Source organism: Furipterus horrens, unplaced genomic scaffold (genome assembly GCF_987537825.1).
Source record: "Furipterus horrens unplaced genomic scaffold, mFurHor1.1.pri manual_scaffold_12, whole genome shotgun sequence".
NCBI lineage: Eukaryota > Metazoa > Chordata > Mammalia > Chiroptera > Furipteridae > Furipterus > Furipterus horrens.
The window spans coordinates 83,425,810-83,713,406 of NW_028327182.1; the positions used below are offsets into that span (position 1 = coordinate 83,425,810).

A 287,597-nucleotide genomic window follows, 5' to 3' on the forward strand; every position below is an offset into this window, starting at 1 on the left:
GAGCTTTAATGTCTTACAGCATAAGAGTAATTTTTCTGTAAAAATCTGGAACTAGCTTATCTCCAAGTATGCCTACTTTTCATGGTCAGTACACACCATCCTTTTGTTGTCCCCCCACGCCCCAGTTTTATTGAGATATAATTGATATAGAGCACTGTATAAGTTTAAGGTGTACAGCATAATGATTTGACTTACATATATCATGAAATTGTAATTAAAATAAGTTTAGTTAACATCCATCATCTCGTACAGATACCAAAAAATTGTTTTGTTTGTGATGAGAAATCTTAGGATTTGCTCTTATGCCATACAGCAGTGTTAACTATAGTCATCATACTGTACGTTATATCCCTGGTACTTATTCATCTTATAACTGGAAATTTATACCTTTTGACTGTCTTCGCCCAGTTACCCCTCCCCCCACTCCCACCTCTGATAACCACAAATCTGATCTTTTGATGAGTTCGGAATTTTTTTTTTTTTTTTAGTATTCCACATGTGAATGAGATAATATAGTATTTGTCTTTCTCTGCCTGACTTATCTCACTTAGCATACTGCCCTCAAGGTCCATCCACGTTGTTGCAAATAGCAGAATTTCCTTTTTTTTTTTTGCTTAATAATACTCTATTGTGTATATACACACAACGTCATCTGTATCCATTCATCTGTCTGTGGTCACTTAAGTGTTTCCATGTCTTGGCTATTATAAATAATGCTGCTGTGAACATGGGGGTACAGATATCTTTTTGACATAGTGTTTGTATTTCCTTCGGAAATACTTCCCGAAGTGGTATTGCTGGATCAAAAGCTGGTTCTACTTTTAATTTTTTGAGGAAACTCACTACTGTTTTTCCACAGTGGCTGTACCAGTTTACAATTCTGCCTACAGTACACAGGGGTTCCCTTTTCTTCACATCCTTGCTAGCATTTGTTTTCTCTTGTCTTTTTGATGCTAACCTTTCTAATAGGCACGAGGGCATATCTCATTATAATTTTGATTTGAATTTCCCTAATGATTAGTGATGTTGAGCATCTTTTCACATACTTGTTGCCCATACTTCGGAGAAATGTCTTTTGAGGTCCTTGGCCCATATAGCCGTGTTTTTGCCCTTTTGTTTTTTGCTATTGAGTTGTATGATTTATTTTTATATTTAGTTGACCAAAAAGTCCATATTTTTTTTTCTGTAAAATAAAAAACACATTTTTCGTTTTGACCAGTAACTACTGATTTGGATATTTTCAGTATGTTGGCTATTTCCCGCATGGTGTAATGTTGATTGCTCTCAGTTAATGTCTTGGTTTGATCACTGTCAACTTCATCTGGTCTCCCCGACCATGGAGCATTGTCCAGCAAGAAATTTCCAGCACAAAACTTCACAAATCACTTTTGACATGGTTGATCACTCACAGCACCTTCTCCATACACTGCACAATTTTTTTTGCATGTCAGTTGCGTTTTTACCTTTCTTGAAATAATAAAACATCATATGCAGAAAATGTGTATTTTCTCCCATCTTCAATATTAAAATGGCTACACAAAAATTCACCAATTTTGATAAGTTTTTTTAAAAGCACACTTTAATATGACAGTTGTCACAATGCAATCTAACAGAATTGTTTTAAATGATGTTAAAGACAACTAAGCGCTACAAGAACCATTTTAGGGGGGAAAAAAACAACTACTTGGCCAACCCAATATTTTGGATATTAATCCCTTATCAGATACATGGTATGCAAATATTTTTTCCCATTCTGGAGGTTTTCTTTTCATGTTGTTAATTATTTTTTGTTTTTTTTTTTGCTGGGCAGAAACTTTAGTTTGATGTAGTTTCAGTTGTCTAACTTTTATTTTGTTGCTTGTGCTTTAGGTATCATATCTAAAATGTCATTGTCAAGACCCATGTCAAGAAGTTTTTTTGCTATGTTTTATTCTAGGAGTTTTCTGGTTTCTGGTCTTACATTACTATAGCTTTATAATATAACTTGAAATCAGGAAGTGTGAGACCTTTTGCTTTATTCTTCTTTCTTAGGATTGCTTTGGCTATTTGGGTTTTTTTGTTGTTTCATTTAAATTTTAGGGTTTTTCTATTTCTGTAGAAAATGCCACTGTAATTTTGATAGGGATTGCATTGACTATAAATGGCTTTGGGTAGTATTGACATTTTAATTATGTAATTCTTTCAGTCCATGGACACGGGATACCTTTGTGTTTATTTGTCTTCAGTTTCATCAATGTCATGTAATTTTCAGTGTGGAGATCTAATAACCTTGGTTAAATTTATTTCTAAATACTTTATATTATTTTTTCATACTGTTATTAATGAGATTGTTTTCTTTATTTCTTTTTCAGATAACTTGTTTATAGGAATGCTGCTGCTTTTGTATGATAATTTTGTATGCTACAACTTTACTGAATTTGTTTGTTAGATAAAATGGTTTTTTGGTAGATTCTTTAGGATTTCCTATACTTAAAATCACGTCATCAACTTTAGTTCTTCCTTTCCTGATGCCTTTAATTTCTTTTTTCTTGCTTGATTGTTTTGTCTAGGAATTTCTGTTCTGTGTCAAATAGGAGCAGTGAGATTGAGTACCCTTATCTTGTTTTTGATCTTAGAAAAAAAGCTTTTATTCTTTCACTACTGAGTATATTGTTAGCTGTAGGCTGGTCTTGTATGGCCTTAATTGAGGTACGTACCCACTTTATTAAGAGTTTTTATCATGAACAAATGAAAAATGCTTTTTCTGTGTCTTTTGAAATAATCATAACATGTTTTTTTGTCATTTTATTAATGGGATGTATCACATTGATTGATTTGCATACATTGAACCATTCTTGCATCCCAGATATAAATCCCACTTGGTCATGGCGAACAGCGTCTTTAAATGCAATGCTGAATTTCGTTTCCTAATATTTTACTGATAATTTTTTAATCTATTGTATATTAATGAGGGATAGTGGTTGTAGTTTTCTGGGTAATGTTCTTTTTTATCTTTGGTATTGGGGTAAAGAAGGCCTTGTAAAATGAGTTTGGGTGTGTTCTCCTTGACTTTTTATTTTTTGGTAAGAGTTTGAAAAGGATTGGCATTCTTTAAATATTTGGTAAAATTCACCTATGAAGCCATTCGATCCTGAGCTTTTCTTTATTGAGAGGTTTTTGTTTACTGATTTAGTCTCCTTACTAGTAATTGGTCTGATTCAGATTTTTCTCTTTCTTCCTGATTTCAGACTTGGTAGGGTATATGTTTCTAAGAATTTTTCTGTTTCTTCTAGATTATCCAGTTTGTTAAAGTATAATTGTAGTGTAGTAGCCTCTTATGATTCTTAGTGTTTTTGTGGTATCAGTTGTAATGTCTCCTTTTTCATTTATAATTTTGCTGATTTGGGTTCTCTTTTTTTCTTGATAAATCTAGCTAAAGGTTTGTCAATTTTATCTTTTCAAAGTACCAACTCTTAGTTTTCTTAATCTTTCCTATTGTTTTCCTAGTCTCTATTTCATTAATTGTCTAATCTTTATTATTTCTTTCCATCTGCTGTCTTTGGGATCAGTTTGTTCTTTTTCTAGTTCCTTAAGGCATAGAGATTGTTTGAGATCTTGTTTATTAATGTGTTTATTGCTATGAACTTCCTTCTAAAACTGCTTTTGTTGTATCCCATAAGTTTTGATATATTGTTTCCATTTTTGTTTGTCTCAATGTACTTTTTTGTTTCTCCTTTAATTTCTTCTTTGATCCATTGGTTATTCAGGAGATTGTTTAATTTCTATGTATTTGTGAAATGTTCGGGGTTTTTTCCTGTTACTGATTTCTAGTTTCATGCCATTGTGGTCCAAGAAGATACTTGGTATGATTTCAGTCGTTTTGAATTTGCTAAGACTTGTTTTGTGGCCTAACATATGGTTTATCCTAAAAATGTTCCATATATGCTTGATAAGAATATGTATTCTGCTTTTATCAGCTAGAATGTTCTGTATATGTCTTATTAGGTCAATTTGCTCTATAGTGTTATTGAAATCCACTTTCTCCTTATTGATTCTCTGGAAGATCTAGCTATTGTTGCAAGCGGGGCATTCAAGTTCCCAACTTTTTTATTTTATTGCTGTTTATTTCTCCTTTTATCTCTGTTATTTTTTTTCTTTATATATTTTGGGTGCTCCAGTGTTGGGGGCATAAATGATGGATTGACCCCTTTATAATCATATAATGCTCTCTGTCTCTTTTTACCATTTTTAGTTTAAAGTTTATTTTGTCTGATTGATATAAGTTTAGCTACATCTGCTTTCTTCCAATACCACTTGTTTAAAGTATTTGTTTCCGTTCTTTCATTCTCAGTCAATATGTGTTGCTAAGGCTTGAGTGAGTTTCTTGTAGGCATTTGGATATTGTTTGATTATCCATTTCAGCCATTCTTTGTATTTTGATTGGGTAATTTAATCCATTTACATTTGAAGTAATTATTGATAGGTAAAAACTTAAGTTGCTTTTGTGGTTTTCTGGCTGGTTTGTCTGTTTCGTACCCCCTGATATTTTTCATGTTTTAATATCTTTTGTTGCAGTGTGCTTTGACTCTATGTTCTTTTGTGTAATTACTATAGGTTTTTCCGTTACGGTAGCCATTAGGCTTACATAAAATATCTTAAATGAGTGTTGCTTCAAAGTTAGTTTACTTGCCTGGTGCAATGGGAGAACCAGCTCCAAAGCCCGTATGGCTCTCTCTGGCCTTGTCTCAAGCTGGCCACTCTTCAAGTTCTCTGGCTGAGCAGGAACACTAGATTGTCACTGCAGACTTAACAGCTCTGCCTGCCAGACTGCTTGAGCATTGCAGGCTATGTTCCGGCCAGGTTTTTTGGTCACGTGGGACTGGGAGCTTCCCTCTGCAATGGTTGGGGCCATTATTTAGCTCCCATTGCCAGGTAGTGATGGGAGGGCCAGTTCCAAGAAGGCTCCCAGGTCACCCTGTTGAGGCCTTCTGGTTGGGAGGGGCTGGGAGTTGCACTCAGCAGTGGGTGAGTTCATGACTTAACCCCCGTGCCTGGGCAGAGTCAGGGAATCCTCTTTGTGGCACTGGCTTTGCAGGTGATCAGCTCTGCTTGCCTCTGATCTGCTCGAGCATCGCTGGGCTGTGCAGCTTCTAAGTCTCCTTGCCAGCCTTTGCGGTCAGGCGGGGCTAGGAGCTTCACTCGGCAGTGGGTGAGGCTATGACTTAGCCCTCCTGCCTGGGCAAGGGAAGACCAGGCTCCGGGGCTGGTAAATCTCTTAGTTTGAGGACCCAAATCAGGCAGACCTGCACCCTGCTGATTTTCCTGCTCAGGCTGAGACATCTGCTTGGCTCTGCCGATGAGCAGAGATGCTGGTTGGGATTGTTATAGCCACACGCTTCTTAATGACAGGGATACTTCCCGAGAAATGTGTTGTTAGGTGGTTTTGTTGTTGTGCAGACATAACAGTGTGCTGACACAAACCTAGATGGCATAGTCTGCTACTCTAATTGCATGTGCTGTACATTTATACCACGGGTGATGCATTAGGTTTGTTTACACCAGCATCGCCGCAAACACTGAGTAATGCATTGTACTACGTTACGATGGCTGTGATGTCACTAGGCAATAGGGATTTTTCAGCTCCATTATAATCTTATGGGACCATTGTCTATATGTGGTCCGTTGTTGACCAAACTGTCATTATGCTGTGCATGACCACTTGGGCGCTGCAGGTAGGAAGTTGGTCTGCAAGAACTCTGAGCTGGTTGCAAACCCCTCTCCCCTTCTTGCCACTCAGAGTCCCAGTTGTTAATTTCCCTGAAATCCCGTGGAATGACATCGAAGGGGGGCTCCTAAGAAGTGACTCAACACTGAGGCAGCTCAATGTTCACGCCACTTTCTTACCCCTGGAGGAGCTGTAGGCTTCGGGGAGACCTCGGCATCGTTCTTGCTGTGGTCGGAGCAGCAGCAGTGTGGTCATGCGTAGCTGCTCCTCAGACCCTTCTGACGTGGTCTGTTTTGGTCTCTGTGGTGCAGGGGAGGGAGTGCTTCAGCCGGGCCCTGTGCTCTAGAATTCTCTCGGTAGTGTCTCCTCCGTGAATTGGTAGTTCTTGCGAGAGGGAACAACGTCAGGAACAGCCTCCGTTGTCGCCTGTCAGCACCTGTTTTGTTGGTTAGAGCTGGAGATGCATCTTGGACGTCTCAAACATGTCATCTTGTTTTGCAAGAAGACAGACATCATTCCCTCCATCACAGGTTTTAACATAAGATGTTACAGCCAGTTGTGTGTTACTCGTGGTTTCTAGCTAAGCCTGTGCTCCTCGGTACTTCGTGAGCTGGCCTTACAGATGATTTCAGTTATTTCGTCTAAACTCATTTCAGAAATGAAATTGAGATTTAGAGAAATAAAATGTTTTACTAAAATGTCACCCTTGCAAATTCTGTAGCTTTACCTCATTCACTTGCATTTTCTTGTGTTAATTAAGCTTTGATGTCCTTTGCCACCGACATGGAAGAGAAATTCCTTTATATACACTATGTTGAGGTCATCTGTTGATATGTAGGGAGGGGTATGGTCTTTGTAAGAAATTGTGACAGCCCAGTTGTATTTAAAGATTGTGATAAAAAGAAGAGTCTTTTACCAGTTTTGTCCAAAAACATATCCACCAGAAGTTTGAGTTGAAGTTGCGGTCATGGTCTTGCCTCTGCCCTTTTCTGCTGGATCTGCTGGCCATTTAGGAATAAGTGGAACAGGCATGGCTGGGTGCATTAACAGGTTAGTCTGTGTGCGTTTTGATCTATAATTCATCATAGTCTTTTGAGGCTTTTAAAAGGGGATAGCTAAAAGAAATATAGTTGAGCTTAGACCAAGTGTAAAAAATGCTGCTGTCACATCCTCTAAGTGTGATGTTGGGACTCTGGGGACAGAGGGGCACTTGATGCCTGTGGAACAGAGTATTGGCAGAAAGGCAGTGCGGGGCCACCCGTTCCTCCTGTTACTTCCGTGCCAGTGTTCCCAGGGGGGCACTCAGATGTGCAGCGCTCGGTTGCTCCTGCGAGCTGCTTGAAGTCACTAATGGGAAAAACATTCTGCACTTGGCATTAGGGCATTTGGATTTATAAACTCCCCAATTGTTATCAGCTAACACTTCTTGAGGCAGAGAACATGAAACTTGGTGTCTCCTCTTCCCTCTTGCCACTGTCTTTACTTGCAAAAGATTCATTTGTGGGGAAGATTTGGGATTTTCTAAGGTTTTATTGACTGTCCTTAAGCCAGGACCAGCATTGTTGCCCTGGAGCAAGGCTGGAGTACTGTGCGCGGAGACAGCAGAGATGACCTGTCATTTGTGTATTGTCCTTGGGGCTTCATGTAGGACAGCCCATCTTTTTCGTAGGCCTCTCCTGAGAAAGCCCGACATGTTCTGTGTGAGGCAGAGCGATGGAGGAAGTCCAAGGACCTCAGGAAACCAGTTGTCAGACGAAGTGAACCTTAGAACCCCCGCCGCAGTCCTGTCGTGTGTGTGTGTGTGTGTGTGTGTGTGTGTGTGTGTGTGTGTGTGTGGTGAACACACTTGGGAAATGGAGGTAGACTAGACCCTGGCATTGTGCTTTTGACCTTCCTGGCCATAGTTAAAGAAACAAGCACATTTCCCTTAATAAAAGGATTTCCATTAGAATTAAATGTGGCTGCTGCCCTGCAGCAGAGCGGCCAGACTGCCATCACAGGCTCCTTTGGACAGTTAGGCCCGGGAAACTAGTCCGGCTCCCCTGGTTTGGAGGTGGGCCAGCACGTTCTTGTGACGCAAGTCATGTGGCTTCAAGACCCTGTGAGAACCCAGCGAATTTCAGCCATGCAGAGTTTTGCAGGGGTCATACTTCATAGGACATTCCATCCAAACAACCTTAAAGTATGTGAAAACACAGAGGCGTGCTAAGGAGAGGGCTGAGTAAACTGCAGCCTGAATTGGGCAGGGCAGCGCCCACTACAGAAGCACCCAGAGCTGCTCTCTCCTGTGCTTGACTATTGGAAGAATTGGAATCTTCTGGCTGAGCCCCGCACACCCAGGCCCTGCCTTCTAGTTTTAGGGGGAAAGTGCTCTTTTGTCCAGGAGAGTATTTGAATTTGAGCATCATTTCTCATTTAATTTAGGCTTTTTTTTTTTTTTTTGCTCAGAAGACAAGGTATGGTTGAATTTAAGCCTCTGACCTAAGTTTCTTTCGTTAATTTAGGGTTCATTAGCATGGTCAGGGTTTCTGTTGAATTTTAAGTTGAGAGCTGTGTGTGAGCAATCGAGTGTGGAAGGCCTCAGTGCTGTCTTTATTTATGGGCATAGTCTGCTACGGTTTGTAGGAACAGGGCCTTGCCCCCTCGCCCTTATCAAGCAGGCATCAGTCTGGCGGGTATTCCGGAAATAAAATAGAGCCCGTGGGTGTCAGTGGAGAACTGTGAGGAAAGGATAAAACGAGGAAGAGTTTTCCTGGCATACTGGCATCTTTGGGGACATGGGATTATTAGAGAGCCAGGGTGGTTTAGAGAAGAGCAAATACTATTTTGGTACCATCCAGGAGGTTCTGCAGCAGTGGCAGTTTAAAGGTTTCCCAATTTGTGGGTCTTATTTATTCAGTTAGCGGATTGCATGTGGTTTTCAGTATCCCAGTCCTCTTAGTATAGGCATTTTGAGGACTGGTATGTCAGATAACAGCAATGTCCTTTTGTCTTCTAAGAATATTGTAAAATTGTTTGATGTCATGGGAGGGTGTGATAGAGTGGATTACGAGTTGAAGAGTAAGAGCAGCCGTGTGCCAACACTCTTACAGCTGGGTGCGCATGCTTTTGTCACCTAACAGTGGGACGTCCCGGTGGTAGGGATGCAGGGGGAAATGGGCATCTACTCCTAGCGCTGTGTGTGCTCGCTCAGAGCACTCAGGGGTGGTTGATGCCTATGTCGCCCTGACACAGACACCAAGAATTCTTGTGTGTTGAGATATAACATTCAGGAGTGCTAGCTAAGCATCCTTCGTTCTCAGGAATGTTCCTTATGCCACACAACTCAGGACCCAGAAATGCTGTGGGGTGCTGGGGTTCAGGAAGCCTCAGATAAGAAACAGTAAGAATTGCACGTTGGTCCCATAAAAAGTAGGTCCAACATATATGCAAACGTGGAGTCCAGTGACTTTGAAGCCTGGATATGATTCACTGGAATTATAACTTTAATTTTCTAAGTTCCCTTAATTTGTAATTTTGTTAGAGGTGGAAGGCATGGCCTAGCATTTAATGTTCGATGCCAGTTTTATAGCTATGTTATAGTCTTATATACACAGGGCCAAATCTTCCCCTCCCAATAGAATGGGTTCACTTGCTAACGGAAGTTACCATGTTTGTGGAGCCTGCACACTGGGACATTATGAATGTAAGCAAGAGGGGACAGACACCTGCATTTTCTTATGCCAGGTTGCCAATTCTAAGCCACTCTTCATTCCTGCTCAGAAGTGGCAGATAAGGCAGTTTTCAGACTGTAATGAAACTGGTGTCTGAGCAGTCAGTAGGGACATATCAGGTTCATGAACAACACCCAGACTTGTCACTTGCACATCACTAATGGCCATCAGCATGGTGATTGGGGCACTCATTTCTCCATCCCAAGGCCCCTTGTGAAAAAGCATATGGAAGTGACTGTTCAGGAGTGACTGGGACGAGGGTAGCCCAAGGTAAGCAGGAGAGGCAGTACATCTGCTTCAGGGGTTGACACCCTCAATTCCTAGGCTGTCCGGCCAAGCTCTGGTGTCTTGAGTAGGAAGGTCAGAAGGCAAAGCCCCAGGGCCCGCCTGTCCTGGAGCCGTGCTGGGTGTGGTCTTCAAAGCCTGGGCAGGATTGCGGAAAGCCCAGAGCTGGTTTTCTATTGTTATACCTGGGCTCCAGGGATTTGGAAAGGTGTGATGGGGACCTGCTTTTGATGACGGGCTCCTCTGCAAAAGGGATATGAAAGCCAAACCACCGAAGCAAGATACCTGCCCGACAAGACTAATAGTTACTAGTGTTTGTTGCCATTACTTGGAACTGAGCACTGTGGTTTCCCCCCTTCTTCCTTCTTTGGGGGAAGAGGGGGTGGTGAGAGTGTATATAAGAAATGCCTTTATCACCTTGGCTAACAGTGCATGACTTATCAATTATACTGACATTAATGGGAAACCGTAAATGACTAGATTTCAGAATATCTGGAGCTGTGCTTTGTAGGCTGAGGTGGACGTGCAGTCAGTATACGCACTGTGTGGGTCTCCACTGAGGTCCCCCTGCCAGGTTAGGGAGACCCCAGTAAGGGCCATGGCCAGAGGCGTTGGCGTTGCTCACCAGGCTCCCACAGGAGAGCATCTGTGGGGGTCACTGTCTGGCTCTCCCAGCCCTGTTTCCTCCTTGAGTCTCCCTGTCCTTAGCTCAACGACTAATGCGCAGCTTTGTCAAGGCCCAAAAATGGGAGAGAAATCTGCTGGCCCCTGGTCTGCAGTGTCCTTTGCTCTCGGATGATCTTGCAAAAAGAAATTTGCCAAACAATGGTGTGACAGCTGGTATAAGCACTTTATTTTTAAAAATGACAATAGAAAAGTACCTTTAAACAGTTTATAAAAGCACAATAGACTGTGTGGGAGTTGCTGTTTTCCTTAGAAACCACAGTATAGAAGTCTCACCGAGAGCCAGGCGGCACCGAGGCCTCAGCAGGGCTTGAACACAGCCGTGCCCACGCTGCCGTAAGTGCCCGCTGCCTCGTCTATGTGAGAGTGAGAGGCCCTCTTCCCTGGCTGGTCTTGTTTTTTGTTGACCGCCTTTAAAAGCTTCTTTATTTCTTATGGAAAGTAATGAAACAAACCTGAAACCAACTACATAATCATTAAAACACTGAAGTCTTTAGCATAACATGAGATCAGTTAAGAAAAATTGTGATCATGTTTAGTTATATCAGCAGTTGAAGTTCTTAGGTCAATATATATTTTTACACATGGCTCTCCTATAAAAAGAGGGGAGACTGAGCTGTCAGACTCCGGCAGTGTGTCAGCTTACAGTGTAAGACTGACCTTTTGGTTTAGAACAAGTCTCGAAGCAGGCTGAACAGTATTCGTTCCAGATGCGCACTGATTGCGCCACCTCTCCATGGGCCGGTGTGGTTAGAAGTGTCCCAGTGAGCACAGAGCATTCAAGATGTTTTAAATGGCTCACTTGGCATGGTGCTGCCAAGAGTCAGGGACGCCACTCAGCCAATGTTTTGCAAAATCACTTGGGAGACACGAGCTGCTCACTGCAGCCATGCAGGCCGGGCAAAGCCAGTGGCGTCCTGAGGCAGCGCTGGCCTCCCAACGCCGAGGTTTCCCGGTTCAGTGAGACAGACTGCACTCGCACTGGGGGCGGGTCATGCATCTGTAGGTCACAGTTTATATGCCACCTCTGGAGCGGCCAGGGTTTTCTAAGGGTACACTCTGATCAGGAACTTGTACCAAGGAAAGGCTTCTCTGCCCAGCTGTGAGCCTGTCGCCAAGGTGGGAAGCTCCTGAAGGCTTTTGATGATCTCGCAGGGGTGTCCTACCACGCCTGCCGGTGTGTGCCTAGGACTGCAGTTAGCACAGCTGTTGTCTGACTTCTGTCTAACGTCTGACACCGCGGTCCTAATTTACCCTGGACGTGGGCCAGGCACAGGTTTCTATACATTCACAATACGATTCTGGAAATGTTCGTACTTAAAAACATGCTCAAACATGCCTCAGCTTATTTTAGAGGAAAAAAAATAGATATTCTTAATTACAGGCATTCAAAAGTCAAGCACAAAAATTGTGATCCAACCCAGTGTAAGATCATCCATCCTGTTATACTTAAATGTTTGGTATAAAAATACTCACTCTCTTGGTTTTATTGTTGACATCTTTTATGTTTCGTTTGAAAATATCTCCAAACTGTACAGAAATGTATGTCAGTCAGACCATGCGTTCACAAATAACACACTATTTCTTATAATTATACAGTGTAAAAGAGTAAAACATTTTTATTATATTTATTTTCTTCGAGAAAAAAACAGATGTGTGATAGAGGCTGTGGCAAAGTCTTGAAGGGATCAAAACTGGGCAGGGTTTTTTCAGGCCTGAAAGAGAAAGAAACGTGTGAGGAAAGCAGACTTCACAAGTGAGTGTGTGCAGTAATTCCTCCTAGCGGCCGGGCTGAGCTTAGTGACACCTGCTGATAGAACTCGGGCTTTAACAGCTTTCGCCTGGGAAAATTCTTGGTGATTCCCTACAAGAGCTAATGTGTGTGTGTGTGTGTATGCCAACATGGAGTGCATTTGCTGGCTTGCCAAATAAAGGCCACACCAGGCTATAGGTCCCCCTTAGACAAATAGGGAGTATATTTAATTTTCATTTATCTCTTCTTACTAGAAACTTTTGAACACCTCCTTCCCCTGCACTTGCAAGGAAATGCTGCTACCTGTCTTGCATTGTGGTAGCAAAAAGGGCCTTCGGAACAATCATTGAGGCCTTCTGACTGTCACTGGCGGAGTCCACCTGGTCCCGAGATTTTCTTACATACATCCAGTATTTATCTATGTTAATGGCTCCATTGTGAAAGCTGTCATTATTTTACTTCTCCTTCCAGATCCCTTGTTTTCCTGCCATCATTTTATTAACATGTCAGACTCACAAATTTGTGGTTGTAGAAAAGGGTTATGCAGGAGTAAATCAGCATATACCAGAATTTTGTACAGGGAAACGTGAGTGGGAGGAGGCTCTAAAGAAAACAGCATTATTACTGAAAGCCCATATAATTATCCTAAGTTAGACTTAATTAAGAAAATGTATATTTAGCAGTAAAACCTGAAATTAGAAACATTTTGGTGAACTAGCTAATTGCATGATTTTAGTAAACTCCTAGTAACCAGGTCTGGACAGTGCCCGGTGAGCCTGGACTATGATCCAGTCAGTCTTGCCACAGCCTGGTTGTAGACGACAGCACAAACGGGCAGAAATAATAGTGGGTCAGGACTCAGAAGACCCACTATGATGACCTCAGTGGCCCCCATAGCCCCAGTTTCCACCGCTTGACAGCTCCCATTACTTCCTCAGCAGAATTCTCTGAAACGGGAGGACGTGTCCAGCAGGAGGAAGTAGAAGCCTTCAGGGAATCTCACACTCTGACTCTTGCCAGCCCTGATACCAAGCACAATAGAGGGATCAGCCCCCACTCACCAGACGCTGGCCTCCGGCCAGGCCTGTTCACACCTATTTGTGGTGTAGGCAGCATGTCCTGCGATGCTTAGTGAGCAGGGCCAGCAGGGCCCCCTCCTCAAAGCTAAGTTTCTTCTGCTACACTGATTCCTCCCCGGCAGGGGCGGGGGCTCTAGGATCCCACTATTCAGGCGTGTGTAGCATGGAGCAGCCCTGGGTGGGCGGCAGGAGAGCCTGGGCTGCAGGGGGCTTATGAGGCCAGGCATCCCCTCTGGGGCTACACTAGCTGACTTTCCCAAGGAGCCCACGACCTTCTGGTGGATCTTGCATTCCCACAAATGCCTGATCTGCTGCCTTTCAACTGCCAAAGGATCCCCCCCTCAAGTGTGAAGAGGCAAGAGGCCCGGTCACCACACGTCAGCAGAGGAGGGAAACCAGCTTGGAGGAAGTGGATGCAAGGCCAGTTTCCTCCCTGCACATTCTTGGCTTGTCGGGCCTGGAACGACACCTTCCATGTCATCCCAAACTGACCACGTGCCAGGAGCCCAAGCTGTGTGTGCTGATTCCAGGAAACCATTTCTGAGGAACAAGTCGCTCTACGGCTGTTCATACTTTGGAACAATTCACAGGGGACAGCACTTGGCTGCCCTTAGATTCTGGGAACCGCAGGGGCCTGCCAACAGCCTCCTACAGAGCAACGGCTTGGAGAGGGCCATCTTGGGAAAGCAGCCGAAACCGGATGTGGTTAACAGGCATTGAGAGCAACAGTGTGACACCAAAGCTGCTGCACTGCTTCCAGGGACTGAATGAACAGGCAAAGGAACAGCAGCCACGAGTGCTTTCTCTTTCCCACAGGCTAGACGAAGTCCCTGCTGTCTCCTCCAGCCCCTGGCTGTGTGTGGTAAGGACCCTGGCTGGCCTGCTTCTGCTTTCTTCTCTGGAGTGCTCACAGCAGTCTTTGAGCAAATGCACGTTGCTAGACCTGACCTCTCTCTGGTTCCACAGCCAGTTCCTGGATAGTTCTGCCCACTCCTGTCAGCCTTGCCCTGGACACTTCTGCCATGACTTCAAAGGCAACATGTCCAAACTCAGACTTAACCAAATCTAACACAGCCTCTGACCCCTATCCCTGTGTGTCTTTATCCCTATACGCAGCCCCTAGTGCTCTGTCCCTGACACAGCCCTGCCCTGTCGGGTCACTCTGCCACTTCCCGACATCGCCATCACAGGTTTGCCTCTCCTGGTGTGTTTCTGACATGAGTCTTCATCCCTTTTGCTGTTGGCAGCAAGATGACAAAGATTCCGAAAGCAGCCCCTCTTTCAGGCCAAAATCCCTACCACATCCCTCAAGGCCCTTAAAAAGCTTGGTCATATTCTTACTTCTTCCCTTCTGTTCTTCTGTTCTAATCCCCCTCAAGCCCCATTATCTTTCCAAACTCACTCCCTCCAGCCTTTTCTGATCCCTTCAGCCTGCAGGGCTTTCTCCCAATAACTCCTCCAGGAGCTCCACTGTCCACGCCACTTATTTGGCTTTCTCAAAGGATTAGCTTGGATTATTTTCCTCCCTAAAACAAATTCCTCTTTTTTTCACCCCAGAATAGTCACTTGCATATAGTGCACTTGGGCCGGATGGCAGATGAAACAGGGAAGAGAGGATGTGGCCTCCCATCTTGGCCTCCAGCCCAGCGCTGAGACAGGACCGGCACCTCGGGACCCACGCTGGGCTCTGCTCACGGGCCCAGTGGCACCCTGAGCACCCCTACTGGGCAGCCTTGGTCCTGATGGGGGTCTTTTTCAGGAAGCTGACAGGGAGGATGGAAAGGGACCTCCAGCCCTCCTGACCTCATAATTCTGTCCCCTGCTTCCTGGACCCCTGAGTAGGAAGAAAGACCAATCTTTTGAAGTGAAAAATCTAGAAGGGGGGATGGGAGTCTTTATTTCCCGAGCTTTTCCATGACTGTGCTGTGTAACTAACTCTCACATGGGAAAAGAATGCGCCCCTATGGCCATAGATGTCCCCAGACCGAACAGAAGGTCAAAATGTGGCTATTTCAGTCCCTGTAAACAAGGAAGAGGTTTCGCTAGGAATGGAGTTCAAACCTTGGAATGTACTAATAACAAGGACATTTTAAACAGAACACAGAGCACCGTGGGGAGGGAGGGTCAGGCTCCGATTAGAGAGCAGATTCTCCTCACAGAACATTTCCTGAGGGGGTCATCTGCAACCTGCGTGTGACGGGACAGACAGTGGAAGACACTATATGCTAAAAACCTTGTCTGAGTGAGTCACAACTGTCCACATTTGAAGACAATGGAGAATGTCTTCTGGTAAATTTCAGGAACATTATACAATTGTAACATTGCATTTCAGTTGTCCTTGCTCAAAAAGATCAGTGTGTGGCCCTTGGTACTTGGATACAACTAGGAATGGGGTCATGTTGCTTGCTGACTGTCACGGGAGTGGGGATAGGGCAATGCTAAGACCTGACGGGGGCCAATCTCCCCTGACTCAGCTTTCCCATTGGTAAGTTAGTCTGTTTGTCCAAGTACTTTGTGAGCCTTTTCTCCCACCAATAAGAAAATACTCTTCTCTATTTTCCCCGAATCCATCTACACGTGGATTCAACTTATGATGGGGTTACGTGCCAATAAAGCCATTGAAAATACTGTTAAGTCGAAAGTGCATTTGATACCGAATATCATAGCTTAGCCTACCTTAAACGTGCTCAGAACATGTACATTACAGTTGGGCAGAATCATCTAACACAAAACCTATTTTATAATAAAGTAGATTAAAGACTTAAATGTTAAGATCTGAAACCACAGAAAAAAACATAGGCAGTAAACTGTGACTTATTTACTAATGATTTTCCCCCAAGAGTTTCTCTAACATTTATTTTTACAAAAAAGTTAGATAAGGAATATCTCCCCCTCCCTCCAACTCCGAATAAACATGGGACATCATAAGACAATGATTTTAAATAGGAGTAGCTTATTTCGTTTTATACCTGTTTGATTTTTTTTAAAAATCAAGTGCTGATATTAATTTTTAATAAAAAGACTACTTAACATTTTTGAAGGGTCACCATCTATAGAGGAACAGTCCCTGTAGTTGGAAGCGCCTTTCCAACCCTAAAGGCACTCCCCTGCCACAGTAACCAGCAGGCTGCCCAGCCCGAAGCCAGAGACCCACTCCCCGGGTCCAGGCCTCGCTGTGCTCTCCAAGGGCAGGCCTTAAGCAAGGAGCCCACACTGAACATGGCTAGGGCTGAAGCCTATCTGCAACTTGACCCTGAGCTGCCCACCCAGGAGCAAACGCCAATTCTCTCTTCTTGTCTGCAGTCACCACATGCTCCAGCTGCTGCTGCTTCCTGACTGGGCTCATCTGCACGTGACCCGAATTACTGATATTTGCATCCATTTACTGCACTTAAAAAAAAACCAACTGTCCTAACCTGCTTCCAAAAAAAAAAAAAAAAAAAAAAAAAAAACTGTATAGGTGACTTTTAATTGGTCTTTAAGTTTCTCCAGAGAAGGGGGAAAAACAATATCTTGTCTTCTAAAATGCTTTACTAAGTGATGTTATCAATAAGAATATCGTGGGCATTGTTACTAGGAACCGACAAAAGGAAAACCTAAGAGATTAGGCAGCTGTGGAATTAGTGGGATCATAACACTACTGCCCTGTGTGATGTGGAAAAACATGAATGTGTTGATAAGCTTGGTTAGTACAAGAAAGATGTCAGTGGGAAGAAAGGCCCCAAGTGCAGGTTGCTCCTTCCTGTCCAGGCAAGGGAGGCGGGCCGCAGAGCCCAGCGCAGCCCGAGTGCACACGCGTCTGGACAGGCACTGAGCGGTACTATTCTGAACACAAAGTAACCCAAGCACCATGAATGTGGTGAGCGCTTCCTTGGCCAGAACTGCCTGGTGCTCTGTCCTTAGCAGGAATCTTGCTCTCTTTCTGACTCATCTTTTCTTTAGAGGCCCCTCACAGGGTTGAAATTTGCCACCTTATTTGGGCCGAGACGCAACCGCTGTCAGCTTGCCCCTGGCACTCCTGCTGTTCAAGGCCAAGCTTTCCAAAGAGACTGGAAACACCTAAGCGTGGTGCCTGACAGATAGGTCACCTATTGGGACTGCTGTCTTACTGTTTTAAAACTACACTCACTTCTAGAAACAGATGAACTGAGAAGTGACACCTGGTATTGACTAAAAACACAGACTGATCACCCACTAGAAAAGCCCAGCAATCTGGAGGAATTCTGTGAGAATCCCGTATCTTTCAGCTGCACCCAATGACTATCACCCTACAGTCAAATATCAGTCCTCGAACGTCTCTCATCTCGAACAATCTGGTTCTCAACCAAGTTGTTCATGGGAAAAAATGTCTCGGTTGTTGAGCCAAACTTTGGCTCTCGACCTGACAACCCTTCATGCTGATACCTGTGTGATCAGTCATGCTTCTCTCAGGCGACAAAGGAGAGAATGTGCGAGTATGAGTATGACTTGGTTTTCAAATAAATCACTTCTTAAATGGCCTTCCAGAACAAATTAAGTTCGAGAACCGAGGTTCCACTGTGTTTTTGAAGAGAGAAGCTCATAAAAATGTCCCTGAGTCATCAAGAAGGGCTGCATTACATTCAGTAAAACTGGATTAGTAAGTCAGGAGACTATATATACTACATCTGAAAAAGATTTCCACCAAATGGTTAATGTCTTAGGTGGAATGTCTCATTCATTGATGCTGCAGGATGAGCAGGTGTTGATGGCCTGACCTAGGGCAGGTGTGCTGAGAACTAAGTACTGGCGTTAACATGCTTTGAGAGTTTGCAAAAAAGCTTGGTTGCCTTCCCTAAGCAGGCCATGGTTGGAGGCGATCACAAAGAACCAACCCCTGACTCTGAGCATCCACACCAGCATGTCCCACCTTAGAGCACCCACCGGGAGAGGCCTATCTCCCCAACAGCTGAACGCCACCCCCTGGGGCCTGAGTTTCCCAGTGACGCTGCGTGACAGCCCTGACCACACTCCAGGACACACTGCTTCTCGGGAGAGCCTGTTCCGCCTCTGGCTTGGGAACTCACCAGCATGCTCCAGTTTTGTAGAACAGTTCGAGAACAGTAGCCACCATAGAAGATTGCGTTAATACCCACAAGACAGATTGCAGCCACCATCACACACCTGGAACCTGGGATGGAGAAAGATTACCCATTAATTAAACCCAGTAACAGTGTGCAATAGTCTCCACCCTGAGCCTGGCCTGCAGGTGGGCTTCTCTGGGCCTTTAAGACCAGCCTGTTTTGAGAGTCAAAGGCAAAGGGACCTTGTCTGCTGTTGAGCTGAGGACAAGTGCCACTTGAGAATGAACCTGTATCTGGCATGGGAAGCTCGCAGCCAGGACAGCCAGCTTAGGATGTGGTGGGACAAGTGAGGGGAGGCTCTTGGGCTGGGGAGGAAAGGCCCCAATGGTGGACTGCAGCTCCCAGGGACTCCCTGTCACAGAGGCGTGAGGGAAGGGCATCTGGAAAAGGGGACATCTTCACACATTCACTCAAGGGTACGAGGATGTAAGTCACCTGGTGGCAGAGGGGCAGCGCTAGCTGCTGCCTTTCCCGGGGCTGCGTCCCCAGAACTGGCCAAAGCCCTGCTGAGGGAAGGCACATCACCTGAGGTTCCCCCAAAGAGAAGCAGAGCCCAAGACCTAACCAGCTCCAGCGCCTTCTCAGGCACAGTAACAACTGCTCAGCACCCCTGAGCTCCACTTGACTCCAAGCGCCTACTGGAAAACACCCCAACAGAAACATTTGTGAGCATATCCTGCTGTTCCCTAGTGTCTGACAATTTTGAAATAGGAAGGTGCAGAGGCCCAGCAAATAATAAAAATTCTGATACTCTCCCTGCAGGCGTGGCTGTCTGTGAGCCGGCTGGTTTTCATGAGAATTCCTGGTGTCGAGGAAGGAAGCACAGTTCCGGACGCCCATGGCCCTGTTCCCCACTAATAGTTCTTCAATTCCCAGCCCTGGGCAGCACCGCTTTTCTCGCAGACAGACACGCTGTTTCTAGCAGGCGGGGCTTTGGGAACCGGAGCGCACCATGCAGTGCGCCAAACCCCAAGTTCCCCATAAACGTCTCTCCAGCTTGCGGGCACAGGAAGCTGGCCCTCCAGAAGCAGGCCCCAGGGCACTTGGGGTTCAACTGAACCCCACCTCTGGGATTCTGGATGAGGCTGAAAGAAAGATCACCTTCCTGGGACATCTCTCAGAATTAAGGGGAAAAATGTTTTCCCCAGAATTTCCCTATAAAAACATTAAAACGTGAGTGGATGTGATTCAAAAGTTTCCTAGTTGCAACAGGATCATTTCAGGACAGAAAAACATTCATCTTTGCAAACAAAACTTACCAACTTGACCAATTTCTCTCACCCTTCTAAGCTTGCCAAGACACAAGACTAGGCACCAGCCAGGTAGCTCTCCTGGTGCATATATACTCTCAGGGGTCTCTATGACCTCTCAGCCAGACTCACAGGAAACAGGTAATGGGCAAAAGTGGCGAAATCACAGCTTTGGCTGCATTAGGCTGTCATATCAGTCTGGGTTTGAGATGAGCTCAGTACACACTTCTGTGGTTAGCAGACATCTTTTGTGTTGCCTGTTATGAAGCCTGGAGAACTGGGCAGCGGCTGGAAGGGGCTCAGGCCTGTCCCTACTCATGACTCACAAGGGAACCAGAACAGACCACAAAGCCCCAGGGAATCAGAACCCAGGCTCCTCACCGGGAAAACGGAGGAGCCTCTCTCCGGGAGGGCAGAGCGGCACACGGGTACACCACACGGGCTTCCTGGGCATTCTCTGTGCTCTGCCCATGCTCCGGCAGCCTCGCCTAACTTAAGCCCACTGTAATCAGGCCTGTTTACTTGGATTTAGCTAGAAGAAGAGGATTAGTGAAGTAGAATTATTCTCTAAACTTGAGTAAAGTGAGGTCTGGTCTGAAGAAGGAACCCCATATAAATCTGGGAGAACTTTGGGTCTCTGACCGAAGGGTGTCAGGCTGATCCTGACTCCTAGGCTCCCGTGTGTAAAATGAAGTGCCTGCCAAACCCACACCTACCCTCTGACCTTGCTTTGCCCGTATCCGCCCCATTACAGAACGTCAGCTCCACTGAGGCAAGGATTTTGTCTGCTTGTGCTCACTGTTGTATCCTTAGCGCCCAGAATAGTACCTTACACGTTGTCGGTGTTCACTGAATGTTTATTGTGTTAATGAACCTAAGTGTGTTATGCAGACCTTGGTTAACAGAAGATGGGGGGAATGGCAAATCAGTGATAAACACCACCTTGTTTCTGGGCATGCTGCATGGTGCCTGGGTCCCTTAGGGAGAAGGCAGGGGTGACTGCAGGCGCCACAGCAGCTGTCTGGGCCTGCGTGAACATTTAGTACCTTCCCTGCTCTGCTCAGCTCCTAGCTGTGCCCTGACAGCCATCCCGCACCTGGGACTCCTCTGATGATGGCTCCATCCTCAAGGCTCTCATGTGCAGCCAGAGCCTAGGCCGTTCCACCCAAAACTAAACAGAAGGCACAAACAGCTTCAAATTGGGGCTTCAGATCTTGCCATGCCCTTCTCTAATTTGGTGAGGCCGTTACTAAATGTTATAACTTCTATGCTGTGGTCTTGGTCCATGGCCAGGGAATTTTCATGAGTTCTTAAAGAAGCCGTCCCTCATTCACCCCAACACCTAATCTGCCCCCTCCCCCCACATACATACCACTACATTTGGATGCCAACAAGAAAAGCTGCGTAACTCATTCCCTATGAGGAGCGACTAAAAACTCACTCACAGGCTCCTGTCCTCAGGATACCTGGGAAATGGTCATTTTCAGTCATCAGCATGTATTCTGTCTGGTGTTCTCTGGTACAAGGCTGGATCATTAGCGAAACGCTAGTGATGGGCTGGCATAGCCTGGAGCCTGACCAAACGCCATCCATCAAGGAAGATACGAACACATGAAAACGCCCATAACAGCCACCCTGACCATTACACACCCGCACTGGTCAGCACTCACATCCCTGACTCCAGGGCTCTTCTCTAAGCAGGCTCGTCTTGGCTTCGTACATCCTGAACTGTCTCTCTCCCTTCTCTCTTAGATTGTGTCCATGACTCTCGCCTATTAGAAGTTAAGCTCCTCAGGGACACAGGCCTACTTTGGCGTCTTTTTATATCAGGCACATAGTAGACACGTTATATATGTTTATTTAAAGAATAAGTAGCTTATTTTATAGCCACTGCTTTCCCTTTAGAAATAGGAAATCAAAGAGGGTAAATTAAAAACGCGTGGACCTCTGGGAAGAGCATGCCCAGGACTGAGGGCTGGGAAGGACAGCATCCTGACATTCCACATGTCAGAAGTCACAGCCAGTCCGCATGTAGGTTATGTCTGATACCAGATGTTACTCCTGCTCTGGTCTTCTGTTCTGGTGCCACCTTTCCATGGAGGAGGCAGCTCCCTCTGACGGCAGGAAGGCCACGTGGGCGAGCGGTACCATTGGTTGGCACCTCCCCTTCATTTGGCTTTTCTGAGTTTGGCTCTAAAATGTTTCTATGATTTCATCAGCACCATTGTTTTCAACTCTAATGTACATTTCCCTAAGATTATATAGCTCAGATAATGAGCTCTCGTAGAAGGGACTTGATCCAGAGCCTAGAAGGCACCTGAACTGAACTGGTCTGACCTCAGGTGGGATGAGGGACCGCAGTCCCAACCCCAACTGCAGTGGGAGTGAGTACGATTATCTGTCCATCCTCCTTCCTAACCAGCTCCTGTCCTTCATGTTCTCCAGACCCCAAGAAAGGACATAAACAATGCCTCCACAAGAGACATTACATCTTGATGCAGCCCCTACAGGGTTTCATCAGCCTGTGCTTCCACAGAGGGGAACTGCTAGCCCTCCTCTGATAGCCACGGTCAACTCTAAGTTTCTGGTAGATGGGTCAATGGGGAAGGACAACTTGGAAAAACCTAGGTGAGCCTGATATAAACAAGGAGAAGAATCTTTTTGGCTGGAACCTGTGCAACTACTTAAAAGATCATCTCCACCCTTTGGCCTATATACATGCTTAAAATAAAATCCTTTCTTAGGCTTTGTGCCACCATCATACTTCGCCAACTGAAATTGCCAAATTCAAAGGTATATTCTCATCTTGCTCAGCTGTCCTACAGTGTCTGACATTGCTGACCAAGCAGCTCAACACTGCCCTTCCCGGCCTCCATGCCTCACCCGCTCCCCTGGTCACTTCACTCTCAACAGGCAGCCCGTCAGCTCCTGACCCCTTACATCGGGGAGAGCCTCCTGCTTTTGTCCCACTGACCTCTTCTAATCTCACTGCTTCCTCAACCCCCAGCTTATCCAGAATGCCAAACCTGTATTTCAGCATTCATGTATGAACCCTTGTGAGCTTCAGAATTTCACGTTATCTCACCTTAGCTCCAGGCGAATATTTCCCACCCCTGAAAAACTGAGAGAAACACACTCATTGGAGAGAGAGGTGTGTGTGAACAGTGCCTTCTGGGACTGCACATTCCTCCTGGAATGGAGGTTCCCACGTGGCAAAGTGATTAAGGCTCTTCTGAAATAAGAAGCAAGGGCTATGGACACATAACTTTTTAAAATTAATTATGGGTATATGGATAAGGAACATGGACTTAGAAAATCCTAGACCTAGTGGACCATCAAATATACCTCAAAATTTAAAAGTGGTACTTCCAGGGGGGAAATATTTCCCTTAAACAGTAAACTTTTAGATATCAAAAACATACTAAAATATTTTAAAGAATACTTTAGATATCTACCATGGACTGCTGACTTTATTTTTCTAAGAAAGGACACTTAAAATACAATTTCAGAGGACTAAATGGTAATGGGAAAAAATAAAGATTAAATTAAAAAATTAAAAATAAATAAAAATATAATTGCAATTCACTAACACTACCATTTCATTTAGAAAGGGTACTTGAACACACACAGAAGAGAACATAACCTCAGAATAAGGGACAAATACAGGTATCCCCCTTATAACACGGAACTTCTATAACATGGTTTTGCTCTAACACGACATGACTGTAGAAGATATCCAAGAATTGCTGGTAGAAGAAGAAACGGATGAAGCGATTTTTGTGGAAATGACATCTGGAATGTACCAAGCTAACTTAGGGGACGATAGCACTGATGAAAATGAAGAAGTTAAACAGTTTAAAAAGCATAAAGAAAGGCCTACACTTAGCTGAACAGTTAGAGCCACATTTATTAAATGCAGGTCCTTGCACTGAAAGGAGCAAAAGTTTAAGAGAGAGCTTCAAGTGCTTAGCACCGTATAACGAAATTTATAAAGATCTCTCAGCTAACAGCAAGCAATCTAAAATAACAATTTTTTTGCAAAAAGAGCACAGAAATCAAGATAATGCTGAAGGAAGTTCAGAGGACAAGGAAGTCTTGTCAAAAAGGAAACGCGTTCGGTTAATGGAGCTTAGTAGTGATGACGAAGAAAACATTACTTGATTCATATTAATATGTAATACTTTGATGAAAATTGCTTTAATAAAAATATTTCTCTTATAAAAATATAATAGTATGTTTTTTTAACTTTTGGAACCTAAGCCCCCCTCTTTTTGTACTAGTTCTTTGTTTCATATAACATGGATTCGCGTACCATGGCATTTGTTAGGAACCTAACAACCATGTTAAATGGGGGTTACCTGTATAGCTAACTCAGGAAAGAACATAGTAATTGTCTTGATTTCCCCATCATCACAGATAAGTAAAAAGTGTAACAGATAACTTACTGGTCCAAGGACACACACACACACCGGGGTGGACAAAAGTAGGTTTGCAGTTGTGAGTACATGAAAGAGATTATTCTTATATTGTTATCTGCTTATTTTCCATATGAACAACTCTCAATATCCTTGCACCTGGTGTAGGTTTTGATTAAGAGGTTAGGGTGTAGTCTCCCAAAGTGTGCTCTATGTAAAACATTAGTTTCCTAAGATTCAGTACAAAAAGGGTTCCCTGGCCTCAAATAAGTCTGAGAAGGATTGCATCCTACAGTTCTCTGATCTTAAAGATGCACAATGCTCATATTGTTAGGAAGGTTCTGAATATCTTGGTGAAAACCTGGTCTGACTCTCTTTGACACCGGAAGCACTTCTGTATTGTACTCCACCTGTGATGGTCCCTGAGGATGAGTTTTTTGGCCACACTGAGAAATATGTCGGGACAGGGAAGAGCAAGTACAATTCTAATGTATTGAAGCTGATGTCTTAATGCAGAAAGGGTCCCCCCAGCTTACTTACTTCCACCACCAGAGAAAGAATCCTGACTAGGCAGGGTGTGGGTCTCCTGACTGATCACTCGGATACACCTGTGGGATTTCTGATGCTCATACCCATCATTAACCCTTTTCCTGTTAGCGAGGCCCTTCCTTCAGAACAAAGAAGGCTTCTTTCTGACCTAGGACTGGAACGTTCAAAAGTGCCCCTGCTTACGGTAGTAAGAACTTCAGCAGCCACCTAGGAACTTGAACTGAAGGTGACGTGACCCACCAACTGAGAATTGAGGTCAACAGGGCAACCTGCCTGTGGAAAATAAATCCCAGAACCCTGAAAGCCCTATGCCACACTCTCCTTCCGCCTCACTAGCGGGCACAGACCTGAGTAAGGCCAGCTCCAGCATCCACCATTTCCCCACTCCCGTCCCAGTGACGGGACCCTAAGGCAACCAGAGGCCAGTATTCTCCCCTGGTGCCGTGCCTCCTAAGAGAGTGTCAGTGGCCTCAAGTGATCTAACAAAGACACACGGGGCTCAGCGTTAATGGTGGGAGAAGGAGAACATCGGTTTAATTTGGAAGTATATAATTTTTTACCTTAGAATGGAAACGCGCTGAGAAAGGACCATGACTCCAGAGTCTGCCTGGGGACAGGCACACAACAACTTAGCATCTCCAACTGGACGGAGGTCTGCCCGTCCCTGTTCTCACTGTCCCTCCTGTTGTGTGAAGGAGTCACACAGACCATGAGAAGGTTGACAGTAGAACCCTACCACTTAAAAGGTTTTACTTCAGGGCAGACTCCCCAAGTTCACACACCAAATTAGATTTCAAAGAAACGGTGCTTTTTACTTAACCAAAATGCAGTCAAGATACTGAATTGAAGGTGTTTAAAGAGAACTTTTACAGAAATTCTACATTTATAGAAAAACAGTTATTTGGTAGTTCTCTGAAGCACGGTTAGGCCTAAAATAAAGTGGCACAAAGATGCCATTCGAGGATATTGTTTCCCTCAGGATAAGAAACTTTCAGGAAAGCCTCCCAGGAACAGCCTCACTGCTGCCTTCGGTGCAAACATGAGGCGTTTTAGAAAGCTTAGAGCATGCCTGTGAGGGAGACATCCATGGCATGACCTCTGCTGACCCATGAGAGCTTCCCATAAATCCCCGCAGAGACCGTCTGAGCTACCCCTCCCCAGCGTCACACAGCCTGCTGGTTCCTGGAACGGGCCCTGGTGAACATGGTAGGCACTTCCCCTTAATCCGGGAGGTCACACCAGTCCCCCCCTTCCATTCTGCCCTGTTTTACATCATTCTTGAGCGCCCACCAGGTGGCACACAGGAGATCCATGACTGTCTTGCCACCACCCAAGACGCGCAAATAATTAACTCTTGATGCGACGCCGAAGGTGTCAGCTTCTTTCTTCTCTTGGCCCCGGGACATCTTAAGAGCATTACCCGAAGTCGTAACACGCATGCGTGCACCCAGGGGAGTTCATTCTGATCAACGCCAAGTCCCCCCTAATAAGCCACTGAGCGAACTGGAGATGACTTGGGCCTGGTGCCAGCAGCAGGTGAACTGCAATTACGCACGAAGTTCCCCGACGCCCGCCGACTGAAGCTGGCACTGACTGCTGCTTCATGAGGCGGGAAGGCCAGGATTCAGTTTTGAAGTTAGAGGAGCGCCCCTCACTTGTCCCTCAGCCCCAGATGAAGAACCTCCTAGAAAAGGCCGCGTGGAAGCTGTGGGTGCCGAGGGAATACAGGCGCTGCTGCACGCGTCACTGTTGTTATGGAAACCAAGTACTGTACTTACACAGTATTCAGCAGAACTGACGGGACTTCCAGCCCTGAGAAGTAGCCTCGGAGGGAGGGAGCCAGCGCACCTGGAAAGAGATGTGGGGAGAAGGCTGTGAGTCAGGGCTCCCACCTCACAGGCCGTCCTGCTGGGCTGCCATTCCCGTCACTGTTCCAAGGAGGTGACCCGCTCACACCTGCCGAGGGGCTGAGACGCATCACAGCCGTGTCCCTCCACACCCTTTGTGAACACAGGGGCCAAGCTGTCAGGGAAACACCCGCCTCAAGGAGCCCCGATCATTCTTTTCAGAATGAACAGCGTGGCTAGGCTCAAGTCAGGCCCAGTGAACCCCTGTTCTGCGCTCAGCCATGCCTAGGCCGGAGGACAGGCTGCCCAGTGGTTTCCTAAGCAGCATGTGGAAACGTGGATCCGCTTTGATAAGGAAGGGACAGGTCATGGCACCGTCTGTGCCAGAGGTCTGGCCAGGACCAGGAATTATGTTCCTATTCTTTCAGAAAAAGGGTCTGGCTTCTTGGCACTGTGTGGTGAACCATCTGGGTCAGACCCAGGTAATAGAGCGATCTTTCTCCTGCCCAACGGCACCTAGCCCCTGGAGATTCCCCCCCCCGCCCCCCCCCCCCCCCCCCCCCCCGCTGCCGTGGGCTCTGCCTCCCTCCCTGTTCCCAGCAGTGCCTCCTGGGTTGCTCTTGGGATGATGGAAGGCAGTCCCTCCTCAGTGTAAGCAGAGGAGCAGCGGCGGATGGGCACCTTCTGCCTCTGTACAGAGGCTTAGGAGCAGAACTTGCCGGTAGGCAGAGGTTTGTTAGAGCCTGAGCACACCTGCCTCTTTGTTTGTTAATGTTTTCCTCAGGCAGGGCCGGGAACATCCTGACAAGCGGACAAAGCATCACTCAATCCGTTTGTTGGGGGCTGACCTCCCTCTTTGGAAACCTAATGGAGGAGATGGGGCTCCGGGTCCCTCAAAGGAGCGAGCGGAGGGCACAGGGTGCTAGAGGGGTTATGTCCTCTCTGGCTGTCCGTGCAGGGCAGGGGGCTGCACTCGGGGCTCTCCCAACCTGGGGTAGAGGCGTCTGGTCTCACCTGCTCGAAGCTGTGTTCTTCCAGAGCCAGCAGCAGGCACTGAAGCTCATTTAAGGGAGGGCCAGACTCATTTGAACACATGTACAATTAAGGGAACATGGGACAAGAAACTCTTTGCAAGTAGGTAGGCTAAAAATATGTCACTTTGGGAATTTAGGGGTGTATGCCGGGCAAAGGAGAGAAACAAAGAGGGGAAATGTGGGAGGCAGGAGGGCCGAAAGGGAGAGGGTGGAGAACAGGGAAGGGGGGAGAGGGCAGAAGCAGGGGAGGGAGGCGAGACACAAAGAAAAAACGCGTACCTACCCATGGCTTATAGCTTTGTGCATCTGAGTCCACTTGCTCACTAAGCAAAGAGCAGAGCTGGAGCTGCCTTCCTGAGACAGGTGGTAAAGGGCAGGACGGGGCACAGCCCTGTGGCAGGTGGGGGGCTGGGAACCTAAACACAGTGGAGGGGGGGGGGGTCTGTGTGCACCAGGGTTGGGGGCAGCGGTGGCGGCGGCTGGTGCTGCCTGGGTGTGGGGCTGGGGCGCTGAGCCCAGGAGGCCAAGGCACGTGGTGCTCACAGAGGAGACACAGGAGGAGCCGCAGGGCGAGCGGCTGCGAGGAGGAGGCCCCTGTCTCCCACGCACCCACTCCAGCCTCTCTGCCACCTCTCGCACTCCGGTCTCTCCCACCCACACAGCCCTCGCATTCGCTCAGTCACACACGGGCCTGCAGTTCGTGGACCAGAGCGCTAGCCGGCCTGGTCTAGGACCCCCGCGCCCTCCTGGGTGACAGCAGGCTGATCGAGCTGTGGGGCCCAGGAAAGGTGGTGCTCAGCTGAGCTGCGGTGAACGCTGGCGGGTTCTCAGGAGGGATGTGCAGGTGCTGGAGTAGAGACAGGCCCTGAAATTCATCCCTCTGTGCCTCGGGCTTGGAAACCACTGCGCTTGCCAGGAGGGCAGGCTCTTCTCTTCCAGCTCCGGGGGCGCAGCTGCGCCCACCTTCCAGCAGAGGGCAGTGTCCTCAGGCCGAGCCAGAGCTCTTCCACATTTCACACAGAAGGGCAGGGCAGCAGGGCTCACAGCGCAAAACCAGGGTTCAGGCAGCTGGCCCTGGGGAGCAAGCTGTTCGGTGCTACTCACTGCTCTCCTCTGGGGGAAAATAAGGGTTAACCCTCACTCCCACTCGGGCTGCTTGTTCTGCTGTGGTTTTGGCCCCAGGTCACTGGTGGCCACTCCTTGCTTTGGGTGCGCCACACACACTGGAGAAACCCCCACTTCTCTGACTTCTGCTCTGCGGACACTTCAGCAGGGATCCAGTCCCCGTGGTTGACCTTCCATGGAAGGCAATGATCCGCCTGCAGAAAAATGCACGTGTGCTCACACGTACGAACTCACACTCACAGTCCTGCATGCGATTCGCGGGGCTTCTGAAATCCCTGAAAGAACCTCTAACAGTACCTATAACTCAGACTGCTAAGCACGTCCTGAGGACTATGGCAGACCACAGTGAATGAGGAATACGAAGGGCCTGGGACACTTCTCCACTAGAACTTAGTAACAATAACAGCGATTACTATTACAATCCTGGAGCCATGTTGCTTGGGATTCTACCATCATACTTCTTCTGCAGAAACACTCTCCTAAAACGGGTCCACCGAGGCCCCCAACACCTCGGTGTGGGGCCAGCTCCTGTGACTGGTGAAAGGTGGGAAGGAGTAGGAGAGCACCCAGCAAAAAAATAACTCAGAGCAAAAATAAAGTGGAATGCCAGAGAAAGTACTAAGTATCCATAAAAGTAATTTCCATGAGGAAGCTAAGGCCCAGAGGACTAAAAATCCAGACTTTACTTTCCCACAATGTTGCCAAGGATGGGAAGACCCTGACTGGCCTCCACAGTGGAACCCCTGCCTGACCCACCACCCCAGCTCCTGTGGTCTGTGTGCAGCAGCCGCGGAGGAATTATTTGCACTGTACTGTCCCTTTTCAAGCCACTAGCTCCCATTGTCACACCTGCCTTTAGAGTCACAAGAAGTGCTTAACAGGTGCCTGGCTCAATTATGGGAGCTATTAATAATAATATTTTCTTCCCTGTGGAATAAAGGGGTGAGTCTAGACCAGTGGTTCTTGGCGTGCAGTAACCAGACCATCAGCATCACCTGAGAACATGTCAGAAACACAAGGAATCTAGGGTTGGGGCCCGAGCACCTGCCTTTAACAACCCCCACCCCCACCCCCGGCAACAATGATGCGCCTGCTCCAGTTTGAGAGACACTGTTCTTGAATAAGGTTTCCAAAAGTGTGGCCAGGAGAAGGCTGGAAGTGCTGCTCCACAGTCAAACAGGTCTGGGAGAAGCACACAGTCCCCCTCTAGCAGATCTGAATACACATTGCACATTTTAAGGCTGAGAAGTTCCGCAATAAAGGAACCTGTTTGACTTGATTGAACCCTGGGTTCTCCAAGTGTATCTGACCACAAAATCTTCCCATTATGTAACAGCAAATAATAATTGTGGGTGTTGAGAGACGTTGGTCTGGAAGGCTCCGTCTAGGTGGATCCAATGTGGCACTCAGGGTTCTAGTTCCGAACCGCACTAATTAGAGCAGGCAGGTGGCCAGCCCAGCTGGTGCCTTGGACACTGAATCTAGGAGCAGCAGTGAGGACTGGCTTCCCTCTCCTACTGCAAATGCTTTATCACAGTGCAGGTTTTCCCAGCATCATCCTCAGAGCCAAGCTTGCCCCGCCTTCTAAGGCATGGATAGTTTCACCACTGTCCCTCAGAGGTGTCCCTGAGTGTCCTGCCGGGGCTTCCCCAACATGGAGCCAACTTGCTGCCACTCACACATAATTACAATCAACTCTGGCCCACCCACTCCAGCCCCAAGGACTGGCACTCTAGAGCTGCGTCACCAAATAAAGCCATCAGGTCCCACAGCAAACTTCGCTGAAGGCTGTCAGGCCAGGTGCATCCACGCCTGATCCAAGAAACTCCACACTCACCAACACAATAAAGACGAACCTCTTTAAGGGACTAATTACAGGGTTCTTTTAAATAGCAACCCTCCACATTTCTAAAAAAGCATTTACCAAAACTGGGAAACACTTTCCAGGAATTCTATTTTAACGAATGAGGCCCACTGGCAATCGCCCTATAAGGGAACATCCACCCATCCCCTCCTTCCCTCTGCCCCCTGCAACCACTGGCCCATACTCTTTCTTAACAGACACAGAGCATGAAGTTCAGTCAGCACTCTTTACTACTTGTCTGGTATCTGACGGTCCTTGGTTCCTATTAAACAAGTTGCCACTGTCTAGGCAAATTGTCAAGACTTGTGAGAACTGGCTCCTCAGTAAACTCTGCCACCCTGTCCAACTGAACAGCTGGGAGGGAGGGGAGCGAGTGTGCCCTGGATGGAGGAGGCCACGTCGCTGCTCAGCCCTGAGCTCCTGCAAACCTCCCCGTCTGAATGGTGGCACCCTAGAGAGGTCTGCGCCCCGCGGGAACAAGATCCAGACCCCAAACACAAGGCCCTAGGCCTGGGAACGCCTCCTGCTAAGACCAGTCAAGGCTGGGCTTAATTAAACATAAGCCTTCGGGGATAATTTTCTCTCCTGGGCTTTTAGACTCTCTTCCTGTCTGTCCTGAGCACAAGTCAGGCTCTTATTTCCAAGCAGGCACGTGCAATGTGCTCAGACATCCCAGAAGTTCACTCCAGACGCCACTGGGGCAGAGGGCGCCCAAGCGTGGAATACCTTGTGCCAGATTAAGTCCATGGTGGTTGCCTGTCATCCATATTTAATTTTGTCAGTCTGTTAATGTTTAACTATGTTTGCTGTGGAGGGCCATTAGAGGTCCCCAGGAGCTGAGCTCAGTGAAGCGAGAAGAACTTCATGGCTGCGTGGGTGAGGCTTGAAGTTGGGGTGTCCCACTTTCCCATCCTGTCAGCAAGCTCTGGCACCCCCACCAGCAGCACAAATCCTGAATAAAACATGATTCCATTTGGACCTGACTTTCCTTTTTGCCCGTCACAACGGATTTTCATCAAGGAGAAGTTCACTTGCTTTGTAGGAAGGCTACATTTTATAATTCCAAAGTTTCTCTGTAGCCTTGGTTTTGTGTCCAAAGCAGTCAGAATCCACACACTTTCAGATGCTATCTGGGTGCCTATTTCTAGGAAAGCAAGCCTAAGACCCTGGGTGGACGGCCACCTGCCCAAGCCAGCGCCTCACCTCCACACGCCACAGCCACGGGCCACCGCTTTGCTCTGGCTCTGCCGCCTCTCTCGTTACCAGTGAACAGTGTGGGCCCCCTGGGTTTCTCTTGCTAGGGTGTCGGTCTTGAGCCCCTGCACCCTAACTCCTGCTTCAGCTACCAAGGAAAGGCGCAGGAGCCTCTGGGCCATGCCGACTCAAGTTCTGACGGAAAGCACAGAAGAGCTAGTTTAATAATTACGAGACTATGCCAAACATTTCACTCTGTCCCTCAAAATAACCCCATGAAGCAGGTGTTCATTCTTCCTTCTATCATCCCAAACCTAGCAAAGTAGGTAGAAATAGTCATTAAAATGGAGCCTGTCTGAATTTAGGAGACCGACTCTATAACTGTCTCGCCGGGCAGAGGGGACTCACTAACAGTACCTGCAGGCGTGACTCACTGAGCCTCAGGGACAGGCTCTGACTGCCAAGCAGCTCAGGAAAGACAGACAGAGGACCCAGGAAGTTCAGGCATATGAAGGGCAGAATGGAACACGCGTGAGAAACTCGGCCAACAGTGCACCGAATGGCCCCCACCGTCATGAGGAGGCCCACTCTGAGCTGTTCTCACATGCTGCGACCAGCGACCCTGGACAGGCCCTAGCACTGGGGGCTGACGCTGGTTTTGGAACAGGTACCGCCAGAAGCCGCCCGCTGTGCACAAGTTTGTCCTCAGGAGCAGCAGCGCTGGCCAAGGCACAACGGTCCCACCTACACTGGATGAATGACTTGAAACTGCTTCTGAGTGGCCGGGGCCAATATTTACGTCCTCACCTCCTTAGTAAGGAGCTCCTCGGTTCTCCCAAGAACAAAAAGCAGAGGGGAGGGGCAGACAGGATGGACAGGGCAGGGAGGGCATTTGCTTGGCTAGGAGTGGGATCCCCCTGGGCTCAGCCACAGGGCCGTGAAGAGAATTACCTCCCAAGGCACAAGATGTAACTCCGCCACCCAGGAGAGAGGCTGGCGGAGTCCTAGCGGAAGGACTGCCAGAAGAACAAGCCAGAAATGCAAGAGGAACAGGTCGGTGGCCTGTGCACTTCCTCTAAGCCAGCTCCTCTGATAGAAAAGCAAGATAAGGCAGCAGCAGAAAGTTCAGGCACAGTGAGTACAAGTTACGCAAAATGCATGAACCATTTGGTCTCTGGGAGTTCAGCTGGTTCCTACTCTTGATCTACTTCCTGTCAGGGAGCGGTCTGCTTCTGGCAGGCGTGTCCGGCCTGGCTGTGGGGGGACTTCCCCTGGGGACAAGTGGCCCACTGCTGCCACACACTGCAGAGACCCCGTGCAGGAGGTAGGGCTTCTCTGTCACTGAGGCCTCCCTTAGCTTGCCTCCTGTCCCTCTTCCTTCTTTCCAGCTGCTGGGCCTCCTCGGGCGGCAGCCCCGAGGCCTCTGCAGCCCTGTTGGGGTTGCCAGACGCGCAGATGCCCCGGTTTGCACTGCTACAGGCTCGTGGGTGGTGAGTCCCAGGCTGCCTTCTCTGCACTGAAAATTCAAAGGCTCCTCCAAAGGCTAATGGCAACTGAGCCCTTGCTGTGTGCCAGGCACTCTTCTAAGAGTCTTCCATGAGGGGTTATCAGTCCCCCTTTACTGATGCTCAGAGAGGTTAAGGAACTTGTCAATCAAGGTCACACAGCATATAGATGGCAGAGCCTGTCTGCCCAGGTAGCTCCATAACCTGCCTTTCAACCCTACCTTACCACCACGGACTCAGGGGCTCCTAAAGGACTGAGGCCAGGCCTCAGGGAGCAGGCAGAGAAACGGCCCAGAAGAGGGGACTGGGAAAACCAAGGGCACTTGGCTCCTAATAACCGGGAAACGCACCGCCTTGCGCTCACACTGCCCGGCCTACCTGACCCCCGTGTCTCCTACGGGTGTCACGGTGGTGCCAGATGACCAGAAAGCTGAACAAAGCCGGCAATCAGACCAAGCTGGCACATGCAGGAGCATCAAAGTGTGGTTTCTCCTCACAGCCTGGCCTCCAGAGCCACAGGTTTAAACATAAAAGTGACGGAGGATTAACAGTTTCATTTAAATCTGAAAACAATTGGAAGCCTTGGGTTGAACAGCCCCCAAGGTAACTGTGGTCCCTCAGGGCTGTGGTCTCCCAGGCGGTCACAAGCCCTGGCTGCTGGAAGACAACACACCTTTGGGGAAGCCAGGTCACAAGGACAAGGACGGCAGGGCTTAAGGGCTGATGGCATCTGTGAAACACAGAAAGCCCCGAGCCTCGGGACTCCCTGCTCACCGTTGGGAGGCTGGTTGGCTGGAAAGGTGCTGAATGTGCCTCTCAGGGGTCCCAGGGATAGTTTGATTCATGGGTTCCCTCCGAAGGATCAACCAGCATTTCAGCACCGGCTTCTCCTGCTGAGCAGGAGGGGGAAGCTGGAACCCAAGGGCCTCCTGCAGCGAGGCCCACCGGGTGCCATGCTGCTGGGGCCCTGTGCTCACCCACGTCCACTCACACCTGCTTTCCTCCCTGCCTCCCTCAAGACACTCCTTTCACATGGTCTCTGTTTTTAACTCACACCCCATCCCAAGAGAGCCGTTCTTGCGTCTTCTTCCCCTCTGTATTCTCTATAGGGCGGTTAGTGACAGAGAAGATACTTAACTTTTTTTCCTAAAAAAGAAAATGCAGTTCTCGGAAGTTCCCACAGTGCTGCTCAGTAAATGCCCGGATGTGGTGGCAGCGGTGGGTGTGGTCCTACCGTGGGGCCACCCTCAGGCCAGTCCTAGGCCCCTCTCTCCCCTGTGGTCACTCTTCTCTGTGTGCTATGTCTCTTTTCCCACGGTCCAGTTATGCCTTTATTTTGGACATAACCTTTAAATCTCCCAAGGGGCACTCTAGCCCCTGGGAAGTCTGTGTTATGAGTTGACAACCTTTTGTTCACGAACAGGTGACGAGTCCAAGTCCAAGTGTAAAGCCGCAGAGCAGCCCTGGGAGAGGATCTGCTGTTGCTCAGGGCAGAGGCGGCCTCTGAAGAACAAACAGACAGCCAGGCCCTGCTCCTCGGTCCTACTTACCTGCCAAAGTTCTGGCCCAAGAATATGACCCTGGTCAAGGGCACATGGCATTCTGTTTCCAGAATGTAGTGAGGACTGTGCTTTATTGACCTTCTCACTGCCCCATCAGCGACAAGACTAAAAGCAAAACGAACCCAGATTTTAAAAGCTGAGACATGTGACTCTGAGGTCCAGGAGCAGCTGCATGTCCTCTTCAGAGTTTCATGTTCCTACACGCCATGGATGAAAAATCCCTCTCCTGTTTGCAATGACTTACATAATATAGCTAATAAATTTCAAACACCAATGACCTTGAAAGTAAACAGGATGATCACATCTAAAAATATGAATGAATTTCTTAGAGATCAAATGTTTGCTGTATCAAGTAGTTTTTCATCTCAATAAAAATAAAGCAATACTGAGGCTTACAGTCCTACCACCATGTCCAATAATTCTTAAAAAAAAAAAAAAAAAAAAAAAAAAAGAATTTGATGTCAAGTAAGTATCTTCGATTTAAAGATGGAGACGCGAAGCCACGGCCTGAAGGTGAGGCGGAACGAGGTATGTTATGTAACTCATTTTCAGTGACAGTTTCTGTCTCCTGGCTCCTCCTCCTTCTGGAAAGGGTGGATGGACTGGAAAACACATCATTTGCTTCAAATAGGCTTCCACTAGCTATAGACACATCACCCTGCTGAAGTGAGGTCTCCTGGGGGACGCAGCCCCTGGAGGCTGGAATGAGAATCTTCCAATACACAGCCCGTGGCAGTCTGGGAGCCCAAGAAGATGAAGCAGCAGCGGTGAGGCCTCAGCGCTGGGCTGTCTCCCCACATGCTCCAAGTCCTTCTCCCACAGTACGGGACTGAGCGTCATTGGGCCCACTTCTCCCACCATCTCAGCCAGAGATAACATCTTAGCTCCAGCATCACATCGTCATGAAAACAAAACGCTGCAGTCTACTTGAGACCATTTTTGCTCTGATTAAAACTTTTATTGAATTCTCTCAAATGTTACCAAGAAATAGTTTTGGAAAGGGAGGGGCGGGGCATGTGGAAATAGCTAACAAGCAAATTCAGCCTGGGAGCTCCCTCTGCTGGTCTGCAGTAGGTTGGTACGTTACAAACATATTCCCAGAGACAAATCTAATGTGCTGGAGAAGTGGACAAAAGACAGGTGTGTTGGGCTTTGCCTCAGGACAGAAACACTAGAAGAAAAAAAAAATCCATGTCTCAAAATAGAGCACAACATTGCTGAGAAAAGCAAAATAATTTAAAAGCGTCTTCAAAGGTGTATAATAAGATTTCCAAAACAGAATGGAATTCTCAACTAAGGGGATGCTCCGTGGTGGTCTCCCCACTGTTCTACCTCCAGGTATTAACAACACTCTTAGGCCCTTTGGTGAAGGTTAAGCTCTGATGCCCTTGTCTTTGCCTCCAAGTCTCTTCTTACAGCTTCTCATCTACTTAGAGGAGAAAGATCCAAGGAGTCATTCGAGGGAGGCCTGTTCAAAATTCCATCAAAGAACAGGTCTTTGGTGAGCCAGCACTGAGGCGTGGAAAGAGCAAGGCCTGCGAGTCAGGTGACCTGGTTCTACTCATGGCAGAGCCACTTGTGACTTTGGGTAACTCTCTCCATCTTCTCCGGTCTGTTTCCTCATCTGTAAAATGGTCAGACCAGCTGATCTGCAAAGCCTCTGCCCATTTGTGCTATGATGCTCATACTGGACAAAGACATTTAAATAACCGTATCTGTTCATGAGTCTTGAGGACACAGAACCCAAGCTTGCACTGGGAATGACTAGAAGCAAGAAGTGAGGTTGAGCACAAGCACCTCCCTGGTATCAGATGAGAGGCCACCAAAATCTAGGACCGATGTGGCAGAGCCAAGTGGATTCCAGGTTGGGAAAGTCTCCAGATGAAGGAAGAACTCCCAGGGGAAGCTGTCACCTGAGCAACACATGCCATTAAGTCAAATGGCTGAGCCAGCTAGTCTTGGCACTGTCTCTCCCCATCCTGCCTCACAATGGCAGGGGCTTTCTAATCTCTTAAGACCCTTTAGCTTCTTTTCTCATCATATCCCTAGATATCACTTTTGATTTCATCTGTCTAAGAAAGAAGGAAGGGCAGATTACCCAGATGTTCTGGCCAAAAGCCACTATTCTCAGTCCTTCCTGGCCACTGTCAAATCTTGCTTTGTGCTGACCATGCAGAGCCACGGACAGTCAGGAGACTACAGATTCGGCTCTTTCCTGGCGTTAACACTCGCCTGAACTGTCAGCTGATCCAGAGCCAGGCAATCGAGCAAGAGGAAGAGGAGAGGAGACCCACCCGTGGACGGCAGCGGGGTGCATGGGGCAGAGGCTGGGGGCTCTCTGAGTTGTTCCGCATCATCTGCAAAGTCACCCCTGAGCCCACTGCAAACAGGCTGACAGGCGCAGATATCCCAGGTTAATTAATCCCTTCCTTCTCCTTGTGCCTGGCACAGGCATGGACGAAAGGTGGGAAAAACAGCAGGAGAAGGAGACGCAAAAGCACAGCCCGTCTACTGTAGAAATGGGTACTCAGTCTTGGAATAAACCTGTTCCTTTCTTTTCTGTACCGAGTCCCATCCAGCTTTTCCTTCACCACTACTCTCTGCCTCCTCCTCCCCTCCCGGAGGGTAATCACGTGGGGCCCGGGCACCACGGCCGTCTCTGGGTGGTTTGCCTGCACAGAGCCTGGGAAGCCAGGTCGTCAAACACACACAGCAAGCTCTGATAGCTCAGCAGAAAGAGACCAGCAGGACGTACAGCCGATGGCAGTGTTGGCCACGTGGCCAGGGAGAACCCTCGCTGGGGCTGCTTGTAGCCTCTTACACGGTTCGGTGAGTTCTATGCAACGTAAAAGTTTTAAGTCAGGAGGAACAGGATTCTGGGAAGCTGTTTATTTAATCCAGCCTTGTAAATAAACACTAAGCAAAACAAATAAATAAAGCACACCTTCTAAACCAACGTTTTTTAAAAACCAGGCTTACCTGCCTTTAGAGGACTTACACATGCAGTTAGACAAATGAAATCTTTACTCTTTCTATCTACTTTGCTACTGGTCATCACTTTGAATTGTAATACTGATTATTACTACTTGTAGTAGAAGCAAAGCTTTTCTCTCCAAGGGGCACTATCTTGGTAAAGAAACAAGGGAGTTTGCTTAGTAAATCCAGGCTATTCTTAACTTTAAAAAAAAGCTGGTCAGAACGAAAGTCTCTGTCTTGACCTATAATTACATCCTAGACACTACTATATTGGACCTCCTTTTCTTCAGGGCTTCCTGAAAATGGAAAACAGGACCCTTAATCTTTTATGTGACATATGCTCCCAACTTTTCCCTTTGGTCACTGGGTCTCATACAACACAAGAGCAAAATCTCTCCACACGCAGAAACACACCCAGACACGTTACTCATGCAGCAAGGGCACGCGTTCTGCTGCAGCCCCTCCACACGACAAGGCACACATGCGTCTATGCTCTGGTGACACCCTCTTGCTGGCTGGGAGCTGGGGAGGTCCTCTGGGCCCAGTGTCTCGTGTGTGACATGAGGGTGAGGTCATTAAGGAAGAGAGAGGTGTCGTTTGGGGCAAACATCAGGCAGTGGGTGATATCATTGCTGTCAGAGGGTCCTCAGGGGTCCTGGAGGAGTGTCAGCTTGATTCAGGGGGAGTCATTAATCTCCTGAAGGTGGATCTGTTAGCTGGGTAGGTGTTAGTTGTATGGTGTGCTCTGGGGAACCAGGTTTGAAAGGACTGGTGGTGGGGTGAGTGAAGTCGTGGCTGATGGGCATAAATTACCTGGGCATGCAGTGAAGCGGGGTAGGTGAAAGCAGGAGGAGGTAGAGCAGGCGCTAACTCCGCTGGGTACAGAGGGTACGGGGCCCACACTTCAGGGCTACTGGGGTAAAGTGCAGGCACTGTGAGCTCATCTGCAAGAGAAGAATAAGGGAAGAGTTAGTGGTCACCAAACAACTGGTTTCAAATCAGAACAAAACACCCAATAACCCCGAGCCCCAATCAAATGCCAGAAATCAAATTGCTCTCATTCTTTTAATAACCTGTGGGCTTTGGTCCCCAAACTCTGAGCAAGGGGATGGGAAACACAGTGAGAGAGCAGCAAGCCTCTGCTGCCTGCCCGGCTCTGCCTAGGACACTGTGATGTCTTTCCAGCTGGAGCCGGGGACCCAAGAACAGCAGGGATTTCCTGCATAAAACAGCAAATGTGGTCCTCTAAGGGAAAAAGGAAGAAAAAGAACCAGCAGGAGATATCTCATGAAAATCCACAGCAGCCTTTGGGAATACAACCGCTTCCTGGCAGGATCCCAACAGAGCAGAAGAACTGGAGGACTTTTCTGTTTATCAGTATAATTAATAGACAAATAAACTGTGATCATCAAGTGTTTTCCATTTGGTGCTCAGAAGCACCGGACCAGACATAGCGCTTGTACAGCATGTAAGTTGTTAAAAATTCAGAGAATGGAAGTGAAAAGCCTTGAGTATCCCGGTTCAAGTTAAGTCCACAAAGATGCGAATAAGAACATTCACAGGTGCCTTTTACACTGACTTTATTTATTTATTTATAAAAATTTTATTTATTTATTTTTAGAGGGGAAGGGAGGGAGAAAGAGGAGAGAAAGATCAATGTGTGGTTGCCTCTTGCACGGACCCAACTGGGAACCTGGCCCACAACCCAGGCATGTGCCCTGACTGGGAATTGAACCGGTGACCCTTTGGTTCACAGGCCGGCGCTCAACTTACTGAGCCACACCAGTCAGGGATGCCTATATTTATTTCCTAGGGAAAAAGAAGAGAGTCAGGCTGCCAACTGACTGGTCTAAATGTTCCTTGTGCAGCTCCAGTTCCATTCAGGTCACGCTGCAGTTTGCCAAGTTGAAGGGCAAGTGTCTGGGCCTCAGAAAGCATCAGGAAGCAAACCATGAAAGCAACAGCAACCACGAGGGAGCGGCTCAGCAAGGGCAAAAGCAACATCAGTCAATAGTTACGAATCTGAGCCCTGTGAAGCAGCAACCTCGATATGCGCTTTTATCACCTGTCCAAGTCTGCAGTCGAGCATGTCCAGGATGCTACCCAGCACTGCTGACGAGTCAGGGAAAGGTGACTGGACAAAGCCATTAGTGACTCTGCCAGTCAGGACTCAGCAGAAGTCTACAACAGGGCGTGTGATCCAAGGAGAAGAGTCACTTCCCCTCTTCCCACCATCTAAGAGGCCGCCGCCCCAGCCCTACCATTCCAGGCCTCCCTTGTGTCGCCGTCCCCCCCCAGCCCCCAAACTCTGGCTCTCGGCAGGGTCTCAGTATGAGAAGGGGCAAGAAGCAAGACTGCTCAGCTGAGTGGGAAGTGGTGCACCTGGGGCGGGGGTAGGCGAGGCTTTGCAGAGCCAGCCGCCAAGCCAGGACCCCCACAATGGGATGGGATGACGGAGTGAGAGCTGCCCAGCAGTGGGCAGCGGGGTGCTGGGCTGGCCGAGCGCCTCCCCGACGCCCTCTCTCAACAGGCAGTTCAGATGGGTCCCCAGGATATGGAGCGCTGGGGACACACGCTGCTTGTGTATCTCAGCTGGAGAGCCTAGGCCCAAAGCGGGCACTGACAAGGGTGAGGTCTACGCCACCCTTCTGGTGGGTAGGTAGGTGTCTGTAGGTCCCTCCCATAAGGAAACTCCTCACAGGGGCCGCGAGAGCGCACACCAGACCTCCATTTCCTGTCACGAGGAGACCATGTGATTTCCCAGAGCAAGTCCAGTGGGAGCCCAGCTCGTGGAAACTAACTGCTGCCAGAACCTATGCCTCGAATTTAAACAACCGTTCTCAGGAACGACATGTGATTATTGTTGCTGTTACTTCAGCCACCATGCTATTTTAAGACATTCTGAGTCTTTTCAAAAAGTCAAGAGAGTCCCAGGTTCTCAGCTGCCCCGGCTCCCCTAGCCCCCCGGAGACAGCAGAGGTCAGCCACCAGGGGCGGGGCAGGACCTGCGGCCTCCTCCACTGCCCAGCAGCAGCCGGCTGAGTGGGGGCTTTGACCTGATTGGGGGGGGGGGGGGGCTCTTTAGAAAAGTTTTTAAACTAAAATGTCTTTTAAGATATCTGATCCTAAAGAGAGAAATAATGGAGATGAGGTGGACTCGGCATTTCAGGCTCAGCCTGATGGATGTAATTTATGATTTCCAGACATTTCTACATTTTCATCTTAAAGCAGCACTTCCCATTGGGTCTGTACTGATGCTCAGAGACAGTTCACTGGACAACATCCGCACAGAACGGGGACTTGCTTCCAAGTCCCCTAAACCCAAACCTGCTGAGTGATGGTACAGTCAGGTAGTGAAGCAGAGGCCTTCGAGACTGAACTTAAACTTGAGAAATCCCATGTACAGCTCATCGTATCTCCCTTCTCCTCTTGTGAAGGAATCACAAGGAGCAACTGTGAATGTGAAGAGACGCGGCACGCAGCGGGCCGGCCCGAAAAAGGTTAGCTCAGGCCGAGTGAGCGGAGGCGCTCTCCGCGGGTGCCTGCGGGGAGAGGAGCGGAGCGCGGACGGCGTCCAACAAGTTTCCAGGATCCGGGTCTTACTCGGGTCTGCACTCTGGCCGGCTCTGAGACTGGCTGGGCAGTGTGCAATAATGTCTGTTGTATTGAATAGTACCCGGTGGAAAATTCTACAAGTGTTATATACTACTGTTTTCTTTGTTAAAGGAACCCAGAAAACTTCCATGGGAATTAGATCTAAAATTTCTCAGTCCTTGCAGTATTTGTCACACACTCACGCAAAAGGGGGCTCAATCCAGAGCAAATGTTACAGAGCAGTAATTTTCAAAGTTAAAAATAAAAGCAGTGGAACCCATGCCTTTCACTCACTTTTCCCGGAAACTCTTTTTCATAAAAGTATAGCTATTTTGGTTGACTTGCTGCTGCTGGTGGTAGCAGAGGAAGACTGAAGGACCTCAATCCATGTGACAGTCCCCAAGGCACACAGGTTCCAGAGAACACAGTTTGAAAATGGCTTTGACAGCTGCTCTCACCCAGGGACCAGCTTTTAAAGTAAGCTCTTTAAAAATCCCTGAAATCTGAACTTATGCCTGCAGGCCCTGCAAACCTGTCCGAGAGAGGGCGGGTGGGCGGGCCAGGAGCAGCCAGGGCCAGGGAAGAAACGAAGACAGTGAAATGCCTGGGAGAGAGCAGGCACCCCCCTGCCTGACGTGGACTTCAGTGCCCAAAGGACTTTGGAACCCATGAAGACTTTGAGTGAGCGTTTATGGCCTCACAACGTAAAGAAAAATCTGACCCAGGAAATAAAAACAACAGGTAAAATAAGAGAAAAAAGGTAAATAAGGCAGGTGGAGCTATTTCCTTTCTCCTCCACGCTCCCAAACCATAACCACATCTTCCTATCTGCACTTCAGCACCACACGGTTGTGGGGTGACCAGCAGCAGCGGCCTCCCTGGGAGCTTGGTAGAGATGCAACCTCCGGCTCCACCTCAGACCTACTGAATCAGAAAGTCTGCCTGCCAAGTAATTCTGACGCATACTTTCGTTTGAGAATCACTTGCTGAAAGTTATTTAGCTTCTTACTTTTCTTATTGCATTATTAACTGCTTGAGCAAACTGTTACACGTTTTGTTTCCAAAGAGCTTAGAACAGTGCCTGCTCCATGGACGTTGGTTGAGTAAGACACTGCGGGAGAGGGCATGCAAATGAGCAATAATCCCGGCCTCATTTTGTGAGAGAAGCCAGCTGGGGGGTTAAAGCAGACCCAGTCTTACACCCCTTGAGTGGCTCAGAGACACTGTGACAGAGCAATACAGCATGACGGGGCAGCCTGACAGGTGACCTCACCTCCAGGAAAGCAGCCCGCATGGACACCTACATTTCAGGATGAGGCTGAGGCTCTGAAAACCTGCCCTGTCCTTTGACGAAAGAGAGCAGCCAGCTGAAGAAGAGCTTTGCCTTCCTGCATTCCTTTGGTTGCTAATGTGGCCTGGAGACAATTACAACAGCTACAGACAGGTTTTCCACAGCACAAGCCTGTCATGTGGGTCCCCAACCGAAGGAGCAGTCACTGCCCCTCCTGCTCACACTGAATAGAATGGGACGGCTCAAAAGAAGAGAAAGTTTGCTGCCCAAGACTCACTGGAATGAAACGGACTTCAGGGAAGCGGTGAGAGTCGCCCTGAGAAAAGAGGCTCTTGACCACCTCACCTAGTGAGCCTGGCCCCCCAGGGAGCCAAGAGACCAGCAGGCCAGGGCTTTTTGGCTGGGCCTAACCCAGGCCTTCAGAGAGGCTTGGTCATTCCTGTCCCATTGCACCAGATCTAACGATATCCTTTCTTGTTTTGCATCTCCGGCGGTAACATTGTTGAGGACTCGCAACACACCACTGAATAGGTCTTTTTCTTAGCATAAAAATATGCAACTGGAAGAGCTCAGACTGGATTCTGACAAACAAGAACTAGAAACTTCCCCAAAGGCCCCCCACCCCCGCCCAATCCCTTTGAAAAGAAAGAAGTGCAGTCTCTGATGAAGGTTTAAACCCTAGGAACTCATGATGATCGCTTTATTTTTATTTTGAAAACTTTTTTTTTTTAATTTATTTTTAGAGAGTTGGGGAGGGAGGGACAAATGGAGAGAAACATTGATGTGAGAGACAAACATCAATCAGGTAGTTGCCTCTTGTATGTGACCAAGGACTGAACCCGCAACCCAGGCATGTGTCCTGACCTGGAATTGAACGGGCGACCTTTTGCTTGCAGAACGGCACCCAGCCAACTAAGTCACACTGGCCAGAACTGCCATTTCACTTTAGATGAGGAAACAGAGATGCAAAAGGTGAAGCTTCCAGTCTAAGATCACACTGAAAACAGAGATGAAGGTGAATGACTCTTAGGAGCAACCGAGAGAAAGAGGAACAGGAAGAATCTTTAATGGACTTCATCTGAGTCTAGCTGAGAACCCAAGGTCCAAGAACTTGAAACCAGTACTGTACGTACTTTGCCTACTGGATGCCTCTATGTGGAAATACTGCACAGCAATCCCATGTTCAACATGTCTGAACTAAACACACTCCCTCCAATGTCATGTCCCCCTTGGATCCAGATTTCAGTCAAAGATGCCACTGAGTTATGCAAGCCGGAGACCTGGTGGTCTCCCGATTCTCCCTCACGTTCCACCTTCCACCAGAGTTCCCAGTTAATCTAGCTCATCATCCACTTTGATCTTCACCTAATAGTCCTCTCGGCCATTACACTGCAGCCGGGACAACTTTTAAAACACACAGCTCACTATTGTCACTCTCCCACTGAAAACCTTTCTGTGATTTCTTTGCTCTCTGGAGAGTGTCTGAACTCCAGATATCATGGACTAGAAGACCCCACAGAGTCTCCCCGACCTACATCTCTTACCCCGGCTCCCCCTCCTGGTCTGGGAGCAGTCATTTTCACTGCTTGACCACACCTCGTTTTCTGCCACTTCTAGGCATTGTACACACACTTGTTCCCTTTGCCAGGGAAGTGTACTCCTCCTTCCTTCTCACCTGGCTTAACTCTTACTCTTTCTTCAAAGGACTCCACTGACTTGGGCGGTGGAGGGGAAGCACATTCTCTGTTCCGCTGCACCTGCGCCTCCACGCACAGCAGTTACCTCCAGCATTGCGACTTCTTACTCTCGCTTACCCCAGTGCCTAGCACAGTGTGCCAGAAAGCATCAAGAGGTCACCCATTTGTTCTACACTTGATAAAATGAATGGAGAAAAAAATGTTTCCACTTTGTCCTTCAGGGGAGGAAATAATAAAACTTTGGGTTAATTCAGTTCTGTGTGAGAGAGAAATATGCACAGAAAGAGCTTGGACATAAGAGCATGTAAATGCCATTCTTAAATAAGATTACACTCCAGCCCTGTTTTAATGACACCTTATATTTACATACATTTTTATACACAGCCACGGACTTGCACATCCAAGATCACTCGGGAGCCTCATTAAAAGCTCTAAGGAAAGGGGCAGAAATGGGCATTGCATTTGAGCAATGAGAAAAGCTCTCTCCAAGGTCTCAGAGCTAACTCATACTGTCTGAACTGGGATTGGAACCCAGGTCTCCTGTCTCATGGCTCAGGTTTCCTTCCACACACCATCCCGCCCTGGACGGTGTTCCTGGAGTGGGGATGCCCCCATTACCGGCGGTGGCGGCAGGCCCCTGAGGTGCAGGTGGTCTTCATCTCTAGCTTTCAAATACTCACTTTACTAAAATAAACTCAGGGACAGTGTCTTCCAGGACAGCTTGCCAGACAGATGAAGAATTTAGCCAGAAAAATAGCAATCATGACACAGAAGGCCCATATATGATGAAAATTTCCATTTTTATGGGAAAAAATAATTTTGAAACAAGAAAAATGAATCATGGATTCTGTTAAGCAAGCAACTCCCACTCATATACCTCAGCAAGTAGTTGATCCATGTCTGTTAGGTAAACCTTTCAAAACTCAGCCAAACGAGGCCTATTTTGGGGGGACCATCCCATTAGGGCACACTCTTCTGGTGTTCCAGCTAAGAATGTGTGCAGTCCACACCCAGCTTCAGCAGCCCAGCACAGCACGCACTAGAGTCTGCAGTGGGTTGAATAGCATCCTCCCAAAATTCACATTTACCTGGAACCTCAGAATATAACTTTTGAAAATAGGAGTTTTGCAAATGTAATTATTTAAGGATCTAGAAATGAAATCTTTCTGGATTTTGGGTGGACCTGGAGAGAGGCATGGGACAGTTTCTCCCTCAGAGCCCCCAGAAAAAAATACTGCTGACAACTTGATTTCCAATTTCTGGTCTCCTAAGCTGTGAGAGAATAGACTTTTGTTGTTTTCAGCCACCCAGTTGGTGGCTATTTGTTGGGAAACTATAGTCCCCACAAAAGTCACACACCTTCACAGTCTCCCCCAAGAAGATAAGTATAGGGGACAATGCAAAAGATCTGGCACAAGAAACCAACCATACGAAGTGCTGGAGACACCAGGAGAAATTAAGTCTGTGCGCAACCCGCCTCCACTTCTACCTGCTCATTATCACAGTCCTTGGCCACTTCCAAAGCTTCAATTATTAATTATATTTGGGATAGCTCATAAACCTACAGCTTTAATTTCTACTCCAATGTAGACCTCTTAAACTATCAACCTCAACTCACCCAAAGTGAACTCATTGTTACTCACAAACTAATTCCTCTTACCTCCCCAAATTTCCCATATCCAGACAACTGCTAAGTTCTAATAACATTAGAGATGGCCAGGACACCGATAATAATGATACTCATGGCGGTGATATAGTAGCTCATGTTTACTGAGCACACTTGAGGTGCCACACACTCGCTGGTGCTCCTTCTGGGAGGTACTAACATTAGCCCCTTAAATTATGATGAAGCAGAGGCACAGAGAGGTTCAATAACTAACCCAATGACTCAGAGCAAGTGACAGAACCAGGATATGAATCAAAGTCACATTAGCCCAGAACCCACACCTTTTACTTCTCTGCCTGTCCGTGCCTTTCTATCTGTACCTCTGCCACCCAAATGCAGGTTCTCACCTGGACTGCTTTAATAGTCTCTTGACTTTTAAACTGGCTTCTTAATACCTTCCACACTCTCTCGCCTCCAATTTTTCTCTTATAACACATATTCCTGAAGCAATGCAGGAAAGGGCAGCCGAGACCCACAAAAGAAATATGCCAAGGGAGTTCCAAAACCAAGTTAGTCTTAATTTAACTGGCCCGTCACCTCCCTCCTGTTAATGACTTTCTGCCATGACTCTGCAGTCACTGTGGCAGTTTCACACCAAGGAACGACGCAACACTATCCATAGTTTTAAAAGGACCTGGTCCCTGATCTGAGAGTTGAAGGGAACCCAGAGCATAAGCAGGAAGAAAGCTGTTCCTTAAGTCACTACTGTTATCTACAAAGGGACATTTTCGTCCCTCTTCCCTCCTGAGACCTCCAACTGCAGAGTTGAGGGTCACCCATGGCTTCCCCAAGCAATTTCCTTCCCAGACACAGGCAACTGAATTCTAAGGGCATTTGCCAGCCTCTCTGAGAGCCTGGATTTCTTAATGACTGCGATCACTTCTGGATGCTTAGCAGGAACTATATTTCCAGAAAGCATTGGTTTTATATCCTACAGGCAACATAACACCCACCCAGCTCCACACTGCTAGAGACCTCGGTAAGCATCACGGAGGTGAAACACCATTCAGCAGTATTTACTAATGTAGCCTTTCACAGTAGACACTCGTTAAATATTTCCTGAATGAAAATACCCTCCCTTTTACACAACATACCCGCCTCTCTTTTTCTAGTTCAGAACTGCAGTGCCCATTAGAGTGTTTCTTCTGCTTCTTCTGTTTCCTACAGCCTTTTCCATTCGTGGTAGATACTGGGATTATAAAGGGATTTCAGTGCTGTACATCAGAGTCGGGGTGTGGCTCATCAGTGAGACTATTCTCATGTCAAATGGTAATAATAAGGATACGTATACAGTGTGTACTTTGTGCAAAATACTTCACAGACTTTGACCTACTTATTCTCCAAAACATCCTTATGAGTCAGGTACTATCATTCTCCCCACATCACAAATGGAGGACGCAAAGGGCGTGGAGAGACTAAGTGGGCAGGCCCGCGGCCATGCAGTTGGGAGACGGGAGGCCCTGATTTGAACATAAGCAGTGAGGCTCCAGAGTTCGAGCTTTTAAACAACTGTGTCAAGAGGGTGCTTTCGTCTAGCCCAATAGCTGCCCCCAAACCAGAAAGCCTAACTTCCAAACCAAGTTAGGAAAGGCAGGTCACTGCCTTCAAAAACAAAGCAAAATGCTGCTTTAGATTCGATGAATAACACAAGAGCTTATTTTGAAAACATGACAATTTTGACCTGCTTTTCCAGGCCAGGATGATATGCAATTATTACTTAAATTAATTCTTTTAATGTGTGATAAAAAAATAAAAGCATATCCATAAGGTAGTTTTGACATGAATTTTACAAAACCCAGTTAGGAGATGCACTCTGAGGGAGAAAGAAGGCACGAGGAACTGCAGGTTTGGATCACACAGATGATGCGTGAGACACATTAACAACTTGTGCTTTCCTGAGAATCCTGGAGGGAGTAGAAAGGAAGGAAAAGAAATTTCTTCCTCATTTAAAGAACATCTAGTGTTTTAGTAAAACTTCCAACTGCCACTCACCTTTTTGGGAAATACGTGTATTATTTGGTGAGGAAGGAAAGTTAGGGGGAAGTATATTTACAAGAATATGTGGAGGCGTAGGTGTTTTGTAATGACACTGCTGCTTAAACATATCTCTAACCTATAAAAATAGATAACTTATAAAACTATTTTATTAAACAATAAGTTCCCCGAGTGCAGGGCCTGTATGTTTTGCTCACCACTGTATCCCTAGTGCCTAGCATTGTGCATATTATACAGCAGACATTTATAATTTTTATTTTTTAAATTTTTTATTGATTTTAGAGAGAGAGGAAGGGGAAGAGAGAGGGGGAGGGAGGGAGGGAGGGAGGGAGAGAGGGAGAGAGAGAGAGAGAGAGAGAGAGAGAGAGAAACATTGATTTGTTCTCACACTTATTTATGCATTCATTGGTTGATTCTTGTATGTGCCCTGACTAGGTATCAAATCCCACAACCTTGATGTATCGGGACAATGCTCTAACCAACTAAGCTACCTGGCCAGGGCCCATAATTTTTAACAGTACTGTGTTAGGCATAAATCTTTGAGCATAACTTTTTTTTTCCCCTTTGAGATAAAATCTAAGAGTGAAACAACTATGTCTAATGTGATAGGTATTTTTAAGGACCTTGATACACCTTGCTGTGTTTTAATGTTGTTTCAATATATAGTCCCGATAGAAAGAGACATGTTTGTACCAACTTGTAATATGACAACATTGGAAATCATCATTAAGAACAAAACTAAATAAAAACTGACAATTTTATAAGCAAAACATTTCTCCATTATTTTATGTACATTTCTTTGAGAGTTAATGAAGCTAAACTAATATACTTTCAGGTCCTTAGTTGGAACAGATGCTGCATAGACAAAGTCTTCATCAAGGCACGTTGCTCTCCTGAAAATCCAGGATGGACCACATATCCTTCCTCACAGCTCCCTTAACAGACCAGTGTACCTTGATCACTGTACCTGTCACTTATGCTGAAAATAATTTCTTTCTGTATATTTCTCTTTCCCCAAGTTGTAATCTCCTACTCCCAGCATCTATGTCTGGCCCACAAAAGATATTCAATGATATTGTAACAATATAATCAATAAAGAAAAGCTGGGGAAAAAAAAAAAAGATATTCAATGAAAGTTTGTTAAATTTGATATTACCAAGTGCCTGAAACTTTAATTACACTATCGAGAGTACATATACAAATTGAGAAATACATAGTTAACTTAATGATTTATACTTTAGCACATTTCCTTGACTTTTAAGAAAATGTCAGTCTAAATCTGCACAGGTTCCAGTCCTGGATAAAAAAGGCAGAAACTTTAGTAACTTGTCACAGCTACCGGTTTTAAAGAGATTGAAAATGACTTAGGAAACGGATGAATCAGAACTTCAAAATATATCTTAGAGTGCAAATAACACAAATCCAGACACACACCTAAGAACAGTGGCCTATGGGCCATGTAAGGAATTTCTGAGTGGAGTTGTGTGTCTGACCTGAGCCCTTTCTCTCATCTCCTCCCTTCTTCTGCTTTATAAGCTCAGCAAATATACACCCTTTTTGGTTCCTCATATATGTTCACTGGCTGGCCCTGGGCCATGCGTGCTTGGTATATCCATAGGTAATGTCAACAATGAATATTCACAAGTCATGGGCAGAGCATAGTACAGTATTCCCTCACTTATCGCGGGTATTATGTTCTAGACAGCCCCCCCACCGCCCCACGATAGGTGAAAATCCGCGAAGTAGGAACCTTACATTTATTTTAGTATTTATATATATTTTAAGGCTTTATAAACCCTTCCCACACACTTATAAACCGTTCCCAGTCCCTTATTAACCTTTCCCACTCCCTTAACTTTTTCCACACTTTTATAAACACTACTTATGTTATTAAACATATTCTACACTCTTAAACCTACGTAACTTTAACAACATACGTATACAGTACCGCAAAATCCCACGATATAGCAAAAAATCCGTGATAAATAATTAAATATAATATTTTAAAAAATCCCGCGATACAGCGAGGCCGCGATAAGTGAACCGCAATATAGAGAGGGACAGCTGTATCCTGGATGCACGAACGGCCAAGGTGAGAGGTAAGTGGGCCACACTGGCAAACCTCTGTAAACCCTACTCCCCCTTCTGGGTTTCCTCTTACGTCAGATCAGACCTGGTCTACAGTCTGCTGTTCTGAAAATAATTCTGAGTTAAATATGAATGGCTATATCAAAAAGTTCCAAACATACTTTCTAGAACAAAAGAAGATTTATCCATCTCTATGGAAGTAACAAAAAATAGGCACTAGCTTATACTCGCATTCTGTATCCCACAGAGCCTCTCCATCACTGAAAAGAAAAAGCCCATAGACTAAAGGTTGTTAGTTTTACGTAAGTGATTAAGACCTGCTGTAGTAAAATGCCATCATCTCTAGACACAAAGAGCTGAAAAGTTTTAGTATTATTTCCCCTAGTTTCTCAGGTGGTACTATAATTTAGACTCTTAAAACTGTAAATTAAAGTTACATTCATAAAACTGAACAAATCAATGAACAGAGAGGGAGCTGTGCATATATCACTTTATCACCTTCCTGACTGAGGTGGCTTGGGCACCTTACAGCCACCACCGCCTCATCGCCGCCTCCCGGCTGTCCAATACACTGAGACTGGTACGCACTGTGGCCAGACCAGCATCCTTCAAAGCCAGTGGTGTGGCAGCCAAAGTGCACGGGATAAACGTCAAAGAAGTCCCATGCATGAACATGCTTTCACGGACTATTCCTGTCCCCGCCTTTGAATGGGACTTGCAGAATGGGAGGAAGACACAAAATAATGAGGACATCTATCCCTCATGGCACCGTGGCGGTCATCATCTGAAATAATATTTTAAAGGTGACCTGAATGCCCAATGATGATGATCACTTTCACTGTCATCATCCTAAAGAAAGTCTTCTTTATTCAATATCAGATGTTTTAGTACCACAATGCTGATGGAGACGTTGAAGGCTACTAGACATTTCTCTGTGCTGAGGTATTTTAACGTCTCTTTTGGGGAGACTGGAAATCAATCACTTAAATATGAACTATAAAAAAGGTACAAGAAGGCCATCAGTAGACTCAGAACTGAAATTCAGGAACTTGCCCTCCTTTCCCATCTCCTCCAAACTCTCCTTTCTTGATTTGTTCAGCTTTATAATTTGGTGGCTTCAGATGAAATCTTGAGCACAAAGCAAACTCCACTCCCAGAAACACTCGTCGCTAAGTCTCCTTTCCTTCACCCCCACCTTAGCACTGAAGGACATGGCACCTGCATACTCCATGAAGGAATTGAGTAACATGTTTTCTGAGAGTGCTGAACCATGAGACCATAAGATGGGTGAAGTAATCAGAAAGTCTCCAGTTAAAAATAAAGAGACTAAGCTAGTTCTTAAAGTTAAATGCAGTTCAGGGTCAGCATGAATGAATAAATACCACAGTATGCAAAAACGTCAATTTAGTCAGGACTACTTTTTCTCAAATTATGGCTTCTCTGGTAATGTCTTCAACACATATTTACTAAGTCCCTACTGTGGGCCAAATGCTGGATGAATACCATCATCTCTTATTTCTCCAGCCCAAATTCTCCAGTGATGCTGAGCCACATTTACAATCTTTAAAGGGAACTCTTATTTAATTGAATGCATTTTGGTGACCAGGGTGGGGTGGGGAGAAGACTATATTTGAAAAAACTATTTGAAAATGACACTCCTTATTAATTTCATGATGGCAGACTATTAGGAAGATGTGATTTGCCATCTGGAAAGTGCCAGAAGAACTGTCAGCTCCTCAGGGAGTCGCAAATGATCACTACAAAGGAAATGGACGAGCAAAGAACAAACGACCATCCTGCCTCAGTATTGTACGTGAGAAAATCCCAGAAATGTGGTGGAAAGTGACTGAACCAGTTTCACCGGAAAGTCAAACCTCTGTTTCTCCTAAGTCTCTTAGTTGTAAACACTGCTAGCTGGGCACACTTGGAAAATTTACCTCATTTCTCTGGGCCTCAGTTTCCTTAGATAAAAATAGAGACTATCACATAGGTTAATTATAAAAAGTAAGTGAGAATTTGAAATGCACAGAGTATCTTATGGTGTTAGTGAACAACAATTAACGCTAACATAGGACAGGCGCAGCGGACACAATCTGGGGTTATAAGTGAAGGTGTCTAGACTACAGAAAGCCTGTCCTATTACACGAAGATGCCGTGATTCATTAAATTGTCTGGGGCTGTACCTGCTCCGAGGAGGCAGCAGGGGCGGGTGCTTTGGAATGTGTGCCACTTCCCCCGTGTAACTGTTTCTTCCTCATTCTTCTATGTCTCCTGTCTGTTGTTTAGCTCTCTTTACTTGGAATAAGTTGATGATTGCTCTAAGATAAAGCTTTGTTAACTACATAGTGTGTACTTTTTAATTTTTAGAATAACAACAGTGCTCTTCTTTTAAGAGCCGAAGTCTTCCTTTAAAAGAAGTCTCATTGCCCTTCAGCTTCTCAAAAGGAATCTGATCTGCTCAAAAGGTCCACTTAACCTCATAAACAAAACCGGCCAAGCCTCTTTGGAGACGCTGCCACACACCTCCCTGACCCCCCTGCCACCAGCAGCAAGACTCCCACGTTACACCAGCAGCTCCAGGTGGCGCTGCTTCTCAGCCTCCCGATGAGCCACCCTTGATTTCCGTTTTTCCCGTCTGTGTGCCTCAGAAAAATCAGAAAGATTTAACCACAGAATTTAATAACAACCATAACAAAAAGCCTAGATCTTAATTGTGCAGGAGGTTAACAGTCATACTGTTGACTTTCCAGTAAGATAAACAGTGAAAACTTGGCAAGTACTAATGTATACTCCACCACGGCCACCCCTCATTCCTGAGGATTATACTCACTCTCGGGATGTGAATGACAGGAAGAGGTCATTTGAGAGAACGGGGCATCCTAACCTGGTCAGAAGCATGGAAATACCAAAAGATGACCAACCGGACAGGTTTCGGCTGAGCTTTTTCATTTTGGGGAACGATAAGCAGTTCTGTCTCATAAGGCTCTTGGGTCTGTGACAAACACATCACCTTCAAACTCTACAATGTTACCTGTTGGTCTAAGTCAGTGGTTCTCATCTTCCTAATGCCACAACCCTTTAATACAGTTCCTCATGTTGTGGTGACCCCCAATCATAAAATTATTTTCGTTGCTACTTCATAACTGTAATTCTGCTATTGTTACGAATCATAATGTAGATATCTGATATGCAGGATGTATTTTCACTGTTACAAATTAAATATAATTAAAGCACAGTGATTAATCACAAAAACAATATGAAATTATATATGTGTTTTCCGATGGTCATAGGAGACCCTTGGAAAGGGTCGTTTGACCCCCAAAGGGGTCACGACCCAAAGGTTGAGAACCGCTGGCCTAAGTCTTTTCCAGTTCTAGTTTGGTGTGCAACACTAGGGAAATCTGGGTGAGGGGCAGTAGGAAAGCTGGCTGGCTCTGGCATGACTTCTGGGCCTTTGCTGGCTGATGCCTACACAGGACCCCATGAGTCTGCAGAGTAGCTTCACCTCGCAGGGCCGGTTTCCAGGATGTTTTACAGTAGTAAGGGCGTGTCCAAGCTATCCCAATGCCAGCAAGATCCCTCAAAGATCTGGAACTAGCATTATGAAGAGGATCATATGAGGTTAAAAACAAAAACAAAACAATTGAGGAGGACCTTAATGTTCAAACCTAGAGGCAAGGTAACTATAAGATGGCATATTATAGCTACGAAAAATGATGGTATTTGACAGATGTGTTTACAAATATCAAAAGATATTCACAACACGCAGTGGCTGTAGTCCTGGTGGCAGTTCCCAGAATGGGTGGGGATATGTACATTCTAGAACCCTCCAGGACCTTTAAACAGACTCTCCTGAGAGACCGGCAGTTTCTGCTGCTGCCCCAACCCCCACTGGTTTTCACAGCCAGAAATTATGAAGCTTTATTTTCCCAGCGCTGGAACCCTGGGATGTGCAGTCTGGCCTGGGGCTGGGACCGCTCAATCCACCATGTGAATGTGGGACGACCTGTTCCCTGGCTGCCACTGCTGCCACACCATGTCTCCACCCCTCCTACCTGTCTGGATGAATGTGGCTTCTTTAAATCCTTATTATCAGACTTCCATACAGTTCGATTTTCTGGCAGTTCTGGGTGTATTTTGTTTTGAGGTTAGCTGTGATCCTTCCTATGGTCGTGCAAAGAGGCGAGGTGTATCTACCTACGCCTCCATCTTGACCGCAAGTCACATGCACATGCTTTGCATGAGGAATTGACCCAGGAAGCCATATGTTTGAGCCACTCATCAGTTATGTGACCTGGGGTAAGGTATAACTTCTTCAAGATCAAATTTCCTTATCTGAAAACTATTAAAGAGGAAGAAGGAGAAGAGGAGGAGGGGTGTTCCTGTTCTCATAGGTTGGCAGGAGAATTAAATGAGATATATAAAGGACTTCAAAAACTTATAACACATATTTAACAATATTATTGTGATTATTTCTGGACAGTGGAATTTATTTATTTATCTATTTTGTTCATTATGCTTTATGAATTTCTACTACGGCCATATATTATTCTTACAGTTTTTTTTTTAAAGGGGTAAAACCACAAAGGGATATAAAGACCCTTTGGGGGATAGAAAAAAGAAAATATTACAAAAACAAACTCAGGATTGAATATAAAGACTGAAAAATTTCTTCATTCCATACTTATTAAATTCCATGTCAGTAAAAATATACAGAACAAAATATCTAAACCCCAGCAAATGAGCCATTAAAAAATAACAATTGTGTATTATTTGTCTTAAAATAACCCTGAAGGGTAGATATTATTGCTTCCACTTTCAATATCAAGATAGAGGGCGAGAGGCTGAGTGATGTGTCCTAGCTCCCATAACTATGTGTGAAAGACATGTATTTCAAAACCCAGGTCTGTCTGAGTCTTGTAAATACTACAAAATGCCAGTGCAACGTGGCATTCTCTGCAACATGATGCGATGCCCAGGGCTGAGGTCAGGAGATTCCATCCTAGGGTGTCCTCCTCAACTTATGCTGTAATGTACATGCCCATTAAAACCTGGGCTCTGCACAACAGCGAAAATGTAGAAATAGCTCAAGTGTTCACCAACAGATGAATGCCTAAACAAAATGTGGTATATATATCAAAACAAAAGAATGTCATTTAGATATAAAAGGAATGAATTCTAAAATGTTACAACACTGATGACTCCTGAACAGAGTATGTTAAGAGAAAGAACCCAGACATTAAAGAACAACAAATATGATGAGTCCACTTTTATGAAATATCTAGAATAGGCACATTCATGAAGACAGAATGCAGATTAGACTCTACTGGGGCTGTCGGGGAGGAAATAGGGAGGTACTGTTTAATGGTTAGCTTCTGTTTGAGGCAATGAGAAAGTTTTGGAAAGAGTGGTAATGGTTGCAAAATATTTAAGTAATGCTACTGTACGCTTAAAATGGTTAGAATGGCAAATTTTATGTCATACATGTTTTATCACAATTTAAAAAATTCATAAGGTAATATACAAAAAAAAAATTGAATTGTATGGTATGTGAATTATATAGCTCAATAAAGTTGTTTACGAAAAACAAGACCGCATTAGGCTCTGTGGCCAGAGACCTGGCTTTAAACCCTAGATGGGCAACTTACCAATTATGACCCTGAACACATTTTTAAAACAATCTCAGCCTGATACCTCATTTGTAAAATGAAGGTAACAATTGTACTTTCATAATAGGATGTTGGGAAGAGTAAATGAGATCACAGATATAAAGAGCTCAATGGAGTACCTTGAATGAATAAAAGCTGCCGCTATTATTATCATCATTATTTTCAAACTTCTCATACCTGAAGATTCCCGAAGGTCGAACCTACTCTACCTGCTGACTCCAGGTATGACCAGCTCTCAGAACTAGGTAAGACCTAATGACCCACCATGGTAGGAAGAAACATTTGGTATATGTTCTGGCTTCCCATCCTGAGTCTGTTAGGCAAATATACCTACAGGAGCTTCTCTTCCCCCCATCTGACATGCCCCATGCAACATCAGCTCATCTCTCCTCCCCATCAAATCTCACAACAAATGAGGGGAGAGATAGAAAACACAGGGAGAAAATTCGTACAGCAGAGACTGAGCACCTTGGAGCACGTAAGCAATGTAACTCTCTGCACTAAACAAGGATTAATATTTGTTAAGTATCTTTATGGATCATATTATAACAACGGTGACAATGAAACAAACAAAAGGATTCTGACTCTTCTCTCAGCCTCTCTGATGTCTGCCTCTTCTCAGAGCTAAACCCACCCAGTTCCTTCATCCTTTTCTCATAGCAACTCTTTTTCCTGATCTTTCAATCATTTTTTTCCCGTTGGATTCCCTCCAAGTTTTTCTTTTCTCACACAGTGCTGGGGCCCAGCTCGGGATGCAGGGGCTGGGAACAGTCTGGTAAACAGATCATAAAGCCCATAGCGCATACACTGTGAGGCTTGGATGCTACGTGATGAAAAGATTAGGCTAAGGCAATGTATGTAGCCAGTGGCTGTGGGCCATCTAGTGTGTGACGTGATCAGAGTTTATGACTGTCTCACAAAAGGAAGAGAAAATCTTTGGAGAGTTGCCCCTGGATCTTTCATGAAAATTCAGGAAAAGATGTGAGAATGGGAAGTTTAGTACAGACACCTGGAGAACTGGGGTTTGGGCGCAAGAAGTACGAAGCTCATCCTGGTTGAGGCTGGGAGCCCCAGCAAAGGCCGCTCGGGGCAGCGATGGGATCCCGGCTGGGCAAGGCCTCCATGGTGGGGAGATTCCACACCAGCTCCCAGGCCTGGTCCATCGGCTCATTCCTGTCCGGGCTACAAACACGGGATGAGGAGCCTGCCTGAGAGTTTACAGTAATTTTGTCTCAAGGTTTTTTCAGAAAAGTTATTTTGGCCACACTGAAATATCTTTGGATGAGAATCGGGTCCAAAGCGGCAAATGGTGCTGGAAATAAACAGAGGTGGGGGTAGTACTGGGAACGTTTCTTAGGAGTCTGTGTCAGAGAAACAGGCTCACATGCCCTTTTTAGGATGGAGCCACATAGCACCATGTGAATCATCACCCTGACCCTTCTGCTGATGCACTTTCAATCATTTAAATTTTGGGGGATGACAAAATGCCTAAAACAAAGCCACATCTTCTTCGAAACTCACTGCTAAGATCTTTCTGATAATGTAATTCCCTTCTTCCAATCTCCAATAGCTCTCAATTTCTCCTGAATCAAAGACAATGCCCTAATAAGAAGAATTTTCATTTACTCCTTCCTTCCTTCTTCCCATATCCACCACACACCATCAACCCACCTCTTGCTGCATAAAATTAGTTATGATTTCTTTTTTAAATATACTTTTATTGTATTGTTTCCGTTACCAGTTATCCCCCTTACACCCCCTCCCCTGCAATCACCACACTGCTGTCCATGTACAGGAGTTCGTTTTCTTTTTTCACTCAATCCCTTCACCCCCTAACCCTCAGCCCCGAGCTGTGAGCCTGCTCTCTATGAGTCTGTTTCTATTTTGCTTGTTAGATTCCACATGTAAGTGAAATCATATGGCATTTGTCTTTCTCTGACTGATTTACCTCACTCAGCATAATGTTCTTGAGGTCCATCCATGCTGTCCCAGAGGGTAAAAGTGTCTTCTTTTTTAATGTCTGAGTAGTGTTTCATTGTGTAGATGTCCCAGAGCTGTTTCACCCACTCGTGTACTGACTGGCACCTGGGCTGCTTCCATTGTCTTGGTGATTGTAAATAACGCTGTAGTGAACACAGAGGTGTTTATGTTCTTTTGAATTAGTGTTCTGCGTTTCTTCAGATAAATTCCCAGAAGTGGGATTGCTGGGTCAAAGACAGATCCATTTTTAATTTTTTGAGGTATTTCCATACTGCTTTCCACAGTGGCTGCACCAGGCTGCGTTCCCACCAACAGTGCGGTAGGGGTCCCGTTTCTCCACATCCTCACCAGCACCTGTTGCTTGTTGACTTATTGATCATAGCCATTCTGACAGGTGTGAGACGTATCTCATTGTGGTTTTAATTTGCATTTCTCTGATGATTAGTGACAAGCTTCTTTTCCTATGTCTGTTGGCCATCTGCATGTCCTCTTTGGAGAAGTGTCTATTCAGGTCCTTTGCCCATTTTTTAATTAGGTTGTTTGGTTTTTTGGTGTTGAGTTTTATAAGTTCTTTATCAATTTTGGATATTAACCCCTTATCAGATGTAATAGCAAATATGTTCTCCCATTCTGTGGTTTTCTTTTTCTTTTGTTGATGGTTTCCTTTGCTGTGCAATGATTTCTTAAACAAAGTTATTCTTGCCACTGAACTTTAAAACCTGTTCTTCCTGTTGCCTGGAATGTAATTTATCTACACCAAGGAGTAGCCACATAGCTTAGAATGGCTTTCCTAAGGCTGTGTGTGTTTCAAGAGCTAAATTCAGGGCTTCTCATTCTTCAAAGTTACAATATTAACATAAAATAGAGCTAAAGAAATTGATCTCAGTAGAGTCACTTTGAAGAACTTATAACTATCAACCTACTTGAGCGTAGACAGTATCTATGTTGCTATCTCTATTTTCACCTTGACTTGATTAGAACAAAAAACATAAGATTTTTGGGTACCATTCTTCAGAAGGAAAGCTATTCTTTACTCCTCTGCTCCTGACAGCTGTTCTATAAACAAGGAAGTATGCTCTTTCCAGGTATAAGAAATCTCTCTCTGGAATATCTCATTCTTTCTGGGTAGGCATTCCTCAGAAACCTAGATTCTACGGGTCTATCACGTAAAAGTTCAGTTAAGACTTGTTCCATGATGCCCAGGGGTCAAAAAACAGGTCAGTGAGTGGAAGTGTCAGGGTATACAGATTTTGGCCAGTTAGTAGCATAAATGGAGCAAGAATTAATTTAACAAGTATTGTATTTATTAAATACCTATTATGCATCTAACACGATACACAGCCCAGTTTTATTGCTCAAGAAGCTCAGAGACTGCAAGGGAGGTGGAGAAGTAACTGGTAGCAGCTTCAATACTGGCTGGCACGGTTTCTCTCAAGGAGTCAACAGCCTTGTAACAGCAACCAGCCCAGGAGGACAGTTCACCCACCTTTGGAGAGTCAGACAAGCTTTCCAGAGGAGGAGACAATTAAGGTGACTTCTGAAGGACAAGCAGCTAACTTGCAAAAGGACTGCATCTGCAGCCAGGGAGTGGGCACTAGGAGCAGAGCTCAGGGGCAGAGACCACATGATACGTCAGTGCAGACTCCCGGGAGTGGGGGAGCAGGAGCGGAGTACCGACTCCTGGCTGGGGGTGGGGAGCGGAGGTGCAATCATGAAGGGCTTGCCTGCTGTGCTAAGGAGGTGAGACTCTCCAGAGGGAGATGAGCTCTTCTCAGATCCCTGCTGGGACCTGTGTCTATTAAGAATAACTTTCCATCAAAAGGAGGTCTGTTAAAAACTGCTGCTAATCTGGGATTTAAATCCATCAGGTATTTTACTATATATCAATACCTTTCACCAAGTGACAAGGAACCTTTTCACACACTGTGTATGGTGTTCAGAGGAGAATTTCGGAGAGAAGCACCCAGAGTGAGGGAAGCCACGGACTACCTGGGCAGGGTTGGGGCCAGTTGGAGGGCCTGTCACAGGTGGCAGCAACCTCTGTTGCCTTAGGGCCTGTGGCCCGTCAAACACCTTTCTGTGTACCAGGATTTATGGACCCAGAGTCCCCTCTAGGAGTTTCTGTTCTGAACTAAAATCTCATTCTGACTCAGTTAAAGGAGGAACACAGTTCCTCCTAGAAACTGGAAAAAGTGCTCTTGTGGTTCCATTTAATCATTCTAAGGCACTTCATGTTTCTCAAGTATAAAGTCGCACATTTTTATCTGATGGTCTGTGTTAGGGCTCCAGAATTTGAGATGACTTCAGAGAGGAAGCTACTGAACTCTGAAAGGACATCATTTACATTCGTTTGCCATATCAGGTAGCATTTAAAATATATAAATAGCGAGATGGGGGGAAGAAAAACAAAGATTTCTAAAATTTCCCCAGGATTACTGTAGGTTCTCTTTATTTTGATGGGAGAGGATCAAGCAGAAAAATGAATATATGAGTTAAAACATTTTTTTTTTAAATCACAGTTTCCTGTTTGCCCATCTCTTCTGGTGTTTTTTAATATCAGAGTTTGGGTCTTGGGAGAGGCCAATATATTTCAGATTTTTAAAAGTTCACTTGGATTTAAACTAGAAGTAGGATACTGCTAATTGCTAAATTTAGCTCCTACGCAAAATTACTGCATTCAAAACTTAGGTCAGCTTTTGAGAAATAAGTATTTGCCAGAAGTAAAATTAAATTGCTATTTTAGGAAAAGAACTTAAATGAAATAAATTTGAGAAATGTTTATTATGTAATAAAATGGCTTTTAAAATACCTTTTAATGACAAGGTTTATCAAACACATCTAGATTAAATTTCTTCATAAATATATCCAACTGATAAATTAAGAGAGAAGTGCTAGGAAAAATGGCATGTTTAGGTGAAAAGATGGACTAAACTTGGAATGTTCCCACAGGATTTGAGCTCTGGTACTTTTTATAGTGCTAATAGTCTTTAAAGAGTGTGGGAGAGGTGCTATAAAAAAGTAGTCTTTATGGCAAAGTTTGAAAATAACATTCTAAAGCCACTGATGTTTGGTCAGATGTATATTTTGAATAATACATAGGGTCAGGTAATAATAATAGACTTGGGTAATGATAATCAATGGCTGTATCATTATAAGCACAAGAGCATCAAAATGAGAGGAGAAACTGTGGAATGTTGTGGAAATCATTTTTTGTGTCTAACGTTCCTATGTTAACTGTTCAGTTTCTTTCCTTTAAAAATTGTTTTATTTATTTATTGTTAGAGAGAGGGGAGGGAGGGAGAAGGAGAGGGAGAGAAGCACTGATGTGCAAGAGAAACAGATTGGTTGCCTCTAGCACCCCGCCAACTAGGGACCTGGCCCACAACCCAGGTATGTGTCCTGACTGGGAATCAAACTGGTGACCTTTTGGTTCACAGGCCAGCGTTCAATCCATGGAGCCACACCAGCCAGGGCCAGTTCCTTTCTTTTAATCTCCTGCTTTGCCTTCTTTATGTCTTACTTTCTATCTTTCCTCCTAAATAAAGATGAGCAATTACCTGGGGCTGTGGTAAAAGAAGAAGGTAACTAACGTGATACATAAGATTAAGGCAAGACTCATATATTAAACTCCAGGTATTGTACTGTGTGGTCTTGGGGAGACCTATACTTCTTCTTAGGCCTTGGAAAGCTCATCGATGAAATATGAAAATTAGAATTTGGGTTTTCTGTTACATGGTTGTAGGTTATGTAAATTGGTATAATCTTTATACAGGGTGATCTGGCGAATACGTAAAATGTCCTTTAAATTTCATGAAATACATTGAAATAACTAAGACAAGTAAACAACTAAATTTAAAAAGGAACAGGCAATTACCTAGCAGATCTAGGTAAAGAGGCTCAATGGCTGTCGCCATTACCAAAGAAGAGAGAGAGCGGCTCTGTGCCTCCTGATGGACGCATATGCTGCCAGTACTCTTGCCCTCATCCCCAGTTCGAACTTGAATTTGATCAAGACTTTATAACTACTAATTTACAGAAAATTAAAAATCAGAAACACACTAAATACCATCACAGACATGCAACAGATAACAACCACACTAGGAAATTGGTGGCCAGTCTAGGTCCCTCAACAAATATAATGCAAGGGAAAAAATGATGAGAGAAGAAACAGGTTAATTACCGTATTATAAGAGACCTAAAGAGACCAAGCAAATGTAGAGATGGTACAGATGGGAAACTTGATTGATTCAAATAGTTTTTAAAAAATTATGCCAGAAACGGCTCTGTTTCTGTGTCCTGGCTCAGCTGGCTGGAGTGTCATCCAGTACAGCAAAAAGACTGCAGGTTCGATCCTGGCTGGGGCATATACAGGAGGCAACCGGTCAGTTCTTCCTTCTCCCTCTCTCTCCCTGCCTTTCTCTCTCTCTGAAATCAATAAGCATATCCTCAGATGAGGATTAAAAAAAAAAGAAAACTCTCTACTTTTGTGTTAGAAATTTTCCATAAGAAGTTAAAAATAAAAAATTAGAAGATCACCATTAAAAATGACAAAAACTGAAAGCAAGATAACAATCAACATATAAATATAAACTCTCTTTTCCTGTCTAGCCTCTTGGTTATTGATTATTCTCTTACTTACCAGAAAGCAACATGCCAAGAGACAGCTGTAACATAATTTCTGTCTATATTAAGTGCAGTGCAATTTATGGACTTTGTAAGAGCCCAGGAATCAAGAAAAGAAAAAGGTACTTCTAGAGGAAGTACATTCAGAATGACACTCCAAATGAAGCTGTGTTTAAGCCTGGAGCTTGAAGCCCTCCTGCCATAGCAATACCATTTGCAATGTGCCCTTATGTGGTGCTTAATAAATTTCAAAACACTTCTCATTCCCACCACAGCTCAGTGAGGTCAAGCACAAAAGGGAGTTCATGATCGTATTAAGAGAAACCACCAGCTGTGAGAAATGCTCATATGATCAATTTCGAGGGAGAGGAAAAAAGAAAACAACTGCCAGCTTCTCCTTCAACCCAATGATGAAGAAATTATGCAGTGAAAATTAGCCATACCAACCAAGACAGCATTGTTCTTACATAGGCCTATCAGTAAGAATTATTTAAGAAACAAACAAATAGAAAAATACCACTCTCAAATTAAATAACCAATGAGAATATGAAGAGAAATTAACTTTGTTAAAAAACCATTAATGCCACACCATTTTTGCCTATCAGACAGAATTATTTAATTTACATATGATGATATATCCAGTAGAGGGGGAGAGAAAGGGAAATAGACATTTTCATTCCAAAGTGCCTACTAAGTTTCCATCTTTGTGCCAGGCACTGTACTTGTTGATGGAATCAATCTACTCTTTATAAACACAAGATGAAAAAGACAAGGTCAACCTCGGGCCCAAGTGTCTAGGTTTTCTGGAGAAAAGTTAGTGAACCCAAACACATCATAAAGAAATGACAGATCCATACTGTCTTGATTCTAGAAAGACACCAAATTTTCAATAGTACTAAAGAGAGTGCAAAGAAACAACTAAATGGCTTATACAACAGAGAGAAAATGTCAAACAAACGCACCCATATCACTGAGTATCTTCCCGTCTACACATTCCATTTCAGGCACCAAGGTCGGATGTTAAAACAAGCACAGGAGACATGTTCCAGGAATACTCCGTCAATGGCGCACTGCTACAAAGCTAACATTCCACACTAATCCAAATATTTAACTTTCTGCCCCCTGAGCTGATTTTAAAGCATCTCGTCAATATCATTGCACAGTCTGTTTTATGTTTATTTTATGTGCATAATTCAAAGATACTCTTTTCATGAGATACATTTTATTTCCTTTTGATGAACATTCTGGCTGTTACATGTCCCACCTTTCTGCTTTTAGCTTAATTTCACTGAACGAAATTACTGGACATGTAGGACTATTTTTCAACCAATCTATTTCTTTCTAAAATCCTTATCTTCAGCAAAGCTGCAGAAGGGGCCTTTTCTGTGAATAAAAAAGAAGCTTTGACCTGATACACAGCCAAAGAAATCCATTAAACTCTAATGGTGACAGGTCCCACTGAGCACTTGGGGACGCACATGGACAAAGACACATGACATTATACCAGTTCTGCACCTCCAGGCCACAAAACCCCATCATTCCCCAAAATAAGGGACATTCTAAAACTCTGCCCACTAAGGCAGCCCAGGAATTTCCTCTCATCAAAAAATGCTGCCCCTTCCCTGTCTCCAGGATTCAGAAAGAGTAATAAGTGCAATACACTGAAATACCTTGAAAAGTTTTTAAACACAAATTCATAGAGAAAGCAAAAGGGGGAAAAAAAAAACAATGAACCAAAACTCCACAAAACAGTGATCCCTAGTGCAGATGACGAAGCACCAAACCCTTATGCTCAAAATTGGCAATGAAAGGGAAAGAACTATGCATTGATTCTTTTTGTTTAATGAACTAACCATACTATTTCAGGGTAAATAAACAGAAATAGAAAAAGCACCATTTTTCAAACCCTAATCAAATACAGTCACACCTCGGTACTCCTTGGCTTCAGAACTCATCAAACCCTGTACTCATCTCATTTTGATAAGAAAAAAAGAGTTTTCAGCACTCAGTGCTTGCTCGGGACTTACTGCCCTTCCTAGAACTTGTATGAGTCGGTTTCGGTACTCATCACGAGTTCCAGAATGAATTAACAACGAGTACCAAGGTATCGCTGTAATGAGATAAAGATCAACAGATGAAACCATGAAAATGAAGGTGTTGCCACCTTTAAAATGGAGGCGTTGTGCCATTTACTACCTGAATGTCCAAGTCCATCTTAGCATCACCAAACTTAGAATAACCCAAACACTAGTTACCTCATGATGCCACATGAAGCACACAGCACCACCTAGGATATGTTCTTGACAGAAAAGGTGAACCCGAATTTAACCAACCTTTCAAATCTGATCAAGCCTTCTAATTTACAGTAAATACAGGGAACACAGGAACAAGTGAGGAAGCAAACAGAAAAACTCAGGAGGGTGTGTTCTCAGGAAGGCTGAAACTTTTTTTCAACGGAACAATGGTATAAAAAGGGGAGAGTTGGGGAAAGGAAACTGTTCTAGATTATAGGACACTAACGAGACTTAGCTATACATAATTATATCAACTTCATATGAACACGCAACTGTAAAAAGACTAAGGGGGAGAAGAAAAAAGGGATTAAAAAAGAGTTGTGGCGAAATCTGGGTAGCTATTAAATATAAATGATGCGTTTCTGGGGCTGATTGTACTGGTGTCTCTATACTTCGGTATGTGAGACACACTCAACCCTAAGCAGAAATAAAACAAAACATCAACACCAGTATCTTCTATATTGTGACCAAAACCAAGTTTCTTCTACAAAGTTGGGGTCCTAAGCTACAGGTGATTGAAGTTATCCAGGGAAATGTTTTCATTATTTCATTATTTCATTTGCGTTTTATTATGCAAACATGCCCGCCCCCAGGGGAAATGATAATGAGACTTTTTAATAAAGGCTTTCCTCTCCAACTAAAATTCGTCTTCTGAGTGTGGGGTCATACTACGCAGGCAAAACCACAGAGAATCTTTCTCTGCTCCTCGGGAAGAGAAAAACAACAACACAGTATTCCACTTCTCTCTGCACCTTTTTTCCATTTGTCAGATGAAGACAATACTGCTTTGCACAGTTGTTATCAGGGCTCACCAATAATGCATGCATGTTTGTGCCTGAATTTGGCACATGGTACTGACTCAATTAAATGACACGTCTTCAAATTTTTATTTATTTATTTATTTTTAGAGAGGAGAAGGAAGAGAGAAAGAGAGGGAGAGAAGCATCACTGTGTGGTTGCCTCTCACGCGCCCCCAACTGGGGACCTGGATCACAACCCAGGCATGTGCCCTGACTGGGAATGGAACCAGCGACCCTTTGGTTCGCAGGCCAGTGCTCAATCCATTGAGCCACACCAGCCAGGGCAACAGGTTCTTTTTAAAAAAACATCATGTTCCTACCCCAGCCACCACATTTATTTCAGCCTTGTGAGACCATGAGCAGACCATCCAGTTAACCTGTGCCCCGAACTCTGATCGATACAATCTGTGAAATAATAAATGTATGTCGTCTTAATAACCATCCCTTCCATATCCACACTCCATCAGTTTGCTTATTTCATCTGACTAAAGCAGTGCACTGGTGAGATACAGGCTGTGATGGAGTAAAACCTCTGAAACAGTGTCTTCCTGTTCACAGAACAAAACCCACCGCCTGATCCCTACGGATTTCCTTTATTTGGTACATTATCCCTGTCCAGCGTTGTGGCCCTGGACTCCCGGGCACCTCTTGAGCCTCACCAGATCACCAGCTCTTCTGTGATCCCTTCTTTCCTACACTTCACTTGTGATCTTCACGTCAGCCAGTCCTGGGGCCTGTAGATCCTTGTGCACACTCTCTGCTTACTGAAATCCTTCTCACCTTCAGGTACTAGGTCAACAGACTCCCCCCGCCCCCAGGAGGTCTTGCCCCATTCTCTCCAGAATTAACAGCTTCATCATGGACTATACCTTCAACTTAGTACTTTCTCTGCCTTCTATCGCAGTCATTTGCAGGCCTGTTTCCCTAGTAAAGTGTAAACACCACAGGAGCAGAACTGTACCCTTATTCAGTTTTTTATTGCTTACCTCCCCTCAAATGTTCGCTAAACTCAAGAGAGAAAATTAGAACAGGAAGTCATCATAATATCCTGTACAGAGCTGTTAAATGTTTGACCAGCTTGATCTCCCTGACCTGAGAGATATTTAATTAAAAGACAGATACTCCTCCACCCTCAGCCACTAATTAGACTCTTTTGCTCAAGTAGAGATACTTCTTCTGGTTCCAGTTCCATCATTTCTCTGAAATCCGAGGGGCTGCACACAGTGTGCAATAAAAAGGAGGATGATAAAGGACCTGCATTTGCACTGAACACATTACACCTCAAGCCTAAGCTTTTCACTTTTAACTTTCCAATCAACCACCAGTTCTATTAGCATTTTCCCTAAGAAAAGGAGCTTTGATTACAGGGTAATCTATTGTTATAAGTCAGCTATATATTGATGTGTAAAAGTGAGGCCTAGAGCTGAGAATGAAGCATATAACAATCAGAGCAGCGTGTAATGTTTAACCTCATTCATACAAATATCAATATGTGTACATCTGTAAGGTTGTTCATCACAAATGTTAAAATGTTTACCCCAGGGAGGGTGCAATAATTTTCTAAATATATAGATATTATGTTAAATAAAAATAGTAGCCATATTTAAAAAAACAATGAAAGAGAAAAGTTATACATGTATAGTTTTAAAACTATGTTAAAATGCCTTAAACCTTTGTATTTAAAAAAATACAAAGGAATACAATAAAATTTAATAGCACATGTCTTTAAGGTTTAGGAACTTAAAAGCATTAATTTTTCCCCCTTGTCACCTTTTCCAAGTTCCTTGAAATGAGCGTGTGACCTGGTAACAGGGGTGTGGTGGGCTGGCAGGGGAAAACTAAGCATATTTGACAGGTACCCCGTGCAGGTACATTCCCCCAAGGAGGTTCTCAGAATAAGTGGGCAGCAAATTATCCAGCTCCTCAAACCACCATACATGCAGTTATCCTCGGGCTGGTCTCTAAAAAATAAGTGGCATAAGGAGATGCCCCTCATCAAAGGTGAAGCAGGCAAAGGAGCCTGCCCGGCCCCGGGCACTAGAGGGGCAGTGCTTTCCTCCCATCTAGCTCTGCATAGCTTTAGCCAAACTAAATCGCCTGCCCCAAATCTATGGTAAACATCTGCTAACTGCACATCTCCACGCCAACTCTATTCATCAGGAACAAAATGATAACTCTAAAAATGTTTCAGGCCAGTGGATTTTAAACTTCAGTTTCAGGACCCCTTTGCACTAGTAAAACTGTTGAAGACACCAAAGAACTTTTGTTTATGTAGGTTTCATCAACTGATATTTACCATATTACAAATTAAAACAAAATTTTTTAAAAATATTTAATTAAAAAACTAAACCCACTACATATTAAAATAAATAGGACATGCTTTTATGAAGAACTACGTATTCCAAAACAAACAAGGAAAAACATTAGTTGTACATTTTGGCAAACTTCGGAAACCCCCCTTATCTGTGTTTCCACTTTCTGCAGTTTCAGCTACCCACAGTCAACTGTGGCCCAAAAATATTAAATGAAAAATTCCAGAAATAAACAATTCGTAAGTTTTAAATTGCATGTCATTCTGAGTACCTGTAGGCATTCACATCATCACAAGGGTGAGTATAGTACAGTAAGATATTTTGAAAGAGACCGCATTCACATCAACTCTTATTACTGTATATTGTCATAATTATTTTATTATTGATTGTTATTAATGTTACAGTGACTAATTTATAAATTAAACTTTATCATGAGGTGTGTGTGTCTATGTGTATGCAGTGTATATAGTGTTCAGTACTATCTGCAGTTTCAGATATGCAGTGGAGGTCTTGAAACGGATCCCCTGTGGATAAGCGGGGACTATCGTATTTGGTTTAACAGAAGACAGCTGGATTCTCATATCCACTTCTAATTCAATCTATTGCGATGTATTGTATTGGCTGCATTACATGGGGAAAAAAATGGCCTCAGAGATATGTAGCTTGTGAAGGAAGGAGTATTTTAATAACTTTTTATAAGTAATTGTGGATATTCCTTTTTCATATTACATCAAAAGATTCGTGGCAATGTGGCATCTGAAACTTTATCAATGAACTCACTGTTCATATTGTCACATTAAACTCCATTTTATATTTTAGATGGCTCTTTTACCCATGGATGATTTTATAAGAGGAAGCATTGATCATTTGGAAGATACTGGTTCACTGAATTATGCTGATCTTCCATATGTCAACCTATTTTTTTATTCAATAAAAATAATTTATATCAACATCAATCTTACCAGAAAATTCCTTCAGTGTTGGGAAGCTGTGAAATTCATAGTTTTTGAAAAATCTAATTTGTGCTTTAGAGGTCAAATGTTTTTATTGCACAATTACTGTTGTTTTTCTTTTTTTAATAGCAACTGTTTTCATTTTTTTATTTTTTCCATTTTTTATTGTTTTTCTATTAGTTGTCCCATTTTCTCCCATTGCTCTCCCCTGGCTCACCCACCTCCCCCAACTCTTGTTTTTCTTGACATGACATGTGCTCACTTAATTAATTTTCGAGAAAATGTCGGTGAGATGTACAAGTCTGACTAACCAGTCTGCTATCAGTTATTCTTTAAGTAAAAATGGCAGCCATGCAGAAAGCAATGAGCTCAGCTCACAACTGAACTGCAGAGAGCATTCTGTGGACTCGCTATTTCGTCAAAAAGGAGTAACAAAATCACCTCCATACAGGAATTGCTATGAAATAAAATCGAGAATTTTTACTTCTTCATCAACAAAATTCTTCATTGAAACTGGGTTTTGTTAAAACGTGGAGTGTGAAGAATACAGTGATGACCAGCACAAGTTGGCGCCGCTGTGCTGACATGTGTAAGGTGCCAGTAGTTGTGCCCACCTGCCACACTGAGAAACACGACTGTTCTCATGAATAGTTTAGACCTTGTAGACTCCCTGACAGGGTCTTGGAGACCAACCAGAGGTTGGCAGACAAATACTCTGAGAATTGCCGCAGAATAAAAAGCACCTCTTTATTTGAGGAGGTAAGAAATGCCTTCCTTTTAATGAACAGGTGAGGAGAGTACATGGCCTTCAAAGTCTGAAATCTATGGTTTCATCTGGATTGTCCCAGTAAATTAACTCTCTTTATTCTTTCATTTCTCTGCAGAGGTAATGAATAATTCGAGTTTATCAAATACTAAAGTTGGGGTCGTAATTTGCATTACAAAAGAATTCTGTGATCTGACTTCCTGAGTTCTTAAGGGATTTATTTATGGCTAGTCAATGATTAGATAAACAAGAAACAGAAATTCAAAGCAAAATGTTAATAGCCATTGCTAATCAAAGATAGGGTATTCGTTAAATCATAATGTAAATAAAGTGGATCGGATTAGCTAATCTACATCATGTTGCAATAACTTACTTTCCACTTCAAACAAGATACATCTATATGAAAACCATTCTTACCAAATCCATTGCCTAATACTACTTTAATATTATTGTTAAATGTAATTAAAGATTATTTAAATTATACACATTAAGCAAAAACTAGGAATGTGTGCAGTTGAAGGCAGAGGTGAAGGTAGGCTGTGAGCACTGGCATGGCTCAGCAAATGTTTGATCCTTCTTTTTAAAACAGAAAACAGTATTTTCCTTTTTCAGAGTGGGACATAAGTGGAAACAAACATTAGTTTAGGTCTCTGGTCTTTAAGAGTATTTTGCTGTCCCTATTGACTGTAATTGTGCTTCATATTTTTATTTCTCAGAATGTCCAGGGGCCTAAGCCTATCCTGAATGGCAACTGCATGCATGTCCTGGCTCTTGACAGTGGGCTTTCCTCTGTGAGGGGACAAGAGGGCTCACAAATGCCTGGCTGTGCCGTGGGAAGGAAGGGGGATGGGTCATAGAATGCTCACTGAGCTATACTCATCATGAAGTCTGGATATACAGAATGAAAATTTTTGACATGTTTCTGTGAACGCCACTTCCAGTAGCTCCAAACTGCTCCACACAAGGACAAGAATCCTTAGTCCCCACAGTGGAGCTGTACCATCCTGCAAGCTCAGCTCCCTCCTTGGACTCTGGTCTACTTTTCCAGCAGCAACCAGCTGCCTCCTGCCTCCTCCTGGTGTCTATCTCCTGGCCTCTTTCCTTTACTACTTCCCAGAGTCCCTATGACCATCTTTATCCAGAACTTCCTTTTCACACTTTGGGCTTCCCTCTCAGTCCAGGGTCAGTATAGGATAAATGGGAAATTCCAGTAGTGTGGCAGGAAGACTAGGAAGTGGTCTGATTTTTCACCAAATACGTTATGTGCTTACAACATATTTAAGACTATCCATTTAATAGAGCATGCATTTGCTTTTTGAGAGGGGGAGGGGTGCAATGGACAGGGAGAAGAGTGAGTAGGAAGAACAACTTAACTTTAAAATTCCTTGCTCTGCTGGTAATTCTCAAACCTGACTGTGTCAGAATCACCCAAAGAGCTTTCAAAACTGTAGAGCTCAACTCCCAGACCAGATCCACAGAATCAGAATCCCTGGCATTGGACCACAGGGATCTGAATTACTGCAAAGTTCTAGAGAACTTCTGACATTTGCCTCATAAAATGTGAATTGAAAGGAGAGGATCTATGGAACCTGAGGAAAGGCTACCTCCGCCTTTAAGGGCACTATTATAACACGGTATGTTACAGACAGTGTAAGCAGATCAAGAACATTTATTCAATTAAATTCCATATGTAGTATGACAAAACCTAACAAATTGGACACTTTTAAAATATGTGCATTTTATTATATCCCAAGCATACCTCGATAACACTGTAAATTTTTAAAGTTTCAAATGAAAAAACATAAAATATGTGGCATCTTTTAAAAAAATCTCGCATGTACTTCTGGGCGCTCGATGTATACAAAGGTAGAAAAACTATAAGCTTTCACAACTAAGAGGGACAACAGACACATAAACATATACATTCTTCCAAGCACCTATTAACAGTCACTGAGTACTCACTATGTGGCCTTCTTCTAACTTTTACATATGTCAGTTAATTCAATTCTCATAACCCTAAGGGGAGGTACGGTTATTATTGCCATTTTAAGACACCAAGAGGTTAAGTAACCAAAACAAAGTTACAAAACTAATGAAGGGACAGACCAGAATTTAAATCCAAATTCTATCACCTGATGTATTAGTCTGCTTGGACTGCCACAACAAAATACCACAGACTGAGTGGCTTAAACAACAGAAATTAATTTTCTCACAGTTCTAGAGGCTAGAAGTCCACGGTCAAGGTGTTGGCAGGTTTAGCTTCTCCTGAGGCCTATGCCCATGACTCAGTGCCTTCCCACTGTGTCCGCACTTCATCTTTCCTCTGGGAGGGAGCACATCCCAGGTGCCCCTTTTTCTTCTTATAAGACACCAGTCATGTTGAACCAGAACCCACCATAATGATGAATTTAATTACCCCTTTAAAGACTTTACCTTCAAACATGGCTACATTTGGAACTACTGGAGTTTCAGACTTCAACATGAATTTTGGAGGGATGCCATTCAATCCATAACACTTGATGACTGTGTAATCTCAAGAGATACTGACCTCCTAGGCCTCAGTTTCTTCAAATGTAAAACAGTACTATTGAGAATCAAATGAGATAGTTCATGTAAAATGTTTAGCAGTGTCATCATTATACAGATGAGAAAAACAAAACTCAGGGACGCTGACTTGCCCCGTTTTCATCTCCAGAGCGGAGTTCTTACACCGCCCAACACAACTTTTCTGTACAATCCAATGCGTAATCTAGAATTTTATACAACTTATAACTTTTCTACATCTCTTACTTCCTGCTTTCTTCTATGATTTTTCTTACTTTATTACATACAAGAGAATACAAGAAGGGAAGCTCAAATTAATAAAAATTTAGTTATAGAAATGTACCACTTTCTTGGGATTGTGAATTTTATTAATCCTTTCTCCTGATCTGCAAAGACAATTGGCCACAGTCACATAGTGATAATACCTCATAAGATCAATGCCTACGTTTAACTATTAGGAAAGAAGAGCTTTAAGAAAAAATTGCGTAGTACTCTACATATGTTATACCCATTTAATCCTCAACACAATCACATGATACTTTATTTAGCTCTATAGCAATTATGAGAAGATGCTATTCCAACTTTATAGCCGAGGAAACAGATGATATTTTATTTATTCTATAAAAGTAACAAGAAGATAGTATTCCCATTTTATAGCTGAGCGAACAGGAGCACAGCAAGCTCAAATGTCACAAAGCTTGACAGTAACTGACAGAGCCAGAACTCTCACTGACATCTTCAAGTCTGAGGCCAAGGTTCTCCACTGAGGCCATCATCTCTACCTTAGCAAGTTGCAATACCTGGTCTTCTCGAACTTCATGCTTGCCACAAATAGAATAGATACTCAGTAAATACGACTGCAAGGACTCTTCTACACCTTTTGTGTAGGCCAAGTTTCCTGACCACACTGAACATCACCAACCCCTTGGACGGATAGCTCTTTTAAGGCAACAGCCACAGTTCTCTTCTTCCCCAGTGCCTGGCATACTGGACGCTCATTTGAGTTTAATAGATATTTGAGGGAGTTCAAGTAAATATTTGTTGTGTAATCAAATCATAGCAAATTCTTCCTTTAGTGGGTACTTTTCAGCCACCACCATGTAAAAACATCAACAAAAAGAAGCATTTATTAAGAAACCTCTCTCTCGTGGCCTATAACAAGGAAGTCTACAGGGTTTTTCCAAGCCTAAAAGTCTATGATTCTATGGCAGTCTTTCCTGACAGGTGACTGAATTGACCACCTTGGGCACCAAATATGTGCACAATGCCATTAGATTCGCCAATTCAGAACCACCATAGTGTTTTTAGTCTGCCGTATGCTTCCAGGAAAGCAGCAACAGGGAAGTTCATGATTCCCAGAGGGAACTGTAAGAGATGATAAGGTTGATCTGAGTCAAAGTGGAACTGCTGTTTGTCAAGGCTTCTACGCTGTAAAAAGGAGCTATATTAAGAGAAATCATGCTAACTTTTATTTTCCCAAGAATACACTGCTATTTGGATGTCTTCTTTTCAATTTTCAAGTTTGTTTTGCCATGAGCAGCCAGGCAAGTTCTGACCCTGCCATGGAAACTATCTGACAACTTCTGAGCGGTTCTGTTCACAGGGAAGGGAAGGGAAGGGAGGGAGGCAGAGCTGGCCAGAGCAGAGTCTGAACTCTGCTCTAGCTCTCCTGGAACTTCAGGGACTAGCAGATGTTTGGCTCATTCATCTCATTGCTTTGTGTGCCCTGTTGTGAACTGGCCATCTCCTCCCTGGCTACCCATTTCCCAGAGCTGTTGTAGCAGATGAGGAGAGGTTTTGAGCTCCCAGAGAAAGCATTCAATAAAGAACCGAAAAGGCAAAGTATCGCCAACATGACACTCCCTGTCTGAATCAATCTTTTCAAAGTACTCTGAGATCTGAGGCAGGCATATTCATTAGGAAAGTAAAGTTACCTCAGGTTGTCTTTTCGAAATCAAGGTATCCTACAAATACTTTTATGATGTCTTAATCAAGAGAGAAAAAATTTCAGAAATGAAGAGGCATGCAAATAAGAGTAATTCTGAAAATAGCTCAATTACAATTTTTTAATACACTCATCATCATTGTAATAAACGTTTAACGAATATATGCAATATACAAGGTTCTGAGCTAGATGCTGTAACAATGCAGAATTTTGCAAGAAATGTCCATACACCATCCTCCCTTACTGCCCCTGCACCTTAAAATGAAAGCTTCATTTAGATTTCCTTCCCAAATAAACAAAGATTTCAGGTTTCCCTAGGACATGGAAGAACAAAAATTTTTTCTGTTATTACTTTGTGGCTTCATAGAAAAACTTTAGAACACAGTGGGGGAGAAACTATTTTATCTCTTAGCTTCCACCAACAAGCAGCAGCTTTCTCAAGAGTGGCTGAGCTGCAGAATGACTGGACCTTCCAAAATGACCTGATTAAATCTGACAGGCACATGACAGGGGGTACAAAGGAATCCATGTGACCTTTAATTTCAATAAGAAAAGTTGAAACACTGTCAGAGAATGCAGGAAGAAGAAGATCATGTGGTTTAGAAAGATGTTAAAGAATGATAGTACAGAAATATTCCCAACAACAGCAAGTCACCTGGGATCCCTTGAATGCCTGCCGTATTAAATCACACACAGCTATACCGTGAAAGGAGGGTTAAGGCCTAGCTCACGCCTCACTTCTGCTACTGCGTGAGCTTAAAAAAGAAAATTAAGACGACCTTTTCAAGCTTTTCAATACAACACAGGAATCGTAGCATGGACATTGAAGGAAATAAGCCCATAAGGGAGGGTAACAGACTTGTTCAACCATTACTTAGTGTCCTTAGCCAATTAATTTAAAATAGAAAGCCCCAAATTTCCTTAAAGCTTTACTGGTATTAGTTTGCTGGAACTGACTGTTCCAATGTATACAGTAAATGCTTTGTGTGTGTTTACTTTTCTCCCTAGATTTATGGCTAAACTATTCTCAAAAATAGGATAAACTTCTTAATATCTGCTTCATTCACTATTAACATTGCATTTTCCCAAAGCCACAGAAATGATGTTCTTCAACAAATGAAATAAAGTGAATGCTGAGAACCAGCTCTCATGTCCAAGGCAAATAGGGCATACTCATGATATAGTCATGACCACATTAACGAAATCTACATCAAACGCAATTTTGTAGTTACAGGTCTGATCAAGCCGATCCATCTTTAGAAACAGTCAGTCACAAACAAGACTGCTGTATTTTGAATTCAGGCAGCAAGAACAGGCAGCGTCTTCACAGAAATGGAAAAGGACGCTCAGCCAGCTCTACGTCCCACAGTGTAACCTCACGTGGCGTGCATCAACAATTCTTAGGTATCCTCCCCACGCCCCCTTAGAAATGAAAAGTAGGTAACTTACATGGCTCTCTGGCAATGAACTGAGGTACAGTGTTGGGCAGAGGAGTACTGGGGTTTGGAGTCCCTACGAGTTTGTTCTTGGCCATCTTCGTGTTCGCCTTCGCAAACTCTAGTCGTAGTGTTTGCGGGATTTCAGGATCGAAGCGGATGCCCTTTGGAAATAAAGAACAAATGGAAGATGTTTTCATTTCCTGAGAGTCGAACTGGAATGGTGACAGAATAAACACACAAGTCAACCCTGGCCTACCTGAAAAGGAAAGAAAAAGTCAGCAAGAGCTCTCCTGGCCACTCGCACAAAATGCATGAATACCCATTAACACATCACGTCCAGAAAGTCAGGAGATTTCGTTTACTTAATTTTTATTTACATGGGTTTTCTAATGTTCTTCGTGACTTTTCTTCTTGGACAAAAACTTTTAAGTTAAAGTTTTAAACTTAGACCAGCAAATTATAAACATAGTTAAAAAACGTCAATGAATGGCTACCAATAAGACTGAAAGGATTGCTGTAAAGCTCTGTGCAATACTAGAAAGTCTGACACCTGAAATCCAAAAAGGCCCAGGCTTGACCAGTGTTCTGACTCTGACTTAAAACAAGGTAATTCTTTAATGCCATTGTTTTCATCACCTACAGAGGGAAAAACTCCCATCCCTTTCTAACTGGAGAGCTTTTGTAACAGTAACACATGCACTCTGAGTTACTAAGAAGACAGAAACTAAACAGTTTCAAGATGTCAATTTAACAAGCATCATTCAATTCCATGTAGCTTATAAATTTATAGAAAATCTAAATGCCTTGATGTGGTTAAACTCTGATCTTGATTATAGCTTGCTTATTAGCTACACAGAGAAACAACAGGTTTCTCTCTGTAGGTCCAGAGAGAGGATAGTCATTTCAATTACCCTTGACCCTATTATTGCAGTTTACCTAAAGCAAAAATATTCAATGAAATAAATCACAAACACTATAAAATACAAGATTTAGGACAAGAGAAGTAAGTCTATTTTGAAACCCCCCATTCAAGAATGTCTCCATTGCTAAGCATGACAAATCATCTCATGGTATCTATGTCCAATAACATGGATTCTGAACCCAAACCATAGCATCAAAATATATCCTCATACAGTGCATAAATGTGTATCCAAATCAGTTGTAGGTCCCATATTTGTCTGTGTATGTTCTGGAAAAGAAGTCCTGAGAATAACTATCCTAAAGAACACGGGTGGGCCTCTGGGCCCCAAACCCCACTTTCTTTTTCCTCTTGATTAGCTTAAAGAGCAACAAGAGCAATTTCCACAAGAAATTGGTAAGAAGTTCTGACTGCAGATCAGGATGAACAACTGAACTTCACAGGGTTAGCTCCAAGGACGGGAGGAAGAGCTTGTGACTGGGTGGTCACAGCATTGAGAGAAATAAGGTGGGGGGAGGGGAGAGAGGAACTCAGGGAGGTGCAACCAAAGCCACCAAGCCCTGGCCCGCAGGCATCCTGGAGGGAGTGGAAGCTCTTATGAACCTGATTGAAGATTCTCTGAGAAGAAACCAGTTGAAGGCGGCAAACAGGCAGGGGTGGGCAGGAAGAAAAGGACTGCACTTGGACAGCTCTAACCAACAACAAAAAGCAAAAAGGCAGTTCCAGTTCTATGACACGAGAAAGAAATTCTTTAACTGGTCTCAGTTTTTAATTCGGGAAATCTTAGTATAATCTTGCCAAAAACGTACATAAGGAAAAAGAACAAAGCAAAATTCTGAAGTAGTGATTGCTTCCATCCACTCCACTTAAGAGCATTTTACTTTATCAAAGCTAATATCCCAACAGAACAGATATTTCTAAATATGGACCTGAAGAGCTGTAGTCTTCGCCGGGAGGCAAGCGCAGTCCCTGGCTGTCCTTTAGAGGTACGCTGTGGTAGCATTGCGTATTCACACTACACACCCTCAGCCACACACAGAAACAGCTTGCCATCAATTTCAGGGTGTCCTCACTGGCACCAGCCTTTTTGTGACAAAGCAACTTTTCTAAACCTGGGTCCACATCAACCTAAGCCCAGGCCACTGTCACATGCAAAGAACATCCTGGGACCTATCAGTAGCCTTCTGCAGCTTTAGCCTCAGATAATGAGGCTGCACGCCTGTATCTGTGCCTCAGCTCGTGCACTGGGGTGTCAGTGTGCTGGACTCTACACAACCTGGGCTGGTGGCTGAAGAGAGTGTCCCCCACTCCGCATTCATTTCTCTATTCTCTATAACCCCTGTCAACATTTGTGTTAAAATAACACCACCATCCTGTTCCAAATCCAAGTCCCAGCTCCTTATTAAAAAAGCTAAGTTAAAATGACCTAATTTGTTTGGCAGCTTATTCAGAGGCTGGAGGCTTAGAATACAAGCCACATTCCTCTAACGTCTTTAGCAGCAATACCATATTAGGTAATCAATATCCTGCTCCACTCAGTTTCTCTCCATAGGGATTAGCCAAGCTCAAAACATTTTAAATGCTAAAGGAAGATGAGAGGAGGTAGAGGAGGATGGGGTAGGAGAGCTTGGGAGTGAAGAGGAAGAAAAGAAAAAGAGGGAGACAGATAAGGAAGAGACATGAAAAAATACCTTGTGCTTTTAATTAAAACCTAATAAGATTATTTTCTGGCCACAGTGACTTCATATTAAATGCTGTCCGGATAAGATTACCACCAAGTCAAAGGGGAAATATGTGCTTTTCAAAATCAACTTTTTACTCTCTTTCCTATAATTCATCAAAACCCTTCTTACAGTGAACTGAAACTTTTCCCTTTGTACATGTTGTCTTATTTACAGGGTGATTAGAAAGGACAGTTTCTGGATATCAATAATATCAATTTGAGAATAAACAGTTACTTATAAAAAGCCCAATCTGACTGGCTGCAGGGAACAGCCAACAGGCTCTTCAAGACGGCCTAAAACCTTGTGACCAGGGCATCACAGGTCCACTATGATCTACAAAAGCTGAACTACTCCCCACCCCTGCCCCAAGAGCCAACTCTAGGGGCATAAAGACACTTTTGACAAATAATGTACACAAGGGCAGTTTCAAGTCCATGTGCTTTTCTATTATGGATGGAATGTTTGTGTCTTCCCAAAATTCCTCTGTTGAACTCCAATGTGATGGTATGTGAAGGTGGGCCTTTGGGAGAGAATTAGGTTCAGATGAGGTCATGAGGGTGAGGACCTATGATGGGATTAGTACCCTTAGAAGGAAAAACACCAGGAATCTCTTTTACCAAGAACACACACCAAAGAAAGACCAAGTGAACACACAGCAAGAAGGTGGTTGTCTACCAGCCAGGAAGAGGGCCCTTGCCAAATGCCGAATCTGTTGGCAACTTGATCTTGAACTTTCCAGCCTCTAGAACTAAAAAATTAAATGTCTGTTGTTTAAGTAATCTAGTATATGGTATTTTGTCACAGCAGCCTGAATTAAGACATCACGTTAACACAGTTTCCTTCCTTGGGCCATAACACCTAAAATACCTCCTACTATTTTTTCTGAACCTTCTGCAGTTTCACATAGGTAAATTTCTCCTTCTCCACCAACCCCATCCCAAACCCTGCCTTTCTTCTTACTGCAGTTGACTCAACCAACAGGAAGTTATATTTAATAACCTTTGTAATGCCTGGTATATGTGATCAGTAGAAGGCCTAATAGTTCAACCTCAAAATTACAGAGAACAATTACAGACACTGAAAGAAAACCGAAACTCTGCATTTACATAGTGCAATTCTCTAAACTCAAAGAAAGTCAGTTCTTGCATTCAGGGCTGTTTTTTAAAATCATCTTTTTATTAATTACATGTAAGTGAAGCTTACAAACTATTTGTGAATAGAAAGGTTAAAAAGAGAACTTTCTGGACTTAAGGGGCAACTGGAACAGACCAGACAGGAAGCAGTACGTGCCTCCCTGGAAAGAGAAGGTGGCTGGGACGGCTGCTCTGAAGGTCCTTCTTCTGTGGGAAGGACACTCGGAGGCCAATGTCTGGATTCTGTACCCTTACTTCCATGACAGTAGCTGACTACTTAAGGGGCAGTAGCTGCCCAAAGTGACCAAACATGTTTTTCTCTTCTGAAGATTTCAGCCTTGAGGACAGATACGGAAAATGGAGGCAGCTGGAGCCAAGTCACCTTCACTGTGTTCCACTAGAGAAAATGTCTTCCAGCTCCTGCAACTGAGGTCTTCAGAGCTGACCTGATGCCTGATGCAATCTTGTGCATCTGGTACATCCATCAATTCTATTTGCTACCAGGTATCCCAGTGTCCTCGTGAATGGGTCGGCCATTAAAGCAAGTTGGTTTATCCATCCTGGACAATTAGTTTTAGGGCAATGGAAGCAACCATTAGAGAGAAAAAAACAGTAAAGAATGAAGCAAGGCTATATGTATTTACTAATAAATATGCCCATGGCATTATTATGTTATGAAAAAAAAAGACTCAATAGTGTTTAGTCGGGGATGTGGGGGAGACTGTGTGTGCTTGTGTGTGTGTGCGTGTGTGTGTGCGCGCGCGCATACACATTAGTCTATCTCTGTAAGCCTAGGAATGTTTATAATGTGACAACCATCCTATTAATAGTGGAAACTTCAGTGGTGGTGGGGGGAGAGAATGGGACACCATGACTTACTTGTATTCTGTTTAATATTGTACTGTTTGCACTTACTACAAATGTGTATAATTTATAAAATTTGACACAGATTTTTTAAAGCGTGGGAGAGAACCAGAATACAGGGTTTCCTATGGAGTGCTAGCAGAGCCAGAGCAGAACCAAGAGTAGCAAACATGCAGACATCCTGGCACAGTGTTCAACTAGCTTGGTTGGTGTTCTCTGTTAGGTTTTAAAAAAAGTACTGTATCTTAAAATAATTTCAGACTTATAGAAAAATCACAGAATAGTACAAAGAATTGCTGTATACCCTTTGCCCAGATTTCCCACACAAACTTTTATTTTCCCCTCCCTGACTGGTTTAATAATAAGTTGAAAGTATGATGTCCCTTTACCCTTTACGGTTTGCTTTTCTAAAAACAAGGACCACTCTTTGTTTTCCTTATCTACGACCTAACCCAGATTCACACATAGTATTCAATAATCTCTTTAGGCTCCTGAAATATTTTCCCTAGTCCTCCTCTTTGATCACCTTGACATTTTTGAAGAGTATGGTAGGATATCTGTCTTGTAGAATGACCCTCAATTTGGGTTTATCTGACTTTTTGATTAGATTCAGGTTATGCATTTTGGGCAGGAATGAGATTTTGTGTCATTCTCAGTGCATAGCATGATGTCATTTTTGACCCATCTGTAGCAATCATAACTTTGATCACTTGCCAAGTTTCTCGTTGTAAGGTTACTATTTTCCCTTTTTGATTAATTAAGTATCTCATAGGGAAATATTTTGAAACTATATAAATATCTTGTTTCTCAATAAACTTTCACCAACTAATTTTATCATCTATTGACGATTTTTAAATGAAGCAATCGTTACTATTGTGGTTGCCAAATGGTGATTTGCTAATCCCATCATTCTTTCTGTCTTTGTCGGTTTTCTCCTCTAAGGAAAAGCCTACCCTTCTTTTTGTTTACTTTTTATTCATTATTTGTTCATTCAGTCACTCACACATCAATATTGATCCATAGCTTACTTCCTTCTAGGATTTATAATTAATTACTATCATTTGTTTTGATGCTCAAATTTTCCCAGGTTTGTAAGTACACACACAGGCTTTTACAGCCACATCTATTTAGATACATTAAAAACACAAGCTTGTCCTGATAGCTCCCATTTGAATCCAACACTGTTGGGTTAATTTTAGCCTTCCTTTCCTATATTTGCAACTCCTTCTCTGTTAGCTCTCATTATCAACCTTACATTTACTTATGTGCTCAATACAGATGTGCATACTAAGGAGTTTCAGAATCGCTAAACAATATCAACATAAAAAAACTAAATAGAGTTAATTATTTACCGTTCCTTTTGCCTTTAGCTTAAAAGTATACAGCCAATATGTATATCCAAGGATTATTTGGGTTCATACTCCTCATCTCTCTGCCTTCAGTGTGGCTGTATTCATTTGAAATAGTTAAGATTCACTTGTTCGTGCTTGTACGCAGTTAGGGCCTCTCTCCATCCTTGTCTTCACTTTAGTTTCTCTCTGCCTACGCATTTATAGCAGGTAAAATCATTTAACAAGTTAAAGTTAATTCATTGACTCATTTGATCCTTCTCATTACCCATTTATGAATAATTTTATGCATGGTGACTAAAAAGCTAAGGACCAAGAATTTTAACAGTACCCCCTTCACTTGCTGTCACTTACTGAGATACTGCACCTTTTGAAAGAAGATTCTAAATAACCAAAAGTTTTTAATGTCATTTATTGTAATTTTTAAATGTTCAAATCCACACTGAAATATACTGAAATGTTTCCAAAAAGGAGGTGACTACAATTGCTGTAATAAACGCACAAGTAAGCGTGTGTAGCCTGAAGCTGTGGGGGTAAGGACATTCTCAGGATGAGCTGTGCTCGATGCGGGACTTCTGGTGAGTCCTGGACCAAAGACCTTTTCAAAGTGACAAATACGGGCACATTCAAATGTTCGAGAATACTATTCCATTTGGACAACCCACAGGAAACTCCAATGACAAGTAGCAGGCCACCCTTGCCATTCTCCCCACTGTCAGTGGGCTGCTCTCCTCTGAGGAGAGCCACAGTCTCCCAGTTCTTTCAGAACGAAGGGCATTTCCTATCAAATCTCCTGGCACTTCATTCACACCCCGTCCTGATATAGTAAACCACTGGGTCTGAGTTATACTTATTGAGCCAGATGAAACTTTTTCCCCCTTGAATGAAGATAATAAAGTTGCAGCAATTTCATAAGTTTCAACTTAATATGCTGTAAGATTTTTCTGGTTGATCCTTAGAAGCTTCTCACTGCCCCTTTCTCCATGCCCCATTCCAAATGAAAACCAACTTCTGCTTTAAGGAACATTCAGAAGACCCCCGCCTAGAGGGGTAGCTATGCTGAAGAGGAAAAAGAAATGCTAAGTTACAGACATTAAACAATTCACTCTGATTTTCTAACAGAATAAAAATAATCTGTCACCAAAACCTATATATATACTACAATAAAATACCAGGGTATGAAAACACACTTTCTTTTGTAATAATCTGCTCTATTCTTCCCTAGCCTTGAGAATCTTCCAACTTTTACAGATGAGGTCAATGAAATCCCCATCTCATGTCCAGAAAATAACAGAAACCTGAAGACAGGAGCTCAAGTCAAGGTCAAACTTAGTACTGATCCCTTTCTGACCTTGTAATCTAACTTCAGTACCTGGATCTTGTCTTCTCTCTGGCTTCACACCATCCTCTTTATTTTCGTTTTTTGGTACTAAACCGCAGATCCTCTAGGGCGGGAGTTCTGACATGCCTCTCCAAGGCTTACCTAAGCACTGGCCCCACTGAATCTCCAGGGCTACTTCATAACCTGCTGTGAGAGCCTCCAAGACTCCACCAGACGCTAGCTGATCTGAGTGGTGCCTACTGTTTGTCTTCCATATCACCGACCTAGCCTGAGTTATAACTTAGATTTTTATTTCTCTGATTGAAGGTAGTAATTATTCTAAAAGGCAGAAGAAATCAGATAGTATAATGAGATTGGGGATGGGATGGTAAGGTGATTTCCTTCCAAATTATCAAAATTATCAAGCATTATACATCAAAGTTAAACCAACAATGCTAGTTTCTGTAAAGAGTGGTACATAAAATGGTATCCATGGGGGAAAAAAAGAACTAATTCGATTCTCAGGAGTAACTAAAGAGAATGGCATACTTAGCTGATGGTGTGTAAAGCACTTATATTCTAATGAAATGAGGTCATGACTTGAGCGTTAGTAAACAATTATTCAATTTTGCAGCAACCCCTAGGATTGTTCCATAAGGAACTTAAATGCTTCAACATCATTTCCTTTTGCTAGTTGACTAGAACAAGCTAATAAATAATAAATAAGACAGCTAATAAATAAATACAATGATTCTTATTTCCTATTGTTACACAAGTTGTAACTCAAAAGATTTCTAGCCATAATAGCATGTGGCGGAATACATAGGCAAGAGATCCACCGGCTAAAGGTGGCTTAATTGTACAACTGTTACAGAGTAGGCGTCTCCCAGAATTCCTCAGAGGTTGCAGTTTGGGAGATGGGGGAAGGGGACAGCTTGCAAGATGCCTTTCTATATCTATGGCTGGTAGCTAGTGTCTTAGTAATGCAAATGGCTTTGGTTCTTCCAAGGCACCAAGGAAATGGGATGGGTTTTTGACCATACAATGGTGAGGAAAGAGCATAGGGGGCTGCTCAAATTTCTGTGAATGGCCAGAACCAGTTACCACGCCCACTGAGACAGAGGCCAAAGTCAGGGATTTAAAAATAAGGCAGCAACCATTTTTTTTTTAGAGAGAGGGAAGAGAAAGGGAGGGAAGAAAAATAGTTCCATGTGGTTTGCAAGGAGATGAGGGAGAACCACACAGTTTGCAAGGAGATAGAAGAAGAGATCCATGCAGCTTTGAAGGAGCAGAGTGATAGGGAAATAACCGCCATGTTCTGTTTCTGTAACTATGCTTGCTTATTTGCATCAGAAAACTTTTTGAACAATTTGCCCGCGAGCGATCCGCCAATGAACAGTTTGCCTGCGAACGATCCGCCAATGAGCATTGACTTCCGCTTGTGCTGGCGGAATGCCATAAAAGCCCGCGAGATGTGCAGCTCGGGAGATCTTTGTGGACCCCCACCTACGGGCCTGCACGCGTAAATAAAAGTTTGTTCCTCCGCCTCTCCGAGCGCCGCCTGAGTTTCTCGCAATCTATAATTTCCCACAACATTTGGTGCACTGGCCAGGAAGCCCAACGGCGCTGGTCCCTTGCGCCACCGGTTTGGGGCGGCGGCTGCAACCCGCAGGGACCTCCCACCGACCCAGGTGGAGCCACCCTTCCGATCCCCGGGGCCACATCTGCAGTCTGAGCCCGACTCAGAGGAGAGGAGGACGGAACTGCCTGCCAGTTAAGTCGCTGACTGGTAAGTCCCCGGGGACCCACCCGAGACAGGCCCATCTCCGGACGGAATGGGGAGACTGATCACCTCCCGAACCCCTCGTTGGGCTCCAGGTAGGGCTACGCCCCAAAGCGGGTGGACTGCTTAATCTCCGAGTGCATGGGTGTGTGATTGTGAGACGCGGAAGGCTTGCCTCCGGCGCTCGGATTTGTGGCTCCACAGCTTGGAGTCCGAGTGGGCCCTACCCTGCGAGTCCTCGGCTACGTCATACGACCTGACGGCCGACCCAGATTCTACACGGGCGGCCTGAGTCAAGGCGAGCCTAAGTCCTGGAGAGAGGAGAGGCCAGGCGGGCCTCTGAGCGGTCTCCTTATCCGGAGGCGCCCTTCCCTTGTTTGTTTTGCGACATCGTTCATGACGTAGGAGGTGGACAGTCTACCCGCACAGTGTTAGGATGTATAATCAAGAATTCCAGTAAGTTTAGGGCAGATTATGGGGTTCCTGTGAGTCCGGAAACTCTTGAGGCCCTCTGGGAGGCCAAGTGGCCAACTTTTGGAGTTGGGTGTGGTCCTTGGAAGGGACACTGGACCTGCGGACTGTCAGCGCCATCCACCGAGTAGTTACTGGGAGTCCCGGAAATCCTGATTAATACCCCTACATAGATTCGGTGCAGGGGCTAGCCCAGGAAATGCCCTCGTGGTTACGGGCCTGAGCTCAAAATAAGGAAAGACTTAAGTCAACCAGTGGACCCTGGGAGCCAAAGAGAGAATCATGCGCAATCCAGGGCAACACGGCACATGTTTTCCTGGACTGTTATATGGAGGCTGATGGCATCGTACCCCAATTCTGAAGGTGACAGCTGACAGATAAGGGATGGGGAATTTCTGGGCATGTTTTTGGCTTCTAGCCTTTTGGGGAACAAGGAAGTGCTGGGTCCCGTGAAAGAACAGGGCTCTTGACCTGAAGTGCTCACTGCCCTCCCCAGGCTGGAATACTGTAAATAAAGACCTGCTTTCCCCAACACTAGTTGTAGGGTTTTACACCAAGGCGCCACGTGAAAGACCCCCTTTTGCTCTGTAACACAATATTATATTCAAAAGAATTTTCATTCAACCACAAAATGCATTTGAGTCCTTACTTGCTAAGTGACCAAACATAACTTAAGTTCTTATTTAATTTAATGTTGATTTAAGTGAAAATCCAATGTTATTTTAAAAACTGCTGGAATATCATATACTATTACAGATATTTTTAATAACCTGTTAGTGAAATATAATTCACATATCATAAAATTCGCCCTTTGGTATACAACTCAATGATTTTTTTAGTAGAGTAACAGAATTATGCAACCATTACCACTGTACAGCTTTAGAATTCTTGTGCACAGTGTTTACGTGGACATGTGTTTTCAATTCTCTAGGAGTGGAATTGCCGGGTCTTATGGTAGCTCTATGTTAACTTTCTTAATGAACTGCGCAACGGGTTTGCAAAATGGCTATCCCGTTTCAATCCAATCACCAATGTATGAGGAGCCCAATTTTTCACATCGGGTCAGCACTTGTTAATGCTTGTCTTTTTTATTATGGCCATCCTAGTAGGTGGAAAATGGTATCTCGTTGTGGTTTTGATTTTCATTTCTCAATGCTGTTATATTTTAAAACATTTTGTTAAAGAGTGCTAAGAATAAAAGCCTTCTATTTTCAAAGAGCATTTTGGTTAAAAGGAAATAACCTGGGAACCACAAATCTTTCAATATAAAGGAACAAAGTTGAAAGAACTTTTACCTTTTCAGAAGTTAAAAACACAAGTTAGAAATAGAAACTGTTTTCTGAAATTTATTGATAGACATGTCATTCCCATGAGGAACTACGTAGGTAAATACATACTTAAGCGATAGCCTGAGGTCTCAGGGGACCAAACTATATTTACAGTTTTCTGAGTACTGTTGGCTTTCTCTTCTACAGGCAGCGTAAAACATTCAAACAGATCAGAAACAGATTCTAGGCAAGGTATATGAAGAAGTGTCCCCAGGAGTCTGAAAACAATGGTTACATTCAGTTGAAACCTTAAAATGACTCAATGGCATGCCAAATAGAAACTTGAACTTGGGTAATTTGGTACAGTGGAGTGGATGGGGCTCATTCACAGACCAGGGTAGAGAGAAGTAAAAGGAAGAGCTGCATGTCATACATATAAACAGAGACAATGAATGGAGGGAAAGATTTGGGGAGGGAGGGTAGTGGTCAATGCTGCAATTTCAAAAATTTCTTCCAACTCAATACTTTTTCTAAAAATGAATAAATAGAAATCTTCTACCATTTACGAACATGTCATTGTGCCACAAGTGAAAACTTGTGATACCCAAACATTAAAAAAAAAACAACAACAAAACTATCTGTGAGTCAAGAAGACAGAAGCAGGAGGCCAGCAGAGACCTAGGTTCTCTGATGCTAAGTAGTAGGGGGTTATCTACATAAAACGCGAAATTCATAGAATTTTGTTACTGAAACTCCTAACCCAGTAGTTTTCAACTACAGGTACTGTCCTCACTGCCCCCTCCCACACTCCTTAGGGACATCTGAAAACGTGAAGGTGTTTCGGGGCTGTTACGTGACTGAAGACCATACTGGGCAGGCCAGGGGGTGTTCAAGTCCTACAATAAGCAGGACAGTTCCATACAGTACAATAATGATGTCATCCAGAATGCCAAAAGTCTCCCAGCACAGATGAAGACAATTAAGATCCAGAAAAGTAAAGTGATGCAGCTAAATTCACAGCGGGGAGAATCCAGAATTCAGTTTTCTGATTCCTGTGACTGTGTGTATGCATGTGTCTGTGTGCGTAAATGACGGTTCTGTGGAGCTCATTATTTCACAAAGACTACATTATTTTCAGATAATAATAGAGGTCATTGTTCCGTTTCCACTGAGCTGAAATTTAGATAGACATGGGTTCCAACAAAGAATGAACAAGTGAGAAGAATCCATGAGACGTAAACCGTATTTCATACTTTTCCTAAATAAGGGCATGGCTTGCAGAAACATCAGGACTGTTAATACAACAGCCTGTGCTGCTGGGTCACTGCCTGTTAAGAAACTGTCATACCAATTCTACCTTTTTTTTTTTTTTTAAATCCAACTACCTCAAAGTGCTTGCCCTGTATTTACCTCAGAATAATCTAATTACTCATTGTCCTCCTTGTCTAAGCAGTCCTTTGAAAAGAATTGTCCTTCTCCATTGGTAATATATTTAAATTATACTTTAAGAAAGAGACTCTTTATCCAAGGGCTCTCTGCGGGTATATGGGGCTACATGGGGTAAAGCCGGGCTCTAAGTCCAGGTACAATTCCTTGCTCCATTGCCTAATTTAAGAGTTTTCCAGTAAGCATTAGGTCTCTCAATGTCTTGTATTCCCTTCTTGTTTTTAACCCCTTGAATTTAAAAAAAAGTTTCTAAACCAGATGTTCCATAAAATACACTGAAATTTTATCTTGCTTGAGAAGTTTTACTGACAGACAGAAATACACATCCATGTCTAGCCTATAATGTCTCCAGAGGTTTATCCTTGACTCTAACCCTATGTCATTTCTCTTCTGACATTTCCTAACAAGCTCACGTCCGAGTGTTGTAATAGAACTAGTGTGGCGACAACTGAGAAACCTGTTACCATTCTTCAGTAGCCATCTTGGGTCTGGGATAAAAGGACCTTAATAATATTTCCAAGTGACTAGGCCACTTCCTAAAAGCCTTGGCTTCACTTTTGTGAGGGGGGAATCTCCAAAAAATTCAAAATTTATTTATAAAAACTCGTATATTTAGTCTTACATGTTTAAACTTCAGCCACCTTCAAAGTACTCGCCATTTGATGCATTATCCCTATCAAAACATTTTTTCCACTGCTCAAAACAGTTTTTGAACTCACTGATTTTGATGCCATTTATTGCTTCTGCCACTTTTTTTTTTCACTTCTTCCACATTGGCAAAATGTTTCCCTTTGAGGACTTTTTCATTGGGGGCGGGGTTTGCTGAGGTGAGATTGGGTGAAAAGGGACGGAGGGGCTCGGGGGTCATGTAGTTTTTGGTCAAAAACTGCTGAACACAGGGCAATGTGGGCAGGTACACTCGTAAATCACCCATCGTGAAAGGGGCAAGTGTTGAAAGAGTCTTCAAAATAAATTCAATGAAACCAAATGCAGCCTCTCACAACAATGCCAGCTGGTACACTGATACCAGACGGGTTACTAGAATGCTCACCTAGCAGGGGCCCTGTCCCCAGGAAGATAATTCTGGTTTTGGGGGGTCACGCCTGGTATTCATGTGAATAAAAGCACTCAAAATTCACACGCTCTCATCACCAAGCCAGACTCCTATGGTGAAACATACTAAGTGGTTAAGATATCTGCCTCAACAACAAAATGAGGAAACACTTTGTTTCTGTACCCCAAATCTATAAGGCCTAGAAAACTTGGAGATGGTTTGGGTGGACCCCCTTCCGTGTACTGGTGAAGGCAGCAAGGAAATCAGTTCTCCAGCTGTATTAATTATAGTGACCATTACAAAGGAGACAACCCAACTCAAGGTCACAACCAGTTTTGGGTGGAACCTCTCCCCAGGTAAGAGGCTTAAGTTGTGGCAATTACAAGGGTGGGCTTTGAAGTGTGCCTGCCTGCATTCAAATCTACCTCCATTGCTAATCTTGGGCATGTTTTTTTAACCTTCCTGTGCCACCAGTTATAAACTAGAAATGATAACAGTCCATACCTCATAGGGTTGATTGTAAGAAAAAAGTGAGCTTTTCTTGTCAATGGTTAGATTAAAGTCCAGCACATGATAAACACTCCTGTGGTCCAGTTGCTATCTGAGCTGGTGCTGTGTAGTGTCAGAGAATTCTCTTATTCCACGTGGGCTCATTTCCCCACAGGGAGCTGATGTGTGTCTTGCTTCTCTCACCCCCTTCCATCGATTCACACAGGCTGAGTAGCTCTTAGCGGGTGGGCTGGTAAGTGCAGAGGCCGAATCCACTTTAGGAGAACTAGGGAGAAGTACTTCAGAGGTATCTGGGTCTTCATTTGACTTGACCATGCACCCCAGCTGTATTTATTTCCCACTGAAGCAGACTTTTTGTTAGCCAGCTGCCCCCTGTGTACATAACCATGCCCTTGGAGAATCTGCTTTGTATAGGACAACTATAAAGTCTTGACAGGAGCTTTGAGGCAGCTATAAACTCAATCCTTAACATGTCAACAGCATCGGAGTCAAACAGAGTTTATTTTCCAAAGGGTTGAGAGGGCATGGTTATTTGAACTTCTGCCACTCTGTTCTCGAACTGCCCTGAAAAGGATGACGGGAAGACCTGGGTCCTGACGGTGTTAGGAAGGGGATGGGATGTCTCCACCTTAAGCATGGTCAGCTAGTTACCATCAAAGCAGTATTTTACAGTGACATTTTGAAATAGGTAATATTATGTGGAAAGAAACAGGCAAATGGTATTCTTTTATTCAGGAATCCTGATGTTAACATTTTTATTCTGAGGACTTGGAAGGTAAACCGGAGTCATCAGTTCTGATAGGGACAAAGGCATCTCCTGGAATCCTTAACACACAGCTACCAAATGTGGCTGTTGCTGCCTATGGTTTCTTTCGTTGTAGTCCTCATGCTTCATTATTGGGCGATGAATGTACCCCCTAAGCATTCCCTTCTCCGGGGGCAAAGGTAGCAGCTGCATGTCTGCCTCTTCTGTACTTGCTGAATAAAGACACTCAAACCAATGACTCTTGACAGTAGAAGCTTAAAAGGAAGTACAGTATTCCCTCACTTATTGCAGGTATTATGTTCTAGATCTCCCCTGTGATAGGTGAAAATCCGCAAAGTAGGAACCTTACATTTTAGTATTTATATATATTTTAAGGCTTTATAAACCCTTCCCACACACTTATAAACCATTCCAACTCCCTTATTAACCTTTCCACACTTTTATAAACACTACTTATGTTCTTAAACATACTCTACACTCTTAAACCTACGTAACTTTAACAACATAAGTATACAGTACCTCAAAATCCCGCAATATAGTGAAAAATCCGCGGTAAATAATTAAATATAATATTTTTAAAAATCCCGTGATACAGTGTGGCCACAAGAAGGGAACCATGATATAGCGAGGGACTACTGTAGTTCCTAGGCAATAGATTTCATTTTCTTTGGTTTCTGACCCTGAGAAGATCTTTGGGTGATACGGGACAAGCCCACAAAACAACTTGTGATGGTCCACATCTGCTTAATGTTGACACATGACATTCCAGTGTGATATCTTTCATTCCTCTGGACACCACAGAAATCTCACAATTTGGGTGGCTAACTTCACTTATTTGGGAAATCAACAAAGAAAGAGGGTCAGCCACAACCAGTACTTCCCAGTACTTATCCAAAAGGTTATAGCTTCACAGCATAACTTTAAGAGATTAAATTGATAGCTTAAAGAAATGTATAATATAAACCATGCTCTGTCAATGCAAACATGTGAATAATTTCCAGGTTATGTGATTCAGCTCTTTTGTAAAGTGCAGATTATGGGTTTAAATCAGCTAGATTGTCACTGAGGAAAAAGAAAACTAAACAATAAAACGAATCACAATCCTTGTTAGCCATAGTCTATACGAAATCAGGCCAGTCTAGAAAATATACACCTTTAGTCATATAGCATGTCAGATAAAAAGGCAAGGGTGTTCATTATCAATTACTGCAACAAAAATCACGCAAATCTTTTTCTAGTGATGGCAAAATTGAGAACTTCACTTTCATTCATAAAGAACACTCATGCGCTCATATAGCTGTGCACAAAGTACAAAACTCAAGATTAAACTGGGAAGGAATGAGTTTCTAGAGACTTACATATCCAACAGCTCATTCGTAGATGACAATACAAGTCCTTTAGAAATAAAAGTGTTACTGGTATTGAAATTTAAGTTTCAAGAAAGATGGTGTTGGCATTTCAAGGAAAAGACTAATTATACCTAATTACACACTAATCTCCTAATTATTGAACATAAGGAGACTGGCCAACTTCTTTATCCAAAACATACTAAATGCATGCCAGGCAAAATAAGACAATGGATGTATGTATGTGAAAATACTTTACAAACTGAGATATGTTGAATGATTAACATTGTATAGTATAAAGTCTCAATATAACTAAGTATTTCTGTGTCTATATAGAAAAGCATATGAAGAATAAGTCCTGAGGTAGCTAGGCTAAGAAAATATATTTAATACACACTTCTTTTAGCTTTTAGTGTTTGTTAGTTCATCTGAGTACCTATCTTAACTTTCTATATATGCTTTAAGGATCATTTTGCAAAGTTTACTTAAGAGTTTTTATTAGTGACTGGTGGAGAAGAAAAAAAAGATATGGGGGGGGTAGAGAGGAGAGGAAAAACAGTGCTGATATAAAAAGATGCTACAATTGAGAAAAGACAGTTGCCTAAACTTTCCACAACCATTTTGAAAAGACTTTCATTTCAAGATCAGAAGCCCACAATTAGCCTCCAGGTATATTTTACAGCCCTGTTTCTGCTTTCCAGTTCTTCAGTTATCAAATGCCCCTCCTTCCAACAGAATCCAGTGGAAACTCCCACACTTGTGTGTGCATAATCAAGTTTAGGTAATCTTGATGTCAAATCTTAATATTACAGTTAGTCTTAAGTCAAATGCCAAAAGGAAGTAAAAACACAACTATTCTAGTTATTAATATTTAAGCTGCATAACAGGATAATGGCAATTCTTTAGAAAGAAAAGGCTGCATTACAACTTAAAAGATTAAAAATATTTTTAAAGTCAACAACTTTATATCCTCAACTTTACTGAGTATAAAAATGAGTGTCAAATACACCAATAAATTATTTATTTAGCCCTCAAAGTCATTTATTAACATCACTACAGATAAATCAATCCATGGGCAGGAAATCTGTTCTCTGATGAATGCATTAAAAATACAGAAATAAGGAAAGAGGGTAGCATTTGTTCCTTAAACATATATTTTTTTTAAATCTAGCACAGACCATCAAATGGCTTGAGAGCTCTTTCCAAACAAGAATTTGGGGCTTAGATACAAGTTTGTAGAAAAGAATGTATAAACAGTGATGTCTAAACTTTGGAAGTTCACTACAAAGTACTTCCTGTGCTTCACAAGGAGCCAAAATAAAGAGAGTCAAAACGGATCTCACCTCTGAGCAACTTCAATCAGCACTCTTCCTCCCCTCCAACACATTACCTCTAGGCCACTTACAAGGTTGGAGCTGAATTCCTTTCTCTCTACAAAAAAAGCTTGTATAGACAATAAACCTAAGGAATACCACTGGGTGATAAATAAAATAATTCATACAAAATGGATGTAGGGGTCTTTGGTTTTAAATCGATTTATATGGAACCTGAAATGGAGAAAAGACACATGCATGTGAAGCTTGATAGAACAAAAGAGAGATCCAGGTGTGTTTGCTGGGCTTAAAATATTCTGAAGGTTTGAGAATATTAAGGACATTTGTTACTTTGTTTCCCCAAAAAGCTCCAAGGAGGAACTTTACCTATAATCAATTTACCTATAATTACATTACAATACAAACCAATGTTTAAAAGTACTCTGAACCCAGGGAATTTGGGATTCCCTATATTTTCACATAAAATCAGTCTGTAGGAAAGGGCATTTAGGAATAAAAACCAATCTTTTGTGAAAGTCATCATCACCATCAATTATCAGAATTTTTACCTTTTCTTGAGTGCTAATAGCTTTAAAAATACTATCTCATTAATTTGAACCTCTTAATGTTTGAGAAATTATCAAGAGGAGGAAAACTGAATCTCAGAAAGAACCTCAAATCAGTAAATGGCATTTACCATCTGCATCAGAATGGAAGGACCTAGAGGGTATTACGCTAAGTGAAATAAGTCAGTCAGAGAAAGACAAAGACCATATTATTTCACTTATATTTGGAATCTAAAGAACGTAAAAAAAATAAATAAAGTAAACACACCACCACCTAACGCTGAAAACAGACTCATAGATACAGAGAACCAGTTGATGGTCGCCAGAGGGGAAGGGGTTTGGGGTGCTGGATGAAAGGGGTGAGGGAATTAAGAAGTACAAATTGGTAGTTACAAAATGGTCATGGAGATGTGAAGTTCAGCATAGGGACTATGGTCAATAATATTATAATAACTATGTATGCTGTCAGGTCGGTATGAGATTTATTGGGATGATCAGTTAGTAAGTTATAAAGAATGTCTAATTACTGAGTTGTACACCTGAAATTAATGTAATATTGTATGTCAGCTGTAATTTAAATATAAAAAAATAATTTAAAAAAGTACAAATAGGCAGTTACAATAAAGTCACCAGGATATGAAGTATAGCATAGGGCATATCATATAGTCAATAACATGATAATAACTATGTATAGTGCCAGGTGGAAGTTAGAAATATCTGGAGGTGGGGGAGACACTTTCTAAGGTATGATTGTCTAACCACTATTCTGTACACTTGGAAGTAATACAAAATACTGAATGTAAACTGTAATTGAAAAATAAATTAAAGTTTTTAAAAATATGAAAAAATCATTAATATTTGCAGTGTTAATAAGATAATTCACGAGAGAATACAAATAGCTAGTAAACATAAAATGTTCATAATGAAATAAATGTGAATTCAACAAATGAAAAAATATCCATAAGTGGCAGAACTTAGATATGAATCTGATCAGTCTGACTGCAAAATCGTTATTACACTGCCTTGGACTAGAAAGCTCCCCAGACATAATTGGTTACCAAGCAGACATTTTCCTTGCTCTGCTTTTAGCCTCAATTTAGATAAACATTTAGCATCTTTTCACAGCTACAAATACACTAACAACACTTAATATTATGCACAAATAAATAAAACCACCCAATACATTAAATATACAGTATACTTTTAACACTAATGAATTAAGAATCGTTTTTAGAGTTGGTGAACACCACTACAGATAAACCAGGAAAACAGAGTGAAGTGTTGGAAAACATCTTTATACTATAGTTACCTAGGACATCTCTAACTTTGTGTCTCTAACTTTTAGTAAGCCTTTCCTCCATTAGTTTGGTCGCTCATTTATTTAGCATTCTAAGATGTGTAAACAGGCAGATTCTCTCTCATAACCTGGTTGTTTTTTTCATTGAGGTATATCCATGACCTGTAACTTTGAATAGTTGCTTCTGCCTTCTATTCAATGGTCCTTTATTTGTACATTACATTGGCCTTCTAACTGAATACCAAAATTCTATGAAAAAATTATACTGCAATATTGTGTGATTCTAATTTTTATTCTGATTTTTGAAAGTACAGATACAGTTTTATACTTTGCCTCTTTTTGCCCCTTTGTTACCAACTTTCGGCTTGAGAATGTGATGTGAATGCCTTTCCTTTTAAACTATTTTCATTTCCCATAATGTATCGGGTTGGCCAAAAAGTCCATATGGTTTTTTCATAAAAGGTACATTTTTCATTTTCACCAATAACTTTATTGATTTGGATATTTTGAGTATGTTGGCTCTCCCGTGTGGTATAACGTTGATTGTTCTCAGTTAATGTCTTGATTTGATCACTATCAACTTGAGCTGATCTACCCCACTGTGGAGCATTGTCCAGCAAGAAATTTCCAGCACAAAGCTTTGCAAACCACTTTTGGCACATTCAGTCAGTCACAGCACCTTCTTCATACACTGCACAAATCTTTTCTTTCATTTTTACCTTTCTCGAAATAAGAAAGTAATATGCCAGAAATGTTGCATATTTTCTTCCATTCTCAATATTAAAATGGCTACACAAGTTTTTTTTTGTTTTTTTTTTTTAAATGAACGCTGATATGACAGCTGTCGAAGTAAGAGACAACTAAGCACTACTAAAGCCATCATATGGGAAAAAAAATTTTGGCCAACCAATTATTTACAAATTTTGAGTAATTATTCATCCATTTACTTCTGAATGATAGTCTTTTTGAGTGGAAAGCAAATAAAGGACAGATTAATTAAAATGATTACAAGAGAACCATTGGTTATGAATTTTCACCAGACATTTTCTACGTAACTACATTTTCTGGGGAAATTATGTGGACCTTTTGATTTTAAAACATTAATCTTTAAAATTATTTTACAACGGCTAGAAAACAAAACTTACATCCTTTTACACACTGTCCAAGTTACTCAAGTACCACTTAACCTTTCAAAATATTCTCTATTGAAACTTACCACTACATTTTTAGAGGATGAATTTTAGTCTTAAAATATATTTCATGGTTTATTTTCTATAAATATTAGCCTTTTAAGACAGAGTTCATAATTTTTAAGATTCCAGATTAGTCAAAATATGTTCACTAGAATTGTTCTATTTCTGATTCCTCCTTTCCCCATGTGGACAATGTATGAGATAAATATTTTCTACATTACAGAAGCATTTACTCTATTTCGTCTCCCCTACTAATTTTTACATATTAAAAAAATCCTTGACTATTGGTACCACTCTCATTTAAAGTTTTTTATGTTTCCATGTAACATTTATTAAATGTTGATTAAAACAATAAAAGTTTACATGTAAGTATAAATTAAGAAAATACCTCATATTGTATATAGTTGTAAGGAAATAAGAGTACAATAATTAACATAGGTCCTCTCAAAATACCCTATTCCACTTTAAGGGGTAAGTCTCAACCTCACTCCCCATAACTTCAAAATGTTCTAATTCATTCCAATTACAGAGTAAGACAAGGAGTTTCAGCTTTGTGCACCAAAAGTTGAAGTCCAAGTAGATGATCAGAAACATTAAGCCAATGTGGGAGTGAGCTATCTAGCCCCTAGTCACAATGATCGTGTGATCATTCAGTAAAAAATAAAAGTAATTTTACAACAAAGACAGTGATTTTAATGGGCCAAAATGTGCTGCCATGCAGAGTAATCAGTAATGTGGATGGCCTAGAGAGCGGAGATCTTTGGTTTTAAGAACTGGCTTAGCTTCTCAGCAAAAGGAATTCTAGCAAATAACTCATTCTTTGCACTTCATATTTCACAAACACTAACTACACTTTCAACAGAGGCAAAATAAATTCTCAGCATTTCTGAAATACCTGAAGAACCATGGAGAAAGGGCAAGGTCAATATGAGAGAGCATTTTAGAGAATCTAGATAAGTTTAAACAAGTAGATAAAAAAAAAAAAAAAAGAAGAAGAAGAAGCACACTGCAAAGTCTGAAAGCAGTCTCACATTGCCATGTGATATTTGATGAACTACTTGACCTAGAGAAGAGCTGGGTGAACTTGAGATTTCCACATATACTTGTCACTGCAATATACACCATTTTCTGTGTGAGAACCTTTGGTTCTTCCTGCCCATTTCTTTGGGGAGAGGACGATGCTACCTTTCCCTTCTCCAAAGTTCCTTAAGATTTCTTTTACTAGCATTGTATCTTACAGTTTCCTACACAAACGCTTAATAGATTTAAATAACCTATTTTTCTTCAGGCAAAGGCATTAATTAGGAATTTAGCAAACACCTCACATTCACCTCCATTTGTTTTTCTTTTTCAGGAAAACTTTAAGTTATATGCTACACCATTCCCAGGGAGGTTTTATAACAATCCAAAAATGCAGAACCATCATAAAAAGAGCAGGGAGGGGAAAAAACAAAAGAAAAAAAAAAAAAAAAGCCTATTTCAAACTCAATGGAACTGTTTGTCAACCCCAAAGTATATGCAGTCGTTGAGGAAAAAAGGAGTCCATTGACCCTGCACCATGGTGCCTCTAATACTAGCACAGACATAATCCTCAACCGAGTGACGTCAAATGGCTGCTTCAAACTCTGCAAGTCAAGAGTAAGCAGTTATAAACAAATTTAACAGATAAACACTAGATTGGACTCATGATCTCATCTGGCAGCCCTGCATATTTCCCATCCAAAAGTCCCAGCTGGGATCACACTAATTAGGTCTCTTCAACCACTTGAGCAGCAGGCTAAGAGAAATTTAGGGAGAAATTTTTAAAATTGATAAGAAACATACTGACCTGGTGATGGGAGAGCTGAGACAGGCCATCTGGATGCTTGTTTTGAAAAAGTTTTGTTTAGTGGAAATACTTCACCTAACTCACAAGCTGTACAAATATTAAGATCAAAAGTCCTAACTTGCACAACCCGTCAGGAAAACCTGTGATACAGGAAACAGAGCCTGTTGTCCAGACCTCTGTCAAACTGAAGCCAAAATGTCTTTGTGTGGCCAGTAACTGTCTCAATTGCCCTGGTGTCTGTATTCAAGAGCTTGTACCAGCACTTTTTGGCTGTATTTTTGGGCTAAGAATGTACATTCATGGTACAGGTTCATAATTACAGCCTTTACAAGTGTTTCTGCTTGGTGATTTCCCTTTAACACTTTTGGAAGTGAATAATACCCCTATTTCACAGATGAGGAACCTGGTATAGGAATAATGAATTAATTATGCCCAACATGTAGGTGGAGAGCTTAAACTATTCAACAAAACTGAAATTATAAACAAGGCTGGAATCATTGTGATATAAATAACTGTAGTGTTCACCTCAATGCCAGGAATTTATGGAAATGAAGTAAGTTTTATTTATAGAAATTAAGTTTTCCTGATTAAATCAGTTGTTTTTTTTCAACATGTGACACTATCAACATGCTTTCTTACAATTAAAGATTTCTCTGAAACTTCTTTTTGTCACACGCACTGTTGAATCAATACATTTCCCCAATAATCAAGAAATAATTTAATACTAAATATCCTGAATTCGCCTTTATTTTCCACTTATTAACACTCCTTTGCATTGAAATCTGAATGCCACTTTTTTCATCTTCAGAACCAACTGCTTTCATCTCTATATTTTAAAATCTATAAAGACTTTAGGAAAATACCTTTTCTTGATGCCTTATGTTGTGTGTTGTTTTTTTTTTAATATACAGCATGCCAGTCTATATTATTAAAATAATCACCCAATGATTGGGTTGTGTCTTCTCCTCCCTTCTTTATTAACAGGTAAATCATTAAAGGGTACACAGTTCCATTATTTAGAAACCATCACAGAAACGTTTCTAATCCCTGTTAAAAGACTTTTAAGTCTTATGAGATACCAGAAGAACCCAAATCCACTACTGAAATCAGTCAAAAGTATGTATCAAGAACCCAGTGATCACTTCACACTTACTAGGTTGGTTATTTAAAAAAAAAAAAAACCACCTGAAAATAACAAGTATTGGAGAGCATATGGAAAAATTGGCATTCTCATAACATTGCTGATGTGAGTATAAAATGGTGAAGCACTATGGAAAGGTTTGGAGGTTCCTGAAAAGCTAAAACTACAATTACCATATGACTGAACAATTCTATTCCTAAATATATATCCAAAGGAATTGTCCCTAGTCAAACAGATACTTGTACACCAGTGTTCACTGATTCATTACTCACAACTACTCACAACAACCAACAGGTGGAAGCAGCTCCTAATGTTCATCAACAGATGAATAAACCAAAAGTGGTATATCCATACAATGGAATATTACTGAGCCAAAAAAAATATAAAAAACAGGAATGATATTTTGATATATCCAACAACATGGATGAATATTGAAAACATTATGCTAAGTGAAAGAAGCCAGACACAAAAGAACAAATATTTCCACATTAAAAATAGGCAAATTAATAGACAGAAAATAGATTAGAGGTCACCAGGGGTTAGAGGGAAGGAAAAATGGAGCTGTATGCTTAATGGTTACAGAGCTTCTGTTTGGAGTGATGAAAAAGTTTTGGAAATAATGGCAAAGAGTGGTGATGGTTGCACAACATAGAGAATGTAATTAATGCCACTGAATCATACACTTAAAAGTCATAGAAATGGCAAAAATTCTCATTTCATAATTAAAAATAATACAACATACCAAAATGAACTGTATATTTTAAATGGGCAAACTGTAATTATGGTGTCAGGTGGGTATCAGACTTATTTGGGGAATCACTTCATTTATTATATAAATATCTAACCACTGTGGTGTACACCAGAAATTAATACAATTAATTATTATTATGTCAGCTGCGGATGAAAAATTTTATTAAAATTTAAGGCTAAATTATGTAGTATGTGAGTTATAGCTTAATACAGTTATTTTAAAAAGAACCCAGTGGACTTGGGGTACAATGATAGAGATAATTTAATCAGCAATTTTCAAACAGTGCCTCACAAGAGTCATACTACTGTGCTGTAAGAGTTTTTAAAACATGCAATACCTGAGTCATTAGTCAGGGGTACTGACCTCTTTTCCCTTCGATTATTAAATTAAAAATGACAATAGCCAAAACAACAATAACTGCCCGGTGTGAATGAATCAAAATTACACCTATTTTTTTTATCAGATTGACAAAAATATATATATTTTTGGTCTGTTGCAGAATTTTAGTGATTAGTTTGTGTGTGTCTTAAGATGAAAAAGCTTGAAAATCTGACCGGCTCAATGAGTCTCGTTTGAAAGTAAAGAAAATTACGGCTAGCAATTTGCAGTACATGGTTTGATAACATCAGACTTCTTCTAGTCCTAATACGATAATTTATAATAGAGCCTATGATAAAACCTACCCCCCATAACAACTAGTTAAAATCACGGGAGGAGAGTCCCCTCAGGAGCCCACACACAATCTCTCAGAGTACTTCAGGTGAGCGAGTCCCAAGTACTGGTGCAGGATAACGCCCATCAGGAACTGTACACAAGCAGGAAGCTCCACGAGCCTCTTGAGCTGAAGGGTTAATTACTAATCATCCTTATTTATTAAAACACGATTTCAGCCAAGCAACATTGGGGTCTTCACAATTGGCAGTAATGGCCAGGGATGGCTTAATCCCTTCTCTGCTCAGGGCCTTTGTCCTTAGACCTACCCTGCTTCCTGTGTTCCTTCTTACCATTTCCACCAATCAGATATTTACTACCAGGCTAACTCTCAGTATGACTGTATTTGACTAACAGTCCCAAATTATAAACAAACCCTAAAAATATTTTGATACTTGAGGTTATCAGCTCTCCCTTCCATTAGCATGGAAAATGGAAAACTGCCGATACAGAAATTATCATACTAATGTGTGTGGAGGGTGAAGGATAGGTCAGATACTTTGCTGTCAGTCTGAAGAACAAATGGGGTTTCTAAGCATCTGGATTAATGAGAACATAGATAACCTGAAAGGAAGTCTGGGTTTGGGTTATTTTTAGCTTAATTTGGGAGTTTTTGCTATAAAAACAAAATATACTGTATTTAATTTAGAAGATATGAATAATCCCCCTGATAAAAGTTCAGTGTTACCACTCAATTCAATCTGAGCTTTTCTATAAAAATATCAAATAGACTGAAGAATAATTGCAAAATGGAAGAAAATAAATGGATTTAAAAATCACCCGTTACGAGACAAGACTAATTATTAATACTAATAACCAACTAAACCAGAGAGTAACCAAAACATAGAAATAATACAAGAAGAGAAGCTCCTAACATAGAGAAGTGGTTCATAACAACTAAGAACTATGCTATAGAGAGAGACTTACTGAATTGAAGTTTAAGTTTCTCAACAGAACAATTTTTAAAAACTTACAAAATGGAACTTTCTCCAAAAAATGTGGAAAAAAGCTTTTAAGAGAAATCCTGGACAAATGACACAAGAAGAAAATTTTGTAATAGCTATGAGCATCATATGTTCTTAATTCACTAATTAGAAAAGATGACCATAAAACAAGCATAATATATTGGGCTGTAGAAAAGATATGTCAGCTTCATGATAAAGTATGTTATCCTAAAGGGGCTCATTTTTTCTCCAAAGAAAAGAAGCGTAGCTCCACAGTCACATACCATGGCCATTTGTTCTAGACAACATGAATTAAATAGTCTGTCATTGCTACCAGGATGAAGATGCAAAATACCTATTTTTTAAAAATTATATTTTATTTTTTATGCTATTACAGTTGTTCCAAGTTTCCCTCTCTTTCCCCCACCACCCAGCCACCTCAACTCCCTCAGGCAATTTCCACATCGTTGTTCATGTCCATGGGTTGTGCACATATGTTCTTTGGCTACTCTATTCCCTGTGCTGTACTTTACATCCCCACGACTATTCTGTAACTACCTGTTTGTACTTCTTAACCCCTCACCTCTTCACCCATCTCCAACACCTCTCCTATCTGGCAACCATCGAAGTGTTCTTTATATCCATGATGCTGTTTCTGTTCTGTTTGTTTTATTTTTATTAATTCAATTGTTGATAGATATGTATTTACATGTTTCCATATTATTGTTCATATTTTTTATTTTCCTCTTCTTAAACAAGACCCTTTAACATTTCATATAATATTGGTTTGGTAATAATGAACTCTTTTAGCTTTTTCTTGTCTGAGAAGCTCTCTAACTGTCCTTCAATTGTTAATGATAGCTGTGCTGGGTAAAGTAATATTGGCTGTAGGTCTCTGCTTTGAATATTTCTTGCCAATCCCGTCTAGCCTGTAAAGTTTCTGTTGAGAAATCAGCTGACAGTCTTATGGGGGCTCCATGGTAGGCAACTAACTGCTTTTCTCTTGCTGCTTTTAAGATTCTTTTTTTGTATTTAATCTTTGACATTTTAATTATAATATGTCTTGGAGGGGGCCTCTTTGCATCCATCTTGCTTGGAACTGTGCTTCCTGGACTTGCATGGCTATCTCCTTCACCAAATTAGGGAAGTTTTCTTTAATTATGTTTTCAAACAGATTTCCAATTCCTTGCTCTTTCTCTTCTCCCTCTTGCCCTCCTGTGATGTGAATGTTGATATGCCTGAAGTTGTAACAGAACTTCCTTATACTGACCTCATTTTTTTGGATTCTCATTCTTGCTGTTCTGGTTGGTTTTTTGCTTCCTTATGTTCCAAATCATTGACTTGATTCTCAGTCTCACGCACCCTACTGTTTTTTTCCCCTATAAATTGTACTTTATTTCAATTAGTGTATCCTTCGTTTCTGACTGGATATTTTTTGTGCTGTTGAGTTCCTCACTAAGTTCCTTAAGCATTCTTACAACCAGTGTTTGACCTCTGCATCTGAGAGATTGTTTATCTCCATTTTGTTTAGTTCTTCTTCTGGAGTTTTCTTCTGTTCTTTTATTTGGGCCATGTTTCTTTATCTCCTAATTTTGGCAGCCTCCCTGTGTTTGTTTTTATGTATTAGGTAGAACTACTATATCTCTCAGGCTTGACAGAGTGGTTTAATATAGTAGGTGTCCTGTAGGGTCCAGTGGTACAGCCTCCCCTATTACCTAACCGGGTACTCAAGGTGCACCCACTGTGTGGGCTTTTACACCTTCCTCTTAATAGTTGAACCTTGATTGCTGTTGGCATGTTTAAGGTCAACTACCACCTATGTTCCCTCCAGGGTCACACAACATAAGCTACAATGCAAGCTGCAGATGGCTGCTACTTGAGCTGGGCTTACAGGTGTCCAAGAGAGGCCAAGCTGTGAACCAAGGAGGACTGCTGCTAGGGCCTGGCCTGGGGCAACTTAGCAAGAGGTATGGGGCTTGCTGAAGCCAGATGCTGCTTGTTTGAGGCAATTTAGGAAAATCTGAAGCATGGGCCAAGACAAGCCATTTATATGGAAAAGCCACTGGAAACTGCTTGAGTAGACCTGAAAGTTGGGTGGGGGAGGGTCTTGAGGAATCACCAGGGTGGGGCTAACAGTGTAAGCCAGGCTGATGGAGTCCCAGATATGGCATCCACCTGCTGGCTTTGTGGGAAGAGTGCTCAGAAAAGGAACAATGGCCTCTGCCAGCACTTCTGACTGGAAGAAAGCTGCCCACCATCCCTTGCACTGATTTCAGACTGTTCAGTTCCTCCCTATATGTCTGTGATGCCTTTCAATTTTCTGCCCCAGCACTAGAGCTCAGAAGGAGTGAGTTCAAATAAGTCTGTTTACAGGTCCTTTAAGAGGAATTGCCTGGGATTCCAGAAATTTCTGTCTACTGCAGCCTCAATCCCCACTAAATTTTACAGTCAGAAGTTATGGAGACTTACCTTTATGGCAATGGAACCCCTGGCTGGGCAGTCTCCTGTGGGGCTGGGACCCCTCACTCCCGAGATATCCCTCCCAATTTTAATGCACCACATGTTGGGGTGGAACCAGCCTGTTCCACATCTCCACTCCTCTTCCCAACCTCAAGGTGGTTTCTTTTTTAATTTTATAGTTGTAGGACTTACATTCAGCTCAATTTCTGATGGTTCTGAATGATGGTTTTTCTACAATTTAGTTGTAATTTTGATGTGGTTGTGGGAGGGGGCAAACCATGTTTACCTACACTGCCATCTGGATACTCTTTTTTTGGAGCCAACTTCTATTTGTAGCATTTGTTCTCTCTAGGTCTCAGCTCCCTGAATTATAGCAACAGGACAATTTCTAAGTATAAAGACCTTTAATATTTTATGTATAAAAGTTAAAAACATTGAGAGACATCAACCAGGAGCTTAGTAAGTACTCTATGCTCACAAGTCAGCCTCTGAACAAAAAAGAAAGCTCACATTCAAGTCTCCTCAGGTAAATATTAAGCGTTACCCTTATTTCTATAGAACTGGACAGAATTAGACATGCTTCACTTGGAATTCTTCCTAAGTTATTAATACGAGAGCAACAAACAGAATTAATGATTAAAGGAGAGGAGGCTGTTAAAGGAAGACTTGCTTTGAGTGAAAAAGAAGGAAGAGCTAAACACAGGAAGAACCTAAAACCAGACCTCACATCAAGAAAGCCCAATGATCTGGGGCCATTTGGCACAAGGATGGGCTTTATTGTCTCTATCATCATGTTATAGCATAGCTCAATAACTGTCATTTGTAATGATACCACCCTTTGGCAGCAAGAAATTTTGAAATTATATTGCTGTGTTGTGCTTAGTAAGTTAAGAAAACATAGGTTATTAAATAGTAATAGTCATGACTATAGGGGAATGTTGCCTTCAGATGAGAGAGGTAACTAACTATAAAAGTCTAATGTTCTTCAGACAAGAGGGTCAGTAACATCTTTATATACATAGCAAAGATAAAAGCAGTGGAGAGTCCATTCTGTAAACAAGTTTCAACCACTGTTACTTCCTTTCTAGGAACAATGAAAAGAACCTGGTGAACGCTTCACCTAATATAACTTTGAAGGACCCAGAACATTTCTGCATTTACAAAGATGTCACCTGGTTAGAGTGAAAGAAAACATTGTTTATTTAAATAGAAATTGCGGTTTAATTCTTAGGTTTAAAAACATTTGGCGGGGGGCAGATTCTGGTTGTATCCATGTAATGCAAGTATGATGAAATAAGTTTTATGCCAAAATATTCAACTATACGATTTACTTCAGTGTATACCACTGGTATTTAATAAATAATTGGTTTACATTTTGTTCTGTGGAAGAGGAACAGTGTAAGTAAGCAGTTATTCTGACCAAAAGGTCATTTATCCAAATCCAAAAAAATTTGAGCTCTCTGGAGCTCTTGGATTCCTAAGACTTTCCCATATGTTTTCATGAAAAACCAACAGTAACAAGCAAATTATTTCTTCTGAAAATGTATAATTTTTTTCAAAGCCTCAACATCTCTCAAGATTGTCACAATAGCATCCTTATGTTGACCTCGTTCCCTTGGGGCCACCAAGTCATTGGGATAGCAGGTCTTTTCCACAGCTCCTCCTTGGCATCCAGGAGCTCAGAGGAGCAACTGGCAGGGATAACACAGGCCAGTGACAAGTTGACAGAAGCTTACACCATGACACCCAGATCACAAACAGTCAAGTGGCCACTTTCCTTTCAAGAAACACCCTAAACACGTTTGGTCGTATTAATCAACCTTCATCCGAAGTTGCTTAGGCCATCTGCCTGGAGGAGGATGGAGCCAGGATCTTCACTGAGACTCCTTACCTGAGGATCAGCTCTCAGCATCTGGAGCTCAAGTAAATTGGCTTCTTTCCACCTTATCTGGCTTGGTTCTCTTACATTGTTTGGTTTTTCAACATACCGAAGGGGAAAAATATTTACTAAAGTAAAACTGGTAAAAGCTACACAACATTTGGCAGACAAAATGCCTGCAAACCAAAGACAGCTATGCTCTTCAACTGCAGTGTCCTCTCACTTATATCACAACGCAAAATGTCTTTTGGGAAAGCCATATATGCGAGTTTTTAATCAATCAGAATAACAACAAAGACCTGTTTAAAAAACAAAAAGCCACATACCTAAAATAAAACCTCATGAAATAAGAAAAGCCAAGATTTCTATCTATTCTTGGCTTAGGCTTAGCTTTGATAGTATAATAATGGCCAAACTAAGCTGTACACCACCAAGGGATATGATCGGGCTGCAGCAAAATAAGACTCACATCATCAGGTATTTTGAGCATTATAGCTAAAGCTAGAGAACAGCAAGTGTAACTTAAAAGTTTCTAACCACAATTCTAAGAAAAATCTCTTTCAGGAGCTCATTAAATTGATGAATACTTCCTTGTTAGATTGAGAGGTCATATTCCTTCCATGTGAGCTTGCGCAGCTTCCCACCACCTCATAAGGAAACCTCTGCCCCCCCACCCCCCACCAATGATTACATCAGTACTCACATTCAAAGCATTCTTTGCAGCTTCTGCTTCTGAGCGACTGTCAAAACTGACAAAACCTACGGGCTGAGGAAAGAAAAACAAGTATGAAGGAAAAAAAAAATCAGAGGCTATCTATTTTTCTGGGTCAAAGGTGATGTCAAACTGAAGAGCTAAGATAAAGAAATGACCACAGGCATTTGTGTGGAAATAAGAAAGCCAGTCCAGAAGAATCACGAGTCAGTGGCTTAGCTAATTTTCTAACATGAATCAAAGGGATTGTGAGCATGGTTCTTCAAGGGCACAGCTGGGGATTTAGAGAATCATAAAAATGACCTAGAAGGGGTTGGAAGGTGAGCAGTAGTGAACAAGGGAATAGAGGAAAACTTGGGTTGGGAGACTGTACTCACACAAATTGAATGCAATGTACCTCAGTTTCTTTATCTTTTAATGGGGAAAGAGAACCGAATCACCTTTTGGTACACTGTCAGTGCAAAGAATACAACGCCACAATAATGGCCCTGTACTCTCACTGCACAATCAAAATTACAAAATGAACATTTCCATCGCAAATCACAAGGGATGTCCTGTGTTTAAGTAGGTGTGTAAGCCATACTGTTTCAACTAAAGAGAAAGGGGTCATAATCCCTTTGGACTCAACATCTTTCAGTCCAGAAGGATACTAGCAACATAGCTCATTCCTGATGAACCAGAGAATACCTCACAGAGTGGCGCACAGTTATTGGGAGGTGAGCATGCTGAGTGCTCAGCATTAGAGGGAAAAAGCATACAGCTGAAAATGTACAAGGCGCTTGCAGGAACTATCAGGGTCACTGGTTACCACCTCCATTCGGGGTTTGAGAGAGAACATGATTCTTCACCACCAGATACTCATACCGATTGTGAGAGTCTGCCTGTTTAACCTTATTAAAAAAAGAAAACAGGAAAGAATTGGGAATAAACATGAATTTGGATAATAATTACTTTTGAATATACAGACAAATCCCAATAAAACTATGCTGGATGCATTACATTTGCCTTTCCTGGGGCTGATCCCAGACATCCCAACTGGAGACTGTGGGATTACAAACCATTTTCCTGTGCTAATTCCTAACCAATCTCACTCTTATTTTTAATACACCACCAACAAAATAAAATCCTAATGGGAATAAAAAATGTTGAGCCCTAGTCACATTCCAGAATAAAGTCAATTCAAACTTTTTGTAGAAGTGATTATTTATATGCAAGTTTAAAATTCTTACCTGCTTAGATGTGAGCTTTATAAGAGACCCCTCATAACCCTGAAAATAAAAAGAAACAAATTTAGACAGAGAAAGAGAGACAGAGAGAGAGAAAAACTAGGGGAAAAAAGCAATTATAATAGCATCTTCTCAAGTAAAAATGAGTCTTTTATGACTATTGGCCATCTCTTTTCACAAATGCCTCTTAAATTCTTGGGGAAAGCAAATTATACACACAGGCACAGGCCCATCTTTATAGATGCCTATGTTTGCGTAACTGCGGCCTAAAAGAAATCAAGCCTTGAAATTTATGCATTTTTACCTGTTTCTTTCTCATTTTTTTTTTTCATGAAATTATGCAATGGTAGGAAAATTGGTATCTCTTTCAACAGCAGATCTTTATTCAATAAAACTAGAAAAGGGAAGGGGGTTAATTTAATAAGATAGGAAGGTAAGAGTGTGATAACTTGGTCATGTATTTGCTATAAAATAACAACAATGAAACATTAAGAATGCACTATACCTTGTTGATCACTCTGTAAGTTATATAAATGTCTAATAACCACGGTTGTACACCTAGTATAATATTTTACTTCAACTATGATTGAAAAAAAATTTGTTTTTTAAAGAACGCACTAGGTAAAACTTACTAATCAAAATTTCAAAACTGCCAAGAAAAGTTAAGCAGGCAGTGATGCTAAATTGTGTTGAGTTCTTTTATTTATTTATTAAATCAGCCAGTTTTCATGTCGGTGTTCTGATTGGGACATGCAAGAATTCCCTGTTGGGTTTTTATTCCAGCTCATCTTCAAGGAAGACGGGAGCACTCCCTTTCAGTCCCTCTTGTCACTCTCCCGTGGCTGCTCAGCATAAGGATAACAAAGTGTGTTTATTTCTGAAAATAATCAATGGCTGGTGGCTTGCACTGATGGATGACACAGAGGGGGAAAAAGCACCACTTGACATGATTGACCACCACACATATCAGTGTAGAGACAGATTTGCAGACCAGGGTCAACCTCCAGAGACTTTAATTAAAAGAGGGTTGTCAGGAATGTAGCAGGGTCCTGACTTCAGCGTACCATTCCTGGGTAGAATGTTGGGATTGATTCATTCTCAGATCTTCCCAGCATAGGACTATGTGACCAATTAGCTACTGTAAACACTTTACCTCACAGGCCTTGAGCTCTTCTGGCCAAAGAGGTCGTGATTTACAGCTTTGCCTCCTCCTTTTTCAAGGCGCTTTCTCTGAAAAACCTAGAGGTTTAAACACCCCAAAGGCCTCAGCCGCAAAGAACAAATGGATATTTCACCCAAGGAAAACACCACTGGCAGGAATACATTGTGCTCTCAAGTCACAAGAAGAGAATTAATATCACAAGGTAGTTAAGAACAGGGATGGCAGAGTCAGACTGCTTGGGTTCAAATCCTGACCCTGCCATTTATAAAGTGTGTAAACTGGAGCAAATTTATTCAACTTCTCCAAGTTTCCTTTTTCCTTATTTGAATAAACGAGACCAACACATTTTAAAGGACTGTGATGAGAAGTAACTGAGATCATTCATATGAGGGGCATGCTAGCTGAATCACTTTCTCTCTGCACATATATAAACACAACAGTATTTTGTCCATTAAGATCAATTGGCTTATAATGTCCTCATCCTACAAAAGGCAGAGTGAAAATTGCAATCCTGCGCAAGAAACTCAGGAAATTGTGTAAAGTTCCCACGGCCTCTCAGCGAACCTCGCATCTAAGTGCGCTGTGTCCCCTGCGCTGTCGTCATCGTGGCATTAAGGCAGCGGTTTTTGACTGGGGTGCCGCAGCATGCACCACCTGAGTATTTAGTCAGGACACCGACTTCTTTTCCTTCCGGTTGTCACATTTTAAAAATGACAACAGCTAACACAACAATAGCCATTTGATGTGAATGAACCAAAATTATACCTATTTTTGTCAGATCAACAAAACATATATTTGTTGGTGTGCCGCAGAATTTTAGTAATTAGTTTGCATGTGCCCTGAGATGAAAAAGGTCGAAAGTCACTGCATTAAGGATTTATGGATGGATTTATGTCATTCCATGCTGCCTTCTTGGCACATAAAACTAGACTCTATTTTATCTTTGTTGGTTTTAACAGGCTGCCTCCTTGATCCTCCTTCTTCGCTCCCTACACAGCTGTTTTCAGCCGTCACATCCTCTTGCCTCTCCCTAAGAAGCTAGATCCTATTCCTTAACCTGTCTTGCATCTGTGGTTGGGGTCCTGCTTCAACAGGGATGGACCTTTAACCAAAAATCAAGATGGCCCATTGTCTAATCCTAAGTGTGGCCCCAGCTGGCATCACGGGCTGACAGGTCCTCAATGACCAGTTCAGACCACAGGCTCTGAATTTATCATGACCTCCATGTTCACTCCTTGAGGGTCAAGGCCTCCAGCCTGCAGCTGGCCCAGTCCTAGCCTTCTCCGATCCTCCACAGGATCGCCTTCATGGTTTTGCCTTGGCAACATGCTTACTTCAACTTTAGCCTGACTTCCTATTAGGTTTTCAGTCCCAGATACATTAAGTATCTCTAAGGCAGTTTTATCTCAATAGTCACACTGCATTAAATATCTCACTAAGTCCCAGGAAAGAGTCTACTCATGCCAAGTAACACTTTAAAATTTTGTTCTAATTCATCCGAAACTCAGGATATTTTTTCCAAGAAAAAAATAATGGTGTTAGGTTCCTAGTCCAATTCATAAAAGTCTATTTAACTTATTATGTCTCCAAAAAATAGTACTAACAGAACTATTTTAACTAATAATCTCCTAGGGCTGGACTTACTGCATTTGAAATATTTGGAATATAAATGCATAATCAATAATTGATAGTATTTTTAGTGATCGGTACCTAGAAGAACACCCCAATTGGTGAGGACACTAAGGCTGCTCTACCTGGAAGAGACGGATGCAGGCCCACATCAGTAAGAGAAAATACTTGTCTAGATTAGCTATGGAGAGGACAAAAGGCAGTTTCCAACTTTCCTAAGTGAGGCTGTAAAGTAGAACTGAGTTCTTAAATCCCCCTTACCCACTAATGTTTTAAAAACATCACTTTATAGGGTACTTTCTCAAACATTTCATTTCTTCCTCCAAAGTTTATACACACACTTCTCGTTTCCTTTTACAATTTCTGGAAGATAGAAAAGGCACCTTAAATGGTCTGAAGAGCAGATAGAGCTCCCGAGGTTTGATGTCCAGAGGGAGACCGCTGACAAACAGGGTCCGGACCTGGAAAAGAAATACGAGAGCTGCTCAAAGGAGCGGAATCCAGAGAATCATGTTCACATGAAATTTCAAAAACGTATTTCTTCAAACATCCCATGAACCCTATAAAATTCAAGGTCTTTCAACGACACAAGAGTACTCTATTGTTAAGATGATATTAAGTTAACTCTTCTATGTGGATTATTCAAAGTGAACTGACTTCCCTCCCAACTAGCCATTGTCTCTTATCTAAAACTCTGAGGGGAAAAGAGGGGCCATATAATTATAATATTACACAAAGAAAAATATGCGATGAGCGTAGTAAATCTACCACTCCTCTGCGTTAATCAAATGAACACAGAATGTGGTTCAAAAATAAAATCAAAGTAATTTGTTTTCTCCTGCTTGTCCTCTTATTGCTTCCCTGATATGCATTAATAATCACAGTAATTTTAATAAGTAGAAACGTTTATTAGACAATTCAAACACATCTAAATAAGAGCCAGAATGTTTAACTGCATCTTCGCAGTTCTAAAAACACAAGGGCAGACCTCACTAACATACAACTTGACGGCCTTGGGTACAAACTATGTGCGTAGTGTCTAATAAAATACAGAACTCAGATGACCCACTTCCAGCTGAAAGAATCAGAGAAAACATGTTAGCATCTGAAGGGGAACTTAAAGGGATGGGTAGGATTTTACCACATAGATATAAGAGGTGAGATGAGAGTGCAGAAAAAAGCATTAACCATGGCAATAAAGAGGGGATAGCACAGTATTTTGGGAGATAAATGGGCAAAATTGAACAGGTAGCTGAGGATCAAACCACAGGGGACAAGAAAAGTCACTGGCTCAGAAATTTGGTCTTCAATCAGTGGGCGAGGAGTAACCACTAAATCATCATCACCACTACATTTTATTTCTACTTATTTATTTTAGTGTGTAATAGTGTGCCTTTAGTCATTTCTCCTGCCCCAGCTGCCTTAAGAGATCATTAACATATAACATTGTATAAGTTTAAGACGTACATGTTGGACTTTAAGTCAAGATAACAGCATAAGCAAACATGGCTTGCCTCCTTGCACAACCACATCAAAATCACAACTAAAATTTAGAACCAGCATTACTCAGAACTGTTAGAAACAAGGACATAGTGACTCCCAAACCAGTAAAAAGTCATTAGTAACAAAGGGCAAATGTAATTAAAGTGTCTTCAGGGCAAATGTAATTAGAGGGTCTCTGAGAAAGGAGCTGACAGCACTGGCATATCTACAAACCACAGAAGGGGCAATTAGATAACCGTGTTAGAGTGTAACTCTGGAGTAACCAGTAATGGAGAAACGGGGAAGAAGGAGAGGGGAGGGGGAGCTAATTGCGTTAGGGCGGGGAAGCTAATCGCTCTCACTTTAGGGCAAGGAAGATAATCACTTTAGGGTGGCAATTTTAGGGTGGAGAAGATAATCACTTTAGGGTGGCAATTTCAGGGTGGGGAAGCTAAGACTATAAAACCAGTTTCCTTTGTCTACTTGGCGCGCACATTCTCCTGGCTGAGGGTGCGCCCGGCTCTGCAGACTCGTGAATAAAGGCCTCGTTTTACTGCTCAAGTCCTGTGTCCCAGTTTTTATTGTGAGCGTTTCTCACAGAACCACCAGACATAGAGTTGAATGGATCCAGCAACTATGAAATAAAAGAAACCATATCATCCAGACTGATAGGAGGGACAGAGATGCAGAATGGGCTGATCCCACACCCATGTGTGGGGGATAAAAATTTAGGAGGAATAGCTTGGGAGCAAGGAGTCCCAGTCCCACACCAGGTCCCCCATCCCTGAGTTCCAGTGCCAGGAAGGTAAGTCCCTGTAATGTCTGGTTGTAAAAACCAGCAGGGATTGAGTCAGTGGAAGAAACTTCTGTAGCCCCAAGCAGTTCCTCTTAAAGAATCCACACACAGATTTACTCAGACTCATTCCTTCTGAGTTCCAGCACAGGGGTAGCAGCTTGAAAGGCACCAGTGACATATAGGGAGGAACTGAAGTGTCTAGCATCAAGGAGAGAGATGAGGACAGCTTTTCCCAGACAGAAAGGAAGGCAGAGGCCATAGTCCCTTTTCTGAACCCTCCCCTCAAAGAGCCAGCAGGCTGGTGCCATATCTGAGACTATCAACCTGGCCAATGCTGTTTGCCCTGCCATGGAGATCCCCAGAGACTCCTTCCACATAACTTACTGGCAAAACCAAGCTGCTTTTACATCTGCATGGCTGCTCTTACCTCATGCTTCACAACTCCCTAAATCCTCTCAAACAAGAAACAGCCAGCCTCAGTGAGCACCTAGCCTCCGTATCTCTTGCTAAATGGCCCCAGGCACCACACTAGCAGCAGTCATCCAGGATTCACAGTTTGGCTTCACCTGGGATTCTCCAAGCCCAGCACAAGTAGCCATCTCAGATTGCTTTGTAGCTCAGGAAGGGTGGCCCTGGGCAAACACAGGTGGGGGCTGACCCTGGCCTCCGGAAGGCCCCGGGCCTGCGCACCTAGTGGACAGCTACAGACTACATCAGAGCACCACCACCGTGCCCTGTACAGCTGATCCTTCACAGAGGGTGGAAGTTGGTGGTCAGTGGTCACAGCCAGTCCTTGCAGTTGAGTGGCCTGGGTAAATTCCTCCCATTGACCTGCCAACATTAATCAAGGCTCAACTACAAAGGCAGGATGTACTCAGCCCACATGAAGGGCACACCTCAGGTACCCAGCTTGGGTGGTGGGGGTGGGGGGCTGTACCATTGGATCCTAAAGGACACCTACTACATTAGGCCACACTACCAACACAGGGAGTCATGCCAGCTCTACGTAATACATAGAAACAAACACAGGAAAGCTGCAAAAATAAGGAGACAAAGAAACATGGCCTAAAAGAAAGACCAAAACTCCAGAAGAAGAACTAAACAAAATGGAGATAAGCAACCTATCATATGCAGAGTTCATAACACTGGTTATAAGAATGCTCAAGGAACTTAGTGAGGACTTAACAGCATAAAAAAGATCCATTCAGAAGCCAAGGATTCACTAATTGGAATAAAGAACAATTTAAAGGGAAACGACAGTAGGGTGGATGAAGCTGAGAATCAAATCAATGATCTGGAAAATAAAGAAGCAAAAACCAATTAGAACAACAAGAATAAAAAAAAAATTTTTTAAATGAGGCTAGTGTAAAGAATCTCTGCAACAACTTCAGGCATTCCAACATTTACATCACAGGAGTGCCAGAAGGAGAAGAGAAAAAGCAAGAATCTGGAAATCTATTTGAAAAAACAATGAAGGAAAACTTCCCTATTTGGGTGAAGGAAATAGACATGCAAGTCCAGGAAGCACAGAGTCCCAAACAAGATGGATGCAAAGAGGCCTCCTAGACATGTCATAATTAAAATGAGAAAAATTAAATACAAAGACTCACAAAAGCAGCAAGAGAAAAGCAGTTATTTACCTACAGGGGAGGTTCCCATAAGACTGTCAGCTGATTTATCAACAGAAACTTTGCAGGCTTGAAGGGATTAGCAAGAAATATTCAAAGTCAGGAAAAGCAGGGACCTACAGTCAAGATTGCTCTACTCAGCAAAGTTATCATTTAGAATCGAAGGGCAGATAAAAGAGCTTCCCAGACAAGAAAAAAACTAAAGGAGTTCATCATCACCAAACCATTATTATATGAAATGTTAAAGGGTTTTGTTTAAGAAGAGGAAGATCAAAACTATGAACAAGAAAATGGCAATAAATATAAATCTATCAACAATTGAATCTAAAAAACAAACTAAGCAAACAAGAACAGAGACAGAATCATGGGTATGGGGGAATGGGTGAAGGGGTGAGGGGATTAGGAAGTACAAATAGTTTTGTTACAGAATAGCCATGGGGATGTAAAGTCCAGTATAGGAAATGGGGCAGCCAAAGAACCCACGCATGACCCATGTATCTGTATATAATAAGCATGTATTAGATACTGTAAGTTTATTTTGTTAAGTTGAGAATGGTCTAATTTCTAAAAATATTTTGCTCTCTTGAGCAAACTATAAATAATTCCAATATTTATAATAAAAATTGTCAGGTTTATGGAGAAAACTTTTCTGTATAAATATTTCAGAAATAGAAGAGATTCTTATCTCAACAGGAAACTGTAACACAAGGGAAAACTGTTAGGCCTTCGTGTGCCACTCACCCATAGAAGATGACAAGAGGTTCAAAGGAACTCTCTTCTGTTCATCAGATTAGAGGCAACTAATAAGATGTCTGACATTTTGTTTACACATGGAAACAACTTACATTTCCTAGAATCCAGTGGAGCCAACACTTTCTCAGAAACCTGCCAGGATATGTAACTTCTCACTGAAGAGATATTCTCTCCTCTGACAGAACACATATACGGTCTAGAAGGAATAATTCTTAAATACTTACATTATGAAAGATGGGTACAACTAAAGGTCACTAAAATCTAAAGTGCTTGGAATCATGTGCTTTGAATCCTTTCTAGACTACCTCAGACTTGTAAACTTCATTGAGCAAATAAAAACAAAAATCATGCATAATGAATAGAAAAAAACTCTTCTTGGCTATGTCCATTCATCCTTTCCTATGAATTCTAGGTGATTGGGGCCTAGAATCATAAGGAAATTTGAAAACATTTTTGCTTCCTTACTCTTCTCACCACCACCACACTTTTTATCTGAGCCACCAATTAACAAAGCAGTCTGGGTGTTGTCTTTGCAGTGTCTGTGGTAATCACAAAGGTAAGACTTGATTTCTGACTGTAAGGAGCTTACTGTCAGGGCAGGAAGCAGAACATGCAAATGAGCACCCATGATAACAGAAGAAGGCTTAATTCATTCACAAAGTAACCAATTAGAACCCAAACAGTGAGATAAAATTTTAAGAAATCTGTAACTCCATGATCAAATATTCAGAAAAGAAATCCCCCCCCACAATAGCAAGTGGAAGACACCACGTGACCTTTTGGGGCAGGTCAATCACTATCCAGGGCAGCCCTTCACTGACCAGCAGTGTGTAAGGACACAGATGTGCCTGGCACTATGCCTTTAGCATCATACATGTTTGCTTTATCAGACACATGGAGAAACATATTTCTTTGTCAAGGACACAACATGCCTCATAGAAGTTCAAGACATGAAGCTGCTGACAGCTCTCTCCCAAAGGGACTCTAATAGATTCTGTGAATGTACCTCCAACTTCATTTTTACCCCAACAGAACCAAAGGAATAAAAGCTAGGAGAAATCGTCCTGTGCAGAACAGTAAGAGCCAGAGCCTTCTTGGCCCTGCTATTATGTATCATTTCTATAGAGTCCACAGTTACATTTTGGATAAAACTAACCATGTGTTCTTAAATGGCACTGCCAGCTTTCAGTGGGAAAGACAGGCCACATTTCAGCGACTAACTTCTAATTTAATAAACTCTAATTCAGTAAGTAAAGCCATTGTGTCAGTCTTAAGCTTTCTTGGATAGAAAGGCCAAATAGTCCTTGAAACGGAAAGGCTCTACCTTTAATAAATAACAGGCATTAATTATCTTGTAACTAATTTAAACCTTCAAATAAAAACCAATGGGCAATGCTTATTAACTTCAGGACATTGTAGAGAATAATCATGCATGCTTTTCAGTAAACGGCCACATCTGGTAAACACCACGGTGTCCAAAGACGATGAGCGTTTTCTGTGTGTGTTTTGCTTTGTTTAGAAAAAGATCTTAGGGATCATCTTCTAGCTGCTCTGGGCTGAGACCTCTTGAGGTTCCTCTTAAATTTACAGGATGGGGAAAGACCTTAAATGTACAGGATATGTCATTTTCTAATGACATATGAATGACTGTATAGTCACTCCTTTGAAACATTCTAATGAGAAAACCCTGGGGATGCTTCTCTGACCTTTGACCCTCCGCAAGCTTTCTCTCCATCCACCCACATTTTTAAACATACAACTATAGACTCCAAAAGACGCTTTTGAATGTGTTGTATTTAAATCATTTTTTTTGGAGTAGTAATTCTTTGTAACACACAGTGGATTCATAGACAAGAACTTTCAAAGGGTGCTTTAGAATTTGAAGGCTTTTTTTGTAGTGCACAGCACAGTCCTAGGCACAGAGGGTATACTGTTTAAATATCTTGAATTATTTTAGAAATCTACAGAACAACATTATGTATTCATGGGACACAGTGTTTGCTTATTGATACCTCTGTTGACTACACAGCAAACAAAATAAGGGGACCACATCTCAGTCACAATCACATCAATAGTTACTACAGTATTGAATGATAAACTCATACATGACAAAAAGATAAGAGGTTAATATGATAAAAAATGGAAATTTAGGAGCAGAAAAAAGAAATAAGACAAAAACAACCAGAAGCAAGGGAGAAAAATGAAAAAGACAAAACCCCCAAAGACCACAAAAATATGTAGGACTATACATCCATTTATAAGGATAGGGTGATCAATACAGGGACACTAGTAAAATCACTCATATTTCAACTGATGTTTGAAATATGAGTGAATTTACGTGTAAATAAGCCCAATTTCAACAAATGTATGTGATTTACAAAGTTTAAAAGGATGCCCAAACTCGCTGGCATTCACATGTAAAATGATGAGTTGATATATCGGTAGCTACTAATAGAGAACAAAGTTCTCAATAAGTAAGTAAAAAAAAAAAAAAAAAAAAAAAGAAGCAAACACCAGAAATGGTTCACAATCCCAGTTTAATTCTTTCAGTTTGTTATAACTTAGTACATGCTCAAGTTAAAAAAAAATGTATTGAAAGAATGTATACCTATGTATATCTAATCCCTACATGTTAATAGTGGGGAGTTCTATATGTTTATAGTGGAGAGAGTAGGTGTGATTTATAAAACTTACATTTTATATTTTCATATACTTTGGCAATTAAATATTTGTAAGCATGAACTATTTTTTTAAAAGAGAGAGAACAAATACAAGCCCCAAAGTATCTCCTTTCTTTGAAGATATAAACCTTGGGTCCTGCCTACCCACTTTTGTCCTTAGAAATTCTCATTTTCCTGCCTGTCCTTGCTCCATTGGCATAAGCTTGATCTAGTAAGAATATACATTCATGTATTTGTTTCACATTTCAATTTGGACCACAAGTCAATGTTTCTTCATACTCTGAAAATCAAATCTAACCTAAAAGGGGCACCAGTGACTCTAAGATAAGGCCATAGAAGCAATCAAATGATGTTCTCACTTTGTGACCACCCTACTCTCCAGTAAGAGGAGAACAGAGGGATCACTCACTCTCCAACACCTAAGGGAGTGCCATCTCTTTTCCAAGAGACCACCTAATATAAACTTGGTATCAGGGACAGGGAAATTCGAAAGAGCTCCACATATCTGTGCAGCAAAAATCCCACAGAGTTAGGGTATTTTTAACCTAAAAGGAGGGGAGGGGAAGGAGTGTTCCAGAGCCATGTTTGTAAGTTTTACACAATGGTTAATTTATTTTATGCTTTTAAAATAAATTATAAATTAAATTAGTTCTTTGCTTATTCTGTAAACACCAAAGTGCAAAAGTGAACCCTACAGAGGACTTCCGGTCATCTTACCTCCAAAGGTCGTTTTGTTGGCCTGCTGTGCTTTCCCATTCATGTCTTGTCACCATGGAAAAAGACTACCATAATCACTAAAACGGACTGTCAGGCATTTAACTCTGGTTGCAACTGGACAGAATCTGATCAGTCTTTGGTCAACTCCCAGCATTTTGTTGGCACTGGCTTCATGTTGGAACAGATGGTCAAGTTTCTTTTTCCTGACAATGACCACCTATTGAACTTGAAGGCCCAACTCCTCTTCTAGCCCTGGGAAGGTATGTTTTGGTTCAAGAGTCCAGGTTGCTACAGACACCAAGGACTGACCAAACATGGGATAAAAAGGCTCACTACACTGACTCCCAGGTTCGATTTAGTTTTAAACTGATAATTGCTCTTTTCATTCTAAAAGGAAAAAAAGCCACATAATTATCCCCAATGCACACCTCCCCGGTTTTAGGGTGCCCACTAGTGTTTGTTCTGGGTTCTATTCATTTGGTTGACCCTATGTGTAGAATAACCAAATTTATGCCTTGATTTAGGGCCCATGGAAACCAGGTCTTTTGCCAAGGTGTTCAAAAAGTTTGTAGTAGTATCAGGAAAGGAAGAAAGACTCATGGGAGCACATGTGGAAGGAGGAGGAGAGTGGCATCCCATAAACTCATATATGCAGGGCTAACAACATGCACAGGGAATTGGAACAGCAAGTGAGTACTAGGTATATCATGCCTAATAAACTAGGTTCATTCCCAATGTCAATTTATAATCAGAGAGTCTCATAATCTCTCACTTTGATAGGACTTCTTAAAACCAAATCCAATCTAGGCCACCTCTGTCCTCTGTTATACATTAGCATAAAAGGATGACACAAAGAAAATTTCTAGAGTTTGAAAACTGCCCAGGAGATGTGACTGTACATGTAAGCTCATTATTAAGAAATTTCTGCCATGGCTGGTGTGGCTCAGTGGATTGAGCATTGGCCTGAGAACCTAAAAGTTGCAGGTTCGATTCCTGGTCAGGGAACATGCCTGGGCTGTGGGCCAGGTTCCCAGTTGGCTGGTTGGGGGCATGAAAGAGGCAACCCATTGATGTTTTTCTCTCCCTCTTTCTCCCTCCCTTCCCCTCTCCAAAAATAAATAAAATCTTAAAAAATATCAATAAAGAAATTTCTTTAGTGTTGTCAGACACAAAGGGAGGTGGGTACCAGAGGCAAACATACCAGTTCAGGGAGAACAGAGTCCCAAACAAGTTGGACCCAAAGAGGACTATACCAAGACATATCATAATTAAAATGCCAACGGTTAAAGATAAAGAATCTTAAAAACAGCAAGAGAAAAAAAGAGTTACCTACAAAGGGGTACCTATAAGACTATCAGCTGACTTCTCAAAAGAAGCTTTGCAGGCTAGAAGGGACTGACAAGAAGTATTCAAAGTGATGAAAAGCAAGGACCTAACAACCAAGATTACTCTCTCCAGCAAAGCTAGCATTTAGAATGGAAGGGCAGATAAAGTGCTTCCCAGACAAGGTAAAGCTAAAGGAAGTCATCATCACTAAGCCATTATTCCATGAAATGTTAAAGGGAATCATTTAAGAAAAAGATCAAAACTATGAACAATAAAATGACACCAAACTCACAATTCTTGACAACTTAATCTTAAAAAGAAAAACATACAAAAACAAACTAAGCAAACAACTAGAACAGGAATAGAATCATAGATATAGAGATCATTTGGAAGGTTATCAGCTGGGAGGGGGAAGGTACAGGAATTAAGAAGCATAATGGGTAGGTACAAAATAGACGGGAATGTTAAGAATAGTGTAGGAAATGGAGAAGACGAAGAACTTACATGCATGACTCATGGACGTGAACTAAAGGGATTGCTGGAGGGAAGGGGGATGAGGGGTGGAGGGGAACAAAGGGAAAAATAGGGACAACTATAATAGCATAATCAATAAAATATATTGATAAACTATGCCAAATAGCACACAGAGTTATTTATAGTCATTTAAAGTACCTGAAAAAAAATTTAGACTGTGGCAGATAATGGACCCTCCACTGACCAGGGCTCTAAAACAGTGATTTTTAATTTATGTGCTGCTAGAATTTTTAAACGTGCAAGACCTATTTAGTCAGGTGCACTGACCTCTTTCCCCTTAGATTGTCAAATTTAAAGAAAAATGACAACAGCCGACACAACAACAACTGTCAGTGTGAATTCCCTGTCTTGAACCATAAATATATAGGTCATATAATACGTTGCATCTTATTGATCATGTTGCATAATAAGGTTGTGTCTGATTGGCTAATTCTTGTATATAAGGATTTCTGGTACCAAGTATAGGCAACTGATTTTTAAAAATTCCCTTTGGAGCAAAAAGGGTAGCTAATTACTACTACTATTATTTTTTGTAAACCAGTCAAAATTATACCTATTGTTTTTCTCAGTACGCAGTAGAATTTTAGTAATTAGTTTATGTGCCATGAGATGAAAAAGGTTGAAAAGCGGTGCTCTAAAGCATCATTGTTTTTAATAGTAGTGGACAAATTCCATCTGAGGAACATCATTGATACCTGTCAGCTTGAATTTGCAATGCATTATTTTGGGGGGGGGGGGCAGGAAACGGGTAAGGGGGGGGTTAGCTGGGTGACCCGGCTACCAGGAGCTTGACTGCCTTGCACATCGCCCCAGAGGGGAGGTGAATGGGAGGTCCTTCGATGCAAGGACTCAGGTGACCAGACGGGCTCCAGCTGCCAACACTGACTGGGCCACGCCCAATCTGGGAGAAGAAGAAATAAGGATTCTTTGGCCGCAGTCCGGCGTCAGCGTTGTAGCCTGAACTCTCCTGCATAATAGGATTGCCACACCAGGGCCCTGGGTTCCCTAGCAGCGCTCAAGAGCTGCGCGACAGCTCCCGCCAACATTCATTGTGGGGGCGGCTGCCACATGTCACTTCCGCCCACGACCGGAAGTGTAAAGCAGTTCGAACATGGCGGCCTCGAAGGTGAAGCGTGACCTGCCCCACCCGGGGGTTATAGCCCCCTAGACTACAAGCGGGAACCTTCCATGTCGGGAACTGTCAGGTCAGTGTCCGTCTGCACCGAGTGTCAGGGTCTGGGCTTTTTGGGTGCCACAGCGGGGGGCAGGGCGCCGGGAAGGCTAACCAGGCCTCAGTCGGCCTGCGGTGTGATCAGAGGCCGAGTCTGAGGATCCCAGATAGCGTCCGTGTAACGATAGCTGCTGCACTTTGTCGAGCAATTACTAAATATTTAATTTTTTGTAACAGCTCAGAAGTCGGTCCTGTTAATTATTCTCATTTCACAGTAGGTTAAACTGAGATTAGTACAGTCTGCGCCCCTAGCCCATTCCACGCTTCCGTTTTACAGGTGGGAAAACTGAGGCCCGAGAGAGGCTGCGACCTTCCCAGCTAGGGCCACCCGTAGCAAAATGGAAGCCAAAACCCGGAACACGGAAGGAATTTAAAAGCTGGCCTGTGTGGTGGTTGCTCTGCTGGAATATGTATTCTTAAAGTTTTCAAATGTTTTAAGTAACTTTAAAATTTGTTACTGGGTTCGTCACAGGAGAATGTAAGAGAGGAAGTAAAAGGCGCCCATACAGCACACCCGAGAAAGAAATACAAAATGTGCTATAAATCGTTGAACTTTACATTTAAAATCTGTATATTCAAATTGTGCCTTTATTTTATTTAACTTACTTTCAGAGAGGGGGGAAGGGAGGGAGAAAGAGAAGGAAAGAAACATCAATTTGTGGTTGCCTCTCTGGTCCCCCAACCTGGGACCCAGCCTGCAACACAGGCGTGTGTTTTGAACAAGTGACCCTTGGGTTTGCAGGCCAGCGCTCAATCCACTGAGCCACACCAGCCAGCGCTATGCCTTAATTAAAAAAAATAATGGACATGTTAAAAATAAGTCATGATTCAGATAGTAGAAAAGTTAATGTTTAATAAAAACACAACTTCTCTCCCTCCCTGTCTTGACTTTTTTGTATCTCAGAACAGAGGCTGCATACGTTTTTTTTGTTTGTTTGTTTTTGTTTTAAGATTTTATTTTTATTTATTTTGAGAGAGAAAAAGGGAGGGAGAAAGAGAGGGAGAGAAACATCAATTTGAGAAACATCAGTTGGCTGTCTCTGGTCCTTCCATAACCCGGGACCCAGGCAGGTACCCTAACTGGGGATCAAACTGGCAACCTTTCACTTTGTAGGACAACACCCAACACACAGCCACACCAGTCAGGGAGGCAAACTTTATTTTTAAAGGGCCAGATAAATATTTTGTGCTTTACTGGCCAGATAGCCACAGCTGATTTTTTTACAACTGTTTACAGATCTAAGTGTTGTTACCCCAAGGGCCATACCAAAACAGGTTACAGACTAGATTTAGCACCACATGGGCACTCAACTCATCCTGGAGCAGTTCGAAGGAATCTAATGTGATCTGAGTCTCTTTCTTTTTCTTTTTTGGCAGTATAATACAACACCCAGACCAGTGTACCCCTCAGGTGTGACGCACAAGATCTGTTTACACATATGCCCCTGTGTGACCTGTTCCCAGACCGGGCTACAAAAGGAGTCCAGCCCTTGGGCTCTCCCCAGTCAGCATCCTTTTCTTTCTTTCTTTTTTTTAAAGTCTCGAATGGACCCTTTATACTGGTCCTCTTCCTGTTCATGTCACAGCTGTGTCTCCCATGGGCCATAAGTGCCATCGCCTGTAGTTGGGTGTCCTAATTGCATCCCTTTACACCAATTTCATTGTAGCACATACAAACCCACCCTAGTATTTTCTTGGCTGCAGAGGTGTGAGGAAGATACCCCTTCTGGTGGTGTGGTCTTTGTTTATGAACCTGCATTTGTTCATTAACTAGTTCACTGTGACATGGCAGTGGGCCTTGTCTCGAGGAGTTCACTGTCACGTTGCAGCAGAATCCCCTGTGGCAAGTGGTGGGGTGCAGGCCAACCAGGGCCTGCTTCAGCCAGGATGGGCCTGAGGGACTGCTCTAGGGAGGAATTCCCTGAGTGGAGGGAACAGCAAGTGCAAAGGCCCTGTGCTCTATCCTGCATCCTGCCCTCATCTTCTATCTTCCTGACCCTCTTCCAGCCTTGCCTCTCTTTACCCATGGTCCACAACAGTCCCCTCCCTGTCAGTCTTATACTCACCTGCTCTTTTCAAGGCACTGTGGCCCCAAGCCGGACATCAACTGCCTTCATCTCTCCCTGGACCACTCACTGCCAGCATCCCAGAACATGCCAGGCTGGCTCAGGTTGCCTTTAATCCATGCTGCTCCCAAAGTGACTTGCCACCCCCACATCTCATCTCTCACACCCAGCGCCTCTCTCCACTCCCTCCTGTGCCCACTCTGTGGCCCCTTTTCTTCTTGTGTCTTTAACATTCTTATTGAGATTCCATACCATACATTTCATCCTCTTTGTGTGTACAAATCATTGATTGCTAGTCTATTTGCAATTGTGCAACCATCACCATGGTCTAAATTTACAACACTTTCATCACCCCAAAAAGAAACCCCATACCCATTAGCAGTCATTTCCCATTCTCCCCCCAGCCCCTGACAACCACTAATCTGCTTTCTGTCTCTATGGGTTTGCCTCTTCTGGACATTTTATATAAATGGAATCATTCACAGTGTGTTTTTCTGTGTCTGGTTTCTTTCAACATGGTGTTTCTAATGTTCATGTAGCATCAGTGCTTCATCCTTTTTATGGCACAATAGTAATCTTGTATGGATGGACATTTCCCTCTTGATGGATATTTGAGGTGTTTCTACTTTTCCCCTGTTAACAGTTCTGCTCTGAATATGCATGTACAAGTGTCTGTGGCATATGTTTCTTTTCTCTTAGATGAAATTTCACTTAGGAATGTAACTGCTGGGTCATGGTAACTCCATATTTAACTACTGGTTTCCAAATTGGCTATACCATTTTATGTTCTCACCTACAGCATATGGGAGTTCAAATTTCTTCACATCTGGACAGCAATTCTTTTTTATTTTTTTGAGTCTCATCAACCACGTGGGTATGAGGTGGTATCTCATTATGGTTTTAATTTGCACTTCCTTGGTGACTAATAGTGTTGAGCATCTTTTCTTGTGTTTATTGGCCATTTGCATAGCTTCTTTGGAGAAATGTCTGTTCAAATCATTAACACATTTTTAAATTAGGTTCATCTTGTTACCATTGAGTTTTAATAGTTCTTTATATATTTTGGTTACCATTCCCTTATCAGATATATAATGTGCAAATACTTTCTCCCATTCTTTGGGTTGTCTTGTCAGGTCATTGATGGTATAATGTGCAGCACAAAAGGTTTTTTTTTCTTTTTTAAGATTTTATTTATTTTTAGAGAGAAAGGAAGAGAGGGTGAAGGACAGGGAGAGAAACATTGATGTGAGAGACACTGATTGGTTGCCTCATACATGCCCCGACCGGGGACTGAACCTGCATCCCAGGCATGTGCCTCAACCAGGAATTGAACCAGTGGCTTTGCAGAATGACACCCAATCAACTGAGGCACTAATTTCAGTGAAGTCCAATTCACCTGTTTTTTTCTTTTGTCTCTTGTGCTTCTGGTGCCATATCTAAGAAACCATTGCCTCATCCAAGGTCACAGAGACTGACTCCTAAGAGTTTTTTAGTTTTAGCTTTTACACTGAGGTGTTTAATCCATTTTGAGTTAATTTTTGTGAATGGGAGTAGAAAAGAGTACACTGTCCTTTGCATGTGGCTATCTAGTTGTTCAGTTTGCTGAAAAGACTATTCTTTCCCCCATTGAATTGTCTTGGCACCCTTGTATAAATTCAGTTGACCATAAATACAAGGATTTATTTCTCGACTGTCAGCTCCGTTCCATCGATGTACATGTCTGTCCTTATGCCAGTGCCACTCTGTCCTGTACACACAGCTGTGTGATAAGCTTTCAAATTGTTTAGTATGCGTCTTCCTATTTTGTTCTTTTTTCAAAATTGTTTTAGTTATTCTGGTCCCTTGCATTTCTGTATGAATTTCACGGTATGCTTGTCAATTTCTGTGAGACTGAGGGGGATGAGTTGGAATGCTGAAGGGGACTATATTGACTACCTTATTTTGGAGAGTGCTGCCATGAACACAGGATGCATTTACATTTATTTAGGTCTTCTTTACCCCATGGTCCCCACACCCTTTTGGCCATGCCACTCCTCAACCTCCCCCACCACACTGGCAGCTCCAGGGACACAGACATCTCCCACCCGGGGCCTGGGATCTGGGCCTTGTAGCCTGAATGAGGAAGAAATGAGTTATAGCTGCATCATCATAAAGACCACCTTAGTCCTGGAATTTATCTTACAAATGGGCCCACACTTGGGTGCCTGGTGTGATGGCAAAGAATTTTCACTAAGACAGCCTAGGTCTGTCCCCTGTGGTGGGGTCAGAAGGCGAGGCTCCTAGGCTTCTCCTCAGCTATTGAATGAGGCAGATCTGATGAAATGCCCTACACAAGCAGCCAACCACTGGGTATCAGGAGGTGTCCTGCCTCGCTGCAGGCTCAGTGCAGGAACCAGGTTGCCCTCGCTGACTTGTTTGTTCATTTTTTAAGATTTTAGCCCTGGCTCAGTGGATCAAGCATTGGTCTGTGAAACCAAATGGTTGCCAGTTCAATTCCCAGCCAGGGCACACGTCTGGGTTGCAGGCCAGGTCCCCAGCAGGGGCGTGCGAGAGACAACCAACCGATGTATCTTCATGCATCCACTGATGTTTCTCTCCCTCTCTTTCTCCTGAGGGAGAAACATCAATTGGTTGCCTCCCACACATGCCCCAACTGGGGACCGAACCGGTGACCTCTGGCCCTGCAGGATGACACCCAACCAACTGAGCCATACCAGTCAGGGCCTGAACTGGTGGTTTTAACAGGTTGAACCAAGGGGGAAAATAGGAGCCAGTCTCTCATTTACCTCCGGGTCCAGTGGAGGTGCCTAATGAGCCTTGGTGAAGCTTGCAATCCATCCTTAACAGCCATCACAATGCACGTAATTCTAACAACTAGAGAAGGGGTGAGAATTGCAAAACTAGAAAGATGTGGAGAAAAGGTTTACTTCCCAATGTTTAGTCATGGAAAACAACCCAATATACACCTTAAACTCTTTGGTGCCACATGGCTAGGTGGTGGGTTCAGTCCCTGGTCTGGGCGCATAGGAGAGGCAACGGCCTGATCTTCGCCTCTCTAAAAATAAATAAAATATTTTTTAAAAAGATCCATTTGATTAATAGCCATACCAGGTTGTGTCATCTCATAGGAAACAAAAAGAATGACAACACCAGTGCTGACAAGGATGCAGAAAAACTGGATCTCTCATACATGGCTGCTGGTAAGAATGTAAAAAGGTACAACCCTTCTAGAAAAGTTTGGCAGTTTCTTATTAAATGAAAAATATAATTACTATATGAAAACCTGTACACGTTTGTAGATGCTTTATTCATGATAGCCAAGAAATGGAAATAAGCCAGACAGATGTCCTTCAATGGGTGAATGGCTAAACTGCAGCAGGCACACGCACACCATGAAAGACCCCTCAACACAAAACAGACTAACAAAACCTGTGATTACAAACAAGCTGGACAAACCTCAAGGGAATTTTGCTGAGTAAAAATACCAAATTCCTAAAGGCCTTATACCACATGACTCCATTTACATAACATTCTTGAAATGACGAAGTTGTAGAGATGGAAAGCAGATGTGGAGCTTGTAGAGTCAGTGCCAAAGGTGGAGTGGAGTAGAGGGTGAGAGGAGGGTGCATGTCACACAAAGGAATGGCAAGGATCCTTGTGGTGATGAGACTGTTCCGTGTCCATAGAACAAAACACACCTAAAACTGGGGAAGTGTAAATACAATGAGCGGAGTCTATCAATGTCAATTTTTTGGTTGTGATATTGTGCTATGATTTTACAAGATGTTACCATTAGGAAAACCTAGGCAAAGGGCACAAAGGATCTCTATTATTTCTGAGAATGATATGTGAATCTGTTATAATTATCTCAAAATAAAAAGTTAAATCAAATTTAAGTGTACATTTAGAAAAGCTTTTTGACGTAATTATATACACATTTGAGTTTTATTAGTTGGTGAAGCTGAGCAGTGAAGCTATATGGTTATGAATTCATATACATCTCTAATAGAAAATTAGTCTATTCCTGTTAACTTTTTAATTGATCTAAGTTTCAGTAGTATAAAACTATCATTTTATTAGAATAAAATAAAAGTTAACATTTTTTAAAAGATTTTATTTATTTATTTATTTTTAGACAGAGGGGACAGGAGGGAGCAAGGGAGAGAAACATCAGTGTGTGGTTGTCTCTCGTGTGCCCCCAACTGGGGTCCTGGCCTGCAGCCCAAGCATGTGCCCTGACTGGGACCTTTTGGTTCACAGGCCAATGCTCAATCCACTGAGCCGCCCCACCCAGGGCCAAAATATTTTAAACTACTAGCAGGGAAAAGACTTAGGGTTGTGAGCTCAGGAAGTCCACAGAACACAGATATACATATATACAGGCTACATTTTGTATTCAATAGTAACAAGGCATTGGTGAGTTCACTACCAAGAACCATCTACTTTTCTAGGCCTGTTTTTACATGAAAATCATTCAGCCAATATTTATTTGCATGTAAAATACCACATGACTGAAATACAAATTTTTGGAATAAAACCTATTTTCGGTTGGATACCTCCTTTTAATTCATAAACTAGTCTACTCTCTGCAAAGCCAAGGGCTTATAATGTGTTCTAGTACAGAACTTCCATTTTTAAGTTTCCATCACTCCCTAGCTTTTCTAATCATATGCATTTCCAATTCCAGAATACACCCAATATATTTAGGCTAAAACTAATAATCCCCCAGCTTACTACAGGAATTAACTCTCCTCAGAGACATATTTAATTTGATAACCACCTATAATTATGTCTGCGTACCATTTATGTGGTCATAAATCAAGTCAACATTAAGTCTATATGTTACTTAAATGTATATGTATGTGTAATTATGTAAAGGGATACAGATCTCAGAAGACTTGGCATGACTTACAAGTAGGACTATATGGGTCAGCTGGGAGCAATGAAAGACAACACATGTAAGAAAAAAAAGAAATGGTGAGGTTTGAGGTTGAGAAATAACTAGATTAACAGAAGTAATATATGCTTTACATATCGATCTAAAATCTTTAAAAGTGTGTTCAATATTTAATATGGGTTGTGATAGCACTGTTAACTTTTCAGTTGCTATAATGGAAGGAAAACACCACTAAATTGAGTCTGGTGGTTTAAATCCCTCCCAACAAACAAAAGTCCAAGGACTGAGTGTTGCTATTTTTATTTGGTTAGGTTCCCCAAGTTTTCCAGGCTCTACAAAATCACTGTAGTGGTGGTCTCCACATCTCTGATAAGCACCAAACCTTCTGACCTCAGAAACCATGGTAGCTTGTTGTAACACTGTGTTTAAACTCATGAAGTACAAGGACATTTCTGGGGAGCAGCATTTATAGCCTGCTCAGAACCCTGGATACAGTCACCTTGAATGCTGAGTGAACTTTGTTGCACCTAACATACAAGGGCCTACTGGAATCTTAGTGAAAACTGGGCTATATACAGTAGTCCCTCACTATATTGCGGTTCACTTATCACGCCTCCCTGTATTGCAGGATTTTAAAAAATATTATATTATTTACTGCGGATTTTTTGCTATATCGCGGGATTTTGCGGTACTGTATACATATGTTGTTAAAAGTTACATAGGTTTAAGAGTGTAGAATAAATGTAAGGTTCCTACTTCATGGGGGGTTCTGGACGTAATACCTGCAATAAGTGAGGAAATACTGTAATGGATTGATTCTCATCTTACAACCTAACTGCAGCTACTTCTTTTTTCTTTTGTTTAATGTAATAGAAACTGGAAATTCACAATCTTAGAGTTCAAAACATGTTTTGTCTCTAGTTGGTAAGAGTTTCAGTTTCAGGATTTAAGAGGTCCATTGGACTAGAGCTCCCAATGAATAAAGATATTGGCTAAAATGAATGTAGACTGATACTTATCCAGAGATCCTTTGCTGTGCTGCAAGGGGACATACAATCATTAAAAAAAGAAAGAAGAAAGAAAAACAGAAAAATTTTAAAGTATATTTTATTGATTATGCTGTTATAATTGTACCAATTCTTTTTCCTTTACCCTCTCCCCTTCCCTTCCCTCCAATAATCCCCCCCCCTTAGTTCATGTCCATGGGACATCCCTCTTTCCATCTTGTTCCTACCAATTATGCTTCTTTACTCCTTCACCACTTACTCCTTTCTACCCTTCCTCTTCCCAGCTGATAACCCTCCAAATGATCTCCATACCTATGATTCTGGTCCTGTTCTGCTTGTTTGCTTAGTTTGTTTTTTATTTTTTAGATTCAGTTGTTGATAGCTGTGCATTCGTTGTCCTTTTAATGTTCAATAAGTCTAAGATTTCATATAATAATGGCTTGGTGATAATGAATTCTTCTAGTTTTATCTGGAAAGCACTTTATCTGCCCTTTCATTCTAAATGATAGCTTTGCTGGATAGAGTAATCTTAGTTGTAGGTCCTTGATTTTCATCACTTTGAATACTTCTTGCCAGCCCCTCTTGCCTGTCTTATGGGAACTCCTTTGTAGGTAACTCTCTTGTTTTGTTTTGCTGCTTTTAAGATTCTCTCTTTATTTTCAGTCCTTGGCATTTTAATTATGATGATGTGTCTTGGTTTGGTCCTCTTTGGGTCCAACTTGTTTGGGACTCTCTGTGCTTCCTGAATTTGTGCGTCTTTCCTTCACCAAATTAGGGAAGTTTTCTTTCATTATTTTTTCAAGTAAGTTTTCAATTTATTGCTCTTCCTCTTCTCCTTCTGGCATCCCTATGATTCGAATGTTATGTTTAAAGTTGTCCCAGAGGTTCCTAATCCTTCCTTTGTTTTTTTTCAATTGTTTCTTATAAACATTCACCCAGAACAGAAATTTCTTCCTTTTGTTCCAATTCATTGATTTGAAAACCCACCTCCTTCCCATCACTGTTGGTTCCCTGTGAATTTGTCTTTATTTCACTTTGTATAACCTTCACTTTCTTCCTTTATTTTGTGGCTGTACTCAATCATTTTTCTGAGCATCTTGATCACCACTGTTTTGAACTCTGCGCCTGATAGGCTGGCTATCTCTGTTTTGCTTAGTTCTTTTTCTGGAGTTTTCTGTTCTTTCATTTGGGCTATATTTCTTTGCCTCCTCAATTTGGCAGCCTCCCTGTGTTTGTTTCTGTGTATTAGGTAGAGCTGCTTTGATTCCGTGTCTTGGTAGTATGGCCTAATGCAATAGGTGTCCTGTAGAGTCCAGTGGTACAGTCTCCCCTTTCACCCAAGATAAGTACTCAAGGTATGCCCTTCGTGTGGGCTGATACACCCTCTTGTAGTTGAGGCCTGGTTGCTGTTGGCAGATCAATGGGAGGGATTTACCCAGGCCAGGCAGCTGCAAGGACTGGCTGTGCCACAAATTTAAAGAACTCAGCAGGCTTGTCAGTACAAAACAAGGTAAATGGATTCCAGAGTTACTGATGAGAAATCAGTTCATCACAGACACTCTGACCTAACAGTCATAACTGAATCGATGTGCTTATTTCTTTTCCTTGTGAAAAAGAAAATTATAGTACAGCATAGCACTTAAGCACACAGACTCTAGAGTCAGACAGCCTGCACTTGAAAGCCAGTTCCAAAACCTATTAGTTCAGTGATCTTGGACAACCTATTAACTAATTAGAGCCTTACTTCCTTATCTGTAGTCTACCTCACAGGGTTGCTAAGAGCAGCAATTTTCAACCTCTTTAACCTCACGGTACACATAAAATAGAATTTATTTTCAGCGTGCCACACCGAATTTATCTTTTGCCAATCTGCCAAAAAAAAAAAAAAAACTTAATTCTGATTCATTTACATACACCAGACAGCTACTGTTGTGTTGACTACTGTCATTTTTTTATTTGACAATCTAAGGAAAAAAAGGTCAGTGCCCCTGACAAAAAAGTCAGGTATTGTATGTTTTAAAAATTCTTGCGGCATATTGGTTGAAAATGGCTGGCTAAGAAGATTACGTAAAGGAATATTTGTAAAGCATTTAGATAAGTGCCTGGCACATAGTAAGCATTATAGAAGTTTTTGTTAAATGTTAAATAAATATAGCCCCTCAACTGCTATATGGTAACACTTTTTGCTGGCAGGGGCCGATGAACACTAAGGAATGAAATTATTCAAATCCTAAAACTTGGGACTTCATTTATCCAGCTAAAAATACTTTGAAAATTTACCCACAATAAAGCAACGTTTCAAAAACAGCTGTTAAGGAAAAACAATAACACAACCACTAACAATAAGACACAAATACTTCAGTATTAGTCAATAACACTGAATTTCTACTGAAATCCTATTATTCACACTATCACCATGCCTTTTCAGGAACTTGGAATTTCAATATAACATTTGTAAAAAGCACAAACAAAGCAGTACTTCTAAGAAATCAGCTCAATGTTTTCCATTTTGTGAATTTCAGACAGCTTAGGTAGTTTCCAAAATTATCCTTCTTTCTTCAGATAATGAAGAATTCTCAAATTGTCAGAACCTGAGGGCATGTGAAGGATCTTTCATAGTGGACATGATCTGGCCTGTCAGTTGTCTCCTGGACTACTTCTGGCCAGAACACAGGCTACAACAGGCAGGGTCTGTGTTCTAATATGACCAAATAAAGATACAACCAACATCCCTGATATGCTGTTTGGTTGTGCCAAAACTTCTCAATCATTCTTCCAAATAGCTACATCTAAGCTATTCATTAAAGTGTGATTTCACTGGAATCTCGTGGAAGAATTTCCAGATGTTCTAAATACAATAAAATATAACCCTCATCAGAAATCTAAAAGCCATTATATGTCTATATTGAACTATACTATAGCCAAAATTTTAATAAAATCTTTTTAGCATGGTTAACAGCAGGTAGCCCATGCAATATACTTTTTCGCTAACTAAACTTTGTCACAGATACTATAAACCCAGGGAAGATGAAAATGGATCCCTAACTTCACACCTCAGCCCTTTAATAGCAGTGCTAGAACGACTGGCCCATAACCTTCAGATGACCCTCTAAGGTCAGCACAATCATCATTTTTTCCCCTCCAAGTGTCTTAATCTGTGCTGAAGAGTATACCATTCATCAGAAATTTAAAATTTTATTTGCAGTGTTATGTTATGGCTCAAAGGTGTTAAAAACAATGGATACACATACACACACTTGTCTTGAAAATGCATAATAAAAACACGTACCATGAGAAAATTATTGCTGTTCTAACCTCAAAATCAACACTGCTCACTGCCATCAGTTTCTCCCCAATACATCAAAACAAAATTCCCAAACCTGTGGCCTTCAAATGCTCATAATTACGCTCCCCTTCTCTTGCACAACTTTTCTCCCCTGATCTCTGCGGGGCGAGTCTTAACACCATACCTTGCTTATTCCGGGCTAAAAGCCTTTTCTTTTGTGGTTATTCTTTTTGTGTAAGAGGCTTACTTACTGAGTTGGAAAGCCAAACCAGGTCTCCCCTCTCCGAGGAAGCAGCTTTCCATGACTGCTCCAATTCTTCCCTTCCTTCGTTGCTGAACTCCTCCTGCACTGTTTGTACCACAGTCCTATGCCTTACTTTCTCTGTTCTCTAGTTGTTTCATGGGCTTTAGTTAAGTCCTTTCCAATTAATTTATTTTATTTTTATTTTTATTTTATTTATCTGTTTTTAGAGAGAGTGAGAAAGGAGAAAGAGGGGGAGAGAAACATCAATGTACGGTTGCCTCTCATGCAACTGGGGACCTGACGTGCAACCTAATCATGTGCTCTGACTGGGCATCGAACCAACGACACTTGGTTCGCAGGCCGATGCTCAATCCACTGAACCACGGCAGCCAGGTAAGGTCCTTTCCAATTAAACTATAAATTTCTTGACAGCAGGCACCGAAACTTGTTTACCTATCACTATAATCTTGAATTAGGGATCTAAATTTCCTTAGATTACTGATCTAAGTTTCCCTCCACATCTGACATTTATGAATGGCACATTCAGCCGTGGCCAGTGTGGCTTTGTTGGTTGCATGTCATCCTGTAAATAGGTCACAGGTTTGATTCCTGGGCAGGGCACATGCCTAGTTTTGGGGTTCATCCCCCAGTTGGGGTGTGTACAGGAGGTAACAGTTTGCTGTTTCTCCCCCGCCCCCTTCCTCTCTGTAAAATAAATGAATATATCCTTGGGTGAGGATTAAAAAAAATTAAAAAAGAGGGACACATTCACTTGGAGAAAGCCAAGGCTAGATGGCATTTACATTATCTCACAGAAATGGTCAGGCTTTAATTTTAATTGTAAGAGGAAAGGCTCCCTCCCTTTCTATCTGTGCATCATAAATATTTAAGAATTCAATCCATGAAAAGATTTATAAAGTACAAGAACTTGAGATCCCAAATTAGGTAACACTACCCAAATTTAATCATAGATTTACAAAAACAAGTAATAAATTCATTAATTTCTAAGACAGTATCCTTAAGTATTTGATAGCTTATCTTTTTGTCTTAATATTTGAGATACAAGGATTACTCTAAGCCTAAATCAAAGATCAATAGAACTTGTTTCTTCTACAAAGTGTAGAACGAATGGCACATGAACTATTTAATTATAGGAAAAAGGAAGCATAATTCATTTCTCTAAATTATAGTGAAAATAAGTTTATCTCTGAGATTAAAGCACATTCAAGAGTTAAATGTGAACAGAGTTCTGAGATAGAAAATGGCAAATCACATATTGATCCCTTCCCCATCACTCCCCCATGTACATATACACACATACACATACATACATGTACACAGCCTCACATGGTCCTTGATGCAGTATTTCACTATCTTAGATCTTGTTTCCTTCACATGTAAAATGGACTTGCCATTTGCCACTTTTGTGATATTTTCAAATATAAAAAAATTAAGAAATAATTTATTACCTAAGTATTTTAAAGTCCGTGACCAGCAGTATTATGCAGTTCTTAGTTATGCACATTTCCAATTTTCAGTACTAAACTGACAATCGGAGATGCCTCTCTACTGTGCTTGGGGCACTATGCGTTCAAGAAAACAAAAGGATGACACTATGAGTTCCAAAATATATAAGCAGAAAAATAATCTGCTGGAGGGAAGATCACATAATTCAGGGTTTCTCAAATATCCCTGATTGAAAGCAAGTCTGGGGTGTCTGTTAAAAACCATATTGCTGGGATTCTCTTCCACAGTTCTGATTCAGTTGATCTAGGGATGAAGCTTAGGAGACTGAACTCTTAATAAGCAACACAGATGATTTTCCTGATCAGACATCTTTGGGAAACACTGAACTAACACATTACCAAACCCACAGGAAAGCTTTCTAATTTTAAAAGAACATAAAATCATTCAATTATACTTACTCCCACAGACATGAGTTTGTGGCCCCCTGAAAGTTCCTCGCTGCCAAGTGCCACAGGGCCTTTGGAAAGATTTTCCTTGACCTTCGAGCAGTCTTTTGACCCTGACCCACAGCAACTCTGACACGGGCAGAGAAGAATTAGACCCTTTCATATGAGAAAGAGATTTGCAATTTTATTTTATGAAGTACTTCTGTGTTTATTTAGGAAGAATCACTAAATCTGTGCTTCAACTAGTGACACAATGAACTTACATTATGATTCATTACTGAAAATAATGTGCCGTGGCTGGTTATCACAGTTGGTTAGAGCACTGTCTTGATGCACCAAAGTTGTGGGTTTGGTTCCCCATCAGGGCACATACAAGAATCAGCCAATGAATGCAATAATGGAAACAACAAAATGATTTCTCTCTCTCTCTCAAAGTAATAAAAAAATTTTTTTAAAGAAAGTAATGTAATAAGAGAATAAGTCTAAGACACGCCCTAAATTTGAGAAATTATGTTTGTGGGTGTTTGTTGTTTTAGAAAAGCAGAATATCTGAGAAGCAGATCAACAAACCAATAGGCAATGATTAATTAATAACAGCTTACTACTTTACTTGCAAGAAGCTGTAAAGCAGTGTGCTTGAATTTGAGTGTGCATATCATCATAGGAATTTATTAAAATGTACATTCTGATTCAGTAGAAAGTGTAGGACCCGAGATTCCACATTTCTAACTAGTTCCCAGGTCTACAGACCATACTAGAAAGATTCTAAAGGAATGACTGTCAAAATTTTAATGGGAATAAGGCTCACAGGAGTATTTAGAATGAAGATTATTGGTATCCATTCCTGATATTCTGATTAAGGCTAGGTCCCTGGAATCTGCATTTTTAACAAAGGCCCTAAATGATACTGGCTTAGGCAACCCATAGAACACACACTGAAAAATACTGCTGCAAGGGTCACAAAGATTAGTAAAGTTTGGTATCTCTTTCTGAGAAATTTACAGGTTAGGGGAAAGAAAATACCTGTGCCAAAGAACCATACTACAAGGTAGCATGAGTACTTGTTAAGAACAGTATTCACTATTTGCTCTAAAATTAGGAGATATTGACATTTTAGGAAGCAAAAGATTTTGAAGTTTTGATTAGCAAACACTATTATAGGAAAAGGATGATTTTTAGACAACAAATGTCAGTAGTCAGCTCCCCGCACTCCTGGATATAATGAAGAGTTTGATGCTAAAGCTAGCTGTCCTGGTGTACATCCCACAACAGCCCACGTGATTGGCAGGAAGGAGGCATTAAGAGCGGTATGGCACTCCTCCTCACCCCCACAAGCATCATCAGAGGTCAGAGATGACTGGATTACAGGTACTATACTGAAGGAAATGAGAGAATGATTATTATTCTTATCCACTAATAGAAAACAAAAAATTAGTGGGGGTGAAGGTGAATAGATTTAATAAATTAAATGTTCAAATAGCGTCTGAACAAAATGCCAGTGATGAACACTTAACTGCACCGAAGAGATTCTATTCTCTACCTCTCATCCCCCTGGCATCAAGCATTTTGTTTATTCTAGTTTGGATGCCTTCTCTGTAAATGGTAATAATACCAGTACAATCATCTTTGCACATCAAACATTAACAACTGCTTTCCTGGTTTCCCATAGGCTGAACTTCAAGAACATTGGTTTCTTGGTTACCTCTAAATAGAGATACCAGGTCTCTGGAATGCCCATTTGTTTCAGATAAAGAAGAGGAAGGCAATGATCAGAATGCATTTTTACAATCAGTGCTTAGTTAACTTGAATCAGTACAATACAACCAGTTATCGATAATCTCTTAGAAACAGGAATGACGCCTCGTTGAGGGAGCTCACAAAGGAGGATAGCAAAGGGATATAGAGGAAAAGAGCACTTGACAGGGAAGTATGAGTTTTGTTTTCTAATACTAATGACCTCTGACCACTGCTTCATTCCTTAAAAAAATGTCCACGAATGTGACATCTTTCTGAGAATGCTTGAATTAACACTAACTAAAATAATGATGGGAAGAAACCCAGAACCAACCACTATATAGTGGTTCCAGGCTAATGACAATTCCTAAAATAGCACTGCATCTAGCTGCTGACTATCCTGAATTCCCTAGAACATAGGAGAAACTTATACAATTAACAATTTGTGTTTTTAAAACAAATGGACTATTTCCATAAATAAAATTAGCCTTCAAACTCTGCAAAATTTCCAGTTTCTCACTTGTTCTTCATCCTTATCAGTACATTCATCACTAAGAGACTGTTTCCTGCTTGGAAGCATTCATAAAATGGCAGTTTTCCCTGAGAAAAGACACTAGCCCCATTCACATTTCTGGAGAGCTTAAAATAATGTGAGCTATTTCCAAAGAGAAATCTATTTGGGGGAGGGGAGATAATAATCCATATCTATCAAAATCTCAACTTAGTTCCTGTGCAAAGCATTCTTATTTTGCTTGACATAAAACCTTCACATGACCTAATTCAGAACACCCACTAAATAATGAAAGGCATCTCAGTCTTGCCTAATCAACAAAGCCCCATGAGTACAGACACTGTGTCAATGGTTGAAGTAATACTTGAAATACATTATTTTATTAAAGTTTATTAGATGTTAGCTTAGGAAGGTATGAAAAAAATCTTTTGAGGCTTAGGGCACTGAGAATCCAGACCAGTGAAATGGGTTGTGGTCTGCCTACTTCTGCTTCAGAGCAAGTTTTGAAAAAGGAAAAAAAACAAAAACAAAGCAAAACACCCTGTTGTATTGTAGCACCCAGGGCCTGTACTTCTTTTGGCATCCAAGTGATTAAATATCATACCTCCAGGGCTTTTAAAACAGTCTACTTTTAAACAAATATTAAAATGCTACTAGTCACCATGTGTTGATGTTTTTAATCACTTTAATATATATAGTAGAATTTTTACTAAATAAATACACCTGCCATTTGTCATTATTATAAAAGGCTAAGGAAAAATAATTTTAGTTCAAAGTCTCTTTATTTTTAAATGAAAGGGTTCCTTCAGTTTAACGTGGTTTTACTGCTTTTCAGGCAGTGGGTAACCAAATAAGATTTACTCATGTTGTTATAGAAGACTGCCAACTTTCAGATCTCTAGTTATTTTTTCATAGTCATGATGTCTTCTGCTCATTCAAGTGCCATGAATTCCAAAGCCTGACCTGGTTGGACGGTAACTACCAAAAACTTGCCATTCACTCACGACTGGGAGTTCTCAGCCAATCTCACAGCTATGGACATGGCGTTCGCTCACATCCTCCAGCCCCCACCTAAAGTGACCTCCCATGATGTCTGTCCTACTCTTGTCCTCAAAGTCTAGTTCTGGGTATAAGGAATAAAAGCAAACATCAGGTTGTAGCCATGCAGAGTTTCTACCACACTGAAACTAAGTCTGCTGGGTAGAGAATATCAAACCCAAATTAGCCCATCTGTAAATTTGTTTCATGCTGAACTGCTTAATTATTAATTCTTAGGAACTAGCATGCAAGTGATTAAATATTCTACCCTCAGGGGTTTTAGAGCAGTCTACTTTTAAACACATATTAAAATGCTGGCTAGTCATGGTGCTTCTTGATTGTCAAGTGACTGTATGTAGCAATCTAAAATTGTGTAATTTTAATCCATTCTTCCAACCTTCATTTTAAAAGGAAAGTTGTTTGAGAGAAGGAAACCATGTGTCAATTTATGTTCATGTGCAACAACCTACCTTCCATCTGTGTCCCTTGTAATCCCTCCATTTGTTTAAAAGAAAGATAAACTGTTCTTTTAAAAGCCCTGGAGTCCTGCTTCTAAACAGGATATCCTAGTTGACTTGGAGTGTAACAAAATGTAAATTGTAATTTTTCACGATTTTCTGTTGAAACAAAATTCTGCCCATAAAACTATAGACTCCGGTCTTGAGGGTAGTCTTTCCCAAAACAAAGTAAAAGTACTCTTAAAAGTCAGAATAAGGTCTAAGAATGTATGAGAGAAGCAGAGACCCCCTGGAATCTGGCCTCCAATTTGATAAAGAGTAGGTGCTCCTTCAGTGACTCTCCCTGGGGCCCAGTTTCTCCATGTGTCAGGCAGCAGTTACAGTGTCTCCTCCTGAGAGGAGGAGGCCTGTGAGGAGGACAGACTTCAAGACCTACGAAGAACTGAGAGCTGGGGCTGGGGACAGTAATCAAGGTGGTTCAAGAATATGGGGCTAAATCAAAAAGGAAGATCATGTTAAAGATATAATATTTTAACTAAAACCCAAGCTTAGAAATACTATAAAGTTTGTTGTTTTTCACATTTTCCTTTCTCTTTATTATTATTATTTTTTCATTCTCAATTAGTCCGAACAAAGCATTTTAGGAATCCATGCTGGAATGGTAAACTGTTCAAAAGCTAAAGAACCTGGAATTAGCATTGCTCTAAACACTGTTTTCTCTTACAAAAGTTACCTATCATTCTGTAGTATTCCTTGCTGATTAAAGAAATAAAATACAGTGTGCCAAATCCCTACATTTCTAATCCTCACTTCAACTCCAGGGGGAAGACAAGCAAGATGCTGGCCAAGGGAACCAGTGGACATAAGAGTTCCTCCTATGACTGTGGTCTCACAAAGTTTTGACACTGGATATGCAGAAGAAATTAGGGATATAGAGAGCTGTATAATACTTGCCAAACATACTACCAAGCATTTTACTACATGCACTGTTTACTTAATCCTAACTCCAACTAGATAAACTAGACACTGTCTCAGTCTCTACTTTATACCTGAGGAGACCAAGGTTCAGAAAGTTTTAAGTAATTTGTAACAAAACTACAAAGTGGCATAACCAAGACTTGAACACTGAACCAGACCTGGAAGCTCTAACCCAGTGGTCCCCAACCATTGTGGCACCAGGGGACCAGTTCCATGGAAGACAGTTTTTCCATGGACTGGGGTGCTGGTGGGAGATGGCTTTATAGCCTGCCACCAGATGCAGCTTAACTGTCACTTGGCTGCTCACTGCTAGGGTTTTGATATGAGTCTGCAAGCAATTGATTTATTATGGTCTCCGCAGTCAGACCTCCCTGCCAATGATAATCTGCATTTGCAGCTGCTCCCCAGCGCTAGCATCACTGCCTCAGCTTCAGCACAGATCAGCAGGCATTAGATTCTCATAAGGAGTGTGCAGCCCAGATCCCTAGTTCACAGTAGGGTTCCGCTCCTATGAGAACCTAATGTCCCTGCTGATCTGACAGGAGGCGGAGCTCAGACAGTAATATGAGTGATGGGGAGCGGCTGTAAATACAGATGAAGTTCACTCCCTCGCCACTCACCTGAAGCCCATTTCCTAACAGGCCACGGACTAGGCCAGTACTGGAGCTCTCAGCCATTGCACCTATTTATATCCACTGCTGTCTCTATATACTTTTCCAAATTTTTGCCCACTTGTACTAGCCACTCTCTCTTCATGCACTGCTGTTTCCATCTTGAAAGATTCTACATTCAATAGATATGGGGACTTGACTTGAATTTAAAGAGGGGGAAGGAATGGAAAGGGAACTGGTTTTAACTATGGTACAGAAAATAGTGGGAGAGCTGATTCAAATGACAATGGTAGGAAGGGCACAAGAGCCAAACACTAGGAATGCATCACCTTGCAAGCATCTTGGTGTCCATTTAAAAAAGGTACATCCTGGCTGGTGTGGCTCAGTGGATTGAGCGCCGGCCTGCAAACCAGAGGGTCTCCGGTTCGATTCCCAGTCAGGGCACATGCCTGGGTTGCAGGCCAGGACCCCAGTTGGGGGCAAGCGAGAGGCAACCACACATTAATGTTTCTCTCCCTCTCTTTCTCCCTCCTTTCCCCTCTCTAAAAATAGTCTTCTTTTAAAATGTGCAGAGGAGGACTTCCCACATGGTTAATGTTACAGCATAAACATAGCTTATGAAAAATATAGGTACCTCTTCCAGTGTTTTACAGTGAATTAGTTGAATCCTAGATTCAATTATGCAAAAATTATCTACAACTAGAAAACATTTACATCATTTTTTGTGTTTTATTCTGAATTTAACAGTGGGTACTATAGTTGAAAATTATTTCAATTTTTGGTTTTTTGCTTTTCATGTCAGAGATCTTTCTAATAGCATATATTTTCACAGGGAAAATTTAGAACACTGAAAAACCAGACTAGGTTTCTGAGGCAAGAGGGAAAAAATGAACTAAGAGGCTTTAGAAATCTGTTTATATCAAGGAGCTATTTAGAATTCATCATCTGGCAAAAAATGTAATCACAAATGAAGCATGTGATATAATAGCACTGTTTAAAGATTCCCCAAATAAATGCTATATAACATTTTTTTAAAGAGGTAGATCAATATTGCTGATATAGAAAGATGTCTAAGATACATTGCTAAGTAAAACAACAATAAAACACAATACAGATGCAATTTTATATACTGACACAGTAAGTTCTAAAAGTATCTCAATGAAAGCTGGATGAAGGACTTTTACTTTCATTACTGAATTATTTTTTAACCCTGTGTTTCACTTTGTTAATAATAATTTAGGGAAGTCTTTGCAAGGAGAAACTAAGAATTAGGATTGGGGAGGTAAATACACAATACATGTATAGATGATGTATTGTAGAATTGTACCCATGAAACCTATAAAATTTTATTAACCAATGTCAACACTGATAATTTATAGATTCCCAATAGCTATATAACAGAGGTGGGTCTTTTTTTCTTTTGGTAAATACCAAAGATGAGTATACACAGTTAATGAAACACTGCCCTTAATATTACATACTTTAGTAGCAACTGCCCATTTTCTTCAATATATATTCTACCCATTTAACATAGTAATATATCTTAGCTTGACACACAATTTCCCAACTCCCTTGCTGGTAAGGACTACATTATATTTTCTACGGACTGGCCTATGGTGTGGGGAGAACGATGCCTACAAGTACTAAGATGTGCCCATAAATGTAGAAGAAAGGATGGTAGAAACTTAAGCAGCCATCTCAGACCATTAAGATAAAAGCTACCTGCTAAGACAGCAGACCAGCAAAATAAAGAATACGGATCCACCATACCCACCACGGACCATCTCTCAGCTTTCATGTCAGAGAGAATAAATGTCTATTGTGTTTAAGCCACATTTTGTTTCATGTGGCTGCAGTCAATATCATGAATTTGTGCCTACACACCTCTCCCCCCCAAAGTTATTCTAAAGTCATAGCTAAATATCTATTTTAAAGCTAATTTATTAAACTGATTACTGAAAAATTAATCAATCTGTACTAAATCTTAAAATAGAAAGCAGGGAAGCAGAAGAACCTAAGATATCAGTTTCTTCCTTACTAACCCTTGATTTCTGAGTAGTTTAAAACAGAATAGCCTTGCTCTTCTTATTGCTAGCCTCGATTCTTGTTAAAGAACTAGTAAAATACAAAATTTTAAATACTGTGAGACAGCTAAAAATAAAATGTTAAATGACCTATATCACGGATTTATCATAATAAAGGAGAAAGTAACTAGAAGGAACCACTATCCACAATAAACCATAAAATCATCTTAAATAGCCTACATCACAATAATGTGAAATAGGAATAGAAATAAATTTATACAAAGAAACAAGGCTTAACTTCACGAAGACAATCTTTGAGAATTTTGCTCTAACTTTCCAAGTTATTTTTAGTGTATCAAGACACTGGTGTGTCTTAACTGATCCACTGCCTCTTAACAAAGTTCACACACAAATATGAATTTATAGACAGACTAAAAATAAATGATAAATGTTAGGGAGAAAGAAAAAATATAAAAACTCCAATATCAGTTTTCATTTTTAGTAACTAATGGATTATTGCTTTATGGATAAAAGTGGAATTTATATTTCTTCAGAGGATAGCTATAAACCAATAAAGTAATTAAAATATATGTTATTCTCCTGAAGTCTCTGAATATCTATGTATTTAGTTACTCCTGTCAATATGTCTATTTCTTGCAGACATAGGATTATAACATTTCCCTTAAAGTTTTAAATTTTCCTCTCATAGAGTAGTTTCTGCTTTGCAGTATCTGATTTATCTTTTCAAAAGCATACATTCTTCCAGGCATTCCCACATCCTCCTTTTGGTCAGGCTTTGACTGGGTGTATTAGAAGGAAAGAGGATGAAAATCTAGAGCTATATTTGTTTTCTACTATAAGAACTACAATAGATTTTAAATACATTTTAACAGGATAAAATGTAAAAGATTTCTAGACTTTCAGACCATGAAGTCATACAAAACATCTAACCCCATAGTCCTAAACTCAGGAGTTTAAACTCCCTTTGGAAAAGAAAGCTAAAATCTTAGGAGAACTTAAGTGAGTTAAAATATAAGGTTTTTTCTTTTTAACACTATTGGATGTTCCAGAAATGAGCCACTCACTGGCAGCAGAGAAGATCAAATGATTAAATCCTCAGGGTGGTCTTTCTGTTCATAATGTGTGCTTAAGAGTAGAGGCAATCCAATGCAGAAGTCACAAGTTAAAACAAACACACTATTGCCAAAATTATCTGAAATATCTGAAATAAATGTGCTTCTAATCTAAAAATGTTTCTGTGAGGAGCCAACTGGTAGGCAAGGCAAAATGAAAGAGAGGAGGAACATGGAATGTTTCTGCGCGAACCTGTTCTCCATCTTCTTGTTCTTACACAACTGGACAAAGAGGTAGATCTGAAACTCAAGTGAAATAGTAACATGTGAAAAATATATAGTTCTGTGTGGCCCCTACCATATCCACTTTAAACCACAATGATTTAACTATTCTTATAAATAATGACAAGCCAAAAGTCATATGATGTGGAAAGAATTCAGTTCTGCATATACTAACATTTATACTGTGCTTAGAAATGCTTTATATATATATGCATCCACAAACCCTAATCCAAATTCCAAAACCTAAAAGCTCTGAAAGCCTAAAGTTATGTGTTGTTGGGAGGAGGGAGGTTATATGTGCAAACTTCACTGGGTGGCAGAACGTAACCTGAAGTGATGTATAACTATAGTTTTAATTTATCTCACTTAGAGTTACTATTTGTGTTTCACGGCAAAAATATTAATGTGCTTAATGTTAGGTGCTACATGAGACTTCTTGAGGGTTACTATTACCTATGGGTTATGTACTGTTACCTTATAAAATCTAAAAGGTTTTGAAGCACGTCTGCTCCCAAAGCCTTCAGGTGAGGAAGTGTGGACCTGTATCAGTTCAATTACCCTTATCACAACCTTGTGAGATAGGAGCTATTTTGCAAAGGAGGAAACAGAGTTAAGGAGGTGAGCTTGCATCATCCAGAAACCATCCCAATCCCCCATCCCCAATCCCCCATCCCCCAACCCCCAGTCTATAGCAAAATTGTCTTCCATGAAACCAGTCCCTGGTGCCAAAAAGGTTGGGGACCGCTGGTCTAAGGAAACTGTCCATGGAGAAAAAACTGGTTAAGTCTTAGAAGTAAGAATTTAACTCAAGCAGTTCAAAGCCTGGACTCTTAATCATTATGCTAGGCAGCCTTTTTTTTTTACATAATGCAGATGAGTTGTGTTTATTATTTTCTAGCCATAATTACTGAAATTATTAATGCAGGAATTAAAAGACATGTATCTTTTAAAAACATAGGCTTCAGAAAACATACAATAAATATTCAATTTTAAGGAAAAGAAGTTTTGGGCAAATTCATTTCAGTATTTTACGAATAAGCAATCTCCACACAGCACATTGTTCAGATCAGGGTTGTGGATAAATGTCAGAGCTTTGAAGTGGGTCTGTCATGCCTGTTTTTGGTACAGAGGAGCCATTGCTAGCGGAGTAGACAAGGTTGCCAAAAGACACACTTTTTTCATTGCTTTTATCACAAGTAGATGTTTCAAGGGATATCTTAATACCATAGTTTAAAAAAAAAGTAGTGATTATGGTAAAAAAAAGAAAAAGGAAGTAGTGATTAAGGATCACTGCACCAAATTAAAACCACAGTGAGATCTCACCCCACACCTATCAATAAATCAGCAAACAAATTGTTGGCGAGGATGTGGAGAAAACCCTTGTGCACTGTTGGTGGGAATGCAGACTGTTGTAACCACTATGCAAAACAGTATCAAGGTTCCTAAAAAAAATTAAAAGTAAAATGCCATATGACCTATGATTCACTTCTGGGTATATATCCAAAGAAATGCAAAACACTAATTTGAAAGAATATAGGCACCCTTGTGTTCACTGCAGTGTTATTTACTATTGCCAAGAGATGGAAGGAATCCAAGCGACCATCAGTAGACATATATACAATGCAATACTACTCGGCCAGAGAAACCAAATGAAATCTTACTATCTGTGATAGTATGGATGGACCTAGAGGGTACTATGCTAATTGAACAAGTCAGAAAAAACCAAATACTATATGATTTCACTTATATGTGGGAATTTAAATAAAAGAATAAATGGACAACAGACTCATAGGCACAGAGTACGTACCGACTGATAGTTGTGGGGGGCGGGGCAGGAACTGGATGAAAAAGGTAAGGGATTAAGAAGTACAAATCAGCAGTTGCACAATAGTGAGCAGTGATATAAAGCAGAGGGAGTATGTATAGTGAAAAAATATTGTAGTAACTATGTATGGTGCCAAGTAGGTACTGGAAATATTGAGGGGAGCACTTTGTGAAGTGCATGATTGACCACTGTGCTGTACACTCGAAACTAACACAAAATATCATAATATTCAACGTACACTAGTAGAATTATAAATTTAAAAAAGGAGTCACTGAACAGTAGGGAGAGTTAATAGTCAAGCCTTTGTATAGCCTTTACTTGAACGCCCCAGTTCAGCCACTAACATCACAGGAGATGCCACCCTCTGACCTTTCCCTCCTACCTGCGGAAGTTCAACAAAGATGTTGAGGCTCTCTGGTGTCCCCAACCACGCTCCAACACTACCAAGATGGCAGCCAGTGACTGACGCGAAGTATGGCTGTGCACTTGACCCAACTTCCGCCACGCTAACCTGAGGCTCCCCCCAGCCATGGATGTCCATGCGCAGAAGAGAAAAAAGCAGAGGGCCGAAATGAAGGACCAAGAAGAACAGGGAGCATTCCCTAGGGGTGGGGGGTAATATAATTAAAATAGAGAAGACAGTAAATGGCTGTGAAGGTTTACAGAAACAAGATGAAGTGCCTCCAAACTCACACTCTGGAGCTGCTGGAGTCTGTAAAGATGAGATGAGAGAGGAAGACCTTTCGAGGGACAAGTGCTACAAAACCAAGAGCAAAGGTGAAAAAGTCGCTGAGACCCGGAGAGGTGAGGAATGACAAAATGGAATGGGAACAATTTAGAATATTTTATTTCGTATTATGTCTGCACCACCAGTCGGAACACTTTGCATACTTAAGGTCCAAAAAAGTTTTAAGAGTATATCGAGTCACCATGTGCTCTTAGGTCAGAAATTCCCCATGTTCTTCTATACAAGTTTACTTGATTCTCTAATATATGTAGTATGTAGAAGGCAGATTATAAAGTTATTCCTGATATATTAAGAGGGTACAAGAATAAATTTAAAATACTATTGAAGACAGATAAATCAAACTTCCAAAACATTAGCTATTTTTCTCTTTAATATTTTTGGAGGGTTCATTTTTCAGACTCACCGTAAAGGAAATATTTTGGTACTAGCTACCCTCTGTAACAGAGAAAGGACGGAAGTTAGGCTTTATGAGGAAAAAGTGGAACACTGGAGAGAGTTGAAGAGATCCACCACCTTATCCATCTTCCTTGACTGTACAGTCTCTGGAGCATTTCCATTAATGGGCAAGAAACATCCCAGCGCTCTAACTGTGTACACCTGTTATTTGTAAACTCGTATGACATGAATAATGGTTTCCCCACAATCTGTTCTACTGAACTTTCCTTTTATTTCTTCTGTCAGCATAATAGTTGCGTAAAGTTGAAACCTGCCATTTTAGCTACCAAAACGTTCCACTATTTTTTCTACATAGGTTTAAAATTCCCATGCAGGCTTCACTTAAAATCAAGAAATAATGATACTCCGCACTGCACCAGACCTATTAAGGACAAATGAAAGAAAACAATTTAAAAACTCAGCTTTTCAGACTGCACACAGATCTCATACTTGTGTACTTCCAGGCACTCAAAAAGTATTTGATCCTTTCTGTTAGTGTTAAAAACTGACAATTACTATAAGAAAGAAAGAAAAGGAAGGGATGGAGGGAGGGAAAAAAGAACGAAAGAGCTGCTGAGGATGTGGAGAAAGTGGAACCCTTCTGCACTTTTAGTGGGAATAAAAAATAGTGCAGCTGCTGTGGAAAACAGTATGGTAGTTCCTAAAAAAAATTAACATGTAATTACCATATGATCTAGCAATTCCACTCTGGGTATACATTTAAAAGGATTGAAAGGATATGGAAGAGATATTTGTATATCCATGTTCATAGCAGCATAATTTACAATGGCCAGGACATTAAAGCAACCAAAATGCCCACCTATACATGAATGGACAAACAAGATACAGTTTATAGACATACAGTGTGTACGTGGAAAGAAAAAAGATAAAAGACAAGCAGTTGACTCAGAAATTTTTGAGACTATTTGTTAGAGTACCCTGTTGATCAACTTATTTTACTAAGTCAACAGGTCTTTTATCAGTAGAGGAAGATGGAAATGAATAATAATAAATATCTCAATGGTGTTCTAATACAAATGTGCATAGTATTATAAATAAATAATTTCCTAAATAAAAACAAGTTTCCTAAAAAGCATTCAGATGAAGAGTTCAATACAAAATTCTTCTGAAGTGGACTTGTTTATCCAAATGGCAAGCTTTGATAAGGCCAATTTTAATGTCAGTCCTATAATCCTGACAACTCTAGGTCAAATTGCTACACATACCATAACAAGGAGTGTAAATATTTAAATTTCATTACTCATTCAGTTACATTCAGGAAACATTTATTAAGTGCCCATGAGCAAAGGATCCTACAATTTGGATCCTATGAATCCATAACTTTCTTTTTAAAACAAAACATGAGCAAAGCACAGCTGCATGAAAGAATGCAAGGGTACCAACAGGCTGTGGCACATAGCCTTGTAGAAGCAGGAACGCAGTGACAGTGACATGTGCTGAGAAAACTAACATGTCCCAGTTCTGCATAGAAGGGTTGTGCTCAGAGCACAAAATCCCATCTGAAGACTGAGAAGCAAGCTGGAGAGCCAGAGCCCTGCAATCAGATCAGTAAAGGAACTGGAAACTATAAAAATGGCTGAAGAATTCAGTAGGCATATTTAGCTTAAAGGGGAAAGTGCAAGAATCAGGTTAATTATGTAGTCATCCAAGTATTCAGAAAGAAAAGAGTACTAAACATGGATGATACAGGAAGGTCCTGGAATGGTCCATAGTAAAATGGGCTGCCTTGTAGAATAGACAGCTCCTGGCACCAGGAAATATTTAGATGTTTGAAAAGGTAAAAGGAAGCCTGACTTGAGATGGAGGCTAAAGCAGTTGCTGTAAGAAAGGGAAATTATTTTTTTCAAAAGGAAAGGGATGGTTACTGAAAATAATTAAATTATAAATAAGGACTCAAGGAAATGTCAGAAAAATTGTTGTTCCCTCCCTCTATTTTCCCATATTCCAGAAAAGTTTTATATCTTAGATCAACGTGTTCATGAAATCTAACCAAAAGTTGTTACTTGTTCTCTCAGTCACCAACTTACCTTTGAAGACTCCCCTTGTTGGAGTCTTCCCTAATTATTCCCTGCCCCCAGTCCCACCCCCCACCCCCACTGGCTACTGTCTCTCTTCTCTAAGCCTCCAAGTTATCTGTGATTATCACCAGTACAGCACTCATTGCCCCACAAGGATTATTGATGTGAATGGAATTCTAAATTATAGCAAAAGGCTTCAAATTCAGTCATATAACAAAATACTGGTACTAGTGGATTACAAAGGTCTACGAATTTATGAAAGAGAATTAACCAACTCAAACAGCAATGCACTTAAGAGGTCTCAGAGAGAGCAAAGCATGTATTCTAGCTTAGCACCTTCACAAGGAGTTAGTAACCATTTGGACCATATGGATTTGTGTCTTCTTTGGATGTGTGTCCCTTAGAAACATGCTTCATAACCTTTTTCATTTTGTGGCATTCAGCTTTGCTGAGACTATAAATTCCTTGAGGATGGAGATGTCTTCCTTTCCCTGCCACACAAGAGCCCTTAGTAGCTGGTTAAATGGAATTCCATAAGCTAGTCCCCAATAGAAGAAAAAATTTTACCTGGAGAACTAAATCATGCGCGTGCAATGTGTGCAATGAGGGAGTAATTGCTAAGATCAATTAATGTACAATAGCTCTCTCATTTCACAGCTTTGGAAAAGTAAAGCGACTTATTGGTCCAGGACCGTAAGCAGTTTTCTCACTTTTTTTTTAAAACTGCAAACAAAATAGAGACTGAGTTGACTCAGAGAAGTCACTGCCTTGGTTTAGCACCACCCAAGATTAATGATTGCTTATTTTAGTCTTGAAATAGCTCACACTTGAAAGTCATCACTTAGATAAACATGTATACAATGACAAAAATCAGAAGGTGGAAATTCTAGATCAAGTGAATAATTATAAGAACAGCTATCATTTCAGGAATTCCTACTATATACTAGGCAGTTGACCCAATCCATGCATACAATATCTCATTTACAGTATTCCCTCACTTATCACAGGTATTACGTTCTAGACCCCCCCCTCAAAGTAGAAACCTTACATTTATTCTAACTCTTAAACCTATGTAACTAACAACATACTTATACAGTACCGCAAAATCCCGCAATATAGCGAAAAATCCGCGATAATTATAATATTTTTAAAAATCCCGTGATACAGTGAGGCCGCGATAAGTGAACCACGATACAGAGAGGGACTACTGATGATCCTGCCATAGCAGGTATAATTAACCCTGGTTAACAAATGAGAATCATTTTGCCCAAAGAGAAAGCCTCAAAGTGCAAGTCGATTTATATCCAGGCCTGTCTGACTTCAAAGCTTCTGCACTCTGCTGTGATCTTTAAGTACTGTCTTATGGTTCCCTCAAAGCTGTTCCAGCTCTCTAGGATCACGTTTCTGGATGTTGGGAAAGGCATACACATATGAGAGGTGGCGTACGTCATACTTTAAGCAAGGGCTTAGAAAGCCAGGCGCACCAGTGTTAAGAGTCCTGGCACCATCTGCTACCAGTTCAGAATCAAGGCACACAGAATAGAGAGGTATTATGAGAAGCTAAGTCTTATTAAGTAAGTTATTCGTAAATCATCGCCCTTAAAATTCATAGCAGAGTATAATCTTTGGATGGAATCTGATAAATAAATTATTCCAAACTATGTTTGACAACTCTAGAAAGAAAACTCACGTCCAAAAAAAAAGAGAGAACTCTATATTTTGCCTCCCCATGCATGTTTATGTTGTATTGAAATTAAATGGCCATTGGAAGAATACATTTTTTCGAAGTTCTGGAAAGTCATCTTAAATTAGGCCCCGGAAAGAAATGGAATCTCTTTTAGTAATGACTCTTGTTTTCTTTGGAAGTTCATGTTTGGGTCAGCCAAGTTTTAAACCGTAAAATTATATTGCTGTGTTGTTAGTCAGGTTTGGGGGTGGGGTGGGGGTGAGGCAGCTAGCTATTTGGATTCCAGCAGGACAGTTTATCTGGTTTCTATACTGAAAAGAAGGGTCTATTCTTAGGCAGAAGCTTGCGCTAGATTTCTACTGAATGTTCCACATGGAAAGACTCAAAGAAAAGTCTAGCTCTCCGTATAAAAGCTGTTTTCAAAGTTTGTGTCATTTTTCTTGGTCAATGGAACGTCTAAGCTATTTGTTGTTTTCTGATGTTGCAACTTAGCCGGGCAGAAAACAATTGCGTAATGACTTATTTATTTATTTATTTATTTATTTATTTATTTATTTATTAATTATTGCCTTGTTCTAACAAGAATAAAGCTGTAATTGGTTTTATTACAATAGCTGTTGCCCTGATCTTAAATAATTAGTTATATAAGCCTCCACACTACACACTCACACTCTATTGAAGCCCACCTAACTTTCATGTTGCCATTTTCTATTTTGTAACTACCTTAATGGAGGTATAGTCACTGCATAGTTCCAGGAACCAAAAAAAGTAGTTTGGTTGACAGAAAGGCAAAACAGATAAACAAAACAGGTTAAGGCAATAATTCCCAAGGAATAAAAACATTTCACTCCAGAAAGGATATAAGTAGCCTTGGCGCCAGCATCCTCAAGGGACACCGAGAAGCACCACGAGCACCTCTGTGGCCAGTGCTGTGTCAATACCAGGTCACTGGAGGGCCTGAAGATTTCTTGCTTGAAAGTAAGTAATATAATGCAAATGAGCTGCAGGGTTAACTGGTCTGCAGTTTTTTATCTAAAGACTCAGAGCATCTCAATCAGACAATGGGGTAAAAAGCAGGTACTTTTTGACAGGAGAGTCAGTTTATTTAAACTACAGGATTACTTCAAATTATGTTAACAAGATATTGGTTCAAAAATAAAAGTGGTCTTTGGAAAGTACAATTAAAGAAATTTAAACTCTTACTTGATACAACAGACCTGTATACTAATACGTACCATTATTGAAAGAGATGCAAGTGAATCAGAGTAGACCTTGGTTCATTTAAAAACCACATTGTTTTAAATATTAAAACTAAATTATACCCAAAATTACTTCTTCTGCACTGTAATCATCTGCTTCATTTTTCATTACTCTCACCAGGTAAGAAAAAGGCTTTGTTTTGTTTGTCTTTAAATTTCAGCAGATTTCATGGTGCCTTGCATATGGTGGGCACTTAGTTTATCTTTTTAGAAGAAATGAACTATAAAAGGTATTTTTTAAATTCATAGAACTTTCACCCTGGCTGGCATGGCTCAGTTGGTTAGAGTGTTGTCCAACAACCGAAAGGTTGCAGTTAATTTCTGGTTGGGGCACATGCCTGGGTTGTGGGTTCAATCCTTGGTTTGACCTTCAGAAGAATTACTAAATATGGTGTTAGTACATGTCCCTCGCTGGTTCGATCTTCCAGTCAGGGCACATCAGAGAAGGAAAACTCTGACTCCAAAAAACCTCCGCTGCCTTGCGGCATACCTCTTCAGGGGAAAGGCTAAGGGAGTAAACCCCGACAGAAAATCCGGAGCCGGAGTCCCTAAGGCGGTTTGACGTTGTAGTCAACACCGGCAACTCCTGCGGTGCACCTGAAATCAAGCTGTATTGACTCCGTCTTTCCCTTGGACCCTTCAGCTGCGAAGAGAGGGGGGGTCTGCTGCATGGGCAACAGCAGACCCTCCATATCACCCTGCCCAGGCTCTGTAGCTTCAGCTTCACTGGAGAGGACACTCCAGCGTCATCGCAAGATGTCGATTCAACACGGGAGGAGACAGATACCGTGTCACGCCCGAGTCAGACTGCACAACCATTCTCAGTGGTGCAGATAGACTCTTAAGAAGCTACACCATCATCTCTCGAGACGGACGGCTGCCGACGACGACGACGATGACATGTCCCTCAAAGGATATTCACTCAAACATGTATAAAAGGACTGCTGCATGCTTACTCCACATGAGCCAATTAATAACTGAGGTAGCTCCCAGGAACTCAAACACTACTCTCCTCACATAGCATTTAAATTCTAGTAATTTTTTAAATGCTGTCATTACTGCATTTCTGTTCTTTGATACAATATACTTTGTAATGTAGTTCTGGGGAACGGATCAGAAGTTATTAAATAACTCACTATAAGATTGATTTTCTGAAATATGTGACCAAAAAGTACATTTTGGGGATACATACAACAAAGCCTTTGCTTTCAGCTCTCAACTGCCTTGTTTCACATGACAGCGTAGAATCAAGGCATGCAACGTGCTTCTTCTCGGTGCTACAGTTACCACAGATATAGTGTATTAGATACAGTTTTCTCCTCTACTGCCAACAGTGGCAAGCAAAGGGACTTTTGTTACTTCACATTTTCTAAATTGCTAAGTTTTTACATCGATGTTGTAACCATACAGTTATAAACTAAAATGTTGTTCTATAAATCAAAAGTTGTTAGGGTTTGGGCATTTTTAACTTCTGTTACTTTTATTTATTTTAAAGCTCTCTTCCCTCTTTCACTTTAAAAGTAATAAAAAATCACAAATTGACCTATATTTTGAAAAAGGATAAAACCATGGAAATCTGGAGATAATAGTATAATTTATTGGTCTGCTGAGCTTAGAACCTGTGTAGACACCAAGAAGCCAAAACATGAAAGGAAATTGCTGCAGAAAGTTGATGAAAGGGCCCTTGCTGGGTGACCTGGTGACCCAATGGCTAAGAACATATTAGAGACCTACTATAATTGGTTACTTTGATTACAAAATAAGATTATAGGCTATTTTTATATGTCAGTACCAAAATTTGGGGACACATATATCAACCACTGGATGAGGTGGTTAAGGCTTCCAACACTGTCATTAGCTTAATTGTTTTGCCCCCCCCCCCGACTCCCCCCTGTTTTTAAGGGAAGACTAAATATCCTTCCAGGAGGCCTGGATTTCCCTTTTAATTTAGGTAAAATTTAGTTATGAAAGAACAAAGGAGATACTGCTTGAGGAGTCTAGGAAGGCTTTCTAGAAGCAAGCTGTGTGCTTGAAGACAGTTAGGCACCTCTGCCCGTGGCAGATGTTTGGGTGCTCCCGGGGCCCCAGCCAGCCGCGTGAAGTCCATGAGGGGACAAACGGTGTAGACCCGTCTCCGCATCCACGACACAGTGCAATATAGCAAATCACTCCACCTTTTTTGACTTCTGTTTCCTCATTTGTCAAGAGAGAAGCCAGACCAGTGAAGCCTTCCAGTTCTTTTGCAAGATGTCTCTATCCTGCTTACAAATAAACACACGAAGGAAAGAATTCCTTCCACAAACTTTTTTTCTCACCACGACTGACCTGTCTTAGAAGCAGAAGCCAATGCTTTTGTGATTAAGTGTCTCATGGACAGTCAAAGCTGACCATTACTCCTGGGGCTACATACAGTGGGACCCCTACACTCCCCAAAGCTTGCTGGAGCTGCTCTGAGAGGTATTTGAAAAACACAAGATTTTGAACACTTGAACTATAACATTAAATGTATGCACTGTATTTTTCTAGAAAGTCATACTCCACAGTACCTCCTTCAAAATGACTTAATGATTATATATGTGAGGGCTTTAACATCATTACAAAGTGATGGATGGATGGGTTTATTTGATCTATGCTGGGATTAAAGCTTGGAGAATACAGAATTGACTGAATTTCTGTTAATCTAAGTAATATTCTCTCCAACTATGGCTGGATTCTTTTTAAGAGTTTTTCATTCAGCAATAGCACTGCTTAACATTATGATTACATGTCATGATGGTTAGTTAGCAGTTGCTGAATATTTTACCATGCACCAGGCAAACACGTATTGACTCCCTCTGTCCCCAACAAGCTTACAGATGAGGAAATCGAGGCACGGAGACAAAGTAACTTCATCACAGGTGGCAAAGTCAGAATATGAATCCTGGCATTCTAATTTCACAGCCCACTTGTTTAAACATGGGATGGCAAACATATCTAGCACCTGACACCGTGCCGGTTGATCAAAGATGATTACAGGCAGTGCAGTCTGCCAGACATATAAAAAATAATTACTACATGATGTGTGTGCTCTAACTCTGGCCTTTAAAAAGAGCTGTAGCAACAGAGGAGAGGCTGCCAGGGGAGTTGAGCAAGGCTTGGGTAGTGAAAGATGAGCAGGCATTCCTAGGGTGCAGGAAGGATGGAAGGGCATTCCAGGCAGAGCACAAACAGCACGTGCCAAGGTACACACAGGTGAACGTGCTCAGGGAATCCAGTGTGGCCAGCAGGGAGAGACGAAGGCAGGGCAGGGATGGGGAGATTCTGCAGGGAGATTCTGAGGACCTTTCTGCCTCAGGTCCTATTCGGCTAATAGTGGCTAGAAACCCGAACCCATCTGACAGCTGTCTCCTACAGAGGTGATATCTGGTGGATATTAAAATGCAGATAGTCCCAAGGTATAAACAAAAACGTAAATATAATACACCAGTTAGCTAACTTTTAGGGCCAGGCTATCCAGGCAGAGGATGGCACACAGAGGGAGGGGTGGTAAATTGGCTCCCATGATGAACTGCCATATCCTATGAAGCCTAGGTTTGTGGCCCTTAAGGAGTTATGAACAAAACACAGTGTGTGTGTGTGTTTTGGGGAGACCGGTAGGTCTGACCAAAACAATCACTGCTTTCAAGCAGGCTTAGAGTCAGAGTGCCATGTATCTTACAACACTTGGGGCAACCCTAAGACAAAAAAAAAATCACTGCAAGGAATATAGGAAAGCCACCCCCACCCCTCCCCTTCCTTCCTCTTGGGCCTTACTTTAAAATGACCAACACATCAGCTTCAGACTATGCAAAAAGGCCTTTAAGATCTGAGATAGTTGTGTTTGCCTAACTTGACTCAGGTCACATATGCAAGCCTGCCATGAATTCAGGACCCCAAATGTTCAATGTTTACCAGAATGGTAGAAACCCTCCAATTTGTAATCTCATGCTCCAAAGGAAAGCCTTCCCTCTAAATGGCAAAGTGAGGAAATGCAAGGGGTCAGATCCACACAGGTACTTAGTTAACTTCTCTGAACTAATATTTAAAAGAAAACTTAAAAATAAACCACACTTCAGTGAAACTCACTTTAATTTTTACCACAAGATTAAAAGGATGACTGACTGCTCCCTGAAGAGCAGATAATAAATTGTCACTGAGGAGCCTGAACACAAGAGACCTTATTTACAGATGGACAATTTGGTCCCCTGGTGGAACATGAATATTGACCCAACATCTGTCCATCATCACCTCTTACATCACCAGCATTTCAACAGATCATAATTCTTCTGTTGTCAGAACAGCAGCACACTACCGCTGCTCAGCTCCATGGTGCTATCTTTAAAGCAAAGCACAGGTCAAGGGAATATGGGCAGCTTTTCATGAGAGATAGAAGGAGAGAAGAGCCTTCAGGCACAAAGTGCAGAGCAGTGGTGAAGAACGCTACTGCTGGAGTCAGCAGCTGCCTGGGTTCAAATGCCAGGCTGCTTACATGGGGACTGGGTGAGTTCAGGTCAGTTACCCTCTCTGGTTTCTTCACCTCGGAATGGTATGAGAACTTACTAAGTTAATGTTTATAAAATGTTTAGAACAGTGTCTGGAACCTAGCATTTGACAAATACTCTAAATCTTACCAAAAGTCCTTGGTTAAGGAAGCTAACGATTTCAACAAAACCAAAAAAGAAGAACAGCATGTTCAGGAAAGTGCCAATATCCAGAATTAATCTGTCCAATGTTCAATGTGAAATAAAACCCTAAAAACAGTCACTACAGTGGGAACAGTTGAACTGTCAATGGAACAAAAAGTATTTAAAAATCAAGAAAAAAAATTAAGTTAAAGAGACATTTATTGAGCTGCTACCACGTTTGTTAATCACTGTTGCTAGATGTTGGGGATAAAGAAATTAAAATTATTCTACATTCACTGCATCTTGAAATTACAGGTGCAAAGAATACTGACAGAGTAGGACTTGTGCTTATAAACATTGCCATACTATGATGAGGAACCTAGCCTTAACTTAGGAACATAGAAATTTCTACAGAAGTAATAATGGAGTAAAGAGTTACTATTTAATAATGGCTAATGCTATTATTGTATGTATGTGTTCACTGGGAAAATAAAATAATGCAAGAGTGTCAAATTTTGTAAACACACAGCCATGTTTCCAGGAACAGAGAGCATAATGATGTTATCCTCTCTTACTGTGCCTTAAAGTTTAAAGAGAGTCTTTTCTCAAAATCTGTGTCAGACACTGTCACGTTTTATGCATAATATCATGAAGGCTATCATTCTCTTCTTAAAAATAGATGAAGAAACTAAACTAAGGTTGAGAGAGATTAAAGTTCACCCTGCCAGCAAGTAGACAGACTATGAACCTGATTATGAATCCAATCCAGACAGGTACCTGGACTAAGTAATTTATAACTAAATTTCCAATGTCATAGAAGTTGGCTTACTGACTACTCCATAACCAGTCTCATTCCACTTCTCCATGATAACCCCCTTCCTAATAATAATAATAATAATGACAGCTTTGCATTTGTTGAGCACATTATTTAAATTCTACTGAGGCATTTTTTCTTTTTTTAGGTATTTACTCTAAATGTTGTTACAATTTGTATAGAACCCTCTGTAGATTTTGTTATTTCCAGTTTACACAGTAAGAACTAACTACCCTCAGAGAAATCAAGTAACTCTCCCACGATATCACAGCTAACAAATGACAGAGCTAGGATAGGAAACCAGGACTCCAAACCTACACTGCTGACTTCCAAGCTGAACGCACCATTGAGAAAACTCTTTATCTTCACCATCATGCCTTTCTTCTCAACTGACCCATGGGAACTGTCTCTGAAAATCCAAACTAGGATATACTCTATCCAGGAACTCCCCCACCACTCAACCAATGAACTATGCAAATTCTTTGGTCCTGAAGGGCACCCATGGGCCTGAGATAAAAGTAGAAATGAAGAATTAAAAGAGAAAGAAGAGGGAAAGGGGGAAAGGGCCGCTTCTCCAAGGAGAGCTCGCCTCAACCCCATGAAGCCCCACCCACACTGAGAAAAAGCACAGGCCTAGTTCAGACTTGTCCCAGGCTTTGCCCTTCCAGACCAGTCCCCACGGTCCCCTCAGAGGCAGCCAAGCAGCCAGCCCCAACACACACATACACAAAGAGGAAAGAGGTGCCAAGCCCTGCCACACAGGTCTTCCGACTGCAGGCAGAACTGATGACCTATAAATATCCACAAGGTGACAGAACACATGAACAAAGAGATAAGGGACAAATATTACAGAGCCTGGCTAGCCAGTCAAGTAAGAATAAAGAGAGCCTTGGTAAGACCCTGGTGGACACAGAAGGACACTGAAGGGCTGGGTGGGGACACTAGACAGCAAAGCCTATGGCAAGTCAGTAAAGCGGCCAAAATGAGGCTGGACAAGTGTCCTTTTAACACAGCACCCGAGGGCTGGGACATAGATTTCTGTATTTCAACCACGGAGGGCTCTGAGCCAGCTCTTGCTTCCCAGCCCTACTTTGGAGAGTTGAAATCAACAGGTAAATAACCTCTACAAAATTAACTGAATTAGAAAGGGGCTTACTGCAGTAAATGGGATTTCCTGTTACCTGAATTCCCCTAGCACAAGTAGTAGACATAAACAAATATTGAAAATGCAACTTTTAAAACACATCCATTCAATACCATTCATTAAAAAATTGTGATACTTGCATATGAAAAGCAGGTACATTTGTTAAGTATTTTTCCTATGACTTCTTGGGTGACTTGAGTTTATATTTAAAAAAAAAAAAAAAAAAGAGCCCTGACTGGGTGGTTCAGTTGGTTGGAGCATCCGTTCTGTACACCAAAAGGTCGTGTATTCCATTCGGGTCAGGGCACATACCTAGACTGCAGGTCTGATCTCTGGGTGGGACACAAATGGGAGGCAACCAATCTATATTTCTCTCTCAAATCGATGTCTGTCTATCTCTTACACACATCAATAAACATATCCTCACATGAGGATTAAAAAAAATGAAGAGAATGAGCTCAAAGTGGGAGGACTTCCAAAATCTACCCTCAAATATGTACAAATTTGTACAAAAACATACATTTGGTTGTCTCTAGTACATTACAATCTTCAAAAGAAGTGCTGTGCAACTCTCTCGTGCCTAAACAAAGCCCAGATTTGTGTATAAAATAATAATATTTAATCCTACACATCCCGGCCCAAATGCTAGTGCTTTTAAGAACCTTTCCTCACCTACCCAGTGCTTGCTTGCTTCTTATCTCTATTATAGCTGTTAGCCTTTCCTCAAAGTTATAAAAGAAAGTTGAATCATTTCTACCTGTTCCAAGAGTCTCCCAAGGGCATTGCAATGCTTGGCACATAGTAGGTACCTAGAAAATTTCTAAAAAATAATCTATGCGACACTGTGCTTTAAAATTTAAGAACACTAAAAGATCATACTTAGATATGATGTTTGTGCTTCAGGAAATTTTTACTGGGACATATGAAGAAAGGACAAAAACTGTAGAGGACTCATGTAAACATCACCAGAAAGAGGAAGCCAGATTATGCCCACATTTTCTTTAAGAAATTTATAATACTTTGAAAATTACTGCTGCAGATGGGGCTGTCCAGAACTAAAGTTAAATTAGCTGGTAGTGGCTGTCTGTTGATAATTTTCTTAGAGCCAGGAAGTTGGTGAGAATGTGATTAAACCTGTTTCCGCCCTTTGCTCCACCCAAGATGCTATCAGTGCACTAAACAGAAGGTTCTGCAGCTGACCAGCTCATACCACACTCAAAATACTTAAGAAACACAAAATACAGTCCGTCACATTTTCATACACGTAATTACAAATTCTAAATCCCCTCCCATCCGTGCACTTTTTATTCATCTTCTTTACAATACAGCTCACATTTAAAGCATAGGCAGAAAATAACTTAATATTGGCTATTTCATGGCTTCAAAATATTTAGTATTTAAATATTTATTATTACATTTAATATATAGTTCATTCCCACTCCCCCAACAACAACAAAAAAAGCACTATCTTTTTAATTGACAAAATGAGAAAATTCCCACATGGAGTTCTGTTAAAAGTTAGAATTATACTTAATCGGTTCAGAGAAATACTTATATACTTTATGAAAAATGTCCCCTCTTCCAGTAAAGATGGCAGTGTAGGCAGACATGGCTCACTTCTTCGCACAGCCACATCAAAATTACAACTAAAATATAGAACAACCATCACTCAGAACCATCAGAAATTGAGCTGCATGGAAGTCTGACAACTACAGAATTAAAGAAACCATATCCATCCAGACTGGTAGGAGGGGCGCAGACGCGGAACACGCTGGCCTCTCACCCGTGTGTTGTGGATAAAAGTTTGGGAGGGATGTCTTGAGACCGAGGAGTCCCAGCCATACATCAGGCCCCCAAGCCCAGGGTTCTAGTGTCAGGAAGATAAGTCCCCACAACTTCTGGCTGCAAAACCCAGTGGGTTTGAGTTGGTGGAAGAAACTGCTGGAGCACTAAGCAGTTCCTCATAAATAACCCCAGATACTGACTCACCTATTCAGACTCACTCCTCTGAGCTCTAGCACCTGGGCAGCAGCTTAAAAGGCACCAGTGGTATACAGGGAGAAACCGAAGTGTCTGGCATCAAGGTGAGCAGAGGCCACTGTCCCTTTTCTAAGCCCTCTGCCCCAGAGCCAGTAAGCTGGTGCCATATCTGACTCCATCAACCTGGTTAACACTGTTTGACCCACCTTGGAGATCCCCAGAGATTCTACCCCTACCCAACTTACAGGCCCACCCAAGCTGCTTTTCCACATGAATGGTTAGCTTGGCTCATGCTTCACATCTTCCAATATCTTATCAAAGAAGCAACAGCCAGCCTTAGTGAGCCCCAAGCCCCACACCAGCAGTAGTCAGCCTAGATTCACAGCTTGGCTTCGCCTGGGAATCTCCAAGCCCAGCACAAGCAGCAACCATCTCAGATTACTCAGGCAGGATTGCCCTGGGCAAAACACAAGTGGTGGCTGACCTTAACCAGCACCACTTGGGAAACCCCAGGGCCAGCGTACCCAGTGGACAGCTAGAGATCATGTTGGAGCACCACCACCTTGTCCCTCAGACATGATTCTCCAGAGGGCTGAGTTGGTGGTAAGTGGTCACGCCCAGTCCTTGCAGCTGACTGGCCTGGGTAAATCCCTCGCATTGACCTGCCAACAGCAACCAAGGCTCAGCTACAAGAGGAGGGTGTACTAAGCCCACACAACGGGCAGACCTTGAGTACCCAGTTTGGGTGATAGGGGAGGCTGTGCCAGTGGACCCTACAGGATAGTTACTGCATTAGGCTACACTACCAAGACATGGAGTCAAAGCAGCTCTACCTAATACATAGGAACAAACATAGGGAAGCTGCCAGAGCTAAAAGACAGAAAAATATGGCTCAAACCAAAGAACAGATCAAAATACCAGAAAAGCTAAACGAAATAGAGATAAGCAATCTATCAGATGCAAAGTTCAAGCACTTTATAAGGAGCTTAAGGAACTTAGTGAGGACCTCAGCAGCCTAAAAGAGATCCAGTCAGAAACAAAGGACATACTAATTTAAATAAAGGCCAATTTACATGGAAATAACAGTAGAGTGGATGAACCTAATAATAAAATCAATGATAAGGAAGCAGAAAACAACCAATCAGAAAAGAAGAGAGAATTTTAAAAAATGAAGATAGTATAAGCAGCCTCTGGGACAACTTCAAGAGGTCCAACATTTGCAGCATAAGGGTGCTAGAAGGAGAAGGAAAGGGCAAGAAATTGAAAAATTACTTGAAGAAATAATGAAAGAAAACTTCCCTAATTTGGTGAAGGAAAGACATACACATCCAGGAAGCACAGGGAGTCCCTAACAAGTTGGATCCAAAAAGGACCACACCAAGACACATCATAATGAAAATGCCAAAAGTTAAAGATAAAAAGAGAATCTTAAAAGGAGCAAGAGAAAAGAAGAGAGTTACCTACAAAGAAGTTCCCATAAGACTATCAGCTGATTTCTCAAAAGAGACTGCAGGCTAGAATGAACTTGCAAGAAGTATTCAAAGTGATGAAAAGCAAGAACCTACAACCAAGATTACTCTCTCCAGCAAAGCTATCATTTAGAATGGAAGGGCAGATACAGTGCTTCCAAGACAAGGTCAAGCTAAAGGAGTTCATCATCACCAAACCCTTATTATATGAAATGTTAAAGGGACTTATTTAAGAAAAAGAAGATGATCAAAACTATGAACAGTAAAATGACAACAAACTCACAACTTCAACAATTGAATCTAAAAAATAATAACAGAAACAAACTAAGCAAACAACTAGAACAGGAACAAAATCATAGATATGGAGACCATATGGAGGGTTATCAGCGGGGAGGGGGAAGAAGAAGAATAGGGGGAAAAGGTGCAGGGATTAAGAAGCATAATTGGTAGGTACAAAATAAACAGGGGGATGTTAAAAATAGTAAAGGAAACAGAGAAGCCGAAGAATTTATATGCACAATCAATGGTCATGAACTAAGGGTGGTGACTGCTGGAGGGAAGGGGGGTACTGGGAAGAGGGGCCCAAGGGAAAAAAATTGGGACTACTGTAACAGCATAATCAATAAAATATACTAAAAATCGTTAAGTACTTACTACTTTGTAATTTTATCATCAATGTAAAAAAGAAAGATCGTGGTATTTATGGTTTTTGCAACCTTCTCAGAGTTTATAAAAAACAGCTTTTCTGAGTATCTCCATGTTGCTTTTAGTCACTGATGGTATATCAGTTACTTGGTACTGAGTAGTGAAGACTCACTGTGAGGTGCAGACAGTGAGAAAGAAAACAGACGGCAGCAACAATTCCACACATTCTGCTAAAGACTTAAATACCCAGTCAATTTGATTATTTAGTTTTGTTTCTGTGTGGAAGTAAAATACCTAAACGTTTTAACAACCTTTCCAGTGATCACAAACACAACCAAAAGGCTTTATTGTCAGATTAAGTAAAAAGATCTGTCCCCATGAAGAACAAGCTTCCCCTACCAAAAGAAAAATGACAAACGAAAAACGATAAATGAAAAACATCAAGATGGCAGAATAAGGGTAAAAGAGGAGATCTGTTAGACTGGAGAGCAAAAAACATTGTATTTCCCAGGGATTAACGTTTATACAAACATCGACCCCACTAATGGAGGGCCTTTTCTACCCTTTATCATCTTGTTTAGTTTATCTGGCCAGGATGATGCAATACAAACCAGAATGAACATGGACAGAGCTACCATATATGCAACTTTTCCAGCTCATAAGTTCCAGTATGTCCAGAAACAACACACTATATCCTGGCTCACAGCGATTTCCCAATTCAGAAAATCCCACATTGCAATATAACATGACTTGGAATGTTACAAAAGGGATTTATTATGTTACACTAAAATTTAGCCCCATACATTATCAGTATAAAAACTAACAAAACCAAACTGACAAACCTCAGAAGCACTTATTTTAGATGAAGAAATCAGATGTCCTTCCCTCTGCGCAACAGCACTTCCCACATAGATCATCCCAGGGGTCCTCCTTCAAAGCCCAGCAGAAAAACAGGCTGAAATACTGCACAATGTCCACATGCCAAGCACTGTGCTAGTACACGCACTGCTGTCAAACACACCAAACAGTTAGCTGCATGGTCTTGGCCCAGGTTTTCACAATGACAGAGCCCTCACGGCCTTCCAGCCAAGCCCACTCCCAGGTCTGTCTCGACCCCTCCTCGTCTCCTTGAAGTATGTTCGCAAAATCTAGTGTCTGGCACGATTAATCAATAAAAATGCTTACTGAAAAAATGAACAAGACAGCCCATGATTCAAGAAGGGAATGGCAGACAGTCTCCAGGAGGAAGCGTCACAGATAAGGCTATCCAGAAAAGGAACGTAGAGGTTTGAAACAGGAGAATGACAGAGTATCTTTCCATTTTTTGAAAGGTGACCCTGGCTGTCCTGAGGAGCAAGGACTGCAGGGAGGCAAGGCTGGAGACAGAAAGGTGTTTCCCAGCTGGTGCAGCAGTGCGGAGCGCACTGATGGCGGCCTGAACTAGGACAGTGGCAGGGAAGAAGGACAAAAGGCAAAAGATTGGAGAGAGATGTGGGAGGATAAAATGTTGGATCTGGAGATGGACTAGGGAGGGAGAGGGAAGAGTTGGGTACCCAGATGAAGGGCGACTCAGAGATGTGGAACACGGGAGCGGTTTGTGGGTGAGGATAACGAAATCGTCTGGATGTATTGAGTTGAAACTGTACGGGAGGCAATCCACCTGAGGTGGCACGGATACTTGGATGTTTGAATCCGGAGCTCAGGACAGAAGTCTGGGACAAAGACCATCGTCTGTGGGGCTGCAGAATAAGAGAAATGAATATGCAGGACAGAAGACTAAGGAATACTACCATTTAAGGACCAAACAAAGGAAAAAACATGAAAAGGAGAATGTGGGGTCATGAAGGGGGAGGAAAGGAAGCCAAGTAAGGGAGTGTCAAGAATGGAAAAATCCAAACTGGAAAACCTGTCAGTAGTGGGATAACAAATGTTTTTTGTTTCTTTCCTTATTACTTTTCTGTCTTTTCCTAGGATCCTCCATCGACATGTATTTTGCTATTAATCAGAAAGAAAAACGTTTAAAAGAAAACTATGTAGAATTGCTAACTGTTATGCTAACCCCATAAATTAAAGGGCCACAAATTGTCTACTATCCACAGGGCATGTGTTTTGAGTTCCTTTTCTGGGTCTGTTGGTCTCTCTGCTCCAGCTTGGTGACCAGTGACACACATTGCCCAGCGTCCTGGCCAAGGGCTGGATCCCAGCAGAGCAGAGCTGGCTGGCCTACACAACACAGATGGTCCAGTGACCTCGGGTTCATCTGCATACTGTTCTCATCAAATGAGCTAACCAGTAACAGATCCTGCCCTCTTTGCCCCACTTCTCACCACTACTAAGGCCAAAGTTCCGGAACTCTGCACCATTTCCTATAAACAAGAGATTGCCTATAAACATTCACGCAGATACAGGAGGTCCAAGGCTAATCGCAAATATTTGCTCATTGCCTCTAAATAGGATTTATGTTTACTTAAAAGGTGCTCACCCTGGCACGCAGAAGTGTATCATTAATGGAAATAATGGTGACCCACCGAGCCAGTGTGGGTAGTAACCAGTGACTCAATACCTCTTGTTCTGATGACACTAAAAAGGGGGTGGGGGACAAGGCCAAGATACTTTTAGAGGTCAGCAAGGACATAAGAAATAATATTTTAACCTTCTACCCCCACCTCTTGACCCCAAAAACTATTTTAGTGTATTTTACACCATTGACCTTCAGAACACCTTTCTCAGGGTGGCTATCATTCTCTCCACTTTTTAAATTAACAAACTCAAAATACAGGAATGGTTTTCTGACATCAAAGGATCCAGAAAGAGATGACAGCTCTTCTTCCAGACAGACATAGGGATCAATTAAAACAATGCAGCCTACTTTAAAAAGGGAATGGGCTCCAGACCTAACCCTGGGCTTTAGCTGCCTCACTGCACAAGTGAGGGGGTTGAACAAAAACACTTTTAGGTCCCTTCCAGCTCAAAAAAGCCTAGAACAGCATAAATCTCTATGTGATTTCACTGACAACCATAGCAAGAGGGAAAGTCTTTAAAACTGGCTTTCAAATATATACATTTCCATGTTTACATACTACTGTTTCAAAAGCAGTCTTTTTTTTTAAATCCTCACCCGAGAATATGTTTATTGATTTTAGAGAGCGAAACATCAATCGGTTACCTCCCATATGTGCCCCAACCAGGGATCAAACCTGCGACCTTTTGGTGTATGGGAGAATGTTCCAACCAACTGAGCAAAAGGCAGTGTCTTTTATAAAAGGAAAGTGAGCAAACTTTTGCAGTAATCTATATTAAATATTTGGCTTTTTATTCATTGATTTAAAAATATGTGGCATGATTAGAATGTTATATCTGCTATTTCTTTTTTAAGTCCAGCATTTTAAAAGGAATGGATGTACTTCAAAATAATTTTGAGATAAGTAGCTTACCTTTCCAGGAAAAGAAAATTTAAGAACTTAACTTTGGCTGGAATATTTTGTGCACATGGATTTTACTATACTTGGTTTCCAGAGGAAAAGAATCCCAGAGATGGGTGCTAAATATAGATATAATAAAGCTGAGGGCAAAGTACTTGTGAGATGACACTAACAATTAGCAAAAAAAAAGTAGTATCACCAGTATTAAAATAGGAAATCTGAGCCCATTCTGGGAACGCTGTCATGGATTGCCACGGTCATCTAGCCTCACAGGCTGGCCCAGCTCCCCAGCAGAAGTCCCTAGGCCCCAGAGGACAACCTTATAAGGCAACTGTGCTCCAAGAGAAGATAAGAACAACACTAAGCACTTAACATTTCCAGAGGCCTCTACAAATATTAACTCATTAATTCTCAGTGTTCTGGAGAGCCACACTACTAGCATTTCCAAAACACACTGAGGAAGAAAGATACCTGATGAATTACAGTTAATCATGGCATGGTGGGCAGCTCTCCTTAGGGGCCTGGTTCAGGGCCAGGCACGCCTCAGTTTTGTCAGGAACTGAGTAAAAGCTTTCCTACTAAAGAACAGTGAAGAGGAGGAAAATTTCTCAACTTTGACAGTAAGGGAAGAACAGGACCCCCCCCCATTTCCCTCAGAGTGTCCCCAAGATTTCAGTCGTTAGAATTATTAAGACTCCAACTTGAAGAGGCTAGGAGAGGGGCAAGATGCAGGCAAGGGCCTGGAGTAAAGACGTGCGTACAGGAGGGCATGAGACTTGCTCTTCCAATTTGGTTTCTATTTCCAAGGAGACCCTTAATATCCACCCTTTCACCTTCACGAATTAATATAGCAACTGTGATTATAGTGCCAGTGAGAAATAAGACAGCAACCTATACAGTTTGAAGAGGATTCAGTAGCCTCATTCATTTTTTGTTAATAAAGAAAATTTCAATGTAATCGTTATGATGTTTACTGAGAATCTACACTGTATAACACGTGGCCAGGTATTGGAAATATAAGAGTGGCAGATACACATATATATGTGTATATTCTTAAGTCCCTCAGAATGTAAGCTCTTCTAGAATCTAAAGTTCCCACAAAGGCAAGGTTCTTTCCCTTGTTCATTGATTTACCCCAAACTGCCTACTATGTGCCCAGCAAATATACGTACACACACACTCCAAATAAGCAAGCATTTGTAGATATGCATGAAAGGATATATAATTTTAAAATACTAGGTACCATATTCAGATTGAAATAATAGTCCCTAATAAGTCAGAAAGCCCACGGGCAAGCCAGGGAGAAAGGAAATGTAAATGCACAGAGAGGATGGAAAAAGCGCTCTAGGTACTAGGAACTCAGGGACCAGCTGGCAGAATGCCTTTGTAAGAACAGGGCACCCCTAAAGTGGCAGCAACTCAAATGAATAAACAAAATGTGATATATCCCTACAATGGGAATATTATTCAGTGGAAAAAAGGAACAAAGTACGAATTCATCATGCTACAACATGGATGTACCTTAAAAATATAATGATAAATAAAATAAGCCAGACACAAAGGACACATTTTGTATTATTCTGCTTGTATGAAGTGCATTAACATTGCATGCGGACATTTTGTGCTGACCCATTATGGCGGGAGAGAGCGATCTTTTGACATATGTGTGAGAATTTTGTCATTACGTGAAGTCACTTTAAATTAAAAGCTACTTTGAATTTTTTTATGAAACTTTGATTTTCTTACCTTAGAATGTATTCTTCACTCTTATTATGAAAGATAAAGGCACTCTATGTACAGTTTGCAAAAAATGTAATTTTATGTGTCCGGACAACAATGTAGGGAAATCCAGAGACAAAAAATGGATTAGCAGTTGCCAGGGGCTGGGAGGAGGGGTTAATGAACACAGGTATTTTGTGGGGGGCCAGTGTGGGTAGCAAAAATGTTTTTAAAATTAGAGTGATGAATTGTACACTTTAGAAGAATGAATTTTAAGATACCCTTTAGAAGAATAAATTATACCTCAATAAAGTTATTTTAAAATAAAAAAAAAGCCCTGGCTGGTGTGGTTCAGTGGATTGAGCACTGGCCTGGGAAACAAAGGGTCGCTGGTTTGATTCCCAGTCAGGGAACATGTCTAGGTTGTGTGCTGGGTCCCCAGTTGGGGGTGTGTGAGAGGCAACCACACACTGATATTTCTTTCTCTCCCTCTCTTTCTCCCTCTCTAAAAATAAATAAATAAAATCTGAAAAGAAAAAAGAAATCGAGAAAGAAAAAAGACAAAACAGGTACCTCGTAGACTAGCTGCTGGACTGCAGGTTAAGAGGAGATAGTGCCCAGGGGCAGACAGTAGACACCAAGTTTGGAAATGCAGGGAAGGGCCTGATCATGTGAAGCTTGAACTGTCAGCAAATGAAATCTGGATCTGACCCACCAACTGCTACACAAAAATGGGGGTGGACAGTGCTCTCCAGTCTTCAGAGCACTTGCATACCTGTCAGATTCTCTGATCAAGGAGCCTCCAAATGTTTTTAGGTGCTACCTGACATAGGGCAAGTAACACCTCTGGAAGAGGAATTTGCCATTAAGTGTTGAATGGACTAAGGGTGAGCAGAAGTCGATTGAGGCTCTGAAAGTCTAATTTAGAGTCCAGACAGGTAAGATGGAAAAAAAGGGAAAGAATAGACTGGCAAGAAGTCCAAGGCCACCCAGATTTTCTGAAGCTAGACATGCTATATATAGCTCGGTGACTCATCCCCTTGAAAAGAAGTTGCCACATTACTGATCACTGAGGGCTTAGGCAGGTCCCATATCTCAAATTCCTCTTTCTATGAAGGCAGCATCTTAACAGGCACTAAACTCAAGAGACCTCTTAATCTCCTTGGAATAAACTACTCTGAAGAAAGAGTACTTACTGCAGGCTGGCAGTGAGGTTTAGTTATAAAATGATAGATTTTGAACTAACTGCCCCGGTTCAAATCCAGGCTTTGCTATTGATTAGCTGTGACCTAGAGCAAGCTATTCCAACTCTCTGAGCCTGACTTCCTCACTTGTACATTATGAAGAATAATGATTGCTACCTATCAGGGACTGTATGTAATGAGGACTGAAAGAGTCAACATACACGAAGTGATGTGAACAGTGCCTGGAACAAAGGAAACAAGGTCCCCTTGTTACCCATCAACCATAGTTCTCACATGAACTAGGCTTTTCCTTCTTAGCACTTACCAGTTTGTAAGTCTGTATTTACTTGTGCGTTTTTATTTGTTTAGTATACACTTCCCTGCTACACTGTAAGTTCCAGGAAGGTCAATGACAATGTTTATTTTCTGCCCATTGTAGCACCAGGGCCTAAACACAATAGGAGCTTAATATCTGTGGAATGACTGTATCACCTAGGAATTATATACTCAGTTTCTAACGCTAAGAGCCACATGCCTGACCAACAGCCGCGCCATACAGAATAGGCAGAATGAGGTCACAAGGAACAAATGCAGCCATGGCTTCACCAAGAAAGTGAATGGGAAATAGTCAAGAAGAAAATACTGTGTGTTTTTTTTTCCAGTAGGCTCATCCAAACAGTTTGTGTGGACTTGCAAGCCTAGGGTTGTTTTGGGTTTTGGGGTTTTTTTTAGGCAAAAGGCATAGCATATTGACACTGGGTTCTGCAGGTTATATGTCTGTCACCTACAGCATAGGCCTTGGCTGGGGAACCAATTAAAATTGACAAGGCCCTGGCTGCTGTGGCTCAATGGATTGAGCATCGGCCTGCAAGCCAAGTGTCGCTGGTTCGATTCCCAGTCAGGGCACATGACTAGGTTGCACGTCAGGTCCCCAGTTGGGGGCGCGGGTGAGAGGCAACCACACAGTGATGTTTCTCTCCCTCTCTTTCTCCTTTCCCCTCTAAAAATTAATTAATTAACAAATAAATAATTTTTAAAAATACCCTCAAATCTTTACCATTCATTTACTTAGTCATTTATTAAAAATTAACAGCCAAATGAGGCTTCTCCCTGCCATATAAATACAGTATGCCACAATCATTCCTACTTCCAAATCTTGATGGCATTGAGACTCTCCTACCATAGCGTCCCTTTCTTTTGACCTAATTGAAATCTTAACCAGTTCATTAGGGCTCATCTCTTTCTTCCACAAAGCCTGTTTTCCTCTCATCCACAAGGATCTTTGGATTTTTAAGCCCTGTCTATATTACACAGTGCTGTCAATTTACACAGGAACTCATATTGTTTTCCCACTGTTTTCTTTGTTGACTGGGTCCTTCCACATAGGCAGGAAAACCGCTTCTCTGTACACAACTTCTACATCCCCCTGAATGGCCAAGAAGACATCAGGCTCACAGCTCATCTTCAATAAGGACCAATGACTGACCCCCAGGGGCGTCAGTCATACCCTCTTCACCACTCATCTGCATTCTCTTCACCAACTCCTTCGCCCATATCTCAACCAGAATCAAAGACTCAGGAAAAGAAGGCAAACGTGTTTTCGTTATATTTGCAAAAGAGCTTCCAGATCCTTTGAGAAAGGTGCTATGTGCATATAAATTTGATATTTCATGACCTCGGTGGGGGTGGGAAGTTACCCTGAAATACTGTTCGAGTAAAGACTACGTCAGATGCAAATTCTATTCATCTATAACAGGATGAGTCAAGACTGAGGTTTCTATTAGATCTGCTTACTTCCTAGAGTCACTCTCAGAACATGTGTGTAGGCTTTGTGGAGGGTGTGTGTGCTCTGCAGGAATGTTCTGTTAACAATTAAGGAGGCCTTGAGGGCTGGGGTTAATGGTGATTGCCCTGCCCACATGGGGAGACCTTAGCTCCACTCCTCAGACACTATTTGCTCTTGGTATGTGGTGGGCATCCAGTGAAAACGCCCTTGGGGGAGGATGGGAACGCCCCCATGGTTGCAGTTCAGACTGAGGAGTGGTTTTCACAGCTTCTTCCCTGGAGTTCCAGGGCTGCCTCCTCGATTTGTCAGGGAGGAAAAGGAACATTTTCACTGGAAGGTGCACTGCTTCGTCCACACCTCTGTTTTTCTATAAAAGTTCCTTGCAGGGACTAGCTGTCCACCAAAACTTATGTCAAACTGACCAATGTGTGTGCAAGAGTGTCTCTATTAGCCTCATCTCAACAGCAAGCCAACCATGTGACCAGAAGAGCAGAGATGCAAGGATACATCCTCCACATTGTAACATCTCTGAAATGGGAATGAAGCTTACAAACCAGTTTAACTGGCGGCGTTATTAGTTTACCTGACAAATGTTAAAATGCTTCAATTAAATTTCACACCTGCACACAGAATACCCAAGGTATTTGGTCATCACCAATCAAGTTTATAGTCTGCAATATCTTTCAAGGACTTACTATACAAAATCACAAAAATCAACACTTTCATTATGTTCAGTAAACTCAAGAATGACAACTCCAGAAATTACCTGCTAAGTAAGCATTTTGGTGTGCACAGCAGTACCTGAAACAATTGCACAATGTCTTGAAATGAGGTTTAAAAAAGTCAGCACGTACAATCCAGGGGCTTTACAGATCACACTGGGATTTTAATTCTGAATCACAGATAGAACACAAATGTGGACAGCTCTACAGCGAAGAGCAGCCCCTGGAACATTTTAAAACTGCTGTGCCAGGGGATATAGGAAAATGGGCCAGCTGATACTCTGGTGGGAGTGTAAGTTAGCACAGTGCTTCTAGAGAAGATTTGGCAATAAACATCTTCTGTCTTAAAAAGAATGTATGCCCTTTGACCCAGAAATTCCACTTATAAAAATTTAAGCTCAGGAAATCAGTGTGGGTGTTTGTACAGATTTAGCTGGAAGGATGTGCTGCACTGTTTATGTCAAAGCTGGAAACAACTTAAACCATCAGGAATATCCACCAGCATCAAAGATGTTCAAAACGTTGTCAACTGAAAAAAAAGTCAAATGTAAACATTTTCATAGTACAAGCTCATTTTTTATTAAAATAGAGGGGTGTGTGTGTGTGTGTGTGTGTGTGTGTGTGTGTGTACACAGAAAAAAGGACTTTAAAAAGATACACACCAAAGTGTTAACACTGATTATGGAGAAAGGAATTGTAGAATTGTATATTCTTTTTTGCTTACTTGTATTGGCGGGGGGCAGATAATATAAATGGAATTGCCATTAAGAAAAAACAATTGTTTGGGGTGGAAACGATGAAAAGAAACTTGGGCACAGTGCGATCTAATCAGGTGAACAAATGGCTTGGGAATCTTGGTAGTCTCAATTCAAAAAAATTAAATCCAATGGATTTATTATCATTATTTTAATCTCTGAAATAGAAGCAATACATTGCTACCCTTCCTTTGAGAAATGCTGGGAGAAATGACTCATAGAATTAAGTTCAAAACAGGATGTAAAATACGCAAAAATCTCCCAAGAGATCATCTCTGCTGTACACGGAAGGTATGCTGCGGCCCACTGCTATAGGAGCAGGCACTCCAAATGCCCGATACAACCACAACCAAATGAATTAGTATCCCAGAGCCTCAGATAAAGGGAAACCACAGGACCTTTCAAGATGCTTACTCTCTAGCCCATCCCTGTATGGGAAATTTCCTAATTCGTCAGGCTGCAAATCCGTTCACTAGGCGTGGGGAGGAAGATGAGGTATTTATGGCAGGCTTTCCTAGGAATATGATTGCCATTTCAATTTGGAAAAATAATGCTTATTAAGTTCCTGGAGAGATTTCAGAGAGCACTGGAATGAGTGGGAGGACCCAGGTCAAGGGCTGGATTTGTACGCCTGGGTCTCCGGCGCTGAGTGGCACCCAGCTTTGCCGGGACTGACTTCATCTGGGTATAAGGAAACGACAACACTTCACTGTCGACTTTGGGATGAACTCACCCCAATAGGATTTCTCCATATAGCCAAGGCCTATGATTTACAAAGAATAGAAATAAGAGCAAATCTTTATGTTGATGAAAGGCCATTGGGGTTTTTTGAAAGGGAGAGAGGAGACAATTAATGGTTAAAGCTTCTCCAAGTATATCTGCCAAAACCAGAAACTCATAATATTCCAAGCCCCACAGCACTTTTGAGGCTTTGATCCACCCCCCCCCCCGACTTGTTTTTGTTTTTAAGAGAGGGAGTCAGCAGGTTGGGTGCACTATGACCCAATGGCAGCAGATGCGGGTCTTGCAAAGGGCAAGATGCTTCCCTTTGATCCTCTAAGAACATGGAAAGAGTGGACAAACATTTCTAATCAGGACATTTTCACTGTGATTCAAGGTTCACCAGTAAGTTGCACGAATTTGAAGGGCTACAGTAAAAAGCTACCCTTCCACCCAGTAAAACCAGACATACTCCATTCCTGAATCCATGGAAACCACTAATGGACCTTCATAAAATACGACAGTTGGGAATGCTGGGGCAGAAATGATTATCGGTGCAAAGAATTCTAGTGACATATATTGCACAATTCTAAGCTTAATGTAGGAATTATCACTTGTATTTTTACATTTTCTTTATAAAAACACAAGTGATGTTACAAATTTAAATCAAGAGCAATTTCCATATCTGTAAATTAATAACATGATAACAGTAACCTTTCTCAAAAGTTTACATGTCTAGAAAACCTACCAATAAATCAGACACTGGAATATTCAATGAGAATAATTTTTCCCTGGACACCTTGGAATTAGCAATGATCACATATTTTTTAAACAGTACAGCTTCCCTTGCTTCATATTTAAGATATAGTCTTCCTGGACATTGAATGTACAAACAAAACCTTTCATGCTGGGTTCTGAGTACCAGCTTTAATCTTACCTCTGCAATTCTGTTAAGTAGCTGGTGCTATGAAGTAAAGACTTACCTGCCCCTAACACACAGCACCCACCAGATGCATCATCAGGTCTTTCTAAAAATAAAGTTACAATGTACAGCCTAAAAAATAGTGGTGTAATATCTTTTTCTTTGAAAAGATGTTAAGTCTTTTCAAGTGTTCTAAAAACTTAAGTAAACCACAAAACCATTTTCAACAAATGTGTGTTTCTAATTATTAGTGGGAAGATTTCTTTATGAATAATTCCTGGGGGGGAAAAATGGTGTGCCCAGAAGAGAAGTTCTGTGCTGCAAGTCAGCAAGAATTTGTAAAGGCAAAACCACTTTGATAAGACCTAACTACCTTCCTAGCAATATAAATTCAGGATCCTGCTGTACAAAGACAGGCAGTTTCAAGTGAAGAGAGGGAGCATCCCTAAGGAGGGGCAAGGCTGGGCAGTTCTTCATCTGGGCTGGCTATCTAACACAGCAATGATTACCAGTGCCGGGTTAGTTAGGAAGCAGAAGTCACTCCTACTGTCAGGTTGTTGCTTTAGATTTACAAAAATAAAGACAGCAGTTAGAACAATTGTTTTCAAATTTTTGATTTACATATAGGGCATTTATTAGCACATCAATTTTTACTTACAAAGAAACGGTTCATACAAAATATTTCTTTTCTTTCCTCCACTGTATTTCTGCATTTTGCTGGTGATGAGTTTTTCAAGCAAAGGCTGAAAGCCAAGGTTGAAGCTAAATGTCACGCCAGGTAAAATTTTGCCCAACCTGGTTCCATTTCGCCTCTTGGAAGTAACACTATCCCGAAGAACTCCATTGCTCCTGGTTGGTACCACCTGGCACTTGGACACTTGGGAGGAAGCAGGGAAGGAGTCTTCTCCTACATCTCCTCCCCTATCAGAATGGCTAACGCAGAGATTAATCTTTTAGCTCTGGTTTTCTGCATAATCCTCCTCAAAACACAAAGACACAGGATGGGACTTATGAGAGTCTGTTTTGTTTAGAGAGGGTCATTTCCTGCCGTTAGTGCACACCCAGAAACTCCACCCATTTCTCAAGGAGAGGAATTGATTTTCCTAGTAAAAAAAGAAACAAATTTCAGGCTTCACACCATTCTCCCCCCAAAAGCCTACCCCTCCAGCCCAGATGGGTGTCATCTGGCGAGCACCCAGCACTGTGTCACCACGGGGGGGGGACTGGAAAATGGAATAAGTGGGAAAATGGGAATGGGGTCACAGTTCTTTTAATGCACAGCAGGTCTTGTCTGTCCAATCCCTACAATTTCATTAAGGAAACAGGCTTCTATGGCTTGTCAAAAATGAAACGGCTTCTAGGACTTGTCCTGCGTCCCTCAGAAAAGAAGAGATAATAAGGGGGGAAAATGAGTCAAGAGAACTGACGAGTAGGTCAAGAACTGACAGATACAAGGATTTATATATGATTGGTTCTCAGACAGTCGGACAATGGATGATGGTGAAGTTTAAAAACTTGCTCAAGGTCAAGTATTGTTACGTGAATACCACAAATGAGGATTATCCAGTGGCCTGCATTTGCATGAGTGTATTAATGCGCTCAACTAACAGGCAGACTGATGACCAAAGTAATGATGACTTACATTTCTGTCATGCTGAAATGTCATCTGTTCCGCATTACAATGAATGAAAACAGCTCCTGGGTCTCTGAGTTTGACCAGTGGGTGTAAAAATACAGCTGTGAGGTGATTCCATAAGGGCCCACAAAACCCAGGTGAGACGCTGCCTCATGGCCATCCCTACAGGTGCTTGAAGGCTGAATTTGTCCAGATAAAGCCTACATTATCCTGAGTTACACGCCTCTTTATTTTGTAGGCAAACAGAGGCAAAGAAAGCACCGTTGAGCGTGAGACTAACTAAATCAAAGGACAGAGTGCTAAGTCTATCCCTAAATCAATTCCACCTGGGTTACTAACATTAACCCTTTGCAACTCAACACTCACATCTGCAAAACAGGAATCAAGTTCATCCTGCTCTTTTACTTACCACCCTATACAAGGCCCACGTTTCACCCCCAGTCCTGTGAATCATGTACTAGGTTTCCACTCTAACTGGACAAAGGGAAGGAAGGTTACCTTTATGTGTGGAAAATTGTGCATAACCCCTAACCCTCCCCCAGCAAAGATTTATCACTTACCATCCCCGATTTCTGGCTTAGAAGTTGTGATAACCGGTTCTGGCCAGTGTGGCTCAGTTGGTTGGAGCTTTGTCCCCATAAACCAAAGAGTCATGGGTTCAATTCCTGGTCAGGGCACATGCCTAGGTTACGGGTTTTGTCCCCAGTGCAAGAGCAGCTGAGGCAGCCAACTGGATTGATGTTTTTCTCCCTCTCTCTACCCCTCCCTTCCCCTCTCTCTAAAATCAATAAACATATTCTCAGGTGAGGATTTAAAAAAAAAAAACTGTGATAATTGTACTTTATGATATAATTAAGTGGCATGAGGATCCAGGGATTGCCACCTTGAAGGCAGCAATAATTAAAATTTAATCTAAAAACTGCCGGAAAAGGTTTATGATGATGTGGTATATCGTACAGGCCTGAGTTTGACAGGCTGGTTTGTAGTCCAGCCATTTAAAAATAACAAATTTATTGAGCAGTTTCAGGCACTGTTCTAGACTTTTGAGGGTTAAACAGCCTTAAGACAGAAGCCCCTGCGGCCAGACAGTCACAGTCCAGGAGTGCAAGACAAATAAGTACAAAGGAAATGTCAGTGACTAAGAAGTACTATCTGAACAATGGAATGGAGATGTAATCGTAGTTGGGAAGGTGGTGTTATTTCAGATTTGGAGGTTAAAGTTCTCTCTGGGTAACCCATGCACTGAAATCTGAATGCATGACAAGGAAGAGGCTGTCCTGGAAACATCGGGATGCAGGGTTTTCCAGGCAGCCAGGATGGCCAGCGCAAAGGCCCTGAGGCAGGAACAAGTTTGGCAAGTTGGATGTACCTAAATAAGTCCCAAGCAGCTGAAACACAGTGAGTGAGGTTAGGATTCCTGGCCGATGAGGTCAGAGACCAGCCGGATGTACAACACATGCACCACTGGAGAAGTTTTAAGCTCCTACCCACCAGCAGAAAACCTTAGACAAATTACTTAATACCTCAGTTTTCTTATCCCTGAACATGGGATGATAACACTTCATCTGGTTTGTTAAAGTGCAATGTTCAAACAGAGTACAGTACTCCGTAAATGCTTGGTGAGTTAATGTGTCCCCCCAAAAATTCCATAAATTCTTCTACAAGTTTGATTATATTTGTTTCTGCACCTGATCTTCAATTCTCCCTCCAATTAATTTTCTTATGCATTAAATGAGATTGAAAAGGAAATGTGAGCAACAAAACGGTGTGGGCCTGAGCTAGCTCTAACAATTCTTTTGCTCATTAATTGGGAAATGTTTTAAGGTCCCCAAAGAAGAATTGGGCTTCGGAAAGTGGAGAGAGTAGAAGGCAGAATCAGAACACAGTGGTTTGGCCTAGCAGTGGCTGACTGGGCTCCAGGAGCTCCCACGTTCTTTCTGCCGATTAGCAAGGCCCTGGGGAGAAGCAATTACCAACATTTTTGGTCCCGTCATCCAGGTCCCTGGGCAGGCACAGAACGGAAGAGAATGTGAGTGTGTGTGTGTGTGTGTGTGTCCCCCTGTCTGTAGTCCCCCCTCCACCCGTCTCCCTCCCCCCACCAGGCCCAAAACACATCCTTCCGGTTTAGAGGGATACTGTATTGAAAAACAGATGTCTCTTAGGAAACAAACACATTTTAAGTCCTGTAAATCACACATGCTGGGTAAAGTAATTACACTTTTGTAGCACTTCCCCTCTGAGCACAAAGGAAATTCTGGTACTTCTGTAATAAGATAGCACTTTCTACACTGGCCCTTCTCTCAGGAGGCCCCAGCTAGCCATCCTAGAGGTGAGCACAGGAGAAATTTTCACAGAACAGGATCCTGAGGATCCAAGAAAACATTTTTTTCTTTAATCTTTGAGATTTCTTGTAGGGCAATGTTGGCCACCTGCCAGCATATCTACCTGGTGACATAATTCAGGAAGAGCAGAGGAATGTCATTTAAAAATCAACTAATGAGAAATAATAGCTAATTCAAAGTAAAAATTGGCCTTCAACTTATTTTCATGGGTTGGTGAGATGTACCTCAATTTTGAAACTCCCAGACTTCTCGCACCTTTGCAAAATCCTAGGGGCTGAGAGGATTGACTGGCGTTCCCTTAGCATTTCAATTTGTGTAACAATACTGTATTACAGTCCGGAATTTGGAGCTAATCTTCCTGGTGCGATTGGCATTTATTACTGCTATTTCCTTTTTCTCCACTATTCTACATAATATGCATCATAATGGTTGCGGTAGGGTTAAAACCCACGAGAAATACAAAATGCAAGTTGTTGTCTTAAATTCCCAGGCTATCTTTTATTTTTCTTTATTCACTAGCAGAGCCTCAGCCGTGAGCAGGAAAGGCAACAAATTTCAGGAAAGCATAAAATGAATAAATTGAAAATATGACCCACAGAAGAGATGACTTTGGCCTCTGGCCAAAGGCTCATTTTACTATTTCACCCCCCACCCGCAGTAAAGTAAAAAATGAACAAAGCAACTTGGGGAAATTTTTTCTAAGAAAAACACTCAAGCCTCTCCAGGCCGTTCACCTTTACTTTCCAAACTAACCTACAAGTGTGGAAGCTTGATCTTCCCTTGTAGGTATGGGGGTCGGGGGTGGGGGGATGTGAAAGCCTGGGAGTTAACTGCAAATTTCAGAAGAAAACTATTTCCATTACTGTAAATGAAAGCAAAGAGTGCTTCAGAAATTCTGTATAAACACTTGGGTTTTCCTAGGCTCCTCCTCACATAGGCTTTCAAATGGATACCTATACCACACACTATTAAGTTATAATTAGGCAGATTATATGCAATACATTTTTGTGCTCCTAAAGAATGCTTTAAATTTTTTGCTTTCATTTTCCCCAAGAATTTCCAGTTCACCCTCTCTCCCCAAACACTTTTCCACGTAGATAAAATTTTAAGTCCAGTTCCTTTCTCTTCTGCCGCCTGCCCACACAGGCTTCCAGGCACTGGAGCCCCATGCCTCTCCTCTTCACACTGCCCACCATTTCAGTTACCAGCTATAGTTTTGAATTGTTCTGAAAATCGTTTTTCAAGATGAAACCTCTGCATCTCAAAACCAACACCTTCACCTACTACTACTTGCCTATTTTTCTTTCCCTTCCAACCTCGCTATTTTCTGTTTTTACAAATACAGCCACGATTAGCTAGTCGCCCACTGGAGAAACTCAGGCAGAATCCTCCATGAAGCACGTCTTCTCTCCTGAGCACCTCCATGTCTCTAGTTCAGTGGCCACCACCAGACTCCGCTTTACTTTAAGATCAGGACTATCAACAACTCTTCCAAAACCTGCTGCGTCCCCTTTCCCACTGGAACATTCCAGAATGCCAGGTCCCCACAGCACAGCAGCCCAGATCCCATCACAAGATCGAGCCTGACTCCTGGGCATGAAAGGCCAGCTCCTTCATGGTCTCCCCACTGTTGCCTTCCCTCCCTCCCCAGGCTCATCCTTCCTTCCCTTCCTCTCCTGCTGCGCCTTGCTTCTCCAGAAGGGTCCTTTTTTTTTTAAGCCTCTGTATTTACATACAGGCCGGTTTTTCTCCCACTCTCTCAACCCTTTCCTTATTTGGCTAACTCTTAATTGAAACTTAACTGAAATGTCACTTCTTTTCAAAGCTTTCCTTGACACAGCTCCATCACCCTCTCCTCCTTGCAATGTGAACTGTGCTCCTGCTTTAACACAATGCTTTATTATGTCTGTTCGCTTACCCATGGGCCAGTACCACTCCCTGGCCAGGACTACCTCTCATAGATCTTGGCGCCCCCAGAATCTGCACATGAAGGCCCCAGCTACTCAGCCTCTTGGTGGCTCCCATGAAACGAGGTTCAATCATCAAGGTAATACCCACGTCAGCTTGTTGTGAGGATGGAATAATGTGATACATATCAAGTGCTTGGCCAGGGCTTGACAGTAAATACTCAGAAGTTAGCAGTCATTTATCAAGTAGATGTATAAAAAGAGTTCTGAAAATTTCATAGGATCAAATATCCCAATATTTTCTTTTTTCAACTATCAGTAAAAACGACAAACTGGGTGACTTTATTCTGATAAACTCAGAGATGTATATTGATTTTGTGTATTTTTTATATGCAGTCAAACATTCCTTCCCTCCCCATCCCAACAAACACAATACATTGAAGTTTAGTCTTCCAGTGTATGTTAGTTAGACTCACACCCAGGTTATCCCCAGACATCAAATGAGCTTATCCCCATCAGGGAAGATATTCTGTTATCAACATAACATCAATTTAAATATTGGGTCCCACATGGCCTCAAGCCCACTGAGCCATGCAGCCACTTTTGCTACAGCTATTATTAAAGTTCATTCCTCTCATTCTTTCCTAAGTTTTTTCTTTGACCAAAGTAAGCACTGTTCGAGAGGAACATTTGCATTCCTTTTTCCCCATCCCCAGGCAGACACTAAGGTGCCAAATGAAACTGAACACAAACATTCCGAAGTGACTGTCACACAGAGCCAGCTTGTTTGGGCATTGGGGGAGCTCTGCTCTTCCACCAAAGCTTGGAGAAGTCCATGTTCAAAGGATCAAAGTGAGTTCCACAGCAGAAACCAGATTCTAATGGTTAAAACTCAAATGCACCTTGGAATGAGCAGACCCAGGCTGGCAGTGCCTGTTGGATGGACCAGGCATGCTCACCTGTGTACTCAACTGGAGGCTATTGATGGCAGGTGGAGGGAGTGAATTTCCCAGCTGATCCATCCATGACTTCTCTAAAGCCCCTAGGGGTAAGAGATCGCAATCACAAATAGTGGCTGCTTTTTAACAGCTTACCTATCAAAAGTCATCACCACCAACCCTACCAATAAGGCTATTTCATATGTTTATAAATTATGCATTTATAAAGGGGTGTGGGGGGAGCTTGCAACTGTGTGTGGCATTTCTCTGGTGCTGGGGTACTATCTATGGGTAAGTGTTCTGTATTGGGAGAACTGTGATAAGATGGCACTGATCTTTTTAAAAAACTACAGGGAGGAAGGTATTATTTCAGGAGTTAAGTGGAGATAACAGAGAGATAACTGGACTTCTGAAGGAAATCATCTCTCAGGGATTGGGACATTCAGGCGATGATGAGATCCTGCAAAAATGTAGGCTGAAGCTCGACTCCTGCTTTGAAAGCAGCTCAAGCACAGTCAAAACGGAAAAGGTGGTTGAAGCAAACTGTTTGCAGAGTGCAGAGGTACATTAAGGCAATCCTGAATGTCAAGTGTGGACCTTATTGTGTGGAGATAGATTGGTGCCGAAGAAGTTTAGATATCAAAGGACCCAGCGATGTGGTACAGGGATAGACTGGGAAAGCAGATTAGAACAAGGAAAGCTGATGAAGATCACTAAAATGAGTCAGGATGAAGGAATGACTGAGAGAAACATTGTGAAGAAAGGCTATCAGTACCAGAAATGGTCTGAGTCCCGCAGAAAGGCTTGTGAACAAAACAAAATGTAACAAATCAAAGGGTTCTGTGACACCTACAGATACTGCATGGAAAATAAATCTACGAAGCCAAAATATTTTGGTTTTGTTCATATGTTCATTTTAGAAAATCCAGAAAGCACAGAAAAGCATCAGAATAAAAATGATCTATGATCCACCAGATAACTTTTATTAATATTTGGTTTTATATGTGCGTGTTTTTTTAAGGACTGGCATCACACAGTATAAAACTTTTAAATTTGCTCTTTTCATTTAATGTTATAACATTGAAAATTATCCCCTCAATTGAAATGTAGTCAGAAGTTGGAAGAGACAAAATCAGATTCTCCCACACAGCTCTCCAAAGGGAGTGTGGTGATGCTGACGCCTTGATTCTAAGATTTCTGGCTTCCAGAATTGTGAAAGAATACATTTCTGTTGTTTTAAGCCACCAAAATATTTCTTCTTCCCCATCACAACATTGATCACTTTGGTCCTCAAAGCAAATTAACATGAACGCTTCAAAATATATAAAAGCATCTCCAAAAGGAACCGCTACTCTATCCAAACTATCTACCCAATAAACAAATGCCATTTGGAAACAAGACCGCACATGAGCATAAGGGTTTATCAGGGAAATTTTAAAACTACTTCTGGAAAAATAACAAAAGTGCATGCCATATTGGCAGTGGTTTTGCAGCAACATTTGACTATGAAGTCACCACATTTTCATCCAAAACACTGTCACCAAATCCTATTCTATGACTGAAGTACAAGTTTATTGTATTATATTTGAATTGTATGTAGTAACAGAGACTCAAGACTTGGTTAAATTGCATAAAACCATTCTGTACTTTTCCCAAGTCATAAGGTAGATTAATCTTAATGTTCAATGAAATCCTGAGGTTGCCACATCAACTTGACATGGTACTTTCTCTGTGTCAATAATAAGAAACAATCTTCTTTAAGACCCCAATATTTTGGCACAATTACTAAGCATTTACAAAAAGGAATGTGATATAAAGATTTGTATTAATTTCTGAAGAACTGACTTTACTACATGATTTCTGCCCAACATCTGCCAAACATCTTTTTGATCAATATTCCAACACTGACAAGTTTTATGCTTGTTTTAGTTTTAAGTACAAGAAAATTCAGTTAACACAATCTCAGAGAAATTACTCTTAAGACCAGCACCTTGACATAATAAAACTCCTTTTAAAAGTAATTTGTTATCAGCCAAAGGTGGTTTCTTAAGAGAATACTGCCCAGTCCAAAATCAGAGGCAAATTCTAGGAATTAGTTTATTAATTGTAAAATGATATAAGAAATATCTAATACATAAGCCTTATAAATCCAGTAAGATTTTGACTAGTTTTTCTTTATAGGAACAACTTGCAAAGGAATAATGTACCACAAGTCTGAAAGCCAGATGTATTATCTCTTACACAGTTGGCTAGCCAAATCTTAAAATTATTTTTTTCTCAGTTTTAAATATTATCCAAATCAGAAGTCTGTGTCCTGCCCAAGTTCTCCAAAGCTTCCAACCCTAAAAAGCTGCAAAAATCCTCCTAAATCCTACAGTTTAAGCTATACAGTTGGAACCAAATAAGTGTTTCTGCATCAGTTATTTCACAGTAAGCTTCAGAAGCTCTCAAGCAGGGAATAAAATGTCCAGGAAGATAAAAGGACCTCATCTAAAACATAGGGGGAAAAAAGTGGATTCTATAATGTGGCAGAGAAAGCCTAAACTACCCTGATGATCTCTGAAATAAACTGTTTTCTCTCAATGATGATTAGACTCTCTCTTCAGCATCAGTTCAATCACCACCATAAACTACAACAAAACACACTTTTCCTCTCTTGTCGTTATGTGTATATGCATTTTGTTGGTGTGTGCTGTTTACTGGAGTCCTCAGTCCAGACTTTTAAATGTGTTTGAGGACAAATTGCTGATCTCTGGGTGGGCAGGAAAAGTATCTGGTGTGGTGGTTTTGTATAATGTTGAGCACATTAATGGGACTCACAAAAAACCATATTTATTTTACTTGTGGGCTCTCAGGGTTAGACAAAAAAAGGTTAGGACTTTTTCAGAATCAAAATATAAACCGAAAACAGGGAATTAGGGCAAAATTACCTGGATCATTCAGGATAACTTAATCACTTTTCCTGAATTTTTAACATTTTAAGCCCTCTGTCTTCATGGTGTATATGTCTGCACAGTTCACCTCTTGTACAACTTGGGTTCTGAAATCTTAATTGTCCTCTTATCCCTAAAATAAGAAATACCTTGCTAAAACTACTAACACTTTTGAGAGCCACATGCCATTCCCACCTGAAAAGAAACAGGGCAACAGGACAGGTAAGAGGCAGTGACTGTACTGGGATAGTCTGTGATTCTGTTGGGACACAACCTCACATGTTAAGGTGACCATTATCAGGGCAGACAACACCTCAGTACTGTCAGCAGGTAGGTTGAGAAAGGTCAAGCAGAAAAATGTGAATTTTCTCTGTTTAATCTTGTCAAGTTAAGTAGGTTATGGTTTTGGGGATACTCAAACCTCTTTACTACCTACCAAAAGCAAAAAAAGAAAAAAGAAAAGAAAGAAAAAAATTGCTGGTGTGCCTGGTTAACTTTTCCCATTTACAGGTTTTCTTAATTTAATTGGGTGAACAAAAAAAGATGCTTTCATACAATACATTCTCTCAGAAGTAAACAGACTGCCAACCTAATTGAACTAGAAAGGTTTCTGAAGCAATTATTACCTCCATATGCTAGATGAATTAAATGTAGCAATTCTAAAAAAAGACAAACTTGTTATTGCTATTTACATTTTGTTTCAATGGTAGGGAAAGTAAATAGCAAAGCAGCAGGTAAGGTTCAAGAAAAAAAATTGAACTTAAAATTTGAAAAAAAATGTCCATACTATTTATTTGCTTGTAGTTAAAAACAAGAAAGTAAACAGTGCTTTTCAGAATAGTTTATAATCAAATAGGCAATTTCACAGGTGGCTTGCTGCAATTCACCTAAGTTACACTACCATACAATTGTGTTAAGAGTAGTCTTGATTTAATGTTGTGTGGTCTTAGGTTTCTTCTCTATCTTCCCCATTTAAATAGTTCCCATTTTACAACAGTTCCCATTTTACATGTGGACAATGTGTGGATGGTTTATATGTATTTATTAAATCTTCCCCAAAGTTTAGTTTCACTACCAGAATTTTAGTTTGGACCCAATACAATATCTCAGCAATAATCTCAATACCCTTACTGCTTTAGAATCTGCTTACGATTCTGTTAACCTTCTAAATCAGATGCAATACCTATAAGAATGCTTTATAGGTCATATCTAGGTGCATATTTTCCTGCCTCTACACACATTCTTAAGTTCCTTTCAGAATGTTTAAGAACTCAAGTAGCTGGGATCTTAAAAAGTGAGCGAAAATATTGTTTCTTGGACTCCAGGTAATGTACCTGCAGGAACAGAACCGTTGAATAGGATACCACAAATATTCTAATGACAAAATTCTGAAACGTGTGTTCAGAAGTTCCCTCCTACCCTTACTGAATTTTGTTTCTATGAAAGGAACGCTGCGCAGCCGCAACATCTTTATCGTTATTTGGGACCCACCACATGAAATTTACATTCATAAGTCAAAGCCCTACTGAAGCAGCCTCGATGATTACTTGGTAAGTTGTCAAGTTTTAACTTCTTTTCTGCTGCTCACGACCTCATCGCTCTAAATTTACAAAGCCTAATCACCCAGGTTCGGGGTCTTTGACTCATCCGAGAAGAATGCGGCTCAGGAGTTATCTATTAATCCAAAATGCCTCAGCTAGAAAGATATTTCACCAAGAGCTTTCAACGTTGAAAGGGAGGGGGCAGGGAGCAGAAGGTATCCTTTAAGACAAACTTTCTCCGAGTTCTTCCTGAAATCGCATACGCAAACACACCCCACAATTTACAGCGCCAGACGCAGAAGTCAGTCCTGACCCTTTGGGTCCCAATAATCTGAGGTCACCCAGGAGTCAGTTCTCGATTCCGCTTTTAAAACCTCAGGCAAACAAAGCTGAGCATTATGCTTACAAAAGTCTCCGAAAAGTCCTCTTAAGTTACGCAATTTTAGGCACGCACCCACAAAAACACAGAACACTCTCTTTGAGGATACACCCTCCCGGGGCCACAGTCTGGGGCAATTCCCAACCCCTGGGCTGCGGCGCCCCGGGACCCGCGCCCCACCAGCCTCTGCCCGCATTTTGGAGAAAGCCAGCGCGCAGCCAGCGTCCCAGGTCGTACCCGCCACCGCACCGAGCCACTCCGTACCTCTTCCTCCTGAAGGTTGGCCTCGCTTGGGGTGTTCTCCTTCTCGGCTTTGACGCCGTTGTTCATCTTCCCGGTCCTTCTTCGCCGGGCAGGGCTGGGGCGCGGGGCTGGGCGAGGGCGAGGTCGCCCACTCTTCCCTTCCCCGGGCGCGGCGGGTTGGAGCCGGGCAGCGGCGGCTCGGGCTCCCGGGCGCGGCGCGACTGCGGCGGCAGGAGACTCAGGAAGTGCGAGGGAGACTCCCGGCAGGGCGAGGCGCCGGCTGACTGAGACGATCGGGACCCGGGCGGGAGACCTGGAGAATGAAGGCGGGCGCGAGGGAAGGAAGGAGAAGGAAGAAAGGCTGGGGCGAGGACGCGCGTCCCAGGACTGACCCCAGAGAGTTGGGGATGTGGTCGAGTAGGGGCTGGGGGCTGCAGCAGCCCAAGCCTAGCAGCTACTGAAGGGAGGGGGCGAGGGGCGCCCAGAGAGGAGGAGGAGGAGAGGAGGAGGAGGAGGAGGAGGAGGAGGAAGAGGAAGAGGTGAGGAGCAGCGGGCCGCGGCTGGGACGCTGGGACCCAAGAGCCGTTGAGTGCGCGCTCCAGGAAGGCTCTGGGAAGTCCAGGATCCAAGCAGCTCGCTTTCTCTCGCCTTCCTCCCTCCCCTCCCTCCTCCCCTCCCTTTCCTCCCTCCGCCCTCCCTGGACGGGGCAGCGGGCTGTCGCCGGGAGGGACAGGACGAGGACGGCGAAGCCCCCCGCCACAGGAGGGGCTCCGCCGAGAGCGGCCGCCCCGCGGCCCAAAGGCGTGCGCCGGGGAGGGGCTGCGGGTCGCCGGGGATGCGGCCGACCCCCGGCCCGCGGCTTCGCGGCAGGTCAGAGAATTAGGGCCGCGAAGCTAGCGTGATGGCCCGGTCCTCTGGGTAACTTCAGGGTCTGTCTGCTCCTGGGCGCGCCGGCATAGGTGCGGAGCCCGAGTGGGCGCACTGGCGTGGCGGTGCGCGCGAGCTTGGTGCGGGGCTTCGGGGAGCTAAGGCCCTGCCTGTACGACCACCGCGAAGTGTAATGTGCTACTTTTGTTTGCTGGCGTCTCACGGGGATTGACACTCCTATCCCTAAACCTAGCCCTCCTTTTCAGTACCGGGTTAGACCCACTTCTTCCCTTCCTAGTTGGCAGCTGGAAAATGACAGGATGCGAGAACTCGAGTGACATCCGGGGGCGGCCGGCGCCCGAGTTTTGAGACTCAGCTTCAAGCCCACCTCCCACGCCGCGTCCTCCGAAACCGCTGCAGGCTCCGCGCATCCGCCGCCTTAGTCTCCACTAGACTCCCCCGGGGTCCTAGTTCAGATGCCTCTCCCTGCCCTTATCAGACTGTTGTGGAATTATCCGTCTACCTAGCGGTCTTTCTCGCTCTTTTAAGAGATATTCCCTGGAAGACAAGACCCTTGCCCAGTTTACTTTTTTAATCCCCCGACTTTTAAAATACGCTACCTGGTATATAGCGGTAAACACTGGACAAGTATTTGTTGGCTAAGGGCCTATTCCTCCCTGCCAGCCGAACTGGAGGCCAATACGGAGGGTCAAAGCAGCTCAAGGAAAGGGGCTGGGCCTTCTGGGAGGTCAAAGCACGAGGCTTGTTTTTGTACCAATCTCGGAAAGACCACCTGACTTCCTGTTGTCACCTGTGAAATGGGAGTAGCTCTGTTCACCTCCTAGAAGTTTGCTATTGGAGGAGATTATAGGCTGATAGAGCATAGCACCTAGCACCCTTTCTTACCCAGCTTAAGTTTACAATACACGGAAGCTAACGTTATTATCAAGGAAATTTCCATTGATTCCTGGGCTATGGAGAGCTTTTCCAATACTGCATCCTTTATGCTTTTTAAACGTGACTGCTACAAACACATAAATTAAAAACTCCATACATCAGTAAGTTCTGCTTCCTTTCTCATTCCCAGGAATTCTCTCTCCCAGCAGGCTGTTCCTTTCTAGCGCAGCCACAATCACTATTTCTAATTATTTATTGTCTTGCTTCCCTGTTTATCTCTTTACCCCTCCCCCACCCCAATGAACATTCTTTACGAACTGGTTTGAGTGTTGCTGGGAATGGGGTGCCGGTGGCGGTGGGAACTGAAGATAAGGCTTCCGTGCTAGGGAGTTAAAAGCGGTGTTTTGGCGACAAGATAACCCAAAACAGCTCCACGGCAACAGAATCACAGATTCTGGTTCAAGTTGCAGAAAGCAAAATACCTGCTTTAAAACAGGTGATACTTGAATTTACATACTGGACTGTTCTTGGTGGTGAGGGGAGTCTGAAGATTTTGATACAGATTTAATTGCTGTCATGATGTCATTTCTCTCTATGGGAAAAGAAAGGTGTGTCCTGAATGAAAGTAAACCCAGACTATTCAAATTGTAATTGAAGTTCAGAGGAGGCAAGGGTTGCAATTAATGTGGAAACTTGGACGGCAGTTTTCCACTTCCAGTTCCTCCCCGGGCTATATGAGAAGCCACGAGGGGGCAATGTCTTCCCGAGCAATGGCTGAGGGTGGTCTGGGGACCCTGTGCTAACCGATAATGCCAGCACTTGACTCTCCCTGGCCTTTCTTGCCTTTTACAGAATATACTTCACAGAAAGGCATTGTCTTGCTGGAGCCGGGCAAAGACCCAAGAAAAATGACAGTTGATCTAGTCATCGATGGCTCCAGTCAGACTCCATTTGTAAGTAGGTGGAAGATGTGTGATTCCAGGATGCTGTAGAAACTCCCCACCCCCCACCCAGGGAAATGTGGCTTCATTCCAAAAGTAGAACCTGATTCCTTTGTCTTTAAGCCAAGCCAGCACTTTGTCCATTGTTAAAAGTCAAAAATCTCTGGGATAAAAAACAAGAAGTTTCAAGAGAGGACCCTTGTTTGGCTTGTTCATTATTGTGTTCCTGATACCTACACAGAGCCTAACACGTAGTAGGGTCAATAATTACTTTTGAGTGAATAAACACATTGTCTTATCAGTTTTGATTCTCAGCTTTGAATGGCATTAGATCCCTCCATGAGGGGACAGGAGGGTCTGAATCTGTAGAAGCAAGGACCCTAGGCAGATTCATGGCAGTGGTCTTTATTCATTATTTTGCAGAGGGGAAACCCCAGAAAAAGAGCTTGTGCAGAACTGAAGAAGTGGTTAGATTTCAAGAAATAAAAAATGAAATCGCATCACTTAGCCAGTCAGCTGACAGACCAGGCAGTTGACAACAAAGCGAGGAGACCTAGAATACCTAGTGACCGGTGAGTGTGAAATGCAGCTTTTTTTTCAGAGAAGTGTATGGGGATGAGGTAATATGCCTGTAAAAGGGGGACTCCTCTTTTGTCCTTTCCATTAAGAATGGTTTAGACTTATTTGGAAGAACAATAGAATGATGTTGCCAACAGAACTCAATAAAAATCTGTAAATTTGGCTATTTATCAAATCTTGTGAGTGTGGGGAAAGAGTTTGACTGTGTGAGGTGGTGGGGATGGGAGAGAATGTACATTCCTTCAGGATATAAATGATCTTTATGACCTGTTTTGTTCCAAAAGTGAGATCTCCTAAGTAGCAATAGTTTCCAGACACACTAAGAGTTATAAGACAACAAAGGGACTTTATATAGGGCTAATGACCAAGAAACATCTGCTTTCTGTTCTGCCCACCACCCTACCACACTGCTTCTGGCCTACCAGGTTACATGCTGGATTGATAGGGGAGGATTGTGTGCACCTGTAGTTTTTAGTACCCATCTCAGCTTCTCTGGCAGTATTCATTCTGAGGCGTGCTTTAAGAAATCGAAACCTATAATTATGTCTTAAATGTTTCTCTCTGGAAATCACAAGCATTACGATCTATTCTGAGGATGGGCTTTGTGTCTGCTAGCACCACAGCAGAAAGCTGCAGTATCTACCACGTGTGCTGGGATTGTTAACTCTTCTGCTGGACTGAAAAGTTTTTAGAGGCCAGAGCCTGTGTTTTATTGGGCTTTGTCATCCATGATATTTCTTTCTGTCTCATCCTCCTCCCACCCACCTCTAGGCCATCACCATCTTCCCCTGATTTATTTATTACTTTTTAATTGTGGCTAAAACACACACACAAGATAGTATTTACCATTTTAACCATTTAAAAATGTACAGTTCAGTAGGATGAAGTATATTCACATTGTTGTGCAACATCGTCCTGATCTTTACCTCCTAAATAGTTCTGAGATTCAATCACTTCCCTCCAATTATCTGTGGAAGCCCACGCAGCCATGTGGAGAGGCCCACATGGAAGAGAATTCCAGCCCCAGCTGAGCTCTCAGTGGGCAGCCGGTACCAATTGCCGACCTAGTCAGCGAGTTATCCTGGAAGTGGATAACCCAGCCCTGGTTTAGCTGCCCCACCTGATGCCACATGTAAGAGGGATGAGCTGCCTTCACTGAGTCTTTCCCAAAACGCAGATTGTTAGCAAAAAAGTGAATGCTGTTGTGTTAAAACACGTAAATTCTAGGGTAGTTTGTTATGCAGCAATAAAACAACTGACACACAATGACATACCTAAAAGTGAGGTCCAGCTGTCACAGAAACCTGAAACATGTGACAGTGGCTTTGGGATCGGGTAGAGGATAGAAGCTGGAAGAACTTCGAGTCTGCTAGTGAAGAGCATTATTAAGGGACAGTGAGACCATTGTTATTACAGGCTGGAGAAATGGGAACCCCATTTGTGTATTGGACAAACAATTAGCTAAATTAGCCTGTTGGTACATGGAAGATAGAAAAGATACCTAATGAGCATGTGGATCTGGCTAAGGAGATATTTGGATAGACTGTTGAAGGGGTTGAATAGTTTCTTTTAGGTACTTATGATGTAGCACGAGAGAAGTGAGATAAGCTAAAAAAACAAGGAACTGTTCCGTCATCAGTTAGAATTCAGAGGAAACACAAAGAATCCAGGACTCACTGGATTTGAAATAAAACTATTTGTCTTTTCTAGCTTCTCCAGAGGACAAAACTCTCAAAACAAGAAATGGCCTAATGGCAAAGGTCAAATCCAAGGTGGTACCAAGAAAATGTGGACTTGCCCTGAGTTGTGTGGCTCAGTTGGTTGGACCATCATCCCTTATACCAAAAGATTAGGGGTTTGATTACTGGTCAGGGCACATACCCATTTGGGGCCTTTATGGGAGGTAACCAATCGATGTTTCTCTTCCTCTCCCTCTCCCTTTTTCTCTAAATCAGTAAACACATTTTAAAAAATACAGCCTTAGGGATATTCAAGACAAGGGTGTAGCTAGAAGACCTTGTGGTAGACAGCCTCTGTGATGGACCCCAATGATCCCTAACTCGTGGTACTCAAGCCCTTGTGTAATTTCCTCCCCTGAGTATGAGCAGGACCTAATGACTTGCTTTTTTTTTTCCCCTTAATCCTCACCTGAAGATATGTTTATTGATTTTACAGAGAGAGAAAGTGGGAAAGAAACATTGATGTGAGAGAGAAACATCAATCGACTGCCTGTTGTACATGCCCCAGCCAGGTACCCAATGCACAACCTAGCTATGTGCCCTTACCAGGAATCGAACCTGCAAACTTGGTGTACAGGACAATGCTCCAACCAACTGAGTCACCCAGCCAGGGCATGACTTGCTTTTAATAATTAGAGAACGCAAAAGTGATGGATATTACTTCCAGGTTAGATTACAAAGAGAACATGGTCCCCATCCTACACACCCTCTCTTGCTCTCTCACTTGCTCCCTATGATGGAAGCCAGCTACTGTGATGTGAGCTACCCTATGGAGCGGCCCATGTGGCAAGGAGCAGTGGAGGCTTTCATTCAAGAGCCAGAAAGGAAATGGGCTCTTAGTTCAACACCCCACAAGAAACTGAATCCTGCCAACAACTGTGTGAGTAAACTTGGAAGGGGATCTTCCCTAAATGCAGCTTTAGATGAGACCTGTTATGGACTGAATGTTTGAATCTCCCCTAAAAGTCATATTATGGGGCCACAACCCCCAATGTGATGGCATCAGGGCCTTTGGGAAATAATAAGGTTTAGCTGAGGTCTTGAGTGTAGAGCCCCCATGGTGATATTAGTGCCCTTATAAGAGAAAGAGACTCCAGAGCTTCTGCTCCCTCTGCCATGTGAGGATACTATAAGCAGTTAGGCATCCGCAAGCCAGAAAGTCAGCCCTCACCAAGAACTAAATTGGCTGACGCCTTGATCCTGGACTTCCCAACCTCCAGAAATGTGGTAAATAAATATCTATTGTTTAAGCCACCTACTTGATGATATTTTATTATGGTAGCCTGAGCGGACTAAAACAGGACCATAGACCAGTTGACAACGTCTTCATGGACTTTGAGAGACCTTGAGGCAGGGGGACTCAACTAAGCAGAGCCTTGATTTCCTAACCAACAGAAACTGAAATACTAACAGATTGTTGTTTTAAACCATTAAGTTTTGGGGTAACTTATTATACAGCAGTAGATAAGTTCATACCTCAGAAAGGATTAAGGTAGTACCTAATAAATCCTCAGAGGCTTAGAAGCAGAGCTTCTAAGAATCTAAATGGTGTTGCTCACAATTGTCTCACATTGGCCCAGAGAAGGGCCTGTCCTTGAAAAAAAAAGTACGATTATAAATTGAAGGATAAGAAACCTATGGTTATTTATGGATCTCTACTAGCCTACACTGAAATAGAGGCTGTTCATAATGAATAGAGGCGTCTGGACCGCCAACTTTACAGGCAGGAAGCAGGCTGAGGAAGCTACTCATTTGTAATTATGGACAGGTTCCAAAAGGGAAGATATGACTTAAGATGGAGCAAAGAGCCACCAGGAATCACTTCCAAAGAGCAGGACTAGGGTGAATTCAGGAACTGATATCATTTGAGTAGTTGGATTTCAGAATTGCTATGTATCACTTGCCTTTTCCCTGCTATTTTTTCCTCTCTTTGAATGGGAGTATGTATCTATTATAGCTTTTCTGCCCTTGCTTTACCATTAGATATTGGGTGTGTGAGAAACAGACATTTTGTCTCTTTATTTCACTGATCTTCAGATCAAAGGGAAACATCTAAGGAGCCACAGTTAAGGAACTGCATTTGCACTTGGACCCGACTTAAATGCCAATATCCTAGACCAGGGGTTGGCAAACTTTTTCTGTACAGTGTCAGATAGTAAATATTTTAAGCTTTGCAGTCACATGTGTGCCCTCTGTTGCATCTTCTGTTTTGTTTTTAATAACTCCGTGACAATATAAAAACCAGTCTTTTCTCAGCGGCTGTACAAAAATTGTCCGCAGGTTGCGATTTGGATCTCCACCTGTGGTTTGCTCACCCCTGTTCTAGACTCAGAAATGATGTGTAATGGGATAAACTACTTTGATATCCTTAGAGGAGAAGGTAGTGTATTTTTCATATGGGAGGGAAAGGTATTGCTGTGGTTGTAGGGTGGATGGCGGTAGCTATTCTTCAAACATGGCCTTAGATAACTTCACCTTTTTGTACATTCATGTCACTCCTGTCATCAAAGGCTGGAGCTTATATGGCCTCCCCTGGAGTCAGAGCTGGGCCTGTTTCTGCTTTGACCAGTCGAGTATGGAGGAAACGACAGTCTAGGAATTCTAAGCCCAGGCATTAACAAATCCTGGTAACTTCTGTTTCTTCTCTCTTGGAAGCCAGCTTTTGTGTAATGACGAAGTCCACACAGTCACCTGGAGGGGCCCACATGGAGGAAATCCAGGCCCCAGCCCTCCCACCGCACTCCCACAGCTTCACAGCTTCGTCGCCCAGAACAGCCAGCGAGCATGGCCAGCCTGAGAGGAAACCATCTTGAGGAAGATCCTCCACCCTGAGTCGCCCGGCTGACACCATGTGGTGCAGAGACTCCCGCTTCTCAGGACACTGCCCAAATTGAAAATACACTTCTAAGCAAATAGAATTCGGGTGGTTACTTATGTAGCAATATATAGCAAAAACACTAGAGGAGGGAAAAATGTGACCAAGGCTCTGAAAACCAGAAAGCACAAGGGTTAGCAAGTATAGTAAGTAACCTCTGACACACAGTTATAGCTATAAAATAACAAAATCATAAGTGCCATTTCCAGCATATACTTTCCTTCTAAAAGACAGTAAAGGAGAATTGGAAAATATATGTGGTCCCTTCAGAACCTTAGTAAAGATTGCTGAATACCTGATGATAAGTAGAAAATAAAACCAGATTGCAGTGCGGCAGTGATGCAGCTGGCCAGGCACGCTCATGATTAAGTGGCTTTACCTTGTCTCCAGTTTTATAGTAATGTGTGATTTCCATTTGTGCTTCAGAAAAACAAACTGGCAAATGCCTCTGGCCTTTTAAAGAGTCACTTATAAACAAAGGTCAAATGCTAAATTTAAAAGTTTAAATGTCTACCATATTCTAACTTGTCTAGAAAGTAAGGAACCTGTGAGTGTTAGGAGGCAAGGCTAAAGATTTTGTTCATTTTGTCGTTACTAAGAACTGCCCTTTCGCAGGAAATCTTCAGTGGCTAGTAAGCTAGATTCAAGTGAAGCAAGGCAGTAGATGGGATACAATGACAGCGAATGGTCCAGGGACAAGCAATGAAAAGGGGATGACAAGTGATTGATTGTAGGGGTTAAGAGAAAATAAGGCATTTGACTTAACAGCCAGGTTTCAAGGCTGTGAGAATTCGGTGATGCAAACGCCAAACAGGAAAGAAAACAAAAATGAGAGAAAGAGACAGATGTCCAGAGAAGACCTGGAGAGACGAATTCAGCATCAGGCACGTGAAGTTTGCTAGTGTCAGGATCATGCTGGAAAATGAGTGTAGCCCAGAGATAGGAGATAATACATATATTTGTGTGCCATCTGAACTGAAATAAGTCAGCTTAAACAATAACAAGGTGGGAGAATAAAATCATTAGAAATATCTATACTTAGAAAGAACAAGGAGAAAGATTAGTCAGAAAAGAAACAGACTAACCAGTCAGATGGAAGAGGAGACCAGCGCACTAATAAAAATAATAACAGCTGCCTAACCAGTGTGGCTCAGTTGGTTGGGCATCATCCCGCAAACAGAAAGGTCACAGGTTTGATTCCCTGTCAGAGCACATGCCTGGGTGGCGGGTTTGGGGTCTCAGTCAGGGCATGTATGAGAGGCGACCGATCAATGTTTTTCTCTCATATCGATGTTTTCTCCCTTTCCTCTGTCTCTACAAATAAATAATTAATTTAAAAAATAATAATAGCAGCTAACAGCACTGAATAGGGGACCATGCCACATATTTACATGGGTTGTCACATTTTATTTGAAGATGGCAGGTTAAATATAAACACTTCCATCCACTCTGTTCCAAAACCTCTAATAAACACACAGAAAGAATTTGTTTCTGTTGTCATTTTAAGACATAAACCAATAAAGGTAAAGAGAAGGAAAGAAAATAACTGCAATAAAATTTGGGAAGCTGCAAAGTGTGTCGATAAATACTGAGAAAAATAAATTCTAAGCCTGCTGGGAGAAAACTGAGAAACAACCTCACGCTGAAGAATCCCTAGAAGACTCAAGCCTTGATAGCAGCTGGCACCTTGGAAGTGAGAGTGAAAATGGGGCTGTAACCTGGAGGACTGATCAAAAGGGAATGGTTTGTACCCAGATTCCTCTTCTTTTACCCCACAATTTATTGTCAAATTAACATTTAAAAATTCTCTCTTTTTAGGAATATCCAGCAGGAAAAAGAAAACCAGGCATTTTTTCCTCTCTGGATGCTGAATTTACTCATAAGGATTTGAGTAAACTTGCAATGAGTGAAAAAAGGGGAATTAAAAAAAAACTAGCTTTCTATTTGTGGCTATTATATTTAGATGTGTGATAAACATTGATGTAAAATTAATATGCTTGTAATTTTATAAATGCTAGAGGGATCATCTCCATCAGGGAATGGTACAAAGAAAAAAATGTTAATATACAACTCCCTTGTTTTTATTTTTTTATCTTTGACTCCTTGCTCCCATTTCTCCTGCCTTCCACCCGCTTCCCATCTAAGGCAACCAGCAATCTGTTCTCTGTATTTCTTTTTAGATTCCATATGTAAGAGATCATGTGGTATTTGTCTCTTTCTAACATTTCACTCAGCAGAATGCCCTCAAGGTCCATCCCTGTTGTCACAAGAAGCAAGATTCCATTCTTTTTTTGTGGCTGAATAATACTGCACATATATATGTGAGATACATATATGTGGTCTGTCTAGAAGGTATCCAGCCATGTAATGTGAAAAATAGAGACATTTATTGAAAAAGATACAAGATACATTGTACCTAGGACAATGATGCCTCAGTCCCCTTCAAAGTAGGCACCTTGGGACCTCACACAGTTCTCCCAAGTGCTATCAGCTGCCCTGTCATATTTTTCTGAATGTCATCAATGGTCAAATCTCTTCCCTTTCAAAGGTGATTTTAGTTTTGGGAAAAGCCAGAAGTCACAGGGTGCCAGATATGGGCTGTAAGGGGGCTGAGTCACCTGGGTGATTTGATGTTTCACCAAATACTCAGCACGAGACTTGATGCATGAGCGGGTGTGTTGTCGTGATGAAACTGCCAATCACCAGTTGCCCAGAGCTGCAGCCTCTGAGTCATCAGAATAGTTTCCATGGAGGAGTGTTCAAGCTTAATGCAAAATCTCATGCAGATTCATTGCTCTACTCACTCAGTCATTTTGAATGTGACAGCCACACAGTACACATGCTCACTCAACGGTTTCTACCACCCCCGCTGACTAGTACAGTGAAGTTGTCATTCACACATGAGCATTCTGGTCCTCTCTCCTTGGTCTCACTATATTAATGGCTGGACTTTTTCTGGACAGACTATGATATGTGTACATATTTAGGTATATGTATATTTCTTTATCCATTCACCCATTGATGGACACCTAGGTTATTTTCATATCTTGGCTATTGTAAATAATGCAGCAATGAACAAGGAGGTGCCTGTATCTTTTCGGGTTAGTGTTTTTATTTTTAATTTGGATAAATTGCTGAATCGTATGGTAGTTCCTATTTTTAACTTTTTGAGGAAACTCCGTGCTGTTTTCCATAGCGGCTGCACCAGTCTGCATTCCCACCAACAGTGTATGAAGGTTCCCTTTTCTCCACATCCTCACCAACACTCATTTCTTATCTTCGTGAAAATAGCCATTTCAACAGGTATGGGGTGATATTTCATTTTGTTTTTAGTTTGCATTTCCTTGATCACTAATGATGTTGAGCATCTTTTCCTGTACCTGTTGGCCATCTGTATGTCTTCCTTGGAAAAATTGTCTATGCAGATGCATTTTTAAATTGAGTGGGGTTTTGTTTTTTTGTTTTTGCTATTGAGTTGTATGAGTTCTTTATGTGCTTTGGATATTAGCCCCTTACCAGATTTGCAAATATCTTGCATTCAGTAGGTTGCCTTTTTATTTTGTTAATGGTCTCCTTTGCTGCGCAGAAGCTTTTTAGTTTGATGTGGTTCCACTTGTTTAGTTTTGCTTTTGTTGCTCTTGCTTTTGGCATCAGGTTCAAAAAATTATTACCAAAACCTACATTAAGGAGCTCAGGCATTTCTTAATTTTTTATTAAAAGTTTATTTCTCGCCTTGGCTGGTGTAACTCAGTGGATAGAGTGCCAGTCTGCAAACCGAAGGGTCACCAGTTCAATTCCCGGTCATGGCACATGCCTGTGTTGTGGGCCAGGTCCCCAGCTGGGGGCATGTGAGGGCCAACTGATCAATGTTTCTCTCACACATTGATGGTTCTCTCCCTCCCTTCCTCTCTCTCTAAAAATAAATAAATAAAATCTTTTTGAAAAAGTTTATTTCTCTTCTTATGACAAAGTCTTATGAAATCAGCTTAAGTGTAAAATAAATTAAGAGGCAAAAACCATGAGTAAAATAAGCATCAGTGGCTGAAAAGTTGCAAAATTAGATCTCTGTGTGTGTGTGTGTGTGTGTGTAAATTTAGGGTTCCAGTAATCCTAAGCATTATTATCATTTTTACCCTAAGTGACTCAGTTTAAAGTTTGCAATTTTCTTGAGTATGAGTAATCATTGTAAATGTAAAGTGAACATTTTCTGACTGAAAAGGTTCAAAATGAGTAGCTAGATATATCCACCTTGGTCCAATATGTTCTTTGAACAGTGTGTTTCAGTCAGTGTATTAATTGGTTTAATAAATTTTTAACATAGATTTAAATGGCATCATTATGTACTAAATTTCTATACTCATTTTTTCCAATTAAACACATTATGAACATTTATCTATATCAAGACACCTGAGGTTTTTAAAAATCTCATCCTTTTTAAATGTAGATTTCCACTGTATGCACCAGTTCTATGTAGATGAGCATTTGAGTAGTTTACAGGGTTTTTAAAAATATATTAAACAATGCTGTGGTGAACATCCAGGTACAAATATTTCTGTACATGGCCTGATTATTTCCGTAGAATACACTCTAAAGAAATAACTAGGTTAGATGTAGGCAAATTTTAAGTGTTGATATTTATGGCTAGAAAGGTAATACAATTTACATTCACTCCTACGGTGTATGAGAGTGCCCATTTCATTACAGCATCCCAACATTGGAGAAATCTTTTTTCATTTTGCCAATCTGTTAGTGAAAAAAAAATGTTTTCCTTTTTATCTCTGACTGCCTTCACCTACTTCTCTCACACTAGTCTTTTAATTTGCACTTCTTGATTGTTAGAGGGTCTGACCATCTTTGTCCTTGTTTACAACCATTTCAATTGCCTCTCATGTCTTTGTGCATTTTTCTAGTGAGTTGTTTGCCTTCTTCTAATTGATCTTTGAAATTATTTTGATTCTTAGGATACAATAATGAACAAGAGAGACACAAACTATCTGCATGGGCTAGACAACTTGGTAAGCAGTTATGATAAAGTGGAGTGTACTATGACTGTAGAAGTTCAAATTTCTAGAGACTTCCTAAGTGTGGCAAATGCATACTCTGGGTGGTCAGTAGAGGTTTCAAGGAGAGCATGACATTTCACTGAGTTCTAAAGAATGAGCAGTCACAGTCAGTTAAAGCAGGAGTGGTAGGGATGGAGAAGGTTCCAGTTAGAAACTAACCTGAAGGAGAGAAAACTCTGGGGAATATTTTAAAAACTAAAGAATACAAAAAATAGTGAGCGCTTAGCTTAGAGAAGTAAAGGAGGGGGTCAGATTATTAAGAGTTTAAGAACTTCATAAGTTATAGGAAGTAATTTGGACTTTATCCCAAGGCAATAATAACATGTATTCATTATAATGTTTTCAACTGCAAGCAACAACAACAAAAAAAACTTGACTAAAAGTAATTTAAACAAGAAAAAATTTTTGATGTCACATAATGAGAAGGTAGTCCTTAGGATAGTTTATTGTTTCATTCTGCCATTTTCAGTGTGTATAATACCTTTTATGGTCCCATGATATCTCCCCTTATAGTCCCAAAATAGCTGCAGCAATTACAAGCATCACATCTTTACACGATTCTGTCCAATGGTCTGGAAAGGGCAGGCAGAGTCTAACAGGGAAGGAAGTCTTTTCCAGAAGCCAATAGCAGAATTCCTCATCTCTCATTGGCCAGAATTAGATCACATGGAGACCCTAGCTACACTGAATGCTGGGGAGGTGAGAACTTTACATTTTCATCCTTTGTAATGGGAGGTGACTTCTATCTGCAAGACAGAGAAAAGTAATAGCTATTGGGTAGGAAATCAATAGTGTTCTCAGCATGTGAAAGGATTTGAGCAAACAAGGAAAGTGATCAGATTTTCATTTAGTTCTCTGTTCCTCCAGGTCTCCTTGATCCTCTCTCAACCACCACTTTTCCACCTAGTTCTTTTACTTTTTAAAAGTTTTTTTTTTAATATTTTATTTATTTATTGTTAAAGTGAGGGGGAATGGGGGAGAAAGAGAGGGAGAGAAACATTGATGTGCAAGAGAAACATGGATCAGTGTGGCCTCTTGCAAGATCTGTCTCAACCCAGGCATGTTCCCTGACCAGGAATCAAACCAGTAACCTCTTGTCTTGCAGGTGGACACCCAACCCACTGAGCCACACCAGTCAGAGCTATTTACCCCATATTTAAAATGTGAAAATAACTACAGGCAGACTTAGCTAGATGATTCATATTTCAACCATGATGTAAATCTACTGAATTATCTTTCAAGTTTGATGCCACATCAGTTAAACATTTAGAAAATGTTTTATTGAAAAACATTATTTGTTCTGAAGCCATCTGGAATTTATTTCATGAGTGCTGATCTTTATTTCTGCTGACCAGACATGGTCAGACTTATTGTCACAGATTATGGGCTATAACCTGGTCTGACTCAACAGATTTTGTCTGCCCCTTGAATGTTTGAGCTGAACAGCAGCCAGTCAAGAAATATGGAGGAACATATGCATGGAAATTATGAAAGAAGGTTCATGCTTCAACTTTTGTAACACAATCACTAACAAACATTTTAAGATCCTGTTCACACGTTCATTAAAAGTTAAATATTTTCAACTTTCAACCAAGTTTCCTCTACTCAGCAAAGCTATCATTTAGGATCAAAGGACAGATAAAGAGCTTCCCAGACAAGAAAAAGCTGAAGGAGTTCAACACCACCAAACCAGTATTACAAGAAATGTAAAAAGGACTTCTTTAAGGAGAAGGGAAAAGAAATCAAAAATGTGAATAATAAAATGGCAATAACTATATATCTCTCAATAATTACTTTAAATGTAAATGGATTAAATGCTCCAATTAAAAGATCTAGGGTGGCTGAATGGATAAGAAAACAAGACCCACACAGACAATATGATGTCTACAAGAGACACACTTGAGATCAAAAGACACACATATACTGAAAGTACAGTAGTCCCTCTCTATATCGCAGTTCACTTATCGCAGCCTCACTGTATCACGGGATTTAAAAAAATATATTTTATTATTTGTTGCGGATTTTTCACTATATCGCAGGATTTTGTGGTACTGTATACATATGTTGTTAAAGTTACGTAGGTTTAAGAGTGTAGAATAAATGTAAGGTTCCTATTTTGTGAGGGGGGCGGGTCTAGAACGTAATACCCGCGATAAGTGAGGGAATACTGTAAAGGGATAGAAAAAGATATTTCATGGAAATGGAAACAGGAAAAAAAAAAAAAGCTAGGGTAGCAATACTTATACCAGACAAAATAGACTTTAAAACAAAGGCCACATCAAGAGACAACAAAAGACCCAGCCATTCCACTTCTGCGTATTTATCTGAAAACACCCAAAAGACTAATCTGAAAAGATATATGCATCCAAATGTTCACTGCAGCATTATTTATAATAGCCATGATATGAAAGCAACCTAAGTGCCCATCAGTAGATAAAAGGATAAAGAAGTGATGCATATATACAATGAAATATGACTCAACCATACAAGAGAATGAAATCTCACCATCTGCAACAACATGGATGGACCTAGAGGGTATTGTGCTGAGTGAAATAAGTAAGGCAGAGGAAGGCAAATACCATATGATTTCACTTACATGTGGAATGTAAAAAACAAAATAAACGAACTCATAGATACAGAGAACATTTTGATGGTTGCCAGATGGCAGGGGGGTTAGGGGAGGAAGGCTGAAAAGGGGGAAGGAATTCAGAAGTACAAATTGGTAATTACAAAACAGTCATGGGGATGTAAAGTATAGCATAGGGGATATAGTAAATAACACTGAAATAATTATAATGGTGTCAGATGGGTACTAGATTTATCGGGGTGATCACTTCATAAGTTATATAAATGTTTAATCACTATGTTAGACACAATATTGTATGGCAACTGTAATTTTGAGATAAAAATTATTATATATATTTTTAAATCCTCACCTGAGGACGTTTTTTCATTGCTTTGAGAAAAAGAGAGAGAGAAACATCAATGTAAGAGAAAAACATCAATCAGCTGCCTTCTCATGTGTTTCCCGACTGGGGATCAAACCTGCAACCTGAGTATGTTCCCTGACCAGGAATCAAACCTGCAACTTTTCAGCCTATGGGACGACACTCCAACCAACTGAGCCACACCGGCCAAGGCTAAAAAAAATTTTTTTAACTTTTTTTATTTATTGATTTCAGAGAAAGAAAAGAAGACAAAGAGAGAGAAACCAACTGAGCGACCCATCCAGGTCCTAAAAAATTACTTTTAAAAAACTTAAATGTTTTAGAAATGAATTACATGAAAGTACCTCATACTAGCTATTATTGAATCAGTGAGATTTTGAGTTATATATAAGATATGAACAATGGTTTGATCACAGAGTTACTGCTCATGTTGTTTTGTGATTCTTTTGAGTGAAACTTTGTCATAGAAATTTAGAGATTGGGCATCTTTTCTGAGCCAAAGCTCTGCCACTTGTAAGTATCAACTTTGGGAAAGGTGAGTCATTTTGCTTATTTGTAAAATTGGACTAGTGATAACTGTTTACCTCCTGCTTAGAAGCTGCTGTCAAGACCATATGAGAGAGTGCACATGTTTATTTTAACAGAAGCACAAACATAAGTTAGGACATAAGTCACCAGTCTGTGAGTTTCTTCATTGATATGCTTCCACATGACCACGTGAAATAAATTTGTCCTAAGCAGTGTCTCTACAATAGGGTATGCAATGCTAAAACATCATCTGCTTCTCTGGAGATTAACTCAGGTAAGCTAAGGACAAAGTGTGCTTCTTCCATCTTTATGATGAATTACAGCCTGCTATTAAAAGGTGTATCCTTTATTTGAAAAGGTTGAATAGAATGATTCTTTACAAAAAAAAAAAAAAAAGCTTTCCAGATGGTGAAATTTAGGTCTGAGCCCATTTTGAGAATATCCTCTGGCCCTAAGTCCACAGTACCGTGTGTATGTGCATGTGTGTGCATATATATATATATACTCAATACTACTTTTTTTATTGGATTTTGAACTGCATGCAATTTCTTCACTTTAAAGTTTTGAGAGGTGGAGGCAATAATCATTTTGACCTTAGTAGTTCTGTCTTCTTTTCTGATTGATCTATTTCTATAATAATTTTGTTAATTAATACATATTTTATTTGTGAACTATCTTCACTAAGGGTCTCTGCAAGAAATATGGATATTTTACAGCCATATGAGCCTTTTTTTTTCTTCTTTCATTTGAAGACTTCTTTCATCCATTTACCACAAAGAAGAGGTTATTTGTGCATTCTGTCCTATTGCCATATCTGACTATAAATCTGGTACTCTCCTGGTTTTCTTCTGTTTATAATTTGTTTCTTTTATTTTTTTAATAATTACAAACTTACAAATAAAATTACAAGAACAGTACAGGGAGTTCCCTTATACTGTTCACCCAGAGACACTATCAAGTTTCATTAACTGTCTCAATAATATCCTTTAATGCAAAAAGATCCAAATCCAGGGTCACTCTTATGTGTTTGTACATCATGTCTCTTCAGTTTCCTTAAATCTGGAATACTTCCTTGGTTATTTTGTAGAATATCTCTCACCTGGGTTTGTCTGATGTTTCTTTCCTCATGATCAGCTTACGGTTATGCATTTTTGGCAGGGATATCCCAGAAGTGAGGCTGTGCTTTTCCTACTGTGTCCCCATCATGTAGCACGTCTCAGTTTGTCCCAAAATAATGTTAACAACGTCTGGTGGTAAAATTACTCTTTTTCATCATATAGCCAATCACTGTTTTGTGGGGAGGAACTCTGAGGCTGTGTAAATATCCTGTTCTCATCCAGTTTTCAGCTTCCAGTTTTAGTGTCCACTGATGTTTCCTGCTTGAATTAATTTGTGACAAGTGGCAATCTTCTAACACCATCACTTGTTTTCAACTTATTAGTTGGCCTTCTACTCTAAGGAAGAAATTTTGTCTCCTCCCCATGTATTTATTCATTTATCTATTTAAGCCACTGTGGACTCATGAATTCCTATTCTATTCAGTGGGATATAATGTTACTATTATTATTTAGTTTGATACTCAAATTGTCCCAGATTTGGCCCAGATTTGGACTCTCATTCAAGCTGACTCCTGTGTCCGTCTGATGTGTCCCATCAGTATATGAATACTTAATTACTTTCTGATACATAAGATGTTGTAGACCCATCTTGCACTTTTCCATGCCCCAGACCTGGAACCAGCCATTTCTACAAGGAGCCCTTTTGGTGGAGAATTGCATTTAGATACCAAGGTCTGGACATCAGGTGTCTCATTGCTACAGATCCTCTTAGTGGACAGAGCTAGGGAATATGTAAATGCATACACACACATTTTTGCATACATATGTATACATATACAACCATTCTTTCTATATCTCTAAATTCACATCAATCAATATCTGTCATTCCAAAGCACATTGTAGATTTTTCCTTTTCCACATTTGTAATTCCCTTCTACAACTGTGAGAAACCTGGCTCTCATTATCCTCAGTATATTTACTTATTGCTCAATTCCCCTGCATGCACGCTCTGATGCCTGCCAGCCCGACACCCTGCTTGACTGTCTTTCTTGCATGAACTCCAACTACCTGCCATGCTCAGACCGACAATGACTTTTTTAATTAAATTATGAGGGAAGAAAGAGGGAAAAAGGAACAAAGATTGCTCATGATTATTAAGTCTTAATTAACTACATTTTGACATCACCAATATTTAAGGTGCCTTTCAATAACCTAAGGGAGAAGTGGTCACAGACACAGAAAGGGAGTTCACTTAAGAAATGTAATGTCTGGGTGTTGCACGCAACCAAAATGTTCCTAAGTGGGGGATTGAATAAATTATATTACTTCGTGTATACTGGGCAATCATTAAATAGGATTAATATATATCCTTATTTACTGATTGAAAAAACTTACATGATATATTACATGAAAAAATTGTTACAAAATATTACCTATTTTCCATCCTATTTAGTGTGTGTATGTGTGCATAGGAAAAAAACGAGAGGTTATAAAGGAAAATATCAGTACTATTCCCAAGTCTTATAAAAATAAATATCATGAGAGATTCTTAGGAGATGCTCTGAAACCACTGCTTAATGATTTTTCCCCTCCCTTTGCCAAGCACATGGGTTTAATAAATTTGGACTATTTAGCTAGGTCTGCATTTTCTTTTCAAGAAAAAAAAACACCCATATATGTTTATATATATATATATATATATATATATATATATGATCAAGTGAAGAGAATGTATGACATTTGTAGAATTCTGTGCGAATCCCTCTGTGAAGAAAGCGTGCTTGCCTGGTGTTAAATAGTTTCACTTGAGGACAGAGACAGACTGTTCCCTCAGTAGCTGGGGGAGTTAACAAAGGCGTAGCTGGATTTCACCAGTTCACAGACTTGTATGAGGCAGGAGCGTTGTATTTGCCATCGTTTCTACCAGAGAGAAGGTATCACAAATGCAACACCAGGTCTGTCTCAATCTTGGAGCAGGAGCTTGGTCGTGCTGGTGGGTTGTGGCAGTGGGTCTGTCCCTCCCTTTGATAAGTGACCCACACCTGCCTGGAGGTCCTAGATGGAGGAGGAGATCCCACCTACATCAGATAACCGGAAGCACTGTGGGTGACTGGGAATGTTGCTTAGCATCATCAATGGAACAACTGCCTTTCATGAGTCTGTCTTTTGGTGACCTGAATCTTTTTTTTTTTTTTAATCCCATTGTGATGAAAAGAATCAGGGTAAGTTTCTCTAATTTTATTTTACTTTTTACAAAATGTTTATCTGCTGCCTGATATTTTTAAATGATTATATACTACATTTCTAACCAAGAAAAAAAAGTGTTTTCAATTTGATACTAATTATATACTACATTTCTAACCAGGAAAAAAAAAATGTTTTCATTTTGATACTAAAGAAAAGAATGTCTTAAGAATGCTCAAAACTCAGTAAGAGATCAACCCAATTTAAAAATGAGCTAAAGATTTGAAAAGATATTTCTACAAAGAAGATAGGTGAATGGTAATTAAACACATGAAAAAAAGCTCAACCTAGTCATTGGCAAAACGCAAATTAAAACCACAATGAGATAACCCTACTCACATATCAGAATGAGTAAAATTAGTTAAACCTATACTACGAAGTACTGGTGAGGGTGTGGAACAATAGTAACTCGCATACATTGCTGTCAGGAAAACAATCTGATAGTTTCTTATACATGTACCATACAATTCAGCACCCCACTCCTAGGTATTACCCGAGTGAAATAAAAACCTGCATTCACATGAAAACCTGTAAGTGAATATTTGTAATATCTTTATGTATAATCCCCAAAGTCTGGAAAGAACCCAAGTACCCTCCATCTGGTGAGTGGATAAACACACTGTGATATAGTCACATGATAAAAAGGAACAAACTACTCATTTGTTAAATAAATTTTGCTAAATGAAAGAAGCCAAACTCAAAAAAGGCTACATAGTGTGGGATTTCATTGGTATAACATCCTGGAGAAGGGACAGAAAAGTGGTCAGGGGTCACCAGGGGATAGAGGTGGAAGGAGGGGTCCACTACCAAGAGGTGCCAGGGAATTTCAGGAAGGCAGAGAGTGATAGAAATGTGGTAGTATTTACACAATTGTGTACTTGTTTTTTAAATGATCACTTTTTAAATTTATTATATATTTGCAATATAATTGGAATGTAGCATTGTAAGTTTTAATATGGGCATGTTGATCAATTGTATCTTCAAAACTCGTTGACCTGTACTCTTAAAAAGGTGACCTTTACTGCATATAAATTATACCTCAATAATAATAAAAATGTCTTGGTTTGGGTTTCCCCTAAGCATTTCCGGAGAGGTAAGGATTTGAGTGCAAGTAGTTTATTAACAATGAAGTATGAGAGGGACGGGGATGTGCAGGGGCCCGAGGAGGGAGTGTGCTAGTGAGCAGGCTACTGCTGCTCCTGCCGAGGGGTGAGGACACTGGGCATTGTCTGCCACTCTCGTCCCTCACTGATTACAATTGTTCGTGGGGCCTTTTCCACGCTCCCTGGTACCTCCAGCCTGCCTGGCACATGGGCTCAGCACTCCTCTGTAGCCAGAGAAACCCCTCAGGAAGAGGCTCAGATGCTGCCGGTGCTCTCAGCCGTGCACCGAGAGGATATTGGTGGGCACCAGTAGCATCTGCTACAGTGTTTTATATTTTATTTATTTTTTAATATTTTAAATTCATTTTTAGAGAGAGGGGAAGGGAGGAAGGAAGAAGGAGGGAAACATCAATGTGTGGTTGCCTCTCATGCACCCCCAACCGGGGACCTGGCCCGTAACCTCGGCATGTGCCCTGACTGGGAATCAAACCAGCACCCCTTTGGTTCACAGGCTGACGCTCAATCCACTGAACCACACCTGCCAGCGCTGGTATTTTAATTACTTTAAATATTTTTAGAGAACACTCTCCCTGGCTGCTGTGGCTCAGTGCATGGAGTGTCGGCCTGCGAACCAAGTGTTGCTGGTTTGATTCCCAGCCAGGGCACATGACTAGGTTGCACGCCAGGTCCCCATTTGGGAGCACGTGAGAGGCAACCGCACATTGATGTTTCTCTCCCTCTCTTTCTCCTTTCCCCTCTCTTTAAAAACAGATAGATAAAATAAAAATAAAATAAAGTAACCTTGTTAAAAAATAAATTAATTAAAAACAAAAACAAAAAAACACTCTCTCTCCTGCTGAAATAAGACTTGAGAACAATAGAACCCTACTGATTAGCCTGGAAGACAGTCTCATTAAGCCCCTTCACACCACCTAACCAGCCTGCTGTCGTGTTTCCTCCTGCATGGCTAGGTCTGTGCCTGCAGGGTCCCAGGTCCTTTCATTTGCCAGCCTGTTTGTCGTAGTTCTGTGGTGCCAAACTCCTTGTGTCTCTTTTTGACATAAAGGTGGAAGGTATCTGACAGGAACATACCTGGTTGTGGATCAGGGCATCCTGCGCCCTTAAGGAACTTTACAACTTGGGGGCACCTTGGAAACAGACATTTCCTGTTACTGCTGATTTGTCGATATTTCTATAAAGAAAAGAGTAGATAGATGTCAGTTGGACTCACTAGGTTACAGGTGCAGAGGCGGATTTAATGGTGGGCGTCCCGGGTGCGTGCCCTGGGCCCTGACTTCTGAAGGGCCCTGCAAAACCCCGACTTTACATTTTTTTTATAATGACACCAAGTTTGGTTTCATATGTGCAATTTTAATTATGTACAAGTTTACAATCAGCGGTAAAACATGTTAGTATCTTTATATTAGCTTATTTTCATTATTTCATTACTATGCTTCATAGGCCCCACGTGGATGCACTACTGCTCATCGGAGCAATAGAGTCGTATTTGCTACTTTGTACTTACAGAGGTTCTCCTGCAGTGCAGACTTACAATACATGCAAATACTCAGGGATGTAAATTAGTTTGTGGATATGTACTTGTTTCATTTACGGTTTTAAAAATAGTTTTCTGTGCATATAAATATTCAGGTAAGTTGAAATTATATTAAAATAAAGTTAATTCCTATTGTTAAAATTATATTAAGATAAAATTAATTCCTGTTGTTACATTAGCGCCTGGATTTTTGTAGTTTATGAATAATTTTTGAATTTTAATTAATCATTAATTTATTGCACTATAACAAAAAATCTCTTATCTAATATTCTAATCATTCAGACTATTAAATTCTATATTTTTCTTTTTATTGGTAGTTAGAAAAATGAAATGATATCGAAATTGTGATTATTATGCTATTATTAATTATATTATACATATATTCAAATTTTATTGGAAACAAAACATTAATAATACATATTTTTTATTTTTTTAAAAATATAGTTAACATGTATTTTTATTTTCCCTGTCTCTTTTTTTTTAAGGGGCCCAATATTTTCTTCTGCGCCCGGGGCCTCAACCTACCTTAATCCGCTTCTGTGCAGGTGAGAGACTATGGGAAGCAGTCCAGGGTATCTTACTCAAGTTGGGATTTGTCTCTTGGAATCCAAGAAAGGTTTGATACATCAAGAAGAGTGAGCATTAATAAACACGTTGCCCTGGCTGGTGTGGCTCAGTGGATTGAGTGCTGGCCTGTGAACTGAAAGGTCGCTAGTTCAGTTCCCAGTCAGGGCACATGCCTGGGTTGCAGGCCAGGTGCCCAGTTGGAGGCGTGCAAGAGGCAACCAATTTATGTCTCTCTAGCACATCGATGTTTCTCTTCCTCTTTCTCTCTTCCTTTCCTTCTCTCTAAACATAAATCTTTTTAAAAAAAGAAAGAAAGAAAGATGTAGTTTTCGGAAACAACTGGAAGCGTTACAGTCAAAACAGTAGCAGAGGGAGACGTGTCTCACCTGCTAAGTCAGCAGTCTTGGGATTGGTCCCATAATATTGCCAGGTGTTCCAATATCACGAGAGACAGTATGTTATCATGGCAAGAGGGAAGTCCTTGGAATTCTGTGTGTCCTTTCCATTGTCTGGGAAGGAAAGCCTTTCAAACGGTTTACATCCCAAGGCCCGGGAAAGGGCCCATCGTCCGTAAAGGAAGAAGCCCATTAACACCTTTAGGTATCCATGCCCCAGTTCTGGAAAACTGGCACCGCCTTTACCTGTCAATCAAAATGTAATGCCCTCACCGCCATCCCATGAACTATATAAGTTTTCAGAACAAAGGACTCACTCCCTTGGCCCTCACGGTGCTCTTGGCCTTCTGGCCGCAGGGCCTCTGCCCACTCTGGGGCGAGCGTGCCACCCTGGCCTTTGGCCACCCTTGCTTTTGCTCTCCCACTCACTAATAAACTTTGCGTGCACACTAATAGGCTCACTGATCTGTAATTCTTTACTGCACTGGCAAGAAGAACCAGGGTTTCTCCAGTAACAGAAGCAGGGTCTTAAATGCCTCTGCTTCCCTGTGTCAGCTCAATCCTCTTACAGGCTGAGCCGCTTTCTTCACGTGTCAGGACATGGCTGCTGACGGCTCCCAGTTCTATATGCAGGGCGGGGCAAAAGTAGGTTTACAGCCGTGTGCACACAAAACAGTGTTTATTCTTGTATTAGTATTTATTAATAATTATATTATTTTCCAAATGAACAACTGTAAATCTACTTTTGCCCCACCCTGTATTGTAGCGCTCCAGTCACTAAAACTGTCTGAGATGATTCCTTTGGTTCCAAGTCAAAAATAATGAGGAGGAGCTCACTGGCTCAGTTTGAGTCAGGTGACCTGGGCCAGTCAACTGTGGGCTGTACGTACAGGCCACTCCCACAGGGGGTATTTTTCAGAGGAGGGGGTGGTGATGCTTGGCAGGCAAAAATAGTAAGAGAAAGAAAAATAATGTTAGAGTGTGGCAGCTAAAAAAATATCAATACTTTTCTTTCCACCTTCCACATTCTTCTGACTGGGCTAATAAACAAAATAACAAGAAAGAGATGAACAGCAGAAAATCAAAGTTTAATACATGCACATGGGGGATTCAGGTGGACATGAAAACGTCATGAAAGTTTAAAGACAGTGAGGCAACATTGGGCATTAAGACATTTTTGGACAACAGAGAAAGGGGGTGGATGGGGTATTAGATTTCAAAAGTGAAAATGAGCGATTTACAGATAGTTGAGGAAGAACAGAATACACAAGGCAGGAAAATCCTTGTTGGGCAACTCAGAAACAGTGGGACACCAGGCAGTGGGATGGGTGCAGCAGCAAGCTACAGTCCCCTGCCTGAAGCCGCCTTGTTTACCATATTTAATTAAGATTAGGCTAAAGCAAGCATTGTAACTTTCCGTCCTGAAGCAGGTTCTGTCTAATCTCTTGGGCAGGAAAGGGGGGAGGGTGGAAGCCTCCCTCTGAGTTCCTTCCTTCCTCTTCCTTCCTTCCTTCCTTCCTTTCTTTCTTCCTCTCTCTTCCTCTCTCTCTTTCTTTCTTCCTCTCTCTTTCTCTCCTTTCTTTCTCTTTCTCTCCTCCTCTCTTTCTTTCTTTCTTATTTATTTTTAGAGAGAGGGGAAGAGGGAAGAAGAATGAGAGAGAAACTTCAATGTGAGAGAAAAACATTGGTTGCCTCTCATACGCACCCCAACCACGAACCCAGGCATATGCCCTGACTGGGAATCGAACCAACACCTTTTTACTTTGCAAGATGACGCCCAAGCAACTGAGCCACACTAGTCAGGGCGAGTCTTGTTTCTTAATAAACAGCTTAAAATCAATATCCCAAAAAAGCAGCTTCAGGGTTGTGAAACTTTCATCCCTTCATGGACACCATGTGTTGCTGTGCCCTTAGTTGGCAAAATGAACATTCTTTTAAATGCATGTCCAAGCTGTTAAAGTAAGGGAAATCCTCAGAAGCCAAAAGTTAAATGCCAAAAACCAGGAGAAGACATTTGCAACCAACAAAGCATTAGTATCCAGAATATGTGAACACTAAAAATCAGTAAGAAAAAGACATACAGCCCTGGCCAGTGCAGTTTAGTTGGTTGGGCGTCACCCCACAATGCCAAAGGTCACTGGTTCGGTTCCTGGTTGGAGCACATGCCTGGGTTGCAGGTTTGGTCTTGGTCAGGGCATGTGCGAGAAGCAACTGGTCAATCTCACATTGATGTATTTCTCCCTTTCTTTTTCCGTCCCTTCCCCTTTCTCTAAAAATAATAAACAAATAAACATTAAAAAAAAGAAAAAGACATACGAACCAATGGGGAAATGGACAAAAGCCAAGAACAGGTAATTCACAGGAAAAAAAGCATGAAACTTACAAAAAAAATCTCCGTATGGAGGGAAACAGAAAATTAAAACCACAGTATCGTTTTATAGTTCATATTGGTAGAAAATTTAAAGTCTGGCAATTGCCAGTACAAACTGCATTTCAGAGAAACATTCTAGCTAGTATATGAATAAGGAATGATAGCTTCTAACTGGTGTGGCTCAGCTGGTCAAGCGTGATCCTGCAAGGTGAAAGGTTGCAGATTTGATCCCTGGTCAGAGCACATACCTGGGTTGCAGATTCAGTCCTGGTCAGGGTGTGTATGAGAAGTAAACCGATCGATGTTTCTCTCCCTTTCTCCCTCCCTTCCCCTTTTTAAAAATAAATAAAATCTTAAAAAAGAAAAAGGAATGATGGAATCTCACAACTTTGCAACCTCCAATGAATAATACACTAAGCAGTGATTATCAGTGATTGCCTTTCCATGAAAAACAGACATAACCAAACATTATGTGCCTCCTAAAAAATGTTCTTGCCAGAAATTTGATCCTGAATTTGATCAAGCCTCTGTCTTAAACAAACACATTCCTGGAAGTAGGGAACAGAGGAACACATGAAACAGCACCACGTGAACGCATTCAACCAACCCAGTCTGTGGGAAGCTGCAGAACAAACCACTGGGTTTGTTCATCAAATAAACTGCAGGCAGGGGAAAAGGATGGTTTTTATTTGGACCCTGATGGAGCAGACAACAAAACAAAAATGAAAGTGTGTGAGAATTGAAGAAATTTAAACATTGAGTGGAGAGTTTATGATATTAAGGGTTGTTTGTTTATTTATTTAAATTTTGGTGTGATAATGGTATTGTTCTTATGTTTTTATAAGGTCCTAAAAGGAACGTTCTGCAGGAGCTGGAAATATTCTAGATCTTGATCTGGGTGGTGGTTTCACAGCAGTGGACGTGTGTAAAAATTCACCATTCATGGAGCTGTATTCTTAAGATTTGGGCACTTTATGTGATTTTTTTTTTAAAGATTTATTTTGAAATTTTTATAGATGAAAAGATATCATGTCTCAGATTAGCTTTAAAATACTCCAAGATAGCTCATGGAAGACTGACCATGAGTTGGGAAGTGCTGAAGTGAAGGATGGCTTATAATATTATACATTTTTTTCAGATGTTTGAAATTTTCTATAACATAAAGATATTTTTTTAAGTGTCTGGTAATTTCTGGTTAAGATAGAGGCATAGGTAAACATGCCTTGCCTCCCTGCAAAACTACAGCAAAAATTACAGCTAGACTACAAAACTAATATCACCCAGAATTGTCAGAAAATCAAGCTATATGGAAGTCTTATATCCAAGGATTTAAAGGCGAGTAGAGAGGGGTGGAGACATGGAGATTCAGAAAGGCACAGAAAGTGGAGAGGCATGGAGATATGTAATGGGCAGTCCCACATCCACATGTGATGGATAAAAATCAAGAGGGATACCTTGGGAGGGGAGCAAGGGATCCCAGTCCTGCACCAGATACCCAGCCCAGGGTCCCAGCACCAGGAAGATAAGTCCTCATAACTTGTGGCTGTAAAAACCAGTGGGGGTTGGGGCAGTGGAAGAAGCTTCAGGATTCTCAAGAGACTCCTCTTAAAGGACATAGAACTGACTTAGGACTTATGCAGACCCCCCCCCCCCCGGGATTCACCACCCGGGAAACAGTTGAAAGGCCACCAGTGGCATATGGGGAGAAACTGAAGTGACTGACAACAGAGCAAGTGCCAGGAGACAGCTTCTTCAGGGGCAAAACTCCAAAGGCCAGGGAGCAGCAGCATTGTCCCCTCTCCGAAGCCTCCCCCACACACAGCTGCAGAACAGTTACATGGGTTGCTCTGCCCTGGTGATTACCTAAGGCTCTGCCCCATACAGCTTACAGGTATGCTTTTCTAAGACAAGCAGTCAAAGTAGCTCTACCTAATACACAGAAACAAACACCGGGAAGATGCCAAAATGAGGAGACAAAGAAACATGGCCCAAATGAAAGAACAGAACAAAACTCCAGAAAAAGAAGTAAACATAATGGAGATAAGCAACCTATCAGATGCAGAGTTCAAAACACTGGTTGTCCAAGAACTCATTGTGTACTCCGACAGCATAAAAAAGACCCAGGCAGAAATGAAGCTTGTGTTAAGTGAAATAAAAGAAAAACCTACAGGGAACCAGCAGTGGAGTGAATGAAGCTGAGAATCAAATAAACAACGTGGAAGACAAGGAAGAAAAAAGCATTCAATCGGAACAGCAAGAAGCAGGGGGGGAAAAAAACCGAGGATAGGCTAAGGAGCCTCTGGGACATCTTTAAACATACCAACATCAGACTCTTAGGGGTACAAGAAGGAGAAAAGGAAGAACAAGAAACCGAAAACTTATTTTAAAAAGTAATGAAAGAAAAATTCCCTAATTTGGTGAAGGAAATAGACATACAGATCCAGGAAACACAGAAAGTCCCTAACAAGTTGGACCCAAAGTGGACCACACCAAGACACACCATAATTAAAATGCCAGAGGTTAAAGATAAAGAGAGAATCTTAAAAGCAGCAAGAGAAAAGCAGATAGTCACTTACAAAGGAGTTCTCATAAGACTATCAGCTGATGGATAGTCACTTACAAAGGAGTTCTCATAAGACTATCAGCTGACTTCTCAGAAGAAACTTTGCAGGCCTGGCAAGGAGTATTTAAAATGATGAAAAGTAAGGACCTACAACCTAGATTACTCTATCCAGCAAAACTATCATTTAGAATGGAAGGGAAGATAAAGTGCTTTCCAGACAAGGTAAAACTAGAGGAGTTCATCATCACCAAGCCAGTATTATATGAAATGCTAAAGGGAATTATATAAGAAAAAGAAGATCAAAACGATGAACATTAAAAAGGCAATAAATTCACAACTATCAATAATTGAACCAAAATAACAAACTAAGCAAACAAGCAGACAGGAACAGAATCATAGATATGGAGATCATTTGGAGGGTTGTCAGCTGGGAGGGGAAAGGGGGAGAATGGGGGAAAAGGTGCAGGGATCAAGAAGCACAAATTGTTAGGTACAAAGTAGACAGGGAGATGTTAAGAACAGTATAGGAAATGGAGTAGCCAAAGAACTTACAAGCTTGACTCATAAACTGAACAACTATTTTATATTATCTGGTAAAAATGGAGCGGGTATGTCTTATAACTCAGCAGTTTCTCCCTGAGGTTATAACCTAGAGAAACACCAGCACTTGTGCTCATGTGTGTGTGTACATGTAAGACAATTTATACAACATGGCTTATAATAAGCCAAAATAAGAAGGGTAGGAAACAACTCAAATATTAATTGATAGGAAAACAAATAAATAAATTATGATATGTTCACACAATGGAATTCTGTATGACTGAATTGTAGCTATACTAATTAACATGAATGTATCTCACAAAATGAACAAGTAAAAACAGTAAGTTACAAAAGAATACTATAGTAATACCATTAATTAAGTTTCAAAATTTGCAAAATAGAAAAATATATTTTAGGGATATACATATATATATAAACTATAAAGAAAATAAGTGAGTAATAAACATAGGTAATATAATTGAGTAGAGATCTATAGGGGTTTAAGGTTCTGATAATATTTTACTCCTTAAGCTGGGTGGTGACCATTTTAATATCATATTTTTAATATATTTTTATGTTATAAAACCTATGTGTATAGAAATATTTTACAATAAAATATATTTTAAAAACCATTTCCTGTTGTTTCTCTGCAGCCTTAGGGCCTGACTCATGGTCAGTGGTGTGGAATGATGTCAGGGCGTCAGGCTGATCTGGGAATCAGGACATCCGAGCTACTCTGCTCTTGCCCTGAACTATATGGCCTTCAGGGAAGTCACCTAAACTTTGGAATGCAGTATGCTCACAGGTAAATGCAAGACTTGGATCTGCTGAGCTCTTAGAGTCCTTCCTGTTCTAAAAATATTCCGCATGTTGCAAAGCCACAGCTAACTGATCACTGCAGGAACAATCAAACACTGTGGTTGCACTTGACTAGTATCAGGATATAGAGCTTAACTAGGCAGGGGTGGCCTTGTGCTCTGCCCTGCTTCACAGTTCCTTAGCTATGTTTCCTGACTATGCATCTCCCTTTCTCTCCCAGTTACAACACTGTATTAAAGTCATCACGCTGCCATGCCTAGACCATCACAATATCTCTTGGGTATCCCAGCTCCCATCTCTGTCTCTTTCCCAACAATTCACCATAGATCCTGCAGTAAAGATTATCTGAGAATTGTAGATTTATTGAAGGTTAGGTTGAAGGAAGCAGTTATTCCAGAATTTCCCAAACCATGCTCTTTATAAAAGGCTGTTGTGTACATACACAGATACTCATGATTCTGTAGTAAACAACTTTTGAAGATTCTGTATTCCTCTCTTGGAAATTTACAACCCCCACTTGAAGAGTCAAGGCTCTGAGAAGTCTTTTTTTTTTTTAATGTTTTATTTATTTTAGAAAGAGGGGAAAGGAGGGAGAAAGAGAGGGAGAGAAACATTGCTGTTTGAAATGTGGATCAGTTGCCTCTCACAACCCAAGAATGTGCCCTGACCGGGAATCAAACCAACAACCTTTTGCTTTGCAAGATGACACCCATCCCATTAAGCCATACCAGAGTCAGGGCAACACTGAGAAGTCTTGCTATATGGAGACCCTCTTACTGTTGTTTAACTTAGAGTCCCCCAAGCTAATCTCACCACACAGCTTTTTTGCTGTAGTTGCCACAAAATATCTCTAACATATCTTAGAACTAGCATTCTGAAGAAAATAGTTGAGAGATGCTGGTCTGCCCATTTTCTAGATGAGGAAACTTAAGAGAAGTTAAAAATTATGCAAGGTCACTGGACTAGTTACTGGTACAGTTGGATATAAAAACCACGTTTTATTCTCTTGTCCCTGTGAGCAAATTGTTGTTTTCACTTTAAATAAGAAATGTATAATGAATTAGTAACAGAAATAAAACCTGAATTCAGGTTACTTTATTTTCATTCCAATACTGTTACAAATAAATCACACTTGAACTTCAATGCATTGGTTAGTCTACCATCTTGAATCAAAATAATGCCTAATGAAAACATTTCAAAAAGGCATATGTTCTGTAAATAGTAGTAAGTTTCAAATAGCTGAGATCCATAGGTTTTAGAACCTCTGATTATCATCAGTGGTAGCTGGATAAAACTGAGGAGACATTGGAAATACAGAGACATTCAAGAAAGGCATCATATGGGATCCTTACTGTGTAGCTGTGTTATTGGACCGTACTTGAATTCCATTTCAGTTAACCAGATTAATGGTGTGCTTAGTGTATTTTACAAACTATCTGTCCTGCTGCAGCCTTCCAATCCTAGCCCTTTCATCAGTAACAGTACCAAGGTAACACTCCTTCTTTAAATGTGCTGTAAAACTTTCTCTCTGGTCAAGAGAGTGTTGATCCATTTTTCCCTGCTCCGCCCCATGAAGCACAACTATAAACCCTGAAAATAGCACAAGAAAAACAACCAAAAGAGATCTTAAAAGGGTGGTAAAGAGAATGTGAGCTAGTTTGGGACTCTGAGTGGATCCATAAAAAGAAAACTTGATAAATTGAGCTTCATCAAAATTGAAAACATTTCCCCACAAAAGCCCTATTAAGAGAATGAAAAGACAAGCTACAGACTGGGAAGGAATATAAATATTTGCAAACCACATAGAGGACAAAGGACTAGTATCTGGAATACATAAAGAACTAAAAACTAATACAGTAATAATCAAAGAGCTTGTGACGTTCGATGGTAAAAAACCAAACTAGTCAATTAGAAAATGGGCAGAAGACATGAACAGACATTTCAATGATAAAGATACACAGAGGGCAAATAAATACATGAAAAGATGTTTAACATCATTAAACCTCAGAGAAGTGCAGACTAAAACCACAATGAAATATCACTACACATTTATCAGCATAATTAAAATTAAAAAGTCTCAACACTAAATGCTGTGAAGATATAGAGAAACTGGGTCACTCGTGTATTGCTGGTGGGAATATAAAATAGTACAGCCAGTCTGGAAAACACTTTGGCAGTTTCTTATAAAACTAAACGTGCACCTACCATATAACCCAGTAATTACACACTTGGACATTTATCCCAGAGAAACGAAACTTATATTCATACAAAAACCTGTTCATAAGTGTTCACAGAAACCTTATTTGCAATAGGTAAAAACTGGAATCAGCCTAGATGTCCTCTCACAGGTTAATGGTCAGATAAATTGTGGAACATCCATACTCAGTAATATAAAGAATGAACTATTGATAATAAGACAACTTGGATGAATCTCCAGGGAATTACACAGAGTGAAAAAGGCCAGTCCCAAAACGTTGCATACTGTATGATTCCATTTATGTAACATTTTTTTAAATGACGGAATTTTAGAAATGGAAAAAAGATGGATGTCAGGGAAAGGTACTTGGGGCTGGGGTGGGGTCAGCAAGAAAGAGGTAGTTGTGGTTTCAAGGGGCAACATGAGGGGGATCCTTGTGGTGTTGGAATGTTTAGTATCTCAACTCTGGTAATGATCCTACACAGGTGATCTAATTGTAAGAACTTAATAAATACACATACATGTACACAAATGAGTATTAGTAAAACTAGGGAAATTGGAATAAGACTGGTGGATTATAGCCATGTCAATAACCTGGTTATAATATTATATCATGATTTTGCAAAATATTACCATTAAGGGAAACTGGATTCTCTGTTATTATTTCTTACGACTATGCAGAACTACAATTATAAATAAAAATTTCAATTTTAAATGTTGTGTAAATACCTAGATGCCATGGTCAGTAGCAACAGGGATGATTTTACAATTGCTTAGAAGAGTAAATGAAAGTACAGACACACAAAAAAAGAAAGGAATTTGAAAGCAATTAAGAAAAACAAGGAAGAGAGAAGCTGACAGCACCTCTGAATTTTGGAAGCATGAGTAACATACTAAGTTGTTACAAGAACCAAAATTCCCTCTTAGTGTATTGTCTATTGTCAACATTCTGTTTCTAACTCTTAGAATATCTGTAGTTCACAGGTATCAAGTTCTAAATGCATCTGGATCTAATCTGATGCAATTCTTTTCATTTTAAGATGGGTATGTCTTAATCCCCTGACCTGCAGTGTACAACTCAAGCAGTTTTAAACATTTCTGGCAATGGTTAATTTACTTTTGGTATGTCATGTGCAATCCTGTAATTTTAGGTTTTCCTGCCAATCTTCTGACTTTGTGCTTCTTGACATAAATGGTTTACCTTGAAAACTGTCCAGTGTTTAATTAATGTATCGATATTAGGCGTGATCAAAAAGCAGTGTCTCCTAATTTTCATCTTTCTCGTTTAGTCATTTGCCAAAATTATTCTCCATGTCCCCAATTCTCCTCTTTCTACATCTGAAATTGCATTAAAGGCCAATAGTCAGATGCTAATGAGAAATAGCTTTGTAACAAAGTGACTCTTCACCTCAGCTGCCTCTTTTAAAATATCAGATGCTAGGCCCTACCTCATGCTGTGATAGCAACTCTGTGAGGTATATTACTGTCATTATCCTAATGTTATCAATGAGGAAGCTGAGGTACAAAAAGATAAGTAACAAACCCACAGACACGCACAGTAAACTGGGGAGCTGCAATTTGAACCTAGGTAAACTGACTCCAGAATCTGTACTCTTGACCTCTAAGCCTCTTATACTTCCTGAATCAGTCTCTAAGAGGTTGGTGTCTGAGTATCTCTTATTTTATAAAACAAACTCGTTTGCACAGTGCCCGGGGTTGGGACCTCTAGGTTAAAAACGTCTGCTGGAGGTGCTCCCCAGCTGAGGGAGGTGCTTGCGCCCAGCCAGGAAGGAGCTCACGGCCTCCTGCGGACTGACCTGGTTGTCCTGAAACAGGTACCATCTGCGTTGGTTACGTGTTTTACATGCATTTTCCCCTTACAACTGCCCTTCAAGGTAAATATGATCATCCTTATTTTGCAGATGAAGAAACAGACTTGGAGGAAATAACCCGCTCCTGGTCACTCTCAGCTGGTACGTAGTAGAGGCAGAATTTAAACTCTGAAGCCCAAGCACTTAACATTAATATTGCCTCTTCCACGAAAGGTCCACCAGTCAATCTGGAGCAACCGGTTAGAGCACCAGCTCTAAGGTATTAGCAAATAAGTGTTCCCAGAGGTGCTTTGTCATCTTCAAAGCTGAAGAATAAATGTGACTAGCTTTCAAGACTCCAGGGGGAAATGGTAATGGTAGAACTTTAGGCACTGTGATAAATCTACAGGAAGGACATGTGGGGGCAAGGAGATCTATTCAGCACCTTCTCAAATGACAGTACCTTGGTGGAAGAGCACCTGAGGGTACCCTCCCACCCCACCCCACAAAGCTACCTTGTAGTGAGTTTTTAGTGCTATCTTAGTCTTTCTGATGCCCACAGAGTCAATCCTCACTCCCTCTTTGCCTTCTTTAAATCTACCATGAAACTTTGCCATGTGCCATAGAGCATGGAGAAGGTTTTCAAAAACTGTCCTGGGTATGATTGTTAATGTTTGCCCATTTTAAATAAAACACTGCTCATTGTATTGTCTATACTGATAAAACTCATTAACTAAATAATGCCTTCATGGTCCCTGGTCCAAAATGTAGAATATGCTCAATAATAATTATTAAAATCAACCCATCAAAATCTAATGGCTAAATAGGGATAGTAAAAAGTAAGAGGCATTATTTGGATCTGTGTAAAATTATCATGGGATTCATAAAAATAATTGGCAAATTTTGACACAGAACAGAGCCTGAGGTAGAAATAAAATCTCATGCAGAACAGATCACAGATTTGTGATGTCCATTTGCTATAAGCGTTCGCCTAATTATACCAGAGTCTCAGCTTGATTGATCTTTAGCTTCTCCCAGCCTCTCAGCCAGCTCACTCCCAGGGTCACCACAGGCACAATCACTGATTCTGATTCAGACTCTTAAATCAGCCTTGGGCTTCCTGCACTGATTTTGTCTTCAGCTCCTTGTAGTATTTTAACCATGTCAAAATCTTTCTGGTTGGGTGTTTGCCTAACTTAGTAAAGCCTCTGTTGCTGTTTGTTATTAAAACTTGTTTCGCCCTGACCGACGTGGCTCAGTCGGTTAGGCATCATCCTGAAAACCAAAACGTCGCTGGTTTGATTCCTGGTCAGTGTACATTCCTGGATTTCGGGTTCAGTCCCCAGTTGGGGCACATATGAGAAGGCAACCCATCGATGTTTCTCTCACACATTTATGTTTCTCTCCCTCTCTCTAAAAATAAATAAATAAAATCTTTAAAAAAATACTTGTTTCAGTTTCACTGTGTTAGAGAACTGAGTATGTCTTTAACTAAACAATAAATGAAGTTTTGGTAGATATACATGACTAATTTTTTATATTAGTTTAAAACTAACTTCAAGACTTACAGTTTTCATTCTTCAGGAACTTACATCTGATGACTCGTAAATTCTTGTACACTTATCAGTCTTTTAAATCACACGAGTGCTTTTAAGACATAATAAAAAGAGCATACCATTGTTGAAAGTGGAAAATATTTTATTTTATCTACTAAAAAAAGAAATATGGGTTTAGTTTTTTTAAACTATACTTTTCCTTTTAAATTTTTTAAATTTTATAATTATAAAGGAATACACGCTTATTTTAGAATTTTTTGAAATAAATAACAGAAGAAAGAACTACCACATAGAATTCTACTGCCCAATGATAGTCTCATTTGAAATTTTTAGTTCATTTATTTAGTGTTTTTTTTTCCCTTCTGCATATTATTTTTACTGAACCATACTCATAATAGACATTGTAAAAAGTATTTCCCATATTATATGTGCTATTCTGTTGAATAAATATATAATAATTTGCATTAGCATTAAAAAATTGTTGGACAGTTTAAACTGCAAACCCTTGAATTCTGCTCTTCCAGGGAAGGCCAGCTAATTTTTCCTTCACATGTGTATGTATTTTTTTCCTTGTCTTTGCCATTCGAGTTCAGTGTCTTATAACAATCTTCCTACTGGTTTCCATGTTCCTATCTACCCCACATACCACAATTTGTTTAGCTCATGCCACCTGCTTGAAAACCTTACAGCAGGAGCTTTCCTTTGCTTGTAGGTTAAAACCCGAACTCTTTAGCATGGCCCCCTGGACCATCCATAGTCTTAATCCAGCCCATCTTTTGAGTCTGATTTTAGCAACTTCCACATGTAGATCTTTATTTCTAGCCAGACTGTTTGTGCAGTTTTCCACACTCAAGCCTTGTGTACTTTTATTCCATTTTGCTCCTTTCTTTCTTTTTTTAAAAAATATTTTATTTATTTATTTTTAGAGAGAGAGGAAGGGAGGGAGAAAGAGAGGGAGAGAAACATCAGTGTGTGGTTGCTTCCCTTGCATCCCCAACTGGGGACACAGCCCACAACCCAGGCATGCGCCCCAACTGGGAATCAAACTGGCGACCCCTTGGATCGCAGGTCGGGGCTCAATCCAGAACCACACCAGCCAGGGCTGCTCCTTTCTTTTCGTTGTCCACACACCTGTCATGCCTTTCCTTCCATTTCTGTCAAAATCTTACTCAAAAGGATTCCCTCATAAATAGCCTCTCTCTTCTCTGCCCAAGTTTTAAAAATTTGAGAAATAAGAGAGTAAACGTGGAAGCCAGGAAACTGAGAACTTCACAGTGACTTTTCTGATAGAGCAGGATGAAGGACTTGATTCCGTGTGAGGGCCAAATGGGCCGGACGTCCAAACCACAGGGACAAGCAGGCTGAGCCACCGGTCCTGAGCACTGCTTCAGCTCAGCTGCTGCCAGGAGAGCTGGAAAGGCCTCTTGCTCTCTGTGGCAGCTCCTCCCGAGAGGAAGAAGGGCTGAGGCACAAACTCTTTTTACAGGAAGGACACACTGGATTGACGGAAAAGGCCCGCACAATGTCACCATCTATGGCTAAGAATGGATACCAGCTTTTTACTCCCGAGTGTCTCCCACATGCGTCTGCTTCTCTCATCCAATGTCACCATCCTCTGTCGCCTGGGTCAGTGTAATTGCCTCTAGTTGGTCTTCTACACCTGCTCTGGAGCCCTGCAAGCATCATTTCCCACAATGTGACTGTAATAGCATTTTTAATAGACAGGTCTGGGGTTTCCTTGTCCTAAGTCCTCTCCATAGATTCTCATTGTTTGGGGGATCAAGACGAAAGTCCTTACCTGGCTAGGCCCTGCGTGGTCTGGCTCCACGCTCTTCTTGTTCTTCCTTCTTCTCTATCATTTTTGCTTCACTGATGTGGAGCATTTAAACATCTTTAAGTTGCCATGCTTACTCCTACCTCAAGAGCTTTGCATATGCTGTTCTCTTGAGCGTCATGCTCACTCCCCTCTCCTTTCTTTTTTCCCAGTTAACTACTACTCATTTATCGATCTCAGCTGCCACAGCCCTTCCATAGGCCCCGTCTTTTGTGCCCTCCTAGATTCCTGTTTCCTTCATTCAGCTTACCGTGAGTTATCGTTATATTATTGTGGAACCATTGACTAATGCCTGTTTCTCTTTCAGGCTCTCATAGGATCATGGGCCATATCTGTTTTGCCCACTCTTGTGTTCCCCAGTAATTAGCACCATACCCAATCCTCAGAGACACCTAGTAAGTATATGCTGAACAAACAAAAGCCCAGCTCAACTTGAACTTCCTCTGTTAAGTCAGAAATTTTTTCTCCATCCTCTGAAATCCTATGGCTCTCGAGATCCCTAGCACTCGCTCACATGACATTAATGGCACATTGCATAGTAGCAAGGCTAACTGTACGTGTCTTATCTCACCAGATAGGCCGTGAGCGCCTGTGGGCCAGCGATCCCAGCTTCCATGCAGCCATAATTCTCATAGCGCCGAGCCGTTTCCAGCACTTGACATGTGCACAGTATCCATTTACTCAAAGAACTCATACAGATGTGGCTTTTTCTTTTCTGTGTGTAGCCATGTTGATAGTGATGGGAGGAAGTTATAATTCCCTGATGTTTGGAAATGCAAGAGAGACTGCATTTTGTAGGTTAGAGCTAGAAAAAGATATTAGGATGTTGTTCTTTTATTGCAAGAACATCCTCTCTGCCAAGTTGCTTGGCAAAGCAAAGCCTCTTCTGTAAACCAAGCAACTGGCTCTAATTTTATTCAAAGAAGGAAAATATAACCAAAAAGCTGCACATTCACACAAAGGTGTGGTGTTTTTATGTATTCGTTTGGGTTGTAGTTTATTATATTTGTTTGCTAAGGATCATAGACATTCCAGTCTGAACCGTAACTGTTTCAACCTTCAACACTTCACTCATCTTCACAGCGGGAGATACGGGGGTGAGCCTGTAAGAAAGGTGGAATTAAGAGGCCAGAACCAGGGTGTTGACAAACACTGGAATGACCAGATCTCTTTCTGGGACACAGTGGGCAGGTCCTGCTTGCAGGGACATGCAGAGGTTTCTGGGCCAGGTCAAGCATTTCCCCTGACGCAGTTTTCTGAGAAAGCACTGGGTCAAAGCAGAAAAATGCAAACATAGCCTGAGGGGACCAAGGCCGAGAACACTGAGCTGTGAGGAAAGCAAGGACCTGTGCAGTGAGGTGGACGGTGCAAGGAACAAGGCACAGCCCGGGTGAGGCCCTTGAATTGTGGACGCCCAGGGGACATCCTTTTCCTTCAGAGCCACGTTGCAGGAGCGCTGGGGTAGTTCCTGAAAGGTTCCAGGACCGACCACAAAGGGGGTACTTCTGTCACAGCCCTGTCTTGGAGGTGCTTACAATTTGGTTCTTCAAAGACAGTCAAAACCTCCCCTGACTTTAAGAAAAGACACTCAGTTACACACAGACGTTACACGTCTGGATGCCAACTCCAAAGCCGGTGGTACCGGGTAACCATGTAGACCGTGTGCGAACTTCCGTGAGAACAGGAATGTATAACTGGGAAGGGAAGTCGGGGGAAACTATCACGTGTTAGACCTTTCCTCCTCCCTCATTAAGCCTCTGACCTCCCTCTTTACCTTGCTCTGTTTGCTCTCTGGTCATCTTCTACCTGGATTCCACCTCCTCCACAATGGTGCTGGCTTTTGAGTTAGCTTCTAAGCCCTGTCTCTTCACTCCCCCTTCGCTCCACACTCTGTGTCTGGGAGCTGCACCCTCCCCTCCCCAACTCCAGGCCAAACTGACTCACACCTAGATAATGAGTGTGCTTATTAAGAGCCCACTTGCTAGTAATGTTGAGCTGGATACTGCTGAAAGTGAGTTAGACACATTCGCACCTTTGGGGGTGCATACAATGGAACAGAAAAGACAGGCATAGGAAAGATGTAACCGCCAACCGCATCCTGGAGGAAAAGGCAATGAAAAGATACACACGTGGAAAACCAAAGGATTATCTTCATTGATGACACTTGCTCTACACACGCTGCCTTAGTCACTCGAAACCTCGAGCATCACCTCTAAGTAGATGACTCCTAAGTCTGTCTCCAGGCTTACTCCGTTACACGATGTCCAGTTGGAAGTCTGTAATTGTGCCTGGCACATCTCTGCTTAAATGCCTTACTCTTCAAGATGGGAATCCCCCAAACTGAACTCATTCTTCTTTCTCCTGCCTCTCCCACCTTGCCCAGTTTTTCCCTCTCAGCTTGTCTCTCTGCACCGATGCCCACCATGGACATTACTGTAGTGTTTTACAGATTACAACATCTGTCCTCACACTTGAACTCATGGATTTTCCCACTTGCCTAGTCTTGGAGTGTGTAGCACCACCATTAACTCTTGTTTCTCTTTCTTCCCTTTCATCAAATGTTCTACCTGCATCCTTGGCTTGGTATACAAATACTGTGGTTGTCTTTACTTCTTTTTTCACTTGAGAGATAAGAATGATCTAATTTATTTATATAGAGAGAGCCCAAGGGTTTTAGGAAACTGAGATATCTGCCATGAAGCTTAGGCAGTGCTACGAATTTGGAACTGGCCCCAGTGAAATGCAGGGATCACTAACATAATTGGGACGCAAATGGGTGTTTAATGCTGTTCTCATTTATGGATCTGATGTATATACAACATCCACAGAATAAAATACCATTTGATTTTTTTAAACAAAAAATAGTGTTTTGGTAGACACTTTTTCAAGTTAAATTATACCTCTTATAGATTTACCCTCCTAGCAATAGGTACACCCATAACGGGAGGCATTCCCTGAACTACTCCCGCACCCCACCCCACCCGTCTTTGTTGTTGCTCCCAGAACCCTTCTGAACAGCACTGAGAAGTCGTGTTAAACTCAATATTTACATTTTAAATCAGAGAGCTAACTAGAAGAGGAGAAGGAGTAAAGACAAGAGATCTCTGAGCAGAGGAGGGAAGAACCTCAGGTAGACAGAATTCAGGAGGAAGGGCAACTCAGGGGACCAGAAGATCACGCAGTTCACAAGCCATTCCCCATGGAGGGAGAGGGCCTGAACTGAAAAATGGCCAATGTAGTGAAGCATCGCGAAGACAGCAGCTGTCTCCACTAATATGCTAGTTATTTTTGGAGGCTATCTGGGTATCTTCCTACCTTCCTGAACCCTGGGGTCAGCACCGCCAGTCTGTGGAAACATGAGTGTCAGCAGCACTAAGCAGGTTTAATTCATTCAAGGGGTCTCCTGTTAAGGCAACTAAAAGAAAGTTTCAAATATTTTCTTAAGTTGGAAGCTCTGCTTAGTGTCAAGCCTGACCAGGGAAAGGCTGAGACACAAAATTACTGATAACTTCCAACAATAGAAAATTATAATACATTTGGTTAACAAAGCTTGTATTCTTCTTTTTTTTTTTTTATCCTCACCCAAGGACATGCTTATTGATTTTAAAGAGGAAGAGGGAGAGGAAAAGAAACATCAATGTGATCGGCAGCTTCCTGCACACACTCCAGCAGAAACCAAACCCACAACCCAGGCATGTGCCCTAACTAGGAACCAAAATGAAGATCCTTCAGTCTATAGGATGATGCGCCAACCAACTGAGCCTCACCAGCCAGGGCAAAGCTTGTATTCTTAATATGCCTTAACATCAGCTTCAAATGAATATTGCATTATAACAATATAAATTGTATAACAAAGGATATTCTTATCCATGTATTTTGGTAGTAATTCTGAGCCCATGAGACATACTGTACTTTTGATTTTTGCTAAACTAACTTTTTATATATTTGGACAAAATTCATTCAAGTACCAGGTTCTCTCATATTTAACATCAGCTAACTTCCCCCTTTCTTTTGATTTTGGAAAACTCCCTAAAAGTCCATTTAGCAGTTTCTGATCACTTCAAAATTGGTGAAAATGTTTCCTTTTTTGCCAGGGGAAAAAAAAAAAAAAAAAAGCAGATTCACTTTACAGTCATAACTAAAAATGGCTTTGTTTTTAATAACTTTGGCATGTACTAAATTTGGTCATAGATGAAGGATAAGACCTTATCTAAAGACAACAGATTTGAGTATCTATATCTGTGAATGTTTAAAAAACTTCTTTCTACACAGACCCAATGCAGTCTGCTACTTTTATTTATATATGTTACTGTTCTTTTGCCTGTGTTCATTGTAAACATGATTCCGTGATGACTTGCTTCTGTAAACATACTTCTGGAAAGTATGTTACCAGAATCATGGAAGGAGGCAGTGATCCTTCCTGATATGAATTTATTAAATTAGGTTATAAATCTTCACAATACTTTTAGCTAATGAAGAAGAAAGGAAAGGACCACCTAAAGAAAAATTTTCAATTATAAGATTTTAATTATTAAGAGTTAATCAGTTTTATCATTCAGTAAATATACAGAAGCTTGAACTGATGACTATCATGTTGTTGTCTAATACAGGGCTTCTAGTTGAAGAGCACTGAAGACATTAACTGAGTACCTGATATCACCCCAACATGCGTTAAAGGTGAGAGGAGATTGAGGTACCCATGCCTTTCCAGACCTGGGGACTTGCCCTCTGAGTTCATTTACTTCACTACTGCCTGACCTTGGTGGGAGACATACAGGCGCATGGTGAAGAAGCCAGATCAGCTTCTCAATGGGAAGAGCTCCCGTCTGCAGGAGCCCAGGCTGTTAGGCTGCACGGAGGCACAGTCCAGGCATACCTGGCTCCCGCTCCGGGAAGACCAGAAACCACTGAAGAGAAGCCCAGGAATGACCCCCACCCCCAAGATGACCTGGAGGCACCTTGAACACAAGAGGACTTCCTCTCCTTGTACAGCTGATGGAGGTGCCACAAACTCATTAGGAAACTAATTTCATTCACAAACATTTTTTTGAGCAAATTCTGTGTGGTTGCAAATGCAGCCATTAGCTATATTCCACATCTTCAGATTGTGCATTTCTTTTTAAAAAAAGATTTTGTATATTTATTTTTAGAGAGAGGGGAAGGGAGGGAGAAAGAGAGGGAGAGAAATATCAGTGTATGGTTGCCTCTTGTGCGCCCCCAACTGGGGACCTGGCCCACAACCCAGGCACGTGCCCCGACTGGGACTCAAACCAGCAACACTTTGCCTCGTAGGCTGACACTCAATCCACTGAGCCACACCAGCCAGGGCTGTGTATATCTTTAAAACCAAACTCTTTACCATGAACTTGTAGCCAATTCTAAAATTCCCAGTTAAAAATTTTTTAAAAATCAAAGAGTATATTAGGTTAATTCTCCCATAGCCTACCTTAATTTACATTAAGATAAAGTGTATATTAGTTCTACTACATTTTATGGTTTGGATTTTTAACCTATCAATCTCAGCCATCAGGATAATATTGAATCTTAGCACTTTCTAAGACCAGAAGGAAATCCACATGTATGAAAGCTGTCTCCCGGGCATTTGACTTCTGCTGTGTAGTTTATTGCTCACAAAGCCCCTCTATCAGGCCTTCTCATTTTACTGAGAGTCAGAGAAGGAGGCGGAGGCTCACAAAGGCTCCCACAGATGGCGAGTGGGCGAGGGGATGCCTGGGTGGCACGCTCCAACATGCCAACAATCCCTTATGACAGGGAACCCATAATAAACCTGATAAACTGATTTTCCATGTTTCCATCTGGAAGCTGACAAAACTTAAATGGACAGGACTAAATATACATCACAGGCCCCCCAGGGATAGCTCGCCAGGCTCATGCAGGGCCAGCAACCCACTCAGGTTGTTCTGTTCACCATGGCGCCTGCTACCTGTCTATGGAACCCCCATAGCTCCCTCTGGCCAAGGGGAGACCATGAGGAGTTGTGTTAAATGTGTTGCAAATCATGATACAACAGTACACAAATTTCCACTATTTAAAAAAAACTAATCTTTAAAAAATCTATGAAGAGTCCTAACCAGGTAGCTCAGTTGGTTAGAGTATCGTCCCGATATGCCAAGGTTTCAGGGTCAATCCCCAGTCAGGGCACATACGAGGATCAACCAGTGAAGGCATAAATACGTGAAACAACAACTTGATGTTTCTCTCTCCCTTCTTCTCTTTCTGAAATCAATCAATAAATAAATACTTTACAGAAACTTTTTTAAAAAGAACTTCAAAGGTAACAAGTCATTTTGTATCTGTCACTGGTTTCTTGTCTCAATGCTTACTTACCGTCTGTTATTTGCCAATTTGGGGATTTTTCTGGGAATCAAATCAAATTCTGGTCTACATTCTCTGGAATACATTCCTCCTCCCTTGTTGAGTTTTGGCACATTTTGTTGCTACCTGTTTTAATTTTGTAAATAATGACTGAAAATGGCTCAGATTGCATTCTTATGGTGCCACGGGATATACTGTATTTCATGTTGCTTTGAAGTTAAAGTGACAAGGATTTTACATTAGAAGTGTATCTGCTCTTCCTGGTTCCAATACAAAGACATCTTTCTCTTGTAATAATATTTTAGTGCCCGGTTTTTACCGGGTTCAGTGTTATCTGTAAACAGCATCAAGGTACTTTCCGCCTCAGTCTTTTTCACTGCAGTGATTTGGAACTGAAATGACTGCTAATTGTACCTCCGAGAGCTATAGTTCTGTTCAGTCTTCCACAAGACCCTAGAAGTTGAGACGAGTTTGAGTTCAAGGGCAGACTTACCGTTCTAATATTTAATCTGAAGTGTGTCTGGGTGATTTTTCTTCAAGCTTCCTTGTCATGTAAGTGCATGTAAAAAGCAAGTGAAATGAAACAGCAAAGGACTGGTGTTTTGAATTTCAAGTTTCTGAGGGTTAAGTGAGCCTGCAGACTGCTCGGCAGGGCTGCCCAGTGTGGAGCTGCCCCCAGGACCTGCTGGCCCAGCTGGACTCACTTAAGGCGCTGTCACTACTTATCTGCTTCCTCACTCCGGCGGCACTCTTCCCCACATTCCTGACGGCACTTAGCTCGACCTAATGGACAGAATGTGATTCCCAGATGATACTGCGTCATAAATCCATCCTACCTACCATCCATTAATGTCTGCCATGGCCATGGAACCTACAACATGCTCATTCCAGCATCTTACACTTTGAGATAAAGCAGGTGCCCTTGCTGGGAATTTTAACAACTTTAGAACAAATCCACAGTTGTCTTCGTTATTTCCAGGTATGGATTGTGGTAACCCTGCTGAGCTAAGAGGGCTCGCCCTTGGCAGGACAAGTGAGTGGCTTGTCTACAGATGTGAAGTCCTCTTACCTTGTGTCATCTGCCACAGTTGCCAAGAAGCCTTGACCAGGAGAGGAGAGGGATGCGCTGTACTGAATGGAATATCAATCGCCCGATAGTAAGAAGGCTCTTCTTAGAGGCTCCTGTCTGTTCACTCAGTGCAGTGAGCACCTAAAATGAACAAAGCTCTGCTCTGAGCTCTGTAGAGGACATTTTAAATACACATGATGGGCTCCAAGGGCATCTGATGGTGCCGGGGATTTTCTGGTCATGCTCTGTGTTTGGCAGGGCGCTGTTTATGTCTTCTTCCTCTTCATGTGGCTCTGTCTCTCCCCAGTCTTCCCCTCTCAGGCTTGATAGCATCCCCCCAAGAAGTCTGCCCTGAGCACCTTAACTGAGTCCTCACCTCCCTCCTGCCTCGGTCACGGCACCTTGCTTATTTACTTCACGGCAAAGATCCCCATTTGTAATTAGAGGTTTGTCTGCCTGCGTGTGTATTTTCTATTTCATACACTTGTTTTAGTCTCATAAACTCAGGGACCCTCTGGCTTTTTTCTTTCTACTGTAACCCCAATGCATAGCACAGAGTGCCTAATTGGTACTTAGCAGGTTCTTGGTAAATATTGAATTAATTCACAAATCAATCATTAAATGTTAACGCTACTTAAATTCAATGATGAGAGCCCTTTTTTTTTTTTAATTCTCCATGTATTTGTTATAAAGGGGCATATATTTTATGACAGTTTTATTGGTCGTACTTTTAACCTTGTTTGGGAAAAGTTGCTTTACCTTCAACTCTAATATCTATCAAGAGAACTACTGTTTTGTGTTTTTTTTTCCAGGGATGCTGGTATTTGCTGAATATCCCCATTCCCTTAAATATCGATGTGTTTGGTCCTGTTTCAGCCTGCCAATACTATCAGACTTACCTCTCAGATGGCAAGAGCCGTGGTCTCTAGAGTGAGTGTTCACATTGAGGGTATGGGGGGAGAGCAAGGTGGGGGAGAAAAATGATCCAGGAGTTGGGAAGAAAACATGAGAACTTCTGCTTATATACTTATATCTACAGATAAGAAAAAATAAGCTTTATAAATGTTTATGTTTGACAGTAGTTCACTTATAAATTTGTACCTTAACATACATACATTGCGGGTACATGTTCAAACATTTTTCTTTTACCAACAGGCATTCTCAATTTAAAAAATGTGGAAGCCGCTAGACTAGAACATCATGTTAATGTAAGATTTTTGAAGGCAAGGATCATGGCTAATACTTTTTTACATTCCTCAGTGAGCCCAGTATAGTGATTAAAAGATATAAAAAGGTGATTGATAGTTGTTTGCTTGATTAATGAGGTCATAGATCATAGATGCTGCTTAGTTCAGGACATTTAACTTTTCACTGGAAAACGTGAATTCAGCAGGTTGTATGTCTGGGTTGTCTGTAGTTCACCACAACATCACTTTATAAACACGGATGATCAGTCTGAGGGAAACAAGTCACAACGGAAGTTCCACTGACAGTGGATCAGCAGGATTATCTTAGTATGTGAAGGGCAGAATATTTCATATTTACCATAAGCTTTCCCCTCAGGACTTCATGAATCAGAGAAACTCCATCTGCTCCCTGGCTGAAGCATAAGCCCATTTAAGTTGGCGAAAGTAAAATGGGAGGGTCACAAAAATACAGACTATCAGTCTGTGATAGAACCTTATGCACGCAGCTTACCTACTTCCAGTCCTGTGGAACTCACTGCCTCTTCTGAATGACTCTCCTCCTCATATAGACCGGAAGTCTGCTCTTTCATACCCTCTGTCTACAGCTCTTGGTGCTTCGTTCCCAACTTCCAAACAAGTCCGGCCCTCGTGAATGCTTCCCCAGGGCTAAAGGAGAGCGTCTTGGGTCTCTGATAGGTTTTCCTGCTGCAGGTGAGATCTCCTCAAGCTTTTCAAGCATTTTGAATGTGCCCTTGTATTTAGTCACATCATATCCTAGTTAAACAGCCTAAGAAAGGAGGCCCAGTTTGTCACTGTCGTCTCTAATGTAATTATCGAGACTCGGCCCAGGGAGCACTGAACACTGCGTCTCCAGCAGGTGGACGAGCATGGAGCTGGCTCTCCCCGCAGACGTGCGTGTTCCGCTGCAGGTGCACACTGAGCCTTTGGATCAGGAGATCCCCTCTGGGCTCCCCATAAACAAAAGAGAGTAATGGGTCTTTTTTCCCCAAACCAAAATTTAGAATTTTCAAGGTATCGTGGGCTTCAGAAGTGGGGGAACGCTATAAAAATAGAGCGCCAGCTCTTTGCAGCACTCTGTTCACTTCTGATCCTTATCAAACAGCTGATCTGTTTGTAGCCAGCCCAGACTTTTTTTTTTTTTTTTTTGCACTTTTCTCTTAACATTATCTTACATGTGCATTTTGAGGGATCAGCCGAATCTGTGAACTTCATTCCTTTTAATAGCAACATAACATTCCATTGTCTTATTGTACCACAGTTTTCATAACCTTTTCCCAGTTTGGGCATTGGGTCACGTCCCATTTTTCCACTGTTATGAATGATGTTACCATAAACATCTTTGTGCTGTTTGCTTTCTTTTCTTTTTTGCATGTTTCCTTGGAGTATATTCCAAAAGTGGGATGATTGGGTCAAAGTGTATGAACGCTTTTATTGCTCTTTTTATATGTTGCCAGACTGATCTCCAGAGGGGATAAATACCTTCTGAAAGTGCCAAATAAGACAACGGAGCCTGGAGAAACGGTGGCTTAACTGGAAAAGTTGGGCCTGCATGTTGCATCAGATTCCCTTCCAGTCCTCTACTCTTAGCTGCAGTGATCTAAATGTGTATGTGTGTGTGTGGGGGGGGGGGGGGTAGGGGGAGCTTAGAATAACCAGTGAACCAGCACCCTCAGTAAACACTTCTGCTTTACCCAGAAGTGCATCTTGCTTCTATTCTATGAGAGAATTGTTCTCTCTTGAAAGGAGGTCGCACAGCCTCACCTGCACTGTAACCCCAGTTTTGTCACCCCCTTGCTGTGTGCCCTTAGACAAGTCACCTAACCTCTCTGAGCCTGATTCATTTCTTAATTGTACATGAGGTTAAATGACAGTCCCACTTGGAGGGTTTTGAGCAGATATTTTTAAAATGCTGGGATTCTGTTATTACCTATGACCCACTTAGTGTGAGGGGACCATGCATTTCTCCCTTCTCCCTTGTACTGCCAAGGTCTAGCTCTGTGCTTGACCCATGGCTGAGGGCAATACATGTCTACTGTGGGAAGCATGGGTTGCTTTTACCCATGATTTTGCTTTATAACGTTTAGAAACTGGAAAAATATAGAAGTTTATGAAATATAATTTGTCTTTAACATGAAGAAAGGCCTTCACTTGAATGTCTGTAGGATGTGCCGGGTTTGAGGCCTGTGCTTTGGTTTACTCACCAAGTCTAACTGCTGCTGCATTAAGAGCATCTCCAGTTTTCCAAGACCCCCAGAGGTGTAAGGGTTTAAAGACAAGATGGGCTGGAAGGTTAAGGAGAGAGGTCAGAGGTGACTCTTCGTCTCAGAGGAAGGGGCTCGCAGGGAAGGCCCTGGCCGGGTCTCCACGTCTCCAGGGGTATTTGCCGTGTCCCACGGTCTCTGACAGGGGCTGGGAGGGTCTGTGCAAGACCTGCCTTGTATCCCTCCAGTCTCCTTCCTGCTGCAGGAAGAGGAGCCAGAGAAGTGAAAGGATGATTGTGCAGGTGGCCCACTTTCACCCGACAGAGATTCTGCCATTCTCTGATGTTCTTGGTTAATGATGGCTACAGATTCTTGCTGTGTCTCCCATTGAGACGTGATGCCAAATGCCCCTCCACTTGGAGCTGGGCTGACCTCAGTGACTTGCTTGACCAGTAGAATGCTATAGCAGTGACGTTCTGGAGCTTCTGCGGTGAGGACATAAGCTTTGCACCTGCCACCCGAGCCTCTCAGGACACCCCATTCTCTTTGAGTCCCCATGTAAGAAGTTGACTACCTGAGACTTGCAAGCCATGGAGGCCACACGAACATTCTCTGGTCTGCAGTTCTAAAGAAGCCCACCAAGGCTCTAAGCACGTGACTGGAGCCATGCTGGGTCCCCCCGAGGAGGCCTCTGCCAGCTGACCACCACGGGCTGACCTCAGCTGATGCCACGTGGAGCAGAAAAACTGTCCTGTTGAACTCTCCTGAATTCCTGACCCACGAAGTCATTGGATAGAATGTTTTTTTAACCCGCTGAGCTCTGGAGCAATTTATTACACAGCGACAGATAAGTGAACGCCAGGGCTGCGCTGAGCCTCTGCTCTGCTTCATTCCCTCCGTTCAGCTCTACTCAGTGGGACCAACACCGGGATTTGTGATCTCACTTCTCGCTGTCTGGACTAAATATCAGAGGCCGGGCGGGTCATTGACGTCAGTCTTTCTATTTGACAGAATTCCTCAAATGTATTTTTGGACTGCAATCTACTATTTATGATCTCTTGTTGAATTTTACAGGCCGATAGGGCAGGAAGAGTTGGCAGTGTTCCAGAATCTCAGCTAGATGAAATGTTCTCATTGTTTTTAAAGAGGAAATGACCAGGCAAAAATCTGCAGCGCTCATCCTGCTAATCTAGTCCCCCTCCCCCCTTATGTGTAGGGTGACTCTGTTCTGTGGCAGCCCAGCTGTGGGAGTCTCAAACCCTAAATGTTAGAGCACCCAGATATTTAGGGCAATCAGTACATCTTCTTGACCACTCTCATCTCTCTTCAGGTAACTGAGGAGATTTTGTTTAGTTATTTTATTTGAATTTATTTGATTCGGAAGCTTAAAAATGTATCTTCCTTTGCTGATGTTTCCATGTATCTCTCTATCACTTGATGACTGTTAGCTGGGCCCAAGCATTGGGAGAATCCAAAATAATGAAATGATTGACAGTTCAGTCTCCAGCCTCTCCATGTCATGTTCCTTATTAACAAAGAAATTAATCATTAAAGGCATTAACAGAATTGGACAAACTGTCTTGTCAGGAAACATTGTTCCTTATACAATGGAGCTGGTTAACTTCTGGCCTTCCATAACTTACCTAGCAACCTCATCTCTCTCTCTTCTATGTATTTTTAAATCAACTCTTCGATTTCTATTTATTTCCATGGATTTGTTGGTGAGGCTAGAGACATCAAAACTAATGTGTTACCTTGACCTTTAAACTCTTCCAAGCAGACTCTCAAAGGTCCGTACTTCTATATTGATTCATTTCCTTGTCTTCACTCATTTTTTCACCCATGCAATTATTTACTTATTCAATAAGCATTAAATGTGCCAGATGCTGGGTTGGGCATCTGGGGTGATAGATGGAGAACACAGGGCTCTGATTTACAGGGGCTCACTGTACTTAGTAGATGCTCAAGAAACAGTTGCTGAATAAGTGACCTTTCTCTGAGAGGACAGGCTGGGGAATTCTCGTTTGGGAAACTGAAGCTCCGAGTAAGTACTGAGCACACAGCTGGACAATAACAAAGCAAGGAGCCAAGGAGTGTCTGATTCGGCATCCTGACCACAGCGCTGTGCTCCTTTCTCGCCTGCTCTGTTCTCACTGGTTCTTCCACGGCGTTAGTTATACATTGATTCAAAGTCTGAGGCTTCAGAGGTTTGTACTACATAAGGCCTCGCCTGGATTCTACCACACTACGTCTCCTGACTTCAAGGCAATGCTTATTGGAGGATCCTATTGCCAATTATAGAGCATGCTCTATTATTCTGTGATAGAAAAGCAACTGGATTCCAATGAAAGCAAAAGATAGCTCAGGAGAAATTCTAGTCCATGCAAGATGCCAAAGCTCCTATCATAAGGCAAGATAAGGCCAATCCGTATCTTTGTAGCTAAGTGGGTTGGCACTGAAAGCTTGCTCATGGTACTGTCCTGTAAGGAGCCTACCAGTCCTAAAGCCGAGGGCATGATGGCACTGTGAGAAGAACTTGGAGGCCTTGGAACTGAAAACAGTCTGAAAATAGCTGATTCAGTAGCACAAAGGGCATTGCCATTAACTCTACCCATCACCCACCCTCCTGTTTTAACAACGCCTAATCCTTTCTTTAAAGTCCTTTCTTCTATTCTGAGCATAGAGGTGGTCCATCAAGGCCAGGGTTCCAGAAGATGAGGGAATAGAATGGAATAATAATTGAAGCAATTCCCAGAGGCAGTTATTCAAAGGATTTATATGTCAAACACTTATCCTGCCTCACTTTCAACCTATGGTTCAGCTGCCAAGGAAGCAGGAAGTTATACACAACTCGAAGGTGGCAGATGAGAAAACTCCCTGAGTTTCAGAAGAGAGCCGGGAGGCCCTACCTGGCATACCTGGTTTAACATACAAAAGTCAATTGTTTTTCTATATACCAGTAATGAACAAGTCGAATTTGAAATTAAAAGCAAAATATTATTTAAATTAGTGCCCCATAATAATAAAATGCTTAGGTATAACTCTAACAAAATAGGAATGGGATCTTTGTGAGAAAAACTATAAAAAGCTGGTGAAATAAATCAAAGAACTGAGTAAATAGAGAAATATTCCATATTCATGGACAGAAAGACTTCATATAGTCAAAATGTCAGTTCTTCCTAACTTGATTTATAAGTTCAATGCAATCCCAATCAAAATCCCAGCAAGTTATTTTGTAGATATAAACTGATTCTACAGTTTATACAGGGAGGCAAAAGATCAAGGATAGCCAACACAATATTGAAAGAGAAGAAGAACAAAATTGAAGGACTGACAGACACTACCTGACTTCAAGACAGTAATCAAGACAGTGTGGTATTGCTTAAAGGACAGCCAGTCAGATCAGTAGAACAAAAGAAAAGACCTGAAACTAGACCCACAGAAGGGTAGCCAGCTGATCTTTGACAAAGAGCAAAGGCAATACAATGGAGAAAATACAGTCTTTTCAACAAATGCTGCTGCAACAACTAAATATTTACATGGAAAAAAAATGAATCTAGACACAGACCTTACACACAAAAAATTAAGTCGAAAGGAAACATAAACTTAAATGTAAATGCAAAACTATAAAAATCCTAGAAGATAACAGAAGAAAAATTTAGATGACCTTGGTTATGGCAGTGACTTTTGAAATATAACACCAAAGGCATGATCCATGGAAGAAATAATATACAAGCTGGACTTTATTAAAATTAAAAACTTCTGCTCTGCAAAAGACTCCATCAAGAGAATGAGAAGGCAAGCTACAAAATGATATAAAATATTTGCACAAGACGTCTGATAAAAAAATTTTATCCAGAATATACAGAGAACTCTTAAAGCTCAACAAGAAAAACATAAACAACCCAATTAAAATACGGACAAAATATCTGAACAGAGACCTCAGCAAAGAATATATACAGATGGAAAATGGGCATATGAAAAGATGCTAAATATCATATGTCATTAGGGAATTTCAAGTTAGAAAATAATGAGACATCACTACATACGTATTAGAACAGCAGATACCCCGAACTCTAACAACACCAAATGGTGGCGAGGATACGGAGCAACCTGCCCTTTCATTCCCTACTGGTGAGAACGCAAAATGGTGCAGCCACGTTGGCAGTTTCCTACAAAACGAAATGTACTCTTACTGTGTAACCCAGCAATCGTCTCCTAGGCATTTACCCCGATGAGCTGAAAACTTCCGTCTGCACAAAATAAACTAAACATGGATGTTTATAACAGCTTGACTCATAATTGCCAAGGCTAGAAGCAACCAAGATGCCCTTCAGTAAATGAATGCATAAACCGATCCATCCAGACAATGGAATATTACTCACTAAAAAGAAATGAGCTACCCAGCCATGAAAAGACATGGAGGAACCTTAAATGAACATTGCTAAGTGGAAGAAATTAATCTGAAAAGGCTACACAGTGTGATTCCAACTATATGACATTCTGGAAAAGGCAAAACTATGGAGACAATAAGAAGCTCAGGAGTTTGGGGAGGGAGGGATGAACAGTGGGAGCAGAGAGGACTTTTAGTGGTGAACCTAGTCCATATGATACATATCATTATACATTTGTCAAAACCTATAGAATGTATAATACCAAGAGTGAAGCCTTATGTAAACTGTGGGCTTAAGGTGATAATGATATCTCAGTAGAGGTTCATGGATGGTATCAAATATATCACTGTGACACAGGATGTCAATAGTGGGGGGGGGGTGGCTGCGCATATGTGGGGATTGAGAGAATACAGGAACTCTCTGTACCTTCTCCATTTTGCTGTGAACCTAAAACTGCTCTAAAAAGTAAAGGCTAAAGTCTATTTAAAAACAAACAAACCCCCACCCCCCAAAACATCAAAAGGCGCAGGACATAAAATAGTATAGCAAAACATAACCATAGACGAGAGAAAAGGACACTAAAATGTTATTAGTGACTATCTCTGGATGGTGAAATTATTGTTTTTATTTTATATTTCATATTGTCTTTCCAAAGTTGCTATAAAGAATATGTATTACTTAGATAATCATAAAACAACAGTAGTTATGTTTAAATAAGAGAAAATTAAAGAGCAGGGACTTTGAACTCAAAACTAAAACTCCACTCTTTACTCTCCTCCCTAGCTATGTGACTCTCAGCAAGGTACTTAGGATTGTAAACCCATTTCTGCATCTGTAAACGAAGACAAGTGTGTGTAAAGATAAACCTGTATAAGAAATATCAATGTGCAAGGCTCCTAGAGGATGCTCCTGTGGATTAATTTCTGAGCCCTGGGAGACGTTGCTGGGCATACACAGGCCTTTTGTTCATCCTCCCTTTCCCATCCAGACACTTCTGCTGAAGCAAACAACCAGGCCTAGGGCAACCCATCCCCACACCCAACAAGCCCCCTCATTCTGGAGGAGAGAAGGGACTCCCCCAAAGGAAGCCATAGGAACCATTTCTACTTAAAAAACCCCAGAAAGTGCAAGGCTCTGCAACTAGCTGACTTTTGTTCTTTTGCTCCCTCTGCCACTCCACACATATTTCTGTGTTTTCTGCCCCAGCCTGAGGGAGAAGCCAAGGGCACACGTCACCAGAAAATAGCTGCAGGGCCAGAGTCTTTTGTGAGGATTTGGGTAGGAGCGGGCTTGTGATAGAGGAGGCGGAGACTGTTGCAGGCTGGGGCAGCAAGGACAACGGGGGCCCAGGGCCACAAGGAAGGCGGGAACAACAAGCCTGGGCCGTATCAGCTGTAGCTGGGGGAGTCATGAGCAGATGACAGGCTGGTCCCCTCCAGCCAAGAATGAGGTATGGGATGTGAAAGGAAGGTAAGCACTGAGGGACCTTGGTTCTTATTCACACTCGGTTTTACTTGCGGCATTCCAGACATGGCCGGAGCAAGGCCTCCTGGGAAAGGTTTGTCGCTGTCTGAGGCCAGCGCAGGTAGGAGGTATGGGGGAGGTGCCCAGGGCGGCTGTGCTGGCTGAGGGCTCTGGAGAGCATTCCAGCCTGGAGACTCGTGAAGGCAGAAGGTCAGGGATGATTCAGTAGGAGTCTAAAGGACTGCTTGTTTCACGCCCACGAAGATGAAATGAAATAAAAGAAATGACAACTTTCTATGCTACATTGGTCTTAATGCTGGACTAAATCAGTTGCTGCCAGATTTCCATTAAAGACAGGTCCTCTTACTCTAAATTTTGATTTCAGAACACATGCCTATTTTTTTTCACCTCTCTGATTTTCATCAGCAGGATAGGATTTTAAAAGATAAGAAAATTTGAATTGAAACTGCCAGTGGTGGTCATATTACTGGGACTGACCTTGACAGGCGTGTAGCAAAAGATGACAGCAAAATTCTTTGTCATCTTACCTGCCTTCAGTCAAATTTCCTATTGTCCCACAGGCTCTTCCTGTGCTTTTGGGTACAAGCCATTTCCAGGAGTGGGGATGAAGGAGGAAGGCACAAATGCACCCGCAGCATCACCCACAAACATTCACTGACCACCTACGAGTAAAAAGAGGTAGGAAGCGCTTTCCTGCTTTCAGTGACCTTATACTGTTCCCCTGGAATATGTAAGAATCTTTAGCCCTGGCCCTGTGGCTCAGTTGGTTGGAGCATTGGTCCATGCACTGAAAGGTTTCCGGTTCAATTCCTGGTCAGGATATATGCCTAAACTGCAGGTTCAATCCTGTTGAGGCAAGCAACTGATCATTGAGGTTTCTCTCACACACCAATGTTCTCTTTCTTTCTCTCTCTCTCTCCCCCTTCCTCATCAATAAATGTATCCTTGGACGAGAATTTTTTTAAAAATTAGTTCCAGACAGAAGGATATCAACATGCCTAAAAGAAGCAAATACACATTCAAATTCTCCTTGAAGAAGGGCACATTCATCTTAGGCCATAGAGCATCTTCACAAATAATTTTTTAAGGGCAGTGAGTAGCGTATAATTTAAAATATCCAAGTAAAAGGAAACCAACAAAAAAACATGTAGACTTGTTTAAAATTATTTATTTATTTGTTTGTTTGTTTATTTATTTTACTTTTAGAGGGGAAGGAGAAAGAGAGGGAGAGACACATCACTGTGTGGTTGCCTCACCCGCGACCCCAACTGGGGACCTGACGTGCAACCTAGTCATGTGCCTTGACTGGGAATCGAACCAGCGACACTCGGCTTGCAGGCTGACGCTCAACTCACTGAGCCACAGCAGCCAGGGCCATGTAGACTTTTGATTATTGAATTAGTATTTGCAAGTTATAAAACATCCATGCTTATAAATGGTGATGGAAGGAGATTTGGCTGGACTCGTGGTGAACACACAACACAAAATACAGGTGATGTATTATAGAATTGCATACCTGAAACCTACACAATTTTATTAACTAATCAATAAAAAAGTAACAAAATCCATGTTCAGTGTTTAAATGCATTGGAAATATCTACAGGTAAATTATAAAAAGTATCATTGGATTTTAAAAGTAACGAAGTTTAAGTTTTAACGAAAATTAAAACCTCTGTGTATAGATTAGACACAATTGCAGAAACAATCAGTGAAAGGGCACAGTAAATTTTTCTGAATGCAACACAGAACCAGAAAGATGGAAAAATACAAAACAGGAAGTAAGAGACATACTAGATAATGTTAAAGAGGAATTCCAGAAGGTGGGAGAAAAGAATTGGGCAAAGGCATTATTCAAAGACCTAAGAACCAAACATTTTCAGAACTGCTCCCAATACTTACCCGGATATTCAGGAAACCCATCAGATTTCAAGCAGGGTACATAAAACATACTTAGGCACATCACAGTGAAACTGCAGAAAACTAAAGCTAAAGAGAAAAATCTTAAATGCAGCCAGAGAAAGAGAGAGAAGATTGCTCTTAAAAGAACAGAAGCTAGACCGACAGCAGATTTTCAACAGAAAAAAAAGGAAGCTAGAAGAACAGTGATGTATCTTTAGTGTACTGAAAAAAAAAAAAAAATCACTTGACAATCTAGAATTGTATATGCAGTGAAAACATTTTTTTCAAGAATAGGGCAGGACAAAATAAATGAATATTCCAGAGAAATAAAAATTGTTAGTTCATCACTAACCAAAGCTCCTAAAGAAAATACTGAAGGATATATTATACCTGAGGCAGAAAAACAGTGATCCTATATGGAATGTTTGAGATATAAAAAGAGTGAAAAGCAAAGAATATGGCCAGTGCAAATGAGCACGGACAATATAGAGCTGTAATTAATAACATTTGGTTGTCTTTTAACAGCTGAATTAAAATTTATGAAAAAAGCAACTTACAAGTAGGTAAGGGGGAAATGGAATTTAGGTGTTCCAAGGTATTTGTATTGCCTGAAAGGAGAGTAAGGATATTGATTAACAAAGACTTTGGTAGGTTAAGTATGCAAGTTGGAAATTCTGGGGTAAACACCAAAAGAATAGAAACAGGGTGTATAACCTCCAGATTAGTGCATGTGGGGGGCGGGGGTAGATGGAATAATTTAAAAGTCTCAGTTAAACCGAAAGGACAGAACAGTATAAGCATCCAAGGTTAAACCATTTGCATCTATTTTTAAGTATGTTGGACACATGAAAAGAGAAGACTCACGATTTTGCTATGGGCCACACCTGTCCCATCTGGCTGTCCACAAAGGGTATAGACCCCAGAGGAGACCGCCCAACTTTTGATTCTGCCATGGGCCACACCTGTACCATCTAGCTGTCTACCTAGAGACCCCTGACTCCCGCTGTAGTAGATTCTCTCACAGACTTGAAAACATATAGAGAAATGGGCTGAAACCCATGAGAACAACAGGCCAGAAGAAATATCCTTGAGCTCTGTGTCCCACTGAGGTCCCTGGCTCCTGCCCCCTGTCCTACCCAAGGCCTGGCTTGTCTGTGAGCTTTGCCACATGATTCCAAAACAGTCTATCACCAATCCCTTCCCCCGAAACCCCCCCCTTGCTTAAGAAGCCTTGATTTCCTTGAAACAGAAGAAATTTAACTGATGCCAGCAGTCACCACAGCTTATGCCAGATGTATCTTCACTCTCTTAAACAAAAATCCAAATGTTTGGCGTGATTGGGAGAGTTGTCTTCTTAGCAACAACTTAACCTGAAATGCATCTGGATTCTTTAACTACTATCAAATATGCAAGATAAGGATTCCCAGGATGAAAGCCATATGGGGAGGGCCTCCCCTGGGAGGCCTGCGCTCTTACTTTATACTTACTCAAAGGCCATACTCATCACTTTGTCATATCCTCCAAAACACATCCAAAACCACAACACATTAGTGAGAAAATTGATGTTTTATTGCAGATTCTTTGGAGTCTGTGAAAGAGGGTTCACATCTCATACATATCACCAAGCAGAAACTTAATTCATTACCCTATCAGACAGCTTTTCTCCTCCCACCGAAGAGCCCACCCCTGCCAGTTGCCTCCTCTCTCTTCTTTCTTTCCTCCCACCCAACTGTAAAACTTCGTTGTTATCTTAAGAAAGTCAGCCTTTGCCCTTGGCTTGTATACTCTATTCAGCAAAGCAAAAACCCTGGTAGTTTGCAGAATAGCATGTCTCTTGGGATTGAGGATCTTGGTTCCTTTACCAGCCTATCTGATGTATTCTTTCTCAATAAACAGAATGTTCCTCAAGGTTGGCAAATAAATGGCATTCTTAGCACCTTGAATAGGGCCTGGTACAATAAGCTGTTCATAAAGAGTTTGATGTACATGAATTTTGTACAATTTTGTACAGCTCATAGAGCCTAAAAAAGTGCATCGCATAAAATATGTGCTTAGCAATTGGTCCTTGAATAGAGAGTTGGCTGCATCACTGCTATTTAGGAGCCTATAAGAGCACTAAAGGTTGTGATACTGGACTAGTACTACAATGTAATCAAATTAACAATGGGCATACAACAGAATAGAGCATTAACTCAATTTATCCATTGGTTACAGTATGATGCTTTAGTGCTCCATGCCAAGGGTGTGGGCCACATGGAAGAAGCTTGGAGTAGAGAAGAGTGGTCTATGTTTCCATTTCAAAGGTGGTGGAAAAATACATAAACCATGGGAAGGACCTCATTTCTATGGCTATATGTCTAAAAACAAAATCACGATTGGCCTAAAAGTAAATTTCAGGCAGTGTCCATACAAGCCTAATTTAAGTGGAATTACAAGATAAAATACAGAATATATGGTAAAATTTGAATTTCAGAAAGACTACAAATAATTTTTTTAGTGTAAGTATGTCCTACGTATTGCATGGGGCATATTTATACTAAGAAAATCATTATTTATCCCAAATTCAAATTTTACTGGGCATCTTACATTTTTATTTGCTAGATCTGGCAACTCCAAATCTATGGAAATAAATATTCAATTTATTGTCTAGATATTTGACCTCGTGTCACCTGGATAAATTAAGCTCCTTTTATACAGATGTTTGGCTATTGTGTAAAGCAGCGATTTCCAATCTGCATGCTGCAAGAGTTTTTAAAGCAAGCAATACCACTTAACCAGGGGCACTGACCTCTTCTCTCTTAGATTGTCAAATTCAAAAAATGGCAACAGCCAACACAATAGCTGTCCAGCGTAAATGAATTAAAACTATAGCTTTTTTTTTTGGTCAGATCGGCAAGGATATAATTTTTTGGTGTGCTGCGGAATTTTAGTAATTAGTTTATGTGTGCCGTGAAATGAAAAAGGTTGAAAATCACTGGTGTAAAGTGTTAAAAGCCCAATTTCTCTTATTCTTACATCTCTTTGCTCCTTTCCTCCCTTAACCATAAGTGTTCGGTTGAAATAAGAGGGATTTTTTTTTTTTTTTTGCTATTCCCCAACTTTCAAAGACTCAAGGACCAGAGCTTCTGGGTAATACAGTTATTATTGACTTTCAGTGGAGGTGACATTGATGAAAGGGTTCAAAATGACGATTCTAGATACTGAAGATCTTAAAGTGTGAAAAAGCTCAAAGTGATAAAACCAACTCATCCTTGACATACCTCCCAATCAGAGTCACACAGCCCTGGCCATAAGGGACCATGCCAGAAAAGCCAGTCTTAAGGAATATATTCATAACTTTTCCTAATAAATAATGACCAATGTGGGCAAAAGGAACAAAGATGCTCTTGAGATCCACAAATCCTGAGATTCAAGGTATAAAATGCTGGTGGAAGTGGAGGAGAGAAAATTGGTCGAAATACACAGGAATCTGTACAATGAAAAGCTATAATTGGGCTTGATGCCATTTTTGTGGTTGTCGGGGGTCAGATATATAAACATGGAAACTTCATTAACCCATTTTAGTCGGGGGCAAGGCCCATCTAAATTAGGGGAAGTTTTTCTTTTAAAGGTCTTTTAAAAAAGAACCAATTTTATTTCCTTCAAGTATATATGCTAACTGAAATTATGATAGATTGACCAAGTGGACCTATTAAAAGTTCTACTTTAATAGATAGATAAGAATAAGGTACATGGTTAAAATGACAAAGAACCACCCAAAGCAGTGATTAACCTCTGATGGCATTGCTATATAATTCATGTCAAGTAATATAAATATTAACAACTCATATTTTTAATAAGTTTATTGGATACAAGTGTACTGTACTTCTTGGGATGCCTGCCTGACTCAGAAAGATTCCTCTTTTCTAAAAATGGCTTCAGGACTCTGACGTTATCTCCTCATAGACCAAGTCATTCAATCTCCCGGCCGTAGCTGATTGTCCAGGCTGAACCAATCAGGGTATCTTTCTAAGCTATTTTTCAAACTGAAACATGAATCCAAGCTCTCTTTGGAGGTGGAAGCCTGGTATGTGAGTCTGGGAAGTTCTCCATACCATATGGAGGGATCTTGACTACTGCAGGAGAGTGAATTCAACATGAAGAGAAAAACAAAGACATAGCGCATGTGTCCTGTTGAATTCCAGTCCCCAGCTCCAGTTGTCCCTAAGGCTCAGCTGTTCCTTTCTACTTCCTACTACAGTGTGAACTGCTGTGTGTGTTTACCTGACAAATTCTCTTTGTTTGCCTGTGGGAGCGAAGTTCCTGCCATTTGTAATAAAAGCATCCTGAATAGTTCAGCATGGTGTGTCATGTGCTGTACTGCTGCTAGAGATGTATGGAATAGGGCTTTTACCCTTAAGGACTTTACAGTTTTGTGCATCAACTATATAATATTGGGTAGAAAGTAGTAAGTGCTGGAAGGGGATTCAAGAACTAAAAGAAAGCAAAAGTGGGAGAAATCACCTTTAGTAGGAGGGTCTAGGGACAAGTTCTTGCCTGAGATAGCTTTTGAACTTCCCTCTCAGGTAGGATAAGATTTAACCATGTGGCAATGAGGGAGAGAATACACTGGAGACAGAGAAGAGAACACCCTGGAGACAGAGAAGAGAACATGAGCAAACATTTAGCAGCAGACAGAATGGGTTTGTGTGGACAACAGCCACGCCTGGCAGGTCAAACCATTTAGCAGCAATGGGGAGCCCTGGAGATTCTTAAACAAGAGAGGAATGTGGTCTTTGGAACAATAAACCCAACAGTGGATTGAAATGAGGGAAAGAATAGGGTGTGCAGTTAGGAAGCTACTACAGTGTTCTGAGCTGAAAATAATAGATGTTTTAAGTACAAGAAAGTCAACGGGGAGTGGACAGAAAATGAGAAACTACTTACTTCAGATAATCAATATTTTTAGTAAAGAAGGACTTCTGAAGAGCAGGAGACAGAGGTGGAATGTGAACTTGAGGAGTAAAGGAAAGGCTTTGACAGCCAGGCGGGGGTTGGGGGGTGCGGGAGTGGTATGAGAAGGAGCCAGAAGTGACTGAAGGACTGCCAAGGGCTATTGAACTCTGCCTTGAGGTTAAATAATAAGAACTAGGAGTTAAACCAGCAACCAGCCTCTTCCATTGGTGGCCTCACAGAAGAGAAGAGAAAGTGGAAAAGGCAGGTCACCCAGAGAGAGGACCTCACGAAGTTTGTGGAAGAGAAAGAACTGGAATGCTGGAAGGAGAACCTTATAGAAATAGTTGAGTCTGGGGACAGCCCACCCAGGGGACTGCATGGCTTGAAAGTGGGAAGCCTGTAGCCTGGGCGAGGATGGGAGCAAAGCCAGGAGGACGCAGGAGACAGCGCGAAGGGAAGTGCCGGGGTCACCAGTGCCGCAGGGCTGTTAGGAAAAAGGGTATAGTGACTCCCAAACCAGGAGAAAGTCATTAGTAACAAAAGGCAAATGAAATTAAAGAGTCTCTGAGAGGGGAATTGACAGCACTGGCATATCTACAAATCACAGAAGGGGCATTTAGATAACCGTGTTAGATTGTAACTCCGGAGTAACCGTCGTCATCGGCGGCGGCAGCCGTCTGTCTGGAGAGACGATGGTGTAGCTTCTTAAGAGTCTATCTGCACCGCCGAGAATGGCTGTGCAGTCCGACTCGGGAGTGACACGGTATCTGTCTCCTCCCGTGTTGAATCGACATCTTGCGATGACGCTGGAGTGTCCTCTCCAGTGAAGCTGAAGCTACAGAGCCTGGGCAGGGTGATATGGAGGGTTTGCTGTTGCCCATGCAGCAGACCCCCCCTCTCTTCGCAGCTGAAGGGTCCAAGGGAAAGACGGAGTCAATACAGCTTGGCTTCAGGTGCGCCGCAGGAGTTGCCGGTGTTGACTACAACGTCAAACCGCCTTAGGGACTCCGGCTCCGGATTTTCTGTCGGGGTTTACTCCCTTAGCCTTTCCCCTGAAGAGGTATGCCGCAAGGCAGCGGAGGTTTTTTGGAGTCAGAGTTTTCCTTCTCTGATGTGCCCTGACTGGAAGATCGAACCAGCGACACTTAGCTCGCAGGCCGACGCTCAATCCACTGAGCCAAACCAGCCAGGGGCAGCTCCGGAGTAACCAGTCATGGGGAAACGGGGAAGAAGGGGGGGGGGGGAGCTAATTGCGTTAGGGCGGGGAAGCTAATCGGTCTCACTTTAGGGCAAGGAAGATAATCACTTTAGGGTGGCAATTTTAGGGTGGAGAAGATAATCACTTTAGGGTGGCAATTTCAGGGTGGGGAAGCCAAGACTGTAAAACCAGCCTTTGTCTACTTGGCCAGCACATTCTCCTGGCTGTGAGGGTGCGCCCGGCTCTGCAGACTCATGAATAAAGGCCTCGATTTACTGCTCAAGTCCTGTGTCCCAGTTTTTATTGTGAGCGTTTCTCACAGGGCGAAGGGGATGGAGGATGCTATAGAGCCAGACAGAGCAGGACAGGGCTCCAGTGTGGGCCTGGAATGTGCTGTGCTGCGGGGTCTGCTTGTTTCTGGATGACCTAAGATCAGTGGAGATAAAGGTCTCCAGACCTGAGGCAGCTGAGAAAATGTAAGGAAAGGTTATATATGGATGTGTCTAGAAATGAGGAGGAACAAAAGACCAGGACATCTGAAGAGTCTCCTCAAGAGTGGTAGACAGGAGGGATGGTTGGGAACCAGAACGGTGGAGACTTCATGGAGGTGGTTGAGCACTGACGGTGGGGAAAAATGGTCAGGAAAAAAAACCTGGGAACAAGGAATGAGGAGAGGCCCTTATGGTGTGTCAGTTTGGAATGGGGAAGAGGGGGTGGAAGGTATGTGAGTGGAATGCAGTGCGCGAGGAGAAGAGGGAAGCGCCCTGCAGATAAAGACAGGTTTGGATTGAAGCGGGGTGAGGAAAGGAGCACTCGGAGTAGACATGAATGGTGTGGGGTCGTTTACATCCAAGAGCTGACCGGTTTCCCCGGAGCCTGAGGAGAGCTCAGGCTGAGCTGTAGCGAACCAAAAATGCGGGAAAAGATGAGCAGGGTTGCTGATTTCCCATAGTAAGTTCAATGGACTGAGAGGCAACTTACAGCGCAGGGTAATGATAAGGAAGCGGATACAGGAAGATGGAGTCTCCCCAAAATTCTTTTTAAAAGCTTGTTTTCACAAGAGTGTATGTGTCCTCCCTCCCACAGTTAAGCACTTTATTTGCTTGGCAAGTCATGGGTGTGTGTACACATGCGGGTATGTGTATGTACACGTGTGTGTGCATGCAGGGTAATCAGGGCTCCCTGGACCTTTGCTGTGTTTGGAGATAAGGGACCTGTGCCCCTGTTTTGATCACTGCAGTAGACAGTTGAGTGTAAAAGATTCCAGAGAAAAGAAATGTTTCCCTGACTCTCTTACTCAGTCTTTGAGGGGCGGGGTGAGGGGAAGAAGGAAGGAATGTCAAGTCAGATAGCAGAAAGAGGAAGCAAAGTTTTCCTCAGGGCTACCTTATGAGATAAAGTCCATTTTCTCTCTAGGGCTTCTTTCCCAAAGCCCCAGTGATCTGAAGATTATCATGTCCTTTGGCTTCTCCCCGCAGCATGGACGTAAAATAACCTTGTTCCCCTCATTTTCAAACCCATCTGGCAGCCCTTTGGGCTGGCCTAGTTCCAGTGCCTCAGATGCAGGGGGTCCAGTTTGATGAGGACAGAGTCCTATATGTAGGGGACTTAGGCATGGGTTCCAGAGCTGTGCCATGAGGCCGTGAAGGTGCCCCATTCCTTGGAACCCTCACGGCAATTGTCACCCATGCCATTAATGGGGCAGCAGAACAGTGCAATGATTAGGATTCCCACCCACCGGCTGTGTGACCTTTGGCAAGTTATTTGAGTTCTTCACTGACCCTGACCCGGATCACTAGTATGATGGTGATATACCTCATTTGTATGTTTCACGAACATAGAGTATGGAATCAGCAGGCACCTGCTAAAGAGTTGAGGAGGCTACTCGTGCACACACATGCATTGCTTATTATTGTAGGTTCAGTGAGCTCTCGGTGAGAAGCAGAAGGAAGGCAGTGTGTATGGTATCACCCAGTCCTTGAATAGTACAGGGACAGGACATAGACCAGGGGCAGCAGGGCAGCTGGGGACACCTGAGTCCTTGGATAGGAGGAGCTTTACAAACCGGGGGTGCTGCAGGACAGTCTTCAGGTGTGCCCTGTGTTGCCCTGTATTTCCATAACAAGGTTCCCTGGAGCCTCACTACTCAGGACTGTCTGAACTAGAGTGCTGGTATCCCCCAGTTAGAAATGCTGACTCTCCCCGGAGCTGCTGGAATCAGAATCTGCATCTCCAGGACACGCAGGAGATTTCTGTGCACACTGGAGTTTGAGGAGACGTGCTGTTGAGAGATGAGGTGCTCTACTGACTCGATTTACTTCCTCTGCACAACTATCCAACAAAGGTGGGAGAGCTCACAGCCTTCCTGTTGCTTCTGGAGGGTGACAGAAAGGAGATGATGGCTAAAGGAGGAACCTTGGAGCTGGCTGCCTCCTAGTCAAATATATTTCACCTGCTCCACTTTGGGAAGGCTATTAATATGGAAAAAGGGTGGGACAGACCTTACTGAACACTCAGCAGTGCCTGCTCATTTGAGGCCTCAGAAAATCAGATGAAACACTTTAGGGAAGCAAATTAATTAAGGGCCAAAGAAATCAAAGCCTAGGCCAGCCCCATACAGGCTGTGTTTGCAAAGTGCCTGACGTTGTACTTGCAAATGTGCATATGTGTGTGCATGTGTGTGCACATGTGCATGTGTGTCTGTGAGCAATTCTCCCATAACACACATGGTCAGGAAAAACGTCTGCTTTCTTTCATAAACAGAACTAACATGGCTGCCTAAAAGGGAATACTATTTTAAGGCCTCTTCGGAGAGTACAAAAACTCTCTCCAAAGACACAGAAAGGATTTTTCTTTCCTGTGAAATATAACTGGTCTCTGGATCCAGCTCTCCCTTTCTCTTTGCCTTGTTCCTAACAGATTTTTTTTCCCCTGCTGTTATTTTTTAACAGAGAACATAAGTTTCCAGTTGACAGAGTCCATGCCCAGCTCCCCCACTGAACATTGCACAAGCGTCACCGCCTCTGGCTGCCCCAGTCAACAAACAAGTCAGGAGACACCAGTATCCTGGTGCTACGTGACCCCGGCCTGGGTCCTTTGGAATCGGGCGCTGCAGCCTGCTGCTGGGACTCCTGCCCAGCGTGAGGGGTGGTGGGCCAGCCCCGCGGGCGCAGTCAGCAGACCCCTGTCCATCAGCACCACCCTGGGCTTTGCCTGTCTTAGTCAGGAATGTTCGTCAGATAAGGAACTGAGAGGAATGCAGGCCCTCCATCAGTTTCCCAGCGACAGCGGATCTTTATCACGCGGCGGGCAAGGGCAGGCGTACTTCTCCGGCAGCTCCGCGTGAAACCTGAATCAATGACACCTAGTTCATGGAATGGAGTTGCAGGGAAAAGTGTGCGGGGGGGCGCTTGCTCCGGGATACCTTTGACCTGGAACTGCAAACAGCCACTTATTTTTCTGCCTTGCTCCTCCTTTTAGAATTACCCCAAGAACTGTAGATTACTTAACAGTTATATTTAGCAAATCAAGGAAGGGTTTAGCCATTTCCAGCCAACCAGCCTTCCTTAGGACAGACTCCGGATTCCTTTGCCTCCCCTCCTGTTCCTTCCTGCCAGCTGACTCTTAACCCCTCATTCCCCTGCCAGCCTCAAACATCAGCAGAACAGACAATGAGAGAGGCCACCCAAGTGCCCAGGTCCAGAACTTGGCAGCCTGAAATTCTGCTCTGAGACAGACCTCTCTCTTGGAGCCTGAATATTTTTGATCATCCAGTGTTTCCTAATAAAAATTATGCAAGTATCCTTGGAACAGGAAATGACTTAAGCTTTTCTTTTATCAGCTCATAGACTCTGAAGAATGAGCCCAAGTCAAGGCTTTCGAGGGGAGAGGGCTGATGGATGAAAACGGAAGATGGATCACTCCCCCAAATCCACCAAAATGGAGCAAAGAAATGGAAAGGGGCATAAACCGCAAGGTGGACTAAGTGAACGGAAGGGAACACACAGGCGAGGAGAGTGCATGCCTGCGCCCCAGCTGTGAATGAAGCGAAAGGTCAAAATGAAAGCCCTAAACACCAAGTTAATCAGAGCGTGTGAGGGGGAGGAGGGGAGGGTGTGCAGCCAGAGGTGCAGCGGCCATAGCCAATGCCTAAAACTGAACATTGAGACTGAGCTGAGTAGGCTTGTAGTTTAGAAATATGGAGTAAATACCAGGAAAAAAAAAGGTCTAACTAAAGAAAACAAACAACACCTGAAAGGAGGGGGAATTAAAAGTAAGGAGTGCAGCAGTAAGGACTCTTGTCTTCCTCTCAAATTCTAGCAGAATTTAGTTTTTAAACTATGTAATGTGTTTTCTCATAAAAAAAATTGAAATGTAACAATGTGAAAGAAATGAAGAGAAATGCCTGGGATTTGGGGTTTCTACCCAGGGCTGGCTCAAATGGGCTGTTCTGAAGCCTGAGCCATTCAGAGGCTGATTCCGTTGAACTATCTCCACCACACCCTTGAGAGGAAGGCAGAGCCCTGCCCGTGTTTTTCCCAAGAAGCATGACTAAGAAGACAGAATTCTCCGTTCTCTCTGTGGGCAAACCTGTGGTAAATCTATGCAACTCTAAACTGCAAGCCTGGCAGGGGGCAAAGGGAGGGGGCGCTTGTGAAGGACCCATTCCAGTGGAAGAATTTGCATGTCCTTTGCTTCCAGGATTTCTGTTTTCCGTGTTTAAAGATGCCACACTCCCAGCAGACCTGGTCTTCCTGAGATTCCTGCCCAGGAGACCACACTTGGGGGTCAGCCTGCACCTGCAGTGGGCCCTGGGTGGTGGATGTGCCCCACACACCGCTTTCCACCAGGGTCTGGGGATCCTAGCTTTGGGGTGGGAGGGATGGGGATTCACAAAGTCCTTCTCTTTAATGTACAGAAGTGCATTAAAACCCTGGGCCTGGCTGCTCGGGTCCACAGACTGTAACTCAGAAGCCACCCTCCCGCAGCGGCAGGCATGTTGCCTCAAAGAAACACACAGCGCAACACTGTATATGTGCAGGCCTTGCAAAAATGTATAAAACGAGAAGAAAATGAGATGGTGTGAAGCCTTAGTAAAGCCCCTGGGACAGTCAGCACTCAATAAAATATGATTACTATGAGACTAATCGTTATCACTTACTTTGAACAGGAAACAGGCTAGAAACTGTGGTGAATTAACTTTGCATTCTCTTACCAATACATGCCTTTCATCTTTTAATTAATTATAATTATTTAATAAGTCCATTATTTGATTATAAACAAACCCCTGGATTTCAGAGATTTCACCTTTGTAATGTATGAAAAACTGACCAGCCAGTGCTGCCCAAAGAAGCTCTGAGGGGAGCTGCTAACGTTTTCCGACCTTTTCTCTTTGTCCCAAAGGCAACTAGACATGCGGGCTGCCATTTTAAGACAATATCCTATAATACTGAGTAAAGCTGCCACAATTGTATAATCATTTCCCAAGTGCTGGATATTTAGATTATTTCTTACTTTTCATATTATTTATGATGCTGGATGAGCATTTTGTTAAAAAGCCTTTTCCCATATTAAGTTTATTTCCTTATGTTAGACTCACTATAGGGAAATAGTAAAGGGGAATGAAGGTATTTGATTTAAAAGGCTTTTGATTTCTATTTCCTAAGAATTGTACTAACGTACAGTCTTACTGAGAGTATTCCCATTTTATCTTGCTAGCATCAGGTAAGTTTTTTGGCCCTGGCTAGGTAGCTCAGTTAGTTAGAGCATTGTCCCAATATGCCGAATTTGAGGGTTCAATCCCCAGTCAAGGCACATACATGAATCAACCAGTGAAGGCATAAATAAGTTTAACAACAAATCAATGTTTCTGTCTCTCCCTCTCTCTCTCTCCCCTCCCTCCTAATCCCCTCTCTCTCTCAAATCAATTTAATAAATGATAAAAATAATAAATGATTTACTTTTCTATTAAATTACCACAAACTTAGTGGCTTAACACAACATACATTTATTACCTTTCAGTACTAGAAACCAGAACTCCAACACAGGTCTCACTGGGCTAAAGTCACTGGGTGTCGGTGGTGCTGTGTATCTTTTGAGGCTCTAGGAAGAATCCGTGTCTTGCCTTTTGCAACTTCTAGAGGCAGCCTTAGAACAGACAAGCCCATTCATTGGTTTGTGGCCCTTTTACTCAATTGCCAAAGTCAGCAGCATAGAGAAGGGTCCTACGCACACTGTCATCTATCTGGTTCTCTCTTCTGCCTCCCTCTTCCATTTATAAGAATCCTTTTGATTACGTTGGGCACACCAGGACAATCGTATCTCAGGATCATCTCATTAGCAAACTTGGTTCCATCTGACTTCCCCTTTGCCATGTATTCTAACATGTTTACAAGTTCCAGAAATTAGAACATGGGCATCTTTGCAGTGGGATCGGTGGGGGGTGGAGGCATTATTCTGCCTACCCAGTCATGCCTAGCTTCTAGCCAATTAGCGCGATTGACTCTTCTGGCTATGGTCATGGGCATATAGCCTAATTCAGCCCAGTCAGAGTAAATGCTGGGACAGAAGGACTGTCCCTCTTCTCCTAGACCTGTCCTGCCCAATACAGTAGCCACTAGCTGGCAGGAAGCTCTTGAGCACATGAAATTAGGGTATTGTGACAAAAGAAAATTAATGCAAAATATGTTAGTCATTCTTAAATGATTACACATTGAGATAATGTGTTGCATCTATTGACTTAAATAGAATACGTTATTAGAATTAATTTTACCCTTTTCTTCTTGCTTTTCAGACATGCAACTACTAGAAAATTATAAATCACACAAAGCATTTGCATTGTATTTCTTCTGAGCATTGCTGTCCTAGATGATGTACAAATAGATGTGAGGCCTGGAACTGCTGTAGTCATTTTTGCCAGAGTGTATGAACTCAGTTTGGATGAAGCCAAAACTGAAGAAGGCAGAAGAGAGAGGGAAAGAAATTGACTCCTTGATGACATCATTGGGCCACTGCTTCAACCAACCTGGAACCATCCAACCATACTCTTTCCGGTCTAACATCCTCGGAGACTTCATGTCCCTCCTCTGCAGCCCAAGTGAACACCTCCCTAGCCTATCAGTTTCCTCCCCTAGTCCCAGATATAATGTCTCAATAAATCCTTGAGCAATTACAAACCTTAAAAAAAGAAACACTGCTTTTTTAAATGGTAAAAGTAGCTACATGATCATTGTAAAAAGTTTGGTCAATGCAGTAAAGCAAGAAGACAGTATCCGTAACCTTTCTAACATGTGCCTTCTCCCTACCTTAAGCAAACATTCTATTCTGGAATGTGTAACTCGAATTGCGTTTAAGTGAAAAAGTACAACAATTTGTTACATCATCCAGTGAACAGCATCCAGAATGTGTTTGCTTGCAAGACAGAGCAGTGGAGGGGGGGTTACTTCCCACTTCCTTCCTCTGGCCCCTTCTTGTTCTCACAGGTTATCTCCTCATCTCCAAGAGTCTGGAGGATCTGAAGTCTTTCTCTTCGAACTCTGCCGTTTCCAACTCATTCTCGCAGGACATGGCTGCCAGCACCTAGAAGATGAAGATGTGTGGCTTCCCTTGCCCTCTTCCTTGGCTTTCCTTGACCCTCAGCACCCTCAGCTTCAGTCTGTTCGGTGACTTCCCCGTTCAGAATTCCTTCCAGTGCTGCAGGACTCGGCAAGTTCCGCAGCGGCTCAGGCTGCTCTGTGAACCTCCTGTTATTCGCACCTCCTTCAATTCCTGTGGCCTTAAAGCTGTGTCTGTTTGCACCTAAGCAAAGTTTAGAATGCCTCAGAAAATTGTAGACAGTTGTTAAAAATTGGAATAAAGCTTCACCACTAACAACACACAAATTCCATAAGCGTAGAGAATCTCACAATAACAGTAACAGCATGAGGCCAAAAGAGAAAAAGCCCACCAGGGCTGCCTCTTGCTGTGTGCTCTTGCTTATAAGAAGTTGTCCGAGCCTGGAAAGCTTTGTGCCCCAACATAATGCAAAGTTTTCTGTGTCTCTGCATTTGTATTGTGTACCAGACTACCACTGACCCAGCTTACGGTTTTTTTCTAGAGTGACATTTTTTATGGGGTGGAGGGCAGAGGGATAACAGACCTGAAATAAGGATATTCTAGAATGTATTCTGTTCAATTACATGCTATTTTTTTTAAATAAAACTTTTAAATTGTTTTTTAACAACTCAGAGGTTATTTTATTCACAAATAAATTTAAGATAAGTCACTCAAAGTCCTCATAAAGATTCCATATTACTAAAATAAAGTTAGTGTTAAAAGTTAGCAGTGAGCCCTGACTGGTGTGGCTCAGGGAGTTGGGCATCATCCCACAAACGAAAAGGTTGATGGTTCGATTCCCAGTCAAGGCACATGCCGGGGTTGTGGGGCAGGCGTCTGGTTGGAGGTGTGTGAGAGGCACCTGATTGTGATCAATGTATATCTCACACGTCGATGTTTCTCTTCCTCCCTTTTTCGCTCCCTACTCCTGTCTCTAAAAGTAAATAAATAAAATATTTTTTTAAAAGTTAGCAGTGATATTTTACCAGTGTTCGATTGCATTATGGCCAGAAGTCTAGGACTTTCTTAATCCTGTGGCCCACATCTCCAAATGGTTTATAGGCAGGGAAGAAGAGTCAAATGGGAATAAAAAGCATGACTTGGTAAGAGCTAGCCAAACTCGCCATACTCCTAAATGTGGGTGACCTTGGTGGAAACGAATTGGAGAATGTTGCCAAGAAGATGCAGTGGGACTTTCCGCATTCTGCCTTCTTGAATCCAAGATGGCTGTCTGCAGAGCAGCCTCAAGCTCACTGACTTGCCTCGCTCCATTGTAGGCAGAGAAGAGGAAGAACAGAGACACTTGGCCAGGCGTGGCTGACCAGGGAAGCTGATCTTCACCCCTTCTGCTTATTATCTTGGGATACAGAAGGGCATGAAGCTGCATGGAGGATAGAGGACCGACAGTGGTGAGGGCTGAGCTTTCAGGTGGAAATGACAACTTTTAAAATGTTTCATAATGAATCAGAAATTCTCCCTCCCTTTGTGTAAAGCAGAGGTGAAGGAGAGATACATAGAGGGACAGAAATATGAGTTTGGGGGAATCTCCTTTCCATTATAGAAGGCAATACCCAATCTAGAACCTTATAACTAGTAGTAACTTAGCAGGCATTTGCTACTTGTTTGAATGTTATGACGGAATGAGCATCTTTATTCTTATTTATAAGGGAGTTACAAAGTTATACCTTCATGCTTTACTGCGTGTTTGCAATATTTAAGCTATAACATCCCTCTCCTCCCTTCAAAGAGCTTATAATTGAGACAAACACAAAATTTGTACCCATAAAAATTTACATAAATGTTGAAGACAATTGTAAAAGATATAAAGCAGCCAATTGTCAATTGTTAAGTAAATTATAAGGACAATGCTTACTAAAGGCTTCCAAGGAAGGATGGACCATTTTGAGCTAGGCTGGCCTGGGAAAGGTTGGAAGAAACAAGATTTCAATGGGACCTCACAAGGCAGTTACCAGTTAAAAAGCAGAAGACAGAGTGGATGCTCTAAAAAGGTGTAGGCAAGTATAGGAAAGGTCGAGATAGATTTCAAAGATGGTGAATAAAATGCTTTGACCAGAGCATAGAGTTCATTAGGGGAACTGTGGAGGGTAAGATTGACAGGTTATCTTGGTATAAGAATTTGAACTTTAGTTTAGGCAATAGGAAGTAACTCAATGCCTCTGAGCAGAGTAATGATGAAATCAAAGTGGGTTAAAGTCATGTCTTTGGAAATCATGCTCAAAAATAATGATATGGTAGAATTAGGATGGTATTGTTTTCTTTTCTATTTTGCAAAGATTTTATTTTTACAATCAAAATTATAATCAGGTCATTTCTTGCGAAAAGGTTAAGTAATTTTCTTCATAGTCTCTCTATGCTGTGTCTCCTCTCTAGAACCTTCTTGGCTTTAGGCACTCGGGTTGATTTACAATAAGTTGGACATCTCAACTTATTGTACCACAGAACGTTAGTTTTGGTGTGCCACAGAGGGTTAGTAATCAGTTGTGCCATGGGATGAAAAAAGGTTGAAAATCACAGCTCTACTAGCTGGTACAATACAGAGAAGGAAAACTCTGACTCCAAAAAACCTCCGCTGCCTTGTGGCATACCTCTTCAGGGGAAAGGCTAAGGGAGTAAACCCCGACAGAAAATCCGGAGCCGGAGTCCCTAAGGCGGTTTGACGTTGTAGTCAACACCGGCAACTCCTGCGGCGCACCTGAAGCCAAGCTGTATTGACTCCGTCTTTCCCTTGGACCCTTCAGCTGCGAAGAGAGGGGGGGTCTGCTGCATGGGCAACAGCAGACCCTCCATATCACCCTGCCCAGGCTCTGTAGCTTCAGCTTCACTGGAGAGGAGACTCCAGCGTCATCGCAAGATGTCGATTCAACACGGGAGGAGACAGATACCGTGTCACTCCCGAGTCGGACTGCACAGCCATTCTCGGCGGTGCAGATAGACTCTTAAGAAGCTACACCATCGTCTCTCGAGACGGACGGCTGCCGACGACGACTAGCTGGTACAGAATTTGAGAGCAGGAGACTTATTCATCCTTTATTTATCTGACAAATTTTCTGGGTACTCCATGTGTATTTGTCTGCTAGGACTCCTGTGACAAAATACGAAATGAGGGATTTCAATACTAGAAATGTATTTTCTCCTAATTCTGGAGGACGGAAGTCCAAGATGAAGTTACCCGCAGGCTTGGTGTCTGGTGAGACCTCTCTTTCTGGCTCGCAGATGGCTGCTCTCTCATCAGGCCCTCCCACGGCCTTCCCTCTGCGCGTGCTCATGGGAGAGAGCTCTGTCTCCACTGTGTCTCCTCCTCTTCTCATGAGGATACCAATCCTATCGGGTCAGGGCCCCACCCTTATGACTTCATTTATGACTTCAACTTTAATTACCTCCCCAAAGGCCCCATCTCCAAATGCAGTCACATTGGCGGTTGGGGCTTTAATATATAAATTTGGGGGTGGGGACCCAATTCAGTCCATAACACTGTGCCAGGCAGGGGAGATACAAGGCCAAAACAGTCCTGACTCCAAGCCACAGGGAAGCTGCAGCGTGTACTACAAGGAGTAAAATATGACAGAAATGGTCATAGGTGGAGCTTATGCTGAACATAGAGGCAGAAAGCACTGTAGGAAGCAGGCAATATCAGAAATGGCAACAATAATCATAGCTAACATTTATTTTACATATCTATGTGCCAAGCATTACTATACACGAGAAACAGTGATGTGATGTAGATATTATTACTCTCATTTTATAGCTTAGGCACAGAGAGAATACACATCTTGCCAAGTTTACACAACTAGTACATGGTAGAAATAGGATTCAAACCCAGGCAGCTTGTTCCCAGAGCCATACTCTTAACCACTGTGCTATAGAAGATTTGAGAATCACTGTATCCCCCTCTCCTTGCAGGTGAAGCCCACATTGTTTTTTTATCCATCTCTAGGATCCAACATTTATATGTTAGTTGAACTGAGGCTCCATCCCTACACTGTGCATAGTCCACAAGCTCAGATATGGGTCCTTTTGTACCATTTGGTTATTCACAATTTTATTATTCATACTAATAACTGCTATTAGTTAAGTACTTCACAAGTTTACAGACTGCCTTCACATGACTTAACTTAGTCTTCCCAATTACCCTAGCTGGTAGGTACTGTGACCCCATTTTATGTGAGAAGAAACTGAGAGTAAGAATGGGAAGGTAAGGATGTCCAGAAGCAGTGTGCTTTGTTTGTTTGTTTATTTTTAGAATGAATGAGGACTTTGGAATCACTTACTGGAACCCCCGATCTCAGGCATGGATTACACTAGCTGCGAGATCTTGAGCAAATTACTCTGTCAGGGGAATGCTTTCCTAAGCCCAGGTTTGTTTCCTTAACCTGGGGTTTCTCAACCTTAGAACTACCGACTTATGTGCAGCCGTCCTGAGTGTTATAGGACATGTAGCAGCATCCCCAGGCTCTACCCACTCCTCTACCCAGTCCCTGGCCAAGAGCACCCTCCTTCCCACAGTGGCGACAACCAAAATGTCTCTAGATATTGCCAAATGTCCCCTGGGGATAAAAACAGCCCCTAGTTGAGACTGGTCAAAGAGAGCCAAGAGTCATAGCCACGTATAGAGAAGGATCCCCTGATTCTTGCAGCCCTGCCACCTCTCAAAGGTCTCCCTGATCTTCAAAGCAGAAGTTCACACTTTGCTCAGTACATGTCTTATTAATAGGTAACTAAGAATTATTTATACTCAGTTCTGTCACAGACCCCTGCATCAGGGCACTGCCAACACGCAGAGATGAGCCTCTTACAGCAGCTGGGAGGGAGGTGAGGGACCAGCCCAGGTATGAAGTTCACAGAGCCAGCAACGGGCTGAAGGCCTGGCTAATCTGGTGGTTTCAGGGCCTCTGCCTGGATGGCTAATTTGAAGACCTGGGTTCCAGTCCTGATTTTGCCATCTGGCTCCAGTCTGGCCTTCCTAAAGTCCCAGTTTGTTTTGAGGTAACTTAGGGTCAATTATGCCTGCCCTACTTGCTTGGTTGAGATGAAGCCCATAGAGGCTCTTTTAAACTAAGTGTGTATGCCAGTTATCAGTATGGATAGTATCTAATCTTGTTCCATAGGCCTTCTGACTGTTTCCAGAAATTGTACCATAAGGGCATTCCTTTAGGTTAAGACACAGTCTGAAATTCACCTGAAATCTGTGCTAGCTTCCTGGAGCTCTGTCCCAGGCCCCCAGAAGTTGGTACCATTTAGCTCTGGCTTGACTACCTGCCCACCAGTTTCCAGAGGACAAAGTCTAAATGAGCTACAGACCCTTCTAAAGAAGGCCAGGCAAATCTGGAACTAGGAGTGTCTCCAGGAGCCTGCTGCCAGTCACAGCCCAGGTGAAGAGGAGATGATAGGCAGCCCTTACTGGCTGTGCTGGGGAACTAAGGAACTATCACTGTCCATTTGTGAATGGGCATATGAACTTGAGCATTGCCTGTGATTTCAAATGGTTCTAAACACACTTCTTACCTCTCTATATTTCATATGGATGTAAAATCATCACTTTAAATCTTAGTGTTCTTTTCATAAGTAGTTGGTATTATAAAAGCGCTGCCCTTCCTTCCTTTCTGTTAGGGGTTCATTATTTTATTTTGTTTTATTTTATTTTATTGAGAGCAATCCATCCACACTGCTTAAATATGGTGTTCAAAACAGTGCAAAGTACCACATTTAGTGTGTGGACTTCTACTTAAATTTTTTAAGTTAATATTTTAATTTAAGCTTTGCTTAAGCCCTGTCCTGCGCTGTGCCTCGTAGCACCAGAATCCCAATCTTAAACAGTTCAATATCTCTAGCAATAAAACCTCCCAACTCCTGCAGTTGTTAACAAATTTTCTTTGGGACAAGCCCATACTTGTAATTGGAGAAAAAAAATTTTAATTTTTTGTATCAGTGCTGAAAGATGTAGAACAAGCAAGGGAAGAAGGCTGTGCTATGTGGTGGGACTCTTCCCCGTGGACTTACAAAATTATTCATTAAAAAAAGTTATGGAAAAAAAGCAACCCCCCCCAAAAAAAACCCAAAAAACCCCCAAAACACAGACCAGGTTGAAATGAATGTGAAATTTTATAAGTGAAAAATTTGATAAAACTACTTATAAGCACAAATTGATTTTAAGATTAGTTTTTTTAAGTTGACAATTTTTAAAAATTTATTTGTTTAACTGAATCATTTGCTTCTATGAACTCTTTCTTGTTCTTCAAATAATACACGATTTATTGTTCCTCACATTTAACGCCTCACTCCCTGTTATTCACTGATTCTCCTCCGGGTCCCTGGCAAACTGTGTAAGAGTTCATTGCTGACGTCCCTGACTTCTGCTCATTCATTCATTCATTCATTCAACCAACATTTGCTGAGATCCTGCTGTAGAAACCATAAAACTCATTGAGAACGTAGGGTAGTTTGGCCATCAAGGTGATTAGTGACCTATTTTAAAATCTCCACCCACATTATCCGACTCATTAATCTTCTTCATTACATACAAACAAAAACTAAAGCCTTCCATGTTTCCCACTAACATAAAAATATGGGTTGAGGTTCTCTCATGCATTGCATCTTTTTCTACCCCAGGTTTTTCCAGGAGGAACCTGTAATATAGTGGAAGGTACAGACTTTGAAATCAAAAATAAGAATTTCCCTCCACTTAATTGCAATAGACCTTGGGCAAGTGTAAGTTACTTGACCTCTCTGGAGCTTAGTCTCCTCTGCTTAATGTATTTAAAATTACAGACTGTTACACTGAAGGTTCCCAGTGAATCAGGCCCACTGGTATTCATGGTATTCCTGCCTTTAGGAACATTAAGTCTGGCCTTGGCCTGATGACTAGCTTGGATAATGAGACGTAACTATGACACAGCAGAGGCTTGATAAACACTTACACATCGGAGGGTACCCTTTTGGAACCCAGATGACATGTGGAAGAAGTTTACCCTATGGAATAAGAGAGGTCTCACCCTTTTAACTATCTCAGCCGAAGGAGGCCATCTCGGCCCTTTCAGCGCCAGCCAGCACACCAGCTGAATGCAGCTTCTTGAGTGAGCCCAAGCAAGACCAGCAAAAGAACCACCCAGTCAAATCACAAAATCATAAGAGATAATAAATGATTTTGTTTTAAGTCACTAAGTTTTAGGATAGCTTGTTAAGCAGTAATACATAATTACTACATTAATTCCTACCACTACGATCTGTTTTCACTTAGAATACTTCTGATACCAAATGTGTGAGTTTTTTTCCCCGGTACCAACCAGACACCAGCTGGAGATACTAACGACCTGGAGTTACTGCAGACCCCACACGTGAAGGGCTGTCACACAGATTGCCCCCACTTCAGAGGCCAATTACAAGTCTGGGTCTCTCATACTTCTGACCAGTCCGCTATAAAATTATGAGAATCACTCACAGAACTCAAGAAAAATGGTTTACTTACAATCAGCAGTTTGTTATTATATAAAGGATATAATTCAGGAACAGATAAATGGACTAGGTGCACAGGGCAAGGATTAGGGAGGGAATTTTATGTGGAGCTTTCATGCTTTCTCTGGGCACACTACCCTCCCAGCACCTTGCTGTGCTCACGAGCCCAGAAGCTCTCTCAACCCTGTAGTTTAGGGGTTTTATAGAGGTTCCATTATAGAGGCATAACTGGTCAAATTACTGGCCACTGGTGATGAACTCAATCTTCCCAGAGGTCAGGGGTAGGGCTGCAAGTTCCAACCCTCTAATCACATGGTTGGTTCCTCTGGCAATTGTCCTGAAGCTATCTAGCACCCCACCAAGAGTCACCTTATTGGCATAAATTCATGTATGGTTGAAAGGGGCTTATTATGAATAATAACACCTATCGATCAGGAAATTTCAAGGGTTTTAGATGTCCTTATGCAAGGAAACAAATATATGCTTCTTATCATATCACAACCTCATACTCATATATTAAAAAATTCTTATGTGTGCCTACTGTAAACCAAGTACTATGCTAGGCTTTAGGGATATAATAGTGAACAAGACCAAGATGGACCTTTGTCTCATAGAACTCTCATTTTTATGGGGAAAACAGATTAAAAAAATAACTAATTGCACATTGTTTTGTGTCCTATGGAGGATAAATTTAGCATAATAGAGAAAAGCATTTAAGGTGCGATTTGGAGCTGAGAAACAATAGACCAAGAACTAAGATGGTCCAAGTTAGTCCTAGTTGACATCTGTTTTATCTAAATATGTGATCCAGTATAGCATTTGTCTTGAATGTATAGTATTTTTTAAAGAAAGTGCTTTTATGTTTTAAAATAGATTCTGAATAGAATTGTTTTTATGTATACCAATACAATAAAACTGTGACCAGATATGTGTATATAATAATAACATACCTAAAGCAGTCACTAAAAATGCTAATCAAAGAGATATACTAAAAACACAATAATAAATAGAAAATGTTCAAGTAAGGGAAGATAGGAAAACAAAATAGAAAAAAATGAAACAGAGAGAAAAAAAGAAAACAAAAAATAAAATAGCAGACAAGCCTTAACAGATCAATAATACATTAAATGTAAATGGTCTAAATTTATCCATTAAAAGACAGAAATTGACAGAGTATAAAAAAAGTTGAACTCTATAATGCCTACAAGAAATAAACTTCAAATATAATGATACAGGTAGGTTGAAAGTAAAAGTATGGGCATTATGTTATTCTTAATTAAAACAAAGCTGGAAAATAAAAAGGACAGATAATAACAAATGTAGGTGGGAATATGGACAAACTGGAACCCTTATTCATCATTGGTAGAATTATAAAATAGTACATCCACATTCTAAAAATAGTTTGGAAATTCCTCAGGAAGGTAAACATAAATTAACCATATGACCAGCAATTACACTCTTAAGAATATATCTACGAGAGTTGAAATATGTCCACACAAAAGCCTGTATATGGATGTTCAAACCAGCATTACTCACAATAGTAAAAAGTAGAGACAACCTAAATGTCCATCATACGATGAATGGATAAACAAAATGTGCTACATCCATTTATGATCTAGTCTTGAAAGCCACATGCCATCATTTCCACCGAATGTTATTAGTCACACAGGACCATTTCTGAGTCACTGAGGGAGAAGGCCACAGAAGGGCATGAATTCCAGGAAGCCAGAATCATTGGCATATGGCTACCACAGTGCCCCATGGATAAATTCAACTTCTGACTCCACAGATGTGCCAGCATCCTCAGTTGCATCACCTCTTTAATTCCTGAGTCTTGAGTGTTGCACTGGTATTTTTCACCAGTGACTCCTGGCTCCTCAGGGCTGTATTTTCCTCAGTGTTTTCAAGAGTTCTGAAAACACTGTTTATAATTATCCAAGCAATGACTCCCACCCCTGAGCTCACTCCAAGGTTCATCTGCTTCCTTCTCTGGAGGTTTTTAAATAGACAGGAATGTCTTAATGTCATAGTGCATTATTTATCTGTTACAGTTTTGGCAGGCACCATAAAATGTGACTTAAAAAAATATTTTAATTTTATCCTTAACTAACTACAATTTCTCATTTAAAAAAAAAAAAAAAAAAAACTCTTTTAATCCTCACCCAAGGACTTTTTTTTCATTGCTTTCTGAGAGAGAAACATTGATCGGTTGCCTCCCATAAGAACCCTGACCGGGGATGCTGCAACGCAGGCACGTGCCCTGACTGGGTATTGAACTGGCAACCTTCCACTTTACAGGTTGATGCCCAACCAACTGAACCACACTGGTCAGGGCCTCATCTCATTTTTTTTTTTTTAAATTGTGATAAAATACACATAAAATAAAATTTACCTGGATCTCATTTTTAGTCAAAAATTTTATGGAGATTATTGTAGATTCACATAAAGTTGTAAAAAGTAATAAAGATTCATTGTTCAATAAACTTTTATATTTGAACATAGCCATGTAACCACCACTCACAGCAATATACAGAATATTTTCTATACCCCCCGAAGGCTCCTGTGTGTCCCCTCCCAGTCAATACCCATCCTACCAAAGGCAAATTATATTGATGTAAAATTTTATTTTCTGATAATCATAAATATTGTGTTTATTATATTTTTAAGAAAAAAAGGGGAGTTGGACCTGGTAAGGCTGAGAGCCACTGTGTCTAATAAGACTTTTATGGCTGGTAGGTTAGAGGCATCAGGAGATGCTTTTGTTCCCTCTGCTTATTCCCACTGTCTGTCTCAGACTACTGCAGTCTCTGGCACTGTGCCTGAAGAGGCACAGCATTACAATGATTAAGTATTTTTTCCTAATAACTAATGGTGGTCTTAGCAGCCTTCCCAACTCCTTCTGTTTCTTACTCATGCAGACTTCTTTTTAAGGGTATAAAATTTCATTTTTTATTTTAAAGGGAGGAGAAGGAAGGGAGAAAGAGAGGGCAAGAAACATCAATGCAAGAGAGAAACATCAATTGATTGCTTTCCATATGCACCCAGGGGACTGGACCTGCAACTCAGGCAAGTGCCCTGACCAGGAATCAAACCGGTGACCTTTTGGTTTGCGGGACATTGCCCAACCAACTGAGCCACATAAGCCAGGGCTTCATGCAGACTTTTGTATTTTTCTGGGAAAGGAGCAAGATGAGGAGATGGATGGCTAGAGGATGCCTTCTCTGAGCATCAAGCAATAGGTAGACATCATGAGATCAGAGAAAGAAAGGAGAGAGGGGTGGCAGAGAGAGAGAGAGAGAGAGAGAGAGAGAGAGAGAGAGAGAGAGAGAGAGGGAGAGCAAGAGCGAGCAACTTTGGCCCAGGACAAGGCCATATTCTCTGTATTGTGGTTTGAGGCGGGCTGCCTCTGACGCCCCAGTTCGGTGGGAACTCCCTGTCTGGCAGAGGTTTCAGGATCATGGATGAGCAAGAGCAAAATTACCCAGACACTGTCTTTTGTCTGGGAGTAGGAGAGGTGGCAAATCTCTCTTTTATTAAGGAGGGGTTTCGGGAGATACAAGGTCAAGGCTCATGAATCATCAATTAGCTTTAGACGCTTGGGTTACAGTTGACAGTTACTGATTACATATTTCAATGTAAAGAACACAGTGATAATTCTGTGTCAGGGTCTGTTAAACATTCTGGCACCATACTGACATCAGGTGCAAGGCTTCATACATTTTTTGCTACACACTGTTTATAGTTAGCTAAGAGATAAGAAAAGCAGAGCAAGCTTCAGAACATATTATGCATTCTTTAAATCCAATTCCCATGAGAACCTTCTGAGTGGCCTTCAAGTCATGCTTGCTTCTGACCTTCCCGGTGTTCCGGTCGAGTCTTACAGGCCTAGGGGCCTGGCTCACGGCTTGGGCTACAGTTCTTGGAACCAGACAGAGTGGTCTCCTACAGTGGTTTATCAGGGGTTGGTCACCCTTGGCTGCAGAAACTAAGGGTATTGTGCACAGGGAGCTCTCGTGGGCATCTTGTGTAGATTTTCTCACTGTATTCTCACAACCACCCCATAAGGCAGGTTTTGGTATTCCCTTTGTCTGGGTAAAAAATAGAGCAGTTATTTTGAAATCAGGCAGATGGGGTTTTCCATCCTAGCTCTGCCTATTAACCAGCCATACATGTGACCTTAACTAAATCACCCACCTCACTGAGTTGTTTCCTGTCTCAAATTGTATAACAAATGTGAGGTGTTCTTCTCCATAAAATGAATATATGTAATATTATCAATCATTGTAAAAGATCTAAAACGCATCTTGCTAGAGGCCTAGCAAGGGGTTTCAGCTTCTGGACTCAATATGTGAGTAGAATAGTAGAATCTCTGTCTTCAGAACTGAAAGCCTCCACAAATTAAAGCAATGTGGGACAAACCTCAGCCCCATCTTCTTCTTCTCCCTCTTCTTCACCAATACAGCCAAAACCTCTGCTGCACAGAACTGCCTCTCCCAGCAAGTCTACCTTGGTGGCCCATTGCAATTGGGTGGTGGGAAAGGCGGGGAGGGGGCTGCTGCTAATTAGCATACTAACATTTCAGGCTTAGCATATCACCAGTATACTTGGGGGGCCTGGATGCTCTCTGCCTGTGTGGGTTCACTTGTCCAGCTCTAATTAGGCATCCCTGCCAGGGAGAGAGCTCGTCTACAATATAAATATGTTTAGAGTCAAACCAGAACAAAAGGGTGAAATGAGCTTCAGGGTCTCCTTTCCTCTGTTAATGATTCCCCCTTCCTCCTCCTCTCTACCCACTCTCTCTGTGTGCTCCCTGATGGCCTTGGCCTCTTCTGGGACAAAGCAACTGAGTCAGAGGAGAATGTCCGTGCTTATTTTGCACCAGAAGAATTCAGTCCGGGAATCGTTCCTTCCGGGGCCTGCTCAGCTCTCTGTTGGTTTTGAGTTACTCTTTCCTCTGGGCCCTCAGAGCCTTTTCTTGCTTCGTCATACATTCTTCTTCTCTCCCACAACTTTAAGCAACTAGCCCCTGACCAGGGCCTCAAATTGCCCTTCTGAATTCGCTGATGAAGGCACATGCCCTAGGCACATGTAACCCTTTGCTTCAGGGCTTGCCTAGTGAAATATGAACTGGCTTTCAGCGTGTGCTCCTTCCTCACTGGCTCTTCTGTGTCCTGTGTTTTCTTCTCTGCATCTCCCCATTGCCTACCATTCTGCCTGATGTCAATGGACACTTGTTGATTAAATACCTGTATGAGGGCATAAATGGATGGAGGAATCTCCTCCTCTCTGACTCTAGTGATCTACAGGCTGATAGGCAGCTGTCTAAACTACCTAGGTATGGACAGGAGCATTGTGATCCTGCACACAAGGGTATGTGGTATCACTAAGGAAGGATTTGTGCTATTCATATGTAAACACACACTTTTGCGATGAGGGGCTTAGAACTTACTAACTATTCCAGTCACAGCTAGACATCAGCAGCAGGCCAGGCCCTCTGAAGGAGATTAATGAGTGTAAGCTATGCCCCTGCCTCCAGGACTCTGGTGATCAGTCTAGTTGGAGAGAAAAAGAACCACAAAGGGGATGTAACTGTGAATATGACATCAATCAACCCATCACACAAGGTAATGGAAGCTTTTACCTGTGACAAGTGGGAGAGGAAGGAGAGTTCCATCCAGGAGTAATAACGGGCACAGATCCAGCCAGAGAGTTCACGACAAGTCTCCCTGAGGAGGTGACAATGTGAACAACCAAGCCAAGGGTTTATCAGGTGAAACGTGGAGGGAAGCACCATCTGGGCACGGGTGTGATTCATGCCAATGTCCTGCCTGGAAGGAACCATGGCAAGTGTGAAGTAATGAGAGAGGTTGGAACATAGGAGAAGCATGTGGCACGCCAGGATGCTGGAGAAGGAGGGAGGAGCAGACAAGACCATGAAAATCCCTGTGGGCTGCTTAGGGGGCTGTCTTTCTTCAACCCTAAGAGCAGTGGGAAGCTTTGGAAGCACTGGAAGCATGTACATGAATGTAGGGTGCTCTGGTGTGATCTGTTTTAAAGCTCTCACTCTCACTGTTGTGTGGCATCAAAAACAAGACAACAGGCCCAACATGGAGTCACTTATGCTAAGTCCCATGTCACCAAACCAAGACTTAATTAGAATTTCATCTCTCCCAGGAATGGAATCTTAAACAGTCAATCAGGATCACCTAATCAGTATGAGTTAGACAATCTGCCTGATAAGCCTCTGACAGCCCCCAATGGAAAGTAATTTTGCAATAACCAACATGCTTTTTTCCTAGTATGACTTCTTTGTCCTGCTCCCTTCTGCCTATGAAGTCTTTTATTTCATACAGCTCCTCAGAGGCCCTTTCTATCTGGTAGATTGGGTATTGCCCAATGTGAATTTATTTTTGCTCAGATAAACTCAAAATTTTAATATGCCTCTGTTTATCTTTTAATCATTTAGAACAGAATAGAGAGGGGTGAAAGCGGGTGTAGGTAGACAGAGTTAAGAAGTTATTACAATAGCCCAGGAGATGAAAGATGAGAGCTTGAACTCGGGTGATTCTGGTAAAAAAAGTAGAGAAGTAAACAGGTTCAACAGCTATTTTGGAGATAAAATGAATAATATTTATGGGTACACTGGATGTGTGAATGAGAGAAGTATTAAGAATGCCATCTAGATTTCTGGTTTGTGCAACTTGATCGATAGCAGTGCCGGATTTTGGAGGGAAGGTCTAGTGTTTGGCATTTCAAAGTGTTCAGTATGTGATGGCTTGCAGATTGCAAAGGAGGAGATGTGAGGTTGGCTATGGCCTATCAAGTCTGGGCTAGAGAGGTAAGTGTGTGAGTTGCCCACCTATAGAGGGTGCCAGAGGCTTTTATAATAAAGAAGGTCACAAAGGAGAGAGGAGAGAGTGAGAAAGAGCGCATCTAGTACCTTCAGGTACCTTTGGGTCAGTCATAATAGCTGAGCCGAAGAGGAAGGGACTGCAGAGGGACGGGGCAAGACCAGGTGACAGGAGGGATGCACGGCAGCCAAAGGAGTGGACATCTCCAGGGTGAACGGTCAGCATGGTTCACCACTGCTGAGAGGTTAGAAAGAGAATGGAAGCTCAGCTCTTGGCTTTAGCAACAAGGCATCTTTGGTGATGCTGCTGATGGGGTTGAAATGAGAGCATGGAGACAGTAAGTGTAGACCACCCTTTGCAGAAGTTTGGCTGCAAAGGGGACATAAATGGAAATGATGTGTCAAGGGTGTGTGTTTTATTTTGTTCTTTTTGGAAATGATTTGTGTGTGTTATGGAGTTAATAGAAAGGATCCAGGAGCAAGAGGTTGAGAACAGGAGAGAGAAGGGAATGGACAGTTTTATCTTCATATGAAGGGTTCTTGGCCAAGAGTCAAGGCAGGAGTGTAACTTTTGGTAGGAGGGACAGCACCCTTGCCATAACAAGACGAAAAGGCTGGCTTTTTGTTTGGTTTTGAGAAGAAGAGGTAATTACTGTCTCAACCACTTCTATTTCACTGTACAGTAGGAGCAAGGTCACCTGCTGATAATGAGAGGATCTGAGGACAATAGAGTGGGTTTGAAATCGTGCTTACGAGAGTAAGAGATTAAGTGGACTGGAAAAGCCTAATGGTGTTACTCAGCAGGTCTAAGGGACCACCTGCAGAATGAAACCGATCTGGTTAGGGTCAAAGTGAAATCTATCTCACACATGAATATAGTCTGAAGAAAGGGCACTAGAAATGTAAAAATTATTAAAAGCCAGTCCTTGGTCTCCAGGGCTTACAGTCTACTGGAAAGTTTCAAGGACAAGAGTTGTAGGGTAAGGATTAGGTTTGGCTAGGAGTAACAGAGGAGCCAAAAACAACAGTGACTTAAACAAAACAGAAACCTAGTCCTCTCTCAAAAATGTTATATATAGTAACTCAGAGCTAGTGGTGTACGCTATAGCGTTGTGAATCAAGACTTCTCTCCTGTTACTCTACTGTGCGTGGCTTCCATTCCCAAGATCACCTCATGGTCTCAGATGGCTGCCATAGCTCCAGCCATTACATTGCTATTCCAACCAGCAGGAATAAGGAAGAGAATCATCAGCAAAGGGTTTCTTGAAAGCTGTCTCACATTATTTCTTCTTGCATCTCACTGGCCAGTACTTAATCACATGACCACACCTGGCAGTAAGAGAACCTGACAAATCTCAGCTTTATTTCATTCAATCATGTGCCAAACACAAAGCTTGGGGAAGGGAAGTTTAACTACTAAGGAAAAGGGAAAGGACAAAGACTGGCAATAACTAGCAGTCTCTTCTACCTAACTAACTAAACAGGTGAATGCAGTGCAGTGATAGAACTTAAGAATCAAGTTCAGAAAACGGAGAAGTTAACCCAGCCTGAAGAGGTCAAGAAAAGCTTTGTGGAGGAGCGCAAGTTGGGGTTTTGGGGTGCAACTTATAGAAACCACCTAGGAGCAGGCAGGTAGTTATTCCTCCATATCTCTCCTTTTTTCATAGACTAGAGAAGCCAACTTAAATGTCATATTCTTGTAAGTAGGAAATAAACTTGATTCTAAGTTTCACTTTGTTGGAATTTTAGCAACTCAACTGTCATTGTGATAATACTTGTCACCTCTCATGGGCAGTAATATGTCTCAGAAATATGAAATGTGCACAGTAAGCTGCTACAGGACATTCTAGTCACCACAGATTTCTACGAACTGGCATTTTTAAGCTCTGATACAGTTGATAGCAAAGCTAGAAGATACAAAATTGTTGCATGAATCAATTAAGAGTAAAAAGAGATGTGTGAAAAGAGATGCTTTCTGACCAGACTGCTAGCTGGACCCTGCTGCCTAGCTGAAGACTACATTTCCCAGCATTCCTTGCAGTTAGATGCAGCCACATGACTAGGTCCATGCTCTGTGTGAATAAAGGGTAAGGTGCACCTCTGTATTTCTTGCTTAAAAGGATATCACTTGCCTTCCACTTTTTCTCTTTTCTTTTCCCAAGCTGAAGCATGGTTGTGCTCATGACTCAGCTTTGCCCATGCAACCAAGGACTGTTGCCTATGGATGAAGGTGTAACAGTTTAATGGGTAGCAGAGAGAGACATGTCTCACCCGCTAACTCAGCATCTTGGGCCTGGTCCCATAATATTGCCAGGTGTTCCAATATCACAAGAGACAGTATGTTATCATGGGAAGAAGAAAGTCCTTGGAATTCCATGTGTCCTTTCCTCCGCCTGGGAAGGAGAGCCTTTGAAACTGTCTTTATATCCTAAGGCCCAAAAGAAAGGAAAGGGCCCATAGTGCCTAAAGGAAGAAGCCCATTAACACCTTTAGGTATCCATGCCCCAGTCCTGGAAAACTGGCACTGCCTTTACCTGTCAATCAAAATGTAACGCCCTCACCGCCATCCCATGAACTATATAAGTTTTCAGAACAAAGGATTCACTCCCTTGGCCCTCACGGCGCTCTTGGCCTTCTGGCCGCAGGGCCTCTGGCCACCTAGGGCGAGCGTGCCACCCTGGCCTTTGGCCACCCTTGCTTTTGCTCTCCCACTCACTAATAAACTTTGCGTGCACACTAATAGGCTCACTGATCTGTAATTCTTTACTGTGTGGGGAGAAGAACCAGGGTTTCTCCAATAACAAAGATACAAGAACAATATCTTATGGATGATGGCATACAACAAGGTGGGAAGAAGCCAGATGCCCCCCTAACCAGATGGAGAAGGAAATAAGTGGAATCTTCTTTAAGCCAGTGTGTGTGTGTGTGTGTGTGTGTGTGTGTGTGTTTAATGTTTCTTTAACATAGCAGCTTTGCCCTTTCCTAGGTGTAGTAGGCAGTGAATTTCTCCAGAGCAGAGATGAAATCTGTTATCTTTTCAACGCCAGCACCCAAAATAGCACCTTATAAAAAATAGATATTCAATAAACTTCTTCTGATTGAATGGGTACCTGAAATGGTAAGATCTAAGGCCCTAGAAAGTGAGTTAGACCAAATCTGAAGGGCCTAGAATGTCATAGTTAGGAATTTGTACTTTGCCCACATTTAGGTTTCATGTAAAGTTTTATTTTTTCATTTTTAAAACTTCTATTGTTGACACTATTACAGATGTCCTTACTTTCCCCACCTTTGCCTGCCTCCACCCAGCCCCCATTCATGGAAAGTTTTAAAGTAGGGACAAAGGACCTTGCATTTTCAGGCTTCTCTGAATTGTGTTCCCTGAGGGCACCTGCTGGCAAGTTGAGACACTGCGGCCTCATCAAGCTTTTTGGTAATTCCATCGAGTGGAGAAGAGGTACAAGGAACCAGTTGTTAAATACGCATTGTAAGTTACAAATAGGAGTTCTAATGCCAATGTGATATCTAACAACGATTTGGAGCTACTCTGGGGCTGCAACAAACTTTAGAGGTGGTTCCTGGTCTGGAAGTTTAGGTTTTGTTTTGTGGTTTGTTTTTTTCCAGCTGCATTTCTGCCCTTTGATCTTGATAAGCTGTAAAGTACCTCTCCCACCCTTTCCCTCTTGCTGTGATTCCTTGTCCATTTGCACTGACTTATGCTTTTCTCATTTCTCCTAAAGGAATTAGTCACCATGACAATGTTATTTGAGCCAACTTGTGACTTCGATTTAAAAAAAGAGAGAAAGAACCACAAGCAAAAGAAACAAAACAAAACAAACAGCCCACACTGTCATGAAAAATTAGCAGTGTTCTCAGATGAGAAGGTGCAGCAAAGCCCTTTGGCTGGGCTCCCTGGGGGGGAGTGCTCTCAGTTCTCAGTTCTGAGAGAAGACATTTTCTTCCTAAAAACTAGCCTGATCATACCTAAGGACGCCGTGCGGCCCCTGCAAGAATGGTTTACCCCTTGGTTTTGGCTTCCAAGAAACTTAGAGGACATTGCTGGCCCCCTTTTAGCAGCTGTATAAGACTGTGCTTTTCTCTGTGCTGGTATTATACCTGAATTTTCAATCTTTATTTTATGTTTTCTCAAACCACCTCAGATCTCTAAGACAACATATGAGTGAACATTCGAACAAATGACCCAGACTTAAAAAGTGCCCAGGGGATCATAGAAAGGGCAGCTCCAAATGAGCGATGGCCCTTAGGAAAGGGTCTGCCTGTGGAAAAGGGAGGTGGGTGCTTGATTAAGCCTTGAAGGTGCAAGGTGGGCTCCTTCTCATTCCCATTAATTCTCTTCTCATTCCCATCAAATCCATAACCCTTTCCCTATAACTCTTCTCCTGGCCTCTGGAAATGACAGGAGGACTAATTTTTGAGTTGGATTTCAAAATACCTGGTTAACTTTCCTGGTAACTGGTGCCTCCACGCCACCTCCCCAGGTTGATCTAACAACATGACCCAAGTCTGTGAATGTCTTCCAGAAAGGCACTCAGCACTCTGGAAGCAAGAGGGTGGCCTTCCCTGCATGCACTGTTGATGGAGGAACTCCCACAGTGAACTGAGTTATGAATAGCAGGCAGGTGCAGCAGGTGAGGGCCAGAGTTCTCTGCCAGAGTATTGAAATCTGCTTTGATAACCACACACCTCTGCACCAAAAAGGTGCCTTTCTGATTCCTTGCTTTCAACCACTAGACAAGGAAGCAGAAGGAACTTCTGCCACTTGTTCATAGACCAGACTTTCAGACACGGGCTAGAATAAAGTCTTCAGAGTAAATATGCAGCTCCTTTGGCACAGCCCCAGACTGTTCTCGGGCAGGCAGGTGGGCAGGGCTTTCTGGGGTCTGATGCGGCTCTACCAGGTGGGCCAGGCTGTCACCCCTTTGCTGGCTCTGAGTGACCTCTGTGCCTGGGCCCAGTTTTCACCTGCCTCCCAGCTGCCGTGAGAGGCTCATCGCTGCGTGTAGGCAAAGCCCTGATGCAGGGGCTGTGGCAGAACCGAGTATAGATACTTAGAATGACCAGTAATGAAAATGACCAACTACTGTCTGGAGCAAGGTGCCTATTTCCTCCCTGAGACCAAGTGAGCCGTGAGGTTAGGGGGGTACTTGGGGGTTTGGGGTTGAGTAGGAGGCCCTGTTAGCTTACCAAGGGCTCAGAGCAAAGAGGCTGCAGGGCTGAGGAGGCTGTGAATCTACATCTAAACACAGTGTCGACCTGAGTGGCCTCCATGGCTCCTGCCTCACCCAAGTGGAGACTCAGAGGGTCGGATTGGTGGTGGGAGAGAATCAGGCCTGAGTGTGAAACTGCTGGTATAGCATGCACACACATGTGCGTGCATGTGTTGGAAAGATGTGTTCACTCTTAGCCCAGGTAAACTTTCCTGTGTCTTGTTGTGAGAAGAGGCTGAGAGGAAGGAGGTTTGAGTAAGCAGTTAGACCTGAACACAAAAAAATTGAGGAGGGACGGTTATTTTCCAGTGTCTATGTTACCTTGAGGAATGGACAAAAACTCGTTCCTGTCCAATACAGAGGTTCATGCACATGATCCCTGGGGAAGGGTTGCATGTGAATACATGGAGTGCACTGTGGAGGGGTTGGCCACCAAAGAAAGGGAGAGAAAGCACCTATACATATTGCTGAAATAAACTGCCCAGGAGAAGCTGAGCAGGTATAGGAAATTGGGGTGACTACCCAAGCCAGGACTGAGTGTACACTGGATAGTCATGGAGAAGGAATGGGAGGAGAATGGGGGAGAGAGAAGAGGAGGGGGTCAAGGTCAAGACAACTGCCCCTGTACTCCCAGACCCCCACCACACTTCCTACAATGCGTACCTGCCCTTCTCTAAAGAACGTTGTTGGAGAAATTAAATATGGACCATATATTGAATAATATTATTGTATCAAAATCAAATGTCTTGGGCATGATAATGGTATTGTGGTTCCGCAGGAGAAGGTCTTTGTTCTTAGGAACGCATGCTGAAGTATTTAAGGATGAAGTGTCTTGATATCCGCAACTTTCAAGGGCTTAAGTAAAGAGAAAGAGAAACTGAAAGAAAGCAAGTGTGGCAAAGTTTTAACAATTGGTGGATCTGGGTCAAAGATATATAGGGGTTCATTGTACTCTTTCAGCTTTTCAGTAGCTTGAAATTAAAAAAAAAATAATGCTAGGGGAAGCCAATTACTGGTGCATGACAAACAAAAAAAGAAACTAAACATGAAAGAGTAAAATCCCATTTATTTGAAACTCTAGAACATAAATCTCTGTAGTAGGAAGGATATTGGAACAGGGATTGCCTGAGAATGTGTGTGTGGGGGGAGCAGTGAGTGGGTAGGTTGACTGGGAAGGAATATGAGGGAACTTTCTATGTTTCCATAGGGGTTTGGGTTATGAAGGTATGAGGCATTATTCAAAACAGAGCAAGTGTACACCTAAGATTTGTGCTTTTAATGATGTGTAAAATTCACATAAAAATGGTTAAGAAAGAGTTGGAGAAAATGTTGAGTGAAGTAGAATGACGTTTGTCTTGGAATTCTGACCTCTTTGGGATAAGTCTCAGGCTCTTTCCCAGGTTCCTAGTATGGCTGGGAATATTTTGAATGCTCCACTTTGAGGGCTAAGAAAGCATACATCTTTTGCTCAAGTTTTGGAAGTTCCCAGCCCCAGAGTTAATTTTCCAGGCACTTAGTCAGCCATGGACCCAATGACACAGCTCCACGCATGGCCTAGCTCTGTGAAGCGTGGCAGCCAGCCTCCACGATGTCACCCAGTGATGTTCACCTCCTGGTTTTGTGTTCCCTCCCACACCGAAGAGGGACAATCTGTGTAACCAGTAGGATATTGTGGAAATGATACAGTGTGTGACCTCTGAGACTAGGTCATAAAAGATATCACAGCACCTTTCTGAGTCTGTCTTGAATCCCTTGATCAGGGGGAAGCCAACCCTATGGAGTCCACTTGGCAAGGAACAGAGGCCTCCTGCCAACAGCCAGCACCTGTTTGTCAGCTGGGTGAGCGAGCCTTTCGGGATCATCCTCCAGGCCCAGTCAATCCTTCCTTCACTGCAATTCCGGCTGATGTCTTGACTGCAGCCTCTGAGCTATCGAAAGCCAGAGTTATGCTCCTACCTCACTCCCGAACTCCTTCCGTACAAAAGACATGGGGTGATGGAGGTTTATCCTTGTGTGGACCCACTAAAGTCTGAGAGTATGCGGCAGTGATAACTAACACCGGAAGTGCTGCTGGGACCTTTGAGGGCACAAAGGCACACCTTGGCAGGTGTGGCCTGCCTTCCTGCGGTGAACCACAGGAGCTTTCTGTTCTGCCCACAAACCTCACCCTCTTTCCTCAGGTTTCATTCACAACGGCCCAGGGAGAGACGGAGAAGTGTTTTTTTCTTGCCACTCTGACCCCCGACTTGTCCTAAAAGTTATGAAACTCCTTCCAGACGTTGCTGTTGAGTGCCACACACTCGCCTCAGGACCTCACGGTTCCTCATAGCACCGTACAGACAATTACGCCCTGGACCTGAGTGGTCCCCAGGTCTCACACATTAAAAAGTTATTGCCAACATCCCATTTACATTTCCTCATCAATCTTAAGCCTCTCCTCTGAAGAGAATCTCTCTATCCAAGTTCGTTTTTGAGGCCGATGCAACACCCCTGTTTTTTTAAAAAACAATTATTTATTTATTTTTAGAGAGAGAGGAAGGGAAGGAGAAAGAGAGGGAGAGAAACACTGATGTGAAAGAGAAACATCGTTCAATTGCCTCTCCTACATGCCCTGACCTACAGGTCCTGACTGGGGACCAAACCTGCAACCCAGCCACGTGCCCTGACCAGGAATCGAATCAGTGGCCTTTCGCTTTGCAGGATGACACCTAACCAACTGAACCACACTGGCAAGGGCAGCGACACCCCACTTTTATAGTAAGTTTTATGAAAATTTTTTCTTTATAAGAGTAATGTAAACTCACTTATAAAAATCAGAAAACATTAATACACATAGCAATCGCTGTTCAGGTTTCCACGTGTGTGTTCTTAAAGTAAATTCACTATCAGTAATTTAAAAGACATGAAGGGCTGGGGCAATTTATTTTGTCATAATCATAGCTTTTAAAATCAACATATTCTCAACCTGGATGCTTTGTATGTTAAGGACAAATTTTGGCAAAGGATAACTTAAATCTTATAGGAATAATATGGATGCAGATGAAAAGGGAGAGAGTGATCTTTCTGGTCTTTCTGTCTGACCAGAAAGAAATGGCCACCAGGTGGGGGTGACTGAAGAGAAGGAAAATGACACAAAACACCTGCACTCTGATTGGACTTTTACTCAAAGCCTGGCACCTGTGATCTCTGTAGATACCCCCAGGTACCTCACTGGCCCCCAGGGTGAGAATCAGTTCCCCTGTCCCCAGGCAAGAGCCAGAGTGCTGCTCAGACCCAGGTCCCTCCGAGGCCACTGTATGCAAAATACTTTAGTTCCCATTATCCACGGGGATCCGTTTCAAGACCCCCAGTGGATGCCTGAACCACAGATAGTACTGAACCCTATTATACACTATGGTGTCTCCTGTACATACATAACTATAATAAAGTTTAATTTATAAATTAGACACAGTAAGAGATTATCAAAAGCAACTAATAAAATAGAACGACAACAATGTACTGTAATAAAAGTTACATGAATACAGTCTCTGCCTCTCTAAATATCTTATTGTAAACTGTACTCACCCTTCCTGTGATGATGTGAGGTGATAAAGTGCCTTATTAAGTAATTTCACTTTTCCCTGCAAGGCTGCATTTTACGGCTTCTCTTCGGCACGTCCGAGTTGCCAGCATCACTGCTCCTGCACTTCAGGCACATTATTAAATAAAATAAAGGCGACTTGAATATAAGCGCTTCAATGCCGAGACAGCAGACCTGAGAGCAGCGACTGCTGCTTCGGGACCCGCGCCGGGCGAGCGTCCACCGCGAGGAGACCCGGGCGTAGGGGAGCGTCGGATCCCGGCCTGCACGCGGTGGCATCGTGCGAGATTTCATCATGCTACTCGGAGCAGCACCCCATTTAAAACTTAGGAATCGTGCCTTGCTGGAATTTTTCATTTAATATTAAACGCGGTTACCGCCTTCATCGGGGTAACGAACTGCAGAAATCAACACAGCAGCTCAGGGTGGAGGTGGGGCAAATGTACCACAAACTGGAAGGCTTAAAACAACAGAAATTTATTCTCTCACAGTTCTGGACACCAGAAGTCCAACATCAAGGTGTTGGCAGAGTTGGTTTCTTCTTAGGGGCTTTGAAGGAGAATCTGCTCCCAGCTTCCGGTGGTTGCCAGCAATCCTTGGTGCTCCTTGGCTTGTAGACGGGGGACCCAACGTTTGTCTCCATCTTTACATGGCGATCTTCTCTGTGCATCCCCATGTCTCCACGTGGCCTTATAGGGACATCAGTCATTGGATTTAGGGCTCACACTAATCTAGCAAGACCCCATCTTGCAGAATTACATCTGTAAAGACCCTATTTTGAAATAAGGTCTCATTCTGAGGTTCTGAGTGGATATGAAATGTTTTTTGGGAGGGATGCTATTCAGTCCAGGACATGGCGGTTCAAACATTCCACATTTTAGCCATCAGCAATGACAGCACCAAGGTTATCGCAATGGATTGTAAATCCCTCCATCATGAGAAATAAAGACAAGGGAAGAGATCAAGAAAGGAAAGGCAGCTGTACGGTAGAACCGTGCTGAAACTCATCAGGCTAAACAAGCTTTCTGGGGGCTGGAGAAGAACATGGATGAAGATTTTGCTCTCGTCCTTGTTGCTGGGAGAAAGCAGAAGAGTAGGTCTTTGCAGGAGGCAGCCTCCTAAGGCATAGGTGATGAAAGTAAATCTCATGGAAGCAAGAGCTGGATCACAGCTAATTAAGGCAAGAAAACAGTGCAATGAATATTATGCACCTATAGAATGGTCTTTAGAAGCTCTTAAGGACGTGGGAAAACGCTAATGCTGTAAGGCTGAACAAAAAAGCCAGGGTTCAAAACTGCATTTGTAGCATGAGTTCAACTATGCAATAAAGAAGAAACGTTTCCAGAAAACAGGGCTGGTGCCAGCCGTGACGGGGGGGGGAGACAGGAGCAAAGGGCTATTGTCTTTCATTTTATATACTTCCGTATGTCTGAATTTCCCCCCAGTGACCACGGAGTCCTTTTTAAAAATAAATTTGAAAATAGTTTTAGATTTACAGAAAGGTTGCAAAGATAATACAGCGAGTTCCGGCATATCCGGTATCCAGTTTCCCCTCTTGTTAAGAACTTACCCTCATATATTTTTCACAACCAATGGGCCAATATTGCTACAGTATTATTAACTAATTTCTGATTCTTTAACAGGATCTTTAAAGTTTTTAATGTCCTTTTTCTTTTCCGAGATCCCATCCAGGGTACCACATTACAACTACTGATTATGGCTCCTTAGGGGCCTCTAGACATTTCCTCAGACTTACCTCTTTTTTCATGACCTTGATAGTTTTGAGGAGTTCTGGTCAGATGTTTTGTAGAATATCCCTCAGTTTGGGTTTGCCTGAAGTTTTTCTCGTGAGTTTTGGGGAAGAAGTTAAGCGACATTCTCATCATATCATATCAAGAGATGCATTACTTTTTAAATGAAACATACAATGAAATAAGGATTGTGTTAGAAAAGTAACAGTGTTTAACTCCAGATCTTGAGGAGTTTTTTTTCAATATTTTTCTTTATAGTCTTCTATAAAAAGCATAAAATATATTTAGAAAGAAAGTTTAAAAAATTCCTAATGTAACTGTCGAGAAGGGCCTCAGTGGCTGTGGCTGTGAGGATAGGGGAGGGAGGAAGGAGTCTGAGCCTGGGTCTGGCACGGGAACAGAGAGTGTCAGCATGATGGGGAACACACCAGGGCCTGGCTGTCTGCTGGGAGCAGTCAAGATTACTAATGGCAGGACAGAAAGTAACAGCAACAAAAGGAGAGAGAGGGCCTGGGCTGGGAAGACAGCGCTAATGAGAACATTGAGATGCATTCCAGGCGAAAGGGAAACCCAAAAATGTAAGCAAGCCCAGCGCTGAGATTAGTTATAGCCAAATAAGTCATGCAGAATTCAGAGGTACAGGCCGCCGCGTGGAAGCTCGGGCACCTCTGCGTCTCTGAATCCGGCAACATGATGCTTTGTATAAATACTGACTTTTTAGGGAAGACAGAGAGGAGCCTGTCTCTTTTTCCACTGCAGGGATTAAGAAGTTTATTGATTTTTAAACGGGCTGTTTCTATTCAGGGCTTATTTTAGATTTAATAAGGTTGTCATTATTATATTTTTAATTGAGTGCAGAGAAGGGAACCCAGTGACACTCCGTGAGTAAAGTATTTTTAATTGCTTTGGAAGACGTTACACTGAAACTAAGATTGTAGGTCACACACAAGTCCCAGGACACTTGTCCCACGAGGCTGTTCTACTAGAGCAGCATGTTGCCCCATCTCTTGGTCCAGCAGCTGGATCGGCATATGTAAAATGGGGTAAATGGCTATAATGTCCAGAGAAAGCAATCTTTTAGTTATGACTGGCAAACTTCTACTCATTCTTTGATGTCCAAATCATGTGTTCTGATGGAATAAATTGACCAAATGAAAGAAACGAGGGAGCAAGCTTCAGACCTGCAGAGCAGTCACTAAAGGTGGGACAGAGTATGGGGGAGGCATGGGAGAGACCAGCGTGGAATTTCCCATTAGATTGTAGAGTTCTCGGGGTGAAGGCCTGGGGTGATGTCATGGGCTACTCTTGACTGTCCAAGGGTCCCACTGCTGAAACCAGAAGCTGAGAGTGAACCAAGTCAAACTGGGGTTAGCTGTGGGCAGGCTGGGGAGGCCTAGACCCTAACTCCCCACCTACTCTGTTCTGCCAAGAAAATGTCCTGCTTACGTGCCTGACTTAGGTCTTAACAAATTGCTTTACTAATTTATTTTTGTCTACACGTATTCAGATGTGATCTCTCCCATTATACCTCTTCAAATTGCCAAACCTATCAATATTTTAATAGTGTTCTGTTCTAATTTGGAGTCTCTGCTCTCATTTTGAATTTTCTGAAGACCCACAAAACAATGAAAACACCAATAAGGTAGCAACCATTTCTAGACCTCAATCTATGTGCCCAGCACCAAGCTAAGTGTTTAGTGCCCTCCCTGTGAGGTCTGTGCTAGTTTCCTCTTCCCAGGTGAGGACACTGAGGTTCAAGAGGCTAACCCAGGGTGGACACCTGGTGGGTAACAAAATGGGGATTCTGACCAGAGCTGTCTGGTCCCAAAGCCTGTATTCCCGATCATGACGTGACCCAGGGGGGTGAAGTCTTCACAGCTATGAAGACTGCAGTGGAATAGACATAAACATGCTTATTACTTAACACTTAAACTCATTAATCATTAAATAATTAAAATAGATTTAAATTAAAATGAAACAAAATTATTAAACTAAGAAAACAAAGTAGAATTAATTAATTAAAATAAAAAGAATAAGTAAATTAATGCGATGCTTGACTTCACGCTTAATTATGTTAAGTAAATTATATACAAACTACCTGAAGTAGCAGTCACGTACTTTTGAGACTTTTATTAAATTTCCAAGTTACATGTGACTTTTTCCTTCTGGAAAATCTCAAGGGCCTGTGTCCATCTTCTTCTCCAGGGCTTTGCTATTAATACTGAAAGTGTTCTGGTAGGAGCTGTGGGAAATATAAGGAATAATCAGACATAGCAGCTGCCCTCAAAGGGTTTTCACATAGGCGATAAATGAGGGATGAAGGAGAGGCCAAACGAAGCTTTGAAGCACGTGTCTTTGCTGTTTCCTTTCGGCTGTCTGGCAGTGGTATCGACTCCGCTTATCCTGCTGGGTACCTCAAGCTGGAGAATGGCCTTGAATTTCGCAGCCAATGACTAAGTTGTGAAAGTATAATTGTGTGTGTGTGTTTTCAGGGGCAAGACTAAGACCCAAAGGGTGGGGTGGTGCTGTGACTGTCAATTGCCATAGGAGGCTGCAATCTGTCCTCGTCCCAGAATTTGGAGAGGTGAATAAATTTTAGATTTAGCCACTGTGGAGGCCAGTACATTTCCCAGTCCTTCTGGCCTGCCTTGGGATTACTGATGGGTTCAGTTTAGCTGACTTTTATTGATGGCCCACAATGGACTAGGTCAGCGATTTTAACCTTTTTCGTCTCATGGCACACATATACTAATTACTAAAATTCTGCAGCACACAAAAAATAGTATACTTTTTGCCCATCTGACAAAAAATAGGTATAGTTTTGATTCATTCACACTAGACGGCTATCGTGTTGGCTGTTGTCATTTTTTTATTTGACGATCTAAGGGAGAAAGGTCAGTTCCCGTGACTACATAGTCAAGTATTGAATGTTTTAAAAATTATTGTGGCACAACAGCTGATAATCGCTGAACTAGATAGTGTGTGAGGGAAGTGAGGGTGTCTAAAGTTGCAAAGGGCATGATCTCTGACCTTGAAGACCTTATCATTGACATAGGAAGACAGATTCATCAGTCCTGTGGCAGAGGTGCGGATAAGGTCTGATGAGAGCCTAGAGAGGGGATTTAGCCCCGTGATGGAGTGTGGGTGTGTGTATGTGTGTGTACGTGTGTCTGTGCGCCTCTGTGAGTCTATGAGTGTGTCTGAGTATCTGTGTGTGTCTGTGTGTCAGTGTGGGTCAGTGTGTATATCTTCCTTGAAAACAAGACACCTTACCTGACTCGTGAAAGGAGATCCCAAGCAAAGAGAAGGTGTCAACAAGTGCACCAAGACAGCAGATGACAGGCCAAGACCCATAACCTGGGAGGGGAGGTGGGGAGGTCGGGAGACCAGGCTGAAGAAGCAGGCCGGGGGCAGGACCGGAGCCCCACAGGTGTTGGCTGAGGCACTTGGGATAATCCTGTCATAGAGCGGGGCCCCGGGAAGCAGGGGAGACACAGAGTTCTATTAGCCTGTTGGAGACACTGCTCTGGCAGCAGCCTGGAGACCAGACTGATGGTGAGCCTGCTGGTGGCGGTGGGACGCTGAGGTCAGTCACCAGGGAAAGCAAAGTGGGGAGGAGACAATCGGGGCAGGTATTCCAGGACTAGAGAAAATGGTAGGGAGGAGAGGGCTCCACTCCATTCTGCTTCCCCAGACCCACCGACATTTCCGTCCCCTCTCCGCGGCCTCCTCGCCTCTCTTTCCCCTGCCCACCTTTCCCTCAGCAGCTCCCCAGCCTTCCTTAAACACCTGGGAAGAAGCAGGTCCGGGGAGGGGAAGAGACCACACCAGACTGTCGGCAGAAACAGAGCTGCCTGCCAGGGTCTCCCCATTCCAAGCATCCTTATCTGATCCCTGAGTGGTTTCCTTTGCTCTTTGCAGTTTACTAAGTCCGGTTACTTCTCAATCAGCTTAACGGAGTTGTTTGCTTAGACCTGTACGAGGGGTTAAGTTGCGCAGCTGGGGGCTGAGGTTCTAACTATGGCAGGTTTTACAGCCGTTTCCTTCTTCCTTTTCATGGAAACAAGTTTTCCTCCTCCCTCCTCCTGCCACCTTCCCTGCCACTCTCCCGGGTCAGGTGAATGAGGAGCCTGTGACAACGGGGGGTAAATTTCTGTGACCCCAGGAACAGGCTGCCACTGGGACAGTTTCCCTGTAAGAGCTTATTCTTTGCTTCTAGACATTCAAATACATAGCCATCAGGTTACACTCTCATTTAAATAACATCTTTTGTGGGGGAGGAGATAATTAAAATGTAACTAGACTGTTAGGCATCCGATCTGGGACTTTTCAGCTTTCTTATTCTGGTGAAATCCAAACCAACAGTGTTCCTGCGCACCTGCGCACCTGCAGTCAGTGCCCAGCACCAGGGAGTGGGGTGGTGTGCGGATGAGCTGATGAGGCAAGAGTAGCCCAGGCCTGCCTTCCAGGAGAACTCCCTCTGTCCAGAGGAGGCGGCCCCTGGGCTTGTGTCTGAAGTGGGCTTTCAAATGTTAAGTGGATGTGTGACAGGCAAAGACTAGCACATTGCAAGCTGAGGGGACAGCCTGCCCTTGGGCTTGGCAGGCAATGGTGTGCTGGGCAGGGAGGAGTTAGGTGTGGCTGGAGGCTGGGCGCTTCGGGAGTGATTGGAGAGGCAGCTGGAAAGTCACCTAAGGGCCATCTATAAAGGGCCAGACCAGAATTGGCTTTACTTACAAGCAACTGGAAGTCATAAAATGTATGTAGACATGATGCATTTTGTGTCTTTGGAAGATAACTAGATAGTCTAGAGAGAGGGTAGTGTAAAAATGAACCAGGAAGCTGTTGGAGGAAAATGATGATGAAGCCCACTTTAGGCAGTGGGATGGAGAGAAAGGGTCAGCGTCGAGAGCTATTCAGGATGTAGAACTGAGCTGAGCTGGGTACAGGCAGCAGGAAAGCATGATAGAAAGTTTGCTAGTTTGGGAAAACAGGTGCCTACCATGCACTGTGCTAGAATACCTGAGGGGAGGTAACACTTCCATAAACTGCCTTCTGCTATCATCTCAGGTGCATCGAAGAATGGAATTACCTATGGGCTGGGCAGCAGGCGAAAAGGAAGAGCCTAAGGAGGGCGTATGAAGAGACTTGTTCTTTGTGTCCAGATGGAATCTGCCGTTCTTCCAAAGGTCTGCAGTTGTGCCGTTGGTGCCAAGCACTGTCTGCTCTAAGCAGGGGGCTCTCACTGCAGACCCCAACACCTGAGGCATTTCCTGGAAGAACCACTGGATGCAGGCACACGTTGGGTGCGGTGCCAGAAGGACGTCAGGTGGAGCTCTTTAGACTGCAGCTGGAGCTTGATAGCCGGCTTGGAACTCTGAGCTGTAAATAATCTGCATACCACAGGCAGTTGTAGCTTGGGGCGTAGTGAAGTCACTCAACGAGGGCCCAGGACAGAAACCTAGGGAACATTTAGGGAGCAGCTGAGGAGGGGCAGCTGTGGAATTTGAGGTCAAAAGAGGACAGGGTCAGAGCAGAGGCTAAGACTAAAGGTGGCTAAAGGGCAAGTGAAGCCGGTAAGGCTGTGGGGGAAATGAGCACAGTGGGGCAAAAGGGATTGGGCAGGGCAGGGAGGAGGTGTGTGTCAGCCTAAGCAATGCGGGGGCACACTGCCAGCAAGCAGTCGCAGCGGGACCGTTGTGCCCCTGTGTACCAACTTCTTGCAATCCAGGCCCAGCTTCCTTTGCTCCTGGTGCATAATTCATGGCTCTAAGGAAGGCCACCGTCTTGACCTTTTAGGGCTCAGGTCGCCAGGATCAGAGCTAAAGCAAGAAGGGTCATATAACCTCTTTCACTCCTCTCTGGGATAAGATCTTCTGGACCACTGGGCCAATGCTGTTCTTTCTTGTTTTGCACTGAGAAAAAATATCAGCGTTGATACCATGCAGAGTTATTTCTGCACATGGCTTTGATCTTGTGTAGGAACATTCCAGGAGGAAAAGAAGAAAAAAGCTTCTTAAGAATCTGTTGCTTGTTGGCTGAGAGATTGGGTGTTGGGCTGATTGATGAAGGTCACGACACTCAGCAGTTAGGGGAAAAAGCACTCCCTCACCAGCAGAAGAACCACATGGCATGTTCTAATCCCAGCAAGCCAGCTGCTATCTTCTTGGTGAAGCATCTCTAACAACTACCATGTGTCAGCTGGAAGTTTTACGTAACCAAAGAAACAAGCAACGATAGGTAACGTGCCACAAAATGTTTGTGTACTTCTGTTCACACAGCAAGCAGAATCATGTCTATTAACATTCTATCCTATGTGGAAACAAACACACTTTTTAATACATGTATGAAGTTGTATAATCATCTGAAGATTTTAAAATGAAAATGTGATGGGACAGGACTAGAGAATTTAACAATGATGTACAGGTCAAATCTTTCTCTCACTTTTTCTCCTTTTCTTAATCACAGTGTAAAGATGCATTTATTAGTAATAATGTGAATTTCTTTGTTTAAATAAAGATTCCATTAGTTGGGAGGTAGATTTTAGAGGTTCACAACTATGAATGAATGAAGCAGGATAGGAGAGTAATTAGCCTGAGAGAAATCCAATCAAATTACATTCATTTTGGTGGACTGCAACCAAATCCAGATTAAAAAAAAAAAAAGTAAAGGGGCGCTTTAACCCACACATTTTCTTTTTAGATAATTAGTATTTTCTATTTGATTAATGGGGGGAAATTAATCCTATCCATATTCCCTCCTTTCCCTTCTTGTCAACTGAAAATATAGAACATATTCCATCTGCTGTTTCTCCCCTCACCAAAAGTCTTCTTAATCTCTTTAAAATAGAATTGCTAAATAATAATAGTTGATGGCAGTTTCTGATAAGATGAAGAGAACTGGGTAATCACAGGGATTGAGGGACACCCAACAACTATGATCAGAAGGAGGAGGCCGCGTACGGGTAAATCCGTGGGGTCTCACTTTGAGAAGTTTGACATTCATTCCCCTCTTAAAATCTTTATTTTTTTTTCTGAGCTGAACTTGACCCCTCAGGGTCATTCTTGTTCTAGATTAGCGGTTCTCAACCTGTGGGTCGCGACCCCTTTGGGGGGTCGAATGACCCTTTCACAGGGGTCGCCTAGGACCATTGGAAAACACTTATATAATTACATATTATTTTGTGATTAATCACTATGCTTTAATTATGTTCCATTTGTAACAATAAAAATACATCCTGCATATCAGATATTTACATTACTATTCGTAACAGTAGCAAAATTACAGTTATGAAGTAACAACGAAAATAATTTTATGGTTGGGGGTCACCACAACATGAGGAACTGTATTAAAGGGTCGCGGCATTAGGAAGGTTGAGAACCACTGTTCTAGATGCTTTTGGGCTGTCATTCATTTACTTTTTAAGTGCCTACCACGCACTGTGCTAGGATATCTAAGGGGAGGGCACAAGTCTATGCATTGCCTTCTGATATCATCTCAAGTGAATATAAAAATGAAATCACCTAAGGACTGGACAGACAGCAAAAAGGAAGAGCTTAAGGAGGAGGGCATGTAAAGAGGGAGTTGGTCTTTGTGCCCAGATGGAACCTGCCAGTTTTTCTGAGGTCAGCAATTGTGCCATTGGTGCCAAGCACTGTCTACCTAAGCAGGGGGACTCTCGCAGACCCCCACACTTGTGGCATTTCTTGGAGACTCTGGGGACTGCCCAGGGCCTCAGGCACTGCAAGTTGTTTTCTGAGGGCATGTGTCCATCTCGGATCCAGATGAGAGATAAGAGGAAAATCCTGTTTGGTTGGATTCTCCAGGCTCTCTGACTAGCACTGGAAATACTTCTGAGTCTTCTAGTTGAAACCTTCCATTATATGTGATGAGATGTTAACTCACCTTTTCTTTCTTATTTGTCATGGCCACCAAGAGTCACGGAGATGTGTTTCAGACTCAGATATGGGGGACTTTATTGCCTCCACATTTTGCAGTCAGAGATGAAAGAGCGAAACATATGGCAAAAGCACTTTGCCAGTTTAATCATTCTTTTTTATTTCCTGAAACACAAGACCCGAGTGATCCTGAGTGAGATCCAACACGGCCTGGCAGAGCTCAGTGCTGGACTGTACCGGAAAATTCTGATCCAATGGCTTCTTGTTCCAAAATCACTTTAAAAG

The 287,597-nt window shown here is 42.0% G+C and overlaps 1 protein-coding gene and 1 long non-coding RNA gene across 12 annotated transcripts; one reads left to right on the forward strand and one right to left on the reverse strand.

The window, feature by feature from the left end:
- Positions 1 to 18,266: 18,266 nt before the first annotated feature.
- RBPMS (RNA binding protein, mRNA processing factor) lies at positions 18,267 to 185,766 on the reverse strand. 6 transcript variants are annotated; one of them, XM_090258603.1, is made up of 8 exons: positions 185,192 to 185,763; positions 110,447 to 110,524; positions 107,276 to 107,314; positions 106,038 to 106,100; positions 75,308 to 75,458; positions 38,455 to 38,585; positions 26,313 to 26,382; positions 18,302 to 18,367 (listed from the first exon to the last, which is right to left on the reverse strand). In XM_090258603.1, the coding sequence occupies exons 1-7, from the start codon at positions 185,255 to 185,257 to the stop codon at positions 26,320 to 26,322; spliced, it is 591 nt and encodes a 196-aa protein (XP_090114729.1). In that variant the 5' UTR covers positions 185,258 to 185,763; the 3' UTR covers positions 18,302 to 18,367; positions 26,313 to 26,319. The 6 variants fall into 6 exon arrangements, with proteins under 6 accessions (XP_090114730.1, XP_090114729.1, XP_090114728.1 ...); XM_090258602.1 differs by lacking the exon at positions 18,302 to 18,367 and adding an exon at positions 27,699 to 27,831 and having other exon boundaries at positions 26,320 to 26,382; positions 185,192 to 185,766; XM_090258604.1 differs by lacking the exon at positions 38,455 to 38,585 and having other exon boundaries at positions 18,267 to 18,367; positions 185,192 to 185,765.
- LOC149996513 (uncharacterized) lies at positions 184,961 to 194,568 on the forward strand. Of its 6 annotated transcripts, none has more exons than XR_016507470.1 (5): positions 184,961 to 185,206; positions 187,787 to 187,887; positions 188,299 to 188,447; positions 190,937 to 191,073; positions 192,849 to 194,568. It is a non-coding gene; the product is annotated as an uncharacterized LOC149996513 (long non-coding RNA). The 6 variants fall into 6 exon arrangements; XR_016507472.1 differs by having other exon boundaries at positions 190,941 to 191,073; positions 192,853 to 194,568; XR_016507469.1 differs by having other exon boundaries at positions 184,962 to 185,206; positions 190,941 to 191,073.
- Positions 194,569 to 287,597: the final 93,029 nt, after the last annotated feature.

Coding starts and splice junctions, on each gene's coding strand:
- RBPMS (XM_090258600.1), bottom strand. CDS start 185,257: ATGAACAACGGCGTCAAAGCCGAGAAGGAGAACACCCCAAGCGAGGCC. Junction 110,525..185,191: donor CCAACCTTCAGGAGGAAGAG/GTACGGAGTGGC, acceptor TTTCTTTTCCAG/GTCCGGACCCTGTTTGTCAG. Junction 38,586..75,307: donor GTTCATTGCCAGAGAGCCAT/GTAAGTTACCTA, acceptor CTTCTCTTGCAG/ATGAGCTCACAGTGCCTGCA.